Raw genomic sequence first — 288,358 nt, 5'->3', positions numbered from 1 at the left:
GACAGAGGCCTGGAAAACCCATGCAGGGGTGAGATTTAATTTTTTTAACAACTGGTTCTGTGGGCTTGGCTTAGGTGGTGGACGTGGCTTGGTGGTCATGTTATTGGCTGGGGTGGCCAACTCAATATCACTCACATCAAGGCACTCATCTCCTTTCCTGGCCTCTCATGACTGTGGGGATGTTGCAAAAGTCGTAAGTGTGAAAAATGGTCATAAGTCACTTTTGTCAGTTCCATTGTAACTTTGAATGGTCACTCCACACAAGCAAAGTACCAGCAAAGGAGGGGAAAAAAACTCCAGAGAAGTTCCTGAGACAGAAAGTCTAGTCCTGCCAAGAAGGTAATAAGGGTTAATAGAGAGGCAGTTTCTGTAAGCAACACCAGAATGTTTCCTTCCTGTCTTCCTTACAGGATTAGGCCAGTAATTTCTTCTAAGAACCGGTTCTCTGAACTGCTTAGAATGTTAATAACTGGTTCTAGCGAATAGGTGCGAGCTGGTAGAATCCCACCCCTGAACACATGTGACACTGTGTAATCACATGATTACAGGAACATAGTATAGAAAATACGAAGAAACATCAACCCTTAACATTATAGAAGGACCACATTCATGTTTGGTAGACTACATGGTCTCTACTCCCAGGTTTCCATCTCAGAAGCATTTCCTGAAGCATGTCAATATACACATGGTGCTGCCTACTCAAATGAACTCAGGAAATTTTGTTATCCTGAAAGCTTGTGTGAAGAAAGCCTCACAATAATATGTATGGTACCTTAAAACTAAAATAGATTTCAGACTGCCTTTGGCTACCATGTAGACTTGATAAGGTCAATATAAATCCCCACCTGATCATGCCATGTTTTATTTTAAATGTTTTTCTCCTCTCTGAAAAAAAAGCAGGGGGTGAGGGAATCACCATTTCTCTTTTTCAGTGGAAGAATAATTTTGGATATTAGAGGCAGTTTTCATTCTGAAATCAATGTAGCTGAGGCCTGGGCACACTTAATCAGGATAGAATTTATTTGTGTGTGTGTGTATGTGTGTGTGTGTGTGTGTGTGTGTTTGTTTGTTTGTTTATTGGCTGCCCATCATACACGGGGTAATTCTTGGCAGCTTACACTATTAAAAAGATAAAACTTTACAAAATCTTTAAACAATATAAATGCAATATTATAACAAACCAAATATACAGCCCTAACTAAAAGATGGGAAGGAAGGGAATAGGATGAGAAAAGGGAAGGAGGTGAGATCTGTTATTAATCGATCAACTATCAGCTAATTATTGCAGCCGAATTCGATCCCCAGGAGTGGGCAATGTTTTGATAGACAAGGTTGCACTTTACAAGGTTAGTGAAGTCTTGGGGTTTATTTTCTATTTATGGTAGACCTATTTTATGGCTTGTGTTACAGTTCATGTAGTTCTTATTTCAAGAACAGGCCCAAAATGATTTCTGCTTTCAGCAATCAAGGTGAAAGGGATGGAGAGGGCTGCCCAAAGATTTTTGGGGCCTTCTATCTTGCGTGAATGTGTGTCTCTGTCAAAACAAACTCTGCAGGGTTCTCCGAAGCATATACGGCTTCCAACTGGGATTGAAATTGTCAGACAGTTTTTCACCATGAGCCCCCACCCGACCCTACCCCCATGGGCTCAACGCTAGCTTTTGGGAGACTTAAACAGCGGTATTAATTATCTCTTAGTTCTTCAAGTCAATTCCAGTGTTAGAGCAGATTGCAGCACAGGAGTGGGCCGAGCACCAGAGAGCTTGGGGAGCAGGATTAAATGCCACTTAGTGAAGCAGTGACAGCTGCTGAGCCGCTGAGGTCAAAAATAAAAGGTGCTCTCCTGCAAGAGTGCCTGCCTGACCAGATTTTGAGAGATTAGATCTTAATCCCAGGACCTGCATTTACCCTTATGCACAAGGGATCCAGTGGGGAAAAATAATCAATGGCTTTGCTCTGGCTGTGTCAAGCGCACAAAGAAACCTGCAAGGTGAATTCCTTTCATGTTTTAGCTTTGCAGCCATACTTTCTCCCAGATCCAAAGATTTCTTCCCTGGAAGCCTATAAAAAATGTTTCTGTTCTAAAGGCCTGAATCTAAAACTGACATGTCCTTCTCCTACTTTGCTTCACATAGATCAATACTGCTACTTGGATCCAAATTTTGAATAATTGCACATTTCCAAATGTAATTTTATTTCCCTCAGTCAGCAACTGTATGGCAGGGTAGGATGGGTAAAAGAAGTGGATCTACACCTAAAAGTGGGTGGAGCCACCAATTCTGTCTCTGATATTATCTGGATAACTCTTTCTTTCTTTCTTTCTCTCTCTCTCTCTCTCTCTCTCTTTCTTTCTTTCTCTCTCTCTCTTTCTTTCTCTTTCCTCTTTCTTCCTTCTTTCCTTCCGTCCCTCCCTCCCTCTTTCTCTCTCTCTCTTTTTGACACACTTTCTGTTACTCTCCAAGTCCAAAGCAGCAGATTCCCATGGAACAGATCAGTCCCATTAACATGCTAAGGTGAACATTCCACCTAAGTATTGAGGTAACCAATTCTTACTATAAATGATACTAAGGATGTTCTCATGGTCTGAGTTGGAATCAGGGGAGCACACACATCTCAGACTCTTCATTGGGCAGCCACTGTTTAATGGCTCAGATGACATGAAGAACGTTTGCTATTTCATATTACCAAACAGTAAAATAAATCTTATCCTTTTTACCGGCCACAGATCTTAAAGCTAAAGATGCCCATAAGGTAAGCTGAAATCATCCATACATTTTTTAAATTTTTTTATCCCACTTTTATTATTTTTATAAATAACTCAAGGTGGCAGCTTCCTCTGCCTATTTTCCCCACAACAACAACCCTGTGAAGTAAATTGGGCTGAGAATGAATGACTGGCTCAAAGTCACCGAGATGGCTTTCATGTTTAAGGTAGGATTAGAAAAAATATAGCCTGATGCCTGAAGTGGAGTGCTTCTTCCATGACTTTTTTAAAAAAATTCTCATTCTAACCTATATTTCTAGTAGATGAACAAGGAATATCTATATACCACAAGGGTTTCCCATCCAAGAATTAAGCAAGTCTGTATAGCAAGTTTAACAACTCTGAGAAGACTTACTCAAAGTCTCTGAGAGTTGGGCAGCTAACTCTTTAGTGATTAATTGATCCACAGATTTCTGTGTACTTTTGTAGTTGGCCTGTTGACCTGTCAATTTGTATCTCTGCAACATTTCCCAAAGAATCAGTACTTAAATATCAGGATAAAAGTGGGTAACATAGAAAGGGTGTTAAGGTTTCCAGGTTCCGTGTTTGCCAAATGCAATTGCACATACATATTAAACAGTTTGGTCTAGCACTCGTAGCCTGAATTATTGAATGTGGTGAAACACATAAGCATTAGAAGGATTTGACTTTCCTTGTGTAAGGTTGCATCACATCGCATCACACTCACGTCAAAAGTACCAAGGTACTTCTGGGTTGAAAGGATTAGCCAGTGACAACACTGTTGCCCAGGGAATGACCAGTTGGGGCTTCTTTCATGTCCCCCAGCAGGAACTTGAGTGAAGGACAGGAACTTACCCTGCCCCAGGGCAGCACTCGAGTAACCATATATGTAAGGTGAAGTTGAAAAAAATCCTTCCTTTCTTCTTCCTTCCTTCCTTCCTTCCCTCCCTCCCTCCCTCCCTTCTTTCGGTCCCTCCCTTTCTCCCTTCCTCCTTTTCCCATTCTCCTCCCCTTCCCCTTCCTTTCTTATCTGCCTAGACATTTTATCTCAAGTTCCAAAATGTCCCAAACACAGCCAAAAAAAAAAAAAAAAAAAGGTTTTGAATAGCAGAAACCATTTTCAAATTCATCAGCTTTGAACTTTTCTGATTTCCTAAAAAGGCAATTTAGTTCCCACCTTGTATTACTGATTTGCTTCATTGAAAATTCCTTTTCTACATGGTGACATGGCATAAAGTTATGATTTTAAAAAATGCTAACAAATTATCTTCTCTCTCTCTCCCTCTCCCTCTTCCTCCTTCTTCCTCTCCCTCTTCCCCCTCCCGCCTCTTTCTGCCTCACCCTTCTGGGAGGAGGGGAGAAATGGCTTGTGATTTCCTGCAATAACCTTAGTAACTTTATTGGTTTTGTACCAGAACTTAAGGTATTTGGGGGGCTCTTCTTGCTGTAGTTGTGGGATAATGGAAATTTGTATAATTATGTTTATTTGAATTTAATGGGGATGAACAAATGCATTATTTTGACTACTAGAAGATGTCTGGGTTCCTGCAGATGCTTACTGCCAACTTAATGACATTAATGTCTATTTTGGAAACTTAAAGTTGGCAGTAAGAATCTGCAGGGACCCAGACATCTTCCAGTAGTCAAAATAATGCATTTGTTCATCCCTATTAATGTTTCGTGACAAGAACATGAGTTTGTAATTCAGATAACTTTAAGTTAAGGAAATATATACATCCCCTTTGGGACAATTGAAATTTACATAGTATTTTATGTGCCTTTTAGTGAGGAATCAAACAAAAAATGACCTATTTCTAAGACTGTGTCACAGATTAGAGCAACATTTATTTATGGCCCAAGACCAAATACAATAAACCAACATACAGTAGAATATTTACAAAAGAAAATGTTGAAAATTGCAAAACAAAAACAAAATCTAAAACATTTAGTGGTTAACAGAATAGCACTGAGAAGGACCCAGGTGGTTTCTAAACAGCTACAGTTATGGATAAGAATTTTGCCAGTTTCTTTGAAGTTTCCAAAGAGTGTTCACTCAGGAGAAGGGTAGCAGCTTCCTGGTCCCAGTAGCAATTAGAATTATTGACAGCTGGGAGAAATGAAATGTGATTGCTATTGGGTATAAAATGAACGTTTTAATAGCAAAATGTGAGACAGATTCTTCCTCTCAGTATGAGCCAAAGCGAGCTGGACTTTCATATAGGATGTCTTTGTAGGAATAGGTGGTATCAATTTGCACTAAAATATATAGTTTCCTATCTGGGGCATAACAGATGTTATAGAAATATTTAGGGACATGCCAAGGAGGAAACCAATTGTTTTGTAGAGGAGATGGGAGACTGTGGCTTTGTCATTTTGGATATTTAGATCCCAAATCCTCAGCTTCCACTAGGCCACAAGTCTGTCAAACTGGCAGCCCATGGGCAGAGGTGGTATTCAGCCAGTTCTGACAGGTTCTGAGAACCGGTAGTGGAAATTTTGAGTAGTTTGGACAATTGGCAAATACCACCTCTGACTGGCCCCGCCCCCATCCATTCTCTGCCTCCCGAGCCCCAGCTGATTGTTGCCCTGCATAGGAGAATGGAGCTGAAAAGTAGGCTAGTGGGGTAGGGAGGGAATGGAGACTTTACACTATCCTTCCCCTGGAGTGGGGAAGGAATGGAGATGTTACAGTAACCTTTCCCTGCCATGCCCACCAAGCCATATCATGCCCACCCACAGAACCAATAGTAAAAAAAATTGAATAGCACTACTGCTCACGGGCCTGATGTAATGCAGGTCATGCCCACCCCAGCTCCGCAAAGGCAAAAAAATATCACATTACATCATGATCCATCATGTGACGCAACTGAGTTTGACACCTGTGAGCTAGGGCTTTTTTCAAATCCCAAAACAGATAGTGCTGACAAGGTAAAACCATAGGTTGCCAAGTTGTCATTAATTTGACTTCTTAAATTGGAAAGGAACCTATCCAGAAAGGTGAGAGGAACTTGGTACAGTTGCTTCAGCCAGAAACTAAGCTGACAAAAATTTAATTGGGTCCCAAGGGAAATGTAGCTCAATTCTAGTCATGTTAGAGAATTGAAAGTTGGATAAGGAACTTCTAGTAAGTTTTTCAGAAACTTTGATTCAATTGTTTCTAAACTAGAAGATATAAATGCATACAAGTAGCTGACCACCATGTAGCATCACACCCTAATTTTTAACTTTAAATATCTGCAGGTACATAGTTGTTGCAAAATTGACCTGCAAATTTAGTGGTTTGGGGGCTTTTATTAAAAGTTCTTTCTGTGTAGACCAGCAGATAGAAGATTCAAGAGATAATAGATATTTAAAGAATTTTACCAGCTTGATGGGTTTGCCATGAATTGTCCATCTAAATGGGACCATAAACCATTTTCTGGGGAACAGAGAGCGCTTTTGTTGTGGACCCTGTCACAATTGTAATTCTGATATGTGAGCTGAATATGCCACATTCATGAGGATTTTGCCATTCTCATAAATCATCAAAAATGTCTCACAAATTTATCCCTTCCTGCCTTGTAAAGATGAAACTGAAATCTCAGAAAATATTTGCATAAAGGAATTCAAGACAACCAGCTAGAATAAATAACAAATTTTGTCTAAGTCCAGAGGTTCAATAAAAACCAGGAAATATTTTGCTAGAGTTTTCCCATTTGATCCCTCCATCTGTCAAACTTCCATATCCATAGTCCACAAATTGAGAGTTACCTACGACCTATGTGTTCTTTAATATTTCCTAGACAAATTAACACTAACACATTTAACATTAACACAACTGTATCTACTGAAGTGATAGCAATATTATAGTTATTGCCTCTTTTTATATGTTCTTTTTTTTTTGCACCAAAATCAGAGGACGTCCCAAATTGCAATTATCTTCAAACTTGGTTCAATCATTCTGTAGATATTCTCAGGGTTATGAATATCAGGGGTGGGCTTCAAAAATTTTAACAAAGGGTTCTCTGCCAAGTTGCTGGGTTGGCATGGCCATGGTGGGCATGGCCTAGTCAGCCTCCTGCACCATGGTGGTGGGGGGGGGGCATTTTTGCCCACCCTGGGCTTCGAAGGCTTTCCTTGAGCCTCTAGGAGGGCGAAAATGGTTTTCCCTGGCTCTGGAGACTTTTTTCTTTTGGCTCTTTCCTGAATTTCCAGGAGACCCATTTTTTGCCCCCCTACCCCCCACCCTCGAGCCTCCATGCACACCCTACACTTCCCTGCATCCAAAACAGGCCACGTGGGGACTCCTGGGTGGGCGGGCGGTGTGGGCAGGGCCAGCGAGGAGTGGGATTTGGGGGTTCTCCGAACTGCACAGAATTGTAATTAGGGGTCTCCTGAACCCCTGCAAACCCCCAGCAGCCCACCCCTGGTTTTTATATATATATATTGACTTTGAGAAGCTCCAAACCTCTACTGGATACAATATACTGTACTTTGCATATATGAGTGCATGATCCTCTCATGATGCTTTTGTAGAACTAAAAATCATTTGTCCTCTGCTCTGACAGCCTAAATCCCTTGGAAAGGAAAATGCTGAAGTTTTTAAATTCTTTGCCTTGCAGTCTGAAACTCCAGAAGAGCATAATTACCATGCAACTACATCATCCCCAAAGGCAATAATTGAAAGAATTTCTGGTGCATGGAAAATGAGATTCAGGTCTATGAAGAAATCTGATGGGATGCTCACAACCCAGACTCTTTAAAATATAATCTGCTCCTTCTGTCTTTCGCCTGCTCTTCATGTTGTTTATTCAGAAAGATTGAGGGCAGGCTGAGAGTAAAGAGGTCCAATAATGGGAATTGATGTAAGTGACAGGGAACTCGGAGGACCGGGGGTCTAAGTGTCTGCAACATGACACAATGACATTAATTGTGCATCATGTATTAGAGATATGCATATTGAGAGTTGGTGTCTCTCCTGGTACAAGAAGATAATACTTCAGTGAATGGTATTATTTTTCTAATTTGTATATAGAGGACTTCACTGATTTCTCATCATTTAAATATGAAAAATTAGAGAATAGCTAGGTAAAAACAAGAGAAAGCTATATCCAAAAATGAAAATGTTATATCAGCTAATCTTGGTACTGAAGCAGTGCTCAGGTTAAGTGGTACTAAATATACAGTTATTTCTTTAAAAAGAGAAGATATTATTAATGGATTTTTGAAATGCAAAAATGTTGAAACTGGGTGAACCTGATATTACAAGAAAAATTGGGATGGGTAAATCCAAAAATGCAGGATATCAGCTAAAAGGATTTTGTTCATTGATAATACCTGCAATAAGCTATCTCAAAGCAAAGTCTCAGACATTCAGAGATTGCTATTTGGGCAAACTAATGATAAAATTGGAAGCAGGAGATAGAGAACTACAATTTAAGATAGATTATGGAAGCAGCAGAAGTTATCGTGGTCAGATGTGTGAATTAAACTTAGAAAAATTAAAGAAAATGATTCTGCCTAGCAAGATTTACAGGAAATACAATCAGAATATAAGAAAGAGAAGCTGAGGAGCTTTGAGAAGAGAGAAGAAATGCTTTCAAAACCAAAGTGGGAAAAATATTTCTCAGATTGTAAAAGAGAAAAGATCCTATGACCCTTCACAGCAACTAATCATGTTGACCATGACACAAGGGGAAAGCATTGGACAACCTTGAAGTGGCAAGAGGGGGAAGTGATGAACTCATGACATCATCCTGACATCATCATGCAAATGAAACAGTTTGTATGTGTCAGAAGTCATGTTGCAAGTAGACAATTGCATGATGATGAAATAATGCCCATGACTTGATTTTGATATCATTGATTTTGATATCATTGGATTGATTTTGATATCATTGCAGCTTGTTACAAACATATTACAGTCCCTGCTCCCTCTTAAATATTACAAGAATTCCTTCAGGCTCTTATTCATTCCTTTTTCAAGAACCCAATTCAGAAATCATCATTTCATTATTTTTTCCCATTTTCAATAAAACATTCACAAAGTGTTTCTAATCTTTTAGAAAACTAAATATTGTTCTGTCAATTTTGCCTCTTTTGCCATTTCCTTTCCTCCATTGTGAGTGTTTCAGTATTTTATTTTCCCCATTGGAAGAAGAAAATATCTTAATCAAGGCTATCATTCGAGAAAAGGATTTAAATTATTTGGGGATGATCAGGAAATTTAATATTAAGGCAAAACTGCCCAAGAGTTTAATATAAGAGATCTAGTAAATTAAAAGAAGATGATGGACATATCATAGTGAAACCTTTTATAAATGGTTTCTAGAAATATTTTCAGAGAGAGAAAAAATTCAGGAATTAATTCTACTAGGAAGTGTGGTGACAGATTAAAAACCAGCTGTCAAATAGCAAAGCAACCAGGCAGCAGCAGAATTTCGGTTTAGCTAGCTAAAAGTAAAGAGATTAGAAGAAGTAATTATTAAAATTAATAAAAGGAAAATGAAAAAAATATGGGGTAATGTTAAACATTAGGAAGACAAAGGTAATGTTAACTACCACACTTTGGAATTTCATGGTTGATGATGAAGAAGTGAAGCAAATGGTTTCTTTCCTTTGGATCAGGATTAAGTAATCTTAACAATAATGTAAAATGCACAATGTGCTGGAGAAATAACAAAGAGATTAATCCTAGGGAGGAAGGGAATGACAAATTATGTCAGGTCAAAAAGAATAAGAACATTTCTATGACAGCTATGCCAGAATATCTAAAACAATGGTCTTTCCCGTGGTAATATTCAGCTGTGAAAGCTGAACATTGAAAAGATATCAATGGTTGTCATTGTGACATTGTTAAGTTTTAATAGATGCTTTTGAAGAATGGTGTATCTATTGTGAGCCAGCCACGGGTTTTAGATCAGGACAATATACAAATTGTTTTATGAATGCAAGAAATAAAAAGCAGGAAAAATATGTGATTGAATGTAATAGATTGGATTCCAGGGAGGAAGGGGGGGCTATTCTAGAGAATAAGAGGCAACTCAGTTTGGATATTATGTGTGAGAGAAAGAAAGTAAAAACAGCCTCTTCCTAATAGTTCATGGAGCATATTGTAACTGCAGATAGTAGAATTCTCAGACTGGCTAGATTTTTTTTTTCTGTAGATGTGAAACAATGAAGAATCGCCATGTGTGTTTCTTGGGTTTGGGGCCTGACAACCAGAGGTGGTATTCAGCAGGTTCTGACCAGTTCTGGAGAATTGGTGGTGGAAATTTTGAGTAGTTCAGAGAACTGACAAATACCACCTCTGACTGGCCCCACCCCCATCTATTCTCTGCCTCCCAAGTCCCAGCTGATTGGCTGGGTCTTTTGTTGCCCTGTATAGAGAGAATGGAGCTGGAAAGCGGGTTAGTGGGATGAGGAGGGAATGGGGATTTTGCAGTATCCTTCCCCTGCCACTCCCACCAAGCCATGTCATGCCACGCCCACCAAGCCACACCCACAGAAACAGTAGTAAAAAAAATTGAATCCCATCATTCCTGACAATATATTAGTTTCCAGAACTAATGGTTAATGTTTATAGTCATGAGGTGCATTGAAGATGGTGTTTGATTTCGTTGTACGAGGTACAATGACAATAAAGTAAAGCAAAGTAGACTAATGTATGGATCCCTTAATAGGCACAGAAATGGAATTCAGACACCCATGAAACCATTGATGGTTTGGTTATCCAGTCATAAGTGGACATTTAAGAATCCAATATTCATGCGTACTGCTATCCTAATAAGCAAAGCAATTCTCTAAACTAGAAAAAACTTTAATATTTCTTTGAAAACAGGAATGAAAGAAACAACATTTCATCTCAGAAAATCAGAGTCTGATGAACAGACAAGAGAACCAAGCAACAATTATGTTGCTCGTTTCTACAATATAAAAAAGAATATATGAAAGAGAATAGATCCTCAAAAAAGATTGTTAAATTGCTAAGACGGAATCACTATTCTGCAAATAAAGAAGATGATGATTTCATTTGGTTATTATGGATGAAAAGGGGGTGGGGGAGCCAGTTACATGATTCTCTATATAGCAAGAACTCAATTTGAATGACATTCTTTACAGAGCTAGGAAAAAACAGATATTTATTTATTCATTTGCTCCCATATTCTGGGCTCCATGGTTGTATTTTTCATCCATTTTTCCATATTTGGTTTTATGTCCTTCTAGCTGAATGAAAATAGATTGACAGAAACACTAAGGTCTCTCTCAAACCAGTAGTAGGATTCAAACGGTTTTACTACTGGTTCTGTGGGCGTGGCTTGGTGGGCCTGGCAGGGGAAGGATACTGTAAAATCTCCAGTCAGAGGTGGTATTTGCCGGTTCCCTGAACAACTCAAAATTTCCGCTACCGGTTCTCCAGAACTGGTCAGAACCTGCTGAATACCACCTCTGTCTCAAACCCTTTTGCATCAAAGATCAGAATAAATTGAGGCAGTACCTGTTTGCCACTTTGGTGTGGTTAACTCTTGAAATGTCAGTTTTTCCCATTTGATAGTCTGTAGTAAAATATCACCAGTACTAATGACACACTTGCTTGGGGAATAAATCTTAAGTTAGGTTTTAGAGCTGAGAAACCGATCCATCTTCAATTACTCTGGTTGTAAAAAGTTATATCACAGATCAGAATAGAGCTAGAGAGGGTCTTGGAAGTCTTCTTGTGCTACCCCAGCCCAAGCAGAAGACCCACAATTTGAGGCAAGTGGCTGTCCAGTCTCTTCACCCACAACTTCTGAAGGCAAGCTGTTCCAATGGTTGATTGTTCTCACTGTTAGGAAGTTTCTCCTTAATTCTGGGCTGCATCTGTCCTTGATTAGTTTCCAGCCATGTCACCATCCATCCACACCTCATTACGACAGCACATATCACATTAGTTTCCATATCACAGTGGCTATAAGAAACTGGGTGTGTAAAATGTTATTTTTAAGATTCTGCAAAATCACCTTTAGTAAGAATATAGAATAAAGGCCAGTGAGTAGAATATGTAAAGCACCGGGTGAATTTGTTAGTGAAATCTCTTCGTGGCTTAAATCTGAAATGTTGGAATAAAGGACAGTTTCTATATGGAGTACTAAATAGACTCTAATGTTTTTTCCCCCTTCTAATCCATTAATTTTAGCTTTTATGTCTGTTAGCAACTGTATTGCTTAGCTCTTTCATGTAGATTTTGCAAGGTCTAAAATGCCATTAATGAAACATGACTTATAATAGCAATATCCCCTGACAGATCAAAATTGCAAATAGAAACACTCCAACGCTACTTAGGGGCATCATATTATTGCAATTACTCCTGCTTTTCATAATATCTGAATAAATATACATTTTATTAACTTTTCCTTCGTGATTTCCCTAGTGAGTACAGATTGTTGTATAAAAGCTTTGTTGCAATATTTGTTGCTTCAGAGAACATTCACATCTGAATTAGCTCCAGTTTAATCAATTAAATTAATCAAAAATTGCTTCAGACCAAGTTTCAGACTCAGGAAATAAGCAAATAAAGGATATAAAGACAGTTACCAAATTAGGGGAGGATGAATATAAACTTTTATTTATTTCTATTTTCCATTCTTTCTATTTTTTGCTGATTTTTTCCCCATTTCCCCATCAATTTGACTTTTTAATAATTGTTCTCATATCCTTGTATTTTCCTACTGTATAAATTTGTTCATACAACTATGGAGCAGTGGTTAAAGTCAGAGGTATCTGCAGGGCCTGGTGCTTTTAGCAAAATGACAAAACACCATTACATTCCCATGATACACGCTCTCCCTTTTTTCTTTGTTTCTCACACCATCACAACACCCGTACAGGAGGTGAAACTTTTGTCATTGTTGCCCCTTTTCTCCTCCTGTTATCGCAGGGGTGTCAAGCTCAATTTCATTGAGGGCCGCATCAGGATTGTGTTTGACCTCGGGGGAGGGGGGCATGGGGTATGGCTAGGATGGGTGTGGCCAACTCAATGTCACTTGTGTTGGGGCACCTATGGAGGCTTGAGCAGAGAAAATGGGCTTGCAAGCTCCATTTTCAGCTGCAACAGCCTCCTGCAACCCTCTGCCAAAGAAAACAGAGTTCTTTTGCTGTTTCCAGGGTGGACCAGTGTGCCAGATCTAAGCACCCCATGGGCCAGATCTGGCCCCTGGGCCTTGAGTTTGACACCCCTGTGTTATCATCTCTGGTCAAGATGTTTAGTCCAGGGTTGTCCAACCTTAGCAACTTTAGAACCTGTGGACTCCAATCTCCAGAATTGCACGGTTAGCCATTGGGAATTCTGGGAGTTGAAATCCACACATCTTAAAATTGCTATGGTTGAGAAACAGTGATCTAGAATGATGGACTGCATGTTCAAACCTACTCTCAGCTATGGATACTGTGGTCTCCATCTTTTACCCCAACTTACCCTATAAGGTTGTAATGGTGTGAAAAATTAAAGAAAAAAAAACATTATGCCCATCCCGTAGCAAAGAGAAGCTGAGAACTGTGTAGTCCAGTCTATCAGAGCCTGATTTTCCTTTTGTGGATGTGTTATCTTCTGATTAATCTCTATATCTTTCCTTTGTTTTTTCAAATATTTGAACACATGGATACCTTCTCACCTCTATTCCCATATTATCTTTTTTTTTATACTATTGATTGCAGATCCTTCATTTTTCTCCTTTATGGCATTATTTTGCCACAATAATCCCAGCAATACCAAATTGGTTGTTCTTTCCTCCCTATGATCCTTGGGAGCAAGGAAGAAATAAGAGGTCAGTTTCACAGATACAAAGCGATAGTGTACCCATGTTGCAATTTAAAGTTTATTTTTTAATGAGGAAAGGGAACTTTGCAATAGGGGGACAAAGGCTGAGATAACAATGGGAGCAGGTCTCATTCAACTTGATCAGAACTTGATAAAGGAGTCCAGTGAGAGATTAGGAACAGAATGGAGCCTGGGTTCTATTTATTGACTCTCCACGCCGTCCTTGGATCAAAGGTAAGATTATTAGAAGGTGCAGTGGGTGAAGAGCAGAGTACACAACAGCCTCATAGCCCAGGATACATGGTCTTCCTAGGGCAGTGACCATCAGTTGATGGAGAAGGGGTGGTCCAGGCCTTACAGCCAATCAGAACTGGGGCTTTGACTAGAATGGAAATTAGTACTGAAAACCATCCCATCTGAAGGTCTTTAGGCAGAAACAAGCAGTTTTGAACAGGGGAAGCCAGGAAATGGGATGGGAGGAGGAAGAATGTGTGATCATCGATCACTGCATGCCAGAAATGGTGAGTGCCCCCTGCTGGCCATGGGCCAAGCCGAACTGTAGATTTGCCCTCCGTTATATACTTTCCTGGTTTGTGACTGAGAGAATACGCTTCATGTACGGGAACCAATTTTGAAGAGAATTAAGCTGTGGGCATTGGTGGAATTCAAAAATCAAAAGTAATTATTCCTTTTTTTGTTTTGCTTTGCAGATAAGGATGTTTGGATTCAGTCCTCCTTTGCTATTATTACAAAGGTCTGTTTGATCTTTTACTGTTCTCACTTGCAATCCATTTTATTCTCTACTTTTTAAAAGATAAAGCATGACCTCAGATTTATCACAAGGGCTGTGGAGGAATATTTGGGGTCTAAGCTTAAAGCCAGCTCCATCTTTTGGCCTTCAGAGCTGAATCGCTCCACTGTATGATTTATCACCTCAACAGATATTAGTATTTCGATTTATGAAATCTGTTTGGGACAGTTCAGCTTAGCCTCCATGACAGCTTTGCACACTGGAAATAAGACAATTCTAGTTGGGATAAGGCAGCAACAGATTCAGCTTGTTAAGATAAATTGTAATAGTTGATTGAGGTTTCTAGATATGTGCAGAAAGCTCTGGCTGCTGTTAGAGCTGCCAAAAGACAGCAACTCCAGGGCTGGGATTCAAATTTTTTAACAACCGGTTCTGTGGCTTAGTTGGTGGGTGTGGCTTGGTGGTCATGTGACTGGCTGGGTGTGGCCAACTCAATATCACTCACATTGAGGCATGCATCACCTCACCTGGCCTCTCATGACTGTGGGGATGCTGCAACAGTTGTAAGTGTGAAAAACAGTCATAAGTCACTTTTTTCAGTGCCATTGTAACTTTGAATGGTCACTCCACACAAGCAAAGTACCAGCAAAGGAGGGGAAAAAAACTCCAGAGTCGTTCCTGAGACAGGAAATCTAGTCCTGCCAAGAATATAATAAGGGTTAACGGAGAGGCAGTTTCTGTAAGCAACACCAGAATGTTTCCTTCCTGCCTTCCTTACAGGATTAGGACAGTAATTTCTTCTAACAACCGGTTCTCCAAACTGCTTAGAATGTTAACAACCGGTTCTAGCGAATAGGTGCAAACTGGTAGAATCCCACCCCTTAGCAACTCCTTTCACTTTTAGAAGCAGGATGGCTGCATGTACTATGGGTCTGCTTTCCTGGAATTTCAGTTGAATCAATATCAAATCAAAGTTTCTTTCTTCTTCCCTAGCTGGAGTTTGCTGAAGGTGTTCCAAGAATCATCTTTTTTTGTGAAGCAGTCACAAGAACCATCTTCTGCAGCAGCACATAGATTATTCACCGTATCTTCCAAGGGAGGTAGAAGAGATGAGATCTCAGGTTCAAAATACTTTCCTGATGTACCAAATGGAAATTAAAATGTTCAGTATATCTTGATCCCTATGCTGCTTTGTATTTATCTCCTTTGGCACACTGGGCCTCTTACTGGAATCAGTGTTGCCTTAGAGAAGGATTTTTCCTGGTGCAAGAGGTAGCATATGTTTGATTGAAAGCGACTGAATACTTGACAATTGAGCCTTGATAAAATGATCCGGTGGTGGTATGTGTACAACTATTAAATTTGGGAGCAGAATTTATTCTATAAGGCCATTTATTTATTTTTAAAAGGCGAATTCTATGTGTCGCCTCTGTTCTTCTGCTTATCTTTTGCCAAATCATGTTTGCATACACATATGTCAATGAAGTAACAGAAAATATGAGGAAAGTCTTCTAGTGAAAAGGTTCCATTTCAATTTTGGAATGAGAGAGAGCGGGTCCAGTATTGCATATATATGCCTCTGCTTGTGTCCTTTATGTACATGGGATAATTGGAAAATTAATCAATTTCAGGAAACATCATAATGCTGAAGTATGTACTTATGGGAGATACGTTGCTCAACCAAAGTATTCATGCACATTGGTGATTCAATAGAAGAATTTCAGTATTTTGTTAAAATTAATTAGTGCAAGGAAAACGCCATGGGGCTGTTGTGTAATTTGCCACCCAAACTACTCACCCATAAACAAAGAGATACAAACAAAGAGAGAGGGAAAGAGAAACACAAGGCCATAATTCCCCAAGATGCTAACATTGATATATTCACTATGGATGGGGATTTTATTTCCAGTTGCAAAAATGGACAATCCTCTGACTTGGAAATCATAGTGTTCCTCCATAAAATGGCTCCTTAAGATATGAGTTTTCCTTTCAGAAAAGACGAGTAAAAATCATAGTTTATGTTAAGTTTGAGCAATGAGAGGCTGAACCAGAGCATGAGTGCAACAGTACTTTATTAAACAATAAAGGGCTGACCGTGCTTGCCACGCCTGGAACTGGCTCGCAGCAATCAGCAACCGGTTGGACCCCGCAGCCTGCTTTTATAGCTGGCTGCTGGAGAGAACCAACCAATGGGAATGGGGGAATAACGCCCACACAAAGTGAGTGGACCTGAGTGAGAACTCCTTGAGTCCTCAGGACATAACACCCCTTCCCCCAGATGCGAACATGCATAGTCCTTGAGGTAGACGGGGGTTTGTGTTGGCGCCCAGAACGGCGCAACTCGGGAACATTGTCTGTCAGTTCGGTATCAGTCTGTGACGGTTGAGCCGGCATAGTGTCGCCTAACACTCTCTCCGGACTGGGCATCCTCGGAAACCACCGGGTTGGTTACTGGGGTCGAGCTCTCGTGGGTTGGATCAGGCTGGTCGACTCTCTGGGCGCTGTTGTCCGAGTTTGCTGACCGGAACGACCGCTGGTGCAGACTGGTCGTTGGGTGCGATGTGGCTGGGCGGTGGATGAGGCGGTTCCCTTCGACTGGAGACTCTGGATTCTTGTTGGCAAGGGTGCTGAGGCGCCTTAAGCTGATCTATGTGTCTCCTCCAGACGCGACCATCCTCCAGCCTGACCCTATACGATCTCGGCCCGGTGACGGCGATGACCTCGCCTGGAATCCAAAGTGGGTCCCAGCGAAATTCCTTGTGAATACGGCTCCTGTAACATAAAATGTCTAACCCCGAAGTAGAAGCGAGGGGAGAGTCAGGGCAGTATTGTGGGTGCAGTCTGTCCAATACAGTCCTCAGGCGCCGGCCCATCAGAAGTTCCGCTGGGGACTTATTGGTGACTGCACAGGGGTTGAGTGCTGGCTCATCAGGAACCGTGAGAGTTTGTGGTGCCAGTCATCTCTGCCAAACCTAGCGAGGGCCTCTTTGGTGGTCCTGACGGCCCTTTCAGCCAACCCATTACTGGCAGGGTGAAATGGGGCTGTGAAAATGTGGCGAATGCCCAGGTTGGCAGCAAAACGGCTGAATTCTACTGATGCGAACTGTGGGCCATTATCGGAGACAATGGAGTCGGGTAGTCCATGTGTAACGAACAGGCGCGTTAACATGTTGGTGATTGCTAGTGTGGTGGTCGTGGATAGCTGTGCCACGTCTATCCATTTGGAATAAGCGCCCACGACCACTAGGAACATCTTTCCATGCATGGGGCCGGCCAGATCGATATGGATTCTAGACCAAGGGCGCTGGCGCTCCCATCTGGTAGGGGTGGTGATGGGGGAGCAGGACGGGATTCCTGGCAAATGCTGCAGGAACTTACCCAATTGACAATGCCCTCATCTAGACCCGGCCACCACACGTAGCTGCGTGCTAATGCCTTCATTCTCACGATGCCGGGGTGTCCCTCGTGCAATGCCTCCAGGACTCGGGCACGCAGCGAGGTCGGAATGACCACTCGAGTGCCCCACAGTAGACAACCCTGCAAACTGGACAGCTCCTGCATGCGAGTCTTAAAGGGTGCGAATTTGTTATCAACGTTGCCTCCCGGCCACCCTCCTCACCCAGTCGAGCACCTGGGTGAGCGCTTGGTCTGCCTTGGTTTTAGCGGCGATGTCAAGGGCGGTGATGGGCAGGTCCAACTGGGTGATCTCGAAAATGGCGTTGACAGGAGCTGGGTCTTCAGCCGGAGCGGGTAAGGGGCAGCGACTGAGAGCGTCGGCGTCGGATAGAGTTTTGCCCGGTGGTGAATAAGTTTGTATGAGTAGGCCGCTAGGAAAAGTGTCCACCTTGTCATTCTAGGGGAAAGGACTTGAGGGGTCTGTTTGTCGCCGCCAGTAGGCCCAGGAGGGGCTTATGGTCGGTGACCAGTTGAAGAAGTGGCCAAAAAGGAATTCGTGAAACTTTTTCACGGCCGCAACAGCTGCTAGGGCTTCCTTGTCTATCTGGCTGTATTTCGCCCGTGGCCGAGAGCGTCCTGGAGAAAAAGGCGATGGGGGCCTCGGCGCCATTGGGGAGTCTGTGACTGAGGACCGCCCCAATTCCAAAAGGGGATGCGTCTGCTGCCAGTACTAAAGGAAGGTTGGGGTCGAATTGGATGAGCACTGCCTCTGACGTAAGTAGTGATTTGACGGCGTTAAACGCCTGGTCTTCTTTGCGCCCCCAGTGCCACGGTGACTTTTTGTCTAGTAATCTGTGTAGGGCTCGGCTACTGAGGCTTTATGGGGCAAGAAGGATGCATAAAAGTTCAGCAGCCCCAAGAAAGCTTGTAGCTCCGTTTTGGAGGTTGGTGTGGGAGCTTCGTGGATTGCCCTAACCTTGGACCCAGGGGGTGAATGCCAGAGGCGTCAATTTTATAACCCAGAAAGTCCACCTGTCTAGTGGCAATGGCGCATTTTTCTTTTTTAACTTGAGGCCATGCTGTCTGAACCTCTCTAACACTGCTCGCACTCTCTGGAAGAGTTGGGGTCTGTCCCTGGCCGAGACCAAGATGTCGTCAGTAGGGTACTACACCAGGGAGGCCCTGTAAAATCCGGCCCATGAGGGATTGAAAATACCCGGGCAACACTTACGCCAAATTGGAGACGCTTGCATCGAAAGGCACCCCTGTGAGTGACGATGGTCTGAAGTTCCGCTGTTTGGTTATCAACAGGGAACTGCTGATATGCTTGAGACATGTCCAATTTAGCAAAAATACTGCCCGGCTCGAATGTGTGTAATAAGTGCTGAATGACGGGCACAGGGTAGGCGCTAACTTGTAAATATTTATTGATTGTTGTCTTGTAGTCCGAGCAAATTCTCAGGCTACCATCTTTTTAAGGGTGTGACAATGGGCCTCCCACTTGGCGAAATCTGTTGGCTCAATGACCCCTTGTTTTAGTAGTTTATCCAATTCAGCGCCTAGTTTTGGTCGAATAGCAAATGGAACTCTACGTGGTTTTAATCTGATTGGGACTGCCTGGGGTCAACGGTGAACGAGATGGGGGTTCCATTATAACACCCCAGCTCCTCGCTGAACACATCTGCGTAGTCAGCTAATAAGGAGTCAGTGTCTGAGGTTGAGACAGCATGGACTCCTGTTAGCCCTAGGCCGAGGTGGGGAAACCAATCGAGCCCCAATAAGGTGGGTAGATTGCCGTTAACTACCACTAGAGGTAGGTGGCCTTTAAAAGCTCTAAAACTGACAAAGAACTTGCCTCTGCCGATCACGGGAATGGCCTTCCCCTGGTAGTCCTTCAGACCGAACTGGCATCTCTGCAGCCGGGTAGTAGATAGGCTGGGGTGGAGTCTCTTGAGGGTGTTCCATGAGATTATTGAGAGCGCTGACCCTGTGTCAACCTCCATGTGGCACGGTTTACCTTCTAGGGAAACGGAGAGAAATTTTACTAACAGTGTGGTACGAACGTCTGGCGAGGCGGTGCGTACGACAGTTTAATACTTGCCTCTGTGGTCCCGAGTGCGAGGATGGGGGTCTGTGTGCAGCGCTTTGGGGGTTTGGCAGACTCTCGCGATGTGCCCCTCTTATGGCAGTTGTTGCAGGTGGCTCCTTTAAACTTGCAGGTGGCCCTTTGATGCGATCCCCACAGGCTAGGCACAGTGTGATGCTGCTGGGTGGACCGGTGTTTTCTTGTTTGGCCCCTACCTGCACCGTCTGCCGTTGGCGAGGCGGTGGACGTCGTTTTCATCGCTGTGGGTTCCTCCGCTTCCACCTCTTCGGAATGGACTGGGAATGATGCCAGCTTGACACTTGGGCCCTGAATTTCGGTGGCTGAGTTCATTGCTAGCTCGGCTGCTAGGGCCTCCTCGACCGCTTGTGCGAGGTTGAGGTCTTTTTGCTAGCAGGCGCCTCTGTAGGTTGAGATCCTTGACCCCACAAACTAATTGATCGAGGAGCATGTCCTCCAGGTATGTTCCAAACCCGCAGTGCAGGGCTGCTGTTCTGAGGGCGGCCGATATTGATTGATGGTCTCCTTACTCGATTGCTTCCTCATACGGAACGTGAACCTCCTGGCGATTTGTGAAGGCCTGGGAGCGTAGTGGTTAGTGAGGATCTCAAGCAACTCGGACCACGGAACGTTTTCAACTCTCTCGGTGCCACGAGTGCTGCAGCGGTATCAGTAAACGGTGGCTCCGCAGTAGATTAGGAAATAGGATTTTTCCGATGCTCTCCCGCATCCGCCAGGCCGACCGCATCGATGTAATGATTGAAACGGTTCTTATACGACTCCCACTTCTCTTCGTCTGGTTTGAACGCCGGGAATACTGGGTTGGAACTCATGGTGCTGGAACGGCTGGGCTACCTGGAAAATCTCTCTGGGACAACGGGCGCCGTGGGTTACTAGTGATATCAGCTCTGGAGAGGTTTTTGCTACCCTCTCTTTCTCTCTCTGGGTTACCACGTTGGCTGTTAGCCGTTGGAGGTGTCTCGATTCGCGCCAAAAGTGGGCGTTAGTGACTTCCTACAGCGCTGTGTTGTAAGTCTCATACTGGCTCGAAATTCAAATGACACCCGCTTTGAATTTCGCGCCAAATACAGAGTGGCTGCGGCTCGTAGCGCTTCACTTTCCCTGCAGCGGGCTAAAAGCGGCTACAGACGCTTCTAACTTTTGAACCAGATCGCTTTCTCTGGCTACGGATCAGCGTTTGCTCTTTTTGATCGCTCGTTTGTCGGCTGACCGCTCTCTGGCTGCGGATCAGCGCTTTCTTTATCGCCAGCCGATCGCTCTCTGGGCTGCGGATCGGTGGCTAGTGACTCAGCGGTTGCATGGTGCTTCTGGTAGCCATCCCACCTTCGTCGCCAGTGTTAAGTTTGAGCAATGAGAGGCTGAACCAGAGCATGAGTGCAACAGTACTTTATTAAACAATAAAGGGCTGACCGTGCTTGCCACGCCTGGAACTGGCTCGCAGCAATCAGCAACCGGTTGGACCCCGCAGCCTGCTTTTATAGCTGGCTGCTGGAGAGAACCAACCAATGGGAATGGGGGAATAACGCCCACACAAAGTGAGTGGACCTGAGTGAGAACTCCTAGAGTCCTCAGGACATAACAGTTTATTATGGAACAACCTGATAATCTGGAAAGGCTTTAAGAGATTAAGTCTGAATTTTATCCATTGCAAATTTAAAATTCTTTCTGTGAATGAAGATTGAAAACACATGATAGGTGATGGATAGATAGGTAGATAGATAGATAGATAGATAGATAGATAGATAGATAGATAGACAGACAGACAGACAGAAATTGAGAGAAATAGAGAGTTGAACACCATTAAATATTCCTTTTGATATGTATAAAAACAAACATGCTAGAAGGCAAGCATTTTCAGTTTTTGAACTGCAATCCATTTCAAGTCTGGAGTGGCAGTGCAGTGGCCAGTTCAATAAACTTTGCCTTTGCCTTAAAGATTTGTCATTTTAAAGTTGTGCTTTCAAGCTTCATTGTGTTTTCACTACAAAAGCAGATGTTTGCCACTGCATTGATTTTTCATTTTCCTTAAGGTAACAAAGTTACCTTTAGGCACACAGTTCAATTCATTAAGAGTTTTTATTTGATCTGCGATGCATACAGATCAAAGATATTAACTGCTCTCTGAACTTAGCTTCTCTGATCAGTGTTAAGAAAATTAACGTTACTCTTCCGAATTTGTATTAGTTCAGTTTTAAGACAGAGTCATGCTTAGCGCATACACATAGTTTTCATGTAACATTATACAATGAAAAGGGTAACATTAAATCAATTAACCAAATGATAAGAAAAAAAATATACAATCCAATATTCTAAATACTTCTCCATACAGTAGGAAAATGCTTGTTCTAAGGCACTCATTAGGCCATTCTACATTTGACAGAAAATAACAATCAAGAATCCTTTCATTCCTCACCATCCAGTCAGAGCTGAAAAAGCTTCTTAGATGAGAAGTGAAACATCTTCACAGAAAAATCAAGAAAGTCCAGTTGCCAGAAAAAAAAAGCACCTTTGGGACACTCATGGATTATCATTACAGGGAAAAAATGGAGCAGATATATTCGAAACATTGATAGAATGAGGTGTGGGGTATAATGCTAACAAATAAACAATGAATAAAATAAAACCAGCCATTGTGTAAGCAGATTTCCAGTCATGCTGCAGTATCACCTTCTCTTTTCCATCTCTCCATCATCCATTCACATTTGTTTATGTGGCACTGGTGGAAAGACCCTATCTAATTTTGGGGAATTACATTGATTTCATATGGGAAATGAACCATGCAGGATTTCAACATATAGACAGTTTATATCCTTTATCATGAGAAAATTGTCAGTGTATGAATTCAGGTGTGTGTGTGTGTGTGTGTGTGTATGTGTACATATATATGTATGGGTCTGCCTGCCTATCTATCTATCTATCTATCTATCTATCTATCTATCTATCTATCTTATCTTATCTCTATTTCTCTATCTTTCTACACAGATACACACACATGCTTAGATAAGCCCTAAGCCCTAAGCTTTCAAGCAATACTTGACAATTGTTTTGGAAAATCATTTCACTCTTTTAATGAATATCATTTACTATCCCTTTGGGAAGACAGGAAAGAGGCAGATAACAAGGGCTTCTTCCATTTTTCTATCAATCCTCACTGTAACTGTAACTGTAACCATGAGGTAAATGATGTATGAAAATACAATGTTTTCATTTCTATCTTTCCCCTTTATCTAATTGCATTATGGCATTAAGGTGTCCTGGGACGTTTCAGGAAGAATCATTTCAAGTTTTAACATTCTGGTCATAGACTATTATACCAATTTTTCTCTAACTGTAATCTTCATATTATTTACCTGGGATAGAACTATACTGAAGATAATAGGATTTACTTCAGAGTGTGAATGAATAACTTTGTGGCATAGATAAACAATTAAGATTGTAATATTTTAAGAAGGGTGATGGGGAGAGGGTTAGTTCCACTAATATCCATTTTCATGGGTTGAAAAGTATCACACGTTTTAAAAACAGATTCTGTCTCGTTCTTATTTGAGTCTTATTTCCCCCACACAAAAATACTCTACATTTACCTATTTTCTTTCCCAATCTCATTTTAAATGAATGGACTTTGTACTCCATTGAGTTCTGCAGTCCCTGGTGATTTGTTCTGTACCTTCCCTACCATTTCATCAAATTGTGTACAAATGGATGATTATATGTTGGTTGGCAACAGTAGGAAAATACAAAAGAGAAAACAATCCCTAAAGTTTTCCTTAGAGAGCTAGCTAGTTGGTGATTTGATAGGGAGGATATATTTGTAGGACTAGCGGTTAACCAGCAAGGATAAAGTAGATGTTTTTAGTAGCAATTAACCTTGTCCACCACCTGATTTCATTCTGTAACATAAGCCCGTGAAACAGCTTTACACTAGAGAGTTTCTGACTTTTAATCCTGGTTGTCAAGAGTTCCTGGAGCTTTATTAGATTTTTTTCAGTTTTTGCTCCAGGTCATGAGCTCATAAAATGTATGTTGTAGCTTCCACACAGGCAATTTGCTCTGATCAGTTAGTCAATCTTTGAGGGCAAAAGGATTATTTCCTCTTACAGTTAAACTATGTGTGAAATAGAAGACCTTCAATGTCTTTGATTGTTCTTCAGCTTTAGCTATGACCCATGTTCTTGTCTTCTGTTTTGTCTTTTGGTCCTAATTTCTCCCTTGTCCATGTCTCTGCTTTGTTTTGTTTTATTCTGATTTCCTTTTCAACTTTCCAGTTCCCCATTTTTCTCATATTGTTGTCCATGGCTCAGTTTTCTCCATAGATGTCGAAGGTTATTTTATACTGAGGAGTGTCAAGATTTCGGTGACTGTATAATGGCCAAAGGTTTCTCAGTCAAGAGGTAAAGAGGTAAACCCAGTGGTGGGATTTAGCCACTTCACACCAGTTTGGGTGAAATACAGACACACACACACACACACACACACACACACACACACACACACTGTCAAAGTGGATTCTATGTCCTGTGATGCAATGGAGAAATGGGCGATGGAGTGGCTGGTGCAAGGGAAAGAGAAGACCACTTCTCCTCTTTCTTCTCCCTGCTTCTCCTTCTTCCCTTCTTCATGCCAGATGCTCCATTTCCTGTTTCTTCACTGCTGTGCAGCACCCAGGATCCACTTAGATAGCCTGGGGAGGTAATTTAACAACTGGTTCACGCAGGGTCAGGTTGGCCATTGGCAGGAGACTTATCCCACATGTGCAGCAGAGCTGGAGGATGGGGATGGGCCACACCTCCCATGACTGACCCTGGGCAAACTGGTTGTTAAATTATTTGAGTGTCACCACTAGGTAAACTTATACTTTCCTCAAGGTGAGGGTTTCATTTACATTTTGAATCCACACAAAGATTCTGAATTTATTAAAAGTTTTTTTTATAAGAAACATTGAAAATGGTATGAGATTAGAGAAAGTTAAAAAGCTACTGCTTCAGTGTAATATAATACAAATTATTGTTAAAATCAAAAAGGCTGTGGAAGACAATTGCTTTAGCCCAGCCCTTTAAAAAAATCACATTTGCTTCTGACTGGCCTGCAAAGACCAGAAAGTTTGGGCTTATAAGACAGCTACTAGATGTTAGAAGCTTTGGAGTGGAGGTTGGAGACCATAAAGGATTTATGCAGGAACATGATAGCACAGTGGTTAGAATGCAGTATTGCAGGAAAACTCTGCCTGCAGCCTGGAGTTCAGTCCTTCCTAACTGGCTCATGGTTTGTTGAGGGCAATATGTTGACATTTGTAAACCACTCGAAATGTGCTGTAAAGCACCATGGGGTGGTGTATAAGTCCTTCTACTGCTATTATTGTTTGTTCATTGATTGGTTGATGGATGTAGTCACTCATCTGGGCATCAGTCTGTCATTTCCACTGGCCTTAAAACATAATAGATTTTTTTTTCCACCAAACCATGAAGTCATATAGAGGCTAGCACAATTGGCTAACTATCGGAATGAGCAAAGGAGGCAAGTGATTGCATGATAAAAATGGCAGGGCTTCTTAGTCCTGTTTATAGTTATATCTATTACCTTGTAAGTGATTGACAAATCAAATCAATAAAATAAAAATAAATATGGGTTCAAAAGAAATTACAAAGTGGTATCAGGGCATGCTGCTCCATTTCAAGAATTAATTTGTTTGGTGTTGCAAGTCCCTGTGGTTCTATTTTGTACTTCCACCCAATTTGTTTAATGTCCTTTCAAATCTCCAAAGAGAAATAACAATGGAAGATGTCATTCAGTGTTATCATTAAGCTAAAAACAGGGTTCTCCTCTTTTCCTTGGACGAACGAGCTGCTGGATTCTTTGACTAAATATCTGAAGGTGTTAATTAGCTAAATTATACATAAGATGAAGTTCATTTAAAATAAAATAGGATGATAATGTTGGATAGGATTTGGCCTGGCTTTGATTATATTTCCTCTGAGGTACCTGATGTGTCACTTGGGAGTCCTAGATCCATCTGCTTCTTGACACTAATGCATACATATTCAGAGGGCTCTTTTCCCACTATTAGTAGGCAAATGTATGCTTGAAAGTGTATTCTAGATCAGGGGTCTCCAACGTTGGCTACTTTAAGCCTGGAGGACTTCAGAACCCCAGCCAGCTGGGGAATTCTGGGAGTTGAAGTCCTCCAGGCTTAAAGTAGCCAAGTTTGGAGACCCCTGATCTAGATCACCCCAACCACAATCTTGTTACTATCTGGATATCATTTGAAAGCAACTTAGAGATTCTTGCGAAGCTGACTAGCCATGGGTGTTGTCATGTTCCCATTATTTAAAAAAAAAAAGAGAGAGATTACCAGCGTCTGAATTATTATCAGATTGGTATATGACCTGAACACTCTTCTTTAAAAAGATCAGTACTACACAGCATGTAAAATAACGACTGTATCATCATGGTATAACATTTTATAATAGCCAGTAAAGAAGTAATCTATAATGCAATAGGCACTGACACGAAGAATATTTTCCCACCATTGGTAACATCAAAATCTCACAGATGATCAGATAGGTGTTGAGCTATTATCTAGAATTTGAGAATGAAGAAGATTTATCTATCACAGCTCATCCCAAGAGAGAATTGCATAATTATGCTGCCTACAATTTAAATAATTATATTAACATATCTCCTTTCTGCCCCCCTCTTAAATTAATTATCTCCCTTTCAGATAATTTAATGCATATGTACCTTTGTGTGAGCAATAATTCAAAATGCAGATCGGGATGCAAAGAACCAGCTTGTTGATTTCACAACAACCTCGGAAAAGATGCAAGTTCAGCAGCGGGAAATTCAGGTGTTTCTTCACGTTCTTGCTCATCTATGACACACTCTCGAACAATTAATACTATTTGTTTATTTTGATGATTAACATTTGGGCCGTTTAAATTATTTGCTTGGCAAGGGAAAGCTGCTGCCTTTGAAAACGGAAAGGCAACAGCAGAAATTAAATGAGATGTGAGAAGTTTATCTGCTATTTGGGGAAAATGTTCATTAGTGATGGTTGAATTCATTTCACACCTTGATATTATATCTTATCTGATGTTACCTAGCAGAGTAAGATGTTACTTCAGTGGAGTTTTAGGTAAGATGCTACCTAGCCTGGTAACAAAATGTTCAGAAATCAACCCTCACTCTTGGAGAACAAACCTTTACCCTCAAAGAGTGATGTCTTTACTGCCCTTCTGAAGGCTGGAAAGTCAGCCATTCTTCAGGATGCTGATTTTTCATAAAAGGCAGGCACTGCTACTGAGAAGCAGAGGTGGTATTCAGCAGGTTCTGACCAGTTCTGGAGAAACCGGTAGCAGAAATTTTGAGTAGTTTGGAGAGCCCACAAATGCTACCTCTGACTGGCCCCGCTCCCATCTCTTCTCTGCCTCCCAGTGAGTCCCAACTGATTTTTCTTTTTTCCCAACTGGGTCTTCTTTTGTTGCCCTGCACGGGATAACAGAGCTGGAAAGCAGGTTAATGGGATGGGGAGAGAATGGGATTTTGCAGTATCCTTTCCCTGGAGCGTGGTGGGAATGGAGATTTTACAGTATCCTTCCCCTGCCATGCCCACCAAGCCACACCAAGCCCACTAAGCCACATCCACAGAACCGGTAGTAAAAAAAAAAAAATTAATCCCACCACTGCAAAGGCATACATGTCTCCAAGATCCCATAAAGTGGCATTGTCTCAGTGAGGGGACTTGGAAGCTACTTCCTCTATTGAAGCAAATGGCATATTCAGTTATCCTAGGGAGCAGGTGGTCCTGCAAGTAACTCAATCCTATGCAATATAAAGCATTATAGGTGATAACCTATAGGAGCCTATGAGTGACCACCATAGCTCACAAGTCTTTTGTAGCAAGACCATCATTCTGGAATCTGGAACCACTGCAGCTTCCCAAGAGTGGGAAAGGCCCAAATATGGGGTATTTTAAGATTGAATAATTTTAACGCAGGAGAAAAGAGACCATTTTCCTTCCTTCTGCCTCTGCTTCTTGCTACGGTGCTTTTTCTTGCAAACTCAGCAGCATAGGTCATTGGTGTCTTTGGACAGGTTATAACAGTATCTACCATCAGAGAGGTTCTTCTTGCTATTTCTGTCTACATCAGGGCTGTCAAACTCTCACCTGCAGGTCAGATGCATCACACACTGGCCACCCTCACCCCCATTTTACTGAAGAGGGAAAAAGTCATGATACATCACGTGATGTCACGACAACGTGATGACACGAATTTGACACCCCTAGTCTACATCTTCAAATCTGTTCCACTGTTCTACTAGAAGACCTGCTGAACAGATTTCAGGATTATCCTGTAGGAATCACGGTAAAGAGACCAGATGAAATATTGTTATATTAACTTAGATATGTTGAGGTAATTCCCCATTAGGAGAATGAGCGCATACAGGGAGACGTATTTGAGAGAAGTGTTTGAATAATACACACACAGCACACAGATACACTGTACAGTAAATGTAGGTTTTTACTTCCAGAAACATTAAGCGAAGTCCAAAATAGGCAGTCCAAAGTCATTCACAAGTAAATCAGTCAGTTTTCAATCCAGGGATAATCCAAATATCAAAGTCCAGTGTCAAAAAACAGTTCAGTAACAGATTTACATTAAATCCAGTAATATCAGTCAATTAGAAGAAATGGAGGAACAGCAATACTTTCCAACAGATGGAAACAGAAATACCCTCACACTCTCTTCTGAGACTCAGACAAAACAACCCAGGTTTCTGGCTCCACCTTATGGCCGTTTGAGAAACCACACCTATTTACAGTTTTGCATTTTCTTAAAGATACAGTTTTAAAATGTTTATCTTGGTTTATATATTTCTAACCCAAATAGCTGTTAGGTGACTCATATTCCTAACAAGACATACTACAGGTAGTCCTCAATTTATGACCACAATCAAACCCAAAATTTCTATTGTTTAAGTGGATCATTTGTTAAATGAGTTTTGCCCCATTTTACAACTTTTCTTGCCACAGTTCTTAACCTGAATCCCTGTAGTTGATAAGTTAATAACCTGGTTGTTGAGTGAATCTGGCTTTCCCATTGACTTCACTTGTGAGAAGGACGGAAAAGGCAATCATATGACTTTGGGACAGAACAACGGTCATAAATATGAATCAGTTACAAAGCATCTGAATTTTGATCACAAAATTATGGGGATGCTGCAAATGTCATAACTGTGAAAAATGGTCATTAGTCACATTTTTCTGCACTGTTGTAACTTTAAAAGGAAACTGAAGGAACTGTTTTAAGTCGAGGATTATTGCTCAATGAGTCCTTTTAATGAATGATACAAATGATAATTGTGTTTATTTTTGTCATGAACAGTCCAAAAGCTCCTAAAAATATGGTTGGTGATTTGGAAAGCAGTCTAAATTATCTGAATATTATGCTGACACTTTGCAAATAAACAAGGTTGTTAGAGAAAGATTAGGGGGGAGAAAATCCTATCTTAACAAACTGAAAAATATATCGGTTTCTAAAGTAATGCAGTTGCTGAGATTTCTTTCTCTGTTCTGAATACATTTCAATATATCTTGTTAAAGAATTCTGTGGGAATCTCGCTTTTGATTGAGCAGGTATTAAGAGCTGACAATTATTGTGTACGGATAGCAAACAAACTGTCTTTTTAAAGCTAATTGATATTTATATTCCTGAGGTAAATTGAGCATATCTTGGGCCTGTTTTGAACTCTTCAGTTCATACACATGGTTCATATCAGATTACACTTCAGTCAGTTTGCAAACAGAGAGAAGACCAAATAAAGCAGATGTATTTTGTTTCATTGTCTCCCTTTTAAAAAGCCAGATGAACACAACATATGGATGGTGACATATTTTTGTAAACAATTTGAAACAAGATTATTACAATTGTTTAATGATAAGCAAACAAGTAACAATACCCCATTGGAGGCTAGTAAGACAAGCTAACACATATAAGCACCCAATTCCATTTTCCTATGGACTGATGATGTTTCCTAAACTGGTAATGAAACATTTGCAAGTAGAGAAACAATCCCAGAAAACAACAGGAAACAAATTAAAATTACTTCTTACCATTCCATATATAACAGCTAGTTGAATAGAAATTCTATCATTAACCTTTGGATTTCCCTGAAATGTCCTGACATACACAACAACGTTTTAGAAGCAAGCACAAAGGAAGTTCAGAGGCAGAAGTAGATATATGACAGTCCTCTGAAGCAGGCCAGGTTAAAAAAACAGGCAACACGGAGATTCTATGAATGGTAATTTATTGTGGTAAGCTATATTAACAGATTTCTGAAAGCCTGTCGAAATTTCTTTGGAATCTAATTTTATGCTGAACAAAATGAAGGTGAGGATTATTTTGAGTTTCTTTCCATTTTTCCTTTTATATCTGGGCTATACAATCTCTTGTCCAAATCCTTCCTTAACAGCCTGCTGGTAACTTCCTAAAGTTCATTTCTAAAGTCCCTTATAGAATAAAAAAAAGATTTTTTAAAAAAAGATTTCTCTCCTTTTCCTTTGTAATGTGATAGATCACCATATTATGAGTTTTTGCATGTCTGCATGAGTGGGAAAGCATCTACTTAATTGGTAGCTTCTAAAATGTGTTGGGACTAGATTTCCAATTCTATTACAATCTTAATTTTGGGGGGATAAAGGGAACATTGTGAGAGACTGAAATGGAAGAATGATAATGTGGAATTACCCTACCAAACAAACAAATTATCTGTTGAAAAATAATGCAATTCTCCTCCTCCTCCTCTCTGGTTATAACACTGGATAAAGGAATCAGTATTATCTACTTAGATTGTGCTCAGTTTTGGATTTAGGCATATACAAACGTCTTCCCAAGGTACAAAATTATTCATATCTGCCATTCTACCAAAGTCACTGAGCTAAAAATCAGATATGACACAACCAGTTACATCTTTTGAAAATCAGGGCTTTGATGCAAGAGTTATTAAGGGGAAGGATCACATTTACTGTTTTAAATTACTGTTTTTTGGCTTAAATGAGATGCTCTAATTTCACAACCTGTGACATTGGAGAACTTTTGCATTGTCTTGTAATGCATCAACGTTTGTGCTCTGATTAGGTAGAAGTGATCTTCAGCACCAGATGGAAGACACACTTTGTTGTGTGTTTCAATCTCCATGTTTGCTATTTTTTTATGGAATGAGAAACATTTCCATCATTTAATGTGGTATTAAGTTGCGGTTTGCCCCATCCATTTTTAATTTATTCTACAGGTCTTTGTCGGAACTGCTGATTCTTCATAAACCATTGCATACAAATCAATAAAATGAAATCCAACAAATCAAGACCCCCAACATGACCTCAATTTTTACTGTTTCATGTAAACTAAATTAAAGTCTCATATTAATTGAATCTCATTGTCATTTCAGCAGCTGCAAAGAAGCAATGCAGCTTCTATTTCTTCTTCATTCGGGTACATAAGAAGGACAAGATGCTACACTGCATTGCAAAGTGATTCCTTTCTGTTCATTGTTGTCTCTTAAAGAACATATGCGCCACAGTCAAGCTCCTGGCTTCAGTATCTTGATTTACCAGTCTTTGTTTAACAGTTTTCCAGCACATGTTGTTTGATCTGGTACTTCACTAACCCAAAAGTTACAACATTAATGCAGCTAACTTCTTTGTGTGTCCATCCATGTGTTAGATCACGCAGGATCTTATTATGATTTTTTTTATTAAATGCATTTTTATGGATGATCTCTTGGTACAGATAGTCCTCAACTTGCAACAGCTCTTTTAGTGACTGTTTGAAGTGACAATGAAAAAAACTGACTTATGACCATTTATCACACATCACCATTGCAGCATCCACATGGTCATGTGATCAAAATTCAGATACTTGGCAACTGGCATGCATTTATGATGGTTGCCTGGGTCATATGATCACCTTTTGTGACCCTCTGATAAACAAAGTCAATGGAGAAGCCAGGTTCACTTAACAATCATGTTATTAACTTAACAAGTGCAGGGATTTACCTAACAACCATGGCAAAAAAGGTCATACAATGAGGCAAAGCTCATGTAACAACTGTCTCACTTAGCCACAGAAATTTTGGGCTCAATTGTGGTCATAAGTCAAGGACTACTTGTAAAGCAATAAGCTTATACTATATAGGTAAACATCTTCACCAATCTTCCAACCCTAGTGTTTTAATGCAGCTGTAGCAATATTGATCCTAACTCACATCATCTCTCTTTCCCTTCTTCTGTAGTGGCAGAATCCACTAATGGACATATCACAAAACTCAAGCGGTGGGATTCAGCTGGTTCGCGCTGGTTCGGGCTATCAAAGTGGATCCTGGGCACTGTGCTGCAATGGAGAAATGGGAAATGGAGCAGCCGGCACAAAATAAGAAGGCCGCTTTCCTTCTTTCTTCTCCCTTCTCCTTCTCCTTCCCTTGTGCTGGCCGCTCCATTTCCCATTTCTCTATTGCAGCACAGCGCCTAGGATCCACTTTGATAGCAGGGGAGTAATTTAACAACCGGTTTGCTCAAGGTCAGGTTGGCCACCGCGGGAGGCTCATTCTGCATATGTGATGGTACTGGAGTACGGAGATGGGCCATGCCTCCATCAACAGCCAATCTGACCCTGGCCGAACCGGTTGTTAAATTATTTGAATCCCACCAAGGCATAGCTCTTTGAACTGCTATACTGTAAAGTAAAGGCAAGACTACCTGAGTTCAGTTAGACTTCAGGTGACTAAATGGATATATTAAAGTACAGTAGTTTTCTTGCCAGCTATACAGAAATGGTCTGGGGCTTTTTTTCTCCCTGGGATGTGTTTTTTTCAGCTTTCCAGTCAAGAATCTACAGCCAATATGTTCTGTCATTTATAGAAAAGTGTAAACCAAATTTGGGATAGCAGGTTTCTCCTAATCTTTTTATTTTGCTATTCCATCTGAACAGTGGTGGGATTCAATTTTTTTTATTATCGGTTCTGTGGGCGTGGCTTGGTGGGCGTGGCAGGGGAAGGATAGTGTAAAATCTCCAGTCAGAGGTGGTATTTGCCGGTTCTCTGAACTACTCAAAATTTCCACTACCGGTTCTCCAGAACTAGTCAGAACCTGCTGAAGACCACCTCTACATCTGAAGCTATAACATTGCATTTGCTCAGATATTAATAAGCTTTAGGCCTGCTCCTTGCCTGGGGGCTTCTTCCTATTAGAATAACAATAGCATTTAGACATATATCACTTCACGGTGCTTTACAGCCCACTCTACGTGGTTTCTAGAATTAGCATATTGCCCCCAACAATCTGGGTCCTCATTTTACTAACCTTGGAAGGATGGAAGGCTCAGTCAACCTTGAGCCAGTGAGACTCAAACTACTGGCAGTCGACAGAATTAGCCTGCAATACCACATTCTAACCACTGCTAGCCCTGATGATGTTACCTAATTGGGTAATGAAACATTTACAAAAAAATAACTAAGCCCAGGGAGCACTGAGTATCCCACAGTTCAACCCTGAGCTCCAAATATTTTCTTCTATTGGTACTACTTCCTACTCTTATGAGGAGGATAGTCAAATCAATTGGAAGCCCTTAGAAGATACCTGTACATTGCAGGTAAGCAGGTAGCATGTGTCAATAAATTCTATCAATAATTTTTGATTACGATTTCTGGGAAACCTGAAAGGTGGGTGGAGGGGGTTGAATCAATCTGAAAACAGACAGATATTCTCAGACTTTCATTAAGAAAAGCACATTTGCTGCAGTTAGGTATTTTAGCAGTTTTGATTATGTCCTGTAAATGCTAGGGAAGCTGTGTAAATACTACCGCCATTTGCTGACAATTTAGTGGCATTTGTTTTACTCAGACGTTGCCCTATATCTACATGCAAATGTGCACTTCAGAAAGCAAATACAGCCGCTGTCCATCAACTTGACTGTGAAGATGGGTCTGGAACACCATGCAGGAATAGGATTTCTGAAGTGACTAGGAAATAAGGAAAATGTTTGAAATACCTCTATTTATAATATGGAGTATTAGTTCTGCTTGAATTCTTGCATTTAAAAATGTCATTTCCCCTCCTTATTTCCTTATTTCCATTTGTTAATGCCATTTATTCATGCTTTTAATAAACCATACCAAACCAGACACATAGACAATTGATTCCTTCATCTGTCCAGTTTTCCTCTCATCTTTGTCTTTTAAGATTCCTGTAAACAACATATCACATTTGGTACTACTTTCCACAATACTTGGAAATCCTTCACATCATATTTCATATTTCAATATGATTTTGCTGGTATTGTATTCATGTGTTCTTTCTCATTCAGCAAATTGTATCTGTTTTTAGAGGCCACGTCCTTCATGTAAGACAGTGTATCATCATTAGCATGTGAACTAGAGGCCTGACTACCTGCATGGTTGATGCAAATTGGGAAATCATGTGAATAGCCATGTAGAAGTTCAATGGAACTAGAACCACAAACATAATATTGTAAACGTATCAAGTTTAAAATACAGTAATCAAAAGGGTATAAAATGCAGAAAGTTAGTGGAGTGCAAAATTTTCTAGTTTTCATTGTACTTTTTTTCTATTTTCTCTGTGAGCAAGTGATAGTGTGAGTGACTAGTGTCACTTCAAGAGAAGATGAGATTTGTGTTTCTCTTTGCTTCTGTAATACAATCCAGAAGGACATTTGAACCTTAGTAATAGATAGTAGAGGACAGGAAGTCCTGGAGGAACATTGTCCATGGGATCGCGATAGGTCGGACATGACTTCACAACTAAAAACAAAATATTAAGAGAACTATATTACAAATTATTTGATTATACTATGGATAGATCTATTTTAGAATTCAGTATGGACACATTTATAGCACAAGATTGTAGATGAAGATATTAATGTCAAAAAAGGACTAACCACCAACATCTAAAAAAAAAAACCTGATGAAATTAAAGGGTGTTAAATTCCTGTGTCTCACCAGATCTTATTACATAGCTGTGCATGTATGTTGAAAACATTTTGAGTTCCAGAAAGAAGCAATCAGAACTGTCAGAGAGGGTGGGGGTAGTTTGTAGGAGATGTTTATTAAGAGATAGTAGAACTGAAATTAGCAAAAGCTTGCAGAGGAGCCCTTCTTATGAAGAGTTATCCTTCTGAGATGCCTCTGTGGGTAAAAAAAAGTCTTTCAAAAGTATTTCAATTCCTGAAGCAGGAATGTTTGCTCTTTGAAAATGTCATGGAGGTTGAGATTTAGGAGCAGAAAGTGGGAGGATACTCTGAAAGACTAACAAGAATGATAGATTCCTATGGGTCAAAGTAATTCCACTGTAATAACCAAGAATGGACTTTAGCCTTAGTTTCTTTAATCCAAGTTTAAATCAGATTCAGTTAAAGGTGAGGGAAACACATATTTCATGTTCTTAAAGCTGCTATCCAATCAACGTTTTCCTGGGCAAAGGTTGCCCTTCATATAATGAAATACATATTCTTAAAATCATCTTGTAGATGTTGTAAGTGCAATAAAAACCCATGCAGGAGTAAGAGGCAACTCTGGATTCTTACAAAGTTCTCATTGATGAACCAATTTTAAAATATTTCATTGATCATCACACTTGCTTTATTTCCAGCTTATGTAATTCTTCTGCATTCTGCAATTAATGAAATCTACCCAAACATTTTCACCTTTTTTCTCTAAATGCATTATATCCTTATTTATTCCATTTTTTTGCAGTATTCTCTTATGTGCATATTATCACTTCCTGCAATCGTTTTGCTTTTACTTTAATTTCCTTTATTTTGTTTGCTTGTTCTTAATCCATTTTACCAAAATAATCAAATAAATGATTCCTTTATAGTCATTTTTATTGTTACTCAAAATTAAAATGCTTGAAATATTATTAGGATCTTCATATCTCTGCATGAGAACTTGGTCATTTCTTCAAGCATCTATTTCTTTTTGTGCTTTCATATTATACCACTGGAAATGGGAGCTGAGCCCAGAATTAAATTCCAGAGAGATTACAGAATTCCAGAGTACATCTATTTGATATAAAACTATTAACCATTGAAGTCTAGATCCAGCTGAAAGATATGGCCATAATTCTCGAAATTGCAGAACAGATACACCATCCTATTTGAAACACTAGAGTTTAGCTGAAGAGAAAAGGTCTGGGAAGAAAAAATAAAGCATTTTTTGGAATGCTTTGAAAGAATTAAAAATGTGCAAACCTCAACTGACTTTCCTTGTTTTTTTCTTGCTTTTAGTGAGCTATCCTTGCTTTTAACATTCCCCCAAAGAAGCAGAAAGTAGTGGAACAGGCAGTATCCTTGGTTTATGGTTCTACAGAGAATCCTAGTGGTAACATACCCTCTGTGTCAATCACTTCCATTCATTTCCCTGTCATGTCATCTACATTCCAATTTTTTGAATCTGTTCAATCCCTCTGTTTTTTGGGAAACCAAAAGCTTCAGGAGAGATACTGGGACCCTGATTGCTTCCTCCTGTAAAGTTTAAAAGTAAACCCCAAGAAAGAAGCAACTGGGGCAAGGTGAGAAAAAGATGAAAGAGAAGCAAGAAATTACTGATGAATACAAATATATAATATAGTCATATTTATTTATGTATCCATCTGATTATTTATTTATGTATCTTTCATTTGATATACAAATAAATAAGAGTTTTTAACCTAATCCTACATAGCTTTTTCACACTACTATCACAATATCACAGTACTAACTAGAGCATTTGCTAGACCAATACTTGAATACAGCTCATCAGTCTGGAAACCACATTATGTAGCTGATATTAACATAGTTGAGAAAGTCCAGAAATATTTCACAAGATGAGTTCTCTACTACTCTACTTGTTGCAGAATACCTTATGCCACCAGACCAGAAATTCTAGACCTAGAAAATTTAGAACTATGCCACCTTCAATCTGATCTAAGTATAGTATATAAAATCATACATTGCAATGTCCTACCTGTCAATGAATACTTCAGCTTCAACCATAACAATACAAGGGCACACAATAGATACAAACTCAAGGTTAATCACACCAAACTTGATTGCAGGAAATACGACTTCAGTAACAGAATTGTAAATGTCTGGAATACTCTACCTGACTCTTTGGTTTCTTCCCCAAACCCACAAAACTTTAACCTTAGACTGTCTACTAGTGACCTCACCCCTTTCCTAAGAGCTCTGTGTAGGGGACGTGCATAAGCACACCAATGTGCCTACCATCCCTGTCCTATTTATTCTTTTTATTTTTCTTATATGTATCCATTTCATGTATTCATAACTATGTTTATATCTATACCTATTATCTTGTAAGTGATTGACAAATTAAATAAACAAACAAACAAACCAGCAGTTGACTGATATATCAATGCTGCATGAAAGCAATCTTCAGTACAATTCTTGCAGGTTAACTCTGATGAAAGTTTACATTGTATGTGGTGATTCTTATGGTCTAAACTAGGGCTGTCAAACTCACACCATCACGGCAGTGTCATGTGATGTATCAGGACTTTTTTCCACTTCACTAAACTGGATGGGTGATACAGTGGACCGGGAGTTTGACAGCCCTTGTTTAAGCCAATATTCAGTATTAGCAATCATGACCCTCATAACTTTGTGTGACATAAAATTTGACAGATATCCCTAATTAACCTGAAAGAAGCATCCTACATTTTTATTGTTTCAAGAATATACTAATTACCCCCAATTCTAACTAGTTGTACTTCATATCTTAATTTCTATGGATTACCTTCTTCACCTGAAAACTTTAAAAGTTCTGAATATTTTAGGCTTCTTCATAGCTCCTTTAAACATCTCATTGTATAGCAATGAGGCATTTCCAAGCTGTCACTTCTAAGTTGTCGCTGTTGCTGATTTTCTAATGTCAAGATCTGAAATCCTGACTCTTTCAGATATCTTCAAGAAAGAACACCTGAGATGGGATTTTTCTTTGAAGAAGGTGCTGCTAATGCTTAAAAGCTCACTGTAAGCTTTCTACCAATTTTCTTATATGTTAAGCTAATTGACCTACTATTTTCTGGAGTTCCCTTGGATTTCTATTTTTAAAAAAGGAGCCTTGGCTGACTGCTTTCCAAACTTCCGGTAATCGGGTCAGCTGAAATGTCAAGACATTTGCATGGTTGTTGCCAATTTTCTTATATGTTAAGCTAATTGACCTACTATTTTCTGGAGTTTTTATATCTATGTCCTCTAAAAAAAGCCACAACTTCAGCGGCTTATTAACGTTTAATTCCCCAAGGACCACTGGAATTTATATCTTGCAGCTTGGAATTCATCCAAATTTTCTTGTGTTGCCTAGGAGTTTGGTCCATCAGGAATCCAATATAAGAACAAATTATCGCATTTCTCATGAGGGTAAACTTCTATGGATAGGTTTAGGCAGATCAGCCACATTATCTGAGCAAACCATGTTTCTCTCTGAAGGAAGTCGGGGCCTGAAAGAAGACTGTGATTGCAGCTTCTTCTAATGATCAGGTAGAGAAGAGAATCTGGTCAATTCTATGCTTCAAACTGATGATGTCCTACATTTGCAGTGTAGCCAGAAATATACATGAGAGTACAAAGGCAAATGATGGTGGAATGTTTGAATGAATCACTACCATCTTGTTTAATCCATTTCATTTTTGGAAAATAAATAAATAAGGTGATTCTGTTTTTTGTCTATTTACACATAGTATAGTAAATGCTAGTGCCTGAAAGAATATGCTTAAGTTATCACTTACTGCAATTGTAAGTGATTATATGTGTGCAGTGTATTTTGTTCATACTTCAGATAAACTTCTTTGTTTCACAGGAATATTTCTTGCTCTACTTAGCTTCATTTTTAATATTTGGATCGTATATGCATGTATTTTAAGCTGCAATATTTAATTCGTCGGCTTAAATGGTTAAAGAAACTTTTGATTCAATCAGAAAAGGTTTATTAAATGGGCAATGGGGATAAAGAGAATTTTTTATCTGAAATTTGTTTTCTAATGTATAAAACCAATGAGCTTCAATGACTATGTATAATAGAGTTGCTACTGTTTCAAAGAACGGAAAACAACAAAAAAAACCCACGAATTTTAAATTCCACTGGTTTTACCAGTAGAGGCTTTTGCTAAAGGCATTTTAATCCTTCCATGGTTTTTCTTCTTCAATTAAGAATGTAGTTTGCAGTCATAGGTTAGCCTCCCTGATTCAATTTCTGAATTTACATCACAGTAATTGTATTTATTAATGCTATGAATATAGAAATATCTATTCATAAATTCTGCCCTTAAAAATTAAGAACTAGGATTTTTTTTTTTGTGGATACAGTTTTTAAACAGTTAATGCACTTAATGAAATGGTTTTAAACCACCTAGGAATGTAGAAAGACATTTTAATTTAGAAGCAACAACAACATTTTCATCAAAACTATGCTAAACCAAACATTCTCACGTAAACTGGGACAAGCTAATCTGGGACAACAAAAGCAATCTGTTAATATCTTAGCATTATAAAGATAATCAAGCTTGGATAACCTTTTTATGGAAGGTACATTTCCCCGACTTCATTAAGCACAGAAAGTTAGGGCGGTATTGTTATGATTTCTGCTTCGTATTAGATATAAATTATTTTGGAGAATTGAATTTGGAGATAATGTAGTGTTAGCTTTTCTGATTTATTAGAATGTATTCATGCAAGTAAAGTACTGTATGTGTGTTTGAATGGAATGTTAAGGTAATCAATGTAGCAAAAGTATCTATCTTTTTTCCTTGGTGAAGAGAAGGAAATGAGTGGAGAGCTAGCCAGCCATTGGTTAAGTAGTAATTTAGTTTACTGTGCTGGCATTACTTGGTAGATCAGTAACACATCGTTACAGCAAAATTACGTTGTACAATTTCTCTGCATGTCAACATGTTTAATGAGAATGAAAATATAACACCAGAAGGTAATGGAGTGTTTTCCGTCACATAAATCTGAGCGCAAAAGATGAAAGGCTGATATGAAAAGAACATTAGATAGAAAAAGTCATATGGCATCAGTATAAACTCACTATTATAACATCAGAAATTATTCCTGGAAGCTATAGAATTCATCTGCTACTTTGCAGGACCATAGCTTCTACCTTCGTAATTGCTTCTGTCGCTGTCTATTTGAATGCTGCAAAGGCATTAATTTTGGCCAGCAACAAAAAGAAAGCTAAAGCTTAGAGAATGTTACAGCTAGCTGTAAAATTGGATATCTAATTTTCTACTTCTTTTCTCTCTATATATTGTTTTTCTCCTCTGGAAACCAACCTAACATAAACAGGATTCTACAATAATTGGCACACTTTTTAAAAAAAATCCAGTGTTATTCTTGTATGATTTTAGGAGAGATGAGCCAATGAATAGATCCCAACTTCTTGTGTGAATTGCTTGTTCATATTCATTCAGAGACTAGCTAACTGCTTTTCCTACACTGGGAATATAGGTCATCTTTAGTTTATTAAGATGGCTATTATCTACTTTGCTATTAACTATTTAAAAGAAGAGGTATTTGGTGATGAAAATTGTATTCCCCTTGACATCTTCTTCCACACAATATTCTTGCATACAAAATATTTTGTATTATGTAGCCAAAACAACCAGACACAAAGACAGTTTTTCCCCATGCCATCACTCTACTAAATACCTAATTCCCACAGCAGTCTTATACCTAATGATATTTACCCATGAAGTAGGACTTATTACTATTATCTTTCTCATACTTCCTATTACCTTCTCCTATTGGTATCTTATAATTTATCACTTTCTTGTTTGTATCTTATGATTTATCATTTATCATGTTGTTGTTTGTATGTACACTGAGGGCTCATGCACAAGAGACAAATTCATTGTGTGTCTCCAGTCACACTTGGCCAATAAAGAATTGCGACCTAGAATGAAGGAGAAATTTTCTGACAGTTAGAAGAATTAATCAATGGAATGGCTTGCCTCCAAAAGTTGCGGCTGCTCCAACAACGGAAGTTTTTAAGAAGAGATTGGACAACCAGTTGTCTCAAACAGTATAGGATTATCTGCCTGAGCAAGGAGTTAGATTAGAAAACCTCCAAGGTCGCTTTCCAACTCTGATATTCTGTTATTTTGAATATTCTGTGTCCTATGTTCCATTTTTACACTGCAGGATTTGGATTTGTGATTTCAACCTTGGTGTTCTTCAGAATGAAATGTCAGCTGATGATGAATCAAGGTTAGAGAAACTATTTTAAAATAGCAATAGCCAAAGTACTTATATATTATCAGCACACTTTACAGCACACTCTTGGGGTGGGGTGGGGGGTTTACAGTATCAGCATATTACCCACAGCAATATGGATTATCCATGATCAATTGTGATGTGGTGCTGTACAATAGTGAATGTAAATGAACAAAACTGATTAAATAGTCTCAACTGCTCAGTGTAATGAATATGAGCTCTACAAAAGTCGTGCTTTAATATGTGTTGGCAGTGTAGTCTAACTGGCTTAAGACTAATGTATTTAAAATATTGGCTCTGCATTACTTCATGACCTCTGTATAAAAGGTATATGTGGAAACCCTGCTCATGATCCCATTAGTAGGCTTAACTCAGCGTAGCATTATCAATAAGACCTTTTCCCTCTCATCTCCCAAGAGAGGTGGAATTAAGCCTTTTTAAAAGCAGCCACTGAAAACCTATCTACCTATACTAAATAGACATTGGCCAGGTGGCACTTGTTATAGCATCCAGACTGCTTTTCAAAACACAAATTGCATTTTAAATCTTAACCTTTTATTGCCTTATTTTAAAGAAGGAAGCTTGTTTTTTTTTTCTTACTGGAAGAGGGGAAGAAAAGACAAAAACAATACATGATGATAATGATGATGGTAATATACTTATATACACAAAGCCTTCTTTTTTTTACATAAATTAAAGCCATTGCTTCCTTTTCTAGTCTTCAGAATCTGCTTCTAGCTGTCCCTCCATGCATTTCCCTAAAACTGAAAGCAGCTGCATAAGCTGAAAAAGGAAGAGGCTGCTTCAATGAGACAAAAAGAACTGCTTTGCACATGCTCCCACATGTTCCAACTAATCTCTTCAAAAAATTTGCACAGTTCTGGTATTAGTTCTCTTAGTGAAGTTTTTTTTTAATTATTGTTTCATATCCCTTACAGGGCATTGCAGTTAAGTGATTTCTTCTGCAAATGTCACTTTATTCACTGAAAGATATTGAAGATAATTAAATGGCACAACCCCTGCCCTGAAACATGGAAAGGATAACATTTCAGACCCTCAGTAAATTAGATTTTTTTTTTTGTTTCTCCCATGTGTTATTTGCAAGTCTTTAAGCAGAACCAGAAAGTGTAATCCAGTTGACCGAAGATTCTGCAACTCAGTTTAATGCAGAACTGGTTGCTGTTTGTTCCCCGTCAATGGTGCTGTCAAAAGAAATTTCTGTACTTTGTGCAACATTGGGTAATCCTCTTCCCCACTTCTAACTGCAAGTCTGATCCCACATAAGAGTGTGCTGAAATTGAAGTGCAGCTGCTAAGTGGCAAAAGCCAATTCTTGATGTCATAAGATGCTGCATACAGCGAATCACACTCCGTTCTTCTAGCCTGATACTTTCAAGAGTGGCTGGCAACAGCTGTCTAGAGTGTCAGGTAGAAACTTTTCAAGTTCTGTCAGAATAGGCCATAAATATGCTTTCTAAATATACTGGCACTGAACTACAACTCAATATGCACAGGCCATTATTCTCGAACTATGACCCTTCCCTGTCATCATCCACATAGGTAGAAACAAAACAAGAGTCTAATAATTTTGAATCATCTGCCTTGTGCTATTGGAATTGTCCCATTATTACCATACATGGTTCTTTCTTAAGGGATGGTCTTTACAAGAATGGCACCCTCTGTTTTGTTTCTTAACACCTGTTCCTTAACCCTTATGAGACTAGAATATGCAATGGGAAGAAATGCAAATGTGAACTTCACTACTTCTCCCCATATTTGACCAGTTATTTGAACCCCCCCAGGGGCTGGACTTGGACAGCCATTTAACAGACCATGTTAATTTGGACCCCTGATCTAATTAGGCAGCCTTCAAAGGCCAGTTTGTCTCCTTCACCTCCCCTGTTAATGAAATGTAGTCCTCCTTGGTCGATGGAAGCTTTGTAATTGCAATTGGAAGCTTTGTTGGGATATTTTTCAAGTGTAATTGCCTTGTCATTTACAATTAGGGATGTTAATACAGCTACTAAATGTCACAAAATAGCTTGAAGCTTGTAGTCCCTGCTTGGCAAATGGGAGTGTCCAACACCATATTTTATTTTTAAATGTTCTGATGTATTTTAGAACTATGTTTGATGACAAGTTAAATCAATTTTATGCTACAATAAAGGAAATTGGCTAATTTCTCTCTTGAACTAATTGAGTTGCAGGTACATTTCATGGTCATGCATGATAATGTGGAGATAAACTTCATTCTGTTATGGTGGCAGCAGGTTAATTGGGACAAAGATGAATCACAAATAACAACACAATGTCTTCATAATACAGATAAAATACAAGATCTTCCTTCCTTCCTTTCCTTCCTTTCCTGTAATTATATTCCATTAAAACAAATTACAGGAAATAATACGAGTGTTAGAAGACCTCCAAGGTATCTTCAGAAAATTCAAGAGTGAAAAAATACGATTACATTAAAAATAAAACAAAAAAGTGTGCTAAAATTACAAACATCAAAACATTTCAGGCAACTCAAAAGATCTCAACAAACACAATGGATTTTTAAATCACTACAATTATTATGTGATAAAGTATTTATATTGTCTTATGCTATATGTAAACTGCATCACCAGTCTGTCTTTTGCCAACTTTCCATTCCATAACTCATTCCGATTTAAATTTTACATTAGCCAAACTATTCAATGCATTTGATGAAGGGAGTTATAAGTTAAAAAAAAAAGTCTTTTAATAAAATGTATCAGCCAGAACATTTTCCTTTCAAAGGAAAAATACAGTTGCAAAAGATGTAATCAAAGAGGGCAAAGAATATTTGGAAATAAAAAATGCAGACAAAATACAGATCCATTTTGATTATTTTTAAAAAATGGAAATGAATGAAGAGGACAATATGGCAAACTTCCAGCAAAGTTAATATACTTAAGGATAAAAGTGACAAAATTATTTGGAATAAAATTGAATTTATGGATTGCTGGAAGTAGTGTTTTAAAGAATTATATAATATAATTAATATTCTATCAATAAATTCTGCTAAAGTTATGATCTAAGAAAAAATAAATGGCAAGTTATAAATGTTCAGAGAAGGTTGCAAAGTGCCAAGGTATATTTGATGTAACTAAAAAATGTTCAAATACCGGTGCAGTTTAAGAAATAGATGTACAGTTTCTTTAATGAAAGTGTTTTTTTTATTATGTGGTTTGACCAGCAAACATTGTTTCATGTTTCTACGTAGATTTTCTCTGGCCCTAATTACTGGAAGTATTCCATAATTATTTTACTTTACATGTGCCTATGTTTATTCTTTCCATTTTTCAAGGGACAAGATAGAAAGAATAAATGTGCCAGTTACTGGGTTGTAAGTTTGTTAAGTATGCCTGAAATATTGGGTAACATTTGATTGAAAGGATATGAGAGGTGATGATGATAAACATATCTGGCATCTTAAACTTATCAAAACATTTGCAAGTATCACCACATACAATGTAAACTTTCATCAGAGTTAACCTGCAAGAATTATACTGAAGATTGCTTTCATGCAGAATTGATATATCAGCCAACTGCTGCTTTGTTTGTTTATTTGATTTGTCAATCCCTTACAAGATAATAGGTATAGGTATAAACATAGTTATGAATACATGAAATGGATACATATAAGAAAAATAAAAAGAATCAATAGGACAGGGCCGGTAGGCACATTGGTGCATTTATGCACGCCCCCTACACAGACTGCTTAGGAAAGGGGCGAGGTCAATAGTAGACAGTCTAAGGTTAAAGTTTTTGGGGTTTGGGGAAGAAACCACAGAGTCCGGTAGAGTATTCCAGACGTTGACCACTCTGTTGCTGAAGTCGTATTTCCTGCAATCAACTTTGGTGTGGTTAACCTTGAGTTTGTATCTATTGTGTGCTCTTGTATTGTTATGGTTGAAGCTGAAGTATTCATTGACAGGTAGGACATTGCAATGTATGATTTTATATACTATACTTAGATCGGACCGAAGGTGGCGTAGTTCTAGATTTTTTAGGTCTAGAATTTCAAGTCTGGTGGCATAAGGCATTCTGCAACGAGTAGAGGAGTGGAGAACTCTTCTTGTGAAATATTTCTGGACTTTCTCAACTATGTTAATATCAGATACATAATGTGGGTTCCAGACTGATGAGCTGTATTCAAGTATTGGTCTAGCAAATGTTTTGTATGCTCTAGTTAGTAGTGTGATATTACCAGAGAAAAAGCTATGTACATGTCAGGCCATGCAACAGTTCTGCAAGTAGAAAAATCCCAGATATAGAAACCTGTATTGCTTTGACCATTGAATGTAATATGGCCTTTATGGCTGTAAGTGAAGAAATGCAAATATATTGCATGAACCAAAAAAAGTATATCATACACATACATAAACAAGATAGCATGTTGTATATCCCTGAAAGTGTCATTTCCATTCCTGAAAAAAAAAAATAGGCAGATCTGGGCAGCTTCTTTTTATGAAATCTAGAGTTCAGTTGCCGAGAACATTCAATAGGTGAGGAGGATAATATTTGCTTGGTATAAATACTCTACCGAATCAAATTGACATTCCTTTACCCCAAAGGCTATTGTTTTAATTATGTTTTCTTTCCTTGAGCATTTAGTGGCAGATAGCAGTGGAAGCAGTGGAAGAGTTTTGGGAGAAGGGAAAGGAAACTCCGTTCTTTGAGCTAGCTGAGGAATTCTGGAAGACCAAGTCCATGCATCTTAAAGTTGCCAAGATTGGGAGCCTCTGCTCTAGAGTAGTACTATTCCTGTGACTGTTGAGGAAACTCACTCTCTAGTGAATGAGTGACTGGGTCTTGGGTTGTATAGTAGACTAGTATACCATATTCTTTTTCTGTTTCTGCAAGGTTAGAAAAGTACTGAAACACTCATTTGTTGAATTTAGAGTTTTCAACTATTACATTTTCAGAAATCAAAGTCGTGTAGATAATGATTGCTGAAGAAATCCCACTGATGCTTCTTTCTGTCTGTTGCAAAGTACTAATATTCAGGAGCTATGCATCTTTTATTGTTTGCCAAACATCCTCAGAGACTGAAAGAGAGGGACATGCAAAAATCTTTTATGTCAGTTGTTATGTGGCTTCTTTCTTCTTTGATTCTGTAGAATATGGACAAAATCTGAAGACATGACTTATTGTTAGGTTTAACAACATCTAAGAACAACTTTGGATAAGCTCTTGCAAGCCGAAATAATAAAATGTAAAAATGTATAACAGGAAAAATGCAGGTTCAAAAAGTGTGCAGTGTATAAACCAAATGGCCCTTTCATTCCCAACCTTATTTTGGTACAAAGTCTTCCAAAGTATTTCAAAGAATACCTTTTAATATATTTTTTTCCTTTTACAAGTATAAATGATCTGCCTTTCTTGTTTTCTATCCCTCTGCAGAACTCTCTGATGAACTGGGTATCATTTGAAATTATTCTTCCAAGTATAATGTGCTATTCACAGAATCCTTTTCTTCCCATTATGCAAAGGTATCTTTTTTTTGTCTAATCAAAGTCGTAACCACAACTGTTCAACATGTATTTGCCCACCTGTAGCTCTGAATAACATGCATTTTTAAATTCAAAACACAACTGAAGAAAAGAAGAAACCCGATGAAGTTGTAGCAAGTGCAGAACGGAGCAAATATGTTTCTTCATCACCACTGGGTCATCTATTCGTTAGCATTTCTAGATATCTTGCTGTCCTTTGTACCAATGTAATGCTGAAGGACAGTTCTATTATTTTAACAGGAGTAACTTTACTTCACAGTCCTAATTAATGATAAACAATTCGACCCAAGGGAACTATATTTGAAATTAATAATTGAAATATTTCTAATTGAAATGAAAATGCCAATGTAGGTAATGGTGTCTCCTCTATTTTATAAGGAAAATCTAATACAAGCTTTAATTGGCATGAATGAAATTTATTATATTATTTACTCAACTACCTGGTCCTACATCTTACTATCTTGTCCCAAATTATAGTTGAAATCAGTAGAACAGTTACATACAGGTGTTCTGAGAATGAGATGTGTGGTACCTAAATTTGACAAATAAATAGTAAACAAAATACTTTGATTCCTTATAGTTTAGTCATAAAAGCAATGACAGCTTGAAATAAAAGTTCATCAAATATCTCAATATTTTTCAAAGTATGTCTTATCCATTTTCCCCTGGAAGCTATTTGCAAGTAAATATATTTGTCTGAGTATTTGACCCAGTCCACATCCCTGATATGAACCAGACAGTGAGCTGTTTGTATTCATATAACTAAAGTATGAGGAAATACAATCATGCAGCCAAAGACTGAATTGACTTAATCTGTCCCAATAGCAATAGAAACTGGTAATAATGGCACCTGTTGAGTACTGTGAAAAGTTTGTTCATTATTTGCCTGGATTGTGCCCAAGAAAGGTCTGCCACCTTCTTAAGCAAAAGCGTCAGGAGCTGCTGAGAAAATCCTGACAGCTATTTGGGGGATTTGAAAAAAAGATATTATTAAAGACTCTGTTAAGTACCAGAATGGATAAAATTGGAACAGAATAAATCAATTGGAAGATTGTGAGAAATCACTGGATCTTCATATCTTCACATTGGATCTTCACATTTATAAGTGATTTACTAAAAGTAGTTAAGACTTTTCAGAATAAAATAGTGCCTTTCAAATCTCATTCTTGTTGGACTAATCTAGGTGACATGAGGTTCATGAAGGAAGCCAAAAAAATCAACTATGCTGGAAGAAGATAGATAATGGGAGTGCCAGGTTCTTCTTTTTGTAAAAGAAGTTCTTCAGATCTGCCATAATGAACATTTCCACCTGCCCTACTCTACGTGGTAATCAGATAAGTGGATAAAATGCCTTGTTATGTTTTTCTATTATTCTACTGAGGAAATACAACACCGAAAAATGTTACAGCAAGAAATATTGCTTGAGGGAAGAATCTTCAATAGTTCATTGGTTTTCCCAACACATTTGTTCTGAAATTATCAAAGGGGATTCAGAAATCATTCATTATTAGGTGGAACCCAAAAAATATCTCATTACTTTAAGCTCTGGTAGAAGTATGTGGGTTTCCTTTATCCTCCCCTTTCTACTCCTTTGTTATTATTTGTATTCAGGCTATAATATTTCTTTATTTTGAAGGCTTAATTATAATTTTTATTGACTTTTCTGTGAATGTATTTACAGGCAAGGCAAGACAAGATTTTAACAGTGGCTTGGGTCTCTTAATTCAAGGACATCTTTCCAACAATAGCATACTCTGCTCAGACTGAATTTAGACAATGTCAGTTTTCTGATAATAACAGATTTATAATTGATGTTCTTGGTTTTCTTCAAAATAGATAAGAATCAGCAACTGTAGATCAGTTGAACACAGAGAAAACCTTGACAATTTATTTTGGGTTTCTGCAAAGCTCTATTGATTGATATAATGCGTTCAGCTAAGAGATATTAATGGTGTACTTTCTTTTTCTTTAAATTTATGTTGAGGTACACTCAACAATTTTCTCTACCTCCTTTTCTCTTTAATTTGGTTTAGTGCTCCTTGTCTACATAAGAAAATTCTAAAAATATCACTGTAATTAGAGATGATCATGAGGCAGACATAAAAGACACTGATGATGTTACCTAGTGGGGTAATGAAACTTCTGCAGCCATGCTCAGAGTGCACTAAGGATTTCAGACATAAAAGATTATATTAGAGGTTTCATGCATAAATTACCAAATGTTTTCTCTTATGCCATTAGTATGTGAGACTGAAATCCAATCTAGTTATTCAATAAACTGGAGTAAATTGGAATTGATGCTACTTGATCACAGTAATAATTTGGAAAAGTAAAGAATTAAGTTATGTTCTCAATACATTACCCTGAAAATGAATTTTGAGGAACCCCTTTCAAGTGATAAGTTTGATAAGTTTAAACTATTCTCTGTTTTGATGGAAATAAAAGTCTAAATTTAGATTTTAGACTGAGTTAGTCTCAGTTAGTCTACTTTTAGTCTTAGTTGTCTAAAATTCCAGAGTATTTGGGTAAGATAAATGCAGTTAATATGAATATAACTCCATGGTTGATTTAGAGTCTGACAGATTTCCTCATAATTATTTCATAACATTATTTTAAACAAATGTACAAAATATTGAATACAGAAATATTTTCATTGCAGAAAATAAGATTACCAGTTAAGGATTTAACTTTTATGCTTCCATACTTATCATGAGGCATTGATCTTAGCTTTGCTAACTGTCTGAACTGAAAAACTTTAAAATTCAGCTCTTCTTGGGGTTTCTTTTGAGGTTTATAATTTGACCCCACTGAAGTCTTGGCAAATACTGGGATTCCTATTTGTGCGGGGATGAGTCTTCATAGTTGTAATTAATTAAAGATTAAGTCACAGATGTAAATTTGACTCATATATCTATGGGAAGCTTATATGCTAAGATAACTATAAATTAAAAAATAGCATATAAATCTACTTTAGGTAAGTGTGGCTTTTTTGTGATAAAACTATTTCGGATCTACTGTTTGATTGACTTCAGAGTATTCATCTTCAATATTTGTTATTAGGCTTATTTGAATCCAATCAGAATTTCTGCTTTTAAAGTTTCACAACATTTAGAAAGAATTATCAGCAGTTCTGAATGAAATATCTGTACCTTTTGAGACAGTCATTTTATTTCAATTTGAAATGTTGAGATAATAAAATAATGACCATTAGAATAATGTGCTTGAATGGCCTATTCTGCTAATTCAGTGGAAGACTGAAATTAATTTTCTATTTTTTTAAAAAAAAAGTTTTAAAGAAAAAAACCCCACCCCTGGTTGCAATAAACCTTCTATGGGAAATGTAATTTTAGATTTGAAATGTTAATTTACCTGACTTGGTCTTATTCCATTATTATTGTATTTAAAGCAGACTCAAATAGTTATATGTTCAAGAAGCATGTGTCCTTATCTAAACTGTTGGGCAAATTTGGAATCTATTAATATTGCTATTCAGCTAAAATATTATACTTGACACAAAAATATTGCAAAAATAAAACTATATATGCTTGTGGTCATGACTTTTGAAAAAAATGATGAGATATTTTTTTTGTTTAAAACAGTCTCAAGATTTTTCTTAAAATTTCCCACATTTTATTACTATGCTTATAAATTTTGTCATTGTGCTGCTCTTTTAATCATGTGTATATTTTAACTTTACTAGTTTCTGTTTTAAAAATTTAATTTATATTATTCTGAAATATGGGTAATTGGTGGGTTAATAAATATTGGATTTTGAGACAGTTTCATGTTGATTCCCAGGAAAGTTTGTGAGCAAATCTAAATGCACATACCCTCATATTTGGAGGTATATAAATTATATAATATAAACTATATTTCACAAGCAGTATAATCTAGAAGAGGGCTGTCAAACTTTCAGCCATGGGTTGGATGCGTCACACGCTGGCCACACCCATGCCTGATTTAGCAAAGGGGAAAAAGTCCCAATACATCATGTGATGCCACCATGACATTCTGAGTTTGACACCCCTGATCAGCATCTCTTTTGATTTATAAAGAAAAATGAACTTTTCACCTTAGCAAAAATATGTGTATGCAATTTACTATTTCGGGCAAGTAATTTTCAAAATAAAAAAGATGATATGTTTATGCATTAAGAATATTACTTTAAAAATAGCATGTATGCTTTAAATCTAGGTGTTGCAATGCATGGCAAAAATGGGTAAATATACATTTTGAAAAACCCTGAAAATTGCATGAATCAGACTTTTGAAGTGAATCCAGCCCTGGAAAAAATATTAAGCAGTGGAACTTTAAACTATTAGAATTGCCCCACTTATACATACCCCAAAGATCTCCAAAATTAAATAAATATAGCACTTGATCTCAGTTTTGTTTTGATAGCCAAAGTTCCCTGGTTTGTTTATTTCATGGAATCATTTTAAGGGTGTAATTTACCTTGATAAATACATGGATGCACCACAGGATTTTCATCTAAATGAAATAAAATTAAACAAATAAATTAAATAAAAATAATTTATCAGATGCTTTCTTGAAACTACATGGAGACAAATCATTTCCAACTTATTCAGCTGAGTTTAAATCATTCTTGTAACAGACTCAATGAACAGTGAGGCATGAAAGAAAATCTGACAGATAGCTATGCAATACGCTACCACTGAAGTTCAAAATGAAATCCCAACCAGTATGAAGAAAGTGGGGGGGAAAAACAGGTTTACAAAATAGCTCAGCAAAGTATTACTCTATGGCATTACATTGTTAATAAAATTTCTTTATCTGAAACTATAATTTAATATTCATGTATCTAATTTACAAGTGACAAAGTAACGTACTCTAAAATCAGAGGGTAACCAGCAAAATACTGCAAACAATACGAGAAAAAGCACAACCAAAACATTTCTTAGTAACTCAAAATATGCAACTTTTAACTGGGGAATTATTTTAGTTGTTGATGTCAATTGACACATAGGTGTAATTATAGCCTGAAAAAAATTATTACAGTGGACATCGCTTTTTGTTGTTATTACTGTTGTGGAAGGAGACTTGTGTATATATATATAAAGTCCAGGCATATACTACTGCAGTTTTGCTTACTAATTTAGTTGGTATAAATGCTTGACATTTATAATTAAAGTCTACTCATCTGATTTGTTTTTCGGTCAACTAAAATGCATTTTCCCCCAATATTTTGATGCTTAACAGTGAAAAAATGCACTCAATCTAAAATTACAGTTGAATGTTAGACTGAAGGTTCCTTCTCCAAATATTAGCGGCCTATGAAAGTGTGCATTATCCTGAAATCAAAAAGTTATGTGCATACTAAATAAAACAGAGCAACTACATACTGAACAAACAGTGAATTGTAACAAAATCAACATGCACTAACTCTACTCTTATGCAAAATTAATATCTTTCAGAAAACTGCATCCAACCTTTGGCCTTCCGCAAAGGTATAAATTTTGTTCCTTCATCACACATGGATTTGTGTTTTCAAATCCCAGTTTTTTTAGCCCATTGTCACAAAATGTGCTGCTCCGCTGCTATAAACTTTGGCTGCCCTCAGGCTCCAAAGAATCTGTTTTTTACAGTCAGCAATCCTCAAACAAGTCATATCCTTCATTTCTTATTCATCATCTTCTACTTCCTGTGGTAAAATGGGTGTTTCTTCCTTTAAACAAGCACTAAAAAAGTTGAGAATTGTGCTATAAAGGTGATATTTGCTCTTCTCTGATGTAATGTAATGACCTTCATCTGGATAGATCTAGGATAGGAAAAGTAGAAATAAATAGATTTTAAAAAACCAGTTGACAAGTTTTCAAATTCATTTGTATCAACATAAAATTAATGCCTCAGACAATTATTGTGGTTTCATTGAAAACATCTAAATTTCAAAACTGAAGTATATTTATTTTATCATTTAAACCAGGGGTTTAATCTTCCCAAGGGGCTATGTGAGAAATGGGACTATTATGAAGGGCCAAACCAATGTATTGATGTCCTCAAACTCATCTCATGTCCTCTTCAGCTGCTCCAGGTAAGGTATGAGTGCTTTGTAGATGCAGAAAATGATTTCTCTCCTCACCTTTCCATGGCCATTAGTCAAATGAAGGAGCATATGGTGACTGTGCAGAACCGGACCCAGCTTAGCTTCTTCTCCCACCCCCATAGCACCCTTACGCTTGATTTCTAAATTCCAATTGATCTCATATGAATTGGACAGGGATAGTCAAAGGGTTGGATGTGGCCTGGGGCCTGTAATATGCCCAGGTCTGATTTAAACCATCATTTTACAGCCTGCACAAAACACTTCTAGTATTTTATTTTTTAAATGTTTTTGTTTAAAATGGCATTCCTTATTTAAATTTTCAAGATTTAAGGGAAATATATTGTAATCCATGAAAAAATATCATTGTGCCTCTAAATATTAAAAGCAGGATGCCAAATAATTACAATTTTCAAACAGCAATGGGTCTCCAGCTCAAAAACAATTTAATTTCAGGAAACTCTGATTTTTACCAAATCTGTGTACAATTCTACTGCTGGATCTGTGGCAAATGTAGAGGTTTTTCAGGCAATAGACTACTACTATACATTGCTTTCACTGTTCGGTTTAACATTTCTGCCTCTATTTACTACATCTATCATCATAAGCAGAAGTCCATTAGTACAATAGATATTTCTCATTATATTCTGTTCATGTCTCAGATTTGTCTTGGAAAATATTTTGATGAAAAATATATAGAATGCTATGAAGGCAAATATTTCAAGTTTTAAAAGTATGGTATAAGATTATTTCAGTGTTAATTGTGGCAAAAACTGGTAAAAACTAAATATTATACATTTTATAATTTATATTCTGGTCTTACTATTGCTTAAATTATTGATTTTTTTTCTTTCTCTGTTATTGGGTCTAATTTGAGTAAAATAATTCTCAAAGATATTTAAATTATAGTTAGGAATATATAGTCACACATCCAGGCTTTCTAGACAAAGATGTATTTTAAATACATGCAAGAAAGAGCATAAGAAATATTCTAAACCTAAAAAGATGCATAAGTTATGACATTCCTAAATATTACATACCTGCATAGTATAATTCACTCCGGCTTTTATTAGATGTTTAATTAATTCTGCTGAGTGCTGAAAATGGACTTTAGCTGTGAGACAACAACATCCAAGTGTTAGTGAAAGGCATTATTAATATCAAACAGTTTCTGCAAATTAGCTCAACATTGTCAAGATGTTAGTGAAAATGTTTTTCTGTTTGTTAAGTATAATATCATACTCTTTCCTAGAAATTTTACAGTTTTTATTTTATAAGAAAAGTACAGCAGAGGGACTATAAGTACTGTACGTCTCATCCTCATTTACATTGTGTATCTCTTTGGGGAGTTTAGTTGACTGTGAAAAACTCAGTTGATGGATTTGTGAGGTACTTTAAACAATCTTCAGTGCAATCCTGTCCATATCTGTTGTGAATGAAAACCTTCTGAATTCAACAGGACTTATTCCCAGGTATGTACTGTATTTATATGGCATGCCTATTCAAACTGCAAGTAAGATAGCTGTACTTCAACCATATTGCTATTGTGTGTATAAAACATTCTGAAGAATATTGTATAAGAGGTATTATGTCTCAAATATTGGCAAGGTTCAAAACATTTTTGAATGTGTAAGTGCTGGCATATGCAGTTATAACAAAGATAAGTTGGTTCTGAATTCTGAAGTATAACCTAATTTTTAAACTAACTTTTCCTTTTTTTATACCGTTTTCAGTTTTTCTACCACCTTCTGAAATGTTATTTTGGAAACATTGTAAACAGGTATTTTACAATGATACAGAGAGTAATGATCCAGTCTTTTGACTTGTCTGGATGGTGTCAAATGACTTGGGCCACATATGCCTTTATTTTTAATATTTGTATTGTCATGTGGACCTGAACATTACTAGCTGTCTAGGGCTGCATGCAGCCCAGGTGTCACAGATTGGACATGCCTGATATAGAGGAAGGCAGAAACTGCATTTAATAGCCCACTTCAGATAAATTGATTTTATTTTTCTTTAAGTGTATATTTTTAAATATGATTTTGATCAAATGAACTTTGGTTTGATTAATACATTCCCAAGTTTAATTAATACATTCTCAGAACTGTCTAGTTTTGTTTGAAGAGGTTTTTAGCTACTTGTTAGAAGCATACAGAAACAGAAAATGCAAAATTGCAAAATTGTCACACAGGAACGAATAAGAGGCAATACACCTACACCAATTATTTTAATTCCTTTACATCTAATTGATCACAGAAAGGAGAAGTCTTGGTGGTTGGAAGCAAGGTGGGGATGAATCTTCAAGTCTGACCAAGAAGGACAACAGAAGAGTTTGAGCAGGATAAGATCTCAGTCTTTACACATGCAGAAATATCAAACATTTTCCTGGGCCCGTTTTCCCCTACTGCCTCATTATCTTCTCTCATCTCCAAAACACAAGCTGGTGATGCTGTTGCCGAAAAAATGGGGATTAAAAAACTGTCCCTTTTACTTTTCATGGGGTGACAAGGTTCTTTGATTCCTGAAGTTAGTTGTAATAATGGAAAGTGCCTATTGTTATAATCCACAGTTTTGCTTAACATTTAATCTGAATGTCAGGTAATATATTTTAATAAAACTGAAATACTTCTTGTATGCTGAAAGTTCAGAGACAGCTACAGCTGAATGGTAAAGAAAGCGTGTATTTAGCATGAAAAATGATGAATTTAGAAAATTAAGAATCAAAGCCTCTCTCCCTCCCTTCCTTCCTTCATCTTTAATTTGTAATTTCCAATTTCGCTCTTAGGGAAGTAGTTTAAGAAACTAAAATATTCTTGTGAAAATTTTCTTGGTAAAATGCACCGGATATATTTTTATTATCTATCCTCTATGGTATTAGGGGAAAAATATTGTGAATTTTTGTTTTGTTTCATAACTATGGGCTTCTATAAATGAAAAAAACTCTGGATAGGCTGCTATTTTCTACAATGATTCAACGTTTTCCAAATGTATTGTGCACTTTTCAACTCTCCTGCCTGGAATGCCTAAGCACCTGTTTACTTTAGGCAGTGCTGCCTGGTAAAGCAGCCACATTGGCCACAAAGAAAAAATATGTAACCTAGTATGCAGAAATGTAGAAAAGCTCACTTCAAAGATACAGCCAGGTAGCCTCATCAAATGCCCAGGAAGAGTCTTACTCATTTGTATATTATTTATATTTCTTACACTAAGCATTAAACTTCATCCATTTCACATACTGCATTTCTATTGCAATCTCCCCTAATGTAAGAAGAAAGAATGCCTGAAGCATTGAATACAGAGAAAACATATAGAAGTGGGAGATAATGATCCTTTGATGACTCCCTCCCATAGAATCCCCGTGTCAGATATGAAAAGCTCAATCTTTCCACAGCTCTGTGAAGCAGGCCTGTAATGGGCATACAAGCTGCAAAAGATAATGAAGATGAATACAAAGGTAGGCAGCCCAAAGGAAAAGAGCAAAGAGAAGAAATAGTGACATAGAGGTGCGGTGCAAAGATTTATTTTGCAAACAGACTCACAGGGCTGAATGGAAGCCATGAAAAAAGACATAGCCTATCTTAATTAAGAAATTTCAGTAATCTAGCTATAAATGTATGAAGAAGGTCAAATTGGTACTTACAAATTTGTTCTACCTTACACAATTTGCCAGTGGCAGAACAGAAATAATTTAAGTGATGATTAAATGTATTATTAATTCATGTTGCTTTCCAACAAAGGCTCTCTGCATTTCACAAAGTTTAAACAAATTGGTTAAACAAGAGTAGTGTCACCTGTTTGGGCAGGAAAGTATCAATGAAATCTCACAAAGGATCTCTAAGGGTAGACAAAACCAATTATTATAAAGCTCCCATATGCTCACAAATGTGCTTCATGCTTATCCTTCCCTGAACTTCTGCAGAAGACAAACAGCATCTAGGAAAGTGCTTTTGTGTAAATACTCACTATCCGCTGTCCCATGGGTGATTAATAAATTTCCTTCCTTAAAGCCATGAATATTGTGAAATACGCTGGATGCCTTTTGGAAAGGAGAAAACAGGTACATCTTGTTATTGATTTGCATTTCAAATACCTCCAGCACCCCATCCAGAACCATAGTATCTCTTACTCACTTGGTAAGCATTTTCTTCCTTAGATGGATTGCCCAGGTATCTTTCTGAAAAGGCAGATGCTGTACATAGGAAATAGGAAAACTTAATAACTAATAAATTACTTTTGGATGAGCGTATTAACATGGTATGGCCAATAATATTTAAGTTTTGCTATGGAACCCAGTGGAGATGCAGACTATCCTCAGAAGAAAACAAAATCTCCTGGCTCATCATCCAACATGATCTCATTTGAAGCCTTCTGAATGACATCCATCCCATCAGCAGGCAAAGCGGGAAGCAATATGCAGACATTTTGATTACTTCTGTTTCTGAGGGTTCTGTTATGGGGCAGCCATCGCTATGTGATATGGAAAAGTGGAAAAGCACTAAGGGCAGACACACACACACCGTTTTAAATGCAGATTTATTTATATATACTAAATCTGATTGTGCTGCTTTTTTTTTTAAAGCAGGCACCTTCTGAGCGAACTGCCTGCATCCCTAATATTATATAATGTCTCAGCTGCAGTAAAGGAAGGGAAAACGAGCTACCTGTGGAATAAACTGAATGATACAACCCACTTACCATACAGCCGCATGTCTGTAATTGGTGCAATCACAGCTCCACACTTGAAAAGCTTTTCGTTGGACTTCAGAATCATTGATGCAAGGTAACCTCCATAACCCTAGGAAACAACTGATATGAGTTATAATGTGCTCATTATTGCCCTGATGAGACTATTCTTTCTTATCCATGTCCCCACTTTTATATTTATTTCTATGATTTGTCTTATGCTTCTGTAGGCATAAATCAAGTTTTTTTTTTTTCAAAATATGACAGAGGATGCTTTGCTTCAGCATACAGTTTGAAGAAGGTCCAATAATATATCCCGTATTTTACTGAAATGCTTGTACGCCATTATTAAACATACACAAGATGAATTACTGTACCTCTTTAATCATATTCATTCATGTAGAGTACTACAAAGCTGATGTTAATCAATCATGTTTGTTTATCTTGTGCAATCAGAAGTGGCCATACAGCTCTGAGTTTAATTCTAAAACTTTGTACCAGTGAGCAAAATAAATTCTTTCCTTCAGCAGTCTACTGGGCAGGAAGGAAGAAACCCAGAAAGTGGAAATGAAAAAAAAAATCAATTGAAAAAGTATTGACCTCACTTTTGTTTTGCTCCTTCGCAGTATTAATATATCACCACAGATATGAGAGTGCTACTGATTCAATAATCACATGCCTCTTGTTTTTGATTCAGAGAACTATGATGCTATTGGGTTGCTAATGGATATTCAGAGCAGGATGAGCTTAATGCAGCCTAGGACAATCAATTTAACAAGGGGAAGAAACATTTTGTGTGTGACTCGGAACACTTCAGACTGAGAGAAGGTTGCAGCTCAAACACATGTGGGAATGCTCCTCTGTTTGTTAAAATCATACTTGTAGAAAATGAGCATATACTTAAAAACTATAGATCAGGAGTGTAAAACTGGTGCATCAGGTGCAAGCCACACCAGAGGTGCTATTCAGCAGGTTCTGACAAGTTCTGGAGAACTGGGAGAGGAAATTTTGAGTAGTTTGGAGAACCGGCAAATTCCACTTCTGACTGGAGATTTTACAGTATTCTTTCCCTGCCATGCCCACCATGTCACGCCCACAGAACCAGTAGTAAAAAAATTTGAATCCCACCACTGGGCCACATCCATCCCAGCTCTGCAAAGGGAAAACATCTTGAAACATCATGTGATGGCAATGTGACATGGCAAGTTTGACACCTGTGTTATAGATCCTTTTTACTTACTTACACCATTCTCAGACAAATAATACAATTATCTATATTGGTGTAAACACAGAAAGTTCCAAGATTGCTATAAATAAATGTTTCTGAACAGTCAGTGGGATTTCAAGAAGGTAAATCATTAGTTTTTCATTAACAAATCAGTTATGATAATCAGATATATAAATATAAAATAAACATCAAGTCTGCCAACTCTAGTATCTGTCTAAAAATATAAAATGTATTTTCTTTTCTTTAAATAATTAATGTTTTGTAAAATACTGAACACTTTATATTTTATATATTAATTCACAGCAGAATATTTTATATAATGTATACTTTCATGTCTTGTAGATTTTCAACTACAGATGTTCAGTTAAATATAAGCATGGAACAGATTTAATATTTTTATATTTACAATAAATTTATTAATATGAATACATTATAAAAAATTATAAATGACATTTTAAAATTGATATGGCTATTCCAGAAGTAGGTTTTTCAAAAAACAGATGTCATCTTTTTTCTTCTTCCATTCTTGCTAAAAAGAATAATAGTTTCTAACAGTAATTGTGCAAGATGGAATTGGAGAACTGTTTTTATTTGTTTATTTATTCATTTAAATTTATATTCTGCTCATCTCACTGAAAAAGTAATTCTCCCTTCCTCACTCTAAGTTACTCAAATAAATATTCAATTCAATTAAATTCGGTTAAATATTTAGTGTATTTTAGAGCAGCGATTAGCAAATGAGAAAAATGTATTAAATTACTATGAACATCTATGATTCTAAATATTTTATTTAGGTCACATACAGAGTCATGGCCAACTGTTTAAAAAGATTATTTCTACTGATACATTAAAGACAGCTGCAATACATGTCTATGTATTGCAGGGAAGATGAGCCTTCATCTTCCCTGATGAAGAGTTTTGAACAAAAGCTTGTATTTTGTTTTGTATCATGTTGATCTTAGAAAAGTACTACTTTCCTATGGATTTTGGAATTTTCCCAAGGAACAGCAATGATTCTTAGTGTTGAATATATACTGTAAAGAATATATTCAATACTAAGGTATTTCTTAATTGAAATTGTCACACATTTGGAAATGTACTCCAAACCATTGATAATAACTGAAAGTTACTGCTGAATATTGGAATTAATATATTTTTTTTAAACTGAATGGTATTACCTCCTTTGTGTCTGGGTTGGGCAGAGGAGCTGACAACAGGTGGGAGGTGAAGAAGGAACAAGAACAGGGTTGCATTCATTATATGAGTTGTAAATAAGAAGGACATAAAGAGTAGATAAATTAAAATTTTTCTCCCTCTTATGACTGAAAGAAGCAAACATCAGCATCTGAAAACTTGGTGGTGAAGGTTGAGAAACTGAGATACATTGACATGGCAGTAAAAAATATTTTTGCTACAGGTGAAACCATTTGTCTGGGTCATCTATTTCTGCCAGAGGCAACAGAATACAACAAATGAGAGACTAACTAAGGATATCATGCACAGATGGTAGAAAAAGGGGGTTACTTAGAGCACATTGGACTGTAAGTGACTATGCATGTAAAATATGAATTTAATAGGACATTTAATAGCCAGCTACTGCTACATTTTTCCAAGCCATTAATTTGGTACAAGAATATCAAAGCAAATGTAATTGCACAAATCTTCTGTATTGGGGCTATAAAAGTGTGGTTCTGGGTGCACACAAGTACACATAGAAGCCCTGTGGGAGCCCTTAAGCACCTCAATCCTAACAATAGTTTGTGGAGGTTAGCTGAACCTGGGAAAAGGTGCAGCAGTGTTAAAGTAACCCTGAGAAGTGCTGCCTGGGCAGTATACAGTCCAAATTGCATTTGCCCTTTGAATCTACGCTGGGAACCAGGAGTTATATATTGTGGCTTCTGTTTGTTTTTAATACTTGTAAGCATTGTCAGCAAAATTTGGCTGAAATATTTTGTTTGTATTCACTTATTTATGATATATCTGGCTGTATGACATGCATATGAATCTGGGTAGAAATCATAGCCTAAGGACACAATAAAATATAAAACAACACAAAACAAAGCCTACAAGGAATTATCAGTTTAAATGGCAATTGAATCTGGAAACTACTGTTGTTAATGAATGGTTGTAGCCCAATGATTACCTGTAATAGACATGGGGCGGGAAACCCCATGGGAAACACACAACTTAACTCCACTGTATCCACCATTAAAGGGAGCCTTCTCAACCCATTTAGGCCTGGGGACACAACCAATTTTTCAGAGATTGCTTGGAGGTAGGCAAGTTGAGGAAAGTTTAGTACAGGTTTCTGGACAGCTACCACAATAGTGATGTTCATTTCAATAGTGCTATTTAACTGATAGGATCAAGAAGATGCAAACACCATAGGAAACTAAACCCTATGCCATGTAGGCCTTTATAGGTTATAACCAGCATTTTGAATTGCATCAGAAGCCAACTAGAAACTAATACAATTTCATAGCAGAGGTATTACATGGGTCTAATGAGGCTTGCCTATCATTGCTCATGCTGCTGTATTCACACAAGTTGCAAGTAAGGTAATGTTACCCTATTCAGAGCTGAATGGAAAATCCCCAGAATTGGGAGGACCAAATATCTAAAGCCATCTGGTCTTTGCGGGGGCTAAGTTACATATTAATATGGAAAGTAGTGTTGAATGGCATTAATCAAGGTTTGCTCTTGGCTTTGTACGGTTGGTAAGAGATACCAACTTACAGTACATTGTCAAGATGGAATGGGATTTTGAAAGTTGAGAAGAATAGATAGAAACTAGAATGAAACATATAAAATGAAAATTTCTATATAAGAAAAAAAGAATCAAGAGTATAAGTTTAGGATTGAGGGGACTATACTAAAGAGAAATTCATGTAAAATGATTTATATATGTTGGTGAATCTTAGCTCGAATGAAACCTTCCAGACAAAACAAAACACTAAGTCAATTCTAGGTTTCACCAAGAGTAGCAGTACAATATTGTTATCAAAAGAAGTTGTGATTTCTTTCTAATCTGCCTTAGGAAGGTCACAACTAAAACGCTGCATGCAGTTCAGGGCATTACATTTTAAGAATGACACTGACAAACTGGACCATGTTCAAAGTGGAACAATCAGCAGGGTAAAGGGCTTAAAGGGAATTAAAAGAAAACAAAGAAGAAAGGCCTGGAGAAAAAGCCTGCAAGAAGACATGATAGTAATCTTTAAATATGTACCAAGTAGGACAGAATTATTCAGAGCAATTTCAAAAGACAATAGAAGAAACAATTTAATAAATTACAAAGAAACAGAGTGGAACATCTGGAAAATTTGTACATGCTACAAACTACTCAATACTAGAACCAATGGTGGGATTCAATTTTTTTTTACTACTGGTTCTGTGGGCATGGCTTGGTGGGCGTGGCAGGGAAAGGATCTCCAGTCAGAGGTGATATTTGCCGGTTCTCCGAACTGCTCAAAATTTCTGCTACAGGTTCTCCAGAACTGGTCAGAACCTGCTGAATACCACCTCTGACTAAAACAGATGGACTTGGGAGATGATACTCTTTAATTTTGACTGTACTTTTCTGGATTTGTTTCAGTCTGATTCATTTAATGATACTCACTAACAGGGTCATTCATAAACCTAGTCTTTTTCACAAATCTGAAATTTTGCATGATATTTATTTTGACTGTATTTTCTTGTTCAGTCTAGGCAATTCATTCTTCTTTCAAGATTTGCCAGATGAAATTCAATTCTGACATGACTGGATTCAATGACCCCAAATTTCGCATCACAAGTATAAACTTTTCACATCCTTGATCTTACAATAAATGATCTTTTCTTCCCATAACTTATCTCTTAAATACTTTATAAACAAATCCATTAACCATAGTCATTTTAGTTGTGGTGTCAGCAAAAGTTCATTAAGGGTTACCAGATATAATATGATATTTATTTTAACCTTGATCAAATAAACTAACTTCAATTTTCTTCCTTTTATTTATAACAATGTTGATCTTTAGTCTGTCAAAATAATGTCCTAGAATCTGATTTCTTTTCTTTCTTTTTCGTCCCTTCTCTTGAGACTGTTTAAAGCTTTAGTTATTTTTTTTATATAAGTCCAACATAGAAAAATGATCCAGGCTACTATCTGGTTGTTTGTATAACCCTTTTAATTATTAAAACTTAAGTCAGTTTCATTTCTTTGTCCAGTTTAGCATCTTTTCCATTGTAATTCTTGTATTCATTGTATCTTTTTAAAATCCACTTTGAATGCTGTCTTTCAGATAAACCTTGCTCCTCTTCCACTTCATCTTTTAGACACTGTCTATCCATAGAGGCAGATATCATTGTTGACATTGTTAACATTACTTTCTGATTCAATTTTTTCAAAAAATATCATTCAATATTTCCAGTTTTGGAATATTTTGCACCGTTATATAACTGTTAGTCAAATTTATGTGTTCTCTTCTTAAAATTGAAATAATTAGTTTCTTTTAATGTTTTTTTTTAAATCAAAACAAAATCATTTTCCCATGGAAAAGATTCTTTATAATTAATTCCAAAATCTTAAATTCAAAAATTTCAAAAATTTAAGTTTTAATCAACCTTTGCTGTTTATTATTTTTTAAAAGGTTTGTATGTTAAAATGTTCTTTCATTAAGGGCTAAAGGCAGACTTACACCTTCAGATTTGTTGATCCAAAGATTTCTAAAAGCTGAAAAGGAGATAATAAGCAATTTATGAATGTGATTAGAAAAGGAAGTACGTAAACATAGTGTCTTTTTAAAGACACCAATCATGGTTTGAGCAAGATCACTATTTCCTTGTTTCTCAATCTCAAAACATACTGGAAACCACTATCTTGCAAGCTTCTCATGAGCAGCACTTATGGATAATCCAATATCCTCTTTTTATCTGGAAAGTTTCAAAGAGATTATTGTGTTCGTTGGCTCCACTTTTTTGAAGAGCTGTGTTCAGTCTGTCACTTTTTCTTTCAGAAACTCCTTTACTTTCTAAAAACAGTTTTATTCAGAATCTGACCTTTACAGCACACAGCAACAACATAAAGACACTTTTAAAGTACACCATGGTTACTAGTCAAAAAATCTGCTAAGATAGCCAAAAGCAAAATAACACTTTCCATCTCTGTCTCGTATTTATTTCTTGATATTTTGAACCAGGATTCTCAAGTAGATTTTGTGCCAAATTCACATGAGCAGACTAAATTAATCCAAATAATCAGACTCATTTAAGAAAACTTGAATGTAAAAGCAGAGTATCACCAAAATTATTTTTCCTACAATTAGTTGAAGCTAATTAAATAACTAAATGGTAAAAGCTTCAAAAATGTATAGCATTCTATTGACAGGTTGCAACATCTTATTCATTTAATAAAATTACCTTGCCAAAGATGCTCAGTCTGTTACCATCAATAAATGATTGCTTCAGCAAATATCTGTAATAGAGAAGGTAACATTACCCCAAAACAACAACAACAACCCCATGCTTGAGCAAAGTTTTTTCTGTATGTAAAGAATATATGTGCTTGTCTATTTGTTTGTCTTCTGCTTATCCACCTACTTCTCTACCTGGTGCACTGGAGTATAAATTCCTTCTTGATTGAATTAGACTGCTAAATTGTCACTATCTTCAAAACTGTGAATTCCATCATATAAGACATTAATCAGATATGGTGTAAATAGCTATTTTGACCCTAGGTAATTGCAATAGCTATCCCAGCATGGGATTCGATTAAAAATATAATAAAACTATAAAATATTGCAGTACACTGGCTGCGTTTATATGTTTTATTAAGATAAAACTAAGCAGTATAAATAGCATGCACTGTTTGAATCTGGTTAGGACCTCCCTGTAGCAAACACAAAGCAGCTTTTTTGATCTTAGTATTCTCCTGGTGCTTTCAACACTCCAATCCCTTAGGAGAAAGAACAAGATTACTTGGGAAATTAATCCTACTTTTTTTTTTTTAACACTGCAAATGGTACACTCCCTCCACAACAACTGAGGGCAGGAAGTTACTTTAAAGATCAAACCTGCTAAATGCTTTGTCCTCAAAGCAATGTCTTGGAATTAAGAAGGTGTAGTAAAGGACTACTTAATATAAGGCTGGCTATGATAAATCCATAAATTAAGTCTGACAAGAAGATGAAGAGAGTTCCTTTAGTGCGGAAATGTTTAACCCAGGGGTGGGATTCAAATTTTTTAACAACCGGTTCTGTGAGCGTGGTTTAGTTGGTGGGCATGGCTTGGTGGTCATGTGACTGGGTGGACATGGCTTGGTGGTCATGTTATTGGCTGGGCATGGCCAACTCAATATTATCGAGGCATGCATCGAGGCATAGCCTCTCATGACTGTGGGGATGCTGCAACAGTCGTAAGTATGAAAAACAGTCATAAGTCACTTTTCAGTGCCATTGTAACTTTGAATGGTCACTCCATACAAGCAAAGTACCAGCAAAGGAGGGGGGAAAAACTCCAGAGAAGTTCCTGAGACAGGAAGTCTAGTCCTGCTAAGAATGTAATAAGGGTTAACTGAGAGACAGTTTCTGTAAGCAACACCAGAATGTTTCCTTCCTGCCTTCCTTACAGGATTAGGCCAGTAATTTCTTCTAACAACCGGTTCTCTGAACTGCTTAGAATATTAACATCCGGTTCCAGCGAATAGGTGCAAACTGGTAGAATCCCACCCCTGGTTTAACCCCTGTTTTTAAATCACATGCAATTATTCAATTCATCCATATATCTATAGGTTGAAAACAGGACCAGATCTAATATACATATTTTTTAAAAAATTACAACATTTCTGAAAGGACAGCAATCACAACTAACAATAAATCATTTTAAGGCACTAAAATAGATTTAGTTTTGTTGCAGCAGGACCAACATCATATGTTTGATAATAGATCATCTATTCATTATATCTATGGGATTTAGAAGTAGTTTATTGTATTTCAATTATATACAATATCTGGAATGGATTCCATATCATGCAATACTTTTCTAGCAAAAATGTCAATTAGTGACTACAGACTGGTTAGACCAGGGGTGTCAAACTGGATTTCATCAAGGGCTGAATCAGCCTCGTAATTCTCCTCGGCGGGCTGACTGGGAGGGGGAGATGGGACGGATGTCCTCCTGCAGCACTTTGCCAGCCAAACCAGGACATGAGGTTCCCATGCGCAGCACCCCACCCAATTTTTGGCCTGGACAGCTTTTTGCAGCATCCTGCCAGCCAAAATGGGGCATGGGAGGCCACACATGGCCCCCACACCCAGTTTTCACTAGTGCCAAGGGCTGGTCCCTCGCTATTTACAGGCTGGCCTCATAGACCAGATTTAAGCACCCTGCAGGCCAGATCCAGCCTTGAGTTTGACAACCCTGAGTTAGACTAAACCTAAAAGCAGATTTGATGGTTTATTGAACTTTATTCCTCTGAAATAGTGCAGAAATTCCATTAACCCAATACGGTACAGATATAAAACACAATGCTTTTCTATCTGTGATATCAAAAGAAAGAATTTTTAAAAATGGATTAAAATTTTGCACATACGTACTCTACGGCTGCTATCTGGTCCTTCACTTCCACTGATCCTAGTGAATGGTGAACCTCTTGCAAAATCTTGAGTCCTTGAAATCCACTCCCTCTTCCATCAAACTGAGCTATGATGACATTATCAGAGTTGACAAGCACAGAATCCCAGTCAATGTGAAACTTATCTGTAACCAACTGACTGCCTGGAACTTCATCACTGTACATACCAAAATACCAGAGACAAAAAAAAATTGTCACGCATGTTCAAATTAATAATTTTTGTAGTCTAATTTATAGAGAAAGCATTAGATAATCCTTCTAAAATACTATTTATTTCATAGCATCACATTAACCACTGCTTACCCCTTATGGGAACAGTGAAGAAAAAAGTTTTTAAACTATACATAAATAAACGGTTGAGTTTAACATGGCATTAACTAATCTTATAGCTTTTTTTGTTTTGTTTTGTCTTTGGTGCTTTGAACAAAGCTCACAAGACTTGAGTCAAAGACCAAGGAATTTAATTTTCAAGCAAACATGGCTTTACCTACCTTATAGTAGAAAGGGAATTAATAATTAAAAATGGAATAAATTTGGATTGGATAAAAATAAAAAAAATGGAAATAACATCCAGGGAAGATTCATATTTGGGGAATATTGGGGGAAAATAAAATAGATAGAAATCTTAATGAAGTTAATTAATGCCTCAGGATCCAATCTGGGTCAGACCCTGGAGCCAGAGGTGGTGACTGACCCATATTATCCTGGGGCACGTACATTCACCTTCATTCTTAATTAATACCATTTATGTTTCAAGTAAGCTACCCTTTGAACACTCATATTTTGTTTTATACAAGACATCAATGGAGAAGCAAGCAAAATAAAAAAATATCTGCTCATAATCCACTTAAGACGGCATGCTGATTAGTAAAACAATTGTGTATGTTCTCAGAATTACTGCACATGTGATGTAAAATCAGCATTTGGCTACGTATGAATGATGTGTGTAGTTCCCTTGCTGGATTCTCATATCTCATACATGTGCATGATATATGCATAATCATTGCATAACATCTTCTGTACAAGATTCAGAAGATACATTTAACTAACGATAAAGATATGCAACACATCTTCAAGATGCAGACATGTAGGTTAGATGATAAGCAATATTTTATCCGGCAAATATCTAGTGTAATAACTGATAAAGAGATGTTATTCTATTGAACTGACTTCTGCTCATGAGTACATGGGCCAGCATGTTCACTACCAATTTAAGTTTCAAAATCACCTTCAAAGGGAAGAAGAAAGAATTTTAGTAGCCAAAGAACTACTCCAAGTACTCCAAGAACAGTTATGTCTTGTATACTGTTAAAATTGGATAAAGCAGAGGTCTCCAAACTTGACAACTTTAAGAACTTGTGGACTTCAATTCCCAGAATTTATCTGAGGAATTCTGGGAGTTGAAGTCCACACGTTTTAAAGTTGCCAAGTTTGGGAACCCCTGGAATAAAGTAACCATGGCCACAACCTCCATTGTTTGAATAAGAGCTATGAGGCCAGGTCAGGAATTTGCTCATTGAGGGAGAGTACAATCCCATCCAGAGCCAAAGCTTCTAATAAATCTGATGGTTCCAGAAAAAAAAAGCGCATATTCTATCTCAGGATTTCTATCTCAGCCTGCTTCAAACTTTAAAAGCCTCCATATACCAAATCAATAGATCCATTACATTTTCTGAAGCTAAAGATGTAACCCTTATCTTTTGATGGCGGATTAATTCTCCCAGTGGTTTCATCAAATTGTTAAAAAAGATAGATATCTGGCATAGAGTATGACAGATTTCTTAAATGAAATATTTTAAAGCATCACTGAAAAAAATGGATTTGTGATTATAAGTGTAGTTTGAAAGCATAATCTTTAACTAAAACCAGTGTCTATGTAAATAATATAAATTAAGTCCCAATGATTTCAGGAAAGCTTAATCCTAATATGACAAAGTTGCCCCACAAAGCTGACATTTACCAAGTCTGTGCCTGAAGATACTAATTATGCATGCTTTATGAACTTATAGTGAGAAGAGGATTTAGTATAATTCAACTCTGCCGAAGCCAATGTAGCTTTTAAACAAAGAAAAGATAGCAATTACAGAGCAAAATGATGGACTTTAATTGGTACTCTTCTGTTATTAACAGTGCAGTCCCACATTCCTTAGTTATAAGGGAAAAATGAGACAGAATTATTCTACTCTACTCAGATTCCCCTAACCAGCTTGTTCAGACTGAAGAAGCTGCTTGATCGGGTTGTGAAATGTCTCAAACCAACATGAAAATAAGCTCAGTTACCAGGACTCAACTTCCAGATGACTGTCTGGATGACTGAGAATCTTCATCCCAAAGGTGCTTTTTCAAATGGCAACATTGTTCAAATGGCAGGCATTTCACTTCTCCTCCAAGAAGCTTCTTTACTGACAGTGAGAACAATCAACCAATGGAACAGCTTGTCCTTGGAAGTTGTGGGAGTGCCATCACTTGAGACTTTCAAGAAGAGATTGGACTGCCATTTGTCAGAAATGGTGTAGGGTCTCCCGCTTGGACAGGGGGGTTGGACTAGGTGACCTACTAGGTCCCTTCCAACTCTGATTATCTGTTAGTTCAACAGACTACTAAAGAAGCTTCTTGGAGAAGCAAAACCTCTTCAAGGAAAATACAAGGTCCAGTTGTCTTTTGAAAAAGCACCATTGGGACAGCCATGACCTGGGTGACTGAGAATCTCCATAGAGAATCTTCATTGACACATGAAGGAACCTTTCCAGCATTACCTTTTTAAAATAAATTATGAATTTTTCTTGATTTGTATTTAATAATGTGGCATGCATAATATAATTTCCCAGTTAAACTTTTTTGTAGATATTATGTGGGGTTTTTTGTTGTTGTTGTTGTTGCAGTGGTAGCAAAAGACCAGTAGATATCTTTACCAGTAGGCTAAAACACAAATAGAAACACCAGCTTCTAAGAAGCATGAACGATAAGCAAAAACACAGTGAGTAGGTATGTTATTGATGCTATTTATGCTATCAGGGTGAAGCAAATAACTCTCTTGTATTGATTCCAGTTGGTGAAGAAAGGGCATAATTCAAAGAAGGGCATGAAAGTTAGGATGGTTGAATCTTGTACTTACTTTTGAAATATATAAACCTATTTTTGTCTTGATGACAGAATGCTTGTCTAAAAATAATTTTAGCTGGAGGTCAAAGCACATGAAAACAATAGAACACCACGCCAGTTTCTTTCCAATAAAAGGAATTTTTGATTAGTTTCAGATGACCAAGACTTGCATTGTTCATTTCAAAATGCATGGATCAATATTTACCTCCTTACTTTATTTTATAAGGTTTATTGCCCATTCAAATGAATCTGAGCACTGAACAATAAATATGATCTATGAGATTTGCTTCTGCCAGCTTAAAAATGTACAAAACAAGGCGTAATTATTTATTTATTTATAGAGCTTATATGGTCATCTATCTCATGCAAAATCTCAAACAACTTACAGAAAAAAATCACTAAAATCAGTATAAAATATATCATATGCTTCCTAATTAGACACCATAGCAACACATATTCCTAATGCTCTGATTCAACTGAGTCCACTGTCTAGAAGAAAAACTAGACCTCTATGGGTTTGGGGGGAAGGCTAAAATGGTATTCCTCTGCCTTTCCCTGGACTTAGAGTAGGAGATTCTTACAAGAGGTCAGGGTGGCTATGGAGAAGCCATGCTCTGAAAGTGGTTCAACAATTCAATGGACCATTTAAATCTCATAACAAGCCCTCCTTGTAGAGGATAGACTTGTTAAATCACATCTGAAGCATATGAGCTGGTCTGTTTTAGGATAAGAGTATTTCTTTAACATGGCCTGTTCAAAGATTGCAAAGAATTTTCTGGAGTATGAATGGCTGATTTGGGAGCAATAAAAATCCTGCACTACATAAAATGGAAAGGAAAAGAAATCCAGTTGCTTAGAGTGGGGATGGGACAACTCGCCACAGCCAACTCACTGCAGGACAACTTGCTGCAGGACAATCTAACAATTTTATTTAGTTATTTGAAAGAAATAAACGTTATTTTAATTTTTGCCATTCGCATTTCATTCTGTCCCTCCTTTCGATCCTTTTTTAAATTATTCTATTCCACTATATCTTTGATATTAGTGCAACTCTTGTCCCACAGTAAGTTGTCCTACGGCAAGATGGCTGTGGTGCATTGGCCATGGCAAGTTGTCCATGGTGAATTGTCATAAACCTGCCTGGAGGCTGTGCATGCCTGCTTGTCCTCCACTGAAGAGAAGAGTGAAAATGGCAAAATTCTGGTCAATTTCATGCCTATTTATTTCAAGGCTGCAGACAAAAACTGCAGACAAGTGTAAGAAGCATTTTCCTTATTGGATCTGTACTTCAGAACCATTTTTCACACTTATTATATCATCCTCATGGTCACATGATCAAAATTCAAGTAATTGGCAACTGTTATGTTACACTCTCCCATGGTCATGTGATCACCACTTGAAATTTTCCCAAGTGGCTTCCACTAAGCAAAGTTGGGGGGAGCCAGATTTGCTTAATGACCACATATTCACTTAGCAATTGTGGTTAGAAGTGGGGCAAAAGTCAGTTAACAACTGTCTTGCTTAGTATGGGAAATTTTGGGCTCAATTGTGGTTATAAGTTGAGTTTCAAGAAAAAAAAAATCTTGCAAGAACAAAATCCATGCAAGAAAATTATGATCCATCAAAGATGAACAAACACAGGATGGGTCACTGCTAACAAACATCTTCTCCCAAAATTTCTATTTGAGGAAACTATAATATTAACTGATTCCTTGTATCTTCCTCCATTTTATGTTGTTTCTCTTGAATGCTGTTGCTGTAAGCATCTTTGGGGGGAAATCCAACAATCTGCTTTTCCACAAATGTATCACAGGAAACATTTGTTATCCATTAATTTAACTACAATCTTGCCAACAATGATGAAGACTCAAATATTGATTGAAGGATAAATAAGTATCCCATAGCACACTGTTATAATGAAGGATACGCTGATACTCATATTACTAATACTGAACAGTTATTACAGTTCCATTAAATTATAATGCTAATATCTCACATCAGAATTAAATTATTTCCTTGCCATTGATGCAAATCAATTTTATCTGTACCTTAAAGAAATATAATCATTTCTGATTCTTACAAGTCAAAGGCAGTATTCACCTTCTCTGAATTTCCTTGGATTTTTCCCCCCAGAAATTTTAAAAGAACCACCACTCAGGACACAGACATTGTTCTCTTTGTTCTTTCCAATTAATGCCATTATAGTCTCTGGTTTCTCAAACAACTTTTTCACAGTAACTTTCTAGTCCAGAATATGGAAATTCTAGAGACCAAAAAATAAAATAAATCTAATGATGTTATCAGCTGGCCATATTATCATGATTTAAATTTTATGATTTAGTATGTTTTCAAGTCTTGCTTGCATATTTTGAGAATGGTTACAAATGGCTTTTTGTTTGCATTGATCCTATCTTCTATAACAACATACTTCAAAAACAAACAGAAAATCATGCATCAAGTATACTTAAACCCAGTCTCTTATGCTGTTGGTTATTTTTAACTCTATTTTTGAAAATACAATAGTGTAGCAAAACTACACTTATTTTAGTTCTAAGCACTTATGGAGGAAACATACTCTTTTAAAATCACATCCAAGATAGCATTTGCCTTTTTAGAAAACGCATCAGAGTTCTGGCACAGGTTTAAATTGTGGTCAGCAAGGATCTCCAGGGTGGGATTCAAATTTTTAACGACCGGTTCTGTGGGCGTGGCTTAGGTGGTGGGCTTGGTGGTCATGTGACTGGGTGGATGTGGCTTGGTGGTCATGTTATTGGCTGGGCATGGCCAACTCAATATCACTCACAATGAGGCATGCATCTCTTCACCTGGCCTCTCATGACTGTGGAGATGCTGCAACAGTCGTAAGTATGAAAAATGGTCATTAGTCACTTTTTTCAGTGCCATTGTAACTTTGAATGGTCACTCCATACAAGCAAAGTACCAGCAAAGGAGGGGAAAAAAACTTCAGAGACGTTCCTGAGACAGGAAGTGTAGGCCTGCCAAGAATGTAATAAGGATTAACGGAGAGGCAGTTTCTGTAAGAAACACCAGAATGTTTCCTTTCTGCCTTCCTTACAGAGTTAGGCCAGTAATTTCTTCTAACAACTGGTTCTTCAAACTGCTTAGAATGTTAACAACCAGTTCTAGTGAATAGGTACGAACTGGTAGACTCCCACCCCTGCCTTTCTCATATTTTACTGCCAAGCCAAATCTCAACATTTTTATGTTGTATATTTAACCTTTATATTTAACCTGCAGATTGACATTTCTCTCTGTTCAATTCTATCTTGTTCATTTCAATTTCATGCCATTGCTCAAACCTATGTTCCATTATTAATAATAACAGAATAACAGAGTGGGCAGAGATCTTGGAGGTTTTCTAGTAGTTCAACCATTTCAGTTCTCATTATCTTTCTCTTTTGAAGTATTAGACACCCACCTCATCCAAATGCTACATAAAATTACAAAATTTTCTGTTTATAATTATTATTGAATGTTTGGTAATTCTATTCACATTTTTGTTAAGTAATTTTAATGACAGAACTGCAAAGTTGTTGAATAACAGGCAGCATAAGCATGCAAGACATGCTCTCTGGAATTCTTTTCCTACTAGCCTCCTTCTAAACCAGGTTATCAGGAAAGATGATGTTTGAAAAAGGGAGGAGCTTAAACTGGATAGTTGGAAACATTACTAAACACTTCCCTATAGACAATTCTTTTTTCCCAGCTCCCAATATGATCAAGCTCAATTTCAAATACAATCTTTCCTTTGACAGCATTTTCCTATGCATCAAAATTAGCTTTGTTCTCTTCAGTTTTTGGAAAGTTACCATGTTGAGGGACAGGCAGAATCTTGACTTCTTTTACATAATTCAGAATTGTTGAGAGTCAGGTGGAATATAACTTTAATAAATTATTATTTATTAGATGCCCACTAGGTTGGAAAGTATAAAAAGAAACAGTAATTATTTTATTTTATTTTTTTAAAAAATAAAACTACGCTATGTCCAAATAGTGATATCTTTTTCTTTTCCTTTTTCCTGATACAAAGAAAGAAATGGTCACTGTTTGAACAGTATGCATGTGTGTCGGTTTTTATCCCCCCTTAGGAAAACTGTATTCATTCAGAATACAATTATCACATTGACCTCAGAAATTAGTTCTGTATTCTTAGGTATTTTTGGCTTTCTTTTTAATTATACAAAGAGACTAATTTGACAGTTTCAGGGTAGAGCTCCTGGCAAATTGGATTGAGGATTACCAACTCCTGCTCTTCTGAAAGATTCAAGGTAAATTAAATCAGTCCTTGAAGGTCTTTCTTGACAGATTTTCTGTTATTGACTTTTCATTATTTTGTGAAGAGATTTCTAAGAATAACTTCTGTTAATGTGAAAAGGTAGAAGTAGGCCAGAAAGTGAGGGAACAGTTCAACGTTTGAGAAAACCAGAAATGAGTATACAAGAGTTATATTACAAAAAAATCCTTTTGTAAAAATGAAGTGTGTGTGTGAATGGTTAACTTTATACACTCAAAAGCAACTAAAAATTTAAGTTACTCAAATTAGTAATATTCACTTACCCTACTTTACTTTTAAATAGTACTCTCTACTATTTAGTTGCTCAGAAGACGTTTGGAGGCATTTCTGCATTATGTTATTGTCACACTTTCCCTAATACTGGTCATCAACTTTTGGCTGACAGAATTTCTAAATGTAGTCTCTACCCAGAAATCTTTTACACATTGACAAGATAATTACTGTAGTGGACTCTAGAGTGGGCTTTTTTCCTACTCTAACATATTCACTTTGTATTAGTGTAAGTCTAACTGGAATGATCTAATTAGTAGATAATTAGATAAAAATAATCAAATCACATATAAACTGATAGAAATATATAGATTTGTTTCTACTTCCCACTTCTAAATGTGCTAATCTTCTTTTGTAAAGCCTACCACATCTTTATTTGCGAAATAAACATGAATGTCACGCAATTGTACCATCATTGGGGGAAAGACCTGAATACAGGTAGTCCTTAACTTATGTCCACAACTGAGCCCAAAATTTCCATTGCTAAACATTGTTAAATGAGTTTTGCCTCATTTTACAACTTTTCTTATTAAGTGAATCACTGCCGTTGTTAAGTGAATCTGGCTCCCTCATTGACTTTCCTTGTCATAGGGTCGCACATGACCCTGGGACACTGCAACTGAATTTTGAACAGGTGACCATGAGGATGTTTCAACGGTTGTAAGTGTGAAAACAGTAACTTTTTTTCAGCGCCATTGTAATTTCAACCAGTCACTAAATGGATGGTTGTAAGTTGAGGACTGCCTGTAGTGGTTAGAGGATTACTTCCAATAAGGGCATGAAGCAAATATCACAATTAGTTGGGATTACTACTGAAACATTGTTCAGCATTACAGGCCCCAACCATGTTGGATTTGATGATCTACTGATCTTCTCTGTTCAACCCTAAGCTACATACAGTGAATTCAGAAAGTATTCAGACCCCCTTCACTTTTGTCAATTTTGTTACGCTGCAACCTGATTGTACAGTTATTGAAATTCAATTCATTTTTTTCTCATTAATTTACACTCAGTACCCCATAATGACAAATGAAAACTGAATTTTAGAAATGTCTGAAGTTTATTAAAAAGAAAAAAACCCTGAAATATCACATTAGCATAAGTATTCAGACCCTCTGCAAAGTTGAAATTTAGCTCAGGTGCCTCCTATTTCTCTTGATAGTTGCTGCCATGTATCTACACCTTGATTGGAATAGACCTGAGGTAAACTAAATTGATTGAACATGATGTGGAAAAGCACCTCTCTGTAGAAGACTTCAGAGCTGACAATGCGTACTGTAGCAGAACAAAAGCAATAGAAGGTCATAAGAACTGCCTGCAGAGCTCAGATACAGGATTATTTCAAAGCACAGATCTGGGGAAGGCTACAATAAAATTTCTACTGCACTGAAGGTTCCTAAAAGCACAGTGGCCTCCATGATTCTCAAATGCAAGAAGTTTGGCACAACCAGGACTCTTCCAATATCTGGTCACCCAGTCAAACTGAGCAATCATGCTGTGGGGGTGTTTTTCAGTAGCAGGGACTGTGAGACTGGTCAGGGTTGAGAGAAAGCTTAATGGAGCAAAGTACAGGGATATTCTTAATGAAAACCACAGTACTCAGAACGTCAGACTAGCCCAAAAGTTCACTTTCCAACCTGATAGTGGAATAGAATAGAATAGAATAGAATAGAATAGAATAGAATAGAATAGAATAGAATAGAATTCTTTATTGGTCAAGTGTGTTTGGACACACATGGAATTTGTCTCTGGTGCATAAGCTTTCAATGTAGAAGTAATAAATCATGATTATAATCATAAAATACATTCCTCATAAATCATAAGATACAAGTCAGTGATTGTCATAAATAAGCAATCAACATAAACCATACTAGGATACTAAATAAAACAATTAATATAAATCATGAGATACAAGCAAGAAAGTTATAAGAAGAAATGGAATAGGTAATAGAAAAGATGAGAAAGATAATAGTAATACAGCCCTCCTAGATAGTTTGACAGTGTTGTGGGAATTAGTTATTTAGCAGAGAGATAGCATGTGGGAAAAAAACTGTGTCTAGTTGTTTTGGTGTGCAATGCCCTAGAGTGTCATCTTAATGGAAAAAGTGAAACAGTTTATGTCCAGGATGTGAGGGGTTTTTAGATATTTTCATAGTCCTCTTTCTGGTTCATGCAGTATGCAGGTCCTCAATAGAAGGCAGGCTGGTAGCAATTGCTTTTCTTTTTCTGCAGTTTTAACTATCCATTGAAGTCTGTGTCTGTTTTGTCTGGTTGCAGTGACAAACCAGGCAGTTATAGAGGTGCAAATGACAGATTCAATAATTCCTTTGTAGAACTGTATCAGCAGCTCCTTGGGCAGTCTGAGCTTTCTGAACTGGCACAGAAAGACCATTCTTTGTTGCGTTTTTTTAATGACATTTTGATTTTAGGTGTCCCTTTTAAGTCTTGAGGTATTATAGAACCTAAAAACGTGAAGGTCTCTACTGTTAATACTATGTTGTCCAATATTGTAAGAGGTGGTAGAATAGGAGAGCTTCTCCTAAAATCTACTGTCATTTCTACAGTTTTGAATGTGTTTAGTTTAAGATTGTTCCGCCCACACCACAAGGCTAGTTGTTTAATATCCTGTCTTTATGCAGATTCATTGTTGTCTTGAATCACTATTGTATCATCTGCATACTTCAGCATGTTTAAAAGAGGGGTCCCCTGACATGCAGTCATTGGTATAGAGAGAGAAGTGGAGAGAGCACCCAGCCCTGTGTGTGCGTGATTTGCCTAGCTCATTTGCTGCTTCCTGCTATTTGAAAGCTTATGATCCACTTACAAATGTGGTCATGGCTAGATAAATCAGTTTAGTAAGAAAAATATATGGAATGATGGTATTGAATGCCAAGCTGAAGTCTACAAAAAGGACCCTTGCATAGGTCCTTGGAGATTCAAGATGTTGTGAGGGGTGTCAAACTCATGTCGTCATGGCAACATTATGTGTTATTGTAACTTTTTTTCCCCTTCACTAAACAGAGTGTGGGCATGGCCAGCATGTGACGTATCCAGCCTGCAGGGCTCAAGTTTGATAGCCCTGTGCAGAATGTAGCACCGAGCTATATTGACAGCATCATCTGTTGATCTATTTTCTCAGTAGGCATATTACAAAGGGTGTAACAGCAGATCCATGATGGTTTTCAAGTGGGCCAGTACTAACCTGTCAAAGGTTTTCATTACTATGGATGTCAGAGTAACCAGTCTGTAATCAATCAGCTCCTTGATAGAGGGTTTCTTCAGCACTGGGATGATAGTAGAGCATTTGAAGCAAGAAGGAACATAACACATCTCTAGTGATTTATTAAAAATATGGGTCAGCACAAGCTTTCAAGCAAGAAGGGGTTACCTTTTCTAGGCCTGGTGCTTTTCCAGGCTTTTGTCTATGAAATAGATCTCACAATCTTTTTCTGTGATCACCAGAGATAGGGGCCCCAATGGGATGGGGTCACTTGTTGGAGGCTTGGCTGATGTTGGTGTATCTGAGATGCAGCTAGTGACAATAGTTGACAGTGCTTTCCTCTCAAACATACAGTAAAACACATTCAGGTCATCTGGAAGTTGTTGATTCCCTTCAGCATGGAAAGGAGGTTTGCTGTAAACAGTGATATTTTTATCACATTTGCTGGTTTATTTGCTGAGAGCTGATTCTTCAGCTTTTCAGAGTAGCTTCTTTTGCTGCTCTGATCTCCTTTGTTAATATATTTCTGGCCTGATTTTACAGCATTCTATCTCCTTTCCTGTAGACTTCCTCTTTGGCATTGCATTTAGCTGTGAAACAAGGCTTATTGTTACTGTATATTCACAGGTTTCTGGTCAGCACACACATAGGTCTTCACAAAAACTAACATATGATGTTACAGTATCTGTCAATTCATCCAAGTCTGCAGCGGTATCTTCAAAAACGTTCCAATCTCTGTAATCAAGGCATTTTATCAAACATATTTATTTATGATTGTATCAAGAACTACAAACCATTTCTTTTTAACGTTTTACTTAAAATTACCAAATCTCAAAGGAAATCAGCTTGTAAACTTTTCTTTTAGAATACTATTCTAAATCTTTCTTTTTAGAATACTATTTGCATTATCTACTCTATGTTGCAAACACAGCATCATCTTAAGTTGTCTGGAGACTTGTTATTGGAAGCTATATCTACTTCCAAAAAACAATGACAGAAAGTGCTCTGTTGTGTTCACAATGCAACTATTTTTAAGGATATTAATAATTCACAAATAGGCTTTATTTAGTTTGGAGGGACGACATGGCCCAACCTGTTAGTTAACAGCATAGCATCTCTCACTTTTTATATTATTCATATTTTGCATGTTCTAGGTTGAGAAACTGGATACGTTCACACCTAAGGCTAAGCCCTATTTTTTTTAAAATGTGTTTGATGAATAAGGAATACATATGTATAAGCTATACTAGGTGAAATTAAGCAAACCACATTATCTTTAATATAATAGCACCCAATTCACACTTTATGCTAACATATGAATTTGTGTTTGAAAAATATTTATAAGCCACAGGCTGTTTAAAATATAGCTTTTATAATTGGATGAGTGCTTAGAAATCATATTTCAATGCTACTAGAAGAGCTTATCAGCACAAGAAGCATTTTCTAGATGAGAAATGATAAATAAACATAACTAGTTACTCTACCAAGATGTACTAGAATTTTTCAAGGGGATTGTAAAATGAAATCAAAATTCAATAACTGAGGGACGTTGTTGTAAATTTCTTATGTACAATTAAAAGAAAAAAATAAAGTGGATAAAGGATATTATGATTTTACACAGAGTAAGATTGAATTTGAAATAGAATTATGTACAGTATAATGATGAACATGTTACTGATAAAATGAATTAATCTTTATTGAAATACTATTTGCAGAAGAAATAGTGAAATAAAGACAGAAGAACAAGTGAAATAATGTATCATAAAAAGAGCAAAAAACTTTAGCTATAAAATATAAATGGACCATTGGGAAAATATGTGATTGAAAGGACTGAAATTTATATTATGTTCCAGCTTTAAAGGGAATGTTTATAAAATTAGGTATTGTTGATGTTTGTTGCCAGAGAAATTGTCTAGAACCTATAAAAGTACTTGAATCTTTGTTGGAAATGTGAACATGAAGATACATTTTTATCATGTTTAGTGGCCATGTAAAAAAAAGCTAAAATGTTTTGGATAAAAATGCACACATAAATTGAAAAATTATTAAAACTTAAAGTACAAGTGAAACTAGAGAATCTTCTTTTGGAACTAATGGATAAGCTATCAGAAAAAATAACAGAAGTTTGTTTTTATTTATGACAATTGGACCAAAATTATTATATGCTCAAAAACAGAAAGGCTTGACACTACTTACAACAGAGGAATGATTGGTAAAGTTGATAAAAGTTGTAAAGATAGTTAAATTAATTTCTTCAGTTAGAGAAAAACAGTGTCTACCATACACTTATGGTATAATTTATGGTCAACTGGAAATCCCATACACTTGTGATTTGTGATTTTGAAGAATAGAAAAAAAAAGATAATAGAAAAAGTGAGAGTTTTTTTGTAATTTAAAATATGGAATAATTTTGTAAATTGCCTTCTTTCCTTCCTTTCTTCCTTACTCCCTCCCTCCCTTCACATTTTTACATGTTTTATAAAATGTTAATAAAAATTTATTTTAAAGAAGTATTAGAATAGCTTAACTGGGGTGCTTCTAGACTGAACTCAAAGTGCTACTAGGGAACATTGTTCTAAATGAGGGGTGTCAAACTCATGTCATCACGGAATCATCACGTGATATATTTGCAACTTTCCCCTCTCTTTGTTAAACTGGATGTGACAGGGCCAACCAGGGTGAACCCTAATTGCAGACTGCAGATTTGACAGACTTGATCTAAATGGTTCCCGCCCCCCATGTTGTCTTACTATCATTGAAATTGACATCCCAGCATTTTTAATGAGAAAATTCCCCGTGCAAAGTAGAAAACAAGTATCTAATGAACTTGCTGAAGTATTAATCTGTAGAATGTTCTAAGGAAATCTTGTTTGCTTTTTATAACAGGCTTATTGCTATTGTATAAAATCTAATACTCTCCTACCTTTTCCAAATATTTTAGGCCACTTTAATTTTTCTTTATTCAGCTCTGGTTTTTGTGGGATAATTATACATACATACATACATACATACATACATACATACATACATGGGATGTATGTATGTATGCATTAGTGGTGGGATTCAAATATTGTTGCCACCGATCCGGTGGGCTTAGCTTGGTGGGTGCACTTTGCACACGTGCACACACTTTGCATGCATGAGCATGCCAAACACACATTTTGCACAGGTGCAGAGTATTTGCGCAGGCGCAGGGGCATTCTCACTTGCCTCCTGCAAGCCTGCATAATCCCTGTTGCTTCAGCAGCTGCCATGTGGCACTCTTCTGAGCCGCCCAAAGCAGCTGCGCTTCAAATTCAGCAGATAAAGGTGAGTATGGGAGGCCAGGTTGGAGGGTGGGCCCAATAGCAGAGTGGCGGAGAGAACCTGTTCAGTCTCTGCTGCTCATTGCTGCTACTGGCTCGCCAAAACCGGGCTGAACTGCTCGAAAGCCACCACTAATATGCATACATACATACATACATACATACATACATGTTTATATATGTGTGTGTATATGTTGTTAAGCTGAATATTTGATAGTATTTATAGTACAGTATTTATTATGGCAGTATTTATGAATGAAACATGAAACAAATTAGAAGATTGTTAAAAATAGTTATGTGAATCAGGAAAATAAGTTTAGTAGCCTGCAGGTAAACAAGTCATATGTTGAGAATTCCTCTTAGTGAAAGAAAGAAACAGTAGGGCAGTTAACCTTATTTATATACTAAGTTAGTTCATTGGCAATTAAACAGATATATACATGTCCACAACCAGGCAGCCATGAAAGCTACATAATTGCTCCACGTTTTATTCAATCCATTTAGAACAAGAAGGCAATAACAGTGTCCAAATTCTATTGGAATTGTTTATTTATGTACTTATTTACTTACTTACTTGGGCTTATAAGCTTATAAACCAACTCTAATAAGAAACGACTGTGTGCAGTTTAAAAATTCTACAGAATAAATAAATCCCTAGTAAATAAATAAATACACAGTCAATTATAACTCTTTCATTTTATGATCAGTGATGCTCAGTGAAGTACTGATACTGATTAAATACATTATTTTAATAATTGTTATGCCAAGGATGTCCCTGAAGTCACTTTCATATGGGAACTATAGTTAGTAGCAACTTCTCCTTCTGTTCAATATTATAAAGAAAGGAAGAGACATTATAAAGTATATTCTCGTCTGCTGATTCTCCTCATTCATATATTATCTATTCACTAATATTATAACTAAATAGACAAAAAGATTTCTTTTAGAAACCATGAGGGCTTTCACCATTCACTGAGGGCTGAAACTTTTTAATGTAGTATTTCATTTTATTTTCCTCGGCTCCTTTAATGGCATTCTATATATTTTATGAGGCACCAGTAACAATTACCCAGAAGGTAAAACAAAAACAAACCACAGCATCATTTTTATGTTGAAATAATACATAATATCAGTATGAGTATACAAGGTATAAAAACGATCCTTTCATCATTATTCAAAATTGCCACTTTCCTATAAAACTGATGGTGGCTGTGAATTGCACAGTCATTTCCCCTCATTTTCACATACCTGAGAAAAATCTTGTCAGAATTATAGCAAGGATAGGAGAATCTTGATTACTTCGTATAGTTTTTCAATGTTAATAATAACTTATTTGAGTGGTCTATGCCAGTTTACTTCTTTTTTCTTAATCAGAAACTACAGGCCTCTAATGTTTCTGCATCTCCAAAACAGTCAAAAAAATTAGAGAGGATACAGAAAGTGTCCACCTCTAAATTTCATTTAAAATTGGCTTAATCCATTAGGAATTTTGGATGAAGTGAATATTGCCTAGATGCCATTTTTACGCTTTGAATATGGTCTGAACTTGTTTAACATCTTCAGTAGAAATGGGGAAAATGTTTTGGATTCTAAGCATTTTTAGCTCAAAGCAGGTTGTTCTGACCTTGTTAAATGTTGTCTGACACTGTTCTAACCATTCCAGAAATGTTCAGACTGTCCGTTGTGTTTGAAATTAGTCTTACAGATGCCAAACAAGCATACTCTGGGCACTTTTGAAGTGTTTTAGGATTAGTGTATTTGCGGTAGGGACAAAAAGTTCCAAATTTGAAAACTACTGCATGCCACTACCTTTTAAATTTATTAAAAACAATCATACAGGTATTATTTCAATAATATAATAATAATACTTGTCCTGCAGAAATGGAGGCAGAGGTTTAGTTCAAGTTACACAAATGGTCAAAAAAGAAAAACATGCATTGGCTGATTACATAAAAGACTACTAAGAACATGCATTGATACAAATTGGAACTTACTGAATGTGCAGAAAACAAAGCATAAATATTAAAGTAAAATAGTAAAAACAAGAACAGAATGCTGGCAAGGGAAAGCACTGCACAATCAAATGATAAAAAAGATCAAAGAGAAAGTGGATAAGGATAAAATCTGGAAATGGTTTACAACTGGAATATTAAAAAAAGTTGAAGGCTTGATTGATATGGCAGTTGAATAATACAATCCCAGCATAATTTGCAGTTTACAGTAAGCCAACATCAATTCTACAAAAAAACAGATTCTGTAACAGCTTTGTTTCCTATGGCGTCCATCTGGTAAACTCGCAAGATTAGTTTTTCTCGTCATGTACATGTATACATCTGAACTAGGTTGCACTGTTTCTGTGTGTCATGTAATATATGTGGGCATATACATACTTTTGTATTTATTTGTCATGTTTATGTAGTGTCTCTTGGAGGTGGTGACCCTTTGTGAGCTGTATGCAATGAAATTTCATTTTAATGTATGCTGATTAGTGTACATTCAAAGTGACAATAAATTTATTCTAAGTTCCAAGTTCTTTGAAAATGGATAAGAATCAAATATTCGACAAGACAGGTAATATATAGCCATTTTGGATTACATAGTAAACAATTCCTCTAACTCCATATCTGAGAATGAAGATTTTTTTCTGCTTTATTAAAATCATTTATGTCATCATTAATGAAATTATAGCTGTATGAACATATGATGCTACTTTTATAATTAAAATGGCCATTCGTAAGGCCATATAACATATAAACAATATAATACATCAATTTCACAAATTTTAAAATTATTAGGCTTATACTTACACTATTAGGAGAAGTGGATACATATTTCGTTCTGAGAAATCCTTTGGAAATGTTAACTGTAAAGGAAGTTCTTTTAAGAAAAGAGCAAAACATTAAAGGCTGGTAGTTTGAAAGATGAATTAAAAATACTACTTGAAAACATATATTGACTTTTCCAGAATTTTCTAGTATATTTACCATAGTCATCAATGTGAAGCATTCTAGTTTCTGTTCGTAGTATTTTTCTCATTGAAATTGCTTTTTTTAAAACAGAGTTATTTTCTAAAATATAAAAATCTGTAAAATAAAAAGGCAAAGAAAGGAATCAATGTACATGCATGTTTAATTGGATGGAAATTTTAAAATAGAATTTATATGACAGATGCAGTCCATATCTTTAAAGACCAACTTTTGGAAAGGCATATCTAAAGAGTAAAATAAATATGGATATACTGTATACACATATATATTAGTGGATTTTGATAAATCTCTAAAACTGTAATATTACAGTTTGAAGGATTATGTGCCTTTAAAAAAAGAAAAAGGCACCAATTGCATATGGATAGCTATTTGATATGTTTCCTCTAAACAAATTTTTAAATTGGTAAACCACATCTCAGTTTAATGAAATAATTTTTAATTTAGCTAGGAAGCAGTTTCAAAGTGTCAACTAAGCTGTTTTAAAAACAATATTTTGACTAAAATTGAATCATATAGTTTTTATTTCACTAATAGAAATGATGATCAAGTTTACACATATGTATATATGTATGTATGTTTCCACAATTTTCTATACAAATAAATTTTTTCCTCTGAATTTTTGCAGGCAAGATTCAGCCTGTATGTTTCATTTCTAAAACTATGATTTCATTGTATATTATTTAGTCTACTATATTTATTATGGGCAAGAATATTGTGCTTTAAATCAAAATACATATATGAACATTCATTTAAATTCAAGTATTTCCCCAATTAAAGTGAATAGTTCAATTATCCAAATAATGCACTTTTCCATTGAATATACTGAAGTTATATATTTTGAAGAGATATTTCAAAAACATATTTTGAAAAAGTTACTTCTATAGAAAACCTATATGTATTTGCATGTACTATATATGTATCTTATGTATGTGTGCACATGAATGTGCTGAATTGCTTAAACAGAGAGATTTAAGCACACATGATATTTGTATCATTAAAAAAGGATGAATTAGATAACTGGCACTCAGAAACAATTCCTTAATCCAGACTAATTGTATTAGAGTTATAAAGTTTTTAAGGCATATATTAGAAGTACTGAAATAGGAACTCAATTTGCATAGTTATTTAAAGAGATTGTGCCACTGTGCCATCTAATTATTGTAAGCATTAATGGGAAATAAAGAGTACACAATAATGTAAGATCAGTCCGAAAAATCCCTGATAAATTATAGCTACTGTATTAATTACTGTCCTTATTGCTTACGTACATGTTTATTCCTAGGTTGTAATTAAGACAAGGTTTAGAAATTAATTTCCTGATGGCCTCAATTGAAAGGGAGAAAACCCACAAGAAAAACCCTAGTGAACTGGTATAACTTACTTTCAGGATTAACTGTGCTGTGCAGGCTAACAATCGGAACACCGGGACCTGTAAAACACAGAAGAACAGGCACACAGAGGAAGTAAATAAAAGAAACTAACTTTGGATTTCTCAACTTAAAAAAAAAACCTAAAGCAAAACATATTCTAAGACACAGTTTTCAAAACTGCTACTGCATATGTTTTAATACTTTGCATATGAATGGTCCTATTAATGCCAAGGCAATACCATAGTCTGCTGGGAAATAATAAATGTGTGATTGTTATTATCTTCATCATTTCAATTTTACAGCTGAGAAATTGACACACAAAGCAATTAATAGCCTGATTATATAAAGCACAGAGTACCTGCAGCTACTATTAAATCAAAGAGAGAACAGGGAGCATTCAGACCTTGCAAAGTCATTTGGAGGCCATTAGAAAACTGAGTGGAAATCTCAGAAGAAACATATCCAAATGTCTTGTAGCTTTGATTCAATGCACAGATAAGAGTGCCCTGGTAAAGGGGGCACCTGATTTCATAGAATAATAGACATGGAAGGAGCCTTTCGGGATGTCAAACCTATCCCCTCCCTGCTCAATGCAGGAATTCAAATCAAAACATCCCTTGCTTCTACTTGAACACACTAGTGAAAGAGTCCATCCTATTCTTTCTCCTCTTATGGTATTGCAATCTGCAAAGTTCAGAATACTGGATGTCTTTAGAAATGTATTCCCTTAGAACTGTGGATTGTGAAATGTCTATACCCGTAAGTAAATAATAAATAAATAAATAAACAAACAAACATAAATATCTGTGTATGTAGTTCATTCTCCAGCAACTTCCATAACCTCCTTAGGCATTTTACTAATGAATACAACAATGTTATTTATGTCACTGATTCAAAAATGTGATCTAGATCTGCAACTATCCAAGCTTTTGGCTGTGTGTAATTTGAATACATTGAAGGAATGAGTGATATCCTCTTAAATAGTATAACTAGTGACCTCAACTTTAGTACATCTTTTATATAATTACTTCTAACCATCCCTCTCCTTTAGTTCCTTATTTCGTAGGCCGTTCTATCATAGGAATGATCAAATTTATCAGTACAAAATTTAAACTGTCCAGTAAGGCAATTTTCATATATAGTATACACAACAAATGTATAACGCTAGAGTTGAGATTTTGTAACTACAGTACTATAATGATATAAATTTTTTTATTTGTAATAGTTATCATTGAGATACATTTTTTCTGACGTACAAAAACATTTCATTTTTTAAAAAAAAATAAGTACAGTAAAAAAAAGAGCCTGGCTTACCCTTACACTGTAGAATGAAATATTTGATTGAAGGACTAAACTTTGCATTAAAATATGTACAATGATCTTTCATAAAATTGCATGAGAGGCATTGACGATTCAGCAATTCAGTTGTTGACACACTAAGGAAGTAAAAAAAAATATGATCAAGTACAAGAAAACCTATAGCTAATATTCACTACAAATATATTATTATAGGGAAAAATTCTTCGGATTTGTCAATATTTCAGACACTACAGGTAGTCCTCAACTTATGACCACAATTGACCCTAGAATTTATGTTACTAAGCAAGACAGTCATTAAATGAGTTTTGCCCCATTTTATGACCTCTCTTGACACAGTTAAGTGAATCACTGCAGTTGTTAAGTGAATCCAGCTTCACCATTGACTTTGCTTGTCAAAAGGCTGCAAAAGGTGAATCTATGACCCCAGGACATGTCATAAATATGAATGAATTGCCAAGCACCTGAATGTTGATCATGGGGATGGTGCAATGGTTAGAAGAATGAAAAATGGACATAAGTCACTTTTTTCAGTGCCATTGTAACTTTGAATGTTCACTAAACAAACAGTTGTAAGACATGGTATACCCCTACTGAACAGAGCTACATTGTTCCTTCTGTCAAACGTCCTCTCTACATATCACCATTTTTTTTCTCTAGCAGAGGAATGGAGGATATGGAAATACATACAGTATTTGTGAACACCAGGCTTATAATGAAAGAGAACCACACTGATTTTTATTACTTGTATTTCCTTGGTATTTTCCAATGCATATAAAATGCTAACTAGAGTTAGTATTATACTGTGAAGGATGTCTTTGGGTTATTATCTTTCTGTCACAATATGTATTGTTCCTATGAAATTTGCTACTTTTATAAACCCACAGATTCATGCAGAATTTCTAAGGTATGCACAGGATCTCTTCTGACATTTAAGTTAATAGCTTTTTCGTAAACAAAGAGAGGCAGCCCTGTCAATCACTTAGGAATCGCATTGCACCGGATCGGCTTACCTATGTAATTGTCTTCCTCTTGGTGAATTTTCAGTACTTAAAAAATAACTGGCAAAATGAGAGAAAAAAACCACCTTTAGGCCAGATGAATATGTACTAATTTGCTGTAGATAATAAACATAATGAACATCAGACCTAGGGATTTCAGTAATGTAGGAGAGCAGGATCATTCTTACCATTAGATAGATTAAAGTGGCTATCCACAAAACATCCTGAGACTAATCTATTTCTTTACATCCTAATTTTGCATTAGCAAAGGAGCTTTGCAATTTTAGACTTATTTTCCCCTTTCGGGATAAGATATCCAACTCATTTTTGAGGCCACAGTACAGTTTTGTAATCATGAACATCATGATCATTCATGTTGACTAGAATGTGTCCTCGGGCGATTAAGAAGAAAACTCGAGAATTAGCATATCTGACTTTGTAAAAATAAAATTGAATTATTGCATATGCTATGTTCTAGGCAGATGGAACTTAATTAATGATTAAGATACATGTTTTTTTGTCAGAAGTCTTACTGTTTTGTGTTCAGAAAAGATTGTCTGCCTCAATTCTCCCATATTAAAAAGGAGAAGTGGATTAACTAATGATCAGGCAGAACAATTGATTTTGTTCTGAGAAAAAGAATGCAAGGTTTCCCACCTTGTTTGTATTAAAGACAACAGAGATATTAAAGACAACACAGACTTTAACTTATTCTCATACTGGGCACCAATAACTAAACATCTGTTATATTGGAAAATGGCTTCAACAGTTATACATATTTAAATGAAATCCTTTATAAATCTCATCACATTCAACAAGGTTTATTTCTGTGCAATACAGGATTGAAGTCTTAACAAAGGCAATTATTAATAAGTGACATTTTTCAATAATTCCTGAGAAATCCTTTCTGCTAACAGTACTGGGAAGCACATCCATTTACAACCTAAGAAAAACGAACAAGAACCATTCCTTATTATTCTCGAAGGTAAGCAGATTTTTAAAATGGAAGACCCAAAGGTGAAAATGTATTTCATTTTTAAATCCTAATGATCTGACTACTTAAGATTCTAAAGCAAGACCACTTGAAAATATTATTGCCTAACCCAATGTTTGGATTTTCTTATTTCAATCAATAGTTTAAAGCAGATTTTATTATAGCCTAGCCTTATTTTAATATTCAGGAAAAGTTCCTAGAATATATCAAGAGATTAAATACAGTTTGTCTTTGTATTTATGGTTCATGGCTAGTATTAGCATTTAGTAACAAAAGAAACATAATTAACATTGCTATACCAGTAACATTGACTCTATCTTGATAACACAGATATTTTACCTGAACAGACAAAGAAAAATAATGCTCACATCTTTTGGGTATTTTCATCATATGCCAAGATTTTTATAACTTCCCAGTTCCCTGATGTCAGATGTCGTATACTAAATTGTTCATTTTTGATCTGCAAAAAATAATAAGTTTAACATTTTTTGTGCCACAACTTTCCTTAATTGATCAAAGCAATTATTGACAGCAGAGGTCAAATTCTACGGGCCCTTGTGGTATCAGTCAGGATATATAAAAGACTGCAATTTGAAAGAAAGAACTGAATGGAACAAAACACAAATGAAATGACAAATAAAAATAGATATATTTAGGATTTGTAAAATTAAGAGATGAAAGATGCATGAGAAATATGGAATATATTTAGTAGGGAGTAAGATAAGAAAGTATGTTGTCATGGTGGTGATGTCAAAATGCATACATACATATACATATACATATAGATATACATATACACATACATACATACAAAACACAAAACAAAATTGACAGACCTACTCCAAGACTCCACATACAAACCCATAAACACGGACCCAACCACATATCTGGAAAAATAACTAAGAAGAAAATTATAACCAGCCACATGAGCAAAGAGATCCAACAGACGATCATCCCAAGAGAAAAATCTTCCAGATGCCCCAAACTATACGGCTTCCCAAAAATACACAAAGAAGGCATACCTCTCAGACCCATAGTCAGCTCCAGAGGAGCACCACTACAAAACCTAGTTAAACACTTAGCAAAACAGCTACAGCCGCATGCTGAAACAGCAGCTTCACAAGTACAAAACTCATACCACTTCTTGGAAATGATCAAAGGTCTACATGTGGAGCAAGAAGATCTGCTTGTAAGTTTCGACGTGGTTTCACTATTCACTCAAGTCCCAATAAAAGAGACTCTTGAAACCATCAAAAATAAATACCAACCACCCAAACACCCCATGGAACTAACAGAACACTGCTTAACCAACACATATTTCATATACAAAGGACAAAGATACAAACAAATTGAAGGAGCCCCTATGGGATCACCACTGTCACCCGTCATTGAGAACCTGTTCATGGAAGAATTCGAATCCAGAGCCCTGGATAATGCCACCCACAACCCAAACTATGGTTAAGATACATCGATGACACATTTGTGATTCGGTCCCATGGAAAAGAAAACCTAAACAATATCCTAACACACCTAAACAGCACACACCCCAAAATCAAGTTCACCATGGAAACGGAAACAAACAAACAACTACCATTCCTAGATGTACTAATCTGCAAAAAAACAGATGGCACACCAGGACACACCATATACCAGAAGAAAACACACACTAACCGCTACCTCAATGCCCAGTCCCACCACCATCCAGCACAGATAAACTCTGTGGCTAAAACACTAATTGCTAGAACCAAACGCCTGGCAGACAAGACACACATAAAGACTGAACTATGCACCCTGACTACAGTACTGACAGCCAACGGCTTCCACAAAAGCAGAATCACCGGCTTGATCCACAAAAACACACTGAGACATAATGAAGACCTAGAAGATGAACAGACCTATGGAACAGCTGTCCTGCCCTACATAAGAGGTACTATAGACAAAATCAGTAAGATACTACACAGGCATCACATCAAGACTGCCTTCAAAACAGACAGAAAGATAGCAGCCAGTCTAAGAAACTCCAAAGATAAAATTGACCTAGAACACCAAGGCATATATATATGTCCCCTGCACGCCATGCCCTGCCACATATATTGGACAGACCAATAGAAGAATAAGTACCCACCTAGATGAACACAAAAATGCAGTAAAAAAGCTGGAACACATTTCCTCACTAGTCCAACACATGAAAACCACAAGTCATAGCATTGACTTCAATGGCACCAAAACCCTAGCCACTATAGAAAACTCCAGCTACAGAATTATCAGAGAAGGCATAGAGATTGAAAAAAGACCTGAAAGCATGAATAGAAGAGATGACTCCACCAGACTGTCAATTATCTGGAAGCCTGCACTCTCAAACAAAAAAAATCTCCACACCACAAGCCAGGCAAACACCTGGGCACAAACAGAATTCCCCTGATACCTCCAGCTCAAACACACCCCAACCAGGCACCCAGATGAAACCTAGCTTCCTAATAAATGATAGCCATCCATTTACTCAGAGCCAAGCCGCACTAAAAGCCTCCAATACAGGAAACACAATGTTGCCAGCCAATCAAGACAAAAAAACTACAAAACAGACAGAAGATATTAGAAACACCAATCAAGCAGAACACCTCAAACTCCAAGACCAATAAACATAGACCAAGACTCCCAACCAATCAGGATGAAGAAAAAAACATTCTGGAACAGCAGTAGGCTAGCCCCAAATTTAAAACTGAAACAGCTGTGAAAGTCTGACTCACAGACGAACATTATACAGAAGCCTGATGATGACAGATGAGATTCTGCTGAAATGTTGCTACAACTTTAAAAGCACAACTATAATGATGTGGGAAAATACCCAAACAAAGCTGAATACCATACATGTAAGTACGCGTGAAAACTTAAGAAAACACACATATATATACAAGTTCATATATATTATATGAATTCTCATAATGTTGCTTGAGATTTGTTGATTGAAATAGTTATATGTCTGTATTTCTGTATGCAAATGATGCTGTGATTTTGCCTGGGAGCATGAATGATTTACAGCAAATGTTAGATATATTGTGTGATGTAGTGAGAAACATGAATCTGAAAATTCATGAATCAAAGCTCAAGGTATTTGTTTTTGACATGTAAAATTGAATGAATGAATTAACACAAGTTTTATACAAATGGTAAAAAATAAGCAAATAGCAATAGCTGACTTTGTGTATCTTAGTAAAATGTTAACTGAAGATAGAAAAATGAATACACAGGCAAATGATGGTAAAAAGGTAGCACATAGTAATGAATATTTGTTGAAAAAATGGACTTGTATAAGAGGGTGCTTCTGGGTACTGTCTTGTATGAAAATGTAAATTGATTATGCTAGGATTACAAAGAATTTAAGTTGAGTTCAATGAAAATGAGTTATTTAAGTTTGCAGTAAAATTAAGATAGGGCCAAGAATGAATGGAACTAGATGGAATGCAAATGTGAGTGATGAATACAAAAGTAATATATCTGGGGCATTGGCAGAGAAGTAAAAAAAAAAAAAACCCTCAATACAGTAACCTAAATTGCATGTTAAAAAGTGTCAGGTTTTCACTTGTACAGTTGCAGCTGTTATTTTGACCCCTTGAGCCTCTCCTTGTACCCAGGTACTCTTGACGTACACTGAGGGGATTGAGACATGTTACAGAATGAGGATCGAACTAAAAAACAACTGTATGAAAGAAAAGTGAATGGCTTGAAAGGAAGAGAATGAGTAAGAAAGTCATGTTTGGATGATGATGATACTATCCTTAAAGAGAAACAAAATACAAATTATAGCATTTGCTTTGCTGAGCATACACCTGCGTTAAAAAAACACCAATGTCCATACATATCCATGGGTTTTTTCGGAAGGTAAAGTCAACAGATATCCAACTGTTGTATCTCACATTAATTTCCTTGAATTCTCAATGACAGTATACCCTATAGTATACTCTATGTCCTTAAATGGGATTCAAGGAAGCATTTTTTTCCCCTTAATATTTATATAGTTAAGCTCTAAATCTTTCCACAAGCAGGGAACTCTATCTTGGTCTTCTGATTATGAAAATTATATATTGTATATATATATACAATGTCTCAATACTTGACTCACAAAATAGCATTAGCTGAAGATGTTATCTACTTGGGTAAGGAAACATGTTCAAAAAACAAAAACAAAACAAACCAATTCAGAGAGCACTAAGGACTCCACAGCTCAACCCCAAACTACAAATAGTCTCTTCTATTAGCATCAATGATGTTTGGTTTAGTTAGATCAATATATTACTTGCAGAAAAATAGGAGAAAGAAGAAATAATGGTCAGCAAGAAAAAAATTCATAAATAATCTGTAAACGTTAAAGCTGGTGCAGTAGAGACTTCTACTAATGAAAACAGCATCTATATTTAGCATCCATATCTTTATTAATATCCATTGATATCAATATGAAATATACGTATGCCACTGACTTTAAAAAGATTCAAACAGAGCTTGAGCACACGGTTAAAACGAACTCTTGTCTGTCTTTGGCTCAGATTGAATTAAAACTATGTGCCTAGAACTGCATCATGAAAAGTTCATAGGATCGAGTGCTTTGGACAGGAAATATTTTAATGCAAGTTTCTCATCCTAGGAGAGATTTATTTCTTAATTTTCTTTGCAAAATTAATAATAGTATTGGAGATATGGAAGGACCCATTTATTTATGGTACATCTTCATTCCGGAAAGCAGGATAATTCTGGAATTAGAATCTAGGCTGGAATCTAACTTAAGTAAAAGAAACTCACCTGAACATTAAACATAGCGATATGGTGGAATTCACCACGACCACCTTGTTTAACTGGAACTGTCATAAAAAATGTATTGCCATCTTTTGAAAAAACTGGTTCCTCATTCTGTAAAAAAAAAAAAAAAACCAGAGAAAATATTATTGTTAAAAACTGCCTCATATATGCTATCATTTTTATGGATGGCATATTCAAATACTGAACACATTGAAGTTAAACAATATATTATGGCATAAATATGATTCTATGTTTTTATGTTTTTACAATGGCTTATAAGTCATCTAGGGTCATGGTGCATAAGGTGGGTGGCTACAGATATCTTCTAAATGAAATAAAGAGGCAAGAAAACAAAGCCCAAAAATAATTCAAAAAGCAATTCCATTACTTGGAAACTCCCCCCGCCACACACCAAATAGTAATTTTAAACTGCTTTGCAAAAGAGTAAATCCTTCTTTGTGTCTTTAGGTTAATGTATGGAAGGCTTAAGGTCAGCAGAGAACAGAGTTCACAGGCGGGTCTCACCTTGATTTCCTGACCTCCATGAATTTTGACAGAGGTCCAAAGTGAAACTGAACTTGCCTTCACAGGAACACAAGAAAGCTTTCTATGCAAGCTGGCTCTGGGAACATTCTGAGAGACCTCCTCACCTTGAAGGAAATGCAAGTACAATACTCCTGACCTCCAGAAAATTACTTAAAGAGAGCTAACCTCCTAGAATCCAGGACATCTTTTTACAGTGAAATATAATTACCATTAACACTGTAGGAAACTTACATGAAACTTCTGTCTTCCAGTAAGTTACTAGTGTGAATCATTGGCTATGTCTGTATTTTCTTAGGGATTGTGGATATCTGAAAATACAAATATAGTCCATGATAATCACTTTACACTTGTATGCATGTATGTGTGCGTGTGTGCAGCCTGCCATACTAGTTCCCATGGAAGAGGCTTACTTAGGATCCCATTGACCAAAGAATTTTGGCTGGTTAGGTCTTTTCTTCTGCAGCCCTTGCTCTCTGTAATATTCTCCCATTAGAGGTGAGTTCTTCCTCCCACACTCCTGGCCACTGGAAAAGCCTGAAAACTTGGTTCTACTGCTTGGCCTGAAGCCCTGACAGAGGGCTGCTATATTGGATATGGCTGTCACACAGGGGTGGGATTCTACAAGTTCAGACTGGTTCTATAGAACCGGTTGTTATGATTCTGCACAGTTCAGAGAACCCTCAAAATGTGCCCCTGGCTGGCCCCACCCCTTCCTGCCCAGTTAGTCCTTATTGTGCATGCATGATGTTGTGTCCCTGCCCAACCACAGCCCCAGCCTGGGCTGCCATGTCCCTAGCTAAGGGGGAAGGGGTGTTGTGTCCCTGACAGTTTCTGTTATGTCTTTTGAACTGGTTGGGAACTGGTTGGGGTTTCCCAACCAGGTCCGCTGTTTGAGCTGGAACTCCAGCCGCTCCATTGGCTGGCTCTGTTTGACAGTCGGCTATAAAGCTGGCTGTCGGGCAGAGCCAGCAAGCGAAGCGTTGCGGGCGGAGCGCGGACCAACGGGGCAGCGCCGCAGAAGAGCTCTTGCCCTGGCTGCCCGCCCGGCCGGGCAGTTCTCACCATCTGGCTGCCGCCCAGCCGAGGCAGCTATCCCCCGGCTGCCGTCCAGCCGGAGCAGCTGTCGCCCTCCGGACTGCCCGCCCAGCCGGAGCGGCTACAGCCCTTCCAGACTGTCTGCCGAGCCAAGGCAGCTAACGCTCCCGGACTGTCTGCCGAGCCGAGGCAGCTAACGCTCCCGGACTGCCTGCCGAGCTGAGGCAGCTAACGCCTCCCGGACCGCCTGCCGAGCCGAGGCAGCTAACGCCACCCAGACTGCCAGCCCAGCCGAGGCAGCCATCGCTCCCGGACTGCCTGCCCAGCCAGGGCAGCTCTCGCTCCCGGGCTGCCTGCCCAGCCAGGGCAGCCGCATCAACCTGCTATGTTTAAATAGATTGTGTTAGCCTTCAGCTCCGTGTCTGCCTCGTGTGTCATCCCAACGACTACACAACACATGACATCACTGATTGCAGTCTCCCCCACCCAGTCACTCCTTAAGGCATTTCTTTTTTCCTCCTGACGATCAGCTGTTCCAATGATCAGCTGTGCTGGAATCCCCTTTGCTGTCTTACTGCTTCACCCAGGAGGCTTTCCTGAGGCTCAAGAGGCAAAAGGGGGCACGGGGGGAAGCTTCATTTTTGCCTTCCTGGGCCTCAGGGAAGCTTCCTGGGAACAAAAACACTGCCCCCCAGGAGGCTTCCCTGAAGCCCAGGAGGCCAAAAAAATGGAGCATGGGGAGGTGGGGGTATTGTGCGGCCCCCCTGTGCTCCATTTTTTTCTTCCTGGGCCTCAGGAAACCTTCTTGAGAGCAAAAACACCCCCGCCCCAGGAGGCAAAACAAAAAAGAGTGCAGGGGGAGGGGTGGGGAAAAAAAAGAAAGAAAAAAGAAGCCACACCCACCCAGTCACATGGCCATGCCCACCTGGCCATTCCTACCTAGCCACGTCCACAGAACCAGTAATATAAATATTTGCATCCCACCCCTGCTGTCATACTAGAGAAAATCCCCATGCCCAGACCATCCATCCTCTTGGTTTTTAGCTTTGTATTTAATCCTCTCAATTTTAATTCCTTTGTATTATCGCTGTTACTTTTATTATATTGTAATCTTCCCAGAGAAACTTTAATTTTAAATAAATAAATAAAGCAAGCTCTACAGCAGAGAAAGCCCACCTCATGAGACCCACCAAATGTGGTTCTCTGACAGGACACACAATATGCCTTCCCTGCCATATCCAATAGGGTAGGGGATGATATAATTTGGGGCAGGTGGGTCCTCAGGTAATCCAGTGCCATAGCATAAAGGGTTTTAAAGATTAGAGTCAGCACATTGAATTGGACCTAGAAGCAAATGGGCAACCAATGCAGTTTGCAGGACAGAGATGTAACACCCACTCTTCTAGGAGCACACATAACTGCCTGTGCAATAGCATTCTGCACCTGCATCTGGATGCTTTAGGATAATCTTCAAGGCCAGCCCCATGTTGAATGCCTTATAGCAGTCCAATCTGAAGGTGACTAGGTCATAAATGATTATTAGCAGAGTTTGCAAATTCAGGAATGGACACAAGTGGCGCATGACACAAAGCTGTGGAAAAGCTTGTATTTTATAACATTACCTACTATGTATAATATCAAACTTTATACATTTTTGACTTTATTTTAAAAATGGAAAACTCATGAAGGGCTATTTTGCATCATCGTCATGTATGCAAATAGTGAGATGTTTTCTTGTCTAATGCACTGAAATTCATTTTTATTAGACACTTGATTAGGCATTTGTCTAATGACAAACTTATTATGTATTGCTCTGGAGAAAAGAGAATCTGAGGGTCCCTTCCCTTTGGCAATCTATGGGCACATGGGCCAAAAGGCATACTAAGTAAGTCTTACCCTGCGAAATCCTATGCTACCTTTTGCCTGGCTGATTGGATAACCATGTGTATTTACTATGTCATTATATATAGTTTAATACACAATATAAACTTCCAGGAATCAGAATAAGCTGGGCAATATAAAAATCCAAGCAATCAAAGACCTATACTATAATTTTATTCTATGATGCCATCAGAAAAATAAAGCAACTATAGTGAGGTACCCAAGTCATTTATTTTTATATTCTGCTGAAATTACTCCCAAGCTTTTAAGAAATCATCAATATCTGTACTTCGTTCCAAATAATTAATAATACTATACCTGCTTAGAAAGCCAGACTTCAGATGTAAATTCATACTTCTAAAAACAACACAATATATAGTTAAGTATGCATAAATATCAAGCAGTTATTTATTGGAGAATTATATGCCTAATAGGTTGCATTTTGAATCTTAAAATTGATAGGTTGATCAATTTTTATTAGCTGCCACAATCTTTTCCAATCTGAGCGCTCTCTGGTTATATGGAGCAGTTCATGAAATGTCAGCAATGACCATATATGATAGATTGTGGAGAGGCTGTGATAGGAGTGGAAGACAAAACAGAAAGAAGCAATTGCAAGAGATGTTTCTTTCTGTTATGTCTTCCGCTCCTTTCACAGCCAGAAATGACAACTTAGTTCAAGTGGATAGAGATCTAGGATGAAACGTTTGAATCATTCAAAGAGACTCTGCCTTAATTAACTTACATGAGAGAGTGAGAAATTTAACAGAACATTAACAGTATAACAGCGTTGGAAAGGACCTTGTAGGTCATTTAGTCCTACCCCCCCGTTCAAGCAGGAGACCCTATACCATTTTTGACAAACAGTTGTCCAATCTTTTCTTTAAAACTTCCAGTGTTGGAGAATTCATAACTTCTGGAGGCAAGTTGTTCCACTGGTTAATAGTTCTGTCAGGAAATTTCTTCTTAGTTCTAGGTTGAACTTGATCAGTTTCCATCCATTGTACCTTGTCTGGCCTTTGGTGCTTTGGAAAATGGGTTGTCCCGCTCCTCTCTGTGACAGTCCCTCAAATATTGGAATACTGCTATCATGTCAACCCTAGTCCTTCTTTTAATTAAACTAGATATACCAAATTCTTCATACGTTGTAACCTCCAGTCATCTAATCATCTTTGTTGCTCTTCTCTGTACTATTTCTAGAGTCTCAACATCTTTTTTAGTGTGTTCACCAAAATTTGATGCAGTATTCTAGGTGTGGCCTTACTAAGGCTTTATGGAGTGGTATTAGTATCTCATGTGAACTTGATTCTAGCCATCTGTTAATGCAATTTAGATTGCATTGGCTTTTTTGGTTGCTGCCAAACTCTAGCTCATATTTAATTGATTGTAAATAGCTCATATTTAATTGATTGTCCACTAGGAATTCAAGATCCCACTCATAGTTACTGCTATTAAGCCAGGTTCCACCTAATCTGTATGTATACTTTTAGTTTTTCTGGCTTACTTTTCTCTACATTGAATTTCATTTTGTTAGATAGGGCATAGTGTTCAAGTCTGTTGAATCTTGAGCCTATCATCTAGGGCAGGGGTAGGGAAACTTGGCTCTTTTATCACTTATGGACTTCAACTCCCAGAATTCCTGAGTGAGCCAGAAAAGGTTCCCCATCCCTGGCCTACTGGTTTTTCAGTTGTGAGGGAAATCTATTTTTGACTTGAATGGGACTGTTTAATATACAAATGTATATTTGTATATATGTAGGATATGTATACATATATATGTAAGACATATGCCCTACATATGTATATTAAACAGTCCCATTCAAGTCAAAAATTGATTTCCCTCACAACTGAAAAACCAGTAGGCCAAGGATGGGGACCCTTTTATGGCTCACTCAGGAATTCTGGAAGTTGAAGTCCATAAGTGATAAGAGCCAAGTTTCCCTACCCCTGATCTAGGGTATTGGCTATTTTTACCCTCTTAGTGTCATCTGCAAATTTGATGAGTTCCCCTTTTATTCCATCATCTAAGTCACTTATAAAGATATTGAAGAGTACTGGACATAAGATGGTACCTTGTGGTACCCCACTGCTTACTTCCCTCCATGTAGATGTAGTACCATTAAGGACTACTCGTTCAGTACGGTTTGTCAGCTAGTTGTTTTGTCTTAGTTTGAATTTACATCACACTAACCATCAGTGAGGGAGTGAATGAATTTTAGCTCTTGGTTCTTTGATCTTGCCCAATTGTGTGGGGCTGGTCATCATGATACCTGGCTACCTATAAAAGCATGAATGGTTTGGTTGTTTGGTATCTACATTACCACCTGCATTGTATAATTCCAAATGACCCCCTGAATTCATGTTATATTAAGGATGTTAAGTACCCCCCATTCAGGCCAGGGGGCTTGAAAGCAAAATGCTTCATCTCTCTGAAACAGCCTATTCCCGAAAATTTGAATGATACCCTCTCTACTGCCTTTTAGAAAGGAAGTGAAAACAGAACTGTTTGGAAGGCTATTCAATATGCACTGTTACTAAAGAAAGACCTCTAAGAGTTATTGTTATATTAACACTGAAGATAATGTTAAGACTGAAGATAATGTTTTAATATAACTTTTATGGGAGTATCTTTGGAATTGGTGACTTGCAAACACACAAATACTCTGAAAATAGAAATCCATATATTGGAGAGCTCCAAGATTTCTGAAAGCATAACTATGAACCATTATGCATATTTAAATTAGCTGCAAAATTGCATATAAACTAAAATTTGACACACTTATACAAAAGTGTAGGTTGTTCAACACTATTGTAAGTAGTAATCTCTTTCAAAGTTAGTATTTTAATGGGGGGAATCTGTAAATTCATAAAGGCTGCTAAACACCTTTTTTTGTTCTTCTCTCAATTATTCATGATTCTAGTTTAAACAAGGGGCACTAGAAGAATGAAGAAAAATCATACTTTTTTAAATTAAAGAATTTCTGAAGCTAAAAAATGTATGAATTCGACAAACAAAATGCCAAATAACAGTCAGGAAAAACAAGGCTTTAAAAAAACACAACTGCACAGTATTTGTGTACCTACGTATTTGGATATGTAGGTACACATATTCAAGAAGAAAACAATAATTATCAAGAAGCATCCATTTACAGTACTTTTGTAATGTAATGCAAATATGTATTGTATCTTGTGTGAAGTTACATAGGAGTATCAAATTTTTTATCTATTGTTAATGAGGATAAAATGCTTTGTTATGAATATGTATCTCTGTATTTGTGTTTATGTACACATACAAAATGAAGCTTAGAAAAATCCCCACGAGGGTAAAAGTATTTTAACACTTTAAATTGCTACAACGTTTATAATACAGTAAATATATAGATCAATATTTTAATTATAATTTTTATTTCTTTAAACAGGGCAGGAGGGTGGGTTTCGTCTCTTGGAATTAATATTGATTCCTTGTGATTTCCTGAACACATCCCTGAAGTTTTCTTGGCAAGATTTTCAGAAATGAAAATCATTGTCTTCTTCCTGGGGCTGAGAGAGAATGGCTGACCCAGGACCACAGTTGGCTTTGTGCCTAAGGTTGGACTAGAACTCGCAGTCTTTTGGTTTCTAGCATGGTGCCTTAGCCACTACCCCTAACTGAGTCTCATTTAAACAGTATCCTGCTTTTAGATACAAAACCTTAAAAATTGAAATATTATTATTCAAAACAGGCTCTGTAACAAAAGAATTAAAAGTAGCAAAACTAGAAAAAAACCAAAAAAGAATAAAGTGAAAAATAAAGGAAGATTTCTTTCTAGATAATACAGCAAAAATAATAAAATCATATTGATTCAAATCATCAGAGTCATTTTTTTTCAACTACAGATTAAACTGATCATATTGTCTAATTTTCTACAAGCTAATATAAGAGCTGACAAATCTTACTTGGCCAGTGTTTAGAGGCTGGTAGATCATCTGTATTATTTTCTGATCAACAGAGGCAGGTTAAACAATTTGCTTAGACATAAATTACTAGTTTGCCATTAACTCTTTTCAAAAAGAGCACCTCGCTGTTGACAGTATTATGAGAATCCAGAATTATCTATTGTTATAACACCAGTAATTGCTGCTTCATATCCTGGATAAGTGCTGCCAAATATCCTACTGATAATTCAAACTGCTTCCTCACACTGTTTAGCTTTGTCAAATAAAGAGAAATTTTTGGAACCCCAGAATAGTTTTATGGATACCCAGCTGTTATCCCTACCTGATTTTCTAGCCCATGGAGTTGGATTGAAGAAGAAAAGTATCATCTGATATATATGTTCATGGCAGGTTTCTCTGCCTGTAAGCACACTAGATCTACAGTGAGGTACTATATGTTTAACACAAGATGTATGTTTATGCATGGAAATGAGCTGAAGTCAAAATAAACCTCTAAAGCTTGTCCTACATGCATAAGAGCCATTATTAAAATGTAAGCTTAAAAATGAAAAAGAAGTTTCGTACCATACTACAGGCACCAGTGGTTGTTTCACACACTGTGAGGATGGATAGATTTTGAGGCCTGTTTAGCCACCGCACAACTGTCTTAGTGTTGCTCACCCACTTGACCATTGTTATATAATATTCTCTGCAACAGAAATGGATTGTAAAATGCAGGAGTTACAAGCAGTTCTTATCAATTGCTTTGAGATATATACAAGACATTGAAAAATTGCCATAGGCCTGTATTCACATATTTAATATTCAAACATCCTTAAAAATGGACTTTAGCATATTCAAAATATATAGGATAACCAGGGGTGGGATTCAAGTTTTTAACAACCAGTTCTATGGGCATGGCTTAGTTGGTGGGCATGGCTTGGTGGTCATGTTACTGGCTGGGTGTGGCCAACTCAATATCACTCACATCGAGGCATGCATCTCCTTGCCTGGCCTCTCATGACTGTGGGGATGCTGCAACAGTTGTAAATGTGAAAAATGGTCATAAGTCACTTTTTTCAGTGCCATTATAACTTTTGAATGGTCACTCCACACAAGTAAAGGACCAGCAAAGGAGGGTAAAAAAACTCCAGAGAAGTTCCTGAGACAGGAAGTATAGTCCTGGCAAGAATGTAATAAGGGTTAATGGAGACGCAGTTTCTGTAATCAATACCAGAATGTTTCCTTCCTGCCTTCCTTACAGGATTAGGCCAGTAATTTCTTCTAACAACCGGTTCTCCGAACTGCTTAGAATGTTAACAACCAGTTCTAGCGAATAGTTGCGAACTGGTAGAATCCCACCCCTGAGGATAACTCCCATGTTGTTTTGATCACAATATTTGCCTTATAGTTTATCAGATTAAACAATATATACACACAGAGATAAAACTTTCAAATCCATAAGCAAAATGCCAACATGGTGCCAGGAAAAACCAAGAGATGGCATGGTTTAGTATTTAGGGAATTGGACTGTGGAGTGCATAGTAAGATGAGGTGACCTTGGGTCAATCACTCTCTCTTAGCCCATTGAAAAGGATTGTCACTGCGGGTGAAAACTGGAGAATGATCAATGTCACCTTGGGCTTCGGAAGGAAAACAGGGTATATGAACATATCATACCAATATTCACTAATTTTTGGCTACATAAGAGAATCTAGAAATAATATTTATGGTTCAAGCTATTCCCTCTCCCTCTAGAAGTACTATTAGATTGTCATACAGAAATAATTATGTAGGATAGTTTTCATCACCAGCTTTGCCATAATTTAAACTTAGAAATACTTAAGTTGATTACTAAATAAATCAAATTATTTATAAAATTATTGCCATTCTTAGCAACCAGTAAGAATGGGACTCCCTGTACTAATATTTCCACTTACAAGAATATCAATCCACATCAAAAGGTGAAAAATATTTTACAATAATACATCTAGATTTCTGATGACATCTGTGACATTTTATTTATTTATTTATTTGATTTGTCAGTTGTTTACAAGATAATAAGTATAAGTGTATACATAGTTATGAATACATGAAATGGGTACATATAAGAAAAATAAAAGAAAAATAAAAGAAATAATAGGACAGGGATGGTAGGCACGTTGGTGCGCTTATGCATGCCCCCTAGAGACCTCTTAGGAAAGGGATGAGGTCAATAGTAGACAGTCTAAGGTTAAAGTTTTTGGGGTTTGGGGAAGAAACTACAGAGTTGGGTAGAGTATTCCAGACATTGACCACTCTGTTGCTGAAGTCGTATTTCCTGCAATCAAGCTTGGTGCGGTTAACCTTGAGTTTGTATCTATTGTGTGCTCTTGTGTTGTTATGGTTGAAGCTGAAGTATTCATTGACAGGTAGGACATTGCAATGTATGATTTTATATACCATGCTTAAATCAGACCGAAGATGGCGTAATTCAAGGTTTTCTAGTTCTAGAATTTCAAGTCTGGTGGCATAAGGTATTCTACAATGAGTAGAGGAGTGGAGAACTCTTCTTGTGAAATATTTCTGGACTTTCTCAATTGTGCTAATATCAGATACGTAATGTGGGTTCCAGACTGATGAGCTGTATTCAAGTATTGGTCTAGCAAATGTTTTGTATGCTCTGGTTAGTAGTGTGATATTACCAGAGAAAAAGCTACGTAGGATTAGGTTAACAACTCTTAGTGCCTTTTTGGCTATGTAGTTGCAGTAGGCTCTAGCACTTAGATCATTAGAGGTGAGTATTCCAAGGTCCTTTACAGAGCTTGGATCATCAACAAGATCTTGACTATTCAGCTTGTATTTTATTTTCTGATTTTTTTTGCCAATATGTAAAACAGCATTTATTTGTTGAGATTTGAAGTTGTCATTTGTTTGACCATTCTGATACACAGTCAAGATTTTTTTGAAGGGTAGCAGTATTGTCTGTGGTATTGAACAGCTTTACATCATCAGCAAAAAGAACGCAGTTGCTCTTAATATGATCACAGAGGTCATTTATGTAGAGTATGAAGAGAGTTGGTCTTAGAACACTGCCTTGGGGGACACTACTATTATTAACAATAATTTTGCCATGCCACAACTCAAAATGTTTCCTTATTACTTAATATCTTGAAATAACTTTGTACTTTTCTATTACAGGTAGTCCTTGACTTACAACAGTTCACTTAGTGACCATTTGAAGTTACACAGCACTGAAAAAAGTGACTTATGACCATTTTTCACCCTTATGACCATTGCAATATCCCTGAGGTCATGTGATTTATATTTGCATGCTTCAACTGAATCACATTTATGACAGTTGCAAGATCTCAGCTCAATTGTAAATTGAGGACTACTTGTACTTCAATTTGATGATTACAAGCATTATTATTATTTATAGGTACTCTCGACTTATAACCATTCATTTAGTGATTGTTCGAAGTTACAGTAGCACTGAAAAAGTGACATGACTGGTCACATGATAAAAATTTGGGTGCTTGGTAAGTTATGTAGTTACCAGTTGCAGCATCACAGGGTCTTGTAATCGTTTGTAACCTATACAGCAAGCTCTGAGATGCAAAGTCAATTGGGGAAGTCACATTTGCGTAACAATTGCAGTGATTCGTTTAACAACTTCAGTGATTCATTAAACAACTGTGGCATAAAAGTTGCAACTCACATAAGTTCCTTACTTAGCAACAGAAATTTTGGACTCCACAGTGGTTGTAAATCAAGGACTACCTATATTGGGATACTTTTTTAAAAACAATTTTTTTTTTTCTTATAAATTCTGGAGTCATACCAAAAAAAAACCCTTTTAAACGTATCTTATTGACTAATATTTGACACATGTAAAATAAGCAGATACTAAACTCTCAAAAGAAAAGGGATTTCTATTATTATAATATAGATACAGATATATTTTATACTCCAATTAACCTTAAAAAATCTTACAATTGTATTAGATCAATTTCATGTTTAGACAACACTTTCACACTGTCATTTAAGGCATCAAGCATAACACTTCATTCAACTGTTTGGTTATTTATGCCCATGTGTGGGAGGAGGAGATTTTTGCCTAAATTTCAGGTTTCTTGAAACAACAGTTCCATGCAAGAAAAGGCAGAGGCACCTTTTCAAATTGTGTGGGGCCTCAATTGCTTAGGTATGCCCTCATCACCTTTCATTGTTGCACATACCTCTTTCACACATACTTATATTCAAACAAAGGCCCTTCCCAATCCTACCTCCTCAGTTGACCAGTGTAGATCAACTGAGGGATATTGGCAGTTTCTATGGTGATACAAATACTTCAAAGTTTCAAAAATAGAGTGTGTAAGAAGCATCCCTGTAAAAGGACAGTAAAACTGCTTGAGAAGTTGCTCCTGGCTCCTGCATACTGTTTCAAAGCAGCCATTATGAATATGGTTCATTATACAATTCTATGAAAAAAAAATAACATCAATATTTTTTCTTTCTTTATGAGAAACTGTGTATTCTCCTACAGTGGTGGAATTAAGAACAGGACTTAACTGTGAAATCTTATAAATTGGAAGGGAAGGTGTTTTTCTTTTTCTCCTCTTGGTACTGAATAGGGGTTAGCCTGGGAAAGGTTAGGACCAGGAATGAAAGATGGTGGGTTCAAAGAGGAAAGCCTATGGGGCAGAGTTTCTCCATATTTGGGTCAGAGAACAGGCAGTGTTTGAACACAAGGGCAAGGAAGCTCTTCATGAATAAACAATAATAATAGAAGACTGGGTGAATCTTTATTGAATAGAAAAAAGCCACTGAGTTAATTTGTTGTTTAAAAAGACCCTTCCCCTAAAAAAAAAAAAAAAAACACCTCTGAATCCAACTTTCAATATGTGCAGAATATAAAACTTAGAAAGTCTCATCAAAATTCCCACTGCAGTCTCGGTACCTGCTTGCCTCATTGTATTTACAGCCTACTTGTATGCAGCCTTGGCCGAATCTAAGTGTACTTGAAGAGGAGCTGAGAGCAGGCGCTCTCTCTCTCTCTCCTGTAGAAAGCCTGATAGAAATAGTGGATGCTAGAGTTCAAGATAGAGGGGCAAGATGAAGAGGCAATAGCTATAAATTGCATGAATAACATCCCTGTTGAAGAATGCACTGAATGTTATGGGCAAATTTTGCAACCTTTCCATCCTTTTGTCCTACTGATATGAGATATAGTACCTCATGTATTGTTATAATTGATTCATGTTTGACCAATAATTGATTTGACGCAAGATAACACAAAGATAAATGAACTGAAATGTTTACAAGCTGCAAAAGGCAGCTATAAATTGGCGATAAATTGAAAGTTGTAATCCAAAATCATGTGACTGATTAATTCCTTCTACCTAAAAAACATGTTCTGGAAAGTGTCTGAGCTAATGGAAGGCCTTTCCAAGGAACAGAATAAGCCGTTTTGGTACATAAATCTACTATCACCAAAATAGTGGTGTAACCCTGTTGAGGAGGAATTTGAGTAACAGAATCCATTGAAATAAAGTTCCAAGGTCTAGATATGGAAGAAGGTGGCTGAAATAAATTGGCTGATTGAGCAAGGCCAATTTTGGTCTGGCAATAGACATGATAGGATAGGACATGGTTCTTGATATCTACTCTCATCCTTTAGCATCAGAACTCTGAGCACCCAATGAAAACTGTTAAACACTCCCCTATGGTCCACCAATTTGATTGTCATGGTAGTGTTGCTCTTGAGGGAAGAAGAACATGATCTTTATGAAACAGCTTACATAAGTCACAGAAGATAAATTAGTCTGTGGTCCTCTGGAGATTGTGCTTTCTGTAAAGTGTTCCAAATTCCTCAGATGTATCTTGGAGGGCAAGAAATATCTGCCATACTGAAATGCTGCTTTGGTCATAAGCAACTCTATTGAAAATGCTATGGTTCCTTTTCTTCTGGGAAAAGCAATTTATAACAAAATGCATAAAGCAGGAGATTGTTCCACACCATTTTTGATGTTTGGAAAATGCCTCCTAATGTTGTATCTGTCTGATGTGTCTGTTTACACAACAAAAGGATGAGCAGGGACAGGATGTCTGATGAATCAAGGATGTTATTTGAGACCATTTGAACCTCTGTCCCTTTTATAGCAGTTAACAGTCTTGTAGATCATGCAAAATCATGGAGAACATTTTCTACCAGTAGATACTTACAAATCCCATAAAAATAATGGACATCTTTTGTACTTCTAGATGCTTGCTATAAGATTATGGACTGTACTTTTGCAGAATCCATTTGTATTCCCTCTATAGAGATCTAATAACACAAATAGTTCACTTGGAAATATCAAAAACACATTTCCACCTTTAGGAAAAAGATTGTGTTTGAGGAGTCTCTGTAAGTCACTTTTAGTATAAATCTTGTGTAAAAACGGATGCTCTGAAAACATCAATATGCCGTCCAAGTATGGCACTACATGTTTGACAAAAATATCATAAAAGATTTCACTGATGAATCTGGAGAGACAACAGGGCAATTATACAATCAAAATAGCACCATTGTGAATTCCAATTTCCCATGCCTGATAGAAAAGGCAGTTAAACATTCATGGCCCTCTTTCAAACTGTAAGTGTCTTTCAAATTGATGAAAATATGCACTTTCTGAAGGTTGTTCAGCAGATATGAAATACAAGATAGTGAGTAGAGGTTTCTAATTGTCGCAGAGTTCAGAAATCTACATCTACATCTTCAAGGAATTATTTTTCTTGGATAAAAAAAAACTTAGGTGCAGATGCTGGGGATGTACAAGGGGAAATGAATCCCTTCTTCAAATTGTCATCCAGAAGCTCTTGTAAAGTGGTCAGTTCTTGAATAGACATAAGATAGTGTCTCTTAGTTGGAATCTGGGCTCCTGGCTTCAAGTTAATTATGTAGTTATATGCTTGGTGAGGAGGCAGGGTAATTGTGACTTCCAGTGAAGATTCATTGTGAACTAGTTGTCTCAAAAGGAGCAGAGATGGCATTGTGGTGAGATCAGTGGCCAGATGGCAATTTCTGGCTGACAAAATCTCTCTGGATAAAGGAAATATTCTGAGATTATCCTCTTGTACTCTGAACAACTGCTAATTATCAAATTTTAGAAAATTAGGTTTATGTAGTTGGGTGATGAGTTGCGTGGCTGGGAGTTAAAGTCATTTCCACCAAGCTTCTAGCCACAATGTAGCCTGTATGGACATAAAGTTTTGCTGAGCCTCATTTCTTAATAACTTTTGGAAGCAGATTTTTAACTGCTTTTCAACTATTAAGAAAACAAACCTTTTAACATGCACTGGGTTTCCTTTAATTCCCAGCGAAAGAAGTTTCAAAAATAAGTTTAAGAACATTAAAAAAATCTCTCTCTCTCTTTTAGAATAAACAGCAAAAGATGATTAAAATAATTGAATTAGTAGAGTTATAAGATTAAGGATTTAAATGAATTTAAAATAAGATTTTGAAATTAATAAGAATCCTTCCCATTGTCCTGCTTCTGGTTTCAATTACTGGCTCAAACACTGCTGCTATATCTCTCACTCTACTGAGGGCCAGGAGATAATAGCATGCAAACCAAAACAAAGTTTCAGATGCTTGCCTGAATGAATTTCTTTCAAATAGGAGCACACAGAAGAATAGTCCAGAATCAGTCCAAAATTCCAAAAGCTAGGTCAAGGTTGTCAGTCAATCCAAAAATCAGAGGTTTAACATTTCTTACATGAGCAGGAATATTATGCAAGAGCTGGAGATCAGACAGTTGCTTCCATGAGGGATCATTGATCAGAGCTGTCTTTTAAATCAGGCTGTCTTTAATCAAGAGATTTACTGCCTTGCTTGGCAGGAAGCCTAAAGGAATGATGTTGCTCTGTTCTTCACTCTACTCACCAGATGTAGGGGCTGGGATGTCTGATGTCATCAAAACCATCTGACTCTTCCACCTGTTCCTGGGGTTTGATGAGCCTCAATGTCTCCTAAGGCTGACACTCTACAGGTTCTGTTGGAGCCTCTTCTTCAACATCTGAGTTGTCTGAATCTTGGATCATGACACTCGAGGGAAAATGCTGTTGTTTTGAATTCTTAAAAGAAAAAACGATAGGATGGGAATTTGAATGCTGGACACTAGAGGGAACCAGAAGGAACTAAAGATTACAATTAAAAGAGAAAAAATGCTTAAATTTGACTTATTAACATAGAATGGAGCAAAATATTTTAACATTGAAGATATTGGAAGATATTTGTAAGCAATGGATTGAGAAATGAATCTTAAAAGAGTATGCCATTATAAATTTTCCCTGCAAATGTAGGGTCAATTTTTTTTATTTTTTTTACAGATCAGCCCTGTGTTCAGCCACTGGTATAGCAGGAATTTACCCACCAGCTTGATGCCCCAGACTGATGACATGGGCTGAAATGAAGTGATTAAGCCAAAGTCACCCAGTCACAGGTAGACTGTCCTTAAAAGATATTTTGGAATAGGAACATGCTTTATCAGTCAAAACTGAGTTTGATCTGAAAGTGAGTTTAAAAATAACAAGTTGCAAGACTAATATGGAAAAAGATGTTAAACTTGATATATAAATGAAACTGGCTGTTGTCTTAATAATTAATAGGGTTATATAAATAGCAAACCAAAAGACCAATTTGGATAGCTATATTATTTTGAGTTACAAAAATAATCTGTTTAAGTTCTGGAGAATTTTTTAAAAAGGGACAAAGAAAAAATGAAAGGAAACAAACTCTAGAACATTATTTGAAGAGATTAAAGATCAAGATTGTTAAAAGTAAAAGGAAGGAACATAAACTGGATTGATTTGATCAAAGTTAAAATAGCTATATTGTCATTTATGGTAATTATTACAATAATAGACTTTTACTGACCAGGACTGAATCATGAGATTTCAAGGATCTGTTTATAGATAAGAATTGAGACATGGGAGGAAGACATCATTGTATTTTAAGATAAAGTGGTAAAATTGTTGATACTGATTTTGACAAATGGGGAAGTAACTTCTTTTTATATTTCTATTTTTTTTCTTATTTGTATTTTTTAAATATTTTTCTTCCTAAATTATTTTTTCTGTTGTTCTGCACTTTGTCTTTTTTTTTCTTGTTTGCAGGTTTTTTTAACTGTAATGTTTAGTAAAAATTATTACAGTAAAAAAAAAAGAGAGAAGGAATGTTAATTCCTTGTTCTCCCAAGTATCATCCAACTCTATGCACTTTTTGTAAGGAAGAGGATTGCCAGAGCTGTTCTGTAAAGAAGGCAAGAAGAGGAACTTTGAAAAACATGCTGTTCACACTTTTGATTGGCCCTTGCAGCTAGTGGACACCTGGATCATTATTTTGAGCCCAATCAAAGGGTCATGTAAATAAGTTGTAATAAAATGGAATGGAAATAATTCTGTAGGATCATTTATTATCAGTTGTAAAAGTACATTGCCCGATAAAAGCAGGTAAAGTGCTTGACTGTCAATTGTTTCCACAAATAAACATTTCTCTTTGTCAGCAGTTTAAACTGCAGTATTATCTTATCTCTGACATTCGCTGTCCACCTGAATCTAGAAGGTGGAGAGTTGTATTTTTCAGTCTGAGAGAGTACGAAGGGTAACAAAAATAAAATAAGTTTGTCCGCTGTTGTTGTCTGAACTTTTCACTGCCTGAGGCTCTCTGTTGAGATCTTGGGAGGAAAATCTATGAAGATCTCCAAAGATGATACTCTAGGATGATTTCAGCATTAGCTTGCTACACAGTCCACTGTCCCACAGTTGTGGCAATTAATAACTGATTCAGAGATCTGTACTTTAGCAGTGCAAGTCTTGGCTAGATGCCCTATAACTCCACAGTAGATACAAACTGTGTTTTCTCCTTCTCTGTTTTTCTGCTGTGGACGGAAAACCTATTTGTATGGCTTCTCAGGTGTTGGCATCTAAGAAATCCACAGAGCGGGGGATAAGGATGCAGAGAGGCTATGAAACATTCCATATTCTTTCCTCATTCTTTTTCAATCATCCATCAATATTGTAAGACACCCAGAGTCACTTGAATGAATTGAGTGGCTATAGAAATACATACATTAAAAACATGCCACAGAACGTTTTGATAGTATGCCTTGCCCCAGTCTTCTCTCAGTTCATCAAGTCCTTCCCCAAACTGGTCAATCATAATAAGATCATTCCGTTCCATATTTCTATCTTATGATTGAAATCTGGTGGATACACATGAAATCTGTGATCACCTGCTTTAGCTTGTGAAACTCCTGAATTTTATTTATTTATTAAATGTGTTTGCTGCCCATCTCGCCATGAGGCAATTTGCTGTAGCTCTCTTTTCTGAATCTTCAAAAGGTCTAATATTTGACTGAAGATCTGGTAATTGTCCATTAATGGATCATTGCTATCAATGAAAGGCATTGATGCAGTAACCAAATTTCAGTAGCTCTTCTTTCAGACAGTGGGATGCCTCAAATATCAAACGAGCATTTTATCCAAAATGTTCTATTATAAAGTAGTGAGACTTTCAAACATGATGTCAGCTTTTCAAAGATGGCCAGGATCAGACAACTGAAGGGCTATCAGAATTCCACTTTATTGTTATAGGATATAACAACAGATTCTTGAAAGCCTGCTAGGATATTCCCTTGTCCTCTCTTATACCAAAGAAAATCAGAGTAGTGGTTTTCTTTCCTTTTCTTCCTCTCTTCCTTCCCAAGGTTAAGTTTTGTTTACCTAACAGTTCTAGCATTCATCTATAGAGATTCTCAGTCATTCAGGTCGTGGTTGTCCCAAAAGTGCTTTTTTGAGAGGCAACTGGACTTTCTGTTTTTTCTTTTGAAGATGTTTTGCTTCTCATCCAAGAAGCTTCTAAGTGAAATATCTTCAAAAGAAAAACCAAAAAGTCAGTTGCCTCTTGAAAAAGCACCTTTGGGAGTTTTTGTATTCCTCCTTTGTTGTTATTTATTATACTCCTTTACACTACTTTTGAAAATAGCTTCATGTTCTTCTAAAAAAATGTGTAATTGCTCTTGAGTATTATCTGGTTAACAAAATATAACAAATTGTAAAACTGTTTATGGTATGATTTGTTATAAACAAAATTAAAGTACCAAATTTGATATTAATACAAAAATAATTTGTGTAAATAATAGTTGTTTGTTAGTGGAATGATACCAATGAATAGATTTCATCAAGCTAATAGTTTATAGTCATTTTATAATTATCCTTGGTGATAAAATACTATCATCTTAGCAATCAAGACTTGATTTCAAAAAGATATCAAAGGAAGGCCCTTTTTCTTTCATGTTTACATTCAGCAAATTAGGAGACTTTGCCAATATTCTGAAGTTTGAATGTCCCAAAGGTGCTTTTTTCAAGAGGCAGCTGGACTTTCTGGTTTTTCTTTGAAGAGCTGAAAAAGCTTCTTGGATGAAAAGCGAAACATCTTCAAAGAACAACCAGAAAGTCCAGTTGCCTCTTTTGGGACTTATTCTTGTAGGCATTTCTAGATGAAGTAATGTTAACATAGACTTCTTCTGCTGGATATGTTCATTTATCAGAACACCGTTTCTACATGCCCTTCTCTTTATTTTTCTTTAACAGTTGACATTGTGTCATCTGAACAAAAATAGTAAAAAACATCAAGCATATCAGAAATATATTGCTGCGGACTATGGACTTCTTTCAATGTGTATACAATAAAGGGTCAACAGACCTCAATTTGTTCTGGAGTGGGTAAAAGAAAGAGAAAATATAGCCTATGCCTTGAATTTTTAAAACATTTTTCAACATGCTTTTCGTTTATCATGTCCAATTCCAATTTTCTGTAACTAGGGCATTATACAGTACTTTCATAGATAAAATTAAAATTGATTTTCCCGGGATGCACACACTCAGGCTTTATGATATGACAGCCGGATGATTGCTTAAAACCATTTGCAACTCAAACAAAATGTATCAAATACATGATTTTTTAAAATAAGCTTGCACAAACCCACGATTAAAAACAAAAAAGACCTGTTATCTACTTAGATATGTAATATTTGTTCTTTTTGCATACTGCTTGGGAAATTCACTATAGGATATAATGTATTTTGAATTTGATGATTTAGAACTCACCCCTGTATAATCTACACATTTGCATGTATTAAGATCTAATTTTTTAAAAAATCATTTTTATAATACCGTAATTTTATTGAAAATGACATATACACATCAAAGTAATACAAACTACAAAAATGAAAAGATAAAAATCGAATGTGCAAAGAAAAAAGGGAACAGAAAGAAAGAAAGAATCCATACTGGTGAATATGAACAACTTTAATTGCCATTTCTTAAAATACAATAAACAATATCTTCATCCTGTATCTCACCTCATTCTCTATGAACAAATCTTTAAAATTTTATTCTCCATCCTAATCAACAAAAGTTCATTCTAAACTCTTTGAAATCCAGAGAATTTCCCTATCTTGTATTTCTTTCATCGATGCTTTTGTTTAATTTTAATTTGAAATTCAGTTCATTTAAATAAATGGTCAGTTTTCAGACTCAAGCATTCTTTTAGTGAGAAAAGTTATAGGCAACTTTAACTTAGTGATTATAGAGTTTGGACTTTGAATGTGGTATTTAGAGAAGTTTTCTGATGTTCTAATCTGTTCCATTCATTGTTGTCAAATTTAATCAGATAGTGCTACTTCTCTTTCAGACTGCCTGAACAGATACATCTCTTGTATGATTTTCTTCTCTTTGTATATCTTTTATGAAAACCATTTCAAATACTTTATTAAAATATTCTATAATAACAGTTTCATTCTATTAGCTAAACCCAATCTATAAGATGTTTTTTTTAAAAAATGGATTATTATTATGGTTTGTTTTATAGTTAGCCAGTTGATTAGTCTGGATTTGGCACTTTTATCCACCTACCTGGTCCTTCCTAAGCATCTGGAACAGACAGGTATCACTGTGATGGTGCTGAAAATACTGGTTGCAGGATGTAAGCTGTTCCAAGTAAATCTGATGGGGATTTTGTCAATATTGACAGTTTTCAAGTGGTCCTCCAGATGCTTTGGGATTGCACATAAGGTGCCTTATTAGTATTGGTACTATCTTTGTTTTATTTGCTACATTCTATTTCTAATTTTCAGATGTTTGTATTTTGTGATTCCCCCACCCCCATTTTTTGTCTTTTATTCTGCTGTCTCCATGTAGCAACATCTGCTATCCAGAATTTTTTTTTTCTGTCTTTCTTATTGATAGTTGTTAAGCCTGGTTTTTGTTTGTTTGGAGTCTAAAGTCCCATAGAACTTTAACTTATTTATTTTCTATTACCTTGTCTATTTTGTGATCCCACTAGTTCTTGCTTTCAGGCAAGTAGATATTTCTTGAAGACCATTGTTGCTACTTTGTCGTGTCATTGTTTGTTGTCAATCTGCGTGGTCTTCTTTCAACAACTAATTAGCTGGTCCACTGTTCCTTCAGCTTCTTTGTAGAGGCAACATTTTCTATCTGTTGCTGTCTTCTCAGTTCAAGCTTTATATGCAAGGCTTGGTCTTCTGTAGAGTTACCCTCCACCCCCATTTCTTTATTTAACTTTTCTGCTTGTAGCCCTTCAAGACAGTGTTGATTCATGGTGATTGCCTGGATTGGTTCTTGCAGTTTTCTTGGCAAGATTTTCAGAAGTTGTTTGGCATTTTGTTTTCTGGGGGCTGTGAGAGAATGACTGGTCACCAAGGTCACCCAATTGGCTTCATGTCTAAGGCAGAACTAAAATTTGCCATCTCCTTTTCTTTTACTGCATTAACCACTACACCAAGCTGCTCCCTGGAATATAGTATAGTAGGTTAAATATCAACCTCTAATCAGCTTACCTTGATTTAAAACTGTCTGGTGGCATGAGTTCCAATGTATGTGTTGGGCCATATAGATTGACAACATACAGCTTGACTACTGGATTCAATTCACCTGCCTTTTAAAAATAAAAACAGTTCAGCATTGTTGATATTTGAATGAAATAATTAAATACAAGTCACACAGATATCTCATTGATATTCTACAACACAGTATTGAGTGATCCTAATATGATGGTCATGAATTGGCATATACAGTAAGACCTACATTCCTGCACACTTATTTTATTTTCCTTTTTTCCTTATGAATACAAATAACTGTATAAAAATACAAAAAAAATTATGCTTTTATAAGGAGTAAAAATAATTATAAAAAGTTTCCTATGCACCAGCTTGGCCTAATAGTAGTCATAAATACTACTAAACCTGCCTAGTGAAGTAAAACATTGCAAGGCATAAAGTCTTAGTTCATATTATTAGATCATTTGCTTAATAATTAAGGTGAATTTAAAATGAACAGAAAAAATAAATAAAGGTTACAATTCATTAACAATATAAATCTGTTCACTGTGTAATAAATTATAGTAGACTTTTATAATTTCTTTATCATAAGTTTAATTGAATCTTAAATTTTATCCTTTGTTGTGTTTCATTTGATATTGTTCAATTTGAAATTGCTAAAGAAAAGTAATATAACAATTGTAGAAATTAATTCTGCTCCTAGCAAAAACATATGAAAAATATCCAGTGATGTACATTTAATTTTATATGCTGTTAAGTCACAATTTCATATTTTTAAAAAATTAAATGTAATAAATATAATTGTCAAAGAGACCCTAGTCCATAGTAATACATTATTTACGTTTTAAAATATATTTACTCGATTTCTAATGTTGCCCACTGACCAAAATAATAAGTAAAAACAACAATAAAAAAGAAATCAAGTGGGGGAGGGAAAACAGACTGATTTAACAAGTTCATACATCACTCATCCTGACCTAAATCCATGCTAAACTACATGTCCAATTCTCAGGTTCTTTAATGTCTTTTTAAAAGAGATATTTATTTACTATTCCTGTAGACTGCCACACTCCAACAAAAGTTCTAGAAGTGTATGGTAACATGTTAAAGCAATAAAACCAACTATAAAACCAATAATTGATCAAAGCCCTAAACAAATTGGCAGCATTCATTAGCTACTCTCATTTGTATGCTTCTGAACTTGTGGATTGGCAGGAGCTGAGCAAAGTAATGGGAGCTCACCCTGTCACACAACACTTGGGTCTCAAACCTGGGCTGTCTGCTTTCCAGCTGAAAAGCTCAATTTATTATATTCCCATCATGCACCCTAGGGAATACAATAAATGAATGGATATATTAGTAATAACTGACTCTTTGAATTGTGCTGAGAAGCCTTCTGATAACCAATGCAGGGTCTAAAGCACTGATGTTAAATAATTATGGTGGCTGTTACTTACCAGCTAATTGCTTATTGCGCACCTGCTGCAGTCTAGAAAAGCAGTCCTAGATAAAAGCTCATTGCAATAATCTATTCTAAATGCGATGACAGCATACCTCAGATGGTTTTATGTCTGATATGGTTTTAGGTATATTTTGCAAACTGGTGCACATAGCATAGGAAAAGGTAGCTTTGCCTGGAGGTAAAGCATTGTTAATATATTCTACATCTTACAGTGGTTATTTGACATAGAAGAGGTAAACAGCCCAAAGTCAGCTAAATCTTAACCAGAGAGAAGAACTGGAATTATTTATTTGACTAGCTTGATACCCATGCTTCGCTATGAAACTATGTGGTCGAGCTTAGTTTTTGGGGAGGAAAATAAGGGGGAATAAATTCTGTTTCTGCCTACCAGCATCCATCGGTATTTATCTGGTTAGCATCCTATCAGTGTGTGAGAGGGCTGTTTGGAAACTGAGCAGTATTTGCTGTATGAGCAAAAAGGAGACAGCAAGGAGCCTGGGCATGGCTTAGCTCAACTGTTCTGTAAAGCTGCTTGGTGCTGTGAAACTAAAATTGCAACTCCTCCCCACTGCTTGTGTTTTGCATTTGGAACAGATTTCTTTTCAGGTGGGGGAGGGGGAGTAGAACTCCTTAGCATCAGAGCCTGTTAATAATAATATATGAAATACTGATGCTCTGATGGTTGTTTCGAAAAAATCCTTTCTTAGTGAGCATCTAGAACTCAAGAGGAACATACGTGCCAAATTTCTAAGTAGGCTTTACGATTCTGGAGGTTTTGTGGTAATGCATGATCGTTATTTCATTTTTATATACATAGATTATTTATTTAATGTTATTATTTATTTATTTATTTATTAAATTTGTTTGCCACTCATCTTGTGCTTCATCCTGCTCTCACATTGAACAGGTGACAAAAAAAGAAGACTAGACTAGTTCATTAATTCACAAAAACATCCACATAAGTCTCCTTGGACTGGGAAGTCTGTAATTATATCTGAGTAATAAAAAAATGCTTAAATCTTTTATTTTTAGCTACCATAATAGAGTTATTATCTTCAACTCCAATGACTGTTTCCTTCCAGTAATTGTGGTTAAGGGAGCAATTAAATAAAGCATACATTAATAATAAAGAAAGTATTAATCAATTTCCTTACCTTTGGATATGGATAATGTTTTCCTTTGGGATACAAAGATCCAGTAAACCAAGGAATAAGCATATTTGGTACTAATGAGTCATTTATCATAAGGAACGCCAGCCTCTCTCCATCAGGTGACCACCAGTGAGTAATGTGTGAATGAAGCAGCTCCTCTGAGGAAAAAATATATACTTAAACCCACGAAATTAGCATTTTGTATTAGATTTACCAGTAGAATTCCATGGAAAGACATTTGATACATCAGTTTTATCTAAACATTTTGCTCTTAGAAACTGTTCTTTCATAAAAGAAAGGGCAAAGAATCTACAGAGGATGGTGTCCTTTATTTTAAACTAAATGGAATAATTCACTTTTCCCTGAAATTCACACTTTAAAATTATTTAGCTGCACTTCCACTGAAAAAAGTAGAATGATTTATAGACTACTAACTAAAAATATGTCCCTTATCTTCCCCATGGAAGTTATGTCTCTTGAGGTAAAAAAAAAATTATGCATAATCGGGATTTCCATATGTTATATTCATAGTGCCTTTTAAAGGACATTTGGAGTGGGATCATTGTTCATATTGACACAAGTTCCTGAGTCCACGTATTGTGAGGGTGCTGATGAACTGTAGTTTTTGGTTTTTGCTCTATTGACAATTGTACATATGCAGCTGATGTTATGCTTTCTGGAATGCCTTTTATGGTAGTATAAGTTTTGTTTTTCTTTGTGAATAGATTTTCTGTAAAGTTGGATTTGCAGGTTATCATCATTCAACTTAGTTATGAGGAAGTTAAGGATGGGAGTTTGTTCTCTTTATTCATCTCAATGTTTTGTTTAAAATCAACCAGCGCTTCCAAGGAAACATCAAACTACTATCTAATCCCTCAGAATTCATTGTAAGAAAATCCTCATTTCTCAACCATTGCACTAAATAAGCTTCCCTGGAAAAACGAAGCATCTGCAAAAAAATGTCTTTACTTTGGTATTGATCTCCCGAAGCCTAAGAGTGTAAAATATACCTGGGATACCACATTCCCAAGAAATCTTGAAAATGTTTATCCCACAATAATGTTTTTTTCTCTTCAAATAATAAGCTCTTTAGCATTCAGCTTCATATAGCAATTTTTATTGTTCAATTTACCTTCATATAACCAGTCTGCAATTCCATTAAAAACAATTCCTTCTTTCCCAGAAGATGTCAATCTCAAAGAGCTGCTCTTTACATCAGGCTGGTAATAGATGTTATTTTCAAATATATAAATCTATGTTGGGCAAAAAAAAATAACATGTTATGTAATTAATATTTTCATATTCATTATCAGGAAAATATTTCTGAAGCTAATTTTATAACCTTCTACAATATATGGATTATTTTAGAAGAAAGTATTTGTGTCTAAAACCGAACTTCAACATAAGGCAAAGGTTAATTTATACTGTAATTACAGTGTTAATTGATTTACATATTGCTACATTCCAGGTAGTAAAAGATTTTTACTGACTCAGAATGAAATCCTTAAGAAGAAAAGATACATGAAATCCAAGATGTGTTCTTATAGGTCCATAGCAATGGCCTATATTTTTTAATTCTGTTATCTTGCAGAATTCTTATATCTTACAGAATATCACACAGAAATTGCATAGATAGAGAATGGCAAACATTCTCCAGAATCAAGTCTTCTTGTTTTGTGCCTATGCAGCCAATCAATTCCTTCCTTCCTTCCTTCCTTCCTTCCTTCCTTCCTTCCTTCCTTCCTTCCTTCCTTCCTTCCTTCCTTCCTTCCTCCCTCCCTCCCTCCCTCCCTCCCTCCCTCCCTTCTAGAATTACTCTGGGTGGCAGTTTGTTAGCTTTAGTAGCAATTTATATAAAAACCTACTCCAAGAATTTACTTCCACAGCATATCTTTGGATTCAACACCTAACGTAGTATTTATGCTTAATAAAACCAATCCATTGCAATTATATGCTGATAAGATGTTGTGGATAGTGGGAGTATAGCTTCAGTACTGGCCAGATTCTTTTTCTAGTTTCAGTACACAACACATTTAAAACAAAAGTGCAATAGCATTAGCACTTAGACTTATAAACCACTTCATAGTGTTTGACAGCTCTCTCTAAGCAGTTTACAGAGTCAGCATATTGTTCCCAATAATCTGGGTCATTACTGACCTCAGAAGATGAAACATTGAGTCAATCTTGAGCCAGTCAGAATCGAACCTCTGACAGTGGACAGAGTTAGCTTGCAATACTGCTTTCTAACTGATGCACCACCACAGTTTTACATAATATTGCAAAAAATTGTTTTTTTTTTGTTGCTTTTTTAAAATAAATATGCTGTCAGTATTAAATGGAAAATATGTAGTGTGTTTAGACTGCTGGATGTAAATCATGTCCACTATTTATTGGCATTTTTTCAAACATATACAACAGAAACATTTTAAAAAAATTTTTTTTCCCAAATTTCAAAAGATGGTTTAGCAGAGGAAAGATTTCATAGAATCACGTTTTTCCAAACAAAATGAAATAATGATAATATCAATTTGACAAATACAGAACAAACATTAACACAATATGTAGTCTAAATTAATAGTTAAAACATATAAACACATGGATATTTTATAGTTAAAACATATAAATATGGCATTATAGGTTGTGCAATAGTATTATGTAATATTTTTGAACTTTATCTCATACTTGAAGAGTCCATAATTCTTGATATCTCTACTGGTTTTAGTAATTATATTTATATATTCAGTGTTTGTTGTCTGCTCACTTCACAAGAACTTGAGGCAATTTGTAACAGGCATCAATTTCTATCATTCATGTTACAATCTAGCTATTTCAAAGCAAAGTATAGTAGTAACAGAATGAGCCAAAACCATTTTAGTCAATCATTCAGTTCTTGAATTGCATCTGCTTTTAGTCCCTTGACAAGTCCTCTAGGAAAGCAGAAGATTGATAGAAGACACGTCTACTGAAAAAAAAGACCCAGTAAAGTAAGGTGCCATCTTTGGAGCACTTGGGGCAGTAGTAGCAACTTCTCCTAACCTCCTTTCTCCTTTTGAGAACAAATGTATGTGTACTTGGATATTTTCAAACCAACCCGTTGATCTTTGGTATAAAGGAACCAATCCTGCTACCAATACTAAAATAACATTCAAATGCTAACCAGTAGATTTTCTTACATGAAAAGAAGTTCTTCTTAACTTTGCCTCAAGCAGCAGAATGACTTTTCATTGGCCTTGCTTGTAAAGAGCATAATTAAATGCAACCTGTGAACAAGCTGATACTTCAGTTAATAGAGCTTAAATTAATTAAGAGTTCTGTATTTGAAAATTATTAATTTAGATAGAATTTCTGTTTTCTAAGGGAATGAAAAGGTGTTTTAATTAATGTTTCGAACTTTAAACATGGCCCATTAGTCTGGTTACATAAGTGAAAACAGTACAACACATCAGAGATAATGGATTATTTATTGTAAGTTACAAGGATCACTAGTTTTTGTGACAATTTTCACACAACATCCTTAAATTTTATGTTTTAGGCTAACAGATAATATAAAATATGCTTGAACCCAACAAGCACTTTTCTGTGTGTGTGTGTGTGTGTAAGATTATCTTATATACTGTACAGGTAGTCCTTGACTTACAACAGTTCCTTTGTTCAAAGTTACAATGATAGTGAAAAAAGGACTTCATGACCGTTTTCACACTTATGACCATTGAAGCATCCACATGGTCATGTAATCAAAATTCAGACCCTTGACAACTGATTCATATTTATGACAGTTGCAGTGTCCTGTGGTGATCATGTGATCACCTTTGTGACTTTTTGACAAGCAAAGTCAATGGGGAAGAAGATTCCTTTAATAGCCATGCCACTAACTTAACAACTACAACTACAATGATTCATTTAACAATTGTGGCAAGAAAGGTCATAGAATGGGGAAAACCTCAGTTAACAAATATTTCACTTAACAACATAAATTTTAGCTCAATTGTGGTCATAAGTTGAGGAGTACCTGTATATCCAGGAGAATCTTCCTTTGCTGACATCCTAATACAGCACTCCCCAACCTTTATGGCTTGGCTGCCCAGCTGGGGGTGGGGGTGGGGAGAGGAACTGGTCCATCACTTGCACAAGTTGAGCAGTGTGTATGCATGCCAGCCCACACTTGTGCAAGTTGAGCTGTGCATATGTGTGCATGCGCAAGAGACCATCCATTGCGTGAGTTGAGATGCATGTGTGCATGCTAGCCCACCACTCACACAAGTCAAAGTGTACATGGGTGCATGTACACACTGACCCACTGCTCATCTAAGTCGTTGCATGTGGTTCTCAGTCATGTAAGTTTAGCCTTGCGTACATGCGCGTGCTTGCTGGCCCACCACTGATACAAGTTGAGCTGTATGCATACACACTGGCCCACCATTCACACAAGTTGAGCTGCATATGTGTGCAGGTACACACTGGTCCACTACTCATGCAAGTCGAGCTGCCAGCTAGCCGCTCACACAGCCCGGTTCTGAACAGTCTGCAGCCCAGTAGTGAACTGGGGCCCAGTGATTGGGAATCCCTGTCCTAATAGTAATGTCCATTATTTTTGTCTACATTCAATCCATACAGCTCTTCCAGAAAGAAGAACGAGCCAGTAGAGGCATCATACCTTGGTATGTGGGGACTAGCTCTACACTCCCACCTTATGTTTAACATCTGCATGAGGATGCTGGGTGAGATCATCCATTGGACTGGGTTCGGATACCATCAATAGATGGATGGCCGCCCAAACTTTACTCCAAACAAACCAGGTGAGGTTGTCAAACCATTGCTTACATTCACATTTACTAAATGCAACACAGAGTTGTGGTAGTATTAAGGCACCCTTATAAAAGTTTAAAATAAATAAAGGCAAGGAAGAAGCAAAGGCAGTGATTTTCTGTCATTGTCCTTGCAGTCCTTAGCGTTCCATCTCAGTCTAGGTTAGATGGTATCTTAATACACTGCAGAGCAGCTCTTTAAAGTGAAGGTGGGAAATAAATACATGAACAATACCATCTTCCTCCAGTATAAGTTAAGAACTTCTAAGTATGTTTATCTATCATATATTCTTCTACCCTACAAAATGACCTAAACATAGTAGAAGCCCATGGGCATAATGTCTCACAGAATACTGGGAGGAAAAGATATTTCAAGCAACACAGTAGTGCTGTAAATATTGCAATGCTGCTGCTGTCTAATGTCATCTTGATAGTGCATTTCTCAAAAGAATTAAAGAAAGGATGAAGGACACAGATTGCTAGTTGTATTTCTCTCACATATTTGACCCTTCTTTTCACTTAAGGGTAGAAAGTAGATACTGGAGAGGAAAATGATTTGACAAGAGTCAAAAGGAGCCTGAGTGCTGGAACCAGTGTGCCAAGTGGACACAAATGTAAGACAGTGATGAAGACTTTTTGATGTTGGAATTATTCAGTGTGGATTCATATTTATATATTTCAAATATAAATGTGGTCAGCGATGCTATTTGCTAAGGCAACAGCCTAGTTTCTCACCACTGACTTTAAAAACCAAAGATAAAATTCTCTAGATATCATCACAAGTTAAGTCTGGTATATATATTTTTTTCCTTCAGCTTCATTTGATACTGCTGGCTAAGATAATGGTATGCTTTCAAGATGTTTTTCAGTATGGCCTAGTTGCATATTCATTAGTTCTTTCTTCTATGATTTCACCCGATGCTAACACATGCACAAAAAGTGATGAAATAAATAAAAAAACCTACCCAATATTATAAGCCTGTGGAACTAAGTATAAATATGCAGAAATAATACTACCTTTCCAGATCAAACTATGGCTGGGCTTCTTTGATGTTTGAAAGAATGATTAACAGTTTCATGTCCTAGATGCAGATGGAGAAATGAGTAGAAAATGATGGGTTTTTAACCCAGGAGCTGTCAATCAAACACTGTTGTTTTTTTAAGAAGAATAGATTTTTTAAAAATTCTACTCTTAATAAAAGTAGAATAGAATACATGCTCAATAATATGGGCAATAAGACAGTAAAAGAAAGGGAAAACATAATTTCCCATTTACTGCACTTTCTTTCATGTGAATTTTTTGTGGATTATCAAAAAAGATCATTTCTTTTCTATATATTATTTCAACAAAACTTTATTCTACCAGGCCCTGACATGATGGAATTTCTATGCATCAAATTAAATAATTGTTGCAATTTATATTATTTGCATAATGATCTAATGAAAATGATGTAAATCTCCCATAATATCCTATTCAGTTCAACTGACATTCCTTAATACACGTAGTCATTGACTTACACCAGTTTAGGTTACAATGGCACTGAAAAAGTGAGTTATGATCATTTTTCACACTTACAACCATTGCAGCATCCTCGTGATCATATGATCAAAATTCAGACCCTTGGCAACTGAATCATATTATGACAGTTGCAATCTCCCGATGTCATGTGAACACTTCTTGAGACCTTCTGACAAGCTAATCAATAGGGAAGGCAGATTCACTTTATAACCATGTTACTAACTTTACAACTGCAGTTACTCACTTAACAACTGTGGCAAGAAAGGTGGAAAAATTGGAGAAAGCTCCCTTGACAAATGTCTTGTTTATCAACATAATTTATCAACTGTAGTTGTAAGTCAAGGACTACCTGTAACGAGCTTTCTTCCTGTAGTTCTGTGCCACTATTGGTAATGTACTATTACATTACCATTTAATTAGCATTAAATGAGTTTTGTTATTCGGGAATTGATAACATAGGGTGCACTGGTTCCATAGTACCCATAGCATCCTTAAACAGCCTCTTAGAATTCTAACATTATTTTTAAATGCATACATATGCACAACCAATAAATTTGTGATATTTTTCTGTCCTGGGGATGCAATTACTGAAATATTGTAAGATTTGGTGATCTGGTGACTTTCAATCCATTCTTTAAAAAGTGATAACTATACTTCTGGAAAGCTCACGTGGTAGTAATTTGATGTGAAAAAGTTGGTAATTCCTGATATTTATACTCAATTGCATCAGTTCTGTTTTGAAAGAGATAATAACATTTTTTACTTAAATTTTAAAAATACCTTCTTCCTATAAAATGTTAAAACTTTCAATTTCATTTTGGAAACATCATGATTATATGTAGCAAAATGAGAATTGCTTTATTCTAATGTTTCCTATGTGGGATTAATTCATTACAGGATCAGACCCTTAGATTATGATGATAACCTCTGGCATATGTTATTTTACCTTTCATATTAGAAAAAAAGAAGGGTAAAGCTAAATAGGAGCTATGGGAAAACTGTACAGAGCACACCCTTCCTTGCTTACTAAGCTTTCAATCAGACATGAACCTACTCACTTTTATTGTTATAAGGGCTAGAAAGCTGAATAAAAATAAAAATAAAACTGGAATTTTCAAAGATATACATTTTGAAATAGAATTAAAATTCTGAATAGAATTAAAATTTGCAGAAAAGTAAAGACCTGTCCAATGCAACATTTCACAAAGCTAGTTATAGTGATGTGATAATTAATAAATATAATTGTCAAAGATAAAATGATCAGTTATAAATTTGAAGCAAGTAAAATCAAAAAGACAAATTTTGCCACAGGGGTGAAAAAAGTTTTCCTTACATTTTCCCAGGTCTTGGTAAAATAGAGATCAGTCCTTTACTCAAGGTTTTTCCAAGATAGTGAAGCCTATCTGTAAGGGCAGGGGTATCAAACTGGCAGCCCTCAGGCTGAATGCGTCACACACATGCCACACTCACCCCAGCTCCGTGAGTGGAAAAAACATCACGAAACATCATGTGATGGCAATGTGACAGAGAGTTTGACACCCATGTTTTAGGGGGTTGGAACTAACGCAAGCCTTCCTCAGTCTACTAAGCATTTAAGTCACAGGTGGTCATGTATAAGAGGTCATTGAGCCAGAGAGACATCCCACAAAAATGTAAAAGAAAGAAAAAGAACTTCTTAGTCAGGTAGGGCATCCACAGTGGAAGAAATTAATTAGAAGGAAATATTGCAAATCCATTTCATCTCCTTTAAAACCTTATCTATAATGCTAAATACTTGTTCCATTCTTCACCTCATCTCTTTATTCCAGAGCTGTAAGTTTAATGTGAATGTAGGGACAAACAAAGCACTATGTTCTTTATCTTTGAAACATGCAAGAAATACTGGCAATGCATCAACTTTGTATAGTACATTCCCATAATACATTTCAGCAATTATTACATCCATTCTCCAAGGGGCTGATTTTCTAGGCAATGTAAATTAAAGAAAAAGAGATTGTCACCATGGGAATCCTTAATTAAAATAAAAATATGCGGGTGGGAGAGGTGTGCTCAGGAGTTTCATTATTTTGTTTCCAGAATCTCATGTCAATCATAATTTATTGGACAAAATGCTCAGATCCAGTAGGAGTAAGTTCACCCTCAGAAGCTTAAGAAAATGGGAAAGAGCTTCATATTATCTCCGCTCTGTTTCAGTTTCAGTGATGCCATTATCCATCTGATAGAATAGTTCCAACGTTTCAATTTTTACAACTACATCTTGCCTAGGGAACTAATATATCTCAATTGATGCTTAATTGGATATACAAATCCAGGTAGATAATGCCACATATTAATCAGAATCCAACCAGGAATGTGCCCCCCTCCCACACAGATGTTCACCTCTGCTGATTTGGAGTAGCAATTGACATCAACACTGATACAAAACAAATCCCAGGTGGCTTCAAAACTGCTGCTGTATCAACAAAATGTTCTGAATTATTGACATATATAGAAAATTTTCCTCAACAAAGAAAGAGTGCTTTCTTTGATGGATTAAAATCAATCATCCAACATTTGGAGTCAGTTTGATGTTGTGGTTAAGGTGTTGGCCTAGAAAGCAGAAGACTGTGAATTCTAGTTCTGCCTTACTCATGAAAGCCAGCTGAATGACCTTGGGCCAGTCACTTTCTCTCAGACCAACCAACCTCACATGGCTAACGTTGTGGGGAAAAGTGGGGGGGAGGAATATTAGTTACTTACTCAAGTAATCTTGAGTTACTTATAAAGTAATAAGGGACAGATAAAAATCCAATAAACATTCAGGAGCTAGTCTGTAGTTTTATACAGTGTAAAGCAAAAGACCTCTTTTGAAATAAACGCTCCAAGTTCAGTTTGATGAAATCAACCGTAATATTTTAAGTAAGATGGGCTTATCCATTGATTTCACAAAATTCCTCCAAAAACTGTGGCTGACTTGAAATAATGCGACAGAAAGAGAAAATAATCATCTGAATGGAAAGTTGTTGTTTTTAATGCTTGCTTGTTAGTGCAAGTCTGCTTGTGCTTACACACTTCTCACGAGAAAACTATCAATGCATTGGGTTTGTTCATTGGCTGGTTTTGTTCAGGTTCAGAAGGAGCAATTGACTCAAGATGGCTTGGCTGGCTTCCTTAACCACTACACCATTACACTGTAATGATACATGGAAGTAACTATCAACAAACTGTTTTGGTTAATTCAATTGGTTTTTAATTACATTTGAATATTTCTGCAAGCTCCACTATGACGTTTGTTCTAAAGCAATTATGCCAGGGAAGGAAGGCAGCAAATTTATCCCTGGACACAAATCTTAATTCTTCGAGTAAATTTCATAGCACCTGATTCCGAGTTCCAGGTCTGATTTTCATTATTTATATAAATAACATGTATTGATCTCTTGCCTCCCATCTCATTAAGGGATGCTCACGTCCTCTGTGCTCAAATGAACCTAGTTCATTCTCACTATTACCGAATATGTTAAATCTGGGAGGACGGTTCAAGAATGGAGGCAAGACTCAGATAGCAACAACAGCTCTTTATTTGTGACTTCAGATCTGAGCACTAACCCCAGCCGCAGCAGCCCCTTATATAGGGCTGGCTGTGGCTAGGCAGCCAATGAAGGCGATTTGAGTTTGCCGCTCTTGGCAGGGCCAATCGCGGCAGCCCGTTTACTGGCCAATCGCATCAGTCTATGGCGACCAATCACGATCGGCTTTCAGCGGGCCAATCAGATTTGCAGGCTATGAGCCTGCTAGCCCGGAACAGAATAAATATCTAGGACACACTGGACAATTCTATGCCTCCCTTCTCCTTTCAGATACTAACCCTGCTATAACATGTAATGTTGCAGGTTCTGCTCAGCTGTGCTTAAAACTATCAGATGGATGACTTGTGCCCTAAACTAGTTTTTAATGAGCATGTGGAGGGGGTTTCCAAAAGCTGTGTTAGCTTTGGGGGCACAGCTGACTTTTTTAAAAAAAAAATGTTTTGGTCATTTGGAGGATAATTGAATTGCAAGATTGAATCTGGGTCAGTCACTGGGACCAGAGATGTATTCTTCTGAGCTTTTGGACTCATGATGGAGCTCATCTCCAGGGAACCTGTCTCTACTAGAATATGTGATTTGGGCTACTCTGTGAGTCATATTTATGTGGTGCCTTTCTACTGGTTGATTAGTAAGTTGATGGCTGGTGATTAACAGTTGTTTCTTTGTACTACCAAATCCTCAGTTCCTAAGTACTTGATAAGCTGGTGGTAAATCAGCACGCCTGCTAACTGACAGGAGGCCCATGTCCCAAGCTTTAATCTTCATTGGATCTTGTAACATTGTCCTGAGACATGTATATTTGCCTTCATTTGTGATAATTGCACTGTTCAGTTCAATTATCCTTGCCTGTTCTCAGCCATTGAAGGCCACCGGGTATCATTATCAAATGGGTGGCTTCAAACTATTCAGTGTCCACTTGGAATATAGAAGAAAGAGAAAATACTGTGTTACTGGAGACCCTACTCTGTTTCAGAATCACATTGCACTTTAAAAATGAGCAATGCTATTATTATATATTTGCATAGATTGCCTTTTATTTCTTGAGGTGCTTTCATGAGTTACTACCATGTTTCCCCCAAAATAAGACCTATCACTAAATTAAGCCCTAGCCTGATTTTTTAAGTGTGTGTCTAATATAAGCTCTTCTCCAAAAGTAAGCCCTAGTGAAGGGGAGTGGGTGTGACTAATGCAGGAGGCAGCATGCGTGTGGGGACCGACGGTGTCCAGCAGCAGCTGCAGCCTTCCGTAGCACAGGTGAGTTGTTTACCTGTCCAAACAGCAGGCGGAGGCAGAGGCGGGGGAAGGCACGTGATATGTATGCACCATAGGAAAGCCAAGCCGATGGGCTGGAGTGGCAGATGACTGCAGGAGGCTGGTCTTCGCACAGAGAAACTGGCACCAGATGGAGGCAGAGGCACGGGGAGAAAGGCAAACAATCTGGATGTGCTGCGTGGGCTGCAGAAAAGCTGAGAATTGATGGGTTGGAATGGGAGGCTTATCTTCACATCTCTTGGCTTGTCCTTGGCTCACGTGGCACATCCAGATCACTTGCCTCCCCCCACAATGCCTTTGTCTGCTGCTTGGACAGGGAATCAACTGCAATGCGCAGGCTGCATAACCCCAGAATGCACTGATTGGTGGGCTTCAGCTGCTGCCAGATTCCATTGGTCCCGGGTTGCTTGTCACCTCTTGTCCGAGCCACCCAGTCGAACTGATCATCCTAAAATCATTTTACTGCTTATTTTGGAACCCCTCCAAATATAAGACAGGTCTTATTTTCAGGGAAATACAGTAGATACTGGTTTAGGAGGGAAGGGAATTGTAGAAAATGAAGTTATAAGAAAATAAAATGCAGAGCTATTATTGGTTATTCCCCAATAGTATGAAGAAATACAGTCAAAAAAAGCTCAGGTCAAGACATAGGGCAAAAAATTATGAATTTGCCTCCAGAGTCTGAATATTTTGAAAATGTTGGGATGTAAGATAACACATCAGGAATAAATCAGGAAGTTTTTTTATATACTGATTCATTTCCTTTATTACATAGATCCAGGTTGCTTATTTTTAAGGGAGAAAAGAAATCCTACCTTTGTTCATCGTTTATACAGACACACAAAAGATAAAGAAAAGGCAGAGAAGGAAAATTTCCAATATGCAAATTAGAATGACTAAATAAAGATAAGATACATTTTATAGTTTTCTAACAGACTTTGTAATTTATTTTTGCTTATTGTCCTTATTCCTCTGCATCTTGTTGAACAGAAAGGAAGTGAAATTTATCTTTTAATTTGTATTGCCACTTGAAAGAAAGCAAAAATATATGCACTTATCTTTCTGTTATGTATGGCTCCAACTACCTAGCAGGATATTTTTGAAACATAGTCCCTTTAATATTAGACCTTGTGCTTGCTGAGTAGTTGGGGTGGATACTTTAAAGAAACAAGGTTCAGAGGATATCCATAAAATTTTCTTTAGAGAATTTCAAATATGGTTCTGCAAGGACTGTGAATGGATTGTATGGGACTAAGTGGGGGATGGGGGGGGGGGTGAGGTTCCATGGCCTGAAAACCTCTGAGTATCTTTTAATATAATATTTTAAATATTACACAACATTCAAACATTGCTGTGGTTTGCTTACTATTTAAAAATTAATTTGAAAATCAAATTGTTAGTGAACATGCACTGAATTGTGACATTAACATTCAAAAATCACACCCCAATGGAAAGAGTATTTTTTCTTTCCCTAATTTAAAAGCCCACATGACAAGAACTCCAAGGTTAGCACGTAGCCAACAATAACGTTTGTAGGTGTATTGTGATGCTTCACATAATCATGTAACATATGTGCCTTGTGTTGTGATGTGATGATATGTTTTTCCATTTATCCATCCAATTCCTCTTTTTCAGATGCCAATGATTAAAGCATCTAATTAGAGCGCTAATCATTGCTGTAATTAGTCTGTCTTGCTAACAATTAGTAGTATAAACATGTCGATCTTAGTAGGTTTGTAATTTGATCAGATTTTTTTTTACAAAAGGACAGATCTATTCTTTTAAATTTCACAGAAATTGTTCAACATATAGTAAGAAGGAAAGATCATTTTTATGCCGCAAAATTGGAATAACTCTACAACATCTACGGACATATAAGATATACAATCTTGTAACATACACATTAAATACTGTTTTCTTCTTTTCAATAATCCACTGGAATAATATTTTGTTTTACATATGCTTACAAAGAAATGGAATTCATGTATTTCATTTATTGTTTTTTGTACATAGATGAAAACCTATGTAGATATGCATCAGAAGTGTCATACAAATATTAATGACTATGATATGTAATATTCATATCTATTATGCTGATAATTAGATGAAAACTTCCTTGATTAATAATGTGGTAATACATTTTGCAGCACAAATGAGGGACTGAATAATACAGATTGCTCTATGCCAAACTCCAATTTTCAATAAAGTATGTGTGTAAAAGCTAATTGTATGAATTGTTCAATCAATTACTTCTTCATGACATACATTATGATATGATAAGTTATCACTAATCAACTAACCAAAATGAATCAAAGTACTGGCGATATGGTCCATTACACCCTCACAAATTATTAATTTTTTATTACAACTAGAGGAACTACTTCTATTGATTCCTAACATTGAAAATATAAGCTTAGCATTCCATACACGAACATTAGTTAAAACATTCATTATTTCGAATATTCCTTTGCTGAAGAATATTTCCATTGTTTTTAAAAAGGGTACCTGCTAAAAAGAAGAAGCTAGAAGAAATGCTAACTATCAATTAAGAATGGAATTATTATTACATGCTTGTGACTGTATTGTAGCCTACTAATTTTGCACAGGGAGATAAACATTCAAACTTATGGAAAATACACATTTTGAAGCATTTATAGCTATTTTGCCTTTTTGGTAAACAGCACACAGTACCTTGCTCTGTGTAAAATTCTAGTATTTCTTGCCTGGCATTTTGTTGTCGTGCAAGAATGGATTGATAAATCGATATAGTTAATTATTCAAAAATTACAAGTCATGTTCCATATGGATGTAATTACTTCTCACTTCAGCTCTACTTTTTTGCTCCTATTTAATGAGACATATTCTTACCAGTATCATTTAAGTACTAATGCCAACTTGATTAACAACAGATGAATCAACACATCCTTAAAATATTTTATTCATGGACTTTAACAGAATTTTCTGCCATAGAAGAACTTGTATGTATGCTCTGTTACCATATTATGACCAAACAGTATAATGAATCATACATATTTTCAGAGTCTTAAGTATCAAGAACCTTAATGTCAAAACTAAGTTCCTATTAAATCTTTGTTTTGTCTTTATGGTTTTTTTAAATAAAATATATGTCCTATTGTTTCTGCAGGAATTTTCAGGAACATTTGATACCACTAGCTATGGTATTTTCTTTTATTGCCTGACAGAAATGGGCTTTGGAAATACCACTTAACTGGAGTTCCAGTTCTTAACAAGAAGTCAGTTTCAGGAAATTATCCTGATCCATTAATTCATCATGTCCTCATGTTATTTCTGTGAAATTATAGGAAAAATTATCAGACCGTTTGAAGTGTGCTATTATCAGTAAACAAATGATGTTTAACTCAAACATCATCATGGTATAAGAGTCGCGCTTGCTTCTATACAGTAAGTCAGTGTTGGTCAGAGTATTGGTTTCTCCTTGATTAGACTGTTATTTATTGCTTGATTGTTTGTCTGATGTTAATCCTAGTGTTAATCAGTACTTATCTGGGTGTTGATTACTGGCGAAAAGGTTTTTTTAAGTCTCTTTTGAAAGATATGTATATGATAGTGGTATTTCTGTGTGTCAGTTGATGACAGATTTATCTGAATTCCAAGCTTCCAGGAATTCCTTAGTGATTTTCAATTTAGCTTGATCTAGGATTCTCACAGTTTCCCAGTTGACACTATGGTTAAGTCTGTTCATGTATTGTGAAATTAAGGCATTTTTATTATTTCTTCTGACTGCTAGTTGGTGTTAATGAATGCATGCTGCTAATCTTCTCCCTGCTATTTTACATAGTGGCTGTTACAGTCTTTATAATAAATGTTGTAGATGATTCGTGTTTTTCTTCTTAGGCTACTAACTTAACAACTGTAGTGATTCACTTAACAAGTATGGCAAAGAAGGTTGTAAAATGGGGCAAAACTCAACATATGTCTCACTTAGCAACATAAATTTTGGGCTCAATTTTATGATAAGGTGAGGACTACCTGTATTTGTTTAGACTGGGTGTGTTGTGTAGTACCGCTGCCATAGATCCTTTCACTAGTTCTGGATCTATGGATCTAAATAATGTATAAATGGGGCCTTTATTTCATCTTCCATTTTTAAGTTTTTGATTTTCTGGAGGCACTGTGGCAGGGAATTGATAGAATACTTATCGCCCATTGGTGAGATGTCAAAACATTTTTGTAACATTTTAACTATGTATTAATCTAATGTATTTTCCCTAATGTAATGTATGTTCCTAATATTTATTCCTAATCAAGGAACTACCAACTCAAGTTAACAGTCAAGCAGTACACAACAACCTACTCAAGGAACAAGAAAAAAGCAACATCACCAATCACATTGAAAGGCAAGCTACTATATGTAGAGGGCAAGTCCCATTCTCAGCTATGCTGGCAGAGGAATTCTGGGAGCTGAAGTCCACAGGTCTTAAAGTTGCCAAGTTTGAGGACCTCTGTATAACAAAACATCCTCGAGCAAACAACCAAGTCCAGAGAATTAAACTAATAGAGCCCTGTCAGTTTAATTATTGGTTTGAATTTTATATAATACCTGGAATCATTGCTATGAGTGGGTCAGCCTTATCTATCAATCAATTGATCAATCGAGAATTTTTTAATCATATGATTAATGTATTCATTTGTATAGGAAACCTGGGGTAAATTATTTATTTATTTTATTTATTTTAAAAATTTATATTGCTGCCCACTTGCACGTGGTGATTCAAGGCGGCTTAGAAAACAAAACCAAAGAATAATTGCATACAAATCCCAAATAAGAAATGTACTTCCTATAAATTTTATCCTACTCCTAACACTTTAAAATAGATTAGCTGATAAAATGAAAATGGAAATATTTCTTACCAGTTGCTGGTCTTGTATACCCCATGCTGCATACTGTAAAACTGAGTCCTCTACTTCTGGAGGGTTTAACTCCCAAACTTCCCTTGAAAAAAGTAAACACTTTACTTGGAGACATTTGTAGCATTCAGTACTCAAAGCAGCATTTATCAAACATTATCTTACCTTGTCTGTATGTTATATATCACATATGAAGCTGTATAAGAATAATGAAAAACCTGTAAAACAAGGAATAAGAAATACCCATAAATATTATCATCTTGATTGTAAAATAACTTTTTTAATTTTTGATTTAGTATCATACTGATCAGAATGTTCAATTATAGAGTATTGGGCAATCTCCCAATGTAAAATGTACTAACTATAAGATTCTAGTCAAATCCTGTTTAAAATTTAGAAAACAGCTTCTCTTTGGGTCAAGTCACATGACGCCAGGTCAGGACTTAAATATAAATCTGGATTCTTAAGTCTCACCAAATACCATTAGAAATAAACAAATGTTCTCTGCTAAATTTTTATTTTATGCTGAAGTACAATCACCATTACAAAATATAACCAATGAATTGATCAAACTGTATTAGCATAAAATCTTACAGGTCTGCCAGGATATGTTCAATGAAATATGACTTGTCAGAAAAGGACCCACATTAGACATAAATCTTGGGGAATTCTAGCACTTAGACCTGGAGTTTGGTCTTTATCAATAACTTGATATTTCTTTCACACAAGTTTTTAATTTGATGATATAACAGATACATTCATACATCATATTCCCTTTAGCTTAAGGCATGATTTAAAGTAGAGAAAGATTAAGTGATAGTGAACCAAAGAAATTAAAGTCAGAAACAATAAAGCAAGAAATCTAATTGAAAATAATGGGAATAATGATTAAAACAAACCATGTAAGAGTAGGTTAACCAAAACAAGTAACTCTAAATTATTCAGTTTACTAATGACAATAACATTTATAACAACTATCTTCACTTCCACTATTTCTAGACACCCGATTAATACATCTTCATTTTTTTTGAACTTCTCAATTGTTTGTAAGAAAATCAATACCATCCAAGTACAACTTTCTTGCTAATAGTTTCTAATAATAATAATAATTGTATGTTCTAAATTTATTACATCAGGGATATATATATATATATATATATATATATATATATATATATATATATATATATATATATGGATCTTTGTTGTTCGGGTTTCTCACGCGTAAGATTCGAGTATCTAGGCACGTTTGATGAAGTCTCATTCATCATCTTCAGGCTTCTGTCTCGCTCTGTGCTTCTCAGAGTATACTCCTCAGCACAGAGCCGGAGACAGAAGCCTGAAGATGATGAATGAGACTTCATCGAACGCTGCTCAGATACTCAATCTTACGGGAGAAACCCGAACAACCAAAGATCCACATATAAATACCGCGAGAACCTCAGAAAACAAATATATATATATATATATATATATTGGATATTAACATATGTTCTTTACTTTTTAAAAAAGGTACAGATCATAAACATGTAAACAGTGTTCAGTGTTTAAAGCTCTTGAAATATTTGAGTCCAAATATGAGAGATTTTTGAGTTTTAAAGATTTACGCAGATATCACTCTTTTTTTTTAAACAGTTTTTATTTTTTACAACAAACATATGAACAAAACATAAAAACATAAATTCCTCTTTCAATTATATACATACACTGTGTCAGTTGTTTACAATCTTTTGTGCTATCCTTTTTTTTAACCATTACTCACATGTTATATAAATTCTCACCTTATCAGTCTAGCTTGTGCTTATATAATATGAATTATTAAACATTCAGTAGATCTCACTCTTGAACAAATTATACCTTGCCTTATACACTATTGTTATGTGTACTGACATATTTTCTTTAAGTCTTTAAGTTACACATGCAAAATGATAGGTATATCTAATAGGCATGAATTACTTGAAGTTTCAAAATACTTTGGATTAAGATTTTCACTAAAAGACATTATATACACAATAGTGGTATAGTTTAGTGTTATTATTATTTAGTCTTTACTGACATTGTAATTCCCAAAATGCTGCATTAAGTTAAAAAATATTTTTAAACAATTACAATGAAGTTAAATGATAAAGTCATAACTACCTGAAGCACCATTTATCTTATTCAATCAACATCAATTACTTAAAATGATTTATTGCATCTTTTGGTTATCGCTGGGCAGAATTTATGAATAGTATTAACATTTTTGACTGTGAAATATTACTGTCATAACAACGGTATTTTGCCAAGCCAAAATAAATATAAGAAAGAGACATTTCTAGACATCTAATTCATCTAACATGAAAAAAGCCTGTCAACCTAGTCTAAGCAGCAAAAAGGCACATCTAGAAAAACTGCCTGGGCTTGTGCTGCTCTATTTAAAATTTATCATAAAGATTAATTATCTCATGAAAAAGTCATCTTCTTTGGGGTGTTAATTAATTTATAATCAATTAAGCTTAATGTAGCTAACCAAAATTTCAAATGTGATTCACCCTGAACTGAACTGAGTGGAAAATAAATTATATTTATTATATTATTCTGGCTGGTTGTATAATGAGACAGATGTTTAGACTGGATTTGGCTTTTTATCCACTGAACTAGGCAGATGTGGATGTTTGATGGTGTTATACAGATTTCATTGCAGGATGTAAGCTGTTCCAAGTAAAGCTGCCTTTTGCAAATTGACTGATGGTGATTTTGTCAATGTCAGTGTGTTCAAATGAAGTTCCAGATGTTTTGGGATTGCACCCAAGGCATCTAATCCTTTCTCTATTCCCCAAAGGGACAAAATCAATGTGGAAACAAACATGATACCCTGAGGCTTTCCCACTGACCCTAGACACTGTGATCTACTCCCTAGGACAGGGTTGTCAAACTTGCAGCTCACAGGCCGGATGCGTCACACCCACACTCAGTTTAGTGAAGGGGACAAAAGTTGTGATATGTCACATGATTCTGGTGTAATGACGCAAGTTTGACACCCTTGCCCAAGGAGATTTTCATTGAAGATTACTCTGTTTTGACTCCTTAGTCTCTCAACAAAGAGGTATACTCAAAGGCCAAAGCTGGATGTAACCCACCAGCACTCAAGGAACTGGAAGGTTATGGCCTTGGATCTCCTGCACAGCTTCCATCAACCTGCATGTCCATCGTTCTAAGTATACCCTGCCCTCTTTCTATGGCCTCAAGGTAGTATCTAGTGCAAACTGTGAAATAGCCTTGGGCTATGAAATGATAAATAGTACATAGTCATTTGATAAGTTTCTGGACTCAGAATGGACTAGAAGTTAAATCTGCCTTCATCCTAACCATTGCTGTATAACACACTGGTTCTCTATTGTATTCACATATTTTGTAAGAGTTGTAATTCCAACTGATGCATGAACAATTTTATACAATAATCTGTCTTTGACATAAATCTGTTTGATCAGAATCAGAAAAAAAGACACTGACCAAAATTATATACTTGAAACTGAAAAACTATATCCCCAACTTTAGATTAAACCCAGATTCTTAATAAAATAACTAAGGTAGGTCACCAAAAAGTGTTAAGAAATTAAACTGTTACTATAACAATTATGGTGCTGCAAAAATACAATGAAACTTTTTCTTTATCTCACTAACAGTCTCTACCATCTGTTCCAAAGAGTTCTCCAATCCTCTCAAGCAAATCTGGGGAGTAGACAAATTGCAGAAAGGAAACAAAAATATGTTTCTTTCATAAATACTAGGCTGTTAGAAAACAGCACCAATTAGCAATTATTAGCATCGTACATATTTCCATTACATTTCAAAAATTGGCTTAAAGAAAAGGTCTCTATATACCGTAGACAATTTGTACATTTCTATTTTTGGAACCAGAATGGGAGACTTAAATACAGATAATTCTTGACTTATTATCACAATTGGCCCAAAATTTCCACTGTTAAACAAATTGGTTGCTAAGTGAGTCACACCTAATTTTACAACCAATTTGCCATGACTGTTAAGTGAATCTCTGTAGTTGTTAAGTCAAGCATGTAGGTGTTAAATGAATCTGGTTTTCCCCATTGACTTTGCTCATTGGAAGTCAGCTTGGAAGGTCACAAATGTCAATTACCAGAAGCCAGAACCATCTTAAACACATGCTGTTTGCCAAGTGTCTGAATATGACCATGGTCTGAATATGACCATGGGGATGCTGTGATGGTCATAAGTGTGAGAACCAGACAAAAATCACTTTTTCAGTGTTGTAATTCTGAATGTCAAACAAATGGCTGTAAATTAAGAACTACCTATAATCCATATGTGAATCAAACAACAATAGTGTAAAAAACAGACCAAAATTCAAGCTTCTAAAAATAACAACAGCTATTTTTATCTACCATTTTTTTTATCATATTCTTCAAACTTTAAGGCAACCACTTATGGATTTATGATTTTAGACTTCATTACCTCAATGGAGATATGCAAATATTTCCATGTATCAATAAGCTGGCAATATTATTGTGTTCAATAGAAAAATTACATTACATATACTTCTGTCATTTATTATATTGGTTCCAAGAAAATACTTCATAGCTTAAAAGGGGACTAGGGATACATCCCTAGTTGAACAAATGTGGACGTGAGTATATACGCAACTAATAAAGTCACTTTTCTACTGCTACCAAAGAATTTTGAACATTTTAAAAACTATTTCTGTACAAATTTTTATTGGAAAATTTCTGCACTACATTATCCATGAAGAGAGCTGTCAACTGTTTAAGATGCCTTAGCTTAGGAAACAAACATCACAAGAAATACTGGAGCTTCGCTGATATGGCTATATAACAGAATCTTGAAAGTCTGACAGCATTTCCCATTCTATCTTGGTTACACTAAAGAGAGTCAAGGCAGGTCAATATTGAGTTTCATCTTCATGCTTTCCTGAGCTAGGGTTCCCACATATTTTCTTCAAGGACATTTCTGTATCTGTGACAGTAGATCTGTACAATATCTCAAACTCTGCCAACTATCATGAAAAATCATTCATGCACCCTCCTTGCCACAGTGTTGAGATCATCATCTTGAAGGAGATGTCTTTACAGTAAAGCCTGAAACTCAGTAGCAGTATCCTGCTGTTGAGACAGGCTGTTCAACAGTCCTGCTGTTGAAGCCAGATCAGGAGGCAAAGTAGTGCTTTCCTGAGAAAAGCAGAACAAGCTTTCTAAGTGAAGATAAAAAGAGTCTTCCTATGTGAAGATTCTGATTATGGAGGAGCCTAAGTGAAGTGAGTGATCTGCAGGGATCCACTTGTCTATCTACAAGATTGACCCTTCCCATTGGCTTCTCAATGACCATATCCATTTTGCTGCTGGAGAGAAGAGATTCTTGCCCAGCAGCCTAAATGCAAAAGTTGTTATTGCTTTTCCCATCCTTCCTTCTCCCTTTATACTTAATGTGCCTTATACAAGTGTTTGATTTAAAGTTGAATAAAAAGGCAGTGGTGTGGTAGCGTGGAGAACCTTTCCTTTCCCCATAAAAATAAGCAGTTGCATGCAAGTACTGAATTTAAGGGCAAAAGATGACAAGGTCGCAAGTTTCCCTTCTTCTCAGCCCAAAAGAATAAGTTCCACCACAGAAATAATCACAAGAAGAATAACACTACATATGCTGCCTACTCTTTGGATGGTTACCAATCATTAAATACATTTAAAAACAAAGAAACAACAAAAACAAACCAAAAATGAATAAAGGTTTCAGAAATGACAAACTGAAAGAACAAAAAAAGAAAAAAGAAAAGAAAGGAAAAGAGAAAGAAAGAAAGAAAGGAAGGAAGGAAGGAAGGAAGGAAGGAAGGAAGGAAGGAAGGAAGGAAGGAAGGAAGGAGAGGAGAGGAGGAGAGGAGGGAGGAAAGAAAGAAAGAAAGAAAGAAAGAAAGAAAGGAAGGAAGGAAGGAAGGAAGGAAGGAAGGAAGGAAGGAAGGAAGGAAGGAAGGAAGGAAGGAAGGAAGGAATGTACTTCATCTTCAAAAGCTGGGATGAAGAACTAGGTCTTGAGGGCTTTTTGAAATATCAGTAGGATGAGGGCTGTTCAAATCTTGAAGAAAACTTTGTTCTGAAGGCAGAATCTACCACAGAATAGATTCTAATAGATATGTAGCTCAGAGTTAAACTCTGTAGGCATCTGAGTTTGAATGTTTACTTACAGACAGTTCATTACAGATAGCCTCCCATTTATGATCACAATTGGGTCCAGAATCTAGGGTGTTGTTGAATCAAACAGGTGTTAAGCAAGATGCCACTTTGGTAATTCATTCAAAAACCATAATCCTGGCTCTCCCAGTTATGATCATTAGGTGACCACATGGATCTTGAAGTGGACCACTGGGGAGAGGGTCCAGACCTCCCACTATACCTGAGGCCCAGACCCTCTTCCTGTACCACCGGGGAGAATTATTGTGAGAATGCAGGCATTCACTAGTGTTTCTGCCAGATTTGAGGTCCATTCTTCCAGCGCACCAAGGGATTTCTTAGATTTTCAGAATACTGGCATTTGCAAATGTTTTCCCTTCACCTCCCTTTCAGAGCCTTTCTAAGACTTCCTGAAAGGAACGGAAAACTAAGGTACGCTTTCCTCTTCTACAGAAAATTTTAACAAATGCCAGTGTTCTGAATGGCTCAGAATGCTGGGTTTTTTTTCCTGGCCTTCCCCCCTCCTCTCCAGAGCTTTTCTGAACCTTCAGGGTGGGGGGAGAACACTAGTGAATGCCAACATTCTGAAAAGCTCAGAGGAGAAAGGAAATCCTGCAGTGTGCTGGGAGAATAGAACTGAAATCCAATGTTCTCCCTGCTTGCAATCTTCCCTGCAGGCTTCCCCATTGATTTTTTGGGGAAGTTGGCAGAGAGGATTGCAGGTGGCAATCACATGATCCCAGAGCATTGGGCAACCATTTGTAAATATGAATAGGTTTCTAAGCACCTGAAGTGCAATCTTAGGAAAAGGTAGCATGATGTTTTCCAATAGTAATGACATTTCCTAATAGAAATAGAAGTAACCTTTACAAAAGATATATGAAGGAATCCACTTAGTAAATGTTTTTTTTAAAAAAAATCCCAATTAGGGCAGTGTGGTCCTTTGGATTTGAGAGGAAAAATGTGATTTCACATACACAATTGCACTCCAAACCTGTATTTTCTAAATGCCATTACATCTTAGAATTACAAAGCTGCCTTTCACAGGGTCAGGTTCTGTTAAAGAATACTGAAGCATGCTTATCACCCGCTTTAGCCTTTGAGTTAAAGTGGGAGAGCTAGATCAGAAGCAAAGGGCCTGAAATCAGGCTGATTCATTACAGCAACAGTGCATATTTGTCAACCAATCCTTCCAAATAAGTCAAGACTCAGTCCATTAGGATTCATTAGCAGGAGAAAGAAAAGTGGAATTTGTCTTCCACTCTGTTTACGAACACTACATGTTCATATATTAAAAGAAAACTGACTACATTTTATCTAATATTGATTTGATTGTTGCATACTGAGGGCATGTCAAATTTTTCAACTTTCAATTTCCAAACATAAGGGGTGCACAAAAGTTGTGACATGCCTTGGCAAATGTAAAGATATTTTGGTTACTTTAATATAATTTGGATGTGCTTGGTAAGGAACTATATAAATAGCATAACTTTTTAACATTTTGTTTGTTTCATTACACTACTGTATGTTCATAATTAAAACTTTCTCTACACCTGAATTGGCAGCATATGCTTGTTTAATGAGGCAGGGCTTAATTATCTACATTTTTATAGTTTTACAGTAAAAGATTATCCCTTCAAAACAGACTCAGCTAATATTGTAATACCCTTGGAATTTCAAAGAATAATGCGTTATCAGAATAATAATTCATATGAGGCCAAAGGTCTGAAACTGATCTAACAGAAGCTCATCTTTCCCACAAATAAAGACACTTTATAAAGAAGGAAAAACAGCATGACTTAGCTAGAATAAACCAAGGTGACAGTGGGAAACCTGTTTCTCAGAAAAGCAGAATATCAAAACTGTCACCATAGCAGAGGTGGGCAGTCCAGCAATTGTAGACCACATGCAGCCCTTAGTCTTGCTCAATACAGCCTCCAAGGCTCCCCCTCAAAAGACAGACAATAGATATGAATTCATTCCAAAATACATATAATAAAAAAAGATATCATTGACCAAGTCAGTATCATAGTGACTTTTAACTAAAGACACAAATGCATAATACACACAATTTATAGTCAATATTTTACATATACATATAGAATTTTATAGTCAATCAAACATGCTCCTTTGACTAATATAGTATATATACTTTATGTAGTTAATATAGTTAAACATTTTTTGTGCAGGTCTGCTATAAAAGGACTTGGATTTCTAAAATATTTCAAAGCTTTTAGTCCTTTCTAGAGAGTTTCAAAAATATTTTTGGCTCATCTGTAGCAAAGAAATGATGCTAACTGTTACCCCTTTGGGATTCCCTTATTCACCAACTCTTCTTTCAACTTACAATAGAGTATACGATGTTTAGAAATGCAAATACAAAAGGCTCAAAAGCTTCTAGATTTCTCTCCCCCCCTTTTTTTCCCCCCTTGGTGAATACTTTAAAAAAAATGCACTGAGAGAAAAACTACTAGCCTATCATTATTCAATCATCAATATAAGAACTGGAAGAGAAATAACATTCTTCATTGGCTCTATATTTTGAATTTATATTTCACTTAAAAGGAATTATGACTTAATTAAAATAGCAGGATGGAAAATTTCTCAAGGATGCATCCCATGAAAGCAAAAAGCATTTCTCAGCATGTTACTTTGCATAGGAATAAAAATTTCAGCTGGCAGCAAGATAAAATCTGAGCATTCTAGATTCTAAATAAAAGAGTTGAAGACAGTGAAAAAAGAGATTTCTCAAAAGATACAGTATTATTATTATTATTTTTTTACAAAATTCAGTTTGATTGATTTGAGCTCTAAATTTGATAAATACAATTTATTCAAAAATCAGAAAGCAAGAAGTGCAAAGCTGGTCTTCTTATCTTAATAAAAACTGACTTCTAAAGTCAAGTAAAACTTCTTATACCTCACAGGCTAATCCTTTAAAATGACATACAAGAACATTTTCTTTAAAAGTTCTTATAAATGACTGGTTAATTCCATTTATATCCAGCCTTTTCTGTGATGGCACATATGAAGCTTATCTTTATTTCTTTATTCAACAAATTTGATTTTCTATTATTCTTAAAGGGGTATTTAACTGGCAATGTGACAAGTCTCTAACCACTAACTTACAAGCAGTAAAACTAGATTCCTATAGTCTACATTAATCAAGTTTTCTACAATGAAAAGGGAGCTAGATTATAGAAATTTAGAAACTGGATAGTATCCTGCAGCAGGCATTTATCACTGAGTTTGCTAAGACAGTGCCTCCTTGATACCTTGGAGTCCATTTCTTTGATTTAAAATATAGTTAGCTACCCATTTAACAGATCCAAAAGGGGAAAAAAACCCATCTATTTTTGTTTTAAAAGCCCAATTCCACTCCCAGATTCAAGGAATCCCTATACGTAAATGAGTTATAAGCAGTGGCATACTCTTTATAACTTACATATGCACAGGGATTCCTCATACCAGCTTGAGAGAGTCAAATGTTTTAAATTTACTAGAATTGTGTGAGGCAATTGGCAACCAAGCTCCAACATTTTAGTGTACCTGTCTAGTGATGCAGCATGGTGATCTCAATAGTTCCTACAGAAATGGTTCATAAACATCTATTGGCATGATACTGATTATGGCAAAATGTGGTAGTAAATATGGAAGCTGGCATGTCAGGTTTTTTTAATATTCTGAAATAAACCATTTTAAAATACACTAAAAAAAAACCAGTTGTGACAAGTTGCAGGAAAGCTAATATAAAATATGCATGACATTTTCCAAAGTTTGTGAGAACCTAGGCATTTATTTCTAAGAATAGAAGGGACAGTTTATTATATTATACACAGTTATTGTAGTGTTAAAGAGGAAACTAATCTTTTATTTCTAATTACCAGGAGGTTGCCTTACATTTTTAGTGGCATTTCTTGATGTGACTTAGTATAAATATTACAGCAAGCAGGTGAGATCACAGTAACATCAGGGAATCTAGATGCTAGTAAATCATTTTCCTTGCTCCATCAATCTCAATTATTAAAGAAGGCAGTTTGTTCTTGGAAAATATCTTCCTGGCATACACATTTTTTCCAAACCATGTTTCACATTACTTAGCTAAACAGTTCTGATAGCCAACAAATGCAAGAATAGCCAGCATGCAACAAGATTTCAGATAGCTTTCATATTTCATATTCCCTTTTAATCTGGATTTTGTAGCACATTATTAAAATATAAGACAATTATTTAAAATTTCAGTGAAACAATAGAGGCTGAATTATATAGATATAAAAGCTGTTGAGGGTGTTAATATTTTCCTACAGAAATATATTTGTACAATACACATAATACATATGAGAACTGAAGATACTGAAATGGTACAAAACATTGATTTAGTCTGAAAATGGATGATGCTTTCATTTTCACATATTAGTCAGAAATTGTGCCATTTTTCTACTGCAATTAAACCTACCCTGAAATTATTAGTTCATACATACAAGGAAGAAAGGAAGGAAGGAAGGAAGGAAGGAAGGAAGGAAGGAAGGAAGGAAGGAAGGAAGGAAGGATACTTTTTATTTTTCTTGCAAAATAATGATAAAGAATAATAAAGGAAGATGATAATATGCATTGAGCCAGTACTTCCTCCTGGATTTTCTCCATGATTTTCTCCCTATCCTTCAGGTTTTCTAACAGGGTGCCCACTACATCTGTAAATGAGTCCGTCAACTTTGTTATTGATCATTCTCTTCCACTTTTACCTTTAGAGCATTCTCTAGACAAGAGATGTCTGGAGTAGGATAATCTGAGGTCGGTCATTTGTGCCTGAAGTGAGAACTCTAAGCTGCATTGTTTGATTATTCATTTTGTTTGTCTTCAAACAAAGGAATTTATTTTCTTGGCTGTCCGAGGCATTATCATGAGTTTTCCAATTTCAAAAGTGCCAATATTCTCTCTATCCTGCTTCTTCAAAGTCCAACTTTCACTTCTATAGAGAGTCACAAGGAATAATTTTGCCTGTGCTACTCTGTTCTTTGTAGGTATAGTCGAAGCATGTGAATATCTTTCATAACTTCTACACCAGTGGTGGGATTCAAATTTTTTTTACTACCGGTTCTGTGGGCGTGGCTTGGTGGGCGTCACAGGGGAAGGATACTGTAAAATCTCCAGTCAGAAGTGGGATTTGCCGGTTCTCTGAACTATTCAAAAATTTCCCTACCAGTTCTCCAGAACTGATCAGAACCAGCTGAATACCACCTCTGTTCTACACCAATCTCTACTCTATAGTCTGTTTCTTCACAGTTTGTTCCTTTACTGATGATTGTTGATCGTTGATCCTAAAAGGTAGAAACTGTCTGTTATAGATACATGCAGTCCTCAGCTTATGATCACAATACAGAGCAGACAATTTTCGGTGAAGTGATGCAATTGTTAAATGACTGATTTTTATAACATTTTTGCCAGTCATTAAGTAAGATATCATGTAACCATAACTTTTGACCTTCCCTGCTGGCTTCCCATTTAACTTTGTTCATCAGAAGCCAACCAGAAAGATCACAAATGGTGACGACAAGACTGCTGTAAATGTGTGATAGTTGCTAAAAAACTAAACTGTGATCACATAATCATACAAATGTTGCAACAGTCATAAGGGTGAGGACTGGTCATAAGTCACTTTTTTTCAGCACCATCATAACTTTGAACAGTTGCTAAATGAATGGTTGTTAAGTCAAGGACTATCTGTTTTATTTTCTCTGTATCTAATTACATTCCTGTTTTTTCTTCCTCTGTTTTTATTGGATATGGGATATACTGTACATTTTTAAATATATCATTGATCTTATCTCTATCCTTTCGAGAGTGTGTCTTCTTTCTATTATTCATTCTCTCTTTCACGCACTGGCATACCACATGCATACATTTATTGGAGGAAATCGTTTTCAGCAAAAGATGGTAATTCAAATTGACAGTGGGAGAAAACTGGGCATTCCCCAACACTTCAGTCTCTGTAAGTGTATAATATCATTCTATCTGTATTTCAAAATAAATATTCATCTAACTAGACATTTTTTTCCAGAGGTTTTAATTTGTAATCTAAATGTACCTTGGCATTTTCACATTTTTGAAAAATAATATGCAAGGACAACATTTTTTTCTAATAGGTATCCCACATGAACTTATATAACTTCTCAAAATGTCAGCAGACTATTTTATTATTAATTTTAGTGATTAACATCACTGTCAGATTATAGAGGTAATTTGTAATTTTATGGCTCTGTGGTATTACATGAATATTTTTCCGTCCCAATTTCTTTGAATGTTTCTCAAGTTTATTTTCTATCTTTTTGTCACTTCTCTATTTCCTGACATCTAATCACATCTATTATGGTTGTTATTTCTAATTCCATTTGATTTTTGCTAATTTTATTTCTGAGCAAGAAAGCACAGATACCAATATATCCTAAAACATTATAATATTATGAAATAAATATGTAATAGCATTTTAATGTTGTAGATAAAAGGAATGATACAGAAGGGGACTTCTAATGCTGCATTCTAAGCTAATGCTGGGACCCACAAACAAAATTCTATTTAGAATATATAAGCAAACACAAAAGGTTTTTGTTTGATTTGCAGATTACAAGTGTTCATAGTATTTTCCTTCCTTCTTCCCTTCTCTCTTTCTTCTCTTCCCTGCTCTCTATCCCTCTTGATTTCCTAAACAACATTTTCATCACTATATTATTTTTTCCTTACAATTTGGGATTTCCATTTGAGAGCTCTTCTTCCTAGCCTAAATGAAACAAGTGTACATTCAGCACATTCAGAAAACAGTATTTATCTTCCTTTTTATTTAGAAAAAAAATAAATGCTACTGAGTTCCATAGGTCTGGTTTCTTTATATTTTTGTATTTGACTTATAAACAACCCTGGAAGCACAGCTGAGTTTTGGAAATCACCCTCAAAAATCCCTCCAAAGACACCACCCTTTGAAATACATCTGGAAAAACAGCCAGGTGATCAAGAAGACTTCCAACATGAAAGTGACCAAAATAGAAGCAAGAAGGAGAATATCAGGATAGCAGCTGGGATGTGGTGCTGTAGTGAACAATAATCACTATGAAGAAAGCCACAGGTCACAATGAAGAATTATGTAGAATGCACATGTGTATGACTTCTACAGGAGCCACTACAGTTTATTCCCCACCCAGAGAAACCTCTCAATGGATTGATACTATTACAGAATGTACTGGGTACATTCCCAGGTTCCATAGAGATATTTTTTTTAATAAAGTTTTATTGAGTTTTTACAAAAGAAATAAAACATCTTATTTGAGTACAGCATCATTCCGGGTTATCACATTTCCATAGAGACACAATTTCATATGCATATTCATCTTATGCATTCAACTTCATATCTTATTAATCTTTTTCCAACTTGTCACTATTTCTCCTTTTACGTCTCTTAATTTTCTTTAATGGTTATCTCATTTTCTTCTTATTGTATTTCTTTTACCTAAATTTCTATATCTTTTTATTCATTGTACTTACTTGTACTTCATTGTACTTCTTGCTCCATGTGTAGATCTGCTTGTAAGTTTCGACGTGGTTTCACTATTCACTCAAGTCCCAATAAAAGAGACTCTTGAAACCATCAAAAATAAATACCAACCAGCTAAACACCCCATGGAACTAACAGAACACTGCTTAACCAACACATATTTCATATACAAAGGACAAAGATACAAACAAATTGAAGGAGCCCTGATGGGATCACCACTGTCACCCGTCATTGCAAACCTGTTCATGGAAGAATTCGAATCCAGAGCCCTGGCCAATGCCATCCACAAACCCAAACTATGGTTAAGATACATCGATGACACATTTGTGATTTGGCCCCATGGAAAAGAAAACCTAAACAATTTCCTAACACAGCTAAACAGCACGCACCCCAAAATCAAATTCACCATGGAAACGGAAACGAACAACTATCATTCCTAGATGTACTAATCTACAAAAAAACAGATGGCACACTAGGACACACCGTATACCAGAGGAAAACACACACCAACCGCTACCTCAACGCCCAATCCCACCACCACCCAGCACAGATAAACTCCGTGGCTAAAACACTAATCGCCAGAACCAAACACCTGGCAGACAAGACACACATAAAGACTGAACTATGCACCCTGACTAAAGTACTGACAGCCAACGGCTCCCACAAAAGCAAAATCACCGGCTTGATCCACAAAAACACACTGAGATATAATGGAGACCCAGAAGATGAACAGACCTATAGAACAGCTGTCCTGCCCTACATAAGAGGTACTACAGACAAAATCAGTAAGATACTACACAGGCATCACATCAAGACTGCCTTCAAAACAGACAGAAAAATAGCAGCCATCCTTAGAAACCCCAAAGATAAAATTGACCTGGAAAACCAAGGCATATACGAAGTCCCCTGTGCATCATGCCCAGCCACATACATTGGACAGACTAATAGAAGAATAAGTACCCGCCTGGATGAACACAAAAATGCAGTCAAAAAGCTGGAACACACTTCCTCACTAGTCCAACACATGGAAACCATAGGTCATAGTATCAACTTCAATGGCACCAAAACCCTAGCCACTATAGAAAACCCCAGCCACAGATTCATCAGAGAAGCCATAGAGATTGAAAAAAGACCAGAAAGCATGAATAGAAGAGATGATTCCACCAGACTGTCAATCATTTGGAAGTCTGCACTCACAAACAAAAGAATCTCCACCCCACTAGCCAGACAAGCACCTGGGCACAAACAGATTCCCCCCTGATACCTCCAGTTCAAACACACCCCAACCAGGCACCCAGACGAAACCTAGCTTCCTAACTAATGATAGCCATCCATTTACCTAGAGCCAAGCTGCACTAAAGGCCTCCAATAAAGTAACACAATGTTGCCAGCCAATCAAGAGACAAAAAGAGCCACCAAACAGACAGAAGATATTAGAAACACCAATCAAGCAGAACACAGCAAACTCCAAGACCAATAAACACAGACCAATACTCCCAACCAATCAGGATGAAGAAAAAACCATTCTGGCACAGCAATAGGCTGCCCCAAATTTAAATCTGAAACCACTGTAAAAGTCTGACTCACAGATGAACACTATACAGAAGCCTGATGATGGCAATGAGATTCTGCCGAAACGTTGCTACAACTTTAAAAGCACAACTACAATGACGTGGAAAAATACCCGAACAAAGCTGAATGCTATATATATACACACACACACACATACACGTACACATACACATACACATACACATATACATACATACATATATACATGCATACATACATGAGTAAACAAACTAGTTGTTCAAAATCATTCTAGTACTGGTATGTACCTTGTAAATCTTGCACGTTTCTTTTCAATATCTATCAATCTTTGAGAACAATTGAAATGTTTCCCTCCCTTCTTCATTATTACTTAACTGTTAATAAGCATACCATTGGATAGTCATACAGTTTTATCTTATAAATTATTTACTATTAATAAGCAAAATAATTATTCAAATTCATTCTAATAACTGGTATAAATTTCCTTACAAATCTTTCACATTTCTTTTCAATATTTTATCAATCTTTAGAAGCAATTGCTATGTTTCCCTCTCTTCTTTATTACTGCATTAATTATAAATAAACATACCATTACATAACAATACAGTTTTATCTCAGATTATTTACTTATTTCATTTCTAACTCATTGCAGTATTCTACTGTCACAACACTATCTTTTGTACCTTTGCAGAATCCTCACTTTTAACTTAATTTAACTATTGTCTCTGTGTTTTCTAGCTGAGCAAATCCTTTTAATCCTAGTACGTTTCCCCTTTTTCTTTATTTTCTGTTTTTGTCCCTCATAAGTTTTTTCCCTTCCTATCTTCCCCCCTTTTTCTCATCCCTTTTTTTATACCTTTCTCTCTCTAATTTTCCCTTCTGTAGTTTTCTTTTCTGCTTCTCCTTGCTATTATACTTCTTTTTCAGACTATTTTTCTTTTTGGCTATTCCCTTTGATCTCAAACTTTTAACTCCTTTCCCTCTTTTTCCCCTTATTACCACACTTTGATCATTGAAAATGGCTTCTTCTTTGTCCCGCCCTTCTTCTTGCTCTTGAAGCTTTTTCTTTTGCTTTTCATAGTTCAGGATCTCCATTTCAAAAAATTCAAATACGAATCCAAAGGATCTTCCTCCTCTTTCTGCATCTTCTTTCTGTTTTTTAAGACTCATCTTCAATTCCTCAAGGAGTGATGGCATTTTAAACACTTTTGAACAACCACCCGATTGACTTTAAGTAAAAACAGAAAAAGAAAGAAAAAAACCAATGCCAAAACCTTTTTTTTTAAAATCACCAAATGATCCAGACTGTTCCTTCTTGTTTCTTTCCTTTACTTTTCCTTTCCGTGGGTTACTGTATCTTTTAATAAGATTTCAATTACAATGTAACCTCAGGAATCTTTTCACTGTTAATCCTCTTTATTTTTCCAGGTGGCACTCCATTTTTCCATTATTCCAAGTCCCATCCTTTTGCCTCCACTCTTCTTCTTTTTAGGCCTTTAAAATGACCAAGAAAAAAATCTTTATTCTCCTTTTGACACTTAGATTTCAGCTTAAGGTTGCCTATTAGTGTCAAAATGGATATATAAATTTCTTTCCATACCATTTGTAATTGTCAATATAAAGGTAAAAAGGGGGTTTTTTTAACCTCCTTTTCTCTCTCCTTCACTGCTTAAAAGTCTTCTTTCAGAAGTATTCCTCTAGGTACTTTTAGATTCAGGGTACCTTGCTTAGATGTTCTCTGTTGTTTAGCCCAGTCTGTCCTGCTTTCCTCTTTGTCTCCCTCCTGCACAATCTTATAGAGTCGGGTTCTTCTTTGAGGTGGCCATTTCTGATCACCGCTGCAACCGCCTTCGGGGAAGGGAGCTTAGACCAGCCAAGGAGGAGAGATACGGCTCCCCTCCATTCGGCTAGCAATCTCCCACCTCTTCAACACCTCTACGTGGTGGCTACAGCCCCAAATCCAAAAGATCAGGGTGCTCCAGTGGTGAGCACAGATCGAAACTGCGCATGATCGTGGATTTTGGTCTGTTGCTGAAGAGACCCAAACCGGAAGTCCCAGGTTCCATAGAGATATTTAAAAAATGAAAATTATGTGAAGCAGGCAGTTAAACAAGTGACATATTTCACAGATTATCCTAGATTTGTCTTATTGCTTTCAAGACTTGAAAAGAATACCAGATACGGTCCAGAGGTGAAAGATGCTCTTATACATAGTGTATATAAAAGCAGAGTAGAGATTTCTGAAGTAGGGCAACTACTCAAGACAGAATAAAATGGACCAATTTAAATTGAATTTCTAGAAATTTAAGAAACCCACATATCTTTAAAAGACACCATATATAGTTATAGTTTTTCACAACATTACAATACATAACAGCCTTTTAAACTATATCATTGGAGACTGCTTCAGTTTGTTTATATGCTTACCACTTGATAAATAGATGCTTACCTCTTGTTATACAGTATATTGCTAAGGCATGCAAAACTGTTAAAAACATTGCATTGGGTAGAATGTTGTCTCTCCCTTCTATGATAATTACGTTCCACACCTAGATGTATTTTATTTAGTTGTTTATTAGTTATCTTTCAAGACTGCAGAACATTGTCTTTTTGATTCTTAAAACCAAAGTCTTGCATTGTTTTAAATTGTGCCTATTCTTGTTTATCTCCTAAATAAGCGGCTTGCTGTCACCATGGTTATTATTTTTATTGTTGTATATTAATATAATTCTATATAATTGAAATCAATATTGAACTAAAGTGAAGTGAACTGTATTTGGCCAAGTGTGTGTTGACACACTGTCTCCCTCAATCCCTACCACAGTCAGAATTCAATATCCTCCTATATATTCAACTTAATGCACAAAGCATCTTACTAATCCAGAAGTTAATCTATATATACTGGCATACAAAGCATGGGATAACAATAGAATGATTTTCCTGAAATTCAGGACTAAGCAGGAAGAAACACTGTGTTAAAGTATTTGTGTGTCATTAACTTTTTTCTCTACAGTAATAAGCAACCATACTACAATTTGTTTTATATATATATCTGCATTGTACATTTAAAATAATTAATATGCATAATATCAAGCCAATCCCATCTTCAATCTTGTTGACCTTTTTGGAAATATATAATTTCAGTTACAAACAGCTGTTGTTATCCTGAAAAGTTTGCTCATTAAAAAGAAAAATCCTGACAATTTTTTGAATGTGTTAACATTCAATAGCCAGGAGATTTACTAATACTAAATTATAATTAGCATATAATGGTATTTATTTTTCTTATATGTGAGTTTTTCTTGCCATTTCATGAAGCTAATAGTTTATACTTCATGACAGAAGATTCATTTACACAAACCAATTAATTCTCTTCCCCCCCCACTTATTGTGGAAATAGACTGTTCTGTAAACACAGGCACAAGCTTTTGTTCTCAAATTAGTCTATTTTTAAAATCTAATCTTACAGTTTACTGTGAACCTCAGGGAGTCCAGTGATTGCAGTTGACAATTTGTTGGTTGTTTCATTTATCAAAGCATTTATCAAATTCTTTCACTTTCTCCAATAGGAATTAAAACAAGAGAAGATAATTTAAGCAAAAAAAATCTGATGGGATTGGATTGTTATCGATTTGTGAGCTTTGGAAACAAACAGTGCATCCATTCAAATTACATATGTAGATTTCAAGCAAAAATTATAAAATCAAGCCTAACTCACATACTTAAAGTTAAACCTAGTTTTCCCCCACCCAATTAGTTTGCTCATTTCTTTTCCCTATTATAATATCAGATAGTTGCATTAACATAATTACAAGATACATTCTGAAAAAAATTAGAAAATATATTTTAAAAATCTACTACTGTGTAATTAAAAAATCAGATATAATACATGTAAAAATGTATCATATAAGAGGTACACCAGATTATAACCTATTGCTTTTAAATCACAGAATCCAACAGTGTCTGAATGTGATTCCTTTAACCTTGTCTGTGATTTTTTTTAAAGTGGCAATTGAAGAGACTTTACTAATCCACATCTCAGTTGTAATCTAAAATTTTCCAATAATGCACACATATTTCTTTGGCTACTGTAATTAAATAGATAACCTATTCTTTATTTTTAAGCTTTTGATTTGGCCCTTAATAAGTGCAATAAGCCTAACTCTGGAGAATGATCAATTTTCTGTTAGGAATAATCTTTATCTCTCCAAAACCTATTTTCCAAGAGTATAAATTTATCATATAGACTACACAACTCGATCAGGACAAAACAATAGATGCAATCTACATAGACTTCTGTAAAGCCTTTGATTCAGTGGTACACAACAAACTACTCCTAAAACTAAAATCTTATGGTATCTCTGGACAACTGCATAACTGGATAGAAGCATTCCTGTCAAACAGACAACAAATGGTCAAAATTGGGAGTCTCCTATCAAATTCTGTACCTGTCAATAGTGGTGTCCCCCAAGACAGTGTTCTTGGACCAACTCTCTTCATACTCTACATAAATGACCCCTGTGATCATATTAAGAGCAACTGCGTTCTCTTCGCTGATGATGTAAAGCTGTTCAATACCACAGACAATACTGCTACCCTTCAAAAAGATCTTGACTATGTATCAGAATGGTCAAACAAATGGCAACTTCAAATCTCAACAAATAAATGCTCTGTCTTACATATTGGCAAAAAAAAATCAGAAAATAAAATACAAGCTGAATAGTTAAGACCTTGTTGATGATCCAAGCTCTGTAAAGAACCTTGAAATACTCATCTCTAATGATCTAAATGCTAGAGTCCACTATAACTACATAGCCAAAAAGGCATTAAGAGTTGTTAACCTAATCCTACGTAGCTTTTTCTCTGGTAATTTTACACTACTAACTAGAGCATACAAAACATTTGCTAGACTTATACTTGAATACAGCTAATCAGTCTGGAATCCACATTATGTATCTGATATTAGCACAGTTGAGAAAGTCCAGAAATATTTCACAAGAAGAGTTCTCCACTCCTCTACTCGTTGCAGAATACCTTATGCCATCAGCCTTGAAATTCTAGACCTAGAAAACCTTGAATTACGCCGTCTTCGGTCTGATCTAAGTATGGTATATAAAAACATTGCAATGTCCTACCTGTCAATGAATACTTCAGCTTCAACCATAACAACTCTGACTCTGTGGTTTCTTTCCTAAACCCCCAAAACTTTAATCTTAGACTGTCTACTATGGACCTCACCCCTTTCCTAAGAGGTCTGTAGGGGGCGTGCATAAGCGCACCAATGTGCCTATCGTCCCTGTCCTATTATTTCTTTTATTTTTCTTATATGTACCCATTTCATGTATTCATAACTATGTATATACTGATATCTATTATCTTGTAAGATATTGACAAATAAAAATAAATAAAAATAAAAAATAAATATGACCATCACAAATAAAAAAATGAGCTTTTTAAAAAACGATCTCTACAACATTAGAAAGAATTATATGGATAAATATGTGCCAGCCTAAGAGGCATCAAAGACCTCCACTGCTTTTCTTGCACTGAAGCTGAAGTAAATTCATCTGATCTCCATAATTTCTGCCAATTTTGTCTTCTATATGGGATTACCGGAATTGTGGTACCCCAAGCTTCTTTTAAGTCATGTGGTATTTCTAATTGCAGTAATAATCTATACATTTATAAAATTTGTCCTCTTGGTTGCCCTAAATAATGGAATATTAAATTTCAGAAGTTAGTATAAGGTCATATTGCTGACATTGTAATATTTCTATTGTCTAGAAGATATTTAAATCAATACCAAAAAACCCATGATAGCTTATCAGCTTTTTGTTGCATTATCTGATTTTCGTTGGGATATTCGCCATTGTATTTTGGTCTTTAGATTATATATACTCCAGTTTTCATTTTAGCATTATATTTGTCCTGAATAAAATATGTTATCAAAGCAGTTAAAAGAGAAATGTCCTTTATCAAATGGTGTATTTGTTTTCCAAATTTGAAGCATTATTTTAATAAACACTTTCAAATGATTTTATTCCAGAAAAATGTTTTGGATTTTAAAAAAGGCACTGATTTCTAAACTTGTTTAGCTGTGACATAGTTCCTGTTAGAACCCATTGTTTAGAAGAATTTTCTATAATAAATTGAATCATGTGCTTTAACTGTGCTTCTTGATAATACGTATATTGACATATTGGGCATGTCCCTGAAGATAGGCTAAAGATACAGAAAATCTCGACAAACTTGAAAACCGGACACTATCTAGGAAAATGAAATTCAATGGTAAGCACCTGAAGGCAGAACAAAAAGCAACAGATAAAAACTAATCAAGGAAAGAAGCAAACTAGAACTAAGCAGAAATTTCCTGACAGTTAGAACAATTAATCAATAGAATGATTTGCCTCCAGAAGTTGAAGGTGCTTCAAAACTTTAAGGTCTTTAAGAAGAGATTGAACAATCATTTTGTCAAGCCCGAAATTGACATAAGTGTAGTCATTTTAGTTTGTCTTAGTATATATTCTTTTTCTTACTTTCTCTGTGGCAGTTATGGGGGGAAGGGTTTCAGGCTTGACAATTCCTAAGTGTGTAGGAGTGGAGATAAAGAGAGTGTTTTGGCTAGGTTGTTATGTCCTGAGGACTCAAGGAGTTCTCACTCAGGTCCACTCACTTACGTGGGCGTTATTTCCCCCATTCCCATTGGTTGGTCCTCCCCAGCAGCCAGCTATAAAAGCAGGCTGCGGGACCCAACCAGTTGCTGATTGCTGCGAGCCAGTTCCAGGTTTGGCAAGCACGGTCAGCCCTTTATTGTAAAATAAAGTATTGTTGCACTCATGCTCTGGTCAGCCTCTCATTGCTCAAACTTAACACTGGCGACGAGGATGGGATGGCTACCAGAAGCACCTTGCAACCGCTGAGTCACTAGCCACCGATCCGCAGCCCAGAGAGAGCGATCGGCTGGCGATAAGAAAGCGCTGATCCGCAGCCAGAGAGAGCGGTCAGCCAACAAAACGGCGATCAAAAAGAGCAAAAGCGCTGATCCGCAGCCAGAGAAAGCGGTCTGATTCAAAGTTAGAAGCGTCTGTGGCAGCATTAGCCCTTCACGGGGAAAGTGAAGCGCTGCGAGCCGCAGCCGCTCTGCATTGGCGCGAAATTCAAGCGGGTGTCATTTGAATTTCGAGTCAGTGAAAACACAGCACAGTGCTGTAGGAAGTCACTAACGCCCACTTTTGGCGCGAATCAAGACACCTCCAGCGGCTAGCAGCCAACGTGGTAACCCAGAGAGAGAAAGAGAGGGTAGCAAAAAACTCTCCAGAGCTGATATCACTAGCGCTCGTAGTCCCAGAGAGATTTTTTCCCAGGTAGCCCAGCCGTTCAAGCACCATGAGTTCCAACCCAGTATTCCCGGCGTTTAAACCAGACGAAGAGAAGTGGGAATCGTATAAGAACCGCTTCAATCATTACATCGATGCGGTCGGCCTGGCGGACGCGGAGAGCACCGGAAAAATCCTATTTCCTAATCTACTGCGGAGCCACCGTTTTACGATACCGCGCAGCACTCGTAGCGCCGAGAGAATTAAAAACGTTCTGTGGTCCGAGTTGCTCGAGATCCTCACTAACCACTACGCTCCCAGGCCTTCACAAATCGCCAGGAGGTTCACGTTCCGTATGAGGAAGCAATCAAGTAAGGAGACCATCAATCAATATGGCCGCCCTCAGAACAGCAGCCCTGCACTGCGGGTTTGGAACATACCTGGAGGACATGCTCCTCGATCAATTAGTTTGTGGGGTCAAGGATCTCAACCTACAGAGGCGCCTGCTAGCTAAAAGACCTCAACCTCGCGCAGCGGTCGAGGAGGCCCTAGCAGCCGAACTAGCAACGAACTCAGCCACCGAAATTCAGGGCCCAAGTGCCAAGCTAGCATCGTTCCCAGTCCATTCCGAAGAGGTGGAAACGGAGGAAACCCACGACGATGAAAGCGACATCCACCGCCTCACCAACGACAGACGGTCGCAGGTAGGGGCCAAACAAGAATACACCGGTCCGCCCAAGCACATCACACTGTGCTTAGCATGTGGGGATCACATCAAAGGGCCACCTGCAAGTTTAAAGGAGCCACTTGCAACAACTGCCATAAGAGGGGGCACATCGCGAGAGTCTGCCAAGCCCCCAAAGCGCTGCTCACAGACCCCGTCCTCGCACTCGGGACCACAAAGGCAAGTATTAACCTGTAGCACACACCGCCTTGCCAGGCGTACTTGCCACACTGTTAGTAAATTTCTCTCTCCGTTTCCCTAGAAGGTAAACCGTGCCACATGGAGGTTGACACAGGGTCAGCGCTCTCAATAATCTCGTGGAACACCCTCAAGAGACTCCACCCGGCCTATCTACCACCCGGCTTCAGAGATGCCAGTTCCGTCTGAAGGACTACCAGGGAAGGCCATTCCCGTGATCGGCAGAGGCAAGTTCTTTGTCAGTTTTAGAGCTTTTAAAGGCCACCTACCTCTAGTGGTAGTTAACGGCGATCTACCCACCTTATTGGGGCTCGATTGGTTTCCCCACCTCGGCCTAGGGCTAACAGGAGTCCATGCTGTCTCAACCTCAGACACTGACTCCTTATTCGCTGACTACGCAGATGTGTTCAGCGAGGAGCTGGGGTGTTATAATGGAACCCCATCTCGTTCACCGTTGACCCCCAGGCAGTCCCAATCAGATTAAAACCACGTAGAGTTCCATTTGCTATTCGACCAAAACTAGGCGCTGAATTGGATAAACTACTAAAACAAGGGGTCATTGAGCCAACAGATTTCGCCAAGTGGGAGACGCCCATTGTCACACCCTCAAAAAGATGGTAGCCTGAGAATTTGCTCGGACTACAAGACAACAATCAATAAATATTTACAAGTTAGCGCCTACCCTGTGCCCGTCATTCAGCACTTATTGCACACATTCGAACCGGGCAGTATTTTTGCTAAATTGGACATGTCTCAAGCATATCAGCAGTTCCCTGTTGATAACCAAACAGCGGAACTTCAGACCATCGTCACTCACAGGGGTGCCTTCCGATGCAAGCGTCTCCAATTTGGCGTAAGTGTTGCCCCAGGTATTTTTCAATCCCTCATGGAGCGGATTTTACAGGGCCTCCCTGGTGTAGTACCCTACTTGACGACATCTTGGTCTCGGCCAGGGACAGACCCCAACTCTTCCAGAGAGTGCGAGCAGTGTTAGAGAGGTTCAGACAGCATGGCCTCAGGTTAAAAAAGAAAAATGCGCCATTGCCACTAGACAGGTGGACTTTCTGGGTTATAAAATTGACGCCTCTGGCATTCACCCCTGGAGTCCAAGGTTAGGGCAATCACGAAGCTCCCACCAACCTCCAAAACGGAGCTACAAGCTTTCTTGGGGCTGCTGAACTTTTATGCATCCTTCTTGCCCCATAAAGCCTCAGTAGCCGAACCCCTACACAGATTACTAGACAAAAAGTCACCGTGGCACTGGGGGCACAAAGAAGACCAGGCGTTTAACGCCGTCAAATCACTGCTTACGTCAGAGGCAGTGCTCATCCAGTCGACCCCAACCTTCCTTTAGTACTGGCAGCAGACGCATCCCCTTTTGGAATTGGGGCGGTCCTTAGTCACAGACTCCCCAATGGTGCCGAAGCCCCCATCGCCTTTTTCTCCAGGACGCTCTCGGTCACGGAGCGAAATTACAGCCAAATAGACAAGGAAGCCCTAGCAGCTGTTGCAGCCGTGAAAAAGTTTCACGAATTCCTTTTTGGCCACTTCTTGAACTGGTCACCGACCATAAGCCCCTCCTGGGCCTACTGGCGGCGACAAACAGACGCCTCAAGTCCTTTCCCCTAGGATGACAAGGTGGACACTTTTCCTAGCGGCCTACTCATACAAACTTATTCACCGCCCGGGCAAAACTCTATCCCACGCCGACGCTCTCAGTCGCTGCCCCTTACCCGCTCCGGCTGAAGACCCAGCTCCTGTCAACGCCATTTTCGAAATCACCCAGTTGGACCTGCCCATCACCGCCCTTGACATCGCCGCTAAAACCAAGGCAGACCAAACGCTCGCCCAGGTGCTCGACTGGGTGAGGAGGGTGGCCGGGAGGCAACGTTGATAACAAATTCGCACCCTTTAAGACTCGCATGCAGGAGCTGTCCAGTTTGCAGGGTTGTCTACTGTGGGGCACTCGGTGGTCATTCCGACCTCGCTGCGACCCGAGTCCTGGAGGCGTTGCACGAGGGACACCCGGCATCGTGAGAATGAAGGCATTAGCACGCAGCTACGTGTGGTGGCCGGGTCTAGGCGAGGACATTGTCAATTGGGTAAGTTCCTGCAGCATTTGCCAGGAATCCCGTCCTGCTCCCCCATTGCCACCCCTACCAGATGGGAGAGCGCCAGCGCCCCTTGGTCTAGAATCCATATCGATCTGGCCGGCCCGTGCATGGAAAGATGTTCCTAGTGGTCGTGGATGCTTATTCCAAGTGGATAGACGTGGCACTGCTATCCACGACCACCACACTAGCAATCACCAACGCGTTAACGCGCCTGTTAGATTACACATGGACTGCCCGACTCCTTGGTCTCCGATAATGGCCCACAGTTCGCATCAGTAGAATTCAGCCGTTTTGCAGCCAACCTAGGCATTCGCCACATTTTCACAGCCCCATTTCACCCTGCGAGTAATGGATTGGCTGAAAGGGCCGTCAGGACCACCAAAGAGGCCCTCGCTAGGTTTGGCAGAGATGACTGGCACCACAAACTCTCACGGTTCCTGATGAGCCAGCACTCAACCCCTGTGCAGTCACCAATAAGTCCCCAGCGGAACTTCTGATGGGCGGCGCGCCTGAGGACTGTATTGGATGAGACTGCACCCACAATACTGCCCTGACTCTCCCCTGCTTCTACTTCGGGGTTAGACATTTTATGTTACAGGAGCCGATATTCGCAAGGAATTTCGCTGGGGACCCACTTTGGATTCCAGGCGAGGTCATCGCCGTCACCGGGCCGAGATCGTATAGAGTCAGGCTGGAGGATGGTCGCGTCTGGAGGAGACACATAGACCAACTCAGAAGGTGCCTCAGCAACGCGCCAACGAGAACCCAGAGTCTCCAGTCGAAAGGGAACCGTCTCATCCGCCGCCCAGCCACATCGCACCCAGCGACCAGTCTGCGCCAGCGGTCGTCCCGGTCAGCCCAAACTCAGACAACAGCGCCCAGAGAGCTGACCAGCCTGATCCGACCCACGAGACCTCGACCCCAGTAACCAACCCGGTGGTTTCCGAGGATGCCCAGTCCAGAGAGAGTGTTGGCGACACTATGCCGGCTCAACCGTCACAGACTGATACCGAACAGACAGACAATGTTCCCGAGTTGCGCCGCTCCGGCGCCAACACAAACCCCGTCTACCTCAAGGACTATGCATGTTCGCATCCGGGGGAAGGGGTGTTATGTCCTGAGGACTCAAGGAGTTCTCACTCAGGTCCACTCACTTACGTGGGCGTTATTTCCCCATTCCCATTGGTTGGTCCTCCCAGCAGCCAGCTATAAAAGCAGGCTGCGGGACCCAACCAGTTGCTGATTGCTGCGAGCCAGTTCCAGGTTTGGCAAGCACGGTCAGCCCTTTATTGTAAAATAAAGTATTGTTGCACTCATGCTCTGGTCAGCCTCTCATTGCTCAAACTTAACATAGGTGATCTTCTTTCTGGTGGGAAAAGAGCTTTCCGTGCTTGGGCCTCTGGAGGTGGAGATTTATGACATCAGGCAATGTTGAATTACTTCTATTAGAGAGTGTGACTTTTGGGGTTTGTTTCTAACTTATAGTATTGTGGGGTAATTCCGGGTTGGGTCAGATCCGGAATTACCAAAGACTTTGCCAATTTGATGCTTTCCTAAATAAAAGAAATCTTTTTGAACGGAGGACTTTGTATGTTTTGTTTTAAATGGGTTTCATCACTTGGAAACCTGACACATTTATCTGAAATGATATAGGATTTTCTGCTTGAGCAGGGATTGGACTAGAAGACCTCCAAGATCTACTCCAACTTTGTTATTCCGTTAATTTCTAGCCTTAATCATTATACCAAAATAACTACACCAAAATAACTCTCTTCAAGTGTAATACATAATATTAAATCATAATTAAATTATAAACTTTTAAATGATAGTACTAGGCTAAATTCATGACTATCAGCAACACATATTTTTAAAGAAAATTAATGTTCATAAAGTTGCAATCAATGTCTACTGTAAAATTATTCATTTTAGAGCTATATTTATCAATACTAATAACTTTTTATTTAAATATGGAATGGTATTCCTGGACCAATCTCCCACAGATTTTATTTACAACACATAAATGCCTGTTACAAAAAGCATTTCATAAAATTGATCTTTTAAAAAGTTTTGAAGATGAACATGAATAAATGTGTGTTCTTTCTGTGAAATCTGCTTCCTAGGCTATGTGGGGGGGTGCCTATGGATAAAGGAAAAGATGATGATTAAATAAAAGACTTGCATATCAAATTTCATATGCACAGTGCTGTGTGAATATCCAATGTGTGAATATCCACTGTGTGAATATCTACTGTGTGACTATCCAATAACACATTACAGAAAAGCAGGATGATTTGGGGAAATTCAGATTTGTCTTAAATATGTAATTTTAATTTTAACATATGCTACTTGTCATCTGCTTAAAATTATTTTTAGAACTTTGTAATAAGATATAGAAAGAAATTGATTTATCCAAATTCTTATAAGCAGGAGATAATTTGTATAGTATGTTTAGTGAGCAAAGCAAGAATTAAAAGCCGATTCCAAATCTGGCTGCAATGTTAGAAAAACTAAATATAAGTAAAGTTGTCTTTAAAGGCAGTTTCCAGATGATTGCTTAGAGAAATCCATCTTTTCCTGATAGCATTTTTGCAAGTGGCTTGCCAGTGCCTTTTTCCTAGAGCTGAGAGAGTATGGCTGGCTCAAAGCGACTCTGCTGTCTTTGTGCCTAAGGCAGGACTAGAATTCAGATTTCTGATTTTTAGCCTGATGTTTTCAACCACTTGCTGTTTTCATTAAACTATATGATAAATGTAACAAAGAAAAGGTTGCAATACAAAATACTGGCATATTTTCTGTAAATTCAGTTTGTATTTTAAATATGAATTTTAAATGAATGAAAATTCTATATTGCTTTCTCTGTGTTTACAACCAAAATCTTTAAACATGCCTCCCTCCCCTCCAATTGCCATTGGTTTTGCTTTCTCTTTTTAACTGTAAAGCTGTTCTAGTTCTTTCAGGAAATTACATTCTGCAAAACTAATCATTACCTCAAGCACTGAAATGAATGCATATGGATAGAAAAGCAGAACTACAAGAGTAAGCTTAGCTTGATCCATGTGTATTAATGAAGCTGCTAAATCACGAACTCTTAAGACTGATTGAGAAGTCTACATATCTTAATGGGCATCAGATTTAAGAATTATTTACCCAATTTTATTGTACATTCAGTGACATGTTAATTGATGCATTCCCATTTACACTGAACACCTTTCGATATTACAAATAAGGATCAATTCTCATTTATGGAAGTTGAACCACATTAATTACAGTAATTATTTAATGAAATAATTCTGTTGCCTCTGGAAATTTCATATTTTCTGAAACTGTTTTCATGACTGCAAGAATCAAATTACGACACTAATATGCATTTTTAAATGTATTCACAGATTCATATAATAACATCCATGAATCCTCAGACCTAAACCCTAAGCCAACATCATTTGACTACTGATTCCCCAGGGAAAAAATTGGATCTATAAGGATCAATATTTTTTGCATAGAGCTGCAGATGAAATGTTATTTTAAATAAACTATGAGTAATACATACTTTTACAAAATCTAGTTTTGTGATCCATGTTAAAATACAAAGTGACTAATTACATAGATTATTTTTTTCCAAAAACATGACCAAATCTCCGCTTGAAAATTCCCTCATACAATATATTTCAAATGATGGCCATCATTTCATTATAGTGCAGGAAAATACATGACTTTCAGATCTTCATTAAGGTAATTATTAAATTATCTTAAAACATGATATTTTTTCACTAAAATTTCAATGCTACAATGCAAGCAAAGTGAGGACTAATATTGCAATTTCTCTACTTTCTGCAAGGAAGAAAATATATAATAAGACTCTTTATTTGGTTTTATAAATCTTTATACAATTTGAACTTTTGGTATCTGACAAAGCTGATCATCAAGTTATCTACTGAATAAAATTGTATAGGTGGACAAGTCTGAACTGTTTATAAATAGTGTATATAAGAAATTATCTATAAACAATTTATTCTGACATTCAAGTAAGTTCTGTATTTTAAAAGTGTTGAACAATGTAACTGAACAATAACCATTGGGCTTTAATTTTTTCTCAAATATTCTTCAAACAAAGGTATTTAAAAAAGCATTCTTCATGCACCTTTCATTATGTCTGGAAATAAATGTCTGTTCTGTCAATAATTTTGTTTAGGAAATGTGTTTTGTTGAATTTATATTTCAAGTACAAGGAGCTTTTGGCTTTAAAAAATCAAAGATAATAATTCTTCTAATATTGATTACTGTGAACATAGTAATATTACTCTTACTGTGTTCAGGATTATATAGTAAAAAGAACTGATAAACAGCATATATATATAAGTTAAAGTAACTCCAAGATATATTCATGCAGACATGAATAAGTGAAAGAAAATCAAAATACTAGGTAAGAGGAACACATGTGTAAAAGAGACATATTGATTTTTTAAAAATTCATTCAGATTTATTGAATATGTAAAGTGAATATGATTGTGATTATTGTGATTATGACTGTTGTGGGACAATACTTGTTTCACTTATCCATAACAGTGAAATTAAACAACTCAAACAGGTATATAAACCCTGTCACTAGATAGAATTACCTTCCTTGTTCCATTCTCAGAGTAATCTGTTCCATTCTCAATTCAATTATGAAACTGAACTTCCAAACCAGACTAAATTAAACATCCTGTTTCAGAGCATGTCTATTTCTGGAAGATTCTGAACTACTTTCATTTTCAGTTTGGAAAATAAATTTCTATAAAATTACTCCTGATACTTCTAGATCATTATGATCTGGAAGGGGAATAGAATATTTTGGAGTTCTCTAAGACATTCCATTACTGGGAAGTTCCATTTAAAAAAATAAAAAATAAATATCCTGTACTTTGTAAGTAATTCAATCAATAAATCAATCAACCAACCAATAAAAATGCATGGTTGAGTGAGGGGCAAGCTATGCAATATATTGTTTTGTTGGACTTTCCTATATGTTTTTCCTTTTCTTTAAAAGGAAGGAAAACATACATTGGACTGAACAGAGGTACAATGGAATTGATGGAATGGGAGAAGGATACACATTAGTTAACAAAAAGTGTCCATGAACATTTTCCCGTTTTCTGAAAGAATTCAAGTTTGAGAAAATAAAAGAAGGAATAGACAAAACTTAAGCATACACAGGAGTACTGATCATATGTACAATAAATGGAATGGGATAACTTTCCAAGTGCCCTCAGGACTGAAATGCAGTACATAATTTAATAAATAGTAATAAAGTTAGCTGGCTGAAGGCAGTGGCACACAAAGAGAATATATATCATATGGAATTGCTAGAACTTTTAAGAGAAATCCTTCACAATGAGAACTTCTATTGCAAGCCCTAGCCATCTACCCTGAAAGTTGATTTTTTGACTGTAATTTCAGCAGCTAGATCTATTCAGAACTCTTCAAAAACTAAGAATTGTAGTTATAGTTTCAAGTACATTAATTGTTTATTAACACATCATGTAAGTAACTAATTTTGTATTTAAAATTATCTAAGAATATCAGACACGAAGCAGACATATCTGTGAAAACAATATTGAAAATGTATATATTTCTTTTTTCAGGAGGAAAAAAATTCTGAAAGAAGGAAACAACAAAATCACTTCTGCATTATTGTCTAGGAAACCCAGTCATCATAAAGAGAGCTCATGTCCTTTGTTAAAACCTAGACGATCCAATCTCATGTCTTCTGAATTCTTTTCCTGTTTTTGTGACAATCAAAATATCTTGGATATATAAAAACTCTACACCATTCTAAAACTTTTTCAGAAACTGGTGAAAGAGAACATAACTAAGAAGACAACTGAAAAATCATAAGTCAGCTTTTTGCTCTGCTTTTCTTCTCCTCAGTAATAGTAACAATGACAGTATAATCTTGTGCAATCCACTAACATAGCGGTCTCCAAACTTGGCAACTTTAAGACTTGTGGACTTCAACTCCCAGAATTCTCCAGCCAGGGAATTGAAGTCCACAAGTCTTAAAGTTGCCAAGGTTGGAGACCACTGAACTAGCATGTGATTGTGGAAGAATGAGAATGATTGTAAAACAGTCATGGTACTCAGCAGACATGGTACTATGGCATGTGCATTGTGCAATGCATTTTAGGTTCCATGCTATTTTCATTAATATTCTCAGTATTCAACCTAATGGAATTTTATTAAAAAGTTATTTTAAATTTAATTTGTAATAATATACTATTTTAAAACAAAATGCACTTGCTACTGCATTACTGATTTGCTTATGTATACATGAAAATCTGTTCCAAGAAAGTAGCTTGAATGATCATTCCAAAACAAACAAGCTGTTCTTGTTTCTTTTAAAGAACCCTAAACATTTATAATACTTTGTAGCAATTGATGAATTCAGAAAATCAGAAAATCACTATCATCACCACCATCATCATCACCACCACCACTAAACACCATCATTTCTGTTCGAATCAAACAGATGTAAAATTGGAAATCTGCAATTAGTACTTGTCTTAAAATAGGAGGCCAAACTACTAAAGGATCCTTTATCAGCTCAAGGCCAAATCCTAAGAGTGGTAATTTTGTAATATTTTATCCTATATCATTTACTTTATATAATTAAATTATTTTATTTAAGCTTTTATTTTGTCAAGTACAGAACAAATGTCATGGTCTTTTCTCCACAGAGTCAAATCACTGGGTGGGTTCAGTTTCAGTCAAGAGTCTCTCATAGCATAAAAAAAAAGATTCAGTTATAATCTTCCTGATCTGATATACCCAGTTCTCGTTTACCTTTTATTTTTAAAGTAAGTTTCTTGATTGCTGATCTTTGTCAAACTTTTACCTCATAAAGTTACATTGTTGTAAAGACATCCATTATCCTTAAACAGTTAAGAATAATGATTCTATCAGTCTTATATGCATACCCTTTGTTCAAATACTATTCAAATCCAATTTAATCAAAAAATAACTGTAAATACAGTTCTGATTCCAACTCATTAAGAGTATTCTGTGTTAAAACATATTTCTTTCAGATTCCAGACTATTTCATGACAACATTGTTCAGATAATTAATAGGTATTTTAGTACTTAATATTTCAATGTGTGCTTACCTGTTTAATGTCATAAGCAAGGAGAACATATCTTAAATCTGGAGATACTGAATATCTGGATGCTTTGAAAGTTACCTATGGGGATATAAGCAAATAAGATTGTTTAAAGGACTGATATGGTCTTGTGGCTGATGTAATGACTCTAGGAGGCTTACAAAAATCCATAAAAACATGCTGAAAAACAAAATTACCCTTTCAAGCAAACTCCAGACAAAACATCCCCATAGCTCATCCCCAACCTAGCCCAATACTTGGGGGGGGGGGGAGGCTAAGAGTAAGGATTCTCAGATATCAGGTGGGATGTTGTACCAAAGGGCTGAGAAAGTCATTGAGTTCTCATTAAGTGGCAACATTTAAGATCAGGGACCTGGAGTAAATCCATTCTATCTGACTTAATAGGATGATGTAAGTCCTCAGGGAGAGTTGATCCTGCAAATAACCTATCCTGTCTCACATAGTTGATTATGGAAGGCACAAGACATTCAAGATACCAGGGTTATGCAAAACATTCAAGAGGAATTTATCACAAAGTTTGTTAATGCAAAAAAAACCAACACTTTTTTATTTGCAATGTTAAAGAAGGCACATCTTATAGAACACTACCCTCAAAGGCTTGTGTATATCTGTGCACGTATACAAGATCTGATGCTTTTTGAAAAATGATGAAAACAACACTACAACCTTTTCTGGTTTAGTTTATGCATCTCGTGATATACGCACAAAGAGAACGGAGCTGCTATTGTAATGCTGGGACTTTTTTTTCAGCCATTTGCTCCTCCTCCATGATCTCTTCCTGCATGTACTATAAACATTTGGGCTTGTGTCAGTGCCCACAGTATGTTTGCACATTTAATCTATTGCGAACTACCTTCAAAGAAGTAGTGCAAGTCTTTCAAGGAATGCTACTAATTTACTGCTTGGACGAGGAGTGCTAATATTCTTTGTAAAATATTCATTTTAACTCATTTCATGCTTCACAGATAAATACGTTTAATGTTTAAGGACAATAGTAAAACTGAAGTTTAAAATATCTGGAACATTTCAAAGCAATTGGTGCTATAACATATTGATTTATTGTTCAAAAGAAAAGAAAAAAATGATGAAACTCCTGGTAACCACATAAAATCCTTAAAATGACCTTTAAATTTAAGTCTAAAGGAATTTTCAGGTTTTATGTAAATATGGACCTAAATAATTATGGATAAATTTGTAACCTGTGGCAGAACTCGAAACAGCTCAGTTATTTATGGAAGTCTAGTCTGTCTTTGCCATAAGCAAATTACTGTTCTGACCTAGGCTTCCCCCAACAGCATGAAGCTGAGTCCTGGTCCTGATAACCCCCTTCTTCCCCCCAAGTGGATACCTATTAAGCAAACAATATTCTGACCCATTCTTGGCTCTTAAAATAATCTACTCCTTCTTTCTATACATACCCAGTCTTTTATTTAGGTCTCTGAATTGAGTAATTTCCCCCCCAGATCATATTAATTCCAAATGGTGCACAATGTATCCCCAAACCTATCTCTGATTCTTTGATTATTATCACCCAATAAAGCATTAATAGACAATTTTTACTAATCTATAAATTCTTCCTTTCATACACAGAAACAATAATTGACATCTCTCATTCATAGCTAAATCTTACCTTCTATGTGCAGTAATACAAATATTTTTTTAAAAAAACTTGCTTAATATAAAACAGACAAATATTTTCTGACCCTATTAAATACAGTTGCAAGGCCTGTAGAGCTGCCAGTAATGTGAAGTAAGAAACATTACTTTTGTAATTTCCAAGTTTTTTATTTCCAACTGTTGGTACATATATCTGTGTATAAAAATGACATGACACCATGCATGGTAATAAAGATAAACCAATTATCCTTACAAAATATATACAACTGTTTTTCCAAATAAAAATATGCATTATAACAGTTTAATCAAGGAACCATCAAGAACATTCCCGCCATTACTTACAGGGTAAGCCAGTAGTACATAAAAAGAACAAACTCCCCTCCCTACTGGCACTGATGAGATTACCTAGATAAGTAATGAAAGTTCAACAAGAAAAGAACCAAGCTCAGAGAGCATCAAGGATCCACAATGATAAATGTTAAAACTGTTTCATTGTACCACTGTATTATTATGTTTAATATGTAACATATTTTAATTGATATAAGTTCCTCTGGTATTTGTATAAATAGAAAATCAGAATATGAATTTAACAGCAAAAAAGTATATAAATAAGTACAATACAACACATTATTCATGTATCAGCTAATACATCATGTAGTGGTTAAAAGACATAATACATAGGAGCTGTAACTTGAATTTCATTATGAATCTCCTGAATACTATTCCAGTTGTCTTCTGAAATATTCACACCTGTTTTTTTTCATTAGATCAGATAAGGGAGAACTATTGAAATTTAATGCCCAGGCCCACTTTAAATGAATTATAAATGTGTCCCGTTTTATTTAAGCTCAGTCTGGAGAAGTCAGTAGAAAATAATAAGAATGACATTAATTTGATCTCTTGTAACCCTTTCCTGGATTAAAGAAATAATTTTAATAAAACCAGACTCTATATTACATGAAGTTTTGGATGCATATTATACATTATATATATAGGTGAAACTCAAAAAATTAGAATATCGTGCAAAAGTTCATTTATTTCAGTAATGCAACTTAAAAGGTGAAACTAATATATGAGATAGACTCATTACATGCAAAGCAAGATAGTTCAAGCTGTGATGTGTCATAATTGAGATGATTATGGCTTACAGCTCATGAAAACCCCAAATCCACAATCTCAGAAAATTAGAAAAGGTTCAAAGTGTCCTACTCTAATCAGCTGATTAAGCCATAACACTTGCAAAGGGTTCCTGAGCCTTTAAATGGTTTCTCAGTGTGGTTCAGTAGGAATCACAATCATGGGAAAGATTGCTGACCTGACAGTTGTGCAGAAAACCATCATTGACACCCTCCATAAGGACGGAAACCTCAAAAGGTAATTGCAAAAGAAGTTGGATGTTCCTAAAGTGCTGTATCAAAGCACATTAATAGAAGGTTATGTGGAAGGGAAAAGTGTAGATGAAAAAGGTGCACAAACAGCAGGGATGACTGCAGGCTGGAGAGGATTGTCAGGAAAAGGCCATTCAAAAGTGTTGGGGACTTTCACAAGGAGTGGACTGAGGCTGGAGTTAGTGCATCAAGAGCCACCACACACATACGTATCCTGGACATGGGCTCCAAATGTCATATTCCTCTTGTCAAGCCACTCCTGAACAATAAACAATGTCAGAAGCGTCTTACCTGGGCTAAAGAAAAACAGAACTGGTCTGTTGCTCAGTGGTCCAAAGTCCTCTTTTCTGATGAGAACAACTTTTGCATCTCATTTGGAAACCAAGGACCCAGAGTCTGGAGGAAGAATGGAGAGGCACACACTGCAAGATGCTTGAAGTCCAGTGTGAAGTTTCCACAGTCTGTGTTGATTTGGGGAGCCATGTCATCTGCTGGTGTTGGTCCACTGTGCTTCATTAAGTCCAGGGCCAATGCAGCCGTCTACCAGGAGATTTTGGAGCACTACATGCTTCCTTCCGCAGATGAGCATTATGGGGATACTGACTTCATTTTCCAGCAGGACGTGGCCACACTGCCAAAAGCACCAAAACCTGGTTCAATGACCATGGGATTACTGTGCTTGATTGGCCAGCAAACTCGCCTGACCTGAACACCATAGAGAATCTATGGGGCATTGCCAAGAGAAAGATGAGAGACATGAGACCAAACAATGCGGAAGATCTGAAGGCTGCTATTGAAGCATCCTGGTCTTCCATAACACCTCAGTAGTGCCACAGGCTGATAGCTTCCATGCCACGCCGCATTGAGGCAGTAATTGCTGCAAAAGGGGCCCAAACCAAGTACTGAGTACATATGCATGCTTAGACTTTTCAGAGGTCTGATATTGTTCTATGTACAATCCTTGTTTTATTGATTGTGTGTAATATTCTAATTTTCTGATATTGTGGATTTGGGGTTTTCATGAGCTGTCAGCCATAATCATCACAATTATGACAAATCATGGCTTGAACTATCTTGCTTTGCATGTAATGAGTCTATCTCATATATTAGTTTCACCTTTTAAGTTGCATTACTGAAATAAATGAACTTTTGCATAATATTCTAATTTTTTGAGTTTCACCTGTATATTATGTATGAAAGATCAAGGATTTGACATCTTAAGAAAGCAGGTTTCACCTGCATCAATGGTGTTTCATTTAATAACTAAAAAAGGCAAATGTATGTCTGAGCTACCTTACCAAATTTGTTTCAATTATGTTCAGAATTTTAAAGGTATAAAATTAAAAGAAATGAATAAATTAAATTATGGGTAGTCCTTGACATACTACCACAAATGGAGCTGGAGTTTCTGCCACAAGTTGTTGTGATCATAATTTAAGTCAGACCCAATTTTATGACATGTGGTCATTAGGAAAACCCTACTTCCCCAATGGGGATATCAGCAAAAAAAAGTCACACTTACATCCCACTAGACATTGAAACTGGTCGTAATGCAAGCAGGTTGCCAAGCTCTTAAACTGCAATTCCATCACAGTGGGGTCTTAATTGCAAATCTTATTTCTTCACTTTTAAATCACTTTTTTAAAGAAGCTGTGAATTATCATTAAAAAAATAGTTGTAAGTCAAGGACTACAACTGAGCCAAGGTAGTGCAGTGATTAGAGTTCTGTACCGCAGGCCACTTCTGCTGACTATTCTGCCTGCAATTTGGCAGTTCAAATCTCAATCTCAAGGTTGACTCACCCTTTCATCCTTCTGAGGTGGGTAAAATGAGGACCAAATTGTTGGGGGCTGACTCTGTAAAACTCTTAGAGAGGGCTGTAAAGCACTGTAAAGCAATATATAAGTCTACGTGCTGTTGTTATTGCTACCGATAATATTATCAATCCAACTGAACTTCAGTGAGGTCTAGATTTAATTCAGTTTAAAAACTTTCAAATTAAATAATGAGACATATGAAATATTAGATAATGAGAACTGGTAGTAATAAAATTTGAGATCTTAACCAAAGAACAATTTAAATATTAGGAGAAAACACAAATGTCAATTAACAAATTGCTCTGATTTTATAGTGCTAATATTGCTCTGCTTTTCTAAATAACATCTATTAAAATTAAATAAAACAAAAACTAAGAGAACTATATGTTAACATAATACTGCATATGATGTAGTTTTATCTATCATTATTTTTGAAATCAGTTTGCAGTAATGCAGAATTCTCTGGAATATTTCAGATGTTATCATAATGTTTTGAATACAGAAACTGCCCAATCTGAGAAAGTTCCATGGGATTAACTCTTTATCTCCTCTTTGGAACCGAACTGAAGCATGGAAGCCAGGATACATACAGAGACACAAGGCTACGTATAAGAATGTTGCATTCTACCCATAACAATTTTTCTAAATTCCTTTTCTAATTTGAAGACGATGTCAAACCTAATTCCATAACATTAAAAGAGCTGGAAAATAAAAATGCAGGATGATTTTTCTGGACAGTATTAATGAAATCTGCTTCTGGCAGGAAATATCCTGGGTAAATATGTTTCCTTCTTTTATAATTATATTGTTTTGTAATTTGTTTTTCTATTTTCAATTTTTAACATGATGCTTTATGGCCCACCAGAGAATAGCATAAAATATTAGTTTAAAAGTGTAAAACAATATTTTCTTATCATTCTGAAAATGCAAAAACAACCAACAAAAAGTAGTTGGCAGTTTAGCTTTGTTCTGTTGCTGGTTGGTAGTCTTTTAACGTCAGGCTTCGCTCTTCGAGTTCTTTTCGTTGTACGTCTGGTATCAAGCTTTTTATTGTGTTTCATGATACCATTGACAGATATGAGCCGGAGTCCACTTCCATTTCACATGGCTCTCCCTCTATTTTGACGTTTATTCGAACCTTCTTAGCATCAGTTGCTCTGGCATTTCCAATGATAATGGTCTGGTGAGTTTCTTCCTTCTCATTGAGCCGCTGACTTCTATTTTCCCGGCTCCAATGACTTCCAGTTTGCTTCTCCTTAGTTCTGCCTCGTCTTTTTGGACTATAGCTTTTTTTGTTTCGGCAGACCCTTGCAATGTGCCCTCGTTTTTCGCAGTGTCTGCAGATGGCATCAAAAAACGGCACTCAGAACGTGGGTGATTTCCTCCGCATCCGGCACACTGAAAATCAGGTTTCCCGCTGGTTCCATTCTGACTGGAGCCTATGTACCTCTTCACCTTCGTCCTCAGAGTCGGTTGATGACTCAATGTCTTCATGGTGGGTGGTTGTGGTAGTGTGTTTCTGGGTACCTTCTGCTTTCTTTTCTCTGCTCTGGCTTGGGCTGTTGGCCGTATTCAGTTGCTTCATTTTCACCGCAGATTTTTTCGCTGCCTCAGCTGCGGTTGCCTCAGCGATGGCTTCATTTACGGTGATGTTGGGTTGATTTAGTAGTTGCTCTGGAGGGTAGTGTCTCTCAATCCGAGGATCACGCGGTCTCTCGTGGCTTCGTCCATGTTGAGAAATTCGCATGCTCCTCCAATGTCCCTTAGTGCTGCTATGAAATCCCCAATACTTTCGCCTTCTCGTTGATCCCGTTTATAAAATTCATGTCTTCGAATAAGATTGGAAACAACAGGTGCATAATGGGCTCTCAGCATCCGGTTCAGGTCCGGCCATGCCATCTGTTTGACATCATGCGGTTTTCCCAATGCTTTGGCCATCTTAAAATGCGTCAGGAATACGGCTGCAATGCGTCAGGAATACGGCTCTCTTCCTTTGGTCCATGATTCCTTGTAGTTTGTTACTCTCTAGGAACATCAAGAACCCTTCGATATATGATTCCCAGTCCTCTTCGGCTGGGTTGAATGGTGCGGGTGGTGAATTATTTCCGGCCATCTCTTTGACTTCTTGGCTCTCTTTGCCATGTGCTTACGGTCTTTGTCCTCTCAATCCCACATTCTTCGCCAGTGTTCTATCGCCAGAACAAGATAGACTCAAGACCAGAGTTGAGTTCAGCTCTTTATTTAACTGTCAGTAACTTTAACTAAACTCGAGCCACGGCAGCCTCTTTTATAGCGGCTGCTCATGGCTCGCAACCAATGGCATCATTTCAAACTTCCCACCATTTAGGTGGCCAATCATAATCTGTTGTTAACCACCAATCACTAGGCAGTAGTGAATGTCCAATCGGAACGTAGTATTACGAGTATGCAAATGTCTATATACAACACACTGTGCCACCATGGCTCCTATATATGATATAGAACTGTCAAATGAATAGCAATAAATGTTGTTTTGAAAAAAAAAACAGCTCTCCTGATTGAGATTTAATTCTCGAATTGACAGTGACAAATGGACAATAATAACACACTAACAAAGCAGATCTTTTTCATTTTCCACCTTTAATTTTCTTGCTTTCACAGATTCCAGTGACACAATTTTCTTTAAATCTTAATGAATAAACTCAAGTAGCATTATACTGAACATAAATTAATTATATACTTACTGGTTTTCAAATAGTTACGACCGCAACTTTATTTCACTATTTCCAGGTTAAATCTTTCAACAATTACAATTCATAGAACTGAAGTGAGTGATAGAAAAGAAGCAGACACTGTCCACTGTAGAAGGACAGATAGACAAATATAAGGACTCTGGTAGCTCCTTTCCAACCAACAATGTTATTAGAATGCATACCTGATGTTATGACTTGCAGCAACATGAACTGCAGCTCATTAAATTTATACCTTTTAATAACATTTGTATGCTAGAAAAGATTCTATCTGGCTACCTTTAGGGAAGAATCAGCTTGACTTCTACAGAACAGATTTTATAAATGTTGAAGCTTTTATTTGCTAAAATTTACAAGTACAGTCATAACTGATAAAGATTATATTTCTATAGGACACCCTTATTTGTTCTTTTTAAAATTTACTTTAAACAACAGTTCTTACCCCAAAAATAGAATAATAAAATAGATATAATTCAATAGAAAAGTGGCATCAATAATTACATGACATAAACATTGTTTATTCAGTAACCCACATGTTATAAATAATTACTTGATTTTTCCATAATGAGGGCATGTATCTGTACTACCAATCAATATCAATCACTCTTGCTGGTCTCATGGTTTCTTGCTTAACTGTTACTCCATAAAGCAGGCAAGAACATGCCACTGTAACATGCCACATTCAAAATTATATATGAGATAGATTTGAAATATTTCTTGCATATAGATTCAGGGGAAAAAATAGCAACGTAATTTCTTATTAAAAGTAAAGAAGTAACACTTACAAAAGTTGCATTTTCCAGCAATAATGTAGTTGTGTTTGTTTCTACATTCAGTTTAATAACATGTCCATTCCTGTTTTTATATACCACTTCTGTATCTGTTAATAGAAAATGCATTAAGAATTAGGAAATGCAAATATTCCGTGCAATAGCTTTTTAGTTAATAGACTTTTTCAATAAAAAAAGACATCATTGACCATCCAATACATTAAAATGTGATTAGGTGAGATAATGACTTCATCAGTGTTATCTGTTTTTGTTAATTTGTTCAAGATAAGTGCCCCTGGTCTTTCTGACTTACTAATGGAGATAGTCTTTCACCTTAATATTATTATACTTTCTCCCCTGTATAAAACAAGGTCAACTTTTAAAAAGAAGACTTAAGCTGTTTGACTTTAACCCCAAATCGTATCTCTCACTCCCTCTGCTCTTTTTTTTTTTGCACTGTTTTTCATTGCTGCTAAGTAAGAATACAGGATGCTTAATACATTAGATTTTTTTACACTTAGAAACAAACAAACAAAACTTTGTAGGAATAGTTAACTGCTTCATTATTCTACAGCTCTGATGTTTTGTAATTCTCCCACCTATTGAAAGTAATTTTAAACATTTCAAAACACTTTACTGAAATAAGCTTCGATTGCACATAAACCTTATATTAACCATGCAATGGCTGCACAAAAAGGAGGAAATTTGTGAATATTGTATCATAATGTAACAGTATTGTGAAGAACATTTAATACTAATAAATTCGAACTGTTATGCTACATGTTCTTCTTTCCTTTCATGTCACCTTTCAGATTCTGCACTAACTAGACTAATTTCTAATTAGGCAGAGCTTCTTTGCTATTTTATGTAATGAAGAAAAAAACCATCATTATAGATATCCTTTAAAAACTAGAAGTGTTATTTATTGGATTAAGACTAAAGATGGCACAATGTCCTCCAGCCATCAGGATATTTTTATATCCTCAAGTCCTTTCATTTTAATTTATGTTACTCAAATGTAGCTGACACCAGGAGAGTTAATTCTGTTTCTGATCCGTAATAAATTAAAAACTATTTTATTCACATCAGGATTTAATAATTTTAAATATGGCTCATAAGAAATATTGGAAAGCTTGAAAGAACATTAAAAATGGAAAAGCATGTTATATAGATGGAGAGCCAGTAAATAATACAAGCACTTCAAAAATGGATGAACAGGAATCAACCCTGGTGACCTACAATACTTCTGGCATGTTTGCCTTCCTGCATCAGAGAAGTCTAACATACATTCTTGCAACAGCTATAGTGGCAGCCCTTGAAGAAAAAGTTGTTGTATTGAGGCAGCAAGCAACCGCTTCAACTAATCAGAAAGAATACAGACTTATCATTTCAAAGAAAGAAAATCATACAACAGAAACCGACAGTGAAAGCAACTTTCAATAAGGAAGACACTCCACCAAACAAATCCAACAGAAAAAGATAGCAAGATAGAAAGAAAATTGTATCATCTTCTACTTTATTGGAATTCAGAAAGAGTTGTCAGGCTCTTATATGAAATAGCAAATAGGGTAAATGAGATGGAACAGGAAACAGGATCATGGACATGGCAGAGTAACTTCTAAGACAAGGCCATTGATTATTTCTTCTTGCTAATACATGAGAGAGAGAAAAGACAAAATACTGCAAAACACTGGCTATTATTATATTATAGGTTGTAGTATCACAGATTCTGAAAGAAATTCAAACCCTGGGGAGTCAAGTGGTAAAGAGAATTGAATAATCTTGCAAGTGAATAACTAACTACACAAATATTGACAAACAAAGTAAATACCTGTATCTTAAGAAACATAAATGGATCATGTGAGTAACTTGATGGGATACTTTAGAATGGTATTTTGGTTTGTGAGGCAGTTACTAATAATCTTAAATTCCATAATGTGTGATATAATCTATGGAATAAAATTGGGTTTGGTGAAAAAAGAGTACAGACATACAGTAGCTATCCAGGAAGAATATTTACTAAATATATGAAAAATTGTTTTCGTAACAATGGAGAATTGTTAAAATTTGTAAATGTTTATACTGTACAACTGTGGGAAGTAGTGTATGTTCATTGAAAAAAAATGTTTGCCAAAAGAAGCAAAAATTGTTAAACATGCTTTTATTGTTTGTTACCCATATATAAGAGATATATGTTTGCATGTGTTGGGCATGCACGTTTGTGAATTATAGGAATTATAAGAAATATAACAGGAAATTAAATGCAGTAGAAAGATACTTGCTGAGTGATAATGAATATGGATAGCATACAAATGAAAAGTATTTAGTTGGATGGAATTTATGAGATAATCAAAAAGAGAGACATAAGAAGTTTAAGAAATAAAAGGCAGCATTTAATGGGTGTGTTGGAAGCAATGGGCATTTGCAAGGATAACAAGATATTAAAAGGTACAATATTAGATCAAGTGCAAACTTGAATTAGAATTTAGATCACCGGTCCCCAACCTTTCCGGCTCCATTGACTGGCAGCGGGAGGTGGGTGGGTATGGTTTTGCATATGTGTTCCAACCACTCGAGCAAATGGAGTTTTGTGTGCTTGCCCACCATTTGCATGGTCTGGTTCCCAATGGAGGTTGGAAACCCCTGGTATAGATCAATGTAAAACCATCATTAACAATTCACAGTGGTAAGATAAGGCAAGAAAGAGAGAGAGACAGTAACCTCTGATACATAAGTAAATAAAGTTTTTAGTCTTTATGGGTTTGGAAAAGAAATATACTGTTTTGACATTTGCCTGAATCATTCTAAATCCTTTGGGGTTTTGAGGAGGAATTTTTAGATGGGAGAGACTTCCTTCACTGACTAGAAACTAGTTAAGCACATGTAATAATACATGGACATGCTGCCTACATCAATGAAGGCTAGTTTAGGGAAAACTTAATCTTGTCAGGTGGGCTTCACTTGTTCTTCAGTTGAATCCCCAAGTACATTTGCATACAGTAATAAATTTCATTTGCATACATTAATAAAGTTGGGTTTTTTGTAAATGAACCCTTTCTTATTTGAGATGGAAAAAACACTGAATATTTTGATTCCTCTCTGGAAAAAATACACGTATCAAACAAGCAAAGCCTAGATTGTATGTATGTATGTATGTATGTATGTATGTATGTATGCATGCATGCATGCATGCATGTATGTGGATCTTTGGTTATTCGGGTTTTCTCCCGTGTAAAATTGGAAGTATCTAGGCGACATTTCGATGAAGTCTCATTCATCATCTTCAGGCTTGTGTCTTGGCTTTGTGCTTGAGCTTGCAGCTGCTTCTTCCTTTTAACTGCTAGTGGGGGGTGTGACTTGATTGGGTGGGGGCTTGGCTGTGTTCTGATTGGGTGGGGGGTGTTCTCATTGGTTTGGCTGTGGGGTTTGGCTGTGTTCTGATTGGCTGGGGGTATGTTCTGTTCAGGTGGGGTCTTGGTTGTGCTCAGGTTAGTCTTAGTTGCTGGGGGATTTGAGCTGGTGAGCTGTGATCCTGCTGTTTGGCTTCGCATTCGTGGTTGTGCCACATCTTCATGGTGGGCGTTAGCTTGCTTCATGTATGGATCAGAAGGGTTTGAAGCAGGTAGTGATGCAGCAGCGGTACGGCTTCTGGTCCGTGGTCGTGTCTCATCTTCTGTGTGAGTGTGAGTCTGCTTTCTACGTGGAAGTGTGGTGGTAGCATCTTGTGTGGCCCTCGTGCACGTGGGTCTGGTGTCATTCTTCATGTTAGGTACTCGTTTGTTCATGAAGGTGGGTTTCCAAATGGCTTCCAAATGGAAGAAGCAGCTGCAAGCTCACATTACTCCGAGAAGCACAAAGCCGAAGACACAAGCCTGAAGATGATGAATGAGACTTCATCGAAACATTGCCTAGATACTTCCAATTTTATGCGGGAGAAAACCTGAATAACCAAAGATCCACATACAAATACATGCGAAAACCTCAGAAAACATATATATGTATATGTATATGTATACATATGTTGTATATATGTATGGTATTCAGCTTTGTTCGGGTATTTTCCCACATCATTATAGTTGTGCTTTTAAAGTTGTGTAGCAATGTTTGGCAGAATCTTATCTGCCATCATCAGGCTTCTGTATTATATATATATATTTTATATATATACACACACACACACACACACACACACACACACATACACATACACACACACACACAACATCAAGCTGCCAGCTGCCTTCTGGAAGTGGCAAATTTGTGTTAACATGTGGAGGTGCTTAAGAGAATCAAATTAAGTGGATAGGCACACATTGCTATATCCCCAAAAATGTTATTGTATTTGATTGAGGAGATGGCATTCTTCCTTTCTCTGCATATCCCTTTTCTTCGCTAAAATTAACTACCTTCATCTCTAATCTCTTATTCAAGCAGAACCATCTCCTACTATTCTAAATGCATTTTTTCTGACTTAATACCGCCAGAAACTAATAGAAGGTTTGGATTAGCAGCAGCAGGGATTGCCTATCATCACTCATGGAGAGCAATCAGCTCCACCAAGATGATGAAATATTTCCACAAGAGAACTATGCTATGCTATTAAATCATCATCAGGATATTAAGATATATGTCAAGAACCATTTTGAGTGGCACAGTTTTGCTTCTATTTCTAACAGCCTTTCCCAGTCACAAAGGGATTTTGGACACTCTTTATCATCTCTAAACAAGAGATGACTGAAAACAATAGAATGACATTATTTCCTATTGGAGGGCTGTGCAGTAAAACCATCAGTATGTTTCCTCAAGAATATTGCAGCAGTATTGGGAAAATAAAATAACAAAATAAATAAAACAACTACTTCTATATTCTTCCTTTCTAATCTACATATTTCATGAACCATAAGGCAATGAAATGTGCACTAGGATTTTTAAAGCAACGTAAGAAAATGCAATATTTATTTAGTTTTAATTATTGAATTTATATGTCACCCATTTTCTATCCAGAATATTGGTTCTGAAATTCTGGCTTGGGATGATACACAGTAAAGACAATTTTCATTTTTTTTAAAAAAAGAGTGAAATAATAGATATTCTATTTTAAGTGGTGAATTTAAACAACACACCATCTATATACAAATACAAACACATAAGCAAATGCATAAGCAAATAGATTGTTGCTTATAGTATTCCCAATTTGTAAGTAAAATGAAATATGAATAAATAGAAATATATTGTTACCTAATTAGTCACTGACATTTGTAATTTAGAAATTGAAATAACAATGTGTCACCTTTAAAAAATGGAGCAACAAAAGACAGGTGGGGAGAAAGAGAATATGCAAATATGCACATTTTACAGAGAAAGAATTTCCCTGAAGATGGGCTCCAGCATGAGTCCAAAAATTCAGAAGACCAAACCTCTGGTCCCAGTGACCAACCTAGATCGGATCCTGCAATATGTAAATATATATCTTCCTTTTTTAAATAAAATAAAATAAAATGAATACATGCTTATAATTCTGGAACGTAGCCAAAAGAAATGAATGTGCTCTATAGGCTAAATATGAATATGTATTTGGTACAGTAAGTTACCGTAGCAGATGGTAGAAATGTTAAAATTTTGATAGGTATGTTAAAGTGTTACTGAAAATGTATTCTTCACACCTGTAATTACTTAATGGAACTTTACAAAAGAAGAGGTATTGGAATCTGACTTACAAACTCATCAGACAAGATAAAATAACAAAAAAGGATAATGAAATATTATAAATAGCTTGACAAATTGTTTCATATTACTGTATTAAACTCTGAAACTTCTTGAATATTTTATCTACTTGAATGACTAAAAGTTAAACTTTAAGCTAAAGCATCCTTTCATCATAAGTAAAAAAGACTTGTTTTGTAATTTCTTTGATTAAAGTCAATTTGAAAATATTTTTTTTTGTAACTTTGTACAATATATTGCTTAGCAATCCCACATTCCAAACGCAAAAGTGAGACCAAATTTCCCAGTACTGTTTTAATATTATAGCTGAAATGACCTTAAATTCCTAGGGAAGATAGAAGAGCAGTCTTGTCTATATTATTAAGGTGAAGCCCTGGGCTGCAATAGAGCCTATCAACTTAGCTTCTTTCTCTCTTTGGGAAATTAATAGCACATGATAGCATGGCTGAGTAACTTTGGATTAATCAGTCTCTCACAGTCTAATCCACCTCACTATGTTGTTGTGTGGAAAACACAAACAGTAAAGGGTATGAAGTATGATCACTACCTTGAGTTATTTTTTATTTATATATTAAACTTGTATACCACCCATCTCACTATCCAAGCAACTATGGGAGGTTTATAGTACCCATGTCTAGCCTTATAATACAATTTAAAATGTTATTTATATAAAAAAGAGTTATTTATAAAACTAAAAAGTGGGACAAAAATATCTAAAAGGACCCATTGACCCATTCTAAAGAAAGCAGGAGCTGAAATGAAAACTTGCTACACCGCAAGTCAATAGCTGTATAGCATAACAATTAAGTTGTTGAACTTAGACTGCGAAGACTCAAGTTTTATAATCTACCCTCTGCCATGGGAATTCCCTGGGCAATTTCCCAGACCTTGTCACTCTCTCTCAACTCAGTTCAGTCCAGCCAATTGCTATTATGGGGAAAAACAACAGAAAGGAAGCAGTACAATGTATGCCACCTTGAGTATGAAAGACACATGTAAGTCTAAAGCATAGTAGTATGCACACATGCATAGTAAATAAAAATACAAGCATATATAAAATTGCTTTCAAATGAAGTCAAGACAAATTTACAGTGTATGAATTTATATATTTTAACACTGACACATTCATATTATAAATAATGATACATTAAAAATATTTAAGTATCTATTATTATGAAATATAGTTCTGTAGCTGGAACACCTGGATTTATCACATTCAGATCTACCCATTGTACTCATGTTGCAAAAGCATAGGGAAGATTTACAGTTGATCCTTATTAATATGGAAATAAATACTGGGATATATGCATATTGATATTAGAAATTTTTAAATACTTTAAAAAAAATACTTTAAAAAAAAGAAGAAGAAGAAAAGGTTTATAATGGCTTTATCTGTTGATGAACTAAGAAAGGAACATGGAAAAATAAAGAAAGAAGGCAAGGACGCTTTGGGAGATGCCTTTCACTTTTTAGAAATGGTGCTTTCTATTTATCAGCAAACACAACAACAGATGGAGGAAGCCGAAGAAGAAGAAGCCATCTTTAATGAATCAAAAAGTTTGATTAAGAAAGAAAAGAGAAAGAGAGGAAGGAAAATGAAGGACTTAAGACCTAAAAAAAAACACCCAAGAAAGAGAAAAATAAGATGCAAAATCAATGCAATGTTAGAAAGCAAAAGAAAAGAGGAATACAACAGAGAGGGGAAGCTAAAAAGGCGGAGGTTAGGAGGTGGGGGGGGGTGTAAAAAGGCTAGGTGGGATAAGAAAGGAAGGGAAAAGAGGGAAAAAAGCCACAAAGGTATGAAACAAGATGGGAAAAAGCAAAAAAAAATTAGGGATAAAGGGTAATGTACAATTTATAAAAAAAAAAAAAAGATTCTGCAAAAGTACATAAGATAGTATTGTTATACTTGTATCAGAAATAGAAAATTAGAATTTTATAAGATTTAATAAAAGATTAAAATATTAAAATGCTTAATAATGATAGATTTTAAGATTTAATAAAATATTAAAGGGAATGTTTAAAATATTTAGTTCAATTATAGAGTTTAATTGGCTATTGTGTTGATGTTATTATAAACTTATTATTGCAGCATTTGTCTTTGAAATAGACAATTGGAATGTTACAAGATTTAATAAATTAAAATATTAAAATGTTTAAGATTTAATGATAGATTTTAATATTTAATTATGTACTTAATTATTTTATAGATTTACTATTCTCTCTTTTTCTTAAAATTTAGTAGGTAGAATGTACTAAACAGAAACAGATTGGGAACTAGGTGTTATTTTAAATGTCAATATAGGGGAACGATAGAAAGGCATCATACTTCGATTAGTGATTCTAGGAGGAAAAAATTTTTTAACAGAGAATGAGATAAATGGATAATTGGAAAAGAATGGACAAAAGATACAAGTATAATGATTTAAAGTAAGATGAAATAAATAAAATAGAATTAAGAAGAGTGAAAAGCGGGGAGAAGTTATATAGAAGATATAGAATGGTAAATAAGATAGGTAATGGTATATAAGATGAGCATGAATTTAATTGAAGTCCGTATAAAGAGAGGTAATCTGGGGCCAAGCCACTTTCTAAAAAGAAGTTTTATGTTTTTGTGTTTTGTGTGTTTATGTTTCTTTGAGAATTAATAAAACCTTGGAGGAATGTCAGATGAGAATAATTGTAAACAAGTCAGAGGGAAATATAAATATGATGATTATAAAATAGATAAATATAGAAAAGAAATGTAACTGAATAAGAGTAAAGAGAAATAATGAGAAATTTCCTAAAAGATATTTATGTGTCCTTATGGAAATGGGATAAATTAGAATTATGCTGTATAAAATAATGTTTTATCTGCCCTGTAAAAATTTACAATGGAAAGAGGTTTTATGTTTTCAATGTTTAATGATGTTTTGTTTGTCTTTAAAATTAATAAAATTTGTTTTAAATAAATACTATTCTTGGATACCATTATATCTCATTATTCCCAGTGTTCCAGGAATTTGAAACTTAAATGAACAAAAATGGTATACTGCATAATTAATCTCAGAAGTCAGTGTTTTATGCAGTTAAATACTTCTATGAATCAAAACAAATTCCTGATTTATATCCGTGTATTTTTTTCTGGTAACAATATGGATATGGTCTGACATTTCTTTTTTCCAGGATTTTAAAAAATATATCTATCTAATCTAGAATCTGCTGCTGGCCTCTAAATCAAGTACTATCTTTCATTTTTAGTTTGTTAAGATCAGCCAAGAAAAAAATAGTTGCTGTCAATTAACTACACAAGTCTAATAGATTAGTCACTAAATAAATTTTCTTATACACTTCACAAAACCTAAACTCTTAGTGTGACATAGTGATTAATGTGCTGAACTAGAGACAAAGAGATGCCCTGGTTCAGGACCAGCTTCACCCTTAAATACTCAGTAAGTCTGGGGCAGTCACACTTTCTCAGCTACACCTACATCATATTAATTTTGTGGGATCAAAGAAAAGGTGATTCCTTTTAGGAAATGCAATGTACTTTGCTGAAATCAATGTTGCTTAAATTAGGTTGAAAGCAATCTAATTTCTAAAATTAAATTAAGAATAAACTGAACATTACCTGTATAAAATATACTCAGTAAGTAAGAAATTTTAGGAAGCAAAAATGATTTAGTTTTAACAAGTGAACCAGTCATGTGTCTTTTTTATTCTACCCTACTCCAGTCAAGTCTGACCCAAACCAACTTGTATAGCCCAGTTTCTACAAACATTCATCAAATAATGAAAATGATTAATCCATAATATTTTGTTATATTCTCTAATTGGTTGCAGGCTAGAACTGTATTTAAGAGTGTTATTGTCTTAGAATAGGATAAATAATATCTTTTTAATTTAATCCAATTAAATCACTTACAACGAAGCATTTTTCCTGTGTTTCTTTTAATATACTACCATAATAAATGGCACTAAGTACTAAACAAGTCATACTAATATAAAAAGGCAACTATTTATTTTCCAAAGATCCTAAAATTGTGGGTATTTATGAAAGGAACAGAAGGAGGGGGGGAATCGAAGATGTTGGTAAAAATTATTGTACTGGAGCTCGTGTTTTGAAAAACTTTTCCCAAGAGCATTTTAAAAACAAATTCCATAGAGACAAAAGCACAAATATATACAATGGCTCTCACCACATATAAAATACTATTTTGTTGCTGCCATAGGTCACTTCATCTCTTCCCAGTTCACCTTTTTTACTTCATTTGACCAGGGCACATACTACACAGTCATCACTACAAATTATGTCTATTCAGTGGTAAATTTCAATTGGAGAATCCTCTTTGACAGTCAAAATTTCAATTGCAACATAGTACTTTAAGTATAGTGAAGAGTATTCACTACAGATTTCTGTTTCACAAATAACAGCAACACCACCTGTTCTCAGAGCAACTTCTCCCCAACTGAAATGGAAGAGCAGATGCCAAAGAACATGTCAGAGCTTCTAGAGTGCCAGAAGTGCCATCTGTTGGTGATTTATAACACGGGAAGCATTTCTTTTCATTCAAGATTCATATTTCTTGTGCAGAGGGGATTGTAAATAGCAACATATAAGATGAAATATAATGTCTTGTAAGCAATAACTTTGCAACCAACTTTCATTCCAAAGCAGATTGAGAAGATGCATAGAAGACTCACTGCTTCTCTCAAGGCTATTGAACTATTAGAATACCCCTGCAAAACCCATCAAGTTTACCTCTAAAACTTTGTCTATCCCACTTTAAAATAACAAAAAATGTTTCTATTGTTGACAAATTAAGTAGTTGTTCTTAATAACAATATTTTTTTAGATGTTTTTAAATCCTGCCTTTACTAGCCCAAATCGATTTTCATGTCTAAGACAGGACTAGAACTCAGTTTCTTAGTTTCTATCTAGTGCTTTAACCACTAGACCAAATTTTCTATTTTTTTTTAAAAATGACCCTTTTAATACTTGATATTAAAGTACTAAGCATTTTTTTATTTTTATTTAAGAGAGACAGTTTCGTTTAGTGGTTAAAGTACTAGATAGAAACTTGTTTTCATAATTTACTAATGCTAAAGTATTAATTAATAAATTATGAAAAGAAAAAATACGAACAGATTCTTGTTACATTATCAAATATATATAGAGAGAAATCAGTGCTGATTCCCTGAAGTAACTGGTTATATTGTATCTTCAATACCACTCAGCTTTATTAAATTTCGAGTGGCTTTGATGAAACAGCAATGTTGATTTTGCCTACCTCTGGAATCAGTTCTCAATCCGGTGAAAATTATGATGTTTCAAAAGTATACAGCTCCTCAAAAGTATGGCAGCTGTTTAGGCCTGCTAAGGCCACCAAATATTGATATCATATTACCTAACTGATCTCTGCTTAGTCTTTCCATGTCAAGGGCTATGGAAAAGTCATTTATAATAATAATATACAAAATATATAATGTATTGTACTCATGAACATAATATTTTGTATATTATTGTGAAATTAATAATACAAAAGAAAAATCTAAAGTAAATACCTTTACTGTATTTGTATTCAGATCTTTGGCATTTTGTTCTGAATATATTGCTATGAATAATATACTCAGCACACAAATTTTATTTGAAGGGACTGCAACTTAACTTTTTATGCTGCATGAAGTAATATACATAGATATAACTATAAATGAGAAGAAAAAGAATATGGTTATGATAATAACAGTAGTTATTATAATGGACTATCAGAGTTCCTGTTTCATTTTTACAAAACAAGAGAATGAGAGAGAGAATGAATGTCTATAATAAGTGTAAAAGCAATTTATATCTAACTGTGCTCCTGATGTAGAATTATAATCAAACTGTAGGACTATAATCAAGGCCAGACAAGTCTAAAAGTTATAGACTGGATTGTCAAGCCTAAAGTTTTTAAATATAACTTTATTATATGTATAGAACCATTCACGTTTCTTTAACATTGGAATAACAATTCTGAAATTTTAATCTTCAGTTAATAATAAATAATGATGTAGCATGGAAGTACTTTTCCATGATCTTCACAAATTGTGCCCATTGACTGTTTAATTTTGTGTCATCAGTGTTGAGATACTGTGAACCTCCCAAGGTAAACAAGATAAGAATTTCTTTGTAACTGGTAGATGATTTTAAGAGATGAGAACACTTTGCTCCCCATTTGCCTGTGCAAGCTCACTGATATTACTGTATCAGTAAAGAAAATATTTTTTTGATATGGTATTCATCCTTGGCATTCTGAACTGCTAGAGTACTTGGAGGACTATGGGATATGTTTCTTCTTAGCAGAAGATATATGAATGTCAGATTCTAAAATGAGAAAGGTTCACGGCTCAATCCTAATGGTAACCATTTCTACTCTCTTGCAAATTCTAAATCTTGACTTTGGGTGCTTAGTTTTTTTTAAAAATAAACAATGTTTTCTTAATATTATTTCAAATTTTCAATGGCATTTAACTGCTATTCCAACTGGATTTAGATATATAAAACTAAGAAAAGCCCAGCTGGTTAGCAATTAATGAGAAAGCAAATCATTTTTTTCTCCAAACAATTTAAGACTAAATTGTTAAGACCAAAGAAACAATTATACAGAAATTAAGGGATAAAGAACATCCACATCACTGGTTTCATGAGTTTCACAAATGTTTCTGAAATACACTGAATTATTTCACAATTGTTTTATACTCAAATTTTCTATTTTGTTCTTATTTTTATTCCTGAAAAAATATCCTGTAACGTTGTTTTTTTCCACAGCAGGAAAGAATTAAACATGTCAGATATAATTGAATAGAAGAAAAAAAACACTAAGGAATATTATAAAAGTTGCTTCATTTGTACACTTATAGCATGATGTGTATGACATCATTATGGCTTCTACCAGATGCCTATGAAATTACAACCAAGAAGTTAGCCAGTAATTTAAGAAATTAATTTGGAAAGAACAATTTGTGGGCAAAAATCCTTAGTATAGTTTCATCGATAAAAACAATATTTGAAATGATCAAGAATGTAACTAGTCAGTCAGCCTGCTGAAAAACAGAAATATTTCTTTGCAATATGCTTTTGAATCACTTTTCCTAAACATGGCTTAGTGACTGCAGTCTTTTTAATACAATCAAATTAAGATTATATTTATTATGTGTTGGGAAACTGCCAGTTTGGAGAAGTCAAGGGAGAATTTAGCTTGGAATCATTATGCAGCTACAATTGGCGTAAGCTAACCTTCCCCAAGATCCAGGAAATCATGTCTGGTTATTCCCAGAGTAGATGAGTTGTCAGGAGAGATTCTTGTAACATACAATAGGTAGAAGATAATAAAGTTGTTTATTTTGGCTATGTATGAGTGCTCTGGTTGCTTTCACCTGACATTATATGGGATGTATATAATATCTCTATGTTTGACAATTTCTTGTTAGGATGTCCCATAGATTATGTTGTTCTTGTATTCTGTTGTATACAAGGATTCAATTTTGGCTGATAATTTTTCAAGTCAAATCAAACCTTAATGGTCTCATTTGTTCAATTCAATTAATCCTCAGCACAGTAGACAAAGATTTTGGCTATAATGTAGTAAAATCAAGATGATAATTTCATCTATTTAACTTCCATGTTTTTTCCCTTTCTGTTCAATCATGTTCAATTCTTGAAAACTGCCTTCAAAAGTACCTGGTTTTCGTGGCAAGGTTTTTCAAAAGTAGTTTGCTGTTCTCTCCTACCTATGGCTGAGAGAAAGTGACTAGCCCAAGGTCACTTAGCTGGCTTTGTGCCTAAGGCAGACCTAGAACTCACAGTGTCCTAGTTTCTAGCCTAATGCTTTTACCACTGTACCAAACTGACCATCATGCTTTGACTGATATAAGTATATTACTATCCTTCAATTCAATTTGCAGTTCATATTATGAAGCTAAAATTGGATGTCATAATGTATGATGTTCTTCAGGGCATACTTACAACAAAAATCTGGTTTTTCTGTCTTGATTTCAGAAATCTTTATGTGTGCGAGTGTGTGTGTATGCATGTGTGTGTGTGTGATGACCTGGGATGAGGCACAAAGACAATACAGTCAGATCAGCAAGAAGAGTCCCTTTAGTATCTCCAACTTTACCCCCAATGTCCAGGTTACTTTCGGCTGGAGAAAAACTCTCCCAAGAACAGTCTTTAAGTGGAGGAAATTCAGTCTGAAAACAAAGTACATACAAACTGTAAATAAAAATCTACACAAACCACACTATAGTAACATGGCAGGGCAAGAGAAGGAATTTCAGACTTGAAAGCCCAGCAAAACACACACAGTTGGGAAGCTGCCAGGAACCCAGATAAGCCTCAACGATAACAGATAATTCACAATTTGCTCCCAACAACTTGCTGTGCACAGCTTCCCTTTGAAACACTGTGTTCCTAGCTGCAGCTAATGAAGGGAATCAGGGTCCTTTCCTCCCCCATAAGCCACTCAACTCACGTTGCTCCCTTCTCTATTCCTCCTGCATGCCCTAGGATAAAGTGGGGGTGGGCCTGGGTCTTCATCTGAATTCCCTATCCCTTGCTCTACGTCTCCCCTGCTCAGCCTAGCTGGCCCTTGCCCTTCCCCAGTTTCTTCCACAGCCACACTCCCACTCCCTGTCAGCTGTCCACCCTTTGTTTTGTCCACTAGATTTATTTGTTGCTTTGCTCATGATAGGAAGCAGTCTTTGCCCTTCTTGCAGGATCTTTCTTGGTGCCTCAATGCTTCATAGGCTTGTAGCAGTTCGATATCTCTATTGATGGAGTTGTTGTTGGAGAGAGTAGAAGTAGGGGAGGATGAAACAATGGTGTCATTTAAGCGAGAATAAAGCTAAAACTCTTGCAAGATGCTAGAATTAGAGGAGGTTTTGGCCTGCCTAATTGGGAGTTGTACTGCCAAGCTACAAATTTGATGTGGGTCAAGGAATGGATAACATTAAGAAAGACTAGATTGTTGACACTAGAAGGTCATGATTTGCTGTTGGGTTGGCATGCCTTTTTATGGTATAAGGGAACTAAAACACAGGGTTATTTTAGAAGACATTATATACGGGAGTCTTTGTGGTTAAATTGGGAGAAGATTAAAAGACAATGTTATCTGAAAATTCCAGTTTGGTTATTGACTATTGAAGCATTTTCCTAGCCTATAATTTATAAGAAGGAACAAACAGTTAGATATGGGGAAATATTGGATGAAAAGGGTGAACTTAAATCGAGGCAAAATCTAAAGGAACAAGGTATAAAGATGAATTGGTTTTCATATGCACAAATACACTCAAGGTATGATGAAGATTCTAAAACAGAGGGATTTTATGATAAACTGACTTGTATAAGATGTTTTACAGGTGGCCCTTTCCCCCGACAAGAATAGCAAGAATGTTCAAGAATAAATCTTAAAAATGCTGGAAATGTCATCAGATACCTGGCTCATATTACCATATGTGGTGGACTTGTGAGGACGCTAGAAAATATTGGACTAAAATCCGCAAGTGGTTGGAAAAATGACAAAGAAACACATAGATTTGAAACCTGAGTTTTTTTTATTGGGAATCTTACCAGATACATACAGTAAAGACTTGAAATATCTGATTGTAAATGTATTAACAGTGGCTAGGATTGTATTTGCTAAAAATTGGAAAAATGAGAAAATAGCATCGGAGGAAGAAATTATTAAGAAAATATTGGAATGTGCTGAGATGAGTAGATTGACTTTTGAAATTAGAGAGCAAGAGGATAAACAATTATATAAAATTTGGGGCCTTTTCTATCAGTGGTTGGATGATAAAATACAGTAATAGAATACTTAGAATGTTAGATAACAAGGAATATATAAAAAGATATTTTTTCTTTCTTTTTTGTTATTTGATATCATATCTATAAAGTGTTTTTGGATAGATTTGGTATGACTATATGATTTGTTATAGAATAAACTACCAAAATTATAGTTATCTCATAAAGTATGAATGAATAAAATTATAGTCAAATGATTTTCTAATAGTGATACTAGGATATATAAGTTTTGATTGATAATATGAGTTATTATGTAACGTAACTGTAATTGAGACTACGAAATGAATGCACAAAACTGATAGACCAACCGACACACTGCTTGTATATATGTATGGAAGAGAGCTGATGTTTTTATGTTCTGTTTGTTTCGTTTGTTTTTAAAAAACCAATAAAATTGTTTAAAAAAAGAAAAGAAACAATGATGTCATTTGATGTCATATCACTGTTTACATCCATTCCCTAGAACCCTAACTATAAAAGAACTATTATTGGAGAAGGAGTCACAAAACCCCAAATCCCCTAGCACAAACAATCTCCTCCTCCTGTTGAATTTCTGCTTTAGAACCTATTTTACATTTAACGGCCATACATAAGAATAGTTAAAAGGTACACCTATGGAATCTCTGATCTCAGGAGTGATTGCAGAGGCAGTCCTCCAGAAATTAGAACATGAGGCAATGAAAATATACAAGCACAAGTTTTGGGCATGTTATGTTGATGACATGTTTGTCATTATTAAACAGCAAGATAAGACCAGATTTATGAAAATCCTCAATTCCATATACCCAGACATTCAATTCATGGTTGAAGAAGAGGCCAATAACACGCTGGCCTCCTGGATGAACTAGTCAGTCGTAACCCAAACAGGAGCCTTGACACAGGTATATATTGAAAAATCATGAGCACAGACCATATTTTGCACAATGAGAGTAATCACCCCACCGCACTCAAAGTCAGTTGTATTCAGGCACTGTTCAATAGAATAGAATAGATACCCTTTGTAGCACACTGACAGCCAAAGCCAAAGAGTGGGCCTACCTCTATCAAGGTAGAGTGGGCCTACCTCTATTCCCTGTCTGTAAGCTCAATGAATATTCTATGAATTTTATCCGAAGATATATTACACCCAGAGGCCAACAACCTATTGAAGGTGCTAGTGGGACATCTGCATGGAGGGTGCTCCCATATATATATGGGGGTATCTGAAACTGCTACACACATTCTTTTGACACATGGGGTCAAGGTGGCAAACAAATTGAATCAAATGTTGAGAATGAAAGTAATGCACCAAAAGGGACATTACCCAAAGAACAGGCATCTTCGGTGGTTTACTGTATCAACTATAGTAACTGCGCAAGCAACTATGTAGGGAAACAGCCAAACAATTACAGACCAGAGTACACGAACATGAATTGGCTGTCCAGCGCAAACAGCAGCACTCCCAGATCTGGACACATATGAAGGAACACAATCATATATTTAATTTTAAAGAGGTTGAAGTTGTTGCCTGTGATACAACAAAAGGGGGATGCTTACTGAAAGAAGCCTGGTTTTCCAACAACAACTCTATCAATCGAGATATCGAACTGCTACTGGCCTACCAAGCATTGAGGCACCAAGAAAGATCCTGCAAGAAAAGCAGAGACTGCTTACCATCACAAGCAAAGCAACAAATGAATCTAGTGGACAAAACAAAGGAGTTTTTAAGACAGAAGTCCGTTGAGATGAGGGAGGGAACTAGAGAGAATTCTGTCAAAATCATGCGTACAATGGCCATTGGTTAATGGCACAAATAAAGGGACAAATCTCCTTAATGGTAGTTTTACACTCTGATGGTGTTAGCAGAGGCTAATGAAAGGTTAGTGAACAATATAATTTTTTAATTCCAGAGATAGGGATGTCTCTCTCTCTCTCTCTCTCTCTCTCTCACACACACACACACACACACACACACACACACACACACAGGCAGAGAAGTTTGCCAATGACAAACCAACTTCCAATAGGACATATTACCAACAGATCTATCTTACTGTGACATTACTACCACTGATATGATAGAAACAGTTAGAACTATTGCAGTAGTTGGGTAGCCTCTAGAGGAATGAAATCACTATCTTTTCATATTTTTTTTCTTTTGCAGGTAAATAACTTTATATCACTTCTTTAAGAGCATAAATATTTTGGATATCCCATTTATATACTTTGTTCCATGAAAATTACTCGTTTCTACTTGCTTCTAGCTAATGTAACAATGATTCCATTCTGCTTTTAAATTGCTGCACACAAAATCTATCTTCTAGGAACTGCAAGTAATGAGAACAAAACATGATTCCTCTGAGTTTTCAGTACTCTTTTCCTAATGATAAGAAAGGACAATTGATGCACACTTTTTTTTAAACAAACTTTATTCAGTTTTTCACATTAAAAACAAAAATCTCTTTTTAGTGGACAACATGTTTCCGGGTCATCACCTTTACATACAAATATGACAGCAATTATACATTGATATAGGCGTACTTAATTCTATTATTACCTTTTCCATTCCAAATTTTCAGTAAGGAGAGAAACAAACACGTTAATGCTAGCCTCTTTCATTAATCTCAATTGAAAGATCTTTTTGTTTCATTTCAATTATTTCAAATATAATCTTTTAATATTTATTTTAAAAATAAAGATAAACAATATGTGTTTGCATAATAACAACAACAACAACAACAACAACAACAATAACAATAATAATAATAATAATAATAATAATAATAATAATAATAATAATAATAATAATAAGTTACCAATGTCTCTCCTTGCTTTAATAGTCTATATTAACTTATTAATTTAGTTGGTTCTTTAGTATGTCATATTCCCTTTCCATTACACATTCTTTTTATAAATTCTAGATTAATACAAATTTTAATACTAAAAAAAAGAGTATAAGTTTCCCCCCTTTTACTGTTTTGAGTGTGACACCTCAATGATTAAAATATACCTTTATTCCCTCATCTTAATTCCCAATAAACCATTATTTTTAAGAAGTTACAATAATAATACATCTTTTCACTTGGATTCCACAGAATATTCCCCCCCCCTTGATTTTTAGTAAGAGTTATCAGTATCTATATTACCCTATTTTCTAAATATTTTTAATTGCAGAAATATTCTTATTACCCCTTGTCACCCTGCAGAATCCCCTTTTTAATTCATCAACTATTATCTCTGAAAAAACAATTTCTTTTCAACATTTTTCTATTTCCGTATTTCTTTATTTCATGCACCTGTTTCTTACTGCTTCCCCTCCCCCTCTTTTCCCCATATCTTTTCTCATTCCAGTTTATATCCCTCTCTTTCTTAATATCTTCCTTCCCCCTTTTCTGCTGGGTCTTTCTGCCTTTCCTGACTTCACAGTTATTCCCCCTTTTGATTGCCTTCTTAAATCTCAACTTTTTAACCACCCTTCTTTCCCCACTTCTTTGTTGCGTTCTTTGTGTTAATTGTCTATTTAAGATGTCTTCTCCTTGAATCGACTCCTCCTCCTCTGAAGCTCTTTCTTCTTGTTCTTCAATCGCCATTTCTATTTTTTCTAATACAGAGCAAAATGATTTGCCTCTTTCCTGTAGTAATTCTCTCATATTTTTAAGTTCCATTTTTAATTCCCGAAGAGATCTCATCATTACACACACACACACACACACACACACACACACACACACACACACACACACACACACACACACTATATATATATATATATATATATATATATATATATATATATATATATATATATATTTACTTTCATATATATATATAATATATATATATATATATATATATATATATATATATTTACTTTCCTTCTTTCTTCTTTCAATTTTCTAAAGTTCTCAATTATTCCAGCCCAGGGTCTATACCAAAAACATCAATCAATCCCACAGTCAGTCTTTCCTTGCTTTTTTCTTTATTCTGGTTCTGCTTTCACTTTCTAAGATTCTTACTTAGTTTCAATATTTCTTTAATGTTATATCCACACAAGTTCATTCAGAAACAGGATGCTTTCCCTTTTGTTTGAGCTCAAGTTTTTGTCAAAAGGTGGCACTCTCCATTATACAAAGTCTTCATCTTTTTCTCCTATTTTTTTATTTAGGGTTTTTTGAACCTCAATATTCTAGCACAGTCCAATTTGTAAACTTTATTATTATTATTTTTTGACAATCTTAAATCCAGCCTTATTTTATGCCTGTTTATTCCCAAAATATTTTAGTCCAATTTAATTAAATCTTTAGTTCCAGATTCTTCCTTTCCCGGTTTGAAGCCCTGCTTAGCTGTCAAAAATATTTTCTTTTTCTTTTTTCCTATCCCTTTGTAATTTCGCTGCTCACTTTTCTTTTCTTAAAAATTCCATGTTACCTTAATCCCGGGGTACTTTTGTTTAGTTGTATTGCCCAGTTGTCCCGGTTCAGAGGTTATCCACCTCTTTTTTCCCTCCTGCACAAATCTTAATCCAGCTGAGTCCTCCTCTTCAGGGTAGCCATTTTAAACCACCGCTGCAGTCGTCTTCGGGGGGAAAAAGACCAAGACCAGGGGGGGAGATGCGGTTCCCCTCAACCTGGCTTGCAGCTTCCCCTTACTCCGCCACCCCTCCAAGGCAGCTTCAGCCTCTAATTGTAATGATTGGGGCTCTCTAATAAAAGAGCACATACCATAGCCTCAGAGAGTCATGATCTACGGTCTGTCAGCGAGCAGGCTCCACCTTCTTCCAATTGATGCACACTTGAATGAGACACAGTAGGAAGAAAACAATTCAGCTATAACCTCTGTGGATCAGTGATCTTAGCTGTTCATGTTAATAAGCATGAATACTAATTTTTTTATTACTTTAAGTGAAAAATAATACATGTGTTAATATGTGGACAAATTACTAGTCTATATATAATTTACTTTGCATTTTAAGATTTACAATACAATCTTCATCAATAGCAAATTATGTATAAAAATTAGTCAAACCATTTCTTAAATGTAGCTGATCACTTCTACAAATTCCCCATCTCACTGACCCTATTGGCTCCTGTTGAGTTGTTTTTCCTCTTTCTAAAGTATGAGAACTAACAATGCAGCTGTACATCGCTACAAAGAAGTAAATTCCACTGAATTTAATAGGAAAGTGATAATAGGATTACAGATTGAGTGGACTTAGCAGTGAAGCTTTGAAAAGAGATCTGAATCAAGGTCCAGAACTAGCAATTATCTTGGATTGTCGTCCGTGACTAGTTTTAGACATAATGGCTCTCATTTGCACTACAGAATAAATTAGTAGAGACATTTGAAGTAAGTTCATTAGGCCTTTCCTCTGAGGAGTACCGACATCATTTACTCATGCAAATAAATTTTCTCCATAATTTTTTTTGTTTTTGTAAGTTTTATTTGAGTTTTCACAAAAAGAAAAGAAATACAAGCAAAACATCTTTTTTGAAAGCAGCATAATCCCGGGTTACATCTCTTCATACAGACACAAATTCAAGTTCATGCTCATTTTTATATTCCATTCCGTATCTTATTACTAATCTACATTTTCTACATAGCTTCTCCCCTCTCTTAACTTTCATAATTTTATTTTATTTATTTCATCTCAATTCAAATCATTGTACTTATATTCTTTGTCTGTCCTGTTTCAACTGTCTACTATCTTTTCTCATTAAACAAAATTTCTCCTGTAATCACTGATTGGAGTATGACGCCTTTATATCTTTCCCCTAAAATTATAACACTTAATATAATACATAACTTTCATTCGGATTCTGCTTGGCACATTCTAAAACTACACACTGTATTTTTGAAAAAAGAAAAAAATATAAATGTATAATATAATTCAAACAACAATCCATTCCAATTCAATTCTATCATTAATATTAATATTCATTTAAATCTTAACATTTTGCACATTACTCTTCAAATAAATATCATACCTCTATGGTAACAATTATAAACTTTCCATAATTAATTCCCCCTCCTTCACTTATATTTTATAAAACATTGACTAATTAAAATGTTCCCGTTCCTTCCTAATTCAATTTTCTCATTTATTTTATTTCATTTATTTTATTCACAAACATTTCCACAAACCACACCAACTACTTTATCCCTCTTTTTAATCATATGTTGTTTCCAATTTTCTAAAATTATTTCTATTACAAATATAACAATACAATCTTATGTACCTTCACAGAATCCATTTTTCAGTTAGATTTTCACCCATTATCTCTAAATAGGTCCTGTTTCTTTATATCTTGCTCCGGACCTTTGTAACTTCTTTTCCTTTCCTTCTTCCCTCTCTTTTTCTCTCTCCCCTTTTTACCCCTTTGTCTCTCTACCTCTATTTCCCTCTTCTGTTGCTTTCCAACATTATATCCACTTTTCAAATTATTTTTCCCTTCTTTGGCTGTTTTTTTTAAGTCTTAAATTCTCCATTCTCTCCCCCGCCCTTTCCCCTTTCTTCCCCACATAGAGTTACTTGTTCATTAAAGATGGCTTCTTCTTTGTCCTAGTCTTCTTGTTTTGCAGTCTTTTCTTGTTGTTTCTCGTAGTTGCAGATCTCCATTTCTAAGAATTGAAAAACGAAGCCAAAAGAGTCCTTCCCTTCTTGTGCATCTTCTTTGTATTTTTTAAGTTCCATTTTCAATTCATCCAGAAATGATGCCATTGTAAAAAAATTTAAACAACCACCCAATTGGTTTTAGTCATTCAAATATAATAACCAAAAATCCAAAAGTCACCAGACAATCCAAATACACACAAGCTGTTTCTTTTTACACTTTCTTTTTTTTTCACTTTCTCTTCCTGGGGTTACTATTTAGTTACAAAGTTTCAGTTAAAATGTATCTTTTAGAAGTCTTGTTGAAGTTTTACTTTAGATTCTTTTGAAATCCAGGCAGTCTCCTCCCTCCAGATCCTGCCCTTATTCTTTTCCTCTCCCTTCCTGCTTATAAAAGAAAAAGGTTTTAATGTCCAGAAATCTTTATTGGGCCTTTGGCATTTAGTTCTATTTTCAGCTTAATTGCCTATTGATGCCAAAGCGGATTTTTCCAATTTCTTATTCCAATCTCTTAATTGTCAATGTAAGGAAGGAGAGAGAAGAAAAAAAACATTTCCCTTTTCACTTTCTTTCACTGCTTCCGACCTTCTTTGTGAGCGATGTTATCTTTTGTAAAATTTAAGTTCCAGGGTACCTTAATTGTTGTTTTTTTCAGCTTAACCCAGTCAGCCAAAACTTTCACTTCTTATCTTCCTCCTGCACTTTCTTTTCCGGTTGAGTTCTTCTTTGAGGTGGCCATTTCTGACTGCCGCTCCTACCGCCTTCGGGAAAGGGAGTTTGGCCAGCTGAGGAGGAGAGATGCGGCTCCAGAACTCTCCATAAGTTATTTTGTTTCTCTTGCTGGTTTGCATAAGCAAAAAGACAAATATATGCTAGGGACTAATGTAAGTTAATAGAGAAGGAAAGTAAAAATCAGGAAAATGAAATATATATGTGTGTGTGTGTATATACACACGCACACACACACACACACACACACACACACACACTTATATACATACATACATACATACATACATACATACATACACACAAACATACCAGTTCGGCCCGGTTCTATAGAACCAGTAGTTCTGAAGAGCAGCAGCCACTGAACCAGTTTGTTCAGTTTGGCCCAGCTGCCTGCCCGGGCCTTGGCTGTCCTTTATTTCCTGCTTTTTCAACCTCAGCTGCTTTGCACAGCACAGAAAGAAGAGGAGTTTGTCAGCTGTCTGGGCGGAACAGCTGAGATTTTTTGGAAATGATCTATACACACACACAAAATGCACTTTCACCAGGGGTGGGATTCTACCTGCTGTAGAACCGGAAAATTGTGCCATTAGCTGGCCCCGCCCCATCCTGCCCACTCACTCCTTACCTGGCATGCACACCATTAAACTTGCCTGCTAAGTTGCTTTTTTCCCCTTTTTCCCCCCTGACCATCAGCTGTTCTGCTGTGCCTTTACTTTGGGTAAAGTTGCTATTTTTATATAAAAAAAAATTCAATATTTACATACATAGTGTGTTGTGAGTTAATTTTGTGATTTTGCTTGCAAGCAAATTTTATGTGACAGACTTAGGTAGCCAATTGCAGAAAGATAGATCTCTGAATGAATCTGTGATTCTGTGAGCAACTCAATCTGCCTGCCTGCTTTGCCTGATTTTGGGTAAAAGTTGGTCTTTTTTATAAAAAATTAAATATTTACATAAATATTTATAATATTTACATACAAGCCATGCCCAGCCAGTCACATGACCACCAAGCCATGCCCAATCAGCAAGCCATTCCCAGCCAGTCACATTTTCACAAAACCACACCCACAAATTAGGCCACACCCACAGAACCGGTTGTTAAGAAATTTGAATCCTACCCCTATATATAGATCAATGTGTGTGTGTGTGTGTGTGTGTGTGTGTGTATGTGTGTGTGTGTGTGTGTGAGTGTACACTTACATACACATTCATATTTATTCTCCCATTTCACATGAGAATTCAGCCTCAGAATTAAGTAGTTTTACCTCTTAAATCCTTTAGTCCCTATGTGTATGAATGGGATAAAAAAAAACTGTATATACAAAATATATATGAAAACAGACATTTGGGGATTGGGGAAAGATAAAATAATAGCAACTATTGTAGCTGAATTGTTGAAATTAGTTAATGTATGGGTCCATTCTTGGGTCTGATTAGGTAGGATGCTAGTAGTCACAGTTGACCCACACAGGGGAAGAAATGTGGCAGTGATCCTCCCATATGTTATATTTATTTTATTTATTTCCCATCTTCATTATTTTTACAAACAATTCAAGGTGGTGAAAATATCCAATATACCTTCCATGTCCTATTTTCCCCACAACAACAATCCTGTGATCTCAGTTGGACTAAGCAAGAGTGATTGGCCTAAAATCACCCAGCTGGCTTTCATGGCTAAGATAGGACTAAAACTCACTATCATCCAGTTTCTAGCTTGGTGCCTTAACCCGGGGGCATCAAATTCGCATCCCAAGAGCTGGATGCTTTACGTGCTGGCCATCCCCACACCCGGTTTAACAAAGCGGGGAAAGTCATGATACATCATGTGATGATACCATGATGACACAAGTTTGACACTCCTGCCTTAACCACTAGACCAAACTAGATACATTTTCATTCCATCCTCTAAGGCTAGTTAGACAGAGAATTTAACATCTTATCTGTTGGAGGAGTACATATCCCAAAGATTTTGTAACTCTCTTTGACTAATCATGTAAACTTATTTTTCTAATAACAAAGGAATATCTCAGCATACTGGACTCAAAAAAATTGCTGGAAAATCTCCTTTTGAGACCAATTGAATTACATCTCAACAAAGGCCATGCTGTTTTATATCAGTAAAAGAAAGTAGCAGCATAAAATTTAACTCAAAATGAGAAAAAGATCAACTGCACGTAAGGAAATGGCTATAATCTGCTTTCTCTTTTGGTGACTATAGCAACTTTCAAGCAGAATGATGTTTTTTTCTACCTACTTGATCTGTAACCATTTTTGTCAAATTCTTCTTATGGAACTGGATAAGTCACTTAAGAGTATTCTCTATAAAGTAGAGCAGCTGGTTACCTTATTAGCAATGTAATGGAAATTTAGATGTGATAGTTTATCTTTAAAGGTCATGTGACTATGCTGCTTGGCCTTTAGTTAAGCAAATCACTGCAAATCATTAAGTGAGTACCACATATGACCTCAACTTCCTGCTGATTTCCCCATTGAACTTGCTTGTGGGAAGCTTACAGGGAAGATTACACATTGTGATAATGAGAGCATGGAACATTATGATCATCAGAAATTGAGATTTGTTGCTGAATGTATAATCTCAATCCTCTGACCTAGGGGGCACTGTAAAAGCCAGATTTAAGTATCACTTATTCAGTGCTATCATAAGTTAAAATGGTCATTGAATGAGTGGTTATTAACTGAAATGTAACTTTCACATTGCATTTACTACAGTTGCAATTTAAAGCTGCTCACACAATTATGTTTTCTTACAATCATAAAGAACAGCATTCAGGTAATCACCTTCATAAGTTTCAATTGTAATTTAGGGCCATGTGTACTTCTTAACACACACACACACACGCGCGTGCGCGCGCACACACACACACACACACACACACACACACACATATATTTGTTTTCTGAGGTTCTCGTGGGTATTTGTATGTGGATCTTTGGTTATTCAGGTTTTCTCCCACGTAAGATTGGCAGTATCTAGGCAACGTTTCGATGAAGTCTCATTCATCATCTTCAGGCTTCTTTCTTCAGTTCTGTGCTTCTCAGAGTGATGTGAGCTTGCAGCTGCTTCTTCCTTTTAACTGCTAGTGGGGGTGTGACTTGATTGGGTGGGGGCTTGGCTGTGTTCTGATTGGGTGGGGGTGTGTTCTCATTGGTAGGGGGTTTGGCTGTGTTCTGATTGGTTGGGGGGTTGGCTGTGTTCTGATTGGCTGGAGGCGTGTTCTGTTCAGGTGGGGGCTTGGTTGTGCTCAGGTTAGTCTTAGTTGCTGGGGGATTTGAGTTGGTGAGCTGTGATCTTGCTGTTTGGCTTCAAGTTCGTGGTCGTGCTGCATCTTCATAGTGGGTGTCGGTTTGCTTCATGTATGGTTCGGAGGGTTTGAAGTGGGTAGTGATGCAGCTGCAGTGCAGCTTCTGGTCCATGGTCGTGTCTCATCTTCTGAGTGGGTGTGAGTCTGTTTTCTACATGGAAGTGTGGTGGTGGCATCTTGTGTGGCTCTCATGGGTGTGGGTCTGGTGTCATTCTTCATGTTAGGTACTCGTCTATTCATGAGGGCGGGTTTCCAAATGGCTGGAAGGCGGGAAGTGTCATCTTGTTTATAAACCGACACACTCCTTGTACATTTATGAAAGAGAGCTGGATGTTTTTTTATGTTTTGTTTGTTTGTTTGTCTTTAAAAACCAATAAAATTGTTTACAAATTTTTTTAATAATAAGTAAAACAAAACTGAAATATACAAAAATGAACATTCCCAACCCGCTAAAACAAAGTGGCTTCTGAAAACACCATTCAGCTATAACATGGGCACAATTACTCTACAAGCTTTGCACAATAACCAGGTCTTTAAGACCTACCAAAACCCTTACTCATTAACAGCTTAAGGAAAATGGAGAGCCAGCATAATACTATGTTCCCAACTCTTAAATGCCCTAGCTGGTTCAGAAGATACCGTACCTAAAAGTATCAAACATTACTGAAAAATAAGAGTGCAAGGTTATAATTCTCTCTCTCTCTCTCTCTCTCTCTCTCTCCCACTCCCACTCCCACTCCCTCTCACACACACCAAATAATAAAATATGCTGTAATGCATGGTCACTGAAATGAATAGTTATGGATTTTGCATTTTAGCAGTATCTAAACTAAATACTATGCTTATAGATTTTTACACAACTCTTCATTCTTTCATTTATATAGTTTACATTGAACAATATGAATGAATATTGAAATTGCTGCACGTGGACTATTTTCTCCCAGACACATAAATCATATTATCTGGAAAAGAAAAAGAATTGAAATGGAATTGTGGCTGAATCATTCCCAATACATTTTAAAAATTGTTGGTGCAATAAAAATAATTTTAAATGTAATTCAGGTTACAGTTAACTCCAGTGGTTAAAAGTAAACAGAATAAAGATAGGTAGGTAATAGATTAGATAATCCATGAAAACTCTGTTTGTATTCAACTTCACTTCAACTCTTCATATCCTGCATGCATTTTAATATCCTCAATACAATTTAACCCGAAACAAGTATGTAATAGATTGCTGACTGAAAACTTCAGAGAGCATTCTAAAATGTCATATTCACATTTTCTTTAAAAGATTCCTATTAATTGGACACCGTTCAACATGCTAGTGCAGTTTCTATTAATAAATATCAAACATGAAATATTAGAGAAAGTAAGCCCTCCTTTGGAAAAATAATCATAAAACTATACTTGGAATGGCCGTGTGTGTATTCTCAGATGCCACCATTAAGTAACATTCAAAATGGTCTACAACTTTGCATTCAGTGGGAATAAAACCAAGACTTCCCAATAATTCCACTGTAACAGTGAGGCTCTCATTCTTTCCAGTCCCAATGATGTTTCAATGATATTTCTTAATAAAATACATACCAGATTGAAAATACATGTGTGTATAACCAACAGTGTTCTAAATGTTTACATCAGACACTTAGTAGAGAAATCCAACGCCCTTATGGTTAATAATATAAAACAAGAAATTATCCTTCCTTTTGTTTTCCTGAGCAGCATGGTTGATGAATTTTGAAAGAGACCTTGTAGCTTGTAGAATATTCTAGCAGGTTTTTTTTTAATGTAAAGTTTTTTAAACATACATAGATATCATTTCGTGGACAATGTAGGGTCTGAGTATCATTCATTTTGATACAAAAGGAATATTAATAGAAGTGAAAGTTACCACATTAATCAGACTTACGTAATCTAGTGTTGCACATATCAATGTTAGCACATAATCCTTCATTTTTCAATTATTCAATATTCGCTACATCCTTCTAATATTGTGTTTCTCAAAAAAATAAGGCTGGGCCTTATTTTTTTAGATCCCTGAAAAAAATGGCTAGGCTGTCTTTTTGAGGGGTGCCTTAATTTTCTCCCCTACGTGCACCCCTGTCCTGCACTAGTCACCATAAAGTATAGAAGTATAGAAGAGTAAATAATACAGCAGACTTCCAGGTGTTGTTATTCTTATCAAAGTTTTCCCAGGCTGCTATCCTCCTGTAAAGTTATCTATCCAGTTTTCTATATTCTATAGCATTTAGGGTGCAATTTTTCTCTGTCACTCTTCGATCATCGCTTAAAGATATTCCAAAGAGTCTCTTTTTCCTGGATTAATTTTCTTTTAGGGAAATCCTTAGCAAAAGTTGAAAATCTACTCAGCCAGCTCCAATCACTATCCACTCTCACCACTCCAGACAGTTTTTTGGGGGGCTGTCCCAGCTTCGTGGCAGCCATTTTGGCTGCCTTGTCTTCATCCTCGGCAAAGAGGAAAAGAAACCTGGGTCCAGCAGTAGAGCAGGCACTCCATGTGACCAGCAGGGTGCCCCTCCTTATGAATCACCCCTACAGGGTGATTTTAGCCCCTTGGAGTGCCGTCCAACGAAGAGGATTCAATGTGGGGAAGTGGAACTCCACTCTTCTGTGCAGATCATACAGCAACATCAGACTGAAAGTCCATTCTGGCAGTTTTGTATTGAGCCTTATTTCTAGAGGCTTCTTTTTCTCTTTTATAAGGAAAAAGCATGCTTCAAAACATGTGTGAGCAAGCAAGTAGCACTTATCACCAACCCTTAAACCAAATATATATTTTTAGATTATCGTACTGTAAGCACAATATGATCCCAGAAGAAAATACTACAGCTTTTAAGGAGTTGCTGACAAGTATTATATGAGTGCTTCTGTGTATTGCTAAGTACCTTTTTCCCTCTGAACCTGAAATGCTACAGAGATCTACTAAAAATAATAAGTATGTATTAAATAGAAAATATGTTTGGCTTTGTGATTGGAAAAAAAATCACCTCACCTAGAGTGATAGACAACTGGAAAAAAAGAGACATGCCCTCCTTTTTGTCTTTATATGCTTTGTCTGGCAGGCATAGTCTTAAAATCAAATATTGTCTGACTTTTTGAATATATTGGGTTTTTTTTTTAGTTAGGGCTGCTTTCACAACAGCAGTCATTCAAACTTTTTTGTATTGTGACCTTGTGTATCATCTTTTTTCTTCTTTCTCTCATCTCTCAACAGATTTTATAATTAGAATTACATTATTTAATTTATCTCCTAATTTCAGCAATGGCATCAAACCATTCGATCCATTGCTATTCTTTGACGTTTTTGCAATTGTTTCCAAATATGGCATAAAGGTAGTTAGTATCTGTGTCCTGGTGGAAACAAAGTGCTTCTTGACTACATGAATGTTGATATTACAAGAGTTGTACATTAAGAAGTTTAAGGACATTTTTATAAAATGTTTTCTTGAAATAAACAGCAAAAGGGTGATTAGAATATATTAGAATAATTAGAATTTTGAACATTACAAATAAACCAAGGTCCTATATGAATTTGAAATGGTTTCTTCTTGTGCAAAAGTACATTTGTATTCTTAAAAAACAAACAAACAAAACCGGATAAAACTTTGAGGATTGGACATTAAAGGGAACCAGAAGGAACTAAATCTTATAAATAATTTATATTTTACCCACTTTTATGACTTTTATAAATAATTCAAGATCGCAAACATACCTTATATTCCTTCCTCCTTCTATTAAATTAAATTAAAATTAAAATAAAGGAGAAGAACACTTAGATTTGATTTACTGAATGGGGTAAATCTGGAGTATTTTTCTGGAGTATTTTTACTCCAGAATGGAGTAAAATACTTCAACACTGGATATATTGAGGAATATCTGTGAACAATGAACCCAGATGTTAATTTTAAGAATGTCATTATAGATGGATTATGTTTAAAATATCCTATGGAAGAGAAACAAATGTTACTGAACAAAACTGGAGCTGATTTGAATATGGATTTAAAAATAGCAGGAACAAGAATGATATGGAGAAAGATTGTACACTGAATATACAAAGTTTCAAAAGGCTGAATTATTCCCTCATGAAAGAAAGAACTGTTGATGGAGGTCTCTAGCAGATTTAGCTTGTTTTTCTGACACTTCAGGCCTCAAACTCTGCCCAATTCTTTGGAATTTACAATTCAGGTGCTTCAGTTTGAAGATTAAACAACCCTAGAAGTCTATGAAAGTGATATCCATGAATGTGATGTGTACAGAATAGTGAAAAGCACTAGGATTTTTGGAGGGGAAGTTAGGACTTTTTGTTAAGATGTTCCATGGGGAATTAACAAAGTGCATTTCTTTACTGCTTTCAAACATGTTACAAGCCTTAAATAAAAGAAAGTTAGTCGCTGAAAACAAATATCCAATTTACTCAAGTAAATTCCTGAACATTGGCATAAAGTCTGGTTATCCTCCATGTCTTTTCTTCTGGATTTCTGATATTTTCTCTATTGCATTTATTAATTAATTAAATTTATTTTAGAAAGTGTATATTGTCACCTACTCACACATGGCGACTCAAGGTGGTTTACACCAATATAAAAACATATAAAAACAATAAAATAAAATAATAAAATAATAATAAATAATAAAATAATACCACCACCACCCCATCCTGGCAACAATGCATATTTATACCAGCCATTTAATGGGCTCCATCCTACTCTGGGTTCCCCATACCTGTTGGCAAAACCACATTTTCAGGACCTTCCGAAAGAATGTTAGAGTGGGGGCCAATTTAATCTTTGGGGGAATGATGTTCCAGACAGAGGGAGCCACTATGGAGAAGGCCCTTCTTCTGGGTCCCACCAGATGTATTTCCTTAGGGGATGAAACCCACAACATTCCTTCCTGCTCTAGTGGGTCGGGTAGATGTGACTGGCAAGAGACGGCCCCTCAGATAACCTGGTCCCAAGCTATGAAGGGCTTTAAAGGTGACATTGATCCTTTGATTAGTTTGCTGCCTTTCCATCATTCCATTTCCTGGGTTCCTGACCTTGCCTTCAATACACTGCACAAGACAGTAACACTAGTTAAACTAGGCTTCCCTGCTACCAAGAGAAGGCAGATCTGCACTAACTGCAGTAAAAGAACAGACACAGTGATCCAAAAACAGTGAGTCATCTTGCAGCAGTGTCAATAGTCTGTCTAGGCTATTTTTTCTTTCTTCCTTCTATTTCTATTGAAACTAAAATCAATTGTCTGGCTTTCCCAGAAAACTGATGTACTCATGCAAAGAACAATAAAATTAGTCTATCATGTCTATCTAAAAAAAAATTCTGTCTATCTATTTATCTATCTATTAACTAAATCTATGTCTGTATCTACCTATCTGCCCATTTCTGTTTCTATGTTCTAGAGTTATGTATGTTTTTTCTTGAATAATATAATCTTTTATTACAATTTTTGGGAAAACATCTTGGAAATCAGCACGGACAATACAATTCCAACTGGGAATGCTCATTGAAGTCAACTATGTTAGGAGATGATTCCATGAATGAATTAGTGTAGTATCAAAAGTAAATAAATAGATTCTGCAATATGATTTTTGTCACTATGATGATTTTTGATAAATGATGATGAATATATAACTAGAGCCAATCATTTATCAAACTTCACAAATTTTATAAAATTAAATTTCATAACTGACTTAATCTATCTGAACCATAGAAGGTGGTTTTCTGTAATCCCTGGCTCTATTTTAGCTGTGTATTGTACACTCTTATTTTTCTAACCCTTTGATGGCGAACCTATGGCACGCATGTCGGAAGTGGCACACAGAGCCATCTCTGTGGCCACGCAAGCTGTCACACAGTTCAGTTTCACTGCACATGCACCTGCGCCTCCCGCCAGCCTGCTGATTTTCTGATATCTGCCACACATGCATGGAGGTTGGGGAGCAAGTGGGAGATGCGTGTGCATTTGCAGGGGGGGTGGGAGAGCATGCGTGGGGGTCACGCATGCATGCACAGGGGGTGGAGGGGGTGGGGGGGTTGTGTGCACATTGCATTATGGGCGCAGGCACGCATGCACACACACACGCACACATGCATGCACTTTTGGCACGTGATGACAAAAAGATTAGCCATCATTGTTCTAATCTATTATTTATAATGGATCTCACTTTCCAAATGCCTGCACTTAATTTAATCACAAATGTTATTTTCATAGATAGGTACAGGAAATTTTATTTTTACCTCTCAATATTTTATTACACTTCTGACCTTACTCCCATTTTCTGAATTCTGCCAAAAATCTTTACTAATCCTTCAAATAAAGGAGTGAGAAAAATAAGAAAAAATGTTATATTATAGTATTAGCAATTAAATTAGCCAGATTTAGCCTATTCAGAGTTTTTGTAAATTAAAATTTATTACATTAGCTTATTTTAAAATGTAAACAGAAAACAGTGATTGACATTGCTTGAATCAGGTCCAACGGCTGCTAATTTATTTTTTCCTATTTTATCTTTGGATATTTATATATCTTACAAATGAACCCCATGCGTAAACTAGGGTTATGGGTCTTTTCCAAGTTTTTGTTGACTCATAGCATAAATATACAGGTTGTCCCTGAGTAATATATTCATTTACTTACATTTACAATTGAGGCCAGAATTTCAATTGCTAAGCAAAGCAGTTGTAAAGTGAGACATCATGAGACAGCATTGCTTAGCAACAGCAATTCCAGCATTCTCGGCTGCCATTGTTAAGCAAGAATCCTGAGTTGTTCAGTAATGTGAGCCCTTATTCAGTAGGGTGAGTATGTACGGTATGTATGTATGGTACAAGAGTAAGCAACTGTTATAACACAAAACCACACCCATTCTGGGCAGTCTCAGCTGCCCAGCCCAACAACATGGTGAAAAACTGTTCCAACCCCTGAAGCCTCAGCCAGCCCTGCAGCACTTATGAATACAAGGGTATTAAAAATCTTCCCACTTGCCTATTTTCTTCTGATCTATGTCCTTTTTGGCCATCCTGCCCAGTGGCACTCATTGGTGGCAGCATGGGGCTGGCCACCTATAATTATAAATTATGAAACATAGTTTTAAGATGGAGAACAGATTAGTTCAAGTTCAACTGAAAAAGAATTAACAATTTTCTCAGTATGGGCCATCAAGAAATGAAACTGGTATAGAGAACCAGATTGCTCCAAAACCTGTTTCTTTTTTTTTTAAAAAAAATCAATGTTTAACAATTTTATTTTGTTGCTAGATTTCAATTTTCTCACTAGAGAGAATATAAATTTGTACAGCTCCATTAATGGGCAAAAATCAGGCTGCCTATATTTATTTGCAAAAAAATACCCCAATAAATGTTTGCTATAAGCATTACTCACTTGCAAAACTCTTTCACAAACTCCCTAGAAACTTTGTCAGTCTAGCATGAACACATACCAATTGCCTGTGGTTCAGTTTAATAGCGCTGAAATATTAGTATGAGGACCACATTCCTTTTTTTTTTGATGCAGTAAATTAAAAATGTAATTCAGAGAGACATCTAAAATATAATGAATTAAATTTCATAGTACTTATTTTGTTCTCATTGCACATGAGGCTAAACTGCATTTTTGCATCCAAATCCTAAGTATAGAGATAAACTTCCAAGCAGCATTTCCTAAAGGCACTTTGTGCCCAGTCATGTAACATTACAGTATATGTAGTGAATATAAATTATTGCAAGCCTTTCCAATAAATATTAAAGAGAAAGGGCTAAAAGAGGAAGGTTATGTAATTTGCAGTTACACAACCTCAAACTTTAGTTTTATGATGACTGCACTCATTTATTTCACTCATTCTACACTATAAGCATACAACAAGAACTCCTTGCAATACCACACCCTCACATAAGTACAATGCACTTCCAAATCAGCTTGTATGATCACTAAATTCATTTTACATGAACTTAATCTACTTATATTATTTACATAAAACATTCAAGTTCACAAACATGCTATTTGAAAAATTAGCCATTCTCCCCAAACTTTGAGACATTTCTATATTTTCCATGCATGTTTACATACATATTAATGATATATTATAAACAAAGTGTTGGTCCCTGAGTGGTCAATAATATTCTCACTGTATCTGTCAGAAACTCTTCAATGGGTCCATACTTTTCCTGGACTTTCTTAGTAGCTATTTGGGCTCAGAAAAATACTTATTTGAATTCATTAGTCATTAGGTAGACAATGCTAGTCTGCAACCATGTGTCATCACATCTTTTTGCCTCCTGTTTTTGTATGTGTATATTCCTGATCTCATTTGGCTATAGGGCAAGCCCAAGAAAAGGCATTGCTCCTTTCAGAAGCTGACAACATATATGTAGAGGTTGTTCATGTTGGTTCTGATGCTTCTTTTTCTACTTCAGATAGAAATTCTGTATACCTACTTATTAGAGACTGAATGTGAAATCAGTCATAAATGTAGATCTGCAGTCCCTACTCTTTCAATCTCCTTTCTATTTACACCAGGGGCTACCAACCTTTTGGACCTCAGGGATCACCAAACTCATAATTTTAAATCCCAGGGATTACTAACCTGTTCCTACAAACAAAACATAAAAACATAAAGCCCTCTTTCAATTATATACATACAGTGTATCAGTTGGTTACAATCTTTTGTGCTATCCTTTTTTTTACCATTACTCACAAGTTATATAAATTCTCACCTTACCGGTCTAGCTTGTGCTTATATAATATCAATTATTAAACATTCATTTGACTATATTTCCATCATTTTGTACAAGATATTCTAATTTTCATTATGATTTAATCTTATACATTCATCCAATGGTTATATATTTTATATTGTATTCTTTATCAGTCTTTTAACTTTTATTGTAAGGCTTACTAATCTACTTCTTTACCATGTCTTTTTATCTAACCATTGATAAAATAAATCCCATATCATATAAAATTGTTTATTCTCTTGTTCTCTAATTTCAAATGTCAATTTACTCATTTCGGCACAGTCCATGATTTTCTTAATAATTTCCTCCTGCATAAGTATTTTTCATTTTTCCAATTCTTATCAAATTCAATTCTAGCCGCTGTTAAAACATTTACAATCAAATATTTCAATTCTTTACAATATATTTCTGGTATAATTCCCAATAAAAATATCTCAGGTTTAAAGTCTATGTGTTGTTTTGTCATTTTTTCCAACCATGTGTGGATTATAGTCCAATATCTTTTTGCATCCGAGCATGTCCACTACATGTGGTAATATGAACCAGGTATCTGATGACATTTCCAACATTTATCCGATTTATTCTTGAACATCCTCGCAATTCTCGCTGAGGGTAAGTGCCACATGTAAAACATCTTATACAAATTTTCTTTATATGCAGTTGACATTGTCATTTTATAATTTTGAGACCACAATTTTTGCCATTTAACTAAATCAATCCACTATCCAAAATTTTTCCCCCATACAATCATTGTTTCTTTTACTTGTTCTTCCTCTAATTTAAACTCTAGCAAATGGCCATAAAGTTTTTTTTTATTACTTTTTCATCAGTACCTGTCAAAATTTTATCTAAATCAGTCAACTTATCATAGATACCTTCTGTTTTAACATCTACATCAAATCTAGATTGTATTTGCAAATATGAAAACCAATTCATTTTTACACCTTGTTCATCCAATGCTTGCATAGATTTAAGTTCATCCTTTTGAATGAGAAGGATCTCATCATATCTAACTGTTTGTTCCTTTTTATATATTATTGGACAGGAAAAAGCTTCAATAGTAGATAACCATAGTGGAATTTTTAAATAATATTGCTTTTTTATCTTCTCCCAGTTTAGAAAGAATGCTTCTCAAATATAATGTCTTCTAAAATACCCCTGCGTTTTAGCTCCCTTATACCAGAGGAAGGCATGCCACCCTAACAGCAGGTCATGTCCTTCTAAATTCAAAAGTCTAGTATTCCTTAATGTTATCCACTCCTTTACCCTTGTCGCTTGGTAGTATAATTCCCAACTGGGAAAAGCAAATCCCCCTCTTATTCTTGCATCTTGTAACAATTTAAGTTTTATTCTCGCTTTCTCCCCCTGCCAAATGTATTTTAGCACTATTTTGTTTAAATCTTCAAAAAATTCTTTCCCTAATCTGATTGGAATTGTCTGGAATAAGTATAAGATTCTGGGAAATACATTCATCTTAAATGTAGATATTCTCCCAATCAGTGATAATTGTAATTTTTCCCATTTTATCAAATCTGTTGCAATTTGTTGTTTAAGTTTGAGATAATTATCTTCCTTAAGTGTGCTACATCTTGGTGTTATATGTATCTCTAAATACTTAACCTTGTTTGTGACCTGGATCCCCAAAGCTTCCTCCAATTCTTTCTTTCGTCTTACTAACATGTTCTTTGCTAAAATCTTTGTTTTATCTTTATTTATTTTCAAACCTGCTACTTTCCCATACTCTTCTATCTTTTCTATCAGTTTAGATGCAGACTCCAATGGATCCTCTAATATAAATACCAGGTCATCTGCAAAAGCTTGTAATTTATACTCTTCTTTTTAAATTTTCATTCCTTTTATTTCTTTTTCTTCTCTAATGTTCCTATTCAGCATTTCCACAAACAACAGAGGTGACAGTGGACAGCCTTGTCTGGTCCTTTTTCTTATATCTATAAAGTCTGTTAACTCTCCATTTATCATAACCTTTGCAGTTTGTCGATAGCTTGAGTAAATTTTTTACCAAAGCCCATTTGGTCCAATTGTAACGGCATAAAACGCCAATTCACATTATCAAAGGCTTTTTGTGCATCTATAAACATCAGAGCCATTTGTTTTTCAGGATGTGCCTCATAGTATTCCAGTATATCTAAAATTATTCTCATATTATCTTTAATCTGTCTCTTCATCAGAAATCTATTTTGATCAGAATGAATAAAATTGTTTAAGTATCTTTTCAGTCTTTCTGCCAGAATTGAAGCAAAAATTTTATAATCTGAATTTAATAGTGATTTAGGTCTGTAATTTTTAACTTGCTGTGGGTCTGGGTCCTCCTTCGGTACCAGTGTTATATATGCTTCTGACCATGTTTTGAGTATTCTCTTCTTTGTCATAACTTCATTCATAATTTCCAATAAGTGAAGATTCAATGTTTCCTGGAATGTCTTATAAAATTCCACTGGCAAACCGTCCGGACCTGGTGCTTTCCCAATGTTTTGCTTTTTTAAAGCTTTTGTTAATTCCATCATTGTTATATTACTTTCTAACATTGTTTCAATAACTTTGGGTATCTGGGGCAAATTTGCTTCCTGTAAGTATTGTTGAATTCTTTCTTCCTGAACATTCTCTTGATGGTAGTTTTCCATAATAATCTTGAATATTTTTTTTCTTCTCTGCATTTCCATAGCATACATGTCCTTGTTCATTTATCAATTGATTTATTCTTCTCAAGTCTTTTTCCTTTCTCAATTTATATGCTAACCATCTGACTGGTTTATTTGCATCTTCAAAATAGTTCCGCTTAGCATTTCAAATTTTTTGTGCTATTTCTTCTTTTTCCATTAGCCCCATTTTATGCTTAGTTATGTCCATTTTAATTTTAATGTCCTTTTTTTGTGGAAATTTCTGTAGTTCTTTTTCCAACTTCTTGTAGTCATCTTCCAATATTTTAAAAAAAATTTCTGTTTTATATTTCTTTTCCTTGTATAGTCCATTATCAAACCTCTTGTATAAGTCTTCATCGTGTCCCAGAGGTTCTGTAATGATGTATCCTCTTTTGTATTTTCTTTAAAGAAAGAAGTCAATTCTCTCTCAATTTTCTGCTTAAAGTTTTTTTCCTTTAATATAGTATTATTTAAAGTCCATCTAGATCTCCCTTTGTGTCCTTTCCATACAAGTGTTATTGGATTGTGATCTGCCCAGGTACTTGCTTCTATTTCAATGTCTTGTACATTAGAAAACAATTCTGTTGACATCCATATCATATCTACTCTAGACCATGATGCATGTCTATTTGAATAAAAGGTATATTGTTTATTTTCCGCATTTCTCTCTCTCCGTGCATCTTTTAAGTTTATCTCATCTACCATTCGAAAGAAGGATTTTGGCAAAGTCTTTCTAGTTTTCTTTGCTGGTTTTTGTGTTTTATAATCCAATTTGTCATTTATTATTCCATTAAAATCTCCCATCAAACAGATATTAGCATAGTCCAGTTCAATTATTTTCTTATGTAATTTCCTGTAAAAATCTTCTTGATTATCATTTGGAGCATAAATTGCTATTAAAAGTGTCTTTAGATTATTGTCCATTATTTCCACCATCAAAATCCTTCCATCATCATCTATATCTATTTGTTCTGCAGGGATTGTATCTCTAATGTATAACACCACTCCTCTCTTTTTACAATGTATTAACGCTGTAAATAATTTCCCTAATTTTTGTTGTTTCAATATATAATCATGTTGTTTTTTAATATGTACTTCTTGTAGGCAGATTATATCAAATTTTAATTTCTCTAACTTATGAAGTACTTTTCTTCTTTTAATAGCTGAATTAAGCCCATTTATATTAATTGTAATCAATTTTTTCTCATCCATTTTAGACTTTGTAAGAAGGATTTGTTGCTCTAGTAGATCTTGGTTCTCATTGCTCTCTGGGTACACCACCTACGGCTCTTTCCTCTTTTTCAATTACTGCTGTATATTCCTCTTGAAATTCAATTAACAACTCTTCTTTTCTTGTATCTTCCTCCCTTCCTCTAAAATATTCTGGATAGAATAACTCTGCTTTTCCAACTGTATCAATTCTGTGTCTTTGTTCCTGCCAGGTAAACATGAGACCTTCGGGTATCAGCCATCTGTAATTTATTCTTCTCTTAAGTTACTCTTTGGTCAAAAATAAATATTATCTTCTTATCTCTCTCACTCTTCTTGGTACCTGTTTCAGTACCACTATTTCTTTATCTTTGTACTCTAGTGTTTTTTCTCTTGCCGCCTGCAGTATTTGTGATTTTATTATTTTCTTAGTAAATCTGACATGAAGTTCTCTTGGCAGTTTATTTCTCATCGCATATCTTGTATAAACACGAAAAACCTCTGCCAATCCATCCATCATCTTCTCTTTAGTTACCTCTAATGCTTCTGCCAGGATTTCTGTCATCATTTCAGCAAGGTTTTCACCCTTTTCTTCTTCTATATTTTGAAATCTAAGATAGAATTCTGATCTATCAATTTCCCATCCCAATGATTGCAGAGATCTGCCCTTATCTCTTTCCACTTCACTCAATCAGGTATCCATATCTCCAATCTTCTTTTCTCTTTGTACATCTTTTTCTTCAATTTTCTTAATTCTGTCCTCATATTGCATCATCATCATCTGTTGAATATTTCCTATTTTTTTATCCGTCTTTTCTGTTCTTTGCTCAATATTCTCCATTCTCTTTTCAATATTATCTGTTTTTACTTGTATCTTTTGAATTCCTTGCATAATCATCTGCAGGGTCACTTCTTTCTCCTTCTCTTGTTGTAACATCACCTGTATTGATCATTGTCCTCCAGATGGTGAGAAAGAAGAAGTTGGGACTGAAGAAGCTGAGGCTGGTATTTTTCTGCTTATCTTAAAGTACAATAGAAAAATTGAAAAGAAAAAGCAAGAGCAGCCAATTGCCACTTCAGTAAAAATAATAATAATAATAATAATAATAATAATTAAATAAAAGATAAAGATAAAAATAAAAAAGTGAAGGGAAAAAATTGAATACCTTAATCCAATTGGTTCCAATTATGTAGAAAAAAAGGAAAAAAATAAAAAAAATATAAAATGGAAAAAGGATGAAAAAATAAAAAAAAATAAGAAAAGATTTAAAAAGACAGAAATCTGTATATTCCCCTTGCCAAAGAGGTAAAACAAAGGGCAGGGGGAAGTAGTCTTATTCTTGCATCAAAGGACTCAAGTCCAAATATAAAAATCCAACCGGGCGGGGGGGGGGGAATAGAAAAAAAAGGAAAGAGAAAATGCAATTCTGTCAACAAGCAAAGCACTGCTACTATATGTTCGAGGCTCTTTACTAAATCAAAAAACAAAATTTCCAGTTCTCTTTTCAAGGTCACTTCAATCTTCTTCCTTCAATTTCACATCCAGACTCCAGCTATCAGTAGTTCCACAGAAGAGCACCTGCAAACAATCTACATGCTCTTCCCACTATCTTTTCAATGAAAAGCACAGAGTCCTTGAATGTAACAGCAAATGTATCAACAAGAAAGAAAGAAAGAAAAACAATGTATCCAAGGCTCCAGGTGGCAGCCCTACTTATTTCCCTTTCCTTTCCCTTCCCCTCTAATATTAAAATCAGGAATAAAAAAATATATAAAGAATCTAAAATTATTAAAAAGAAAAAAATCAAGAGAATAAAAAACTTTTCCAAAGAGTTATATTAAAGGGAAAAAATTAAAATCAAAAAGGAAAGACCAGTCCAGTTTAAAAGTTAAAAAGTTTTAACAAAATCCAAAGTTCCAATAAAAAGAAAAAAAAAAACCTTCAAGTTTAATTTGTGCTTAATCTCGCCGCTTGAGCACTTTTATCTTCACTTTTAAATTTAATTTTTAGTCTTTTAGGGTGTTCTCTCCAGAAAAAAATAAGTAGAAAATTATCTCACCAAACTGATACACTTTATTTCCAGCTTTCTTCCATTCTGGAGCTGTCCCAGCTTCAGCAGCTTTAATGGCTGCCTCTCCACCGTGGGGAAAAAAGGGCTTCTCCAGGATGTACCAGGGACTTTGCAATGTCCCTGGGATCGACAGGATGTGCCCTCCTCTGTCATTGTCTCTACGGGACAGTTTAGGTCCATTGGGACCGTCGCACAATGGAGTTATCAGCAGCGATCTTAGACCTTAAATATTGCATGCTGTACCGCTGCGACGCAAGATCCGCCCTCTCCTCCACTAACCGGTTCTGTGGGCATGGCCTAATTTGTGGGTGTGGCTTGGTGGTCATGTGACTGGCTGCTGGGCATAGCTTGTATGTAAATATTATAAATATTTATATAAACATTGAATTTTTTTACAAAAAAAGAGCAATTTTTACCCCAAAATAGACAAAGCAGGCAGGCAGATTGAGTTGCTCACAGAATCATTCAGTGATCTATCTATCTGCCATGGGCTAGCTCAGTCTTTCAAATTTGCTTGCCATGAGTCTGCACTGAATAATAGAACCTTCAGTCCTAAGCGAGGTTTGGCTGTGCTTAAAAGCAGAGCCAAAGATCTAAAGACTAGCTAGAAAACAAGAAATCCAACCATTTCCTGCTTCCTAGCTAATCTAAATCTTCCAGCACAGCAGAACAGCTGATGGTCGGGGGGAAAAAAGATGAAAAAATAGCAACTTAGCAGGCAAGTTTGCCAGGTAAGGAGTGACTGGGAGGGGGGGTTCCTGTGGGCCATGTGGGTGGCACAGCCTTGTGTTCCCACACAGCCTGGATTAATTGCTTTGGGGGGTGCTCTGGGGATGACATTTCTCTGCAGACCACCAAAATTTTCACACGGACCACCAGTGGGCCAAGGACCCACCGGTTGGTGACGACTGATCTAGACTACTGGTCCTTCCAGAATCTGAGATTAGGACCTACCAATATAAGTTATCTAAGAATTAAACAAAGAAGTCTTCTTGGGCAACCTCTATGTCTAAAATCAGAACCATGCACTCCCATCTTACATTATCCATTTTGAATGTCTTTAACTCCATTTATAAAACATGCTAAACTAAATCAAGTAGGGTATTGTGATTCATGGTAAGCGAACCAAATCTGTTATAGGAGTTAAAAGCATTATTTTAGCCCTTACAAATTTAGTGACAGTTTAAACATTGGATGAATTAGGATGGGGAAAAGCTTTCAGTGACTTTGCTCTTGGTGGTGCTGACCTCAATTATACCATGGTGGATTATTTTTGTTTTGGAGGTTGTTGTTTGGAAAGCAAACATTAATAAAAGGGATGCGATTTTGGTATCTGTAAGTTCATCAAAAGTAGTCATTGTTCAATTGAAAGTTTTGGAAGATGGGATTTTTTTTTTCCCAGTACAGTTCCTAAGTGGGTTAAGCCTGCCATCTGAAAGTTTATAGCTTTCAACACAAGCTCTGTGTTGTGAAGAAAATATAAATATTGATGGAGCATTCTGTGTCAGAGGAATCTGACCTGAGTAATGATTAATGAAGCAGGTTTTAAAAGTATAACAGAAAGGATAGTTATTTATAGTAATAAATAAAGCTTAGTATTTAGCTAGCTGAATTCTACCAGGAGAATCAAGCATTATGTGTTCTCTGTGTGTTTGTTTGGAAGAAAAGGAAGACACCTGAGATTTGCACTCTTAGATAAAGAGCAGGCAGAGCAACAAAGAGGGGTCACAAAGTAAATCTCTAATTCTCTATCTAAATCCCATTATCCTTTTTGTTGTTAGGTCATGGCTAAGGAGCTATACAGAAATTAAATTTTGAAGTTTACTGTCTGGGGAGGGGAGAAGGGGATTTCTCTCTCTCTCTTTCTCTCTCTCTCTCTCTCTCTCTCTCTCTCTCTCACACACACACACACACACACACACACAGAGAGAGAGAGAGAGAGGGGGGGGAGGGAGAGAGACAGCACAAGCATGAAGAGTATTGTCTGTGATTCTTTCACTATTGGTCTAAATGGGATTGAAGGATATGAAGATTAGATAGGAAGGCGTGGCAAGGGGGGAGATGAAGTGGAAGGAGAGTAAATTTCAAAGGGGGAAGTCTGTCAATAAAGGTCAAATAGAAAAATGAATAGGTGATAAATTACACGACTCTTGACTAACTCAACTTTCTTATGCACAATACTATAGAAATACTAGAGCTGCAACCATACGGTCATATACAAGTTTCCACATACTATTTAATATTTCACTATTTGGAACAATCAGAAGAAATAACAGCATAAACATATAGCTTATTACTTCAATTAAAAATAGAAGATCCACAATACAGCTTAAAGGAAGCTTGGGTTACTAATTTTGGGATTACCCAAATATAGGAGATAAATCAGCGAACCAGATTTAAATTTAACATCCAGTTCACCCAAACCAATCCAAGCCAGTAGATTCCCACCCCTGGTTATATTCATATTCAAATGGGTTTCATTTCCCATTTTAATTATTATTAAGCATCTCTTACTTTGAATCTAATTCTTGACTATCTCTGAACATGCACGCACGTTGCTTTTGGACATTTTCCTTTCAATCAACAAGAAATTAATCCTAGCCGATTTATTTATAGCTAGTATAACTATTTGTGTGTGTGTGTGTGTGTGTGTGTGTGTGTGTGTGTGTATCTATATCTATATCTATATCTATATCTATCTATCTATCTATCTATCTATCTATCTATCTATCTATCTATCTATCTATCTATATAATATATATATTCTCCTTTCCCTCTAGTTTGCATTGTTAATTGTCTTAAAAATCAAATTTTTGGAAAATCAAAAACTAGTGATGTGGATATTGGAACAGAATGTATGATTTCTCTCCATGAGCTTAGACTGTTTTTCAGCACATATTCAAAACGAAACATGAATTACTATTTTCAGTTATTATAGCTTGTCTGATGCCATAGCAATTGTGGATGTTTGGACTACATGAATTCTGACTGGCTACTTCATTGGTGATGTCTCAGCTTTTGTCTGTGAGTGTTGTCTTCCATGATTTCCATTATTCTATCTGATTCCCATTGTGAAGAAAACAGTCAAATCCTTTATCAATTTTGGCTTAAAGCTTGTGCACCTGGCTAAGTGGCTGCTTGCCCTGAGTTTCTGACTGAGAACCTCCTTGTTGATTTCCCATCTCAATGCCCTATGACAGTCTGCTTGCTGATTCTACCACAGTTAAAATCATTTTTTTTTCAGAGATTCATCTTCTCCATTCATGCCAAAATATTCTTAGTCCCTTTGTTCATTTTCATTTCTTCCATTCTATTGTATTTCCACAAACTCAATTCAATTCTATGTAGTTATTTTTTTAAAATGTCTTTAGAATTTCAGCAATCTCATTTCTATTTACACCAGGGGTCGCCAACCTTTTGGACCTCAGGCACCACCAAACTCGTAATTTTAAATCCCAGGGACCACTAACCAGTTCTGGGGGTGTGGTCTAATGTGTGGGTGTGGGTTGGTGGTCATGTGACTGACTGGGCATGGCTTGTATGTAAATATTGTAAATATTTATATAAATATTGGATTTTTTATATATAAAAAAAGAGAGAGCAACTTTTACCCAAAATCAGGCAAAGCAGGCAGGCAGCTTGAGTTGCTCACAAAATCATTCAGTGATTTATCTATCTGCCATCAGCTAGCTCAGTCTGTCACATAAAATTTGCTTGCCGTGAGTCTGCACTGAATAATAGAAGCTTCAGTCCTAAGGAAGGTTTGGCTGAGCTGAAGATCTAAAGACTAGCTAGAAAGCAAGAAATTCAACCATTTCCTGCTTGCTAGCTAATCTAAATCTCCTGGCACAGGAGAACAGCTGATGGTCAGAAAAAGGAAAAATAGCAATTTAGCAGGCAAGTTTGCCAGGTAAGGTAGGGTTCCCGCAGACTATGTGAGCGGCGCAGACTTGTGTTTCTGCATAGCCTGGATTAATTGCTTTGTGGGGGTGCTCTGAGGATGAGAATTCTCTGTGGCCCACCAAAATTTTCTCATGGCCCACCAGTTGGCGACCGCTGATTTACACCAAATGTAGCATTGTAGCTAATAAAAGTATTATTACTGAGACTACTAAATCTAGATCCAGAGGACTGCATCTGGAAATATCTAAATATGATCCAGATTTCTCTAGTATAATCTAACACAATCCAATACAATCCACTTAGAAAAGGACTGGTAGGCAATTCTGCTGAGATCTTCTTGGCTCCCTTTCACAAACACACAAAATGCCATGCCTATAGTTGTAAATATTTACTTAGAAATATACCATACATATATGATATACAGTATATATAGTATATATTCAAAAACAAATAGAAGGGATTATGGCAATAATTAGATAAAGGAGGCATTTACATTTTTGTTATTTTCTTGATTTCCTAGTCTTAGACTTTTCATTTCTCAGATAGATCTGTCTCCAAATATGAATTCATTTTCAATTAGGGTTTATTTTAATTATTGGTTTTATTATCTGAATCCTAATTTAGACATAAATTATTTTGTTGAACAAATTAATTCCTTCTGCTGACAATACTACTGGATCATAATTAAAAGTAACAATTGACATTAAATCATAAAAGACGATGAAATAAAACTGTTTTGCATACTCTGAGAATACATGTTATTATGTCAAACATTACTTAATAAAATTCATATTCCAAAATTCCAAAATGTGGGGAAAAATAGAAGCAGCAGAAGTTATAATGATGAAAACAAATGTGAGCAGGGAAACATTTTGATTTATTTTTTAGATATACTTCTTAATGTAATTTCAGTGCAGTCAATTATGAATCTATTCATTGGATTGAAGATCCAATTCTAAAGTGTTTATTACAGAATGAGCCATCAAAACTGATAGCAAGACAGAAACAATTTGAGGATGGAATCTGTAATTCCCTCTCAATAAAATAACAAAAAAGCATTGTAATTTTATTTTTTATAACACTGCTTATTGGCAACTTTTTCAGAATGTAAGCAACAATTTATAAGGCTATAAAACACTTTCCTGTTCACTTACAAAATGATTAGGTTTAATGTAATGTTTGGTGGAGAGGCAAACATCAAATGTCTGAAATCCTTCACATATAGTTCCTTCACACATATTTAAAACAATCCAACCCTCCCTTCATTTTACAAATTAAGATAATAGTGGAAGTAGGGGAGAGGATTCTCCAATTGTTCTTGGAAAGATGCAAAATAACCAACAAAAGAGGAAGACTAATTTACAAGCTACATCTGGAAAAACTACAGCAAAAATTACAGCAAAAACTACTGCAAAGAACAAAAAGCATAGCTCTTGCATAAAATCTATTATTGAAAATAGAGTAGCTTACTGGGGAAAGTATATTTCAGTCAATATTTTCCATAGTAAATTTCCCACAATGCATTATATGGGTTTTATACCATAAGGCAAATTACAGAAGCCACAATTTCATTTCCTACATTATCTTCTCTTATAACTTATCCACTGTCTGGTTGTTCTGCTGCCAGACAAGTTGCTTTTGAACATATCAGCTTTGTGAAGTAGGCCAAACGAAACAGACATCAGAAAGACGATCAGAACTCTATTGTTCTGATAGGAAAACTGAGTCTTGAAAGCCTTAAAAAGTTTTTTTTCTGCCCCCTCTTAATTAAAGAGAATCAAAAGGTAACGGTTTCCCTGACAGTCATGGCTAATTCCAGGGAACAGTGCTCATCTCCGTTTCTGGGCCGAGGGAGCCAGCATTATCCAAAGACTTTTATGTAGTGATGTGGCAAGCATGGCTATACGCCAAAGGCACATGGAACACTGTTACTTCCAAGTGAAGTGATACCTATGTCAGGGTTCCAAGTAATCCCCTAACCAAGTAAGACTCCGAGACAGGCAATTCTTCAAAGCTCCATTTTATTAGAGATGTCATATTGGCACATCTGGGAAAACACGAATCTGAAAGCTCCCAGGTTTCCCCACCCAAAGAGAAGTCAAAGTCCCTTCCCCTGCACCACATGTCCATCGCATGGTCCAATCAGTCTACCGTCCCAACTGGAGATGCCTCCCAGTCATGCCTCTCCAGGTGCAGGCTGAATGTCCTTGACTCCCAGATAAAAGAATGTTGTTGTGACTCCCTATCTCTACCCACCCCATGCAATCCCCCTCCCAGTTTCCCACAGCAGGCCTATGCACTAACTCTGGCAGCCCTGAAGATCCAAAAAGAAAGAAGGCCTGTTAATCTACTTGCATTTGGATGCTTTCAAACTGCTAGTTGAGTCAGGAGGTATCAAATTTTTCAGCTTTCAGTTTCCAAATATTGGAGGTGCTCAAAGGTTCTGACAGGCCTTGGGGATTGTAAATATATTTTGGTTACTTTAAGATAATTTAGATGTACTTGGTAAGTAACTACATAAATATAATAACTCTTTTTTAAAAAAATTGTTCATTTGGGGCAAGAATGGAAGCTCATCCCATTGCAAAGAACTTGAGTCTCAAACCAAGTCTGTCAGCTCTCCAGCTGACAACTCAGCATCTTTAACAACTTAGCCACCTTGCTCCCATCAAAAAGAATCAAATCAGGATTATTTTAAGTTTTATATTCAACCCTTGTTCTCAGGGAATGGTGCAGCAAGTGTCCAAATGGAATCAGATGTTGACACAAACTTGTAGTTTTATATAAATAAATATATTTTATAACTATACATATAGCAAACTAGATAGTCAGGCAAACAGGAGCACCCAATGGTAAATCACAGAGCACAGAGGACACACAGAAGAAAAAGTCAGGGGAAAACAAGGGAAACTCCCCCTCCACACCCATATCAATCAATTAAGAGTGCAGATTGCCTCCCGCAGGAGCCAGCACTCTGGTACCAATCAACCACAACTGTGTGTTCAGGCTCACTGCACAACCCCATTGCTCCAGCTACTAAATTTCAATATTTAACACCTCTTCTTTCCAAGAAGTAAGTTGATGTGTCTTTGTTTGTTTATTAATCTTTAGTGGTAGTCTGACTCCAATGACTTGGGGTGGTTACACTATTTTTAAGAAAGAAAAGAAAAACAACATAAGGATAGAAATAAAAAAAAATGGATAAGTGGGAGGATAATGCCAAAACCAAACCATTCCATTTAGTTAACATCCTGCATTCCTTTTCAATGTTACCTCTAAGTGCTTCTACAAGAAGGCAAAAATAGTGATGTTGCTCCCTATCTGCCCTCACTGTCAAAGTGACCTTAGGGCAAGTTTTATGCTTCACTTCCACAATACAATTTTCCACGTTATGCTCAAGTGCTCATGTTTGATTTTGATAGCATACTTCAATTTCTTGCAGTGCACTGACTCAGAGGCACTGTCTTTGATTGAGTCAGTGCTTACCATAGGCTCTGATGTGCTTTAAAACTACCTTTATTGTGAAGGTTGCAATAGCAAAATATATTGTAAATATTAAAAAAAAAACACCTTTGTTCAAAAGTTGGAAGAGCAACTTTTTTAAAAACAAGAACAAAAAACTACTTTCTCTGAGACATCTGCTGTTTCCTTTAAGTAGAACTACCTTTGACCATGTATTGAAAACTGCACCTGGCATGAAAAGTTATACTTTGGAAAGGGAGACGGGTGGCATTTAAATTTAATAATATAAATTGGGTTTGGTTTTATGACTTTTTATTGTGTTTACTGAAAGGCATTAAAACACATTAATAGAGGTAGCCTAGAGATATTGGCAAATAAATCATTGGCAAATAAATTAAAAGCCACTTGTACTATAGGATATTGATTTTAAAATGAAGAGTTCATACTCTCATAGAACATACAATAACAAGGGACCTTGGAGGTCTTCTAGTCAATCCCCTGCTTGAGTAGGAGACCCTATATTATTTCAGACAAGTGGCTGACCAGTGTCTTCTTAAAAGCCTCCAGTGTTGGGGTACCTACAACTTCTGAAGGGAAGGCATTCCACTAGTTAATTGTTCTAAGGAAATTTCTCCTTAGTTCTAAGTTGCTTCTCTCCTTATTTTCCATTCATTGTTTCTTGTCCTGCCTTCTGGTGATCTCTCAAATGAATTTCAAGAACATCAAAATGGACCAGGCACTTGAACAACTGGCTTAGAAACAGTAGAACTCATGCATAGTTATGTGAAAAGAAACAAGAGGAGGCAACTGATGAAACATGTAGCAATATTATCATGCAAATGCTGCAATGATAGATATTGGCATCAGATATTGGGGTGAAAAATGTAAGGGTGGCTTTTGTGTGATGATATCACCATACATATGTCATTTGGTTTCTGGATGAAGTATTGGATCCATTATATATACGTTTTACAAAGCAATGGTTGTAATATACTATAATTTCTGAAAATGAAATTTTCTGTATTCTTTTAATAGTCTAAACCCTTTATAAGTTTAAGTCTTCTGATAACCAGTTTTAATAGCTCATTATTCAGTGCAAAGCTGAGTAATGTCTATTTCCACTTGTCTGGATATTCCCTCCTTATCTTTCATTGTTGCCTTAATTTCAAACATTTTGTATCACTTACTGACAACATTTTAATTTTTCACTTTTTATTAAATATATAAAAATCAATACTACTAAATGTAGAAGCATCCTCATTTAATATCTTCAAAGGTTTGGCATGTATATCTATGTCTCTTTCCAGAATCACATTAGTGAACATGGGATGATCTAATGGAATTTAATTAAAGCATAAAAAGATACAGACCACAATCCAGACAGCCCATTAACTTGCTCTCTGGAGATTGAGTATGCAGAGCCAGGCTTTCAATATTGCTTGTTCAGAATATTAGGCAGCAATACCTGCAAACCACTTGTGAAAATATTTGTGTCTGTTTGGTCAGCAAGAAAGGAAAGAGAGATATTGGATAAAAATTAAGCCTGTTTCCATCTAAAGTCTTTGGGGCATTGGTCGCGATAATAATGCCTGAGATGTAGTTAATATACTAATGTTATTAATTATCATGCAATATTATTAAGAATGAATGTATCTTAAATGTACTCATGAGAAAGAGAACTGTAAAGAGAACAGAGAGCAGGGAATTTATCTTTTTGTCTACAAACTTTATGTCCCTGTTCAGAAGGTGACTTTGGAGAGTTAATTTAACCCCAGAGATTCCCTAGTTGTCAGCCCCTGCTTACTATGTTTAGCCAAAAGTCCATGTTATGTTACATCCATGCTCACATAGTTACACCCAAATGAGACAACTCACCACAGCCAATTTGCTGCGAGACAATTTAACAATTCTATTTAATTATTTAAAATGAATTAAAAAATATTTTAATTTTTGCAATTCACATTTAATTCTGCTCCTCCTTTTGTATCCTTTCTTTAATGATTCTATTCCACTATTTCTTTGATATTAGTGTAAAATCAAATATTAAATATTTAAATCAAATATCAAATATTAAAGTTTAACCTCTTCTTTCAATGGCACTGATTGCAATACCAGACAAAAGTTTGTAGAACAGCAAAGAACAATTAACAGTGGGAAAAACTAAGAATATGATTCATCTTACCACACTCGTTAAAAGTGTGGATTTTGAATTCTTAACCTTAAATTATATTATTGAGCAGTAAAAGTACATCGAATTGGTGAATAAGCAGCAATGGTAAATGTGACAAGATATAACCATAACAGAAGTTTAACCAAATTTAAATAAGAATGGCTACCCTCTATATTACCCAATACCCAGGAACTCGGATTCAAACATTAGGAAATATGTCTTCTATGAAGAGTCAAAAGACTAATTAAAAACAACAGGTGAAATGACTTAAATAGATGTAAGCCAAAAAAAACTTAAATATTTAACATTAAATATTAAAACATACCATAAATATTTAATTAGTGGTTAGAGGTTTGGGAAAAAGAATGGAAGGGGGAATGAGTCACCAAAATGTCCCTTCACAATGCTTTTACTTGTGTCCTATTTTCATTTTGCCTTTTGTATTTTTATTCTTTTTTTTGGAAAAAGTTTTTTTTTATTTTTTAATTATTTAAATACATCTTTGTGAGAACAGCGTGGTTTCAGGTGTTTTACATTTTAAATCAACCATATTCATAATCACAAATACACTTTTCTAGCATCATTTCATTATCTATCTATGTCTTTGTATTCTCATAAATTACTTCATTTCTTTTTATATATATATTTTTTTTTTTATATTCTTAACTCTTAATTCTTAACTTTTATTCTTAACTCTTTTGTATTATTTAAGCTTACCCAACATAACAAAAAAAAATATAAATACTCCATTCATTTAAAGAAGACAAAACCACAAGTATGTTTGGCCTAGAATTCTACAGCTCACCTGAACATGTCTTTCTTTATCAAAAATATTTAACTGGTGCCCTAAGTTCACGAACCCCTCTTTCCTGTGACACAAAATGAAGCTGGTTGACTTTCAAATGCTAGACAAGCACAAAGCACGTATCTAGAAATATTATTAACTGTATTAATTCAAACATAGGAGAGGACTACGAGAAATGTGTCTCAGTTTTTAAATACTTAAATTCAGCAACTACTTTTGTAAGTACAAAACTTCTGTGTATGTTAATAAACATATATACATATGTTATATGTTTATATTGTAGTACATATATTAATAAATACACACACACACAGAGAGAGAGAGCACATACAGGTAGTCCTTGACTAATGACCATTTGTTTAGTGACTGCTTGAAGCTATCACCAAAAGTGATCTATGATTGGTCCTTGCACTTACAACCATAGCACCAGCCCCAGAGTCATGTATCAAAAATTTGGACCCTTGGCAATTAGTGTGTAGATACATTGGATGCATCATCCTGTGGTCACACGATCAACATTTGCAACATTCCCCAGCCAGCTTCCAAGAAGCAAAATTAATGGGGGAAGCTGGATTTGCTTAGTAGCCATGTAATTCACTTAATAAACATGGTGATTTTCTTAATGACCATGCAGTGACCTTGCTTAACAACAGAAGCTCTTGTCCCAATTATGGTCTTAAATTGAGGCTACATACGCATTCATTTCGTGTATAAACTAACCAACACCTGAAAACAATCAGTGTTTTGAACAAAAAAATTAAGTACTTTGAACTGGAATACTTTTCACTGAAAAACATTCCACTTATTTTAACTCATATAATTTCCTTTAAAAATGTTCATAGTGAATTATTATTGCTTTATAATTACTAGAAAACAATGAAATGCATGTTTTTTAATACCGTGAATGCAACATAAATTATGAAGAAAGCAAATTAAAAGAATCCTTTCAAAAGTGTCAGGTTTGAATAATCAAATCCATTTATCTATTCCACAAATTAAGGTAACATTAGTAATATTCTTTGTTTATCATATTAGTACACAATTATACATTCAAGTCTTATGGTGCAATACATTGAAATCAAAACTGATTTTTAAAAGATCTCAATGTATTCTCTATTTCATTATAGGTACTGGTACTATAAGATCACTAAATGGAGAAGAAAGAATATATTATTATTGTAACTAAAGAAAACAAATATGGAAATTGTTAGCAGAATGAATGATGAATATTATTTAATAATTTTTGAATTTAATTTTAGTGTCAATGTTGTAATTTGGTATTATAGCAGAGCTTATACCATGAATGAGGGTATCATTGTATTTCCACTACCATTTCTTTGCAGCTCTTTTTTTGTCCTATCACTAGTTATAGGTTAAGTAATTAGTCATTTTTTTAATCTACAGTCTTGATGACCTTTAACATGATTATATGAAACATACCCAATTGTTTCACGTAGCACATCTTCTCTGATTTATGCATTTTATTCAAGGCTCTCTAGTTGCCTAAATATTATTCTCAATCATTTTTGGGCTCCTTTTTCAGTAAATCACTTCTCTTTTTTATTTATTCTCTGTTCTCAGACTGCTTTTTGCCCTGGGGCATAGAAAAGTAACATTATTAAAAAAATGTTTTGTAAATATTGCCATTTTTACAGAATTTAGCAAAACATGCACATGATACTGGCTCTCCTAGAGGTACTTTCTACTGAATGCATTCAGAGTTTTTTTTTTTTTTTTAAACACTAATATTTAGTTTTAATCATTTCCAAAAGTAATTGTGTTTCATTTTTCTAATTTGTTTGTGTGCGAGTGCTCTGACAGAGAAATAATCCAAGAGAGAGACTCAGATAAAAACTTTGTTTTCCTTGCATTTTGGAATGGTAAAGCAATTCATTCCCTACTCTATTGTGATATTATTTTGGGGAAACATACATAAAAATGGCAAAAAACTGGAGGACGGGGGAAAATCAAAACAGTAAGGTAGATGCGCAATTATTAAAGGTAGATGCACAATTACTTATGATGAATGAAACACCATTGAAGACATTTCTGTTATTAATTCAATTAGCACTAAAAGTCCCCAAAACCAAACAGTAAAGGATGATAGATGAAAGAGCCAACAATGGCAGAGCAGAAACTGTTGAACATGGTGTATTTTCCAAGCATACTTTCCAAATATTCTTCCAAAATCAGAAAGTCTTAAAGGGGCCAAGGTTGGAGACCCATCATCTAAACTGTAAGATGAATAAGATTGGAATCAAACAACAACATCATAGGCCATTAATTAACCCAGTAAAAAAATTAAATTATTTTAAATGGTATCCCATTTCGACAGAGATGAAGAGAAGATGGAAGCTAATTTCAGATTTGGGTAAATTAATTAACATAATTAATTAGAGATCCTTGATAATACTAGTAGTATTTTGTAGCTGTCATCTACAAAACTATAATGCTTACTTGCTTTTTACTTTCCTCACTCTATAAAAATGAGTTAAATATCAATTTAAGTCTTTCTGATCTGTATATTTGAATTGAGAGAACAAAGAGAGAGGCTCTACATGCTGTTCTCTAGACAGGTGAGGAAGGCCAGATGAGGAACTGATATAGGGAAAAGAATCATTAAAATAAAAGAGGAAGACAAAAGTGAACTACTTGGACAGGATTGGTTTGGTTAGGGAGACTGAATAAAGTTTATTGCTTGTAATCTATCAGGGATTAAAACTTGGATCAGAGTTACGTTGCAGGATTGGGTAATTATGGGAGAAGAGTTGGAGGAGAAAAAAAGTAGTCATCTTAAAATCATTATATAGTGACCATTCAAAGCTACAATAGCAGCGGAAACAGTGACTTATGACTGTTTTTCACACTAACAATCATTTCAGCATACCACAGTCACATGATAAAACTGGTTCATATTTATGATGCTTGCAGTGTCCTGAGGCCGTTTGATCACCTTTTGTGATCTTCTGACAAGCAAAGCCAATGAGGGAGCAAGATTTGTTTAAAACCATGTTACTAACTTAATAACAGCAGTAATTCACTTAATTGTGTCAAGAAAAGTCATAGAATGGGGCAAAATTTACTTAACAACTACATAGTCTTGCCTAGAAATGGAAATTTTGGAGTCATCTGTGGCTGTAAGTCGAGGACTATCTGTATAACAATAGTAAATAGAGGTGGAAAGATACTGCAGGACAGGTTCCAGGGTAATATTAGTCCTTTAACTTTGTTAATGAATAAGGCAATTGCTGGGGCATATAAATTTATAAATCAAACTTATTTATAAATAGATCAACATCTATATTAATATACGTTTGTGTGATGCCTCTTTATGCTACTATATTTTAATATAATATACATATTATATATACTTGTCTATTTCTTGACCTTGCCTACCTTAAAAGGCTGATTATCACTATCTCTATCAAGAGTTTGGCGTTGGACCTGCTTAGAATCTACCCACAGAAAATATAAGGCTAGTTGATTTCCTAAATATGATTAAATAAATATTTAATTCAAGAAAGCTTAAAACTGTCCAGCATTTAATAAGCAGCATTCTACATTTATAACATACTCTTTAAATGTACATTAGTAAAAAATAATTCATTTTTCGTATTTTCTTTTCAAAGTGCTTGTCCAACATATTCAACATACCATTCATCCATTTGGCATCTGGATTGTGAACTACAAACTCTTTTCTGAAGAGATCTTCTAAAGACAATCTTGTTTCTGAAGAGTTTGACAATTCATCTGCAATAAAAAGCAAAATTTAAATTAAAAAAACTATTTATTTTAAAGCACAGAATTCAAAGATAAATCTTTACTTAAAATACTGATATTCCTTCCACGTTTTCAAGTAATGTTTATTTGTACATTAATTCATGAAAAAGGATATCAATCAATCTGTAAAGGATAAATTCCCATGAACCCAATGGCCATAATTCAAACAAGTTAAAGTTCCTTGCCATAGACTCAAGTTCATCAGTAAGCTAGCATAGAACAGATCACATGTATGACTGTATTCACACAATAAAATAATGTTATAGTATAAAACATAATACAATTTATTTGATGTTAGATAGGCATATCTTCAAACTTGGCAAGTTTAAGACTTGTGGACCAACTCCCAGAATCTCTGAACTAATATGACTAGAGGAATTCTGGGAGTTGAAGTCCACAAATCTTAAAGCTGTCAAGTTTGAAGACCCTTGGCATAAGGTATGAATTCAGCTACTTGGCTTATTTATGATTAAATCAATATATGATTTAAGAATGATGTGTGAATTTTGTTGAGCCAGTTGAGAGGAGGCAATTACTCTTTGACACTGTAAAATCACTGTAAAACCAATTTACAAATGTATTTTTGGGTGTGTACTGCTGATCAAATTAACAGAAAAACATAAGGGGTTATCATGTGCTTATAAACTTGGCCAAAATATCAGAAAATCCCTGACGTTCTTGCAACAGCTCAATGATTTTCATATAAAGTTTCAGTTTCAAAGTCTTAAGGGGTCCCACTTTTACAAGATGCTTTTGGCCATTTTCTGTTGAAGCAAATGAAAAATGAATAATCCTTTCAAAATATTTTTCTGGGAAGGCTGTAGGGGTTTTACATTGTCTTACACCTTTAGGTTCTCTTTTGTATGAATAAAGTTGAAGGGAGAGATATGAAACATAGTCAGGTAATCTGAGGAAGTGGACTTTGATCTGATCTGAGGCAAAATCAGATGCAAACTGCACTTAGTTTAGATCAGAAGCATAAGGGGGAAGTCAGATAATGAAGCTTTTCCCTGCAACTGAGAGCAAGTGAGATCCGCTTTGCAGAACATACTGGTTAATATTTTAATATGTTTTGAGTTTTATAGAATTCCCACATGCTATTCCCTGGGCAGCCAGATGCATGTATCATCAGAAAAAGACTCTAGAAATAATGTTTGTCATAGCTATTGTTGCACAGATAGCCAGCAGAATTTGATTACTGTTAGCACTTTATTACCTTAGAATATTACAAGGTTTAATTCAATGACAGTCAATATTTGTCTTATCTAGTCCAATATATATTATGCAAATGTATTGTAACAATTGAGTTTTATTTTATTTTATTCTTCAATGTTGCTCAAGGCCCACAATAGACTGCATCTTCAGCTAGTTCTACTGCATGCTTCACTTCAATTAGGAAGATTTACCAAATTCTTTTTAACAGATTTTTTCCACTAAATTTTACATTTGGGGTAATTTATTCCAACTAGGATTTACTCTTTGAAGAAATGGTAAGAGGGAATAAAATAATACTGACAAAATTGATTTGGGAATCCCCATTATGATATGTCACTATTCAAATTTTGGCCCAGGGGATTAATCCCCACACATCCAGATATAAATATATACAGTACATTTACAAAGCAACACAATCTTGTTTTGCTTAAGTGCTCATTATGTAGTCTTCAATGCAATTGTTGGCTTTCCTCTGCCATTGAATAAAAGAAAGAGTAAAGGTCAGTAGGATGCTATACATGAACTCATGAAACACAGAAGTTTTATAAACTATTAAACTTTAATACTCATTGTGACACTTGTCCCTCAGTCTCCCAGTATGTTAATACTCTAAAGGTCACGAGAAAGCTAATTTTAATTTGATATTTACTTGCTCTGTTTTTCTCAAGGCATCTGAACCAGGGGTGGGATTCAATATTTTAACAACCGGTTCTGTGGGCGTGGCTTAGTTGGTGGGTGTGGCTTGGTGGGCATGTGACTGGGTGGGCATGGTCAACTCAATATCACTCATGTCAAGGCATGCTTCTCCTCACGTGGCCTCTCATGACAGTGGGGATGCTGCAACAGTCATAAGTGTGAAAAACGGTCATAAGTCACTTTTTTCAGTGCCACTGTAACTTTGAATGGTCACTAAATGAACTGTTGTAAGTCAAGGATTACCTGTACAAAAATACAAAAAACTTCTTTGCTTGCAAAAAGCTGCCCTAAATACCAATCATTAGATTAAAAATACCTGCAAGCCGGAGTTCCAAATCAGGCAGGGTGCCAGAGCACCTTGAGGAATGAAAATAGATAAAATGCAGTGATAACTATCAAGCAGCCAACTCTTGCTCATAAAGTGAAACCCTTTAGCAGAGAGGTCATTTAAGCTCTCCAGAAAAAGCACACCCAGGAAAAGCAATCCTTAGATCCATTTGCACCACTTAAAGATACCAGCTGCACCATCTCACAAGATATCCTAAGGAAATCATCCAGGTTTAAGGAAAGGTCTCATGCCCCCCAGAAAGGCAGTAAAAAAAATCAGTGCTAAGCTTGCATCCTGCCTCTTGGAAGTACACCCCAAAAGGACAGTGCCAGATACCACTAAAGCAGCGAAGGAAGACCCCCTCCTCAAATAGAAAAAGAAACCATGAGGCAGGAAAAAATTCAAACACAATACATATAATTAAATCAAAACAGTAGCTGTTTCTTGTTAAACCAATTATCAGAACAAATAGACACAGGAACTAGCCAGATTTCTCAACCCAGTTTCTTTTCAGGAACAGAGATTAATCTTTTTCCTTCCAAACAAAGCTGAATAGGGAAAATTATCCCATCAATAAACACAGGATTAAATGTCACCAAACACAGAATTAAACTTCACCAAAAACCAGTTTTAGACCAAAACTCAGAAAGGATATGTAAATTCACGTTTGAATGTCAATCTTTCTAGCTAGCCAAGAAGAAGTATTTCCAGGGGAGCATTTCCTCCCAACAGCACTCTAAAAAGCTTAAAAACCTTCTCCTTTAAGTATCAAGAAAAAAAAAAAACCTCGTTCGGAGACAGTAAGTCTAGGCATATTGCCAAGAATGTAATAAGGGTGGAAAAAAGCAAAAGGAGATTTCTCCTAACTACCAAACTGCTCAGAAAGTTAACTAGGGGTTCTGTAGAACTGGTCAAAACCAGTTGAGTCCCACCCCTGATCTGAACTCTCTGACAAGAATTGCATTTCTATACAAAATTAAGGCAGCAACTTAAGCAGAAAATTAGAGGCAAAGTACAAGGTGAGATATTCAGAATCCCCTTAGATAAAGCGATACCACTTCACAAGCAATTTTAAACTAAATAATTTTGCATTAGAAGAGTTGATCTATTATTTGTAACTAGTTGCATATGAAAATAGTCACATAGTTGTATATGAAAATAGTTTAATCTGCATCAAAATATTGGCAAAGCTAACTCTCTGTAACTGCCCTCTCAGAAAGCAAATAAGAAAAATGGGGGGTTGGAAGGGAATAAAGCCTGTTGAAATAAAAACCAAATTATAATTTTATGAAATGTTATGCTTAATTCCTAACACCAACTATTCAGAGATTGTTGTTTGAGCTACTTATACTTGGTCCATTGTTTGAGCTACCTACACAACTAGTCCAGAATGCAGTGGCACATACAGTATTGGGTTTTCATAGGTTTGCCCATCTTACACCTCTATTGTGCAAACTACACAGGTTCCCATTTTCCTTACAGGTGCAATTCAAGGAGCTGGTTATCACCAAAAGCCCTACATGGCATAGGACCAGATTATCTGCAGGACTGCTTCTCAAAAAAATACCTCTGTTTTCATTTATGATAACAAAAAGTAGCAAAGCCCTGAAAAATGAATGCTGTGCAAGAGAAATACTTTTATCTATTAATCAAATGCTAGCAGGTTTCTCAAGATAGTGATATAAAAATTCATCCGGTGTTGGCTATAAATCACTAGCGCGAAATGCTCCTGTACGCTATTCATTGCAATTTAACTACATTTTAGGGCAACTGGGAAAAGAAAACTTTTTAAGTATTCCAATCATTACTCATTGACTGTAGCAATTCTAACTGCTCTAAGTCTGCATATAATAAGTATAAATAATTAAGGATCCAGTACCTAAAAAGAAAGAAAAAGATATATTGCTTTTTATTATTTTACTGATCTCCAGATAATAGAATTGGGGTTTACTGAGCTTGCTATACTGTGCAATAATTTGGCCTTCCCAGAACTGTGAGGTGATTTGCTATATATCTCATACTACTAATTCAAACTTATTTTCATCCTTCATTTATCCTTTCTTTCCTATATACTGAAAGTTTTACTTGTCCAGATTTATTTTTACTTGTTCGTACTCTACTAATCCTGACCATATTTATTTGGGAAAAGAAAGAAAAGTTTTCTCCTCTCTTCAAGCCATTGCTTAAGAAGGAAAACTTCAGCCAAAGCTCAATTACTTTGTTTCCTCTGCTTTTGTGCTATTGCAGGGCTTCCCAACACTCCCGGGTTGTGGCTGGTTTGGAACCAGATCACAGAAGCAGCAAGTGAGCAATCATGCATGCGCAGTTCCATTCGCACATGCAATGGGCAGGCAAGCACATGCATGCAGCTCCATTTGTGTGAACGGCAGGCGTGCATGCCTGCTTCTTGTGTAAAGCAGCTGCGCACACTTGCTGCTCACACAGAACCATCCCCTTTTCCACTCTCCCCCATGGTCTACAAAGCCAGAAAGGCTGGAGACTGCTGTGCTATTGGACTGATTAGTGAGCTTTCAATTCCCTATTGCTATGAGACAAAAATGCCCTTATCCACTGTCCAAATGGGATGAGCAGCAATAGGGATTTAATAGGGAATCAGTTAACAGGGTCCAAAAGATCAAAATGACCATTGCAGCAGCACAGTCACAGCCCTGTCACCTTTATATATCATACAAATATATAAAAGGGTGGGAATTTGATACACTGCTGAAACTATCGCATTGATCCTCTGTAGATGCCACTGGAATAGGACTTTCAGTGATGGGAGGAAAACTCTTTTAGCTATACCTATCTCTTAGCATTCTTCACTACTTTAACTGAAGAACTAATACCATGGCATAAATTAAACAAACAAAATGTTAAAAAGTTTTGATATTTATGTAGTTACTTACCAAGCACATCTAAATTACATTAAAGTAATAAAAATATCTTTACGATCCCCAAGCGATGTCACAACTTTTGAGCACTCCTGATGTTCAGAAATTGAAAGTTGAAAAATTTGGCATGCCCTGCAAAGGGCAGTCAGTTGCCATTTATGTTTCTTTACTGTTTTGCATATTTATAATAGGGCAACATTGAGCATAGTGTTACAGTTTCCTGACCATTGCTTTGTAATTGTCTTAGAGATGCCTTCGCATTTTTAAGGTGTTTTCTAGATTTGCTTCAAATCACAAAAATCTGAGCTGTGGGAATAGGTTGTGCATGATGAGATGTGGAATATTTATGGACACATGCATAATTCCAGTTTCTGACATCAATGGATAATCAATAGTCTTCACTGGTCAACATTTTATCCTACCACATTCTATAGCATGATTATCATTACTATAACATATGGAATTTGTTAACTTACATAGCAATATGTTTCAGCTATTTATATATTATGTTAGACTGAATACAAACAATTTAGAGTTTAAATATTCAAAACAAATAAGTAATAAAAATTTATCACTACCTGGTGTTAAAAGAATTACGGACATGGTGATCAGTGAACATACAACTAGAATCACCAGCAATGCAATTGCTATTCCCTTCCAGTTCCTCTGTGGTGGGCTGTTGCTTCCAAGTTCCTGGAAAAATTTAAAAAAAAGGAATTTGCTTTATGATTACATATTAAATATGAACCATAAAATAAATTATTTTATGCATTGTTGTAGTCACAGTATAAAAGTTGATTATTTGATTTCCCATCATAGCAGTTTATTTTATTCTTTAAGGTATGTCATTTTTACTTTTGTTTTTAAAAAAATCATATATTTTTTATAGCTTTCTCTCTATTTCTTACAAGCACATGCATGCACAGAAAACAATCAGATTGATTGTACAGATATTGTATAAAATTTAAATTGTAGGTGGTACTTTAATGTACTCAAGTTAAACTCAGGACATAAGATAGATTCTACAAGATAATTAGGAAAATAAAACTTCCTATTCAGTATCAAAAGTAGCTACAGTATATTTGAATATTCAGTTTTAAGTTTAGGAATAGTTCTTTACCTTAACTATACCATACTTCTGAATTACTTCATTATTATTTTAAACATTGACATTTCTGATTAACAGTGCCGAAAGACTTGTTTTTTGTAATGCTGTCACATTTAAGTACTTCTACTAGAGGAAAGTATATCGCAACTCCTATTTTAACACTGGAAATTTGTTTTTTAAAAAAATAGTAAAAGAAATATAAACTAGAATTTGCACTGTTACTCCACGTTTCAATGTGGCAACATAAGGCTGGGTAACACAAAATATATTATAGCTACTTTTTTGTTCATATCTTGATCTGACTCAATGGGATGTCTCATCTTGAGGAGGCCTATTAGTCTAGCTCAGTCTGAATAATGTCAGAGAAGAATCATTCTTCCTTCAGAGAACAGGGCTGACTGCCTGAATCACACTTTGGTGTGCCATTGTGCCAGAAATAGCTTCTGTACATAAAGTATATCAGCAAAAAGTTTTGAGTGACTAAAGCTCCACAGTTCCTTCTTCTTCTGGTTAAGAGGTGTTTTAAGATATGTATCTAATAAATATATACATGTAATAATGTTTACACATTTATGAATTTAACATAATGATCATGCTAATGTTATTAATTTAACAAGTATGCTGTGGACAGGGAAGGCCAAAATCAGATTTTGCATTTTAACCCTTAGTCTGTACCAGCTCTCAGTAGTGGTCTCATGGGTCTATTTTAAAAACTGTTGTTTTTGGTTTTCTCGTTCACCATAGAAGTATTATACAGCTCTCTTTCTTAATGCTAATAATATTAATGTATATCCCCTCCAGAAGGAGGAGTGTATAATATGCCTGGGTGATCAATGATTTCGTCTGTGTGTTGCAAGTGAAGGGAGAGGCTGACTCAAAAGTAAGTAATAGTAAATTTATGTAACACAATGCTCCAATTTAACTGTTTGCCTTTTTGTGCTTATATAAAGAAGGAGAAAATGCTCTCACTGTTTAAAATGCTCGGTCTTTATAATTCTATTAGGACCTTTACAATTCTTTCCCAGTTCCAGAAAGACACTGCTGAGGGCTGGGGAATCTCAGAATTGTATGTGTGATAGTATAGGCTAAAAGAAAGTTGGCAGTTGGACTAGGCAGACATCAGCATCTCCTTGTGCATGAATAGAAATGAAAACTACTCATGAATTTATACCATGTGGGGAATGGCAGTCTATTGGTAATACAACTGTCTCAGCAAACTTTGAAAGCAAATAATAGTCTTTGGAATAATACTGGTATATACTTGAAAAAAAAAGTAATACATATCCTGCACTACCAAACTATGACTATTTGGAAAAAGAAAATTCACAGCCATCTGGAGTCACTTTAACTTGTACATCTGCCATCATCCAAACTGGATTCAAAAATGCAGATTGCTTTATTTTCAATTATTTAAAAAAGTTGCCTTTGATTCCTGTTGGCATTTATTTTCAGGATCATATGTCTTATTAACATATCATTTCCTTCAACGCCATTTCAGAAGCAACTATTTACAAATTTGCAAATTTTGAAACTCATATAAGCAATAAAACTAAACATAAATGAAAATGGAATCAATGATTACACATTAATACTGTCAAAAATGTGACTGATACAGTTTTTCCATGGTTGATTTTGATCCAAGATTAAGTAAAATAAATTTGCACAACATTAAATATTGTGATGCAAAAGATTCATAGCAATTTTAAAATTATATAGCCAGATTCTAATCCAACTTTACATGCATTCCACTTTAGTAAACTTCTCCATATTAATTGTTGAGCGTAATAAGTGAAAAGAACAACTCATATGTCATATATCTATACATTTCAAGGCACTCATGGCCCATTAAAATGCCATTCATTGGCTATTTTCTGTGCATTATGTTGACACAAAAGTCAAATACTTGTTCCTTAACCTCATCTTTCTACTGTTGGTTTCTGCCAAAGAATCCTTTGAAGATAATCTTCCCAGTTAGCTTTGACAAGGATCAATGAGGATTAGTTGAAAGTGAACATCTACTACACCAAAGCTCATATGACTATTTGCGCTTTGATTTCCACATGAATATAGAACTTGGTTCAAGTGGAAGCCAATGCACTTCATAGATACAGATGTTCTTGCTGAACTCATAAGCATCTGCCACAGTCAGTGACATTTAAGAAACATCAGCTAGCTGGGCTCTTTGGGGTGCTTGTTAGTGAACCACTCCAGATAATGAATGATGAACACTTGAATGAAGATAAAAATTAAGCCAGATTGTATATTACAGTACACCTGCTACCTATATAAACAAAGGATTTTCTGCTCTCTCTCTATCCTCCCAGTTATTTTCAGACTCTCAGTGTGAATCCCTCCTCTTATAGCAACTGTAACTAAGGCACCTGCAATTGTATCCTCAATACACAACAGAAAGCATGACTTCTGACCTATATTACATTATGGACTCACTATATATTCATAAAAACTTCTAAATGTTCATACAATCATCAAATAGGAACATTATAAAGCATAGAAGTAAAGGGTTTTATACACAATACCTTTTTTACATGGGTTTTGTCATTCATCTGGGTATATAGACACAAAAGATTGCTTTTAGTCATCTTTTAGTTAGGAAAAGTCTTTCAAGTTTAACATAATTTGCAAATTTCTGTTTCTAAATATCTAGTAAAGGAGATCCCACAATTCTCTCATTAATTGGTTCTGATATTCCATTATTCCTGAGACTTTTTCCCTTAAGTCTTAAATCCTTTATATTGATCTTCCACTACATCCTATTATGTAGGAGGCATAATGTCAGAAGCATTTGCCAATTCATATCACATATGGGGTGATACTGGTGAACCACTCTTGTATTTCATCCAGTAAAACAAGATAGAAAGAAATTATATGTATATATAAAAATACACCTGATGACATAGTGCTGGATGATGGTCCCCTCAAGTTGGATGACACTGAATATGCAACTAAAGAAAGTATGAGGTTCTTCTGAAGTACCAACGTGTATACCATGCAGCTAGATTACAGTCTGGTGTTGCAAATTGATGTTGCAAAATGAGAAAGAATGGAAGTACAGAAGAATTACAGTGAGAATCATGAACATGGGAAAGTTCAACACAGTGAAAGATGAAAGGGGTTAATTACACTTCACATTTTCAGGATGAGTGAAATGAAACTAGAATAGGGCAATTTCAGTCATAAGATACTACTGTTTACTACTCAGAACATGAAAAAGAAAAGAAGAAAACTGGTGTTTTCATATAGTTAGAAAGGGTTTAGCAATGACAGTACATTGTATTTGGTACAATGCATTCAATGATCAAATAATATTATTTAAACTTTGTGGTCAGCCTATTAATATGGTAATCATAGCTTAATTTCAAAACTGATGCTCAAATTACTGATGTAGAGGGGGAACCTGACACATTATACTGTTAAATTCAGATTTTACTGTTAAGTTCAAATTCAGAAATCCACAAACATGCAATCAAGATGCGGAATTCATGGTTTAAAATTGGAATGCCAAAGCTGGTAAAAGTAAGAAGGAAAGAAATAGATGTGAGACATGGGGATTAAAATTAAACAGGACAATTACCATCATTTCTAAACACCAAAACAGTTTGCGTATATTATAGGTGGATGTTATCAGAAACAACACATATTTTATATTTTCTTTGGTAGAAGGAAGTAGAAGATCTCAGTTATAACAACAAAGACATGGTCGAGGATGATTGTGGAAAAGATAATCAATTGCTCAGTTGCAAGTCAACCAGTTTTTAGAATATAATCTTGAGTATATGCCCACCATTTTCCAGGAGAAAGCAAGAAATAGAAGAAATAAAACTAGATATTAGAATAAACAGTGGGAATTGCAAAAAAAAAAGTCAAAGCATGCATAAATAAATAAGTAAATAGATATCACAGAAATAACTTAACAAAGTACTTTAGAGAGCTGTTAGAACCTATAAGAACTAGTATTACAATGGTATCTGTATAAAAGAAAAGTTTTCAGCAAAAATATCACCAAATTCTAAGGATTGAATCAATATATTACAGTATGAATAGATTCCAAAAGAATCAGAGGTGATCTGAAAATCTGTAGTAGGAATGTCAACATCAAAGTTTAAAGTATATTCTCTATTTGTAAGAAACCTTAGTACTAAAGTTGAAATTAATCAATATTCTGGTCATTATCAAAACAAAAGACTATTGAAATTGGTGGCATATGAACAAATGTGGCAAGCAACAGAGGAAAAATCAATGAAGGTTTTAATGATCTATGCAAATCTTGGGAATGGTCTTTTAGTCAACAGATTGCAAGAAGCCAGTTGACATACTATGCAATTTAGCAGCTCACTTGAACTGTTGTGGAGCAAGTGGTAGCTGTGGCCCAGAAGTCCATCTTGTATACGAATTGTGCCAATTTCTGGATTGGGTGGATTTGCTTATATGCTTTACTCACCTTCCAGAGCAACTACTGCAATGTGAGTAAATAGGTTAAATGAAGTTGCAACTGGACTGTCATGCAATACTGCCTGCATTTGGGTATATGTTGGTATGTCCATGTAACAGCATTGCTTGTGAACTGCATTGTTTTCAGTAGGCTAAAGGTACAGTTGAAGGTGATAGTTATGTAAGGCATGCTGCAAGGCATTTGCCAATTGTTAGTGGGATTTCCTGTTTCCAATGTTTTCTACTTATTCCCACAGATCCAGCAGAGTATGAACTCTCCATTAACAATATCTAGTTCATCTGAGGGTATTCTCTTTCATGAAATTATCTCTCCCTGAGACTAAAACATGCTAGCCTTCCAAAGACCTTGGAGATCTAGCTTCCACCTCAGGTACTGAAGCCAGATGTTAGTTGAACCTAGTATATATGTTCTCTGATTCATGATAGAAGGATTTTGCTTGGAGCCCTAACTGCATTACAGTGCATGGTTTTATAATATATTTTTTACTTTATGTTTTTTGTATTGTTAGCCACCCAAAGGATGTAGATCAGGGGTGTGAAACTCACGCTGTCATGGCATCATCATGTGATATATAGCAACTTTTTCCCCTTCACTAAACCAGACATGGGCGTGCCCAGTATACGACATATCTGGGCCATGGGCTGTGAGTTTGACAGCCCTGATCTAGATTGATTTTAGATTGATTTTAAATAAATAATTTCCAGTATCAATAACAGCAAAGAAAAGTGAATTAACATACTGTACAAAATATCACAAAATTAATCCCACATGCTAGTTAAATAATGCTTATGATCATCCAATGCAGATTACAGCCCTAGATGAAAGAGAAACCCAAGATATTCAAGCTGTGTTTTAAAAAGGGCTGAAGACAAAATACAACATTGTGGATTCTTGCTGAACAATTGAGAAAGCCAAAGAATAAAAGTCAATGTGTGCTTCATTGGTTATAAAAAGGCTTTGGAACCAAAGAAATAAAGCTCACTTGGCGGGTGGGGTAAGAACTTCCATAAGTTTGGTGCCATGGCAAGGAAGGCCCAGATCCTTGGGCCTGTCAAGTGTAGTTCTCTGAGAGACAAGGTACTGGTGGGCCTTTCTTGCCATGTACATAATTGAGGCGATATAAAATACATTTTTAAAAATATGTATATATTTTATTCTTTTGATATGGCACACAATCTAAGTTAATATGGCAGTATTGTTGAGGTCTTGTTTATTTTTATAGCATTTTGAACATTCTGATCTTTAACCAAATGAGTGAAAGGAAAATGGATATTCTTTAATGGTCTATTAAATTTAGCATCTAATTCAGCCAAATTACAAGTTCAGCATTAGGAGAACTGATTTTATATATTAACAGTACAGTTCCAAAGTTGAAGCATTGGACTGAACCTCTGGCCATCTACTCCAGGAGTCCGTTCTCACAATGGCCAACAAACATCACAAGGAACCCTATCAAATGGCCTCCAGAGGCAGTCACATTTCCATCATGACTAGCAGTCATTGATCTTCTAGGGTGTTATCTTCCAACATCCTATTGGCACTTAGTGCTAGAACTTAATAGAGATTATCTATGATATTAGATAAGATTAGAACCGACTCCCAATTAACAATTTTTACTTTTCCTTATTTATTATGAATTGCAGGAATATTTTTCATTGCCCAGTAATTTCTTTACACAATGGATTCATAAATATTTCAGCTAATTGGTTATAAATCTGATTCTCAAAAATGTGCAAGGAAAAGTATACTTAAATAAATTATTATTTATTTATTTATTATTTATTTATTATTATAAATAAATGAATTTTCAAACTACGTTTAAATAAATAATTTGTCTTAAAGGGCTGATTAATTATCCTTGCATAACAGCCAGTGTCAGAAATAAAGTCTGCTTTTTTCTGAATGTGAAGGTTAAATTTAACAAGATAGTGATAGAATAAGCCAGAAAGCTACATTTCCTCTCTATCAACTGAAACATAGTTGAGGTAAAATCATTCTGTTTTAAAAAAAACTAATACAAGTACATGCCTTTGTAAGTTTACTATTCATAAAATGTTCATTCGTTTTTTTATTCTATAGGACAACAGTCAACATCACCACTAACATTAATGTATTATCAGTATACTGTCAATTTCATATTGAATCACACAAAACAATGTAATGATATATGCTCACACACCCATGATGATAAAGTTTTGCATTAGGTGTGATTGTGTACAGAGAACAATATCATGCATAACAGAATCCTAAACTATGATTCTGTTATGCATTATAAGTAGTCCTTAACTTACTTGATTAGTGATTGAAGTTACAATGGTGCTGAAAAATTTACTTACGACTGCTCCTTACATTTATGATAATTGTAGCATCCCCATAGTCACTTCATCAAAATTCAGGTGCTTGATAACTGCCATGTATTTATGCCAGCTACAGTATCCTGGGATCACATGATCACCATTCTTCCTAGCCATTTTCCAACAAACAAAGTCATTAGGGAAGCTGGATTCACTTACCAATTATACCAGTGGTAGTCAACCTGGTCCCTACCGCCCACTAGTGGGCATTCCAGCTTTCATGGTGGGCAGTAGGGGATTTGTCCCCTACTTTATAAATCACCATTACTGTGGAACCGATGGTCGGTTAGAGAAAATTTTACTACGAACAGAGATACAAAAGTGGGCGGTAGATATATAAAGGTTGCCTACCCCTGATCTACATGGATCAATTAAGAACCATGGTGATTTGTTTAATGACCAGGGAAAAGTAAAATCAAATATGACTTGCTTAGCAACCACCTCACTTAGCAATGGAAGTTCTGAGCCCAGTTGTGGCCTTAGATTGAGAAGTGCTTGTACTTTAAGTGAGCCAAGGATAACCAATTTGATTTTTTTTGCCAAAGGTAAGATCTCTATTAACATTTATGATGGATCACTATATGCATATTTGTGTTTAATTATTCTGACCTATTTAAAAAAGCTGTAAGAGATAAAATAAAAATAAAAAAAATAAAATTTTCTAGCTGTTTCTCTTTTTTATTTGCCTTGTATACTACAAAGAGAGTTTCATCCAAACCTGCTTAAAAATCATACTTTGCATTTGAAGACCATATAGGAAAAAGAGAAGGAAAAATCTTATACAAATATATAAATACACATATCTCTGTTGATAAACCTCTGAACATACTTGCTTGTGCTTGAGCTTATTTTTTTTTTCAAAATCTGTACCATGAGATGTAGCATGAGCAATATCATTTCCATTTCACCGTTTTCTGTACCATCTAAAATTGTACTAGACTGTGATCAATGAACCCTACCTGGAAAAATATTTATCTGACCTAATTTTTAAAAATGCTTATACTGAGATTTAGATATCTAGGATGGGAGTTGATGGCACAGTTTGTTTCAATTGTGAATGTTTGAGCTAAAGTTGCTTTAAGCATACTGTACAACTTTCTTCTCCTGCCTTTGCAAATTCAGTTCTCATGTATATTTACTCATGAGAAAGTCCCACACTAAAGATTGAAGAAAAACAGTGCAGTCTTAACTTTATCAGTTCTCGCACTGTTCAATATGACTGCTTTCTAAGTCAAATGTGCACAAGATGCCACTCTGATGATTAGGAAGACCCCTTGATAAACATAGACATACTTAAACACAAATACAAAATGCAATGTGAAAAGTGAAGAAGGCAAGAGGGATTCACTGTAATTGTTTTGTATTATTACACAATTTAGAAACTGCTGCTGGATTTTTAATTCACTCTGTTTTCAGATATTATTCAGAAAATATCGGCTGTCAAGGGAAATCTTGGTTGGAATATGGGGAACAGTAAGAAGTCAGATTTTGTGCAAGTGCAAGCCCTACAAATGATAATATACTGCTGCTAGTGGAGAGGTATCTAATCTAAATGAATTGAAGTCTCCAGATCAAATGAATTATGCCATAGGACACTGAAGAAACTAGCAGAGGTAATTCAGAACCATTATCTGTAATATTTAAAAAGCCTGGAGAATAGATGAAGTCCTAAAAAATGGAAAAAGGCTTAGTGTTGTTCCTATTTTCAAAATGAGGAATAAACAAGACCTGGAAAACTATAGGCCACTGAGTTTGACCTCATTACTGGGCAAGGACCTTGCCCACAGATTATTAAACAGCATGTATATGAGCAATTAAACAGGAATCCATTAATTAACAGTGGATTTATGACAAACAAGTCTTGCCAGACTAAGTTAATTTCCTTTTATGACAGAATTACAGACTGGCTGATTGGGGAAATACTGTGGATATGATATATATGGACTTAGAAAGGTTTTGACAGTCTCTCATAACATCTAATTGATAAAATGATCAACTATGGGTTTGACAACATAACTATTTATGAATCTACAGTTGACTCAAGGATCATACCTAAAAGGTAGCTATCAAATTAATCTGGCTGTCCATTTCATGGAAAGTGACTCCAGCTGTTGTACAACAATCCAATAAAATCAATAAAATTATTATTATTATCTAAAACTATTATAATTATTAAAATAGAATAGAATAGAATAGAATTCTTTATTAGCCAAGTGTGATTGGACATACAAGGAATTTGTCTTGGTGTAAATACTCTCAGTATACATAAAAGAAAAGATACATTTGTCAAGAATCATAAGGTACAACACTTAATGATAGTCATAGGATACAATAAGCAATCAAATTATACTAGTAAACAGTCAATATAAATAGTCAGGATACAAGCGACCAAATTACAGTCATACAGTCACAAGTGGGAGGGGATGGGTGATAAGGAATGATGAGAAGGTTAATAGTAATAGTAGTGTAGATTTTGCAATAGTTGAACAGTGTTGAGGGAATTATTTGTTTAGCGCAGTGATGGCTTTTGGGGAAAAACTGTTCTTGTGTCTAGTTGTTCTGGTGTGCAGTGCTCTATAGCATCATTTTGAGGAAGGAGCTGAAACAGTTTATGTCCAGAATGTGATGGGTCTGTAAATATTTTCACAGCCCTCTTTTTGACTCGCGCAGTATATAAGTCCTTGATTGAAGGCAGGTTGGCAGTAATTGTTTTTTCTGCAATCCTAATTATCCTCTGAAGTCTGTGTCTGTCCTGTTGGGTTGCAGAACCAAACCAGAACCAAGAGAGCATTAAAATGTAGGAAAGCTGAACCAAAACAGGGAAATAGTTTAATAGACAAAGGGATGTTAATACTAATAGAGCTACCTCATTAATTCACTGTCCTCTGTGGTCTGGGAGGAGATGCAAAACAATTCAAAAAGATATTGGCTAGAGCAGTGGGTGTTAAATTTCATTCTAGTTTAACAAAAAGAAATGTAAATTCATGCATTTTCCAGTTTGACATGCTTGTCCTAGTGGATCATGAGTTCAACATTATCTCAATTCCAATCAGCCCAAAGGAGAAAAAGAGTCCAGCATCTCTCCGCCAATAGTCAGCACTCAAATCAGCATAGATTAAGTCCAAGGTTAACTTCAGATCAACAATCAAGTAAGCAATACACCAACCAAGAAACTACCAAAGACCCATCAGTAAACAGCTCAATCAAATAATCTCTAAGACCACTCTACCCATATAGACAGGCAAGTCACCAGAATATAAACTGACACTAAACAGCATTCCTTACTAGCACTGATGATGTTACCTGATTGGGGTAATGAAACATCTGCAAGAAAACAAGAAAGCTCAGACAGGACCAAGGACCCGTCATTATCTCTATCATCCAGCTCTGATTCAGTTCCAAAGAAGGTCAACAACATCTTGAAGAACCACCAAGAGGTGCACAAAATCCAAGTAATGGAAAGTAATTGTCCCACACTATTCTGCCTTGGTCAGTTGAAACAATGTATTAAATTGTAGTTTAAAAAGGAAATTGATAAATTGGAGTAAGTCCAGGCAAAGGTTATAAAGTACTGAAAACCAAGCCCTATGAAGGGCAGTTAAAAGACATAGTTATTTAGCTTGCTGAAGAGGAGGTTGAGGGGAAATGGCAGCTATTTTTAAATACTGGAAAGGCTGTTACATTTGTTTGGATTTATTCTTAATTGCTTCAGAGGGTAAGGCTAGAACTAAAGGGATGAAGCATCTAAGATATACAACTTAGGCACTAAGGTTAGACTTTAGAACCTCTCAACAATAAGAGCTGTAGTTTAATGGAATAAGTTACTGCATAGTTTCACCAGAGGCTTTTAAATGTACTCATCTATTGAGGATGCTGTAATGAATCCTGTAGTATGTTTCTTTCAACCCTATGATTGTATTGTTTTAACAGACACCTTGAGATGGGAATGAATTACATCTGTGACTATTACATTCAATATTACTGTTTTCTTTTTTCCCCCTTGGTCCCTGGGGAACCCATTCAAAGTTTCTAATTTAAACAACACTATTTTAAAAGATAGCTGCTACGGAGTTATAGTAATAGTGAGAAAAGGCTGTCAATCTCCTATCCTATTTGTGAGCTTTATTTATCCAACTACCTAGGCATTTTGTGATCTCGAATATAAACTAGATCCGCAGTGAAGATGATTGCAAGTTCGTAATAGCTATGGGTTTTCAGAAATTTAATACATCTGTTATACACTTTTCATTTTTTAAAACTATCTTGAAAATGTATTTGTGATATGAAGTAGTCCTAAAAATTTATATGTACAACACATCCAATCCTAAAATTAAGTGGATTTTTGAGCTTCAGTATGTTGTTACTTTATTTATTAAATATTTAATTTAATTAATCTCTCAGTATCTATCTAGCTTCTAAGTCAACTGAACTACTCTGCACTTCATTACAGCAAATATATTAATAATACCCACTAAGCTGAATTATTTAGCTAATACTTGTATAAATTACTGGTCTTCATTTTTTAAATTAATATTCGGTTCCCTAAAGCTAATTTCAAGTTTCTCAAATTCATGCCAAAGGCCACATTTCTTCATTTGAAATGTCAATTTCTACTAATACAGCATTTGGTTAATGTAGCAAATCTCTAAGAATTGTCTAAAAATAATAGTAAATTATTTTTGCATCAAAATAATAATTACTTACAAAATGATGGAAATCATACCTAGACTAAATCATATATTAACACAGTCTTTGCACATAATGTGATAGGCAAATTCATGTGTTCATCTTTCTGTTGACTTTATTCTTCTATGATTTGTTGATTTGTGACATTGGTACAAGCTATCATTTTCTACTGAATAGTAGTGCGGAACAACATACTAATCAGGTGTTTCTATGGCATAAAAGTTTTATTAATTTTTTCAGCAACAAAGATACTTTATAAATTACTGAGCTGGAACTTTCAACAATTATAACATTCCTAAAGGAATGTAATATGTAGAGCATGTTTTTATTAGAACAAAATACATTCAATGTCTATGCTTACAATAACAAAAATGAGAAAATGTAGGAGTTGAAATAGTTTGTTTTCCAATTGCACTAAGTGGTACACAGTTGTACTGGAATACTTCGTTGTGAGTTGAAAAGCAAATTATTTGCATTGTACTAAAAGAAGTAAAAAGTTAACTGGACATTTACTTGTTAAGACAGGGGTGTCAAATAGATTTCTTTGATGGCTGGATCACCCTTGTAATTCTCTGCGGGCCGGTGGGGGGAGAGTGGGGGGGAGTTGGGACGGACATCTCCTGCAGCACCTTGCCATCAAAATGGGATGTGGGGGGCCACGTGTGGCCCCCTTTGCCCTGTTTTCTACCTGAATGGCCTTCTCTGCATAGCCAATTTTTGGCTGGCAGAGTTCGGTTGGAGGCCAGAAAGTCTGAAAACAGGCCTCACATGGCCTCTGTACAGCCCATTTTGGGCTGGAAGAGTGCTGCTGGAGCCAGGGGCGTTGAAAATGGGGTGAGTGGAGGCCCCACCCGTCACCCTCTATGGCCCATTTTGTCCAGCAGAGGCACTGTGGGCCAGTCCTTTGATATTTCCATGCAGCCCCCTGGGCCAGATTTAAGCACCCTGCAGGCTAGATCCGGCCCGCGGGCCTTGACTTTGACACTCCTGTATTACAATATTTATTTTCCCATTATTCAAAGAAACCCATCAATTTTCATATAATTGTAAGTCACTGAATTATTATTAATTTTTTTTGCAATCTGCTGTCTAACGAAAACTATGAAACACAAAGATTAAAATGTGTTCTTCCAAAGATACAACAAATGTGGGATATGTCTGAAGTAAGTCTCAAACACAGATTTTTTTTATAATGTACTGACTGTGAAAATATTTTTTGCAAGAAAATAAAAAAAACATGTGTGTTGTCCAAAATACAGGCTTTATATTTTCATCTATATTACCTGTCAACCCTTCTGGATAAACCAGATAGGAAACATGACTAGATGAGCTAAATATAGGTTATTGCAAGGCTACATTAACAGAATGGTTGCAAGTCTGAAAGTACAAAACTTCCCACTGCCAGTTTCAACCACTTGATCCATCAGGGCAGGAAGTTTCTTTCTCAGACTCTTAAGCCACCTGGGGCGCCTGCCTCTCTTGTCTGATTGTTTCCTAGACAACATCTTGTCCACTCTTTCCTCAAGGTTATTCCCACATTTCATTACAGTATCAGAAATATTCTTGTATACAACAATTTAGATTCTTCAGTATTAATTCTCCTGGTATTGCCTGGGTGAAAAACTGATTTTAAATATAATGATCACCGAATGGCAAACTGAGAAAGTAAATATGGACCTCTGTCACTGGGATGTAGCTGAATATACGTTTCTTTAGCTGGGTAATTAAATAGCAAGTTTCTCTTTACAGTAAATGAAAGTAATCAAAAGTATTGCCATCTTTGTAGAACAGCTTAGTTTCACAGGGGTTAATTTACAGTAAAACAAAAAAAAGTATTCCAGGCTAATAAACTAAGTTGTAGAAAATTATTTCCATTACACATCTGATTCTCAAAGAGAGCATTACAAGCTGACAGTTTTGTTAAAAGGTAACATTGGTAAAAATGAGATTAGAAGCAGTATTTGCAGAACAAGTGAATTTACTTTTTACTTCTTAATCATAACTTTGTTTGGGAGGAATATTTCTTGTGCCTTGTATAAAAAAGGGAGTCTTGGTCCAACCAGTTAAATTATATCATGTAATCCAACTTGTGAAAGCTTTAATACAAGCTTGATTTAATATCCAACCTTCAGCTATTCTGGAAAGTAAATACTAAAAATTTCCACATGTTGCCAGACTACGTCTATATGATACCAGCATTGTAATAGTGATTGCCTGCATTTTTGTATTGCTGTTTTTATGGGAGCATTAAAAATTGTTTTATTTTTCTTTCTCTAAAAAAATATCCAAGTTATTCTTATACTTTCCATAGGTAGTCCTCAACTTACAACAGTTTGTTTAATGACCATTCAAAGTTAAAATGACACCGAAAAAAGTAATTTATGACCATTAACCACATTTACAACCATTGTGACTCCCCATGGTCACATTTTCAAAATTCAGACACTTGCCAACTAATTCATTTTTATGATGGTTGCAGTGTCCCAGGGTCATATGATCACCTTTAGCGACCCTCTCACAAGCAAAAGTCAATGGGAAAGCAAGATTCATTCACATGCTACTAACTTAATAACTGCAGTGATTGGAGTCTATAGGGATTCTCAGTCATCCAGGACATGGTTGTCAGATTGCAGACTATAGGGATTAGGAGCACTACTCAGGAGACCTTGAGGACACAGATAAACCACCAAGTGCTTCAATGACCCTCTAAAAGGATGCAGATGATCAGATGTCTGTAAGGAATATAAATCCTTCCAATCCCCACTACCCTCTCAGAGCTGAAGAAGCTTCTTGGATGAGAAGTGAAGTCTTCAAAAGAAAAAACAAGAAAATCCAGTTGCCTCCTGGGAAGGCACCTTTGGGACAAAGTCATAAAATGGGGCAAAATCACTTCTTGACTTCCACTTATTCTTTTAAATGATTTATTGATTCTTCTTCCTCTTCTTCTTCCACTTCTTCTTCCTCTCCTCCTCCTCCTCCTCCTCCTCCTCCTTCATTATCATCATCGTAACCATTGTTTATCCACTGCAAGATGAAGGCCTCTTTCACATGTTTCAAACCAATTTGGTTTTGAACTTTCTTTTAACAATTGGGCCCACAATATTTTTTGATGTTGTTAATCCATCTTGTTTTAGGTCTCTTTCATGGATGATTTTTATGAAGTGGGATTCATTCTCTTTATCCATATTTGGCATATTTACTCTGCAATCTTAGACTGACTAATTTGGAATAAGCATAATTGCATTACACATACAAATCTTATGCTTAATTAAAGGAAGGTAATTGTATAAAATGTATTCTATTTGGAATATATACTGAGGGAGGGAGGGCTTAAAGAGGCATGGTATCATTGGTTGACTTTTATTCCCTATGAACAATTAGCTGCCTGAATTGATTAAGTAATTATATTATTTAAAGTAAGAACCATGTCTGCATTTGTCATTTACTATGTCAAATTAGCTTTAAGGAAATAAGACATTTCCTACTGCCAACTGTAGTTCTTCAAGTAGTTATCCATTACAGCATAGCTCCTACATAAAAAAATCCCCCAGTACATCCCAAAGATTTTAGTCATGCTGAATTCTCTCAATTTCCAGGTGAGAAAAATAAGAGGAAGACACCTGTAGTGTCCTGTAGTGGCAGATTCATGTGAATATGCATAAGATCTTTCAAAGAATTACAGTTAAAGCTGAACAATTGTGTTCTTCTCCATGGTAGCTTTGCATCACGCATATGAGAGATTCCTTTGATGGGATGGATCAAGTGGTATTATGAGGAAATTGAAAAAGTGGCACTGCAAAAAGTGGCATACTCTTTGATACATACTATACAAAGAATGTACAGCTGGATGATAGGGTTTTATAACTATGGAAGAAACTGACCATACAGTGACTTTACAGATATCTGAAAGGAAAATACACCTGACAGACACAGCTGGTGTGATCTGCTGGAGTTAAAGCCATGATAATAGATGGTAAAGTTAGCCTTACAACAGGTAGAGTAATCTAGTAGTTCAAGAAATATTGAAAGAAAACAGAAAAAACTCAGGGGACTCAGAAACATGGTGAGTGTCTCAGAGAATTAAAAACTATTTACTATGGGGGTTTGCCATCATAGCAAATGTCAACATTCAACCACTTAATAATAGTCTTCAAGGAGACTTCAATCAGGAGTAAAATCAGGAGTAAAAAAACCCTGAAAATAACTATTTTTCAAATAATTATATAGCCAGTTTCTATTGCAAACTTGTTTATATATTATCACATTATATAATAAGGATCAATTGTAAGTGTCCTTATTTTCATTGTGCTTTTTCCCATACTTAATTGTTGTCAAACAGACCAATTTTGGAATAGCAAGTTGATGTCTGAATGAGTTATAGTGGGGAAAAATCTTGATGAGTCTATTCAGACCCAGTAACAGCATGGAAGAGTTCTGTTAAGTACTAAAATAATCTCCATCCATTACTTTGAGAAGAAATACACAGGAAAAAAAACCTGGAGTTTACTCGTGTTAAATGAAGATCGAGTTTCTCTCAATTTACTCAAAAACTGAGAGTGAAAAGAATAATAAATATATAACATATTGCATCAAATATTTCTTTCTACATAAAGTGGGCAGTCATTTATGGAATAGCTTGATAGTGCACATTCTGAAATGAACAATCACCACAACCACAAATACTCCTGCTAATTAAGAGAATAGGCACTCTATGGGTACAGGTGGGTTTATTTGGAACTGAAGGCAATGGAAGTAACTTTGTTTTCTAATAGCTATATGGAAATAATTATACATTAGCTCAGAATCAGAAGGATTCCTTAAAATAAATACTTCGAAATAAAACACTTCAGAAGAGACACAAAGCTCTTTAATATTGTAATGTATTGAAAACTTTCTTTGCGCTGAACACTCAGTTAGTACAATAGCAACCTTTTAGCAATTTCCTTGGCAAGAAAATCAGTAGGAGAAATGGTGATATCAAATGCATATCAAAAGTATGAAGTGCTGAATTTAATGACATATATCCTTGTAATGATGATGAGCAATCTGACATGATGGCTTGCCATATTTCTTTGATGTAAAACAATCTGTCTCCAGATATAAATATGCAGTCATGGAAAGAAAGGCGATGGATAGAACAATAAAAAAAAATCAACATTTAAACTTGTCTTGAAGCAATCCTTGGATGAAAAAAAAAGGTGATGTCTATGTCTCTACTACACAGCTTAGAATAACACATAGATGAAAGCACTATGAAGAACCAGTCTCTGGTCTTAACCAAATCTTTCAAAGAACCATAGGAATAGAATGCATCTTGGAAGTAACCTCCCACAAAGGCAAGTTCAAATGGCTGCCCAACATTTTCTTGAAAACCTCCATTAAATATCCATGAATTTAGGAGACAGACTCCTCCATTGATTAATTTCTCTCATAGTCAGGAAATCCATCCTTTTTTCAAGTATGTTGTTGAGTTCTGTGTTCAGTTTCTACCACTGTTTTTTACTCTTAGGAGCCATACAGAAAAAATCCATGTTCCCTGCCCTTATTGGAGGATTGTTATCAAGTCTTCCCTAAGCCTATTCTCTTTTAGGCAAAACATATCCAGTTCTTTTCACCCCACTTCATTGAATTTAGATTCCAAGCCTCTTTCCATGCTTGTACATGAAAATACTTATTTGCACTCTTCAGTTTTTCAACGTTCTTTCTGTTATCAAGTGGACAGCATTGTCTGACCACTGTGGCATAAGAGTAGGGTACTATCATTTCCTGTGAACTTTACACTATTCTTGAGTCTGTCTTTTGATATGTTAGCAATCTCCTTCCTCCTCCGCTTCATATCTGCAGATTTTAGAGCATTCTTTCTATTTTTTATCTAAGTAATTTATAACTATGTCGAAGAGTACTGACCCCAGGACAAGATTCTGAAGTATCCCATTATGCTCCTCCCTCCATGTGTACATAGACCCATTAAGGTTGGTCATTGCCTATTCAACCAATTATGAATACATCTGATAGTGTGACTATCCATCCCACATTATTCAGGTTTATCAAAAAGGGGGATTTATAAAATATCTTACTGAAATATGTACGTATACATTACATCCATAGCATTTCCTTGGTCCACTAATTTAGTCACATTTATTAAAGAAAGAATAAGTTTTGCCTGGCACAACTTGTTTCTAACAAATTCATGCTAGCTTCTGATAAACACCCTGTTTGTTTCAAGGTACTTGCAAGCCAACTACTTCATAACCTTTTCTAGTATTTTCTCAGGTAATGTCAAACTGATTGGTCTGATTTTTTTTTTTTTTTAAGTATTGGAACAATGTTAGCTATTCTCCAGACTTTTAGCACTTTTCTTCTGCTCAATAATTTCTCAAAGATTTCAGTAGTAGCCTTGAAATGTCATCTGCTAGTTTCTTTAACACCTAGGAACATAATCCATTCAGTCTAAGAGACTTCGATTCATTCAAAGCAACTAAGTGTTGTACCAGCATTACTTTATCTATTTTGATCACCATTTCTTCTTTTACTTCCCATACTGCAGAGGCTGATAAATTGGACTACATTTTTTTCTTTTGTGAAAAAAATAAAAGGAAGGTTAAATTAAATAGTTCTGCCTTCTCTCTGTTGCATGACACCTTCTTGCCATCTTCCCCAAACAGAATCAATAGAATCTCCAAACAATGGATTTCCTTGACTCTCCTCTTGTTCTGATATACTCAAAGAACCATATTTTTTGTCATGTTGACATTTGTAGCAAACCTTAACTCATAGACTTCCTAATTCCATCTTTGCAAATTTGGGTTGTTTCCTGATTTACCGTTTTTATATATCCTCTTTCTATTTTTTAAACTTTTTCATTTTATTTATTGGTAAGATCTAGTGAAGTCATTCTAGTCATCTCACATATCGTATCTTTCTCTCTAAGTTTGAATATTCGTTATCTCATTTTTCAGAATTTCACAACTCTCCTGAACTGGTTTTCCCCTATCTCAATTGTTTGAATTTTTTAAAAAGATATTCAGTAGAGGCTCAAACTTCTGCTGAGCGACTGGGACCCTGAAGCATAATGCTTCAATACCATTTTTCCTGTCTGGTAGCAGCACACAATCAGTATTACCTTTGGAATTATTGATCTGTTATTTATATAATTTGCTTCTGCATGGAAACTTATGCCAAAGTTTATTTTTGGATAACTGGTTGAAAATAAAGGTGGTTTTTTTTAAAGGTAAATGTTGCTATGGAAAAAACAGTTATTTTGTAGCTGGTTTTCTTTTTCAATGGAAATAGTAGTGACCTATAAGAAGCCAGATGAACATAGTTTCCTTTGATTATGGTAGAATTGGATTGAGGGAATTTTAAAAACGAAAAAAGAAAGGGAAGATTTTCTTTCTCTATGCTATAAAGATACTCTTATATCTTCGAAGTTGACAGAACAAAGAATAAATTGTTCACCTGCATTACAAAGAGCTGAAAAGCTAGTACTGAAGTGTCATTATAGGTTAATTTAAGCACTAGGCCATCTACTAGGATAGGTAGCTGCTTTTCACTAGTCACTTGAGCCATCCAAAGTAATTGCTGTACCTAAAAACAGATTTCTTCTGTTAGAGAAAAGGAAATTTCATTCCCAAACATCAGATGTTGCTGTGAACCTGGCTTCCAGTTGTGCACAATGCTACAGGCTACTTGGGGATACAAAATGTAAATAACTACATGTGAGAGATGGTCTTTATTATGAACTCAGAGAGTGAGGTTATTCCCTCTACTCTTAAGAGAAAATGGTCAGTGTTTTAAAACTATACCTGTGAATAAAGGCTGGGAAAATCACATAGATAACATTGTTCAGTCTCTAAGATTTGGAACCTGCAAGAAGCTGGAATGAAGAAGAGGTATGTTTGTTTATGAATCTCATATTTTTATAGAAGTAGGTAATATGTATGGCAGAAATTTGGTATGTAGTTTAATATCCGTTTTCTGTGCTGTGCTAAATGAGGTGTCAATGTTTCATGTTCTTATTTCTCTGTACAAGCTAGTGAATTGAGTTTCAACCTTTTCCCATATATTAGGCCTGGCATGCAAATAATAATTTGTGATCTATAAAAATTTATAATAAGTACAATTTTGGGGGTAAGCTAAACATAAGCTTCTCACAAAAGAACTCAGGTAGAATATCTTCCAGAACACTATTTTGGGCCTAATGCATAGAATTTTAAAAATGACTATGAATTCCAAAACAAATTCCTCTTTCTTGAAAAAGATTTCTACATTATAGCAAACAGTTTGTAGAAACTAAAGGGAAACTAACTATTGGGAAGAGTTCTGACTTGTAATAGCCTGTTGGAAGAATGTTCAATCTCATGCAAACAGTTTCTGATTTATATGGTGCAAATCTAACTGACAGACAATGTTTGTTTAAATTTTAAAACACTGTAAAATGCTCTGAATACACCTCACTTCAGGGTTTGGAAGTTAATGAGAATAGTCTCTTTTCTGAAGTATAATTGATAAATAGAATAAAATAAAATAAAAAAAAATAAGGCTTGTTTTCAAGACAGAATTAAATTTAAAATGATTTAACTATTCAAAATATGCAAGCTATAAAACTCATTATACTGTTTTCTGTAGTGAAAGAGCCAACTGGAATTTTCTGCCAAATTCAAAAATCAGCGCTTCCAAACATAAAAAGAGCGTCAGAAAAGAAAAGAAAATGATGTCTGGTACCACTATCTCCCTGTCAGATGCTCTGGGAAGTAAAGAAAAAAATCTAATGAATTCTTTGAACATACAATGTTGATGTTCTTTCTTCTTATTCTGCTCTTTCAACCATGTTAATCAGCCTCAACAAATGGTTTTAGTAGAAAGCTCTAGGCAAATTATGATGCACAATCTGGTTTTGTAAAGGGTATGCCTTGGGGACTGAATTTAATATTTTTAAATGGCATCTATAGCAAAAAAGCAACTGTGCTACAGGAGTTAGCAACAATGCTTAGGGAGAAGTTATTATCCAGATCATGATTTTTCTCAGGCCTCAGAGATAGTGCCATCAAAGAAACATAGCACTTATGGACAGTTTCTAGCATGCTGATGAGAGATGAGTAAGACAGTGCCAGGTTATTTGACAGGGTTCAAAATTACCTTGCTTCCTCCATTTAATTAAGTCATATCAGAGTGGCAATTCTCACACTGTATATCTGGATTCCCAGCATTGCCATATTATTACTTGAGGATCCATTTATCATGATTACATTCCACTTAATGGATTTGGAAACCAAAGGTTCAGCAAAATAAAAGGACAAAAAATATAAGCATATGTCTGATGATAAAGGAAGACAATGATCAAATATTATGTAGTTAGATACTCGAATTCTATTAACATGCTAACGTTAAATATACTTTGTCCATAATCCAAGTATAGTTTAAGGTGATATATTTAGAAAACAGTAGGATTTCACATGATATATTCAAACTGAAGATAGAATGATGTATTGATAACCCTTAATTCCAAAAATAATTTATTTTAAATGGTGGTAATTGCATAGATACTTTTAATCATTTCAACAGGAGGTATGACTACTACTGTTCTACAATCCAGATCTGATAGCCATCTTAGTAATAATTGGGTAGTTAGAATCCAGCCTTGTTGAGGAAGTCCTCAATCTAGAGTCTAGAATACTGCCATTATCCCAATGTATGATTAATTTAATTTATAGTTTTAAAAGTTGATCCCAAGTTGTATAAGGTAATTTACAAAGTATGATTCTAATGTTACATATTATCCTTAATCCCAAATTATGGATTTCAGAAGTGATGTATTGATCAATTAGATTTTATAGGTATATAGATCAATAAGTCTTATAAATAAAAGTAAAATATAAATTCCAATTGTACAACATCTTTTGAATTTTTGATATATTTCGTACTATCAGTGGAGATCAGTTGGATTCCTACCTCTTGAATCTGCCTTAAAATACTCATCAAATTAGCTTCTGAGCTTGCAGTTAATCTGCCAGCTATGCCACTAATACAATATTTTGATCAACAGGATTATTCTCCTAGCTGGGCAGTACAGAATAGGTACAAAAATAAGTGCCAGACCAGAAATTGGTGATTGGCAATTGTGTTCTATCCTGCATAGAAGACTGGGTACATTGGATATATAGAAAATGGTCTGCTTGGATCTAATTATGAACTCTTAACCCAAAAATTGAAACCTGTATTCTTATATTTCAGATAATTATAATTTAAAATAATACTCACAACTGAAATCATTACATATTGTGGTTGGAACTGCCATGCCTAAGCAACATCTGGAAGACTAGTATAACCTAATCTGTTTGCAGGTTTGCTCCAATTTGCTTAACAGCAACAGCACTTAGACTTACATACCACTTTATAGTGTTTTACAGCCCTCTCTAAGCAGTTTTACAGACTCAGCATATTGCCCCCAACAATCTGGGTCCTCATTATACCCAGAAGGATGGAAGGCTGAGACAACCTTGAGCCTGGTGGGATTTGAACTGCCAAATTATAGGCAGCCAATAGTCAGCAGACATGGCCTGCAGTACAGCACTCTAACCACTACACCACTGAGGCTCTTAATCTACCAAGGTGGTATACAGGATAACACTTTCATTCACATATATGAAAAAATGGGTACAAGAAATATAAGCATAACCATAATTATTTAGTCTATAATAAGATTTTAGGATGAAGCTGAGGTCCAAGAATTAGCTGGAGGTATATTATAATCCAAGCCTTGATATGCAAACACAGCAAGAAGGAAAATGACTGTGTTGTGTTAATATCAGTGAGAGGGGAATTTGAGATAGGAAGGAAATACCTAGCTCTACAGCAGACATCCCTAACAATGATGAAAAAGAATTTATGTAAAATGTTATGCTTTATTATTATTACAGTGCAATCAACAGAAATTATTGGCCCTTTACAAATGATACATTTGATTAAAACTATTATGAATTTATAATAAAATAATCAAACACATCCAATCAATACACATGGATGATTAATTCTACATTAAAAATTATGTAAGAAAGAGCTCAGTTTTTTTTCATATTCATATTTCATATTCCTGAATGCAATCTGATTTCAACTAAGAAGGCTGTTCCAAGGACCACATTTCCTACTGAAAAACAGTGCTTTTGGCCTCGGCCCCTTTACTTCCTGGAATGGGGAACCATTCCGCTAAGAGTACTTTATAAGTTGAACTGATTCCAGTTGAAGCAAGTGATCCTAGAGAGAAGTCGCAAGCAATAGAGGGCTTTAAGGTTAAAAAAAAACAAAAGCTCTTAAATTGCACCCTGATGCAGATCCTTTTAAGGACAGCATCCTAATATCAAATAATTAATCAAAGATCTACATTTTGAAGAATAAAAATTTAGATGTAAAAACAATATGCACAAAGCTGAAACCTACAAAACCAACATATTTCTGAGTTTTTTTGTTCTAAAAATTATATAAGTAATGTAGATGTGTTAGTAAGATTGTACAAGATATATATTTTTTCTGAATCAATGTTGTCAACCAGCCCAGCCTGAACACAATTTTCAAGCAGTGAATTTTTTTTCTTTATTATCTGTGAAAATATATGGTCTTCAATTAAGAAATCAATTTTTATTTTATACCTCACAGATTCACAATGTTATTCCAGAGAGTAAAAGATAGCAGATGGTAAAACATGTAATTATATTACAGGAATTATGAAGGCTAGAATAATACCTAGGAAGACATTTTTGAGTTGTAATCCTATGAAATTCCTCTATATTTCATGCTTGAATATTCTAAAATACTGATAACTTTAAGAGTCCTAACTGTATCACAAGGAAAAATGTGCATGAAAATATATGCATGAAAGATTTCAATTTCTTACAATATACAAACAATAGGATTATTTTCTCAGATAATAACTTGTGCTACTGAAAACTCGGAGATCCTTGTAAATTAGTCTTTGCTAGGACAACTTGGGAGAGTCAGGCACTGTTGATTTTATAAAACTTTATTGTTATTGGTTAAACAGTGCTTTCCTCTTTCCTTTTCACCTGCATCTGGTTAGATATTTTTACATTTTCCATTTAGGTCCTTCTCGTCTCTTCTCCATCTAGCTGGGATCCACTCTTTCTTCTTTCTGTCTCTTTTCATTATATCTAGCACTTTCCTTTAGTTCATCTCCCTACTGACTGAGTTTTTTGAAGATCATTTCTACTGTCTGATTAACTCATATGGGAAAAAAAGTGTTAATCCATAACTCATATTTCAAAAAGCATTGCAATATATATTTGTCACTTGTTTCCTAAAAACCTCAAAATTACTATTGTGGTAAAGCACAACTAAAATTTACTGTCACTAGATACAGTGAAGACAACTATAGTTAATATTTGGCTACATGTTGTAAATTATTGGACATGAATGGAAATATTTGATGGGATGAGAGTGAATATTACATACAAATATAAATACTGTATTCTTATAAAATACTAGTTACTTCCAAACAGAGAAGTGATATGTATGTGTATGTATGTGTAACAATTAAATCTGGAAAATGTAATTAAAGTAAGATTTATAAGGGAAAAACTAAAAAGTATTGCACTGGATTTTCAGTAATCGTAAACAAAATAGACTTTGGGATATGAACGGGGAAAAAATCAATCATCCAAAATAATCCTATCTTGAAGCTGAAACACTTCAACATCCTCTACAGTAAGGCCTTCATAGGAGACTTTAGTTTTAGATGGGCAAGTATATCCTTACCAGAGATAGAAACGTTAGGTTCATCAAAGATTTTGAAAATGAAAAAAACATAAAAGTAATGATTGTTGGAACTATATTTGAGAAAATATAAAGTATTTTTCCCAGTATTTTATAAATGTTCACTTGTTCTAATGCCATGAGATTTTATTTAATATGCACTACAATTTTTTGTTTCTAATAAAAATGTACTTCATTTTGTTTACATCTATGATTGCCAAAGGATATTCATTTAGTTTTTGAACTCTATAACTTAAGTACTAATTATTTCCCAAGGGAGATGGGTGGTTTAAAATGTGAACAATAAATAAAATAAACAATATTGTATTAAGCTTATAAAATATGTAAAAGTAAATATATATGGGAGTTATATACATACATATATGTATGGGTTATATGTATATGTGAACGTCTTAATGTATATTTGATGCTAATATGTGATTTCTCTCTGTGATCATCTATTTTCATTTAACATATATAATTGCTGAAACTATATATAAAATTACCTTACTTGCTGTTGAACTAAGTCTTATGACCTACAAAGTATAAGGACATTGCCTTATATATCATACCTTAATCATCAAAGTCATTACATTGTTGTATTTTCCTCAATTCCCTCACTTCATTCTCCTCTTTGGTTGGCTTCAGGTTTGGCTCTCTTCCAGATTTGAGAGACATAGTTATGTTGATGATGGACTCAACAACATTATTTTAAGCACATTTATGTAGAACATTAATTACAATTAAAGTTAATGGCTCACATCCTGGAAACTATTCATATACTTTAGATTTCACGAAGCAAAATGCTGTAATCTGATTTGGAGACTTGCCAAAGTATGAATGACTGTGACAAGACATTGGTCAGAGAAAAGAGCAGCTGACTTTTCAGCCAAATCACAAAGTAGTTTTGGCTATGATAGCAAATTAGCAACCATAATGACCTGGAAACCAAATTCTTGATATAGCATCTGTTAGATTATTCCACAGTTTTCTATAATCCTTTGATTCACTTGTCAACTTTGGACATGTCTAATTTAAGTTTTAAATCAGGCTAGACAACCCATGACCTGTTGGGTCATCCTTTTCAGAGATATTTTCTTACCAAAACAGAGAACCAGAATGACCACAGGCAGGTTTTAAAATTAAAAAAGAAAACATCATTTTAATTAAAATGTTCCAAAACGTTTGAAATGAAGGTCATATGACTGCAGCCGCCACCCAAAAGCAGAGCTAGTAGCACTGAAGCAGCCACTCTCCCAAATTACATTACCTTGAAGTCATGGGGACCGGATTTTGTACACATTCTGTAAGTTAGTCCATTTGAGGTACCTTGGTTCAAAAAGTATTGTTCTAAGATGCACTATTTCACTCAGGTAAAATCATTACATGCTTTTCAGTAACAGATAGAAAGACAGACAGACAAACCAAGGTTATTTGCAAATAAATATGTGCTTGTTTAGATTTAAATATGAGAATCTGACTGTTGAAAATATTCCCTTTCTTAATGTTGCACTGTGTACATGCACTGGCCTTGGATTGTATTGAAGTGTGAGATGCAGATTTTTTCTCTCCTTTTCTCTCTATTCTGACTCTGGATGGAGCAGCTGGATAGAGACCAGAAGTTGCCAAGAGAGAATGCAGAGCTCTGCTGCATGAAAGCCTTTTTGTTCTGGCAAGAACAAGGAGTTTGTATTCCCATAAGGAATAATCTGTTTTTTTAATGAATACTGTTGGTAGCTGCTACTCATTCCTTTTTTGTTTATTTGTTTGTTTGTTTCAACATGTCAAGCCCAATCCCTACTTTAAACTCCAATCTCATTTTTCAGATGTATTGAAATAATATTTTTCTCTTCGATCTTTTTCTTGGAATTAATCCATGGCAACAGTCCCAGCCCAACTTTTCTTAGTATTTTTGGGTTCCATCATTGTGCCAGTTGTCTCTGTTTTGTGTTCCATTAATAAACCTACTCAAATGATTTCCTCTCCAGACTGAACCACAATCTTTCTAAAGCGTTTTCAAGGGTCTGTCAAATGGAGCTTTATACTAGATTCTCCTTTCAATTATTCCTCCTTCTTTCCTTTCCCCTCCTTTCTGCCAGTGCTTTTCTTTTCATGACAAACAGCACTTAACCTCAAGAAACTAGTTCTTGCAGAATCATCAAACCCTCTTCTCCCAACATCATTTCTTTACCTACTTACACTGACCAATATGTCTTCCTAAGTTCCTTGTATTGTACATTGTCAAAAAATTAAATTTATGCCTCCATGGACATTACTCTTGATTTTTAATGTCTAGTGCTCCCCAATATGACATTTAATTTGAAAGCCTGTGTGGTAATTAGGCAAATTCACCAAGAATTTCTTACCAATACTGCCATGAGATGATAGATAGATAGATAGATAGATAGATAGATAGATAGATAGATAGATAGATAGATAGAAAGAACTGCCGCATTAACATATGTAATATTATGAGTTGATTCATACGTACATTGATCAATTACAAAGCTAAATATCTTAACATGCACTTCTTATCATTTATGTGACAGGAGAACTGTTCAGCAGTAGATAAGTACATCAGAAACTTTTTATTCTAATAGGATGTTTCTCTTTTCTTTGTACCCAGGTATAGCAACTAGGGATAAGCATTCAAAACTATAAATATCCGCTATTAATGTACAATAAACAGAACTCAATTATGCTCCATCAATCATGGAAAATATATTACTGTCAGCTATTTCACAAGGAATTTCCCTTTGTCATAGTTTAATTAAATTCCATTCTAAAGGCAGTTATAAAAGACATTATATGCAGAGTTATAATTACTTTCTTTTTAAAAAAACTGAATAATTCATTTTCATTGTATATTTTTGGATAATCCAAAAAGTTTAGCAATGCTTAAACAAGCAAAATCCAAATTCTTTTGTAAGAAATATTGTTTTAATGTAGTTTTAGTCATAAATGTTTTATTCAACAGATGCTTCAGTAAATGTCATTTTATCTGACAGTATTCCCTGAGATCACACTAAAAATCACATCACTTAGAACTTCATGATTGAAGTAATATGTTTTCTTTAAAAATTTAATTAAAATATCATATGTTAATCTCAATGTATTGCATTCCCAATCACTGACAACCATTTTTTTAAAAAAACCTCCATAAAAACGCCATGATTTCTTGTTCCATTTTTAAAGTCCATCATGATTAATTTGCCTGCTACTTTTCTCATCACCAGGAGCTAAAAAGAAGGAAACTGTGTAGCTGATTGTACTGCATTGATGGACAATGGTATTAAATTCCCTAAACCATGCATTTCTTCCTTGTATAACTGCCTCCTATTCTCTTCATAAAAGTTATAATTTAAAGAAAGTTGATTCCTAATTAATAAAAATATGCAAAGCAACCAGTTGGGTGCCTTTTAAAATACACGGCCCTTTCTCAAAGTACCGAGCCAGCTGCATCCTTTGGAAGCCTTTGAGGACTGTTTTAAAGTTTTCTTAAGTGGATTCTACAAGGGGTACAATACACAATAATTTGCGTTATTGGCACCCCAAAACAGGTCCATACATACTTGTACAGGTAGTCTTTGATTTTTGACCATAACTGAACCCAAAATTTCAGTTGCTAACTGAGACATTAATTAAATGAGTGTTGCTCCATTTTATGACTATTCTTGCCCCAGTAGTTAAGCGAATCACTGCAGTTGTTAAACTAGTAATGTGGCTGTTAAGTGAACCTGGATCCCCAATTGATTTTGCTGGTCAGAAGGTCACAAAGGAGGACTCACATGATCCTAGGATACTACAACCGTCATAAATAAGAGTTGGTTGCCAAGTGTCTAAATTTTGATCAAGTGAACATAGGGATGCTGCGAAGATTGTAAGTATGAAAAAGGTCATAAGTTGCTTTTTTCCATGTTGTAAGTTTAAACGGTCATTAAATGAACTGCTGTAAATTGAAGACTACCTGTACATGTGGACAGGAAAGCTTTTGAAGTAACTTTCTTGATGCCACCTCATCTCTTTCCAGATCAGCATACATTCTGAAGTGCCCCTTGAATGTTTTACCCAACTGTAAAAATTAAATTTGAATCAAATTGGTAAATAACCCCATAACAGCAGAACAGGATGGCAACCATTTTTACTAATGCCCATCTTCCTTGTGCCTTCAACAAATTTAGAGAAATTTAGAGAGAGCATAATGGAACTAAATCAGGAGGATGAAATAATTAAACAAGTAAATTAATCTATATTTTATAGAAGCCTTGACTACAGGAAATAGTACAAAAATAACCAGCTGAATATAACCCAAAGTTTGCTATTGTATTTTAGTCTGAAAACTATGGCATTGCACTGTAAAGTTAATTTTAATCCCTTTGATCATGTCTCATTCTAAATTACTGGCTCGGGATAAACGAAATCCAAGTAATATGTCAGATGAAATGTAATCCAGAAGTATAACAGAAAACACCAACAAAATGAAGGTTGGCTGTCAGGACCAAGGCCAGAGAAATCATAATGAAATCCAATGAGTCTAATCCTTTATTGGCTAACACCCAATAGACAGAATCTTGCCCAGCTAAAGCGATAACGTTCTAACCTATTAGATATATCCTAAGATAATGTAGGGTGTGGCTAACCTGAAATCCCCACACCCCCCCAGTCATCCAGTTTGGGAATGCATAGTCTCTTAATTTGGGTGTTTCTCTGGGAAAATTCTGTATTGTCAAAAGTTGCTCTTTCTGTTCCAAGTGCACATTCAATCACATTGGCAGATTATGTTCCATCATTCAAGAGTTTGGAATTGAAGTCTTTTAAGCTTCAGAATTTTGCCCAAGACTCAACTGCCAGCTAGAATTGCATTGTAGTATTCCTTCATATGAAGACAATATCATTCTTGAATTGTTCTTATTACTGCACAGTTTTCAGTTTTTCATTTTCACTCCTTCATCTGATCATCAATTGAACTTTTCCCCTGTATCATCTAAATTACCTTCCACTATACAGGATTCAGCTTGTGATTATAAACAGAAATAAGAATACAACCAAGAGAGGAACTATAAGACCTATTGCTCACCTCAGGGTTTAATTAGATTTGTTGCTTCTATTATTCTTTTTCAAGAAGTTCTATTAGGAAATCTTTTTCCCTAGAGGAACATTTTGGAATAGGCTCTACATTAAACATAGTTCCCCCAAATGAAATTAGATTCTAGATTGTTAATTTGAAATTCTCTAGTTTAACTGCAGCTCACAGAAAGGGGAAAACAGAAAAAATAGGATAAGAATTAGAGTTTTGAATATATGCATCATTAGAAATCAACCAGATTTTATGCAATTGAGGAACAGAAAAAGGAGAAAAGGAACTTCTCCAATATTCATCTCAGAATTATTACATATATTTTTATACTCAGAAATACAATAATGAGACCAAAGATCTTAATTTGCCATAATAGAATAATCTATCTAAAAAGTAGTCATATAGGTGTCAACAATGGAAGAAAGCAAGTACTCCATGTCTCTAATATTCCAGAGATAACTATTAAAAGATAGAAAAATTAGTTACAGATAATTGGTAAAACCTCGCTCCATCTTTTTGAAAGTATTTCATCTGGTTTGAAAAGAATTATTAACCACCTTCTGGAAGAAGAAATCAATGAAGGAATGGGATATTATGAAGTTCTCTGGAATGTCTTGCATTATCTTAAGTGCAGTCATTATTTGTATGTGATATCAAAGAACAAAATGTGTGATGCTTCTGCTCTGGTTGAATACAATGAAAGACAAAATAGCAGGGTTGATTTTCTTCCAACTTTCCCTTTAATGGCTATAAACCAAGATTAAGCACATACAAAATGCTGAGGGCATGTTGTGGGCATTCTCATGAGGCCAGGACCGCAGATCTTTTTTCTCCCTTTTGCGGGGACAAGTTTAATTGTTCACCAAAACACTAGATTGTAGCCACCTATCATATTTATTTTTCTGAAATGACTTCATGAAGTGTTTTTATACATAATTTTATTGAACATTTTGAGTGCAACAGTAAAAACTAATTAAAACTAAAATTAACAATGAGAGAGTGGGGGGAGAGAGAGAAAGGAAGGAAGGGAAGGAAGGGAAGAAGGAAGGAAGGAAAAGAAAGAAAGAAAGAAAGAAAGAAAGAAAGAAAGAAAGAAAGAAAGAAAGAAAGAAAGAAAGAAAGAAAGAAAGAAAGGTTATTTCAAATCTTCATTACAAGAAGTAAAGACAAATGTAGTAACTCTACCCTCTATGTAACATTTGTAACATTCTTAGATCAAACTGGTATTTAGCTTTTGACTATTTATTTCTAATTCTTTAAGCTTGTAATTAAATTTATTTTCTTCAGAGTTGAAACTAAATTCACCATGTGACTTTTAAAACTTGTCATTCTGAAGGACTCCAAGAGATTTGTGATAGATAATAATTTCTGAATTTTTTTATTGTTTTGAGTGCCAGGACATGAAGAGATTAGCAAGATGAATAAAATATAAATAAATAAAATATTGCTGTCCTGTTCTCCTCATGAGGAGCAGCTATCTGGGGCACATGTGTGTGATCTCTAATTCTCTACTTATCCACAGAGGTTGGATAACAAGTCTCCTTAGCAGTTAGTCTTTGCGACACTTATTGGCTCTGTTCTCATAGAAACATTTTCAATTTGCCATATCTCTCCAGAAGAAATTTAGAAACATCCTTGAAAACAAAGATGTCAGCAAAATGGTATAACAATAACAAAAAAAAACCTGTACTATGTGACAAATTATTTGCTAATTCTGATTTAAAATTACTGAGCATATGGTACTTAGCCTGAACTATGTTTATAAGACATCTTACTGGTCTGTCTTTTGTATGCCACAATATACTAAAATACCTAAAATAACTAGAAATTCAACAACATTTTATGAGAATTAATAATCAAATAAGGTGCCTTATAAGGTGCAATAAATGCCTTGTTAAAATTCAGGGACAGTTAACTGGATGTTTCTGTCAAGTATGCATAATACTGAAGCCTTTTTTGTCTTGTTATGATATATTTATTTCCATGCGTTTTCCCCTCTTAAGATATTCATTATCTTGGCATATTTGTTGTTAAGACAATAGGTTACCATGGCAAGTATACTCTTTTATAAAATTTAAGTATAAATAAAATGAAAAAAATGTGCCATAGTTGGGTCACACAATTCAGCAGTGCTGAACTGCTACAGTAAATTGCCCCTTTAATAGTGATTCCATTTTCATTTTCCTAAATAAGATACAGTACTTGACATATTTTATGGAAGCTGAAATAAAATTAAACATCCCTGCCAATGCTTGTGGTTAATGACCACTATTTAGATGAGTGAAATTTAAATATAACATGTATATGAAATATTAATAATAGGTTCTATATACATAATAGTCAGATGGGATTTCCCTCAGCAAGGACTCTATGTGATGGAAGCAATGTCTGGGGATTAAATGAGATGTGAAGTAAAGTGCTTCACATCACCTCAATTTTCTCAAGTAAAGCACCAATCTATTGTACAGAAGCAGGAACCATACCGATTGCAAAGTTTTTTTTAAAGAAAATGTTTTTTTTAAGTATTCACTTTTTTAAATACCTCTTCAAATATTCCAAATCATAAATGTATGACTATAGATTTTTTTAAAGTATCTTTGAATCAGGTGTTCTCTCTCTCTCTCTCTCTCTCTCTCTCTCTCTCTCTCTCGTTTGTTTTATTCCTTGCAACTCCCTAGACAAGTCCCTGCAGTTTTATTGGTAAGATTTTAGAAGTGGTTTTGTCCTTGCCTACTTCATGAGGCAACCAACTGGCTTTGTTCCTAAGGTGGGACTAGAGCTCAAAGTCTCCTAGTTTTGTGCCTAGTGCCTTAACCAACATACATATCAACTGGCTCTGAGGAAAGGATCTTAGATATGCACTTATCTAAGGCAAATAAACTAGATGCTATTAGACGACTATTTATAGCTTAGAAATATTTTAGTTCATATCACAAACTTGGTTACTTGTTTAAAAAATAATTAATTTTTAACTAATGGAAGTTTATATAAAAATAAAAGAAATGTGAATTAATAAACAAAAAGTGAATGAAATATTAGGATCCAAGAATAGAAGCACCATGACCAGATCATAAGAAGCAACTGATCCATTCTACAATGTTGGGGCAATACATTTTAAGAAACTCCAGAAGAAAATTTCATTCAGAGGACCCAATATAGAATGGTGAATATAATTTCTGAATTAAATTTCTGAATTAAAGGAACTGGATATATTTTAAAAGAAGAAACATTTATTTACTGCTTTTTACTTTCACTCCATTTAAACACTCCCTAACTTCAAATCAACTGAAACTTCAAATTATTGCATACAATATCTATCATTCATTTTATTTCTCAGTTGCTAGTTATGTTAAAAGAGATGATATAAATGTTACTTTTTGATAGCATTCTCTAAGATTTTTGCCACTTTTATATAGATAATGTAACTGTGTTTTTGAGATTATCTTTCATAGGTTATCCCTTTCATTTCTTAAACCTTGTATAATGGTCAATAGCTAAACAATACAATACAGTATTATTTTGTGTTTGTCATGGGATAGTTTTTCATTGCTTTCTTGATATTTTATATTTTGGTATCATTTATAAGGGAAGTCCAATGACTTAGGCTGAAACTATAATACATAATCCTTAATTATGAAAGCCAATAATATTTTATCCTTCTAGTGCAAATTTTGAGGTCATATGAATGGCAGCTACATAAAAAAGAAAAATTACATTGTACCTGGAAATATCCAGTTGGATAACACTGTATTCTATTCAGGATCTTTTCAAATGAAACTGTATGTTAGTCTCTGAGGTGCAGTGAATAAGTACATAGTTCATATATCTGATAGCAGATAAGCATCTCTGGTCATCTCTGTTGTGCTGAAACTACAGTGAGATGGGGTAGCCATTAAGTAATTCATAATAGGAGAAAAGTTTTTAAGAAGTTAAAAAGTAAAAAAAATTGTTTAAAAACACTCTACATACTACTTTGTTTCAAAAAGAAAAAGGCATTAGATTTATGCAGACTAAATGCACTGAATTATCAGAACTGATAATTACTTATAAGGTTACATAAACTTATATCAGATAATTTCAGATTATTTATCTCATGTGTTTAATTAATGTAATAAATATACAGTAGAAATTGATGTTTATCAATCTATTATTCTTAAAGGGTATCCATTTAGTCATATAATAACTCATAATTTAAAAGTATGTTTTCATCAGGATAACCTTGGGATTTTTTTCAACAAAGTGAAAGTTAAGGACTTCATTAATTTCAGACCCTTTGTGATCTGATTATTCTATGAGAAACTATACTTTTCCTATTATTATCCATCAAGCATTCAATTTTTATAGCTCTGAAATATGCCTGAAAATATACAGTCATTCATTAAGAAAGAGATTATTCATAACAGAAGTTATTAAAATTCCTTTGATTTATGAATACTTTAATATTTTATTCCTTGGCTAGGTTTTCTTCTCTCCTTGTTCTACCTTTGGATATCATTCATAAATTTCAAACATAAAATAGAACGTGTGTATGAAAAATGGGAATAGTATAAATCTCATCTAGAAAGAAATGTTGATAGATAACAGACAGACAGACAGATACATAAGATAATAAATAATAAATAATAAAAATATTGCATTTTTGTTGCAGAAATATTGGGTGTTTTATTTGTAAAACATGTATCTACAATTCAGTGTAAGACCTTTTGAAAAAAAAAACTATATTATTGGTGAAACAAAATTTACAGAAAAATGCAAAGACCATTTTGCTTATGTTCTACATATTGCCTCTTATTTCAAATACTTTCAAATATAAAATAGAAGCAAGCAGAGGATATAACACATCCCTAAGGCATTTGTTTTTCAAGCTGAAGATTATGCATAGTACCAAATCAGATAAAGAGATATATGCAGTATATATTCAGTCATGCAGATTTACTGAGAAGCAGTAAGAAGCAGACAAACTTAGCACACTAGCCAAATGGAACCAGGATTCCTGGTTTACTATGAGTTACCATAATCGAATTGTATACAGGTTGCAATGGCAATTGGGACAAGAACTTCCATATTTTCCAATGCTCCCTGCTAGCTTCCCACAAGGAAACTCAATGTGAAAGCAGATAGGAAGTTGGAACTGCTTTCACCCATGATCATTCTGTTCCTCTCATTTAAAAAAATATGCCTCTGAAATATTAACCCAGTGAGGCATGGGTTGTCTAGTTAGTGACAAAAAGCAAATACTGAGTTGGCTATATTAATTTAAAAATGATAGTTTCTTAATGTAACATTGCACTACAAGTTGCAAAGATATTCTAATACAAAATATATTTATTACGAAGAAATACATACTCAAAATAATTAGAGAGCACACTACACTAGAAATTATTTTGTTCTGTATAGTTCTTGTTGGCAGTAGGGCTATTACTACAGAAATAATTTATACTCAAATTGCATTACAGTACGAAAAAATATAAAAAATGCAGAGACCTCACTCTGACAACAAAGATTTATATTATCAATTTAGTTTTCTAAGTTCTAATGTAAAGAGTGGATGGCTGTGAAGATTGAATTATCAAAAAGGCTGAAGAAATAAAATGGATGTTTTTAAATTTTGGAGGCAGAGAAAATCATTGAGAATATATTGGATTGCAAAAAGAACATATAATTCCTAAGTACATAAAATTAGTCTGTTCTTTGCAAGCAGTAATAATGCCACAGTGGAACTTAAATATTTTAGCAAAGATTTTCATTTCTAAACATAAGAAAAATTAACTTTTTATGTTAAGAACTTAAAGAATTTGAAATAAAAGGCAAAAAGCTAAATAAAATTTTGGACCAAAAAAGTTATAAATGAATTAAAGATTGGGGCATATTTGGATTATTGAAACTTTTATTGTAAAATTTTGGAAATAATTACATAAAATAAGTAGTTTTCTATAGGAACCAGAGTTATTTTGTGAACTGTAGGTGACAATGAAGATTAGATACTTTATATTTTTAATTGGACACTGGAAGGAAAGATTCCAGGCGAAAAGAAAAAACAAAACATGTCTTTGATTTTTAAAAAGACACAAAATACTGTAATATTTGAAATATTAAAAGAGACCTTGAACCTAAAAATGCATAGCCACAATATTAGCAGTGTCAATAATGATGTCTGTTTCTATGGATAGAGTATGTTTAAAGGATGTTAATGAAGGAATTTCAGAAGTGAAACAAATTGTGTTAGATGAAGAAATAGTAGAGTCAGAAATATTGGGTACAAAAAAAGTATAGTAACACTAAGAACAGGGGTGGGATTCTACCAGTTCGGACCAGCTCTACAGAACTTGTTGTTACAATTCTGCACAGTTCAGAGAATCGGCAAATCACACCTCTGGCTGGCCCCTCCCCACCCACCCCGCCCAGGAGGCTTCCCTGAGGCCCAGTCAGGGGTGGTATTCAGGGGGTTGGGGGAGAGAGAAGTGGCCTCAGAGCAGAGCTGAACCTTCCTTAGGGTTGAAGCTTCTATTTTTCAGTGCAGACTCAGGCAGCAGATTGCAGAAAGGTAAATCTGGGAGTGAAGCTGTGATTCTGCAAGCAGCTCAATCTGCCTACCTGCTTTGCCTGATTTGGGGTAAAAGTTGCTCTTTTTTAAAAGTAAAAAATTCAATCTTTACATATATATTTACAATATTTACATACAAGCCATACCCAACCAGTCACATGACCACCAAGCCACACCCACAAATTAGACCATGCCCACAGAACCGGTTGTTAAGAAATTTGAATCCCACCCCTGACTAAGAAGGTATTTAAAGTGGAAATACAAGTATCAAGGTCATGATCTTGAGAAGGACTCTTTACTGGATATAGAAAAGAAAATGGCTAAAGATTTAAAAAGGAAAAAGGAAATACAAATTGTGATCAAGTTAATGAGCTGCATAATGTCTTTTTATTGATTTTACAAAAGAGGCTTGTTAAACCTCAAAGACATGTATGTGTTGAGACTGTTCCGGACTAGCAGGTTCAAAAGCCTGCAACTCTGATTGGCCCACGAATAGCAGAGCGTGATTGGTCGCCGCAGACAGTTGCGATTGGTTAGTAAACGGGCTGCCGCGATTGGCCCAGCCAAGAGCGGCAAACTCAAATCACCTTTATTGGCTGCCTAGCCGCAGCCAGCCCGATATAAGGGGATGCTGCAGCTGGGATTCTTCGCTCAGATCTGAAGTCACTAATAAAGAGCTGTTGTTGTTATCTGAGTCTTGCCTCCGTTTCTGAACCATCCTCCCAGATCTAACACTGGTGACGAGGATGGGATGCGGAGGCAATGCAGTCTACTAGAACTGAGCTAGCTGAAGGAGCATGTGGCTGACAGAGAGCAACGACGGCAACATGGCCAGCAGCGCTATACCACCCGCCCCATTAGATCCAGCTAGCGAGGACTGGGACTCATATATGGACAGATTTCAAATGTTCCTAGAGTCCAACAACCTAAAAGATGCCATGCCCAGCAAGAAACGAGCCGTTTTTCTAACCCATTGTGGACCAGCCGTTTTTAAGATGGCTAAAGACTTAGCGAAGCCAGCTGAAGTTAAAACGATGGATTGGGACACCCTTGCTCCCATCCTGCGCAACCATTACGCCCCAGCAGTACCAACTCTCATTCGCAGACATGAGTTCTATCAGAGGGACCAGCATGAAGGTGAGAGCGTTGGGGATTTCGTGGCAGACCTGAGGAACCTGGGCGGTTTATGTGGCTTCGCCAATCTCAAAGAAGCCATGAGAGACCGAATCGTCCTTGGCCTTAGAGATCCAACTGTCCAGAGCAAGATCATGGCCAAGGGAGACATCTCGCTTGCAGATTTCATAGCAGACGCCACCACAGCAGAAGCCACTCGTAAATCAGCAGCACGAATGCGCCAAACCAGCGGAACCAACCGCCAACCCGCCAATGATGCTGGGAAACCTTCAGACAAGTACACATCGACCACCCATCATGAAGATGCCGAGTCATCCTCAGACAGTGAGGAGGAAGAAGTCCACAGACTCCAAACAGAACGTGAGCAACGGGACCAGCGGGATCGTAAACCCAACTACCAATGCGCCGGATGCGGGGGAAACCATCCTCGATCCGAATGCAGATTCTTAGATGCCATATGTCGTTTTTGCAATAAACGAGGGCATATTGCGAAAGTTTGCAGAAACAAAAGAAATTCCAGCCCCAGACAGAGAGGAAGCAGCCTGAGAAGGAATGATGGCAACCCCACCACACAGAGGGACCGCCCTAACAACCAGTGGAACCAGTACAGCAGGTTTAATGGCACACCCCGACGGGAAGAGGCTCATCAAACCATTACCATCAGCCACGCTTCATCGCTAGATGCTAAAAAAATCCATGTAAAGGTCACCATCGAAAATAAACCTTGCATCATGGAAGTCGACTCTGGGTCATCACTATCCATGGTATCCTGGAAAATGCTGAAGCAACTGTTTCCCAACATCCAACGCCAAGACCTCAGCAGCCAGAGACTCATACTGAAAGATTATCAAGGCAACCGGATTCCAGTCGCAGGTACCCACCATTTCCAGGTCTCTTTCAACGGACATAATGCAATTCTACCACTCACCATTGTAGACTGAGACCGGCCAAGCCTATTGGACCTTCAGTGGTTCGCGCCATTAGGAATCGGAATGACTGGTATCCATCATACTGAAGACGATGACTGGGAGGCAGCCCTCGTCCACGATTTCCGGGAAGTGTTCAGCGAAAACTTAGGCAAGTACAAGGGGTCCCCTATTTCGTTTAATCTTCACCCCGACATAGCGCCCATTCGCCTAAAGCCACGCCGAGTTCCCTTTGCTCTCAAACCCAAAATTGATGAGCAACTAGACAAATTAATTGCACAAGGCGTGTTAGAGCCCATTGACCACGCCCGATGGGAGACACCAATTGTCACCCCCATAAAGTCTGACGGGTCCTTGAGAATCTGTGGTGACTACAAGGCCACCCTCAATCACGCGCTACAGCAGAGCGCCTATCCAGTACCAGTCGTTCAGCATCTCCTGCATTCACTTGGGGGTGGCAGAATATTCGCAAAATTAGATCTGGCCCAAACGTATCAACAGCTGCCAGTTGATCCCGAGACTGCAGAAGCCCAAACTATAGTCACACATCATGGTGCATTCAAATGCAACAGGCTCCAGTTTGGAGTAAGCGTAGCCCCGGGCATCTTTCAAAGCCTTATGGAGAGACTATTACAAGGTATAAAAGGGGTCGTGCCCTATTTTGATGACATATTAATAGCAGCCCCAACAAAATGTCAATTAGAGAAACGCCTCAGAACAGTCCTACAAAGATTCAAAGATGCTGGCCTCAAGGTTAAGAAGGGAAAGTGCCAGCTATGCACAGAAAGGGTGGAGTTTCTTGGCTACTTCCTTGACAAACAAGGAATCCACCCTACAGAAAAGAAATTGGCAGCTATCAAAAATGCCCCAAGACCTAAAAACAAAACTGACCTCCAAGCCTTCCTGGGACTTATTAACTTTTATAAGATTTTCCTACCCCAGAAGGCGACTGTTGCAGAGCCCCTTCATAGACTACACGATAAAAGGGCCTCCTGGATTTGGGGACGTCGGGAGGAACACGCCTTCCAGCAAGTAAAAGACCTCCTTACCTCTGATGCAGTGCTAATTCAATATAATGAGACACTCCCCTTGACTGTTACTTGTGATGCCTCACCATTTGGGGTGGGGGCCATCCTGAGCCATGTCCTACCAAATGGCTCAGAGGCATCAATTGCATTTTTTTCAAGAACTCTGTCACAAACAGAAAGAAACTATAGCCACTTAGATAAGGAAGCCCTTGCTATTGTCTCTGCGATTAAAAGGTTTCATGAATATGTATATGGGAGACCATTTTCTATTATCACGGATCATAAGCCATTACTTGGCATTCTGGTGGGCGACAAACCTACCCCACACATTCTCTCCCCCAGAATGATGCAATGGTCGGAATTCCTAGCTGCCTATGACTATCAACTAAAATATCGCCCAGGGAAATCTATTCCTCACGCTGATGCCTTGAGCCGCTCGCCACTACCCGAGCCACAGGAAGACCCAGCTCCCATGCTCCCAGTACAACAAATCGAGACAATCCCCTCACCTCCACTAACGGCCCAGGACATCGACTTTGAAACCAAAAGAGACTCTTGTTTGGCACGAGTTCTTGGCTGGGTGGGGGATGGCCAGAATACGAATCCAAGGAAACCTTTAAGCCATTCAAAAACAGACAGACAGAACTTTTCTCACAAAGAGGGTGCGTTTTATGGGGAGACCGAGTCGTAATACCAACTAAACTACAAAAAAAAAAGTCCTGCAAATGCTACACGAGGGACACCCGGGCATCGTGCGTATGAAAGCACTGGCAAGAAGTTACGCCTGGTGGCCAGGTATGGACAAACAAATTGAATCCTGGGTCGCCTCCTGTAACAGATGCCAGGAAAACCACTCAGCCCCACCAAAAGCTCCACCAGCTGAATGGGAAACACCCAGGGGTCCTTGGTCACGCATTCATATTGACTTTGCGGGATCTACTAGAGGCCACACTTTCTTAATAACTGTAGATGTGTATTCTAACTGGCTCGAGGTCAATAAAATGAAAACAACCACTACAGAGGCAGTCATCAAGAAATTGAACAGACTCTTTGCCACACACGGCCTACCTGATGTCCTGGTTTCTGACAATGGGCCCCAATTTACTGCCTTAGCCTTTGAACAATACCTAGCTGAACGGGGCATCTGACATGCACTCACATCGCCGGATCATCCAACGGCAAATGGTAGGGCTGAATGAATGGTTCAGTTCACAAAGAAAACCCTACAGAAAATGGAACAAGGTAATATCCACGATAAAGTCACTAGAATGCTGCTTCTTCAACACATCACACCTAACAGCACGACTAACAAGAGCCCAGCTGAACTCCTGATGGCCAGGAAACTCAGATCGCGTCTAGACCGCTTGCACCCTGCCTACACCCCGGAAAAGCCCCTGGGTTCCAGCAGCAAGCATCGCGCCTTTAAGGTAGGAGACCTTGTATTTGCAAAAAAAATTTCTGGGGATCCCCTCTGGATTCCTGCCCAAATAACTCAAGTCACGGGTCCCCGCTCCTACCGCCTACTCACAACTGATGGCAGAGCGTGGAAACGCCATATTGACCAGCTACGCTCCAGACTGACTACAACTTCCATCCCTGACCCCAGCCTTGACACCAGGGGGGGAGGGGAAGCCGCGAGCCCAGAAATAGAACCAACACCTGTTTATTCTGAACTAACACCGAGATCACCACACCATAACTTGCAATACTCACCAGCTGTAGTTGAACCTGGACAGACGAACACTTCACCTAGAAGCAGCAGCCAAGCAGGTTCAGCGAGCCTGGGGAGCCATAGCAGTAGCAACGAAGCTGAGGACTCAATCACCCCGGGGGCATCAGAGGAGAGCCCCAACCATGACACTGGTTCACCGTTCCTGCTAGATCCAGCTAACAGTCCATCTGAACCCGAATTGGAACATGGACAATTGGAATTGCGTAAGTCGGGTAGACAGGTGCGAAGACCTGCCTACCTGCGAGACTATATAACTCCACCCCTTAAACGGAACCAAGAGGGGAGGGGTGTTCCGGACTAGCAGGCTCGAAAGCCTGCAACTCTGATTGGCCCGTGAATAGCAGATCGTGATTGGTCGCCGCAGACTGTTGCGATTGGTTAGTAAACGGGCTGCCGCGATTGGCCCAGCCAAGAGCGGCAAACTCAAATCGCCTTTATTGGCTGCCTAGCCGCAGCCAGCCCTATATAAGGGGCTGCTGAGGCTGGGATTCTTCGCTCAGATCTGAAGTCACTAATAAAGAGCTGTTGTTATCTGAGTCTTGCCTCCGTTTCTGAACCATCCTCCCAGATCTAACAGAGACAAAGAAGAATCAAAGAAAGATCAAATCTGATGACAATATGGAACTAAAGGTTAAGATTTTCAGAAATAAAAGGAAGGAATATAAAGTTAGCTTATTTAATCAGGGTTTAAAAAGACATGTCTTTATGAAATTCTGGCAACCCTTTATAGTTTTTATTCTGGTACCAGGATTGAAAAGTTGATGTCTTATGGATTTCCTTATGGATAGGGTACAAGTTATGGGAAGATGAGAGATCTGTTTGTAACTTTATAGAGGGTGAAGAGCTACCAAAGATTTTTATATTTATGTTGAAGATTGGAAGTCAGTTTTAATATTTTCTTTTATTTCTCTTTATTTCATTCTTTCCTTTTCTTTTTTGCTTCTTTCTTTGCACTTTTTACTTTTCTTTCTCTCTCTGAGTTTAGTTTAGTATTCATTTTCATTACAGTGATTAATAATATAAAGAGACAGAACACAAGATTGATAAGGGGCTAACAGAAGACTTGTGCTTGTAAGAATTCAAAAAGCAGTAATTTGTAGACAATCCTGGTAAAATGATGTTAATAGGATCAAGGTAAATAAAAATCAAGTCGACATTAACAACTACAACAAATGAACTACTCTCAAAAATTGTATCCAAAGAAAATAGATTTTGGTTTATCTATGTATTTTCTTTCACCTCAGATATAAGGATTATTGTTATTTTTTTGTTTTCCCCCAAAGCCTGTTTACAATATCAGTAATTATGAACTTGGATCTCAAAATTAATATGTCCAAAACACATTCCACAATCTTGGAAACTAAAACATACTTCTGCAGTCATAGAAATGGCAGACAGAGATGACCATTAATAGTATACAGTATCATATAAGAACCCCCCTTTTTTCAACACTCATGGTTATTCACTAATTATGCATAATTCTTGGAAATGTGAATAAGTTGGATGCTATTTCAGTGTAGGAACAGGAGGCAAAATTAAGATCAAAGGGCAGAATTCCATCTCATGACATTCATGCATCAATTTGCTACTTGAAAAATTTAAAGAGTAAGGCAAGATATAAGTATAATCTAAAATGTTGCTTTAAAAAAGCATTGTCAGCTCTATAGAGAATAAATCTGAAATAAACCCTGTTCTCAGTTGGTCTTGTCTATTTCTGCTTCTTGTTAGTAAACACTTTAAAGTATGTAAGACATATTTTAATGTTGCTGCCAGAATCCAAGTGAGAATTGTTAGATGTATCTAACTAGCTGCTTATTTATCCTCCCTTGCCCCCACAAGCTACGTGCATAAACAGAAATAATTTAACAAGACTGGATAGTTTAACTTTTTAAAAAAACTATAGCTTTCATTTTTCCTATTTATAAGATTAATTTGATTATTTTCATCAGTCAAGAAGTAGTATTCCCAACTTGCCTGCTGCCAGAGTACATTGCATTTCTTGTTTTTCTCCTCCCTTTTTCCAAATCTGTTTTGTTGGCTGACTGTAGAATATTTGTGGTTTCTTCTATATTTATTAAAAACTATGGTCTGAAATCCCATGAAAACAAATAGCAGGCTGATAAAAGGCACTTGGCTGCTTCTTCTAATAGATTTCAGCAGTTTTAACACACATAGAGAAAGCCTACAAATTCCTTTGAGACATCCCTATTGTTCTTACATAATACATAATCCAGGCCAAAAATCATTTCAGGATATTTCAGAAAAGAAGAATTGGCTTTGGAAATAACTTGCATTATCATATGTGTCTCCCACCCTTTACTTTTTGGTGTGCTAATTAAAGGCTGAGAATTCTTAAATTTCATTAACCCAATTTTTAACGTCTATTATAGAGGTAAATGTTTCCCCTATCCAGTCATGTCCAACTCTAGGAGTCAATACTCAACTCCATTTCTTAACTGAGGGAGCCAGCTTTATCCGAAGATGCTTCTGTGGTCATGTGGCCATCCCACCAAAGTTTTACCTATTTTTCTACTCACATTTTCATGCTTTCAAATTGCTAGTTTGGGAGGAGCTGGGGTGAGGAACAAGCACTCACTCCATCGCATGGTGCTCGGGTCTCAAACTGGTCTGTCGCCTTTCCAGGCAACAAGCCCAGGTCTTTACCATTAAGAAAGATCAGGCATGTCCAACTGGTGGCTCACATGCAACCCTGGACAGCTAGTAAGAAAAAAAAAGTGGGAGCAGATCCAGAAATGACAGCCTAATCAGCCTGACATCAATACCTGGGAAGATCTTGGAAAAGATAATCAAGCAACAAATCTGCTTAAAAAAAACCTTAAAAATTGTTGTAACCAGAAGCCAACATGGATTGATTAAAAACAGGTCATGCCAAACAAACATTTCATTCTTTGACAAAGTGATTAAATTATGAATCAGCTAAATGTTGTGGACGTATACTTAGATTTCAGTAAAGCATTTGATAAAGTAGACCACAATCTACTTCTTGGTAAGCTGGAAAACTGTGGGATAGATACACACACCACATAGATCTGTAACTGGCTGACAGATCATACTCAATGTGTAGCCCTTAATAGAATTATATCCACATGGAGGGAAGTAAGCAGTGGGGTACTCCAAGGTTCTATTTTAGATCCAATACTCAACATCTTAAAAAAATATAGATGAGGGTATAGAAGGGGAACTCATCAGATTTGCAGATGACACTAAACTGGCAGGAATAGTAAGCTCAAGATCTAAAAAGATCTTGACAGACTTGAACACTGGGCCCTATCTAACAAAATAAAATTCAATAGAGATAAATGTAAGGTTTTATACTTAAGCAAGAAAAACCAACTGTATAGGTAAAGACTAGGTGAAACTTGCCTCAATGCCAATATCTTGGTGTCCTAGTGAACATTCATTTAAATACGAGCCAATTGTGTGCAGCAGGAACCAAAAAAGCCAATGCAATCCTAGGCTGCATTAATAGAAGGATAATGATCATGTGAAGTTCTAGTACCGCTTTGCAAAGCCTTTGTAAAACCACACTCGGAATACTGCATCTAGCTCTGGTCATCATAGTATAAAACAGTTGTAAGACTTTGGAAATTGTGCAGAGAAGAGCAACAAGAAGGATCAGGGGCTGGCGGCTAAAATGGTTATAGGAACTGGGCATTTCTAGCAGTGTTCCAATATTTGAGGGGCTCCTATAAACCACCAAAAGACAAGATGAAAAACAATGGATGGAGACTAATCAAGGAGAAAAGCAACCTAGAATTAAGGAAAAATTTCCTAATGGTGACAGCAACCAATGGAACAGCTTGCCTTCAGAAGTTGTGGGTGCTCCATGACTGAAGGCTTTCAAAAAGAGACTAGGCAACCATTTGTCTGAAATGGTATTGGGTCTCCTGCTTCAGGAGGATTGGACTAGAAGACCTCCAAGGCCCCTTCCAACTCTATTATTATTCTATTCTATTCTATACTGCAACTCCACCAGATCATATACTTTTAAATTTATTATGTGATTTATACACATTAATATATTACATATTTTAGATGTGGTCCAAGACAATTTCTCTTCACTCAGTGTGACCCAGGCAAGCCAAAAGTCTAGACACCCTACACTAGATCAAATCAGCTCTATTATAGCAGGTGAGAACAAGCTGAGAGCACTTGTTTTTAATCTCTATTGTGGATGGCAAGCAAATGAAAATAGGTTGTTCTGTTCAAGGGGACAGTATTAGAGCTCATAGTTTAAATCTAGAGGTTTTTAATATAATAATAGAAAGAAAAAATATCTCATTACCATCAATAATTGAAGCAACATTTTTTTGTCTTTTTTGGCTGAACTGAAAGCTCAAATCTATTTATTTACTATGGTCACCCATTTCAAAAATGTGTCTCTTTGATTGAAAGTAATAATACTTCACTCACTTCACTTATCGTTTTAATTGTAATATAGCTGTTTACCTCACTTCCTAATATATCCCAATTCTAAGTTCAAACTAGGCCAGCCATCCCAGTTTGGTATGATTTTAGCTATAACACCCACCTTCTTCAGCCAACATGACCAAATTGGTGGTTGACTCTGGAAATAAAAGTTGTTGTCCAATAGAATCAAGAATAATAAATTGAAGAAAGCTGAACTAAACCCTTACAAAAGTCAAGAATATATGTTCCAACATGTTCCACCTATGCAACAAAAACTAAATTGCAGACTTTTGTAAATATTTGAAGATGCAGAAGTGGCAAAGGAAAACAGGAAGTATAAAGACACACTCATAAACATGTACACTAAAGCAATTACACATTCCACAGAAAGGATTCTTTGCAGAATAGTTTCAATAGGATACAAAAGTGAGTGGCATGATTTAATTAATGGTGATTATGTAACAACAAGTTTAACCTTCCTGCAATTCGATATTTTTTATCTTTAAACCAGCTAATAGGACTATTAATTATTGACTGTATGAATATATCTATGTTTGCAAATAAAATTTCTTATCTAGAATCTCTAGAACTAAACTACATTTAGTTTGGCTATAAATTTGTCATATTGGCATTCATTCATCTAGCATAATTCCAGTTTCTATTCCCTTAGCAGTCACACAGAGATTCCAATAACCTATACTTCGTTTTGCATTCCCACATGCAAAAAACCTGCAGAATATCAGTATCCACATAATCAGTTATAATCTGTTGCTTTTGTTTTAACAGTAAGATATGAACTATGACCAGGTTTTGCTAGAAACTGAAAGTGATTTGCACATTACAGTAAGATAGGGTTCAAATACTGCCACACTGTGGTCTATTTACTGGCTAATTTGAGCAAAAGTTAGTAGTTATAAAATGGACTAGCAGATAACAATAAGTAAACAAGGAACTACTAATAGGACATATTATAAATCTGAATGAAATAAGTACAAGAAACAATGAAAATAATTCTGTATAAAAAGGCAATGAATTAACTTGATTTTTCTGGTACACCGAAATAAAGTATTATCCACTCATTTTCTCTTCAACAAGTTTAATTGGTGAACTGATTTTATTCATAACAGTAGACTTTGAAGAATAATGCTGAAACTTCCTAATTAATTTCAGTGCTTTGGAAAAAAAAACAATCTATACTACTGCGTGCATAGAGAACACTTAAAATCTAATGTGCTTTCTTCTAAACTCTGCAATGTTTTTCCAGGTAGTATCTCAGCCTTATGCAAAACTCTCTCTGTGTGGGTGGGGGGGATGCATGCACACACATACACACATGTATATTACCAGCAGAAAGTGGTAATAATTACTAAACAAATGTTTTGTTTGTTTTGTCTTATTCAGGAGCTATTATGACATGTTACTATAATAATGCCTAAGATGTTGTTTATGATTATTGTCAAAAATAGACATTCCTCTCTGGCCATAGTGGGTAATTTAAGGGATTATAGATAACTTTTGAATATTAAAATTGCCAAAATCATTTTAATGCTTCAATTAGTCTGATCTAATCATGCACAGAATCACACACACATAAAAAAGAAATAAAATCTCAAAACTGGAAATGATGAAATAAGAGTTTTTGATGGTGGAAATCATGTACTTTTTCAGTAAAATATTAATTTTAGTCCCAGGCAAAGAATGATTTTGTAAATGGAACAGTGAGCCAGCACCAACACAGAAGCCCTCAAACCAACCATGAATAGCATTATCCTTTTTTGTTTGTTTGTTTGTTATGTTGGGAATACCAAAACCTGCTAGGTATTTTCCCTTCGTACACACTTACACACACACCAGTTTCTTCCACTGCTCTGGTGGACAGAGTAATTGAGGAGGAGAGTGAGAGAATTTCTATCTCTGCTGGGAACACAGCACCATCTCTGGTAATACTAGCCAGCTCCTTCCTTTCTGTATAAGCCACTAAAACCACAGTGACCTACTAGCTGACTCTAGGTCTATTAGTTTAGGAAAGGATAAGTAGATTTTGTTTAGCATGACTTTCTCAAGAAGAGAAAAAGGGGATGGAAAGGAAAAAGAAAGGAAAGGAAAAACTCAATTCAGAATGGGAAAGCAGAGATAGAGAACACTACCAAACACCCTCTGGATGATATCAAAGGACTCTGAGAGATACAGCGTATATACTTCTCTATTATTATTATTATTATTTTAAATGTTTTTATCTCCCCCCGCCCCCCCATTCTCTTCACATTTCTTAATAGTTATTCAACAGTATACATATTCACTACTTAATTCAAAAGTCCTGAAGGATGAACAAGACTACAGACTTCCCTTGGTCTTCCCTTGGAAGAGCTTCTCCTTACTCCTCACTCTGCTGACTCCACTCCCTGGGAAAGGTCAGTAGACCAGTGGGTGGTTTGTTAGCCCAAAAGCTCCCCTTAACACTTTAATTCCAAAAGAGGAGGAAAGCGAGCCTCTTCCTCTCCCACTGCCCCACTTCTTTCTTTCCATCCAACATCTCTTGCACCCCACCCACTTCGTCTCCGACTCTTTCCCTACAAGAAGATTCTCCCTCACTCCCAGCGTCTTCCAGTGTCTCTAGACCAAGTCTCCAAGTGTCTCTTTCCAGGAGGAGGCGGCACTTAAGTCTCTTACACCACCACCACCACCACCACCACCCCAGTCTTCTTTGGCATTGGTTGGGTGGTCACGTTCTTCAGCCTGGCTGGAGAAATGGCACTTTCCCCCTTCGGTTTCTCTTCCTTCTTCTTGCCCTACTCCTCCCCCCCCCCCACCTTCCAGCGACCATTAGTTGCAACTTGGACCAGTGTGAGGAGAAGGTAAATGAAAGGGGGTGGGGGAGGCCATCCCATCCCTTGAGGAGTGGGAAACAAGAGGGAGGGAGGGAGAGGGGAGAGGGGAAAGGGGAGGGAGGGAGGGAGAGAGAGAGAGAGAGAGAGAATATTACCCACTCCCCCACCTCGAGCCACTCAAAGCCGGCTGAAATGCCTTCGCTCCGGCCGCTCAGCTAGTCCTACCTGGTCTTGCGATGGAGCCTGGCCTCCCCTGTTGCCTGGGTTAGACTGCGCCTGCTGCTGCTCCTTCATGGCTGTCATTGTCCGGGGCGAGGTTTGGGCGGTGAGGGGGGGGGGGGAGACGGACGACGGCACTTCCTTTGACGGCTGGCCCTGCAGGAGGAGAGCCCCTTCCCTCGGCCGCCGTTACATAGCACAAGCCTTCTTCCCCCTTCTTCGCCAGCAAGGGCAAAGCCTTAAGGGGCGGGCGACTCAGAGGCAAAGCGGGCAAGAGACGGGAACGGGACCAGCCTGCGTCGCGCTCGCCAGGCTACCGCAATCCTCCTCAGGCTGAAGCCACCGGGGTGGGGTGAGGGGGGGAGAGAGAAAGGAGCGCGCCCCAAAAAAGGCTGGAGAGCTTCGATTAACGAGCGCGCGGCAACCTGGAGCCGGCGGCAGCCACTTGGGACTTAGGGAGGGCTCCCCGCGCTGGCACGCTCTGGCATTACTGAGGTGTGGGTGCCCTCAAGAGCGGCGGCGGGCTCGGGTGAGCGCCGGCTGCGGGGACAGAATGCCGTGAGAAGCGCGTCCCTCGGAGGAAGCGGGGAGGAAAAAAAAAAGGAAAAAAAAAAGAAAGAAAGGAGGCGGGAAGCCCAAGCGCGCGGTTTCTTCTCCCGCGGCAGCTGTATCCCGCAGCCCTGCGCCGCAAGCTCCGCGGCTGGAGCTGAGGGACGAGAAGCGCAGCGCTGCTCCTCAGACGGCACATTCGCTTTCCCTCCTCAGCCGGAATGGACCATTCAAGAATCACAGGCGGGGGGGCGGGGGCGGGGGGCGAGAGGCGAGAAGATGTCGTGGATGGAGGAGGTGGTGCCGTCGCCTACCTGGCTGCTTGTAATGCTTCCTTAAAACCGCCACGCCGCCACTACCACCAACACCCCCCTCCTCCTCCTCCTCCTCCTCGCGACTTGCCAAGCATTTAACCTGGAGTCACCTCGGAGCGGACTGGTGCAGACTATGATATTTGGAAGGACGGAGCCAGCAAGGAGGGGCAGGCAATCGTGTCCCGGGAGAGGTGAAGGTTTGGCTTGGGGAAGAAGAACTGTTCGAGCCACGAACGAGCCACTCGCACGCGCACCTACCCACACTCCCAGGGAGGGGAAGAAAACTGGCTAAGTTGGCTTTGGCGTGGCAAACGAGGAGCGAGAAGCTCATGGGCAATTCAGCGTTTCAGAAAGAAAGAAAGAAAGAAAGAAAGAAAGAAAGAAAGAAAGAAAGAAAGAAAGAAAGAGCTTCGTTTCTGCCACTGAGAATACACATAACCTAATAAACGCTATTCTTTTCCTCTCAGAGATTGCTTTCAGGGTGGAGTCAAAAAGAGAGAGCGGGAGAGATTTCAGACAATAAAATCTCAAAGCTGGGTTTGATCAGACTCATCATAGGATCAGACTCGGTCTCATAGGATGAGATACATTTACAAAAAAAAACTCATACTCTTACTCATACTCTATTTCAACCTCATGCAATCTACCGCCATGCTTGCAATATTACAGGATCAAAATTTAACTAGACCCCTGAGGATCACAAGCATTTCTATCAGAAGTAGCTATTCTATACTCAGTCTTCTACGTTATACACTAACTTGAATGTAGAATAGGAAAACTTTTTTTAAAAGATTGCTTAAAAAAAGCAGTCTATCTAACCATGATTCCTAGAAATTTGTCATACTTTTCCCAGTCTTGGTTTGGAGATCACAATAAACAGGGACAACTCATTCACAAGGATCAGTAGCTGATGTAATTTTAACTGATGAGTTTAAGGGTAGTGAGTTAAATGCCAGCAAAATTGCAGGAAGAGAGAAGAATTAAAACTTCCTGAGCATGTAAAACTACATGCCAGCTACAACTGGGAATGTATAGAAACATTTATCTGTGGATGGATGGATGTAAATCAGTAAATGTTTGTTGATGTAAGTATGGAAAAAATCAGGGAAAGGGAGAGAGATTAGCTAACTCATAAAGGCTTTGTGATCCAACTCAGCATATAAGACACCTCTTATGATTTTTTTTTATATAACAAGCAATGTCAACCTTGTAATTTCATTTCCAGGATGTAATTCACCTTAGCAAATTTCTCATGCCTCCACTTGACTGCAACTTATAAGCAGCAATGAAGCAATGAACCAAGGTTGAGTTAAGCTTGTCTAGCTACACAATGGGACAACTTGCCACAGCCAACTTGCTGCAGCCTGCTCAATTCACCACAGCCAACTTGTTGTGGCCAACTTGCTGTGGCCAACTCATTGCAAGACAACACGCTATGGCCAACTTGCTGTGGGACAATTTAACAATTCTATTTAATTGTTTAAAATAAATTTAAAAATATTTTAATTTTTGCAATTCACATTTAAATCTTTTCCTCCTTTTGCATCCTTTCTTTAACGATGCTATCCCACTATTTCTTTGAAATTAGCGTAATTCTTGTCCTGCAGCAAGTGTCAAGTGTTTCAGCTAACAAACTCCAAACCAATAAACTCTGAGACAGGCACTTCCTCAAAGTCCCATTTTATTAGAGTAGTCATATTGGTACATCTGGGAAAATCTGAATCTGAGCATTCTGTTTTTTCCCTTCCCAACAGAAACTCAAAGATCCATCCCCTGCACCCATCAGTCCATCCCATGGTCCAATCACCATCCATCCCAACTGGAGACATCTCTCCAACCACTCCTTTCCCAGGTGCAGGTTGGCTTGTCCTTGACTCAGAAGAAGAATGTTGTTATTTCTAAACTTCCACCTCTCTCTAAAATCCCCCCTCCCAAATTCCCAGGCACTAAAATGTGGCAGCACGGAAGTTGCTAAATAAAATATGGCTTCCAAAGCTGACAGCAAGTTCTCGCACAGTGAATTGGCCACAGCAAGTTGGCTGTAGCAATTTGCCATGACAAATTATCATATATCTGTCTAGCTAGGCATTTCAAACCAAGCTAATTCTTGTTGGAACTGTATGCAAGCTAAATATGAACTAAATCTATATATTGGTACTCCTAAATGTACTTCCTACTAAGAAATAAGTAAGGAAGTAAATTACTTTGGCTAGCATTTTTTTCTCTCAACTATTTTCTCCCATGCATTCATTGCATAAGTTCTTTCCCGTTCCATCATTGTCCATTTTTCCTTAAATCTATCTGTAATGAGTAGAACCCCACCCCTACCTCCTTGTAGCTCTTCTTCTTTCACTGCATCTTCTTCTGAACCCCTCATTCATCACCACCTCAAAACTCTGGCCCCAGCCTCTCCTGGAACCAATAATCCTTCTGAGCCAACACAATCATGGAACCACTTACCCTCCCTGTCTCTTTCTCCTTCTGCTTCCAAAAGTCTTTTTTCTTCAACTCTCCAGCTCTGTCTTCTTCCTTTCTATCACAGCAGCCATCCTTATTTTCCTTGTGAAAAACATGCTCTCAAGGTCTGCTATCAGCTAAAGAGAAGGTGTCTGGGTAGTTGAATACTTGAGAAGGTAGCTGAGAATTATGGGTGACTGCATGCTGTCACAAGGTGGCAGTCAACCTTGATCATTTGGAAAAGAAAAAAGATAAAATTGTAGGGGGGGCGGGGGAGATCTTAGGAAATTGTACTATGTAAGGTGATCAGAAGGATGCATGAAGAAATTATCAATCTGAAATTATTTGAACATTCAAGTGAGTGAAAAGTATGTCACTTATTCTTTGTTCTGCTTTGTACTTTATAATTTATTTAAAGCATTACAGAGTAGTCAGAATGAATTCTTGTCAAGGTTGATCTGAGTGCATCCATCCAATGAGAGGTCAATTACTCTTATGTTTGGAAAATTTGAGAACGGTTATAATTCATTCATTAATAATAATTCATTTTTCTAGGTTATTAATATATTGTCTCTGAAATTGTCTTTTAATCTACTAGCTTTTATCATCATGCTGTCCACACACAGAGAGACAAAGACACAGACACACACATATACATACATACATACATACATACATACATACATACATACAATAAATAGAACCTCTTTTTGCCATTAGTGGTATTAGCATACTAATAATTGCACTTTTGAGAGACAAGACAAGAATTCCCAGATCCTTAATGAAATTGGAATGTAACAGATAGATTTAAACATGTTCAGAACTGATCTTGGCAGGAACAAAAGGGGGTCTTTTATCAATAAACTTGTTTTGCATACTAGATTTAATCACTGACTGTAATAGTATTATGATATGCGATTGATATGATAATATTTATTCTCCAAATTAACTATTGGTACTCACTAGAAGTTAGAAAGTTAGAAAACATCAATTCTAGGCCAGTAAAAGCCAGCTTCCCAAATTTTAAAATGTACAGGTAAAAAAATATATCATTTATGAAAATAGTTAATCATGCTGCTAAACAAGTATATATTAAATATGCATGCATTTTAAGAACATGAAAGGCAGCATGAGGTGTTCTAGAAACATGTTGTAGCACAGGACTACAGACAATCTTCTGTTTAAATATAGGATATTACAGTATGTTTAGGTAAAACTTTTTCTATACATAGAATCATACAGGTGAAACTCAAAAAATTAGAATATCATGCAAAAGTTCATTTATTTCAGTAATGCAACTTAAAAGGTGAAACTAATATATGAGATAGACTCATTACATGCAAAGCAAGATAGTTCAAGCCATGATTTGTCATAATTGAGATGATTATGGCTTACAGCTCATGAAAACCCCAAATCCACAATCTCAAAAAATTAGAATATTGTGAAAAGGTTCAATATTCTAGGCTCAAAGTGTCCCACTCTAATCAGCTAATGAAGCCATAACACTTGCAAAGGGTTCCTGAGCTTTTAAATGGCTTCTCAGTCTGGTTCAGTAGGAATCACAATCATGAGAAAGACTGCTGACCTGACAGTTGTATAGAAAACCATCACTGACACCCTCCATAAGGAGGGAAAGCCTCAAAAGGTAATTTCAAAAGAAGTTGGATGTTTCCAAAGTGCTGTATCAAAGCACATTAATAG

At 36.1% G+C, this 288,358-nt stretch overlaps 1 protein-coding gene across 1 annotated transcript; it reads right to left on the bottom strand.

Moving 5' to 3' along the window:
* Positions 1 to 51,107: 51,107 nt before the first annotated feature.
* On the bottom strand, positions 51,108 to 283,570 carry DPP10 (dipeptidyl peptidase like 10). Its single transcript, XM_087920347.1, has 26 exons — positions 283,344 to 283,570; positions 234,613 to 234,727; positions 228,776 to 228,871; positions 173,906 to 174,000; positions 165,555 to 165,629; positions 132,941 to 132,993; positions 132,779 to 132,860; positions 117,856 to 117,976; positions 116,727 to 116,881; positions 114,111 to 114,208; positions 100,810 to 100,933; positions 96,628 to 96,666; positions 92,851 to 92,958; positions 88,425 to 88,516; positions 87,075 to 87,122; positions 86,059 to 86,180; positions 84,756 to 84,803; positions 83,372 to 83,470; positions 83,195 to 83,264; positions 66,138 to 66,332; positions 63,964 to 64,018; positions 57,348 to 57,447; positions 56,783 to 56,841; positions 56,616 to 56,688; positions 53,690 to 53,763; positions 51,108 to 52,367 (listed from the first exon to the last, which is right to left on the bottom strand). The coding sequence occupies exons 1-26, from the start codon at positions 283,419 to 283,421 to the stop codon at positions 52,230 to 52,232; spliced, it is 2,412 nt and encodes an 803-aa protein (XP_087776473.1). The 5' UTR covers positions 283,422 to 283,570; the 3' UTR covers positions 51,108 to 52,229.
* Positions 283,571 to 288,358: the final 4,788 nt, after the last annotated feature.

This window comes from Pseudonaja textilis, chromosome 1, assembly GCF_049901715.1.
Source record: "Pseudonaja textilis isolate UNSWEBS1 chromosome 1, rPseTex1.2, whole genome shotgun sequence".
NCBI classification, from domain to species: domain Eukaryota; kingdom Metazoa; phylum Chordata; class Lepidosauria; order Squamata; family Elapidae; genus Pseudonaja; species Pseudonaja textilis.
This window is presented reverse-complemented; position numbering and strand designations above follow the sequence as displayed.

Bases quoted from the DNA above. Each gene is read 5' to 3' on its own strand.
- DPP10 (XM_087920347.1), bottom strand. From the start codon at position 283,421: ATGACAGCCATGAAGGAGCAGCAGCAGGCGCAGTCTAACCCAGGCAAC. The intron at 88,517-92,850 runs GTGAGTTTCTTT...TATTTTTTGCAG, and splicing joins TCGCTATGTTTAATGTTCAG to ATCAAAAATGAACAATTTAG. The intron at 53,764-56,615 runs GTGAGTATTTAC...GTTGTCTCACAG, and splicing joins CACCCATGGGACAGCGGATA to CTAAAGTCCATTTTCAGCAC.